Below are 226,066 nucleotides of genomic sequence, written 5' to 3' on the forward strand. Positions count from 1 at the left end.
CTCTTAACCACCATGCCATATAAACGTGCACTCCATCCCCAACCCCAGCCCTGTATACATAAATACACTCGACACTCCCCACCCCTCTTCAGGGTTTGTGCTATGTTGATTAGAACCAGAACAAAGCATAAAAACGCACTTAAAACCTGCATCGTGTAGAATTTACAAAGGCCTCTTTGGCTTCCCACCCAGCCTTGGGAAGTGAGTGAGGCAGCTGATCTAATTGTTGCAGCCACCACAGTGCAGACCAGCCAGGTAACTGGCCCTAGGTCAGAAGGTCTGCCAACCACAGAACCAGGGACCACACTAGTCTGGTTCAAGGCTAAGGATGTTTTCAGCCCTAGTTTTTTGTGCTGGTGGCTCAGATGGAAAGGTTCAGCCATCCAGATAGGCTTCCATAGGTTTAAAAACAAAAGCGGGGGAGATACTCAACAGCCACTGGTTCTGGGGTTTCTGAATTCAGGGCAGTTCTCAGTTGAGGCATTTTGGATCATCCCAAAAAATGGCTGTTGAGTGGGATCCTCCTGGCATTAAATAAGCTGGGCCAAGGATATATTGCAACATATAGGACATGTCCTAATGGAAAGATACCTAAAATTCGTCACTGAGTGAAAAATGCAAGTTAGTTGTCATGATGATGCCCTAATGAGTACATTTTAAACTAGTCTCTACTGTGCAACATGTCTGTTGTTCCTGTTTGGTCTCGTAAACCACACCATGCTAAACAAAATCCTGTAGGTACAGCTGGGGACACGTCTGGTTGCTTCCTCAAGAGATGGCTTTGGATGGCGTTGAGAAAGTGCCCTCCCGAGCCACAGGGCCCCTTCCCATGCCCACCAACAGTATAACGTGTGCTCATTCCTGCCAGGAACTCCTTAAAGCTGACTTTGAGTTCATCGGGGGAAGAAGTTGGTGCAAAAATGTGGGTTCCCTGCTGCACCCTCTATCCAAACTGCATTTAGGGGGAAAGTGGTGTCAGGACTTCTCCCTCCCAGGGCCAAGTAAGGAGGTCTTCCTTCTTTAAAATGGGCTTTGCTCCCTTGTCAAGGGCTATGACTGTGTCCTCCTCTCCCCCGCTTCAACATCCTCTGCCTTCTCAGGCCAGGCCAGGGAAGCAGGGCAGCAACCATTGTTGACTTCTAGTGTCCAGCTTGGTTCTCGGTCTGAGCAAGCTCCTGCGCCATGTGCCTACATCTCTCTCCCTCTCTCTCTCTCTCTCTCTCTCTCTCTCCCTCCCTCCCTCCCTCCCTCCCTCCCTCCCTCCCTCCCTCCCTCCCTCCCTCCCTCCCTCCCTCCCTCTCTCTCTCTCTCTCTCTCTCTCTCTCTCTCTCTCTCTCTCTCTCTCTCTCAGCAGTCTCATGCCTCACCCCACGTCCAGTCCCTCAGCAAGTCCTCCAGGTTCTGCTGCAAATGCATCCCAAACCCAGCCACTTATTATCCCTCCCTATCTCCCTGGCCCATCGTCCATCTCTCACGTCAACAACTGCAGTGACTTCCTTGTTGGTCCCCCTGCTCTTGCCCTTGGCCCCTGACAGTCTGTTCACACACAGTCACCACATCCATTACTCTCTTCCTTTTAAAGCCCTCAGGAGCTCCTCAGTAGCCCTAGAAACTTCTTCTAAAGCCTGAAGAGCCCTGCAGGACCTGTCCCCTGCCCATCACTTAATCCCCCTCTGTCCTGTTTTATTCTCCGTCTTATCCTAATCTCTAGCTGATGCATCATACACTCTGATTCCTTTGTCCCTCCACTAGATTATAAGCTCCATGAATCAGGGGGTTTTGTATGCTTCACCCATGTACCCTGAGCACCTGGCACAGTGCCTGACACATAGTAGGTCGTCAACAAATAACTGGTTGGATGAACCTGTGAAATGGAGATAAGACCTCCCCATCTACTCCCTTCCTCCCAAAGCAGGTTTCCATTCAGCCACAGGGGGGCATCATTCTAAAGGGTGCTATAGCTTCAGGTTCTTCTGGAAAAGACACTTAGGCAGAACAAAAAACAGGTGTGTGTCGGGGGAGGGGGCCCAGGGTGTAAGGGGATGCCCCCCAGCACTTTCCCCACCCTGCCTGGGCTGGACTAGGAAGGTTATTAAGGGCCAATTACCTCCACAGTGAGCACCTGAGATCCTCAATGCCGGGACCAGTTCTTTAGCTTCTACTGATGATAATAGCAGCCACCATAATTTGAGCACTAACTTTGTGCCAGACCTTGTATATACCTTACTTCGTGTAGTTTGACAACACCCAAAGGTACCGTGGTAGCCCATTTTGTGGAGGAAAATACTGAGGCCGAATGCGGTGAAGGGATTTGCCTGAAGTCACACACCAAGTAAAAGAACGAAGACTTTGAATCCCCAGCTGCCTGACTCCAAAGCCACGGCCCTTGACCACCAAGCTCTATGGCTGTGAAAATGACGGGCCCAAGGACAGTGGTAGGAGGAATGACTGGGACACGTGGGGAGAAGGGCAGCAGGAAATCAAGGAGGACTTCTGAGAGGAGGGCACCCTTGAACTGGGCTGTGAAAGATGTTCATTAACAAGGAGGAAAAGAGTTTTCCTTCCTCAAGAGACAAACCCAAAGGATTTGTGAAGGCATGGGGCAGGCAGATCTGGCTCTGAACTTAGGTTCCATCTTTTACCAGGTATGACGTTGGACAAGTCCCTGGAGCCAGTGCCAGGGACGGCATCTTGTCCCTACTGAGGGACAACACTAAGTTCTCCTCTGGACTTTGGGATGAGAGAAGACTAAGGAAACCAAGAATGGACTCCAGAGCCCTGGGGTCAAGCCCTGCCTCCTCAACTCAACTCCTTCTCTCTGCTCTGCAGTTTTCCCATCTGTAAAATGGGCTCTCAGCAGAATTATTGTTAGTAACAATTACTGTATGCTACTAACACTGTTTCCCAAACCCGTGAGCGCCTGTGTCCCCGGATCAGCCAGTACTGTTAGTTTTGACAATGACACTCAGCCTCCAGGGCAGATTTGGGACACCTCAACTCCCTGAAAGTGATGGGGTGTATCCAAAGATTTCAGACTGATAAGATGGCAGGTCAGCTTGCAACCTCTCTCCCTGGGCCAGGGGTTTGTCCTTTTCTGGATGATTTTCAAACAGGAACTTGGAGGTCAAGGCCCCAATCAGCAGAGACACCAAAGGCTCTTAGCAGGTGGGACCACGTGACCCCATGGAGATGCGACGGCTTTCCTTCCAGGCAGGCCAGACAGGTCCCCAAATTTCTGTGGCCAGAATTCAAGAGAGACTTTGGCCATCTGGACACTCTCAGCTCACCAGCCAGATGACAGAGATCTAAAGTTGGCGGGGGGAAGGTTGGGGGGGTGAGAGTTATTGCAAAGGCCAGACAGTTATCTAAACCAAATTCCTGAAGCCCCAAGGGCACAGGTAGAAGTGACCAAGAGACAAAGTGCCCAGTGCCCTGAGCTGGACTTGGATCTGAATCTTGCCACACCCCTTACTGGCCGTATCCTCTATCTGAGCCTTAATGTCCTCATTTCTAAAGGAAGATAATAATTATATCTGCCTCAGGGTTACTGTGAGAATTAAATCAAATAACGTGTATAGGCACACACTCGTTAAGTGTTAGTCGTCACCTGCATCAGGGCAGAAAGCAGATAAGCCGTGAACTCAGACCTCAGCTTGCTAAGGGCAGCTGAGATCTTGAGCCCAAGGAAATACCTTTTCTAAAATCTAGGTTTCTTGCAGATTTAGGAGATTAAAACAAGTGAGAAATATAGCCCACAGTAGCCATCAGTCAACAAGGGTTAAGCACCTCCTCGGTGCCAGGTCCAAGGGGCCACGGTGGGGTTCCTTGAAGGTTGCACCCCAAGTACAGTCTGCAGGGGAGAGGGACTGTAATTAAAGGACACTGAGGAAGGTGAGGGGCAAGACAGACCCTGGGAGCTTGTCACAGGTAGACATGGCCTGTCGGGGAGCCAGAGAGCCTTCCCCAAGGAGAGGACTTCGGTGCTGACAGCTGGACATTGTGCAGGATTCAGCCAAGTGGTCAGAGAGCTGGTGAAGGATGTTTCAGGAGGAGGGAGAAGAAGGTGCAAAGGCCAGGAAGCCCCAGAGTGTGTAGCGCATTCTGGGAGCCAAGTGAGCCAACATGAATGAATGAATAGCTTTGAATCAGTCTTTGTAATACAAGATTCTAAATGAATTTAACCAGATGGTTAAGTAAATTATGGCACATTCACACAGTGAATTCAATGCAGCCATTTATAAAGAGTGAGTGCTCATGCATGAAAATGAATGTTCTCCAAGACACCTGATAAGTCATTTCCAAGAATTTCCAAGGCTTACCGTGTTCCAGACACTGTTCTCAGCACTTCACAAGTTTTAACCCATGATCTTCACACCAACCCCATTAGGGAGAGAAGAAAGAGAAACATGGAGTGTAGATTACTTGCCCAAGGTCATGCAGCCAGTAGATGGAAGAGGCAGGATGTGAACATGAGGGCCTGGTTCCAGAATGTGTGCTGGACCATTTCCCACCCTCCCCTGGAACGTGTAGTTTGCTTCTGTAGGGGAAGCAAAACTTTACCTCTACCCGCCTTAGGTTTTTAGCTAGGACTCTAACAAATAGATAGATTAACAAGAGAAAAAGAGTTTATTAACGCATGCAGTGCACATCACACAGGAGAAACCTAACAAATAGTACAGTACCGAGAGCACATTCTTAAGTCCAACAGGTTAGCTTAGGTACCCAACAAACACAGTCGGTTATATAGTACTGTAATAGGTTTATAATACTTGTCACACAAATAATACATAAAAACAAACACAAAAAATAAAGAAAACATTTTTAATCTTACAGTACAGTACCTTGAAAAGTACAGTAGTACAGTACAACAGCTGGCACACAGCATCTGGCACCAAGTGAACAGGCAAGAAGAGTTACTGCCTGGAGGAGGAGAGGAGGTGGCAGATGGTAGAGCTGAAGGATCGTCAGCAATAGGAGACGGAGGGCAAGCCGCACCTTCACTCATGCCTGACGTTGCTGGCACAGGTTCTGGTTCCTTGCTGGATTCAATTCTATCTACCCTCTTGAAAAAATGATCCAGCGCTATCTGGGTACTAGCTCTTTTTTTCTCATCATAGATGACACAGTAGCACTGGATTGCATTCTGAACCGCTTCGTGTACCGTTCTACATTCGGGACCTGTGCCTCAATAACTAACAGTGTCTCCTCAGATAAAGAAAATCCCCTTGCCATTTCCCACCTCATGAATCACTTCGGTTCTTCAGTTACTTCTTCTTCCTCTTGTCTCTCTTGGTCCTTTCTCTGGGCCTCCAATTCCATCAAGTCTTCGTTAGTAAGCCCCTCGTGTAGCACAGCAAGGAGTTCAGTGAAGTCGTCCTCTTGCAGATCTAGCTCCAGCTTCTCGCTGAGGGTCACTAAGTTGCTGAAGACCTCTTTGGACTCCTCATCCACCTTCTCAAATCCACGAAAATCGTGAACAAACTGTGGGCAAAGGTTCTTCCAAACCCCATTCATGGTGACGGCCGTAAACGCATGCCAAGCAAAGTCAATGTTTTTATGGCCTCGTAGATGTTATAGTCTTTCCAAAATTGTCAAAATGTCGTTCCTGAATTGTCACTCGCCTTTACAGCCTGACGAAAAGTGTGATGTAAATAATGTCTTGAAGTCGCTATAACTCCCTGGTCCATAGGTTGGATAAGCGACATGGTATTCGGTGACAGATGCGCTACTTTGACATTGGGATGAAAGTCGTCCACGAATGGGGGGTGGCCTGGAGCAGTGTGGAGCAGCAAAAGAATGTTGAATGGGACGTCCTTCTCCAAGCAGTATTTCTCTACCTCTGCGATAAACTGGTGGAAAATCCAGTCCTGGAAAATGGCCTGTGTAACCCATGCATTGGAGTTACTCTTCCACACAACAGGAAGAGAGCCGTTGGCTATGTTTTTAAGGGCTCTTGTGTTCTCTGAATAATAAACTAAGAGAGGCTTCAGCTTCACATCACCAGAAGCATCGCCACCAAACAACAGAGTTAGCCTATCCTTTGCTGCTTTATAGCCTGGCATCAACTTTTCCTCCTTACTGATGTAACTTCAGTCTGGCATCCTCTTCCAGTACAGTCCTGTCTCATGCACATTAAAAACCTACTCGGGTAAATCCACGCCTTCATCAATTATTTCTCAAAGCATTTCAGGAAATTCCCTGGCAGTTACCATATCTGCACTCTCTGTCTCACCACTTACTTTTATGTTTTGAAGGTTGGCTCTAGCCTTGAACTGATGAACCCAGCCATGGCTGGCAGTAAAAGATGTACCCTCTGATTCTTCACTGTGTTTCTTCTTCAAGTCTTCATAAGGGCTTTTAGTTTTCTCTTGAATCAGCATTAAGCTGAGCTGGGACTTGATGCTAATGCTGATCCTGCATCCACACACTGAGAAGTTTCTCCACCTCCTCCATCACTTTTCCATGCTTCTTCTATATTTTTGTTGACATCACTGGCACAGCAGACTTCACATGTTCCATGATCTTGTCCTTGTTCTTTAGAATCGTGCCAATGGTTGAACGGTTCATGTTACAAGAACAAGCGATGACTACCATCTTTTCACCTCGCTCCACTCTCTCAATTATTTTCCCTTTTGTTTCCATCGTTATAGCTTGGTTCTTCTTAGCAGTACCAGCTACATCACCGCTGGTTTTATGCTTGCTTCCGGACATCCTCGGCTTGAAATAAAGATACTGTACAGGGACTTCCCTGGTGGTCCAGTGGTTAAGAATCAGCCTTCCAATGCAGGGGACACAGGTTCGAGCCCTGGTAGGGGAACTAAGATCCCACAAGCCACGGGGCAACTAAGCCTGCACACCGCAACTACTGAGCCTGCGCACTCTGGAGCCTGCGCACCACAACTAGAGAAGCCCACACACTGCAACGAAGAACGTGTGTACTGAAACGAAGACTCAGCACAGCCATAAAAAGAAAAAAGATAGTGTACTACTATACTCTATGCAGTGCTGTAAAGTACACAAAAGTACAACCACTTGTAGAGGATGCACACACATGACAATGTATGCCAGACATGTGAACTAACTTATGTGATTGGACATGTGAACGCACATTTGCATCTTTGAAAGTTCGAAACTTGAAGGTTCGTATGTAGGGAACTTACTGTAATTCAAAATGGCAGCTTAGAATTCCAGCATCTTCAACAAAGAACAGTAAGTTTGTAGAGAAATGACAGGACAGAGGAAAGCAGTTTTAGTCTTCCAAAGATGGCGGATTGTGGGAAAGTAAATAAATGGGAAGGAACAAATGGAAGAAGGTTTGTTTGCAGATTCCTCTGGTGTCATCTCTGGGCTGAAAAGTCTGTCTCTAATAAAAGGAGAATATCCTGACTTTATGGGGGAAAATGGGAGAAGCTTCTTCTGGGTTTGCTGCTTCTTAATTGTCTTCAGTTTAAAATAATTTTTATGTCAAAGAGGCACATTTTGGGATGACATATTCTGCTTTCCTTCACTTCCATCCATATAAAATAAAATCGATACAAATATGTATTTGCTTGTATCTATATAGACACCACACACACACTGGAAAGACACACCAAATGGTAATTGTGGGAGAGGAGGCACCTGCGTGGCTCAGGGACAGAATAAGAGGACTTATGTTACACTGTTTTGGGTTTTTTTTTTTAAACTTTAGAATTTTGAACTGTGCACTTTTATTGCCTATTAAAGATCATGCTGGCTGGGGGAAGGGAATGGATTGGTAACACATACACTGTGGATGAGAGTGTAAATTGTTAGGATCACTTTGGAAAACAAATTCTCCTAGGTGTGTACCCAAGAGAAATGAGCACATTTGTCTAAAAAGGCATTTCAATAGCCCCAAACTGAAAATGTTGACATGAAACAAATAGACTGCCAGATATTTCTCCAGCAAAGATAGATTTATTCAGAATCAGCAGAGAATTGCAACTCAGGGTCTGCAACCATGGTGAGCCGCGTGCAAGCCCCAGCACTGCAAGGAAAGGAGATCGCTTTTATAGAGGGGAAAAGGAAGTTGGAGGGCTGTAGTAAACAAAGAGTCAGTGGCTTTTCATTGGCTGAGTCCTTGCCAGGAGAGAAGAGGATTCCTTCTTCTTCCTGTTTGGCTCTGCTATCATTGCAGTGTGTGAGAGCTCCCCCTAGTGGTCTCCCCACTCTGTTTAACTGCGGTTTCTGTTTATTTTTTTTTTTACAGAAACAGCCAAAGTTTCCATTAATGGTAGAATATACAAATAAACGTGGTATGTTTACACAGTGGAATACTCTGAGCAGTGCAAATGAACCTATGAGTGCTACCTGCAAATAACTGATGAATTTTACAAACATAAAGTTAATCAAAATAATCCAGACACAAAAGAGCCAATACCCCATGATTCCATTTATATAAAACTAATCTGTGGTGTTGGAAGTCAAGATGGAGGGTACCCTTGGGAAAAAGAAAAGGAGCCAAGGAAAGGGCCCAAGGGGACTTCTTACTTAGAGGCTGGTCATATGCTATTTCTTGTTTGGGTGGTGGTTTCTCAAGTGTATTCAGTTTATGAAAATTCATCAAGATGCACACTTTTGATTTTGCAATTATCTCTATGCATGTTACACATGAATAAACGACTTTAAAATGAAAAAGAGAGAAGCATGGAGGGATTTGCAATCGGCAGGGTGGGAGATGAGAGAGTGACGGAACCTGGCTTGTGGAGCTGGCAGTGGGGTGGGGAGAAGTGGGTGATTTGAGGGGTGGGGAGGGAGTAGGGTTTTCTCACTTGGTGAAGGGGTCATGAGAAGCCAGGAGGGTGCACCGCTTCTGGCCGCTGCTTATGGTGGTGCCATCCAGAGACATGGAGAAGCTGGTGGGAGACACAGACCTGTGGGAGTACGAGGAGCTCAGCTTTTGCAGTGCCTGTGAGATTTGCAGGAAAAACGTCATGCAGAGAAGTGGCTGGAGGGGTCTGGATTCCGAAGAAAGATCTGGAATCTTTCATTTCACAAAGCCCAACCTGGAGCTCAATCCAGGAGGAATTCTACTCACTGGGAACCTATCTGGTCAAGAGAAACACAGCCTTGTGGCTCTGAGATTTGTCACTGGAACCCTGGTGGCTTTATGGAACCTGGCAGGTCTAGCTGGTTGGGGGCAGAGTGTGGACAGATCCTGCCTTTCTCAGTGGTCAGGGCTCTGGGGCTGGGCCTCAGGAAGGTCAGTGAATGAGAAGGGGTGGAGTAGATGTCCTCCGGGGCCATAGCCCTTGGCTTTAGGAGAAGTTAGGTCAAGGGCTGAGTTATAGTAACTCAGCGGGCCATTGCCAGGTGGTTCCGGTGTGGGCCACTGGGGCCCATCTGCACCATAATCAAGGGGGTGGACACAGGAAACTGATGTTTCACAAAGAAATTCAATGTGGTCTCCCTATGGAAAGTGAAATATGCTCTCCCTCCTTAGAGAGGTCGGAGGATCCCACTACAAGGTATCTATTTCCAAGTGGTCACAAGACGAAACGCTCCAAGCCACATGCACCACTGCCTGCACCACCGTCTTCCACCACTCCTCCCCTTGCAGCCATCACCTTTACCACCATCCCCACAATTACCTGTACCTCCCCCTCCTCCACCATCACTAGCACTGGCTCCTCCACCATCTCCCCTCCCCCTCCTTCCTCCATCTCCCTCTCCTCCACCCTCCATTTCCACAACCGTCATCCCTATTTCTTCCAAACCCAAGCTATCTGCGAATGCCCCCACTGCACAAGGACATTTTTTTAAGGAAATACATTAATAGCTATTTTTTCTGGGTATACCTCATCATTTGAAACATTTAAAAAACACACTGGCCTCCATAATCCACTATCACCATCCAAGATAGGGACAATTTGTCATTTAATGTAGATCCTCCCTGACTTTTTTCTATGATGACAGCTAATATTCACTGAGTGCTTACTTCCTGCCAAACACTCTTCTGAGTGCTTAAATGAAAATTTTCCACAGCAGAATGAGATATTAAATCCTCACAACAACCTTATGAAGGGTGTACCATTGTCTCCTCTGTTTTACAGATGATGAAACTGGGGCACAGAGAGGGGGACTGAGGGCCCCCCCAGCCCTGCCCCCCACGCTGGGCCTCCCTGCTGTTCCTCAGATGCACCCAGCACCCTCCCACCTTTGCACATGCTTTTCTCTCTGCCTGGAACACACTCCGCCCAGATCTTTACATGGCCTTTTCCCGCCCCCATCCCCCCCCCCACACACACTGTATTCAGGTCTCTTCAAACGTCACCTCCTGGAAGTGGCCTCCCTGACCCCCAGCTTCAATCAGCTTCGTTTTGCTTCATAACAATTTCCTCCACCTGCCATATTAATCATCCATGCAGTATATATTTATTGAGGCCCTACTGTGTGCCAGGCACAGTTCTGTGCACTGGGGCTGCAGCAGGGAAAAGACAGACACAAGCTCCACCCACGCAGAACTGATGTCTGTGGGGGAAACAGACATTATTACACATAGGTGAGTGGTAAGCAGAGCACAGGAGGGACCCGAAGTGTGTGCTGTGGGGAAGCAGGGAAGGGGAGATCAAGTTGCAATGTTAAGTGGTGAGTTCAGGGGGAAGCCTCACTGATAAGGTGACATTTGAGCAGAGAGCTGAAGGAGGCAAGGGGGCGAGGCATGCAGGTACCTGGAGGAAGAATGTTCCAGGTCCAGGGAACAGTAGTGGGAGGGCTTAGGCAGGAACAGCTTATGAGCACCAGGAGATCAGGGACTTTGCTTTGCTCACAGCTGAATCTACAGCACCCAGCACAGCGCCTGCGGCACATGGTAGGCACTCAGTAAATGCTCTCTGGATGGCTGAGCACTTTCTATACCCCGGGCACAATTCTAAGTGCATCGTACACCTTTTTCCATTGATTCCTAACAGCTGGCCTATTTCTTGGCTCCATGTATGAGCTGTGTGGCTTGGGCAGCTTCTTAACTTTTCTGAGCCTCAGTCCTCTCACCTGTAAAGTGGGACGAATCATAGAGCCCGCCTTTGAGAGATGTTGCAGGGATGAAATGAGTTAATATAATAGGAACTGTTCAATAACTGTTAGCAATTATTATTGTGGTTTTTGTTACCATTACTAGGCTCTGTAGGGAGGCAGAAGAAGTACTCACTATTTCCTCCCTCAAGGAGGTGGCAGTTGAGTTAGGAAGTCGGGCAGGACACATAGGAGATGGCCCTGTGTCACACAAGGTTTTCAGGGCAGACGGAGAGATCAATGGGGGTAAAGAAAGCATTCGAGAGAAAGCAGGCCTTGAGCCAGGACTCGAAGAAGCAGTGGGATTTGAAGAGGTGGGAGATGGGGAGAGAAGACCCTCCAGGCGACAGTCAGGTACAAACAGAGGTGCGGAGGTGGGACTGAGCACCCAGGCCCAGGTGTGCCTCTCATTCCTTCCTCTTGCTGCTCAGGGGAGGCCGTGCGTTCCTGATGGTGCCCCCAAATGCCTCTCCTGCCCTGGGGACTGTGAACATGAGGCTGGGGTGACATCCAGACAGAGGAGAATTGTCACCAAAGAGTTAAATGAGGCTTCATCCACCCCTGAACCTGGTTGAGCCCCAGTAGGGTGGCAGAATGGAGCCCAGCCTGGCCAGAGCCACTTTGTCCTGGTGAAGAAGGAGCAGCCCAGGCGTGATGATCATTTTGTCCCACCTTTCTGCTCTGTCAAATTCATCAACACCTCTCCTGCCAAGTCCAGGGGCCACTGCTCTGAGTCTCGGTCTTCCTGGGAGCCTCCACATAGGGCCCATTGGCCCCTTGGGGCTTCTAGGATACCCCACTTTCACACACCTGGCCCCTCCCAGCCTCCTTTGCCAGATCCTCTGGGGGGTGGGGGGTGCTTGAGCACTTTTCAACTTTTTATCGCTACAAGATGCTCCAGCCTCATCCTGCATATTTCTACCCTCATTCGAGAATCAACTACCCAAGGAGACCCAATTTCTTTTATTGGAGAATGGTATTAGAAACCAAGATCCGGGTGTTAGGTATGCTCTTTGCTCTTTGGGTGTCCTTCTTTTAGGCCATCTCAGCTAACAGAGCAAAGAGATACATGCATGCATACTAACCCGTAATATACACATACCGATAAATGTTTCTATCGGTAACCATCTGTATCTATACTAAATGAAACATGAGTTTCTACTGAAGGCTCTTTTTTATAAGGTCTATTACCTTAATGAGATTTTTTTCTATTTCCCCCCTTGTTTCTGTAATTGATTATTGAAGCATTTTTATGATGGCTGCTTTAAAATCCTTGTCAGATAATTCTAACATCGGATTCAACTCAGTGTTGGAGTCAGTTGATTGTCTAGTATGTTCGGAAACTCTGGGTCCTAGTTAAAGTCTTTATTTTAGCAGCCAATCACCCTGTTTAGGCTGAACGCACAGGTCCTGGACTACTTTTGCAGGCTGTGGTTCCATTGACGGTCTCATTTTCAGAGCTGCTGGTGGTATTATTTTATTCTGCTTGGTTTATCTGGTGCTCCTGGGTTTCCCAGTGGCCTCTGCTAATGCTGCCAAGAGGGCGGGAGGGGTTTCCTTGGGCCTGGCCGCTGTGTGTCTCTTGCTGGGGAGGGAAGTGTCAGACCTGCTGTGGTTGCCTGCTGTGGCGGGATCCCTCCTGCCTGCCCTACCTGCTCACCCCACGTCTCCCTGTGGGGAAGGAGGGTGCTTCCCCTGCCTGCTTGTTAGTGGGACTCCCCGTCAACCCCCCTTGCCAGTGGTGTTGGGATCACCTGATGTTGGCAGAGAGGCTCCCCTTTCATCCAGGGCTGCCTACCTGGGCTGCCTTCTGTTGCTAGGTTGGGGGTGGGGAAATGATAGGTCCAGGTCGCCTTCCTCTGTTGGGTAGGGGGACATGAGGTGCCCTGCCTCTGTGTTGTTCCTCCAGTGCTGGGGTTCCAAACCGGTTCACCTTCCTCTACTACCTGTCAGAATGCTCCTTGGGTTTTGCCCCTATGCTTTAAGGTCTTTGCTCAACAGGGAGGAGCAGGGAGAAATGGGTCTATGTCAACTTGTCTGACCAGAAGTCTGGTAAGCACGTATTTAAGGCTATTGATTTGTGTGGCCGAACTGCTTTCTTGCAAGGCCATTCTAATATATATGTCCCCACAAACGATGCGTGAGAGCGCCTACTGTTCTCCTGCCACAGAGAAGGAAACTGGCACTCAGAGTAAGGTCACCTGCCCAACGTCACACAGGAGCACAGAGGCAATGCGGAGTCCTGCCCAAACCCTGCGTTCTTCCCCTGACACCCCGACATGCTCGGCACCCTCCCCAGTGCTCCGGGAAGCTCACAGCCTGGCCAGGAGAGCACACCCCAGTCTGAGTTCTAGGCCCGGTTCTGTACTGACGAGCTGGGTTAAGAAGACCCTGGGCTATCGGAGAACCTGCTGACATGATGGAGAGGACGTGCGTGCGATTTGGACACCCCATGGGAATTCAGCCAGTGTGGGTGCCCTTACCCAAGTTCCCCATCAGGAGCTCACAAAGAGCAGACATCGTATCGGTACCAGCTACCCAGCAGGACACCCAGAGTGTGGGAGTCAGAGGAATAGGAGCCGCGGCTCTGCCGCCACAAGCCTCCTCTAATCACGGAGAACGTGCAAAAGCCAAGGGCTGTGGCTGAATTGTATCACGTGCACATTTAACTGTCAGGGATTGAACTCATACACAAGCAGAGAGAGAGAGAGAGGGAGAAGGAGAGGGAGGGAGAGATACTCCTCAGCAGTAAAAGGCTAACTCAGCAGTAAAAAAAACTTGCTCAACAACAGAAAATAGAATGGTGGTTGCCAGGGACTGGGGAGAGGGGAGAACAGGGAGTTTTGTTTAGTGGGTGCAGAGTTTCAGTTTTACAAAAAAGTTCTGGAGGTGGATGAGGATAATGGTTGCACAACGATGTGAACGCACGTAATGCCACTGAAGTGTACACTTAAAACTGGTTAAAATGGTAAATTTTATGTTATGTATATTTTACCACAATTAAAAATAAATTTCAAAGAAAATTTTTAAACTTACTCCTGAGGCACATGGCAACATGAACAAATCTCAAAGATGTTATGTTGAAACAAAGAATACAGTGTTATCCACTATACATTTAAACTAATTAAAATTAAATAGAATAAAAAATTCAGTGTTCAGTTGCACTTGCCACATTTTAAGCGCCTAATAATCATATGTGGCCAGTGTATACTGGAAATGTGTGTGTGTATCAGATATAGAACATTTCCATCATTGCAGCAAGCTCTATGGAACAGTGCTGTTCTAGAATTAATCTGCAGGCATAAAAATCAGAGCAGTGATTGCCTCTCGTGGGGTGGTTGACAGGAAAGTGGCCATAAGGGAACTTTCGAAGGAGATGGCAATTGTCCATATCTTGTTTGAGGTGTTGGCTACCACTGTGTATACATTTTTCAAAACTCTATCTGTACACTTAAGATCAGTGCATTTTACTATACTAATTCATAAAGACAGTGGAGAATTCCCCAAATGGGCATCAGGAGAGAGGCAGGTTCCATCCCTCACCTCTTAGCGGGAGGGAATTTATGCACTGGTGGTGACCGGGTCTGCCTTTCACACAAACACAGTAGAGTCGTCTGGAGCTCATCCAAGGAAAAGGCGGCTGAAGGATAAAGTGGTCCTGGAGGACTCAGTGAGAGCCAGACACCTCCAACAGGGCAGTCGCTGAGGAACTGTCAAGAGTGATGTCGACTTTCTGCAACTTGTGTCTTTCACAGAGAGTTTGGAAATTAACTGTGGAATAGACTTCGCTCTCCTGTAATCGACAGCAGCCCACACTGGTTGAGGAATGTCCCTAGGCCCTTCCCAAGAGTGTTCGGGCACAACTGGGCTTTTTAGACGGGTGAACCTTTTCCTCTGTTGCCCCCATCTCACCACCAACAGAGGGGAGGCCTCAATGCATACCATTTCCCCCACCCCCTCACTGATCACGCCCTTATACTTCATTCAGCAACTCACATTTGAGCCTCTACTATGTGCCAGGAACTGTTCTAGAGTCACAGATCATTACAGCCTTCCTGGCCCTTGGCGGTCATCTAGACAAACCCCTTCTCTTTACAGAAGCCCACAGAAGGGGATGGACTTACCCAAGTCACACATCAAGTCACTGGCAGTGCTGGATCTAGAACCCAGAACTCCCACCCCGCCGCTGCCCACAGCTCTTCCTACTTCACCCTGGAAACTTTCATAGGGTTCCTTGTTCCCTGTGAAGGGCTCATATTTGTAGAGAAATGCTCTGTGCTGGTGCCCCAACAACACTGCACGTATCCACCTAGACCACAGAGGAAAGGCTTAACCACGGCTGACCTAAGCCTTGGTGGAACCCGCGAGATCTGCCGGAACGTGGGAAGTCAGGCAGTCTTGTGAGGAGCTGCCACGAGGCCCGTTCTGCTGTCTTGGCCACCCTGGTTCTGATGAGGTGGGGCTTCCGCGCGCCCTCCTCCCCGCAGGGCACAGCTCAGGCTGTAAAACCCCGTCGGTCCTGGTGCACGTCGTCTGGCCCCTTTCATTTCAAAGTCATCCTGTGGACAAGGGAGGCAGGGAGATGCCGGCATGGCTGATCTTGCTTCTGATGTTTATGTAAACAATAAACAACCGCCATCCATCAGGGCTTGATGTGTTCCCATCTGCTAAATCCACGCTAACCTAACACCTGGAATCTATTCGTCTGTCTGACCATGTTACTTTCAGGTCAGCATGACCGTCCCCTCTGAGGAGCATCTGTGGGGCATCCCTCATCCTGGGTTGTCCCTGTCCACCATCCTGGGGACCCACATTAGGATCCCCCAGGGATTCAGAAGCCTGAGCATTTTTCAGACTACCACATGTAGCAAAGTCGATCTTCATAACAATAATTTTTTAGAAGCACACCATGCTCCCCAAGGCAAATAATGGTCCCAAGTGGGTTCTCCACACCCACTCCACCTCCATTAGTGCCACCATGGGCGGGGGGGGGCATTTGTTTTCTCCACTGTGGCTCCACGGTGCACAGGAAGCAGCAGAGCTGTTGGGGTCAGACAGACCTGGGCACATTTCTGGCCTTATGTGATGTATTAGTTTCCTGAGGCTGTGGTAGCAAACGGCCACAGACTTGGTGCCTTGAAACAATAGGAATTTATTCTCTCAGTTCTGGAGGCCAGAAGTCCAAAATCATATCAGTGGGGTAAAACCAAGGTGTCGACAGGGCCGTGCTTCTTCTGGAGGCTCTAGGGCAGAAACTGTTCTTCGGCTCTTCCAGCTTCCGGTGGCTGTTATTCCTTGGCTTGTGACTGCATCACTCCAGTTTTCAAACCCAGCATCTTCGAATCTCTCAGCTCCATGATCCCATTCCCTTCGTGTGTGTGTGTGTGTGTGTGTGTGTGTGTGTGTGTGTGTGTGTGTGAAGTCTCCCTCCGCTTGCCTCTCACATACATACGACTACATTTAGGGCCCACCCTGATAATCCAGGATAATCTCCCCATCTCAAGAACATTAGCCTAACCTGCAAACGTTCTGTTTTCATGTAAGGTAACATTTACAGTTTCCAGGCATTACGACCTGATTTCTTTGGGAGGCCACTTTTCAGGCTACCTATAGGCAACTTACCCAATGTCACTAAGCCTCAGCTTTCCTTTTGGTAAAAGGGGGTTAATAACAGTGATATTGGGATGGGGATTGTATAAACCACTATATGCAAAGCACCTATCACTGCATTTCTTGCAATCAGGTCAGCTACCTGTTGCCTTGCTAGAGGGGAAGAAAGATTCCATTATGGGAGAAGTGTGGGGGTCACTATGGGTGGGAGGCAGGTGGGTAGATGTCTGTGTGTCCTGGCTACCTCACAAATCTTGAGGAGGGCAGTGTTAGTTAGGATAAGGGGAAAATCAAAAGCACTGGAGAAAAGTCACACCAGGAAGTAAAGCCCTACATCTTAGGTAAGGCATACAATGTTTCCTGAAGTTTCCCACACATCTGGCTGGGCTGGGGTCCTGCTGCTATGTAGTAACTATTTTGGAGGTATTTCAGTATTTTAATAATCATTGAGATCTTTGTGGCAGATTGTACATCCCAAAAGGGCCATAACAAGATCCGCCATCCGACACGTTCTTCTTAATGATGTGACTTTGACACCCCTCCCATTGAGAAGTGGGGTCTAATTTCCCTTTCTTTTAATCTGAGGAAAGGGGTTAACTATGGAGTAAGTAATGTGATGTGAGTTCCAAGATTAGGTCATAAAATGTGATATAGCTTCCACCTGGTTCTCTTGGGACACTCCCTATAGGAACCCAGCCACCATGCTGTGAGGAAGCCAAACAGCCACATAGAAAGTCCACACACAGGTATTCTGGCTGTCATGGATTAAGCATCCGTGTCCTCTCTGAAATTCATATGTTGAAGCCCTAACCCCTGATGTGATGGTGTTTGGAGGGGGTCCTCTGGGAGGTAATTAGGTTTAGATGAGGGTATGAGGGTGGAGCCCCCACGAAAGGATTAATCCCTTATTAACAAAGGAGGAGACACCAGAGCTTCCTTTCTCCACCACGTGAGGATACAGCAGGAAGGCAGCTGTCTGCAAGCCAGGAAGAGGGTCCTCACCAAGAACAGAATTGGTTGGCACCTTGATCTTAGATCTCCCAGCCTCCAGAACTATGAGAAATAAATGTCTGTTTTTTAAGCCACCCGGTTTATATGGTATTTTGTTACGGTAACTCAAGCTGACTAAGACCCTGAACAATAGACCAAGCTGAGATCCCAGCAACAGTCTACATCAACTACCAGACATATGAGTGAGTGAACATTTTGATGATTTCAGCCCCAGCCTTCAAGCTGCCCCAGATGACAATGCATGGAACACAGACTAGCCTTCCCCATCAAGCCCTGCTCAAATTGGAAATTTATGAGCAAAATAATCAGTGGGGGGGTTTAAAACGCCCGCATTCGGGGTCAAGAGACAACCAGAAACATCTTTAGCCATAGATGCCCAGAGGAACATCAGACTGGCCACCTCTCCACGGGTACTACACATGAACACACAAGGCAGCATCCCCTGCCTCTAGTTCCAAGAGGATCTTAAGCCTTTACCTTCCCAGAAACCATCTTGGGAAGGGGGATAGGGAGGCAAGAAATAGCTTTGAGGAGTTGTCTCAATATTTACCCCCAGACTGATTGTTTTAAATAAAAAGAAATGGTTCTGTTGTTGTTGTTATTTTTTATTACCATTTTTTAATGAGGACTTTCCATACCAGCCACATTTATCCAGAGTTTAAAATTTTTTTTGAAAATAATTTCAAACTTACAAAAAAGTTGCAAAATTGGTATGAAGACTTCACATTATAGTCATTCAGATTCCCCAACTGTTAACATTTTACACTTGCTTTATCACTCTCCCTCTCTGTCTCTGGAAAAAGCTCTTTCTAGAATCAAACAGGACTGGGTCTGGCTCAGGTAAGACAGAGTAAGCACACTGCACTTTATTTCTTCCAATGAATGCAACTATAAAACCCGTACAAAATGCCGAGAGTAGCTATTTAAGAACTCTGAAGAATAAGTAGTAGCAGATAGATTGAGGAACCAGACCAGAATTTGAAGTACTACCAATCCAGCCATGAGTTAACCATTTTTTTCTTCCAGTACTTCCCAGCCTGGACTCAGTGCAACTTGAAAACTAGAAGTATAGGAATTTCCTGAAGGTCCAGTGGTTAGGACTCTACACTTTCACTGTCAGGGGCCCAGGTTTGATCCCTGGTCAGAGAATTAAGATCCCACAAGCCTCGCTGCACCACCAAAAACAAACAACAAAAAACTGGAAGTATACACCAGGGCAGACAGAGAAGCTCTAGGAGAAGCCCTCTAATTCTGATTTGAGGAGCAAGAAAAAGTCTCCTAATGCTCAGAGTAAGGGCAATCTCCCAGCTTTTTCTTTCTTTTTTCTGTTCACGTTCACTGCAGCCCCCAAGAAATCCTATGATGAGGGTGGCAGCTAAAGCAATAGCAATGATGGCCTGTACCTGCAGGAGCCTAAAACTCTGAAAGATGGGAACCTTCCTCTCCAGTCAGAGGAACAATGGCCCAGAACATAGGGCAAACTCCTGTTGCTTTTCCTTTCTCTCTCTTCACTCACTGCTTGGTCCTGAATACAGGTGCAGTCATGGGAATTGACTGACATAACAGGGTAAATAACGTCCCAGATTTCTGGTTAGAGGACCAAAAAGGGAAGCCCCAGTGAACCAAACATTATAGAGGCAATCACAGGGAAGAGTTCAGGAAAGCTACCTAATAGCGTTTCTGGGCTCCTCCCCCTGTTTTGCATGTCTGAGTTAAGTACTAAACAGCTCACACGGACTTTGAGAATTTATTACAGGATAAACTACTGCCCAAGTCCCAGATAAACCACTGAGTGGTGCATACCTGGGACAGATCCAAATGACATTGGAAAGGCTTTGGAAATAAAAATAACATTAAAGCCACAGAAGGCTGGTTGAAACTCACAGCCTAACCCAGTCTGGTCAATTGCCTGCTAAAACAGAAATATCAACGTTCTTTATAGGATTTTTAAAAGACTCCAGTATTATAACATGATATTCAAAATGTCCAGGGTATATTCCAAATCACTTTACATATGAAGAAACATGGAAATCTCAACTTATATGGGAAGACAGTCAACAGATGCCAGTGCTGAGACAACACAGTTGTTGGAATTATCTGACAAAGTCTTTAAAGCAGCTACTATCAAAATGCTTCAGCAAGTACAGGCAAACCATCTAGAAACAAATAGAAAGATAGAAAGTTTAAACAAATAAATAGAACATATAACGAACAAAATGGAAATCTTAGAACTGAAAAATAAAAATAACCAAAGATTTTAAAACTCCTTGGATGGGTGTGTAGCAGAATAGAGATGGCAGAGAAACAAGTCAGTGAAGACAGAAAAATAAAAATTATCCAATCTGAATATCAGAGAGAAAAAAGATTGGAAAAATGAACAGAATTTCAGGGACCTGTAGGACAATGCCAAAAGAGCTAATGATTGTGTCATCAGAATCTGAGAAGAAGAGAAGAAATAGAGTGGTACCAAAAAAAAATTTTTAAGAAATAATGGCTGAAAACTTTTCATATTTGTTGAAAGATATAAACACACGGTCAAGGAGCTAAATGAAATACAAACAGGATAAACCCAAAGAAATCTAAGCCCCGTTTTTCAGATTTTGGAGCTGCAAGGAAGGAATCACTTACCCTGTCATCAGGGATGCTTACACTTTGAGATTCAAATTACTCCCTGTCTCCCTATAAACCACAAAAATAATACACACACAGAGTAAAAATAAAGTCAATCAGTTAAGAATGATATTAAATGAAAAGTGAAATTTCCTGTTCTTTCTCCCAGTCCCACCTCTTAGGGTCACTCACTATTTCTAAGTTCTTCTGGTTGCTAACTAGGTAATTTTAAAAGATTTGAACACTTAACATTTTTATTAACTAATAACTAGGCTTAAAATAACAACTAACAAATTAACAAATTTGTTGTTAATTGACAATAATAAATTAAGTCACGTAAGAAAATAAACCACATTTTTGTGGAAAAATTAATAACTAAGGCTATAGATTATGAACATAGAATCAAAACCAATTTGGAAACGAACTCTTCCAGTTATTATAAAAATCTTACAAATGTTTAATAAGTGTCCATTGTGTTGCACAGCATGCATCAGTTCTGGGGTTCAATTCACCTCAGGCCTACCGAGTACATCAACACTGGTGGCTAAAACGGGCACCACATGTTTTCTTTCCTTTCCTCAAAGCAGTGAAGAAGAGGTGGTGCAAACATGAGGTTCTTGGTGAATCCCCACAGGAAAAGGTAAACAAAGTCTTATATTGGACCCAAGATCTCTCTGCAGTCTGACTTTCTCTAGGTAGTTGTACAGTGAAGAGGGTATGTGTGGCATAGTGTCCTGGCAACTGCTGGGATCTCCTTTATAAAATTTGTCTCTTAATATTCATTTTTCTCTTCTTCAGTAGGCACGGAATGCCTGATTTTCCGTTGGGCAAATGGCCACCCAAAATGAAGATTATATTTCTCAGCCTTCCATGCAGCTACATTTGGCCATACAATAGGTTGCTGCCAATCTCGAGGTGTAAGAGGAAGAGATGTATGTAACTTCTAGGTCATGCACTTAAAGAGAGGGGGATATGCCGTCATATTCCACCTTTCCCCCTTTCCACTGGTTGGAATGCAAATATGTTGGAGAGCTGTCTTGGACCATCAGTATGAGAGTAAGATCTTAAGAATGGAGAAGCACAAGGAGAAAGAGGATGGGTTCCTGGACAGCCTGTGAAGCCAAGTTGTCCTACCGGCCTCTAGACTTACAAGAGAGAGACACCAACTTCTGCCTCATTTCAGCCACTGTTAATTTGGTTTCCGTTACAGCCCATATCCTAAATAATGTGAAAATTGCCAGAGCAGGCTCCCTGAGATTCTAGGGAAAGAGGGAACATATGCTGAGAAGAGTGTTAAAGAACCTTGAGGTCATGTTTAAAATACCTCAGGAGCACATGCAGGGAAATCCAGAGGATTGGTCCACATCTGCCTCCCTCAGGTCCTAGACTGTGTCACAATGCTCCTTCTGGCTGCAATGCCTCTGGCTCCTTCTGCCTCACCTGCCCCAACACACACACAGCTGGTCAACACGTTCCAACCTTGACTAAACCTGGCTTCCCCAGGGAAGCATGTCACCACAGTCCACGTTAAGTAAGGCATCTCTATTATATGTCCCTCAGAGCACAATGCCACGAACCGCTCTCACAGTACTTACAGATGTGAAACTTTACATTTACTTGCGTGGTTGATTGTCTCTTCCTCGCGAGACCATAAGTTCTGTAAGGTCAGGTACAGAGTTTCCTTTACCCACGTTTCCCCAGCACCTAACACAGTGCGTGGCACAGAGTAGGTGTTCAATAAGAATATATGTATGCAAGCTGCGAATGGATGAATGAATGAATGAATTCGGACAAGAGAGGACAGGCTTCATGCAGGGCTGTGTAAATGCTGACGCCTCCTCCAAAGCAGAAAAACAGAACTCAGAATCCTGACCCACTGATTGAATGCTAACGTGAATGCACATTTGCTCGGACCTCTCACAACCATCCTTTTCACAGGGTAAGTGTGTACTTATGAGTCCCCCGGTCAGTAACTGGTAACTGGCCGACCCCCAATTATGACTTCCATTTCTCGGATGCGGAAAATGGGTTAGAGATGCCTGCCCCGCTGGAAAAACGGAGAAAGGAAAGGTGAGGGAAGAAGCCCGGCCCCTCGTAACGACAGCATCCGGAGGCCTCGGGGCTTCCGGGCTTCCGGCCCCCCTGCCCCGCGGCCCGGGCTCCGGGGACGTGCGCGCCGTGTGGGGCGCGCACGCAGGGCGGGGCTGCGGGGGCGCGCGCGTGCGCAGCCGTTCCGCGGAGGGACGAGGCACAGCCGCGGAACCGCCGCCAGATCCGCTCGCTGTCCACGCCGCCTGTCGCGCCGGCCGTCGCGCCGCCCGCCCCGCGTCCGCCGCCGCCGCCGCCGCCACCATGGGAGTGCAGGTGGAGACTATCTCCCCCGGAGACGGTGAGTAGGTGCGCCCAGCGGCCTCGGAGTGCCCCGGCTGCCGCGCGCATCCGCTCACCGCGCCCGTCTGTCTCCTCAGGGCGCACCTTCCCGAAGCGCGGCCAGACCTGCGTGGTGCACTACACGGGTGAGTCGGCGGGCCCGCGGGGTGGGGTTGGGGGGCGGCCAGCGCGGCCTGGGGGCAAAGGCCCGGGGCGTGGCGGCGGCGGCGGGCCCGCGTGTCCCGAGGCCGAGGCCTGGGCGGTGGCAGCGCCCCCGAGGGGACAGCGTCGGGCCTGCGGAACCCCGGACGGTCTGAGCCGGCGTGTGCGAGCGCTGACCGCGGGCCCGACGTTATCCCGCACTTCGAAAGCGGTTCTGTGCCTCAAATGTTGCCGCTCTGCCCACAGCGCGGATGGGGAAACTGAGGCTTGGGGAGGCGAAGTCACTTTTCCAAGTCACACGCTCAGGAATGGGCAGAGCACTGGCCAAGGACCATCAGAGAGGATTTATATCATTTCTGTCTCCCGGTTGACACCCTATCCCCGCTTCCTCTGCGCCCTTCGATGGAGATAAGAAGGGCGAAGTAATTCCCAGTCCGTGGGAATTCAGCCTCTTCCCCGAGGAACTCGGCCCTGCGCTGCGGGTGGGGAGACGTCCCACTTTCTAAGTCATTGCTCTGGCCCAGCCCGGCCTTGGAGGAACCAGATCTGCACGGTCTTTTTCCTCTTCTTACTTTTGAGCCACTTTACTAATCCATGCCTCAGTGGCAGTGATGGCCCAGGCTGACAGAACATGTAATTTAGACCCCCAACCCTTCTAAGAGTAGAGACCTAGCCCCATTCTAAAAATAAGGAAACTGAGGCCCAGTTAGGGAAACAGACAGTATTGTAAGCCAAAGGAAATATTAGACTCTCAGCCACAATTCTAACATGGCAGTCATATGCCTTGGGACCAACTTTTACTCCATGCCCTTACAAGGTCCTCCTGGGTTGTACTTGGTGGGGGCAAGGGAGGGAGGAGGCTGAACAGGCGGAGACTTCTTAGCTGTAGGGGTGTGCTGGTGATTGGTGTAGCCCCAGTTGTTCATATGAACAACCCTCCCTCCCTTTCCTCCTTCCCCTTTTTCCGCTTTCCCACCCTTTCCTCTGTTCCTCCTCCTCCTGGGTAGTCTTCAGTAGGCAGTTCTGACCCAGCTGCTCAGGGATTAGCTCTACCCTTCTCTTCCAGATCATGGGGGGGAGCCCCCTGTTGAGGGAAATGACTTTCTTTGGGAAGGAAAAAAAGCAACTAACATTCCCCCCTCCTGTGCCCTTTTATTTCTCTGGCTTTTTTGTTCCTCTGGCCCTTCTCCATGTGTAGGAAAGGGGGCTGGGGGTGGAGGGAGTTAAGGAGTAGAACTTTTAAAAAAGGCTACCAGAGGAGGAGGTATTGAAACCTGTCTTCATGGGGAACTATCTCATGCCTGCAAACGAAACTGGAAAGTGGTTTTGATGTTTTAAATGGCTGTCTTTGTAGACCACAGTCAGCACCTAGGAGGTCTGCTGGAGGAGAACCTGCCGGTTTGGTTGTTTTTGATCTGCAGGATGAGAAGGGTAACAATTGCCTTTTACAGTGCTGGGTGAGTGGGCAGTTCATTTAGTTCCCACAGCCAACTGGGGCAGAGACTGGGACTCAGAGAGATGATGAGGTGACTTCTGACCCCTTCTCCTCCCAGTTTGTAGGTAGACACATTAGGATAATTGGCTACACCTGTCCCACTCCCAAGTCTGTGCCTCTTGTCCTTGGATCACCCATCTTCTGGTGCTGATGGTAGGACTGGACACCCACATGTAGGCAGAACAACATTTCACTGCGCCTCTTGGTGAAGTGTCCCCACACAGCATGTCTGAAGCCTTTTCCTAAGAGAACAGATGGTCGTGGGACCCAGAGCACCATCAGGGCTCCCAGTGCCTCTTCTCCAGGTCTGTGTTTTCCTCGAGGGCGGCACCCACCCACACGTTCCCAGAACAGCAGCAGGACCCTGGCATGCATTAGGACAAAAGCTTTCTTTTTTATTTCATTTTTGATAAGCCCTACAGAGACGCCCTGGTGAGAAGCCAGCTCTGCCTCTCATACTCACAGAATAGGCTGTTCTTGGGCAGGCGGCTTTGTTCCTGTGGGTCTTTGCCACCAGCCTCCCAGAAAGAACCCATTTGAAACCTGTGGGGGCGTGAGAGGAATGGGTAGGCGCTTTGAGATTTCATCTAGAGCAGTTATGGCTTTTAAGCCACTGGGAACAGAATCCATCTCGAGGGAACATGGTGGGGAGTATCATAAAAATCTGGGGGTCCTCAAAGGCAAGAGGCCCACTGGACCTCGAGAACGGAGACATTCTCATGATGCTTCTACTTTTCATCTGTTTTTCTCTACCTGCCTGCCTCAGTAGTCTCCTGTTACAGCTTTCTGTTTTCCTGCTTCTCCCAAGTCGTAGTTGGTGGACGTTCCTGCCTGCCCACCCACCCTCCTCCCACCCCCGTGCCCCGTTTCTGTCTTCTTTTGCAGAGCTAGCTCAGATTGCTTGGCTGTGTGGCTCCACTGGTTACAGTTCCTAGGAGGGAGAATCGCATTGACCCAGGTTCAGGTCGGGTGAATACTCTAGATCCAGTCTGCTCTGGCCAGGTGTCTGCTACAGCTGATTTGGGGGCAGCTTCTAAGAATCAGCATTGGAAGTAAGGAAGCCAAAATCTTCTCTCAGTCACCATGATTGAGAGATATGATTATCACAGACTGACTTTGACCACATGGATGTTTTAAATGCTGCTGGTGGCTGTCAGTTGTATCCTGGATGCTACTCTCTGGGCTCCCTCTGGTGCCTTCTGTGGCCTCTAGCAGAGCACAGCATGAGTACCGCCCCAAAAAAGGCCTGTGCTGCCTCATCATAGTGCCAGAAGGGAAAATGAAAAGTGTACTGTCACAAGCCAAGCACCTCCTAGTAGCATGACAGGCGGGCATTGAGGTGGGAGGAAGGAGGTGGAATGGTAATATGCCAAATATGTGCCTTGAGGATCAAGTGGATCCTCATGGCTCTCTCCTTGCCTCCAGTAGCTTCATCATCTTTACAGTTGAGCTTGTCCTGACACACAGCTAGGCTTATGTCCCTTTTACTCACATCAGCAGGCCACATGCCTGCCATTGTCAGAGCAGCCTCAAGTGGATTGAAGAATTCTTTTTTTTATAGTTGAGATCTTGTCCTTGGGATCGGGTTTAAGTAGTCTATAGCCTGGCTTCTGACTGAGAAAAACCAAGGATCTCTTGGCTTTGTCTCTTCAGGAGGTCCACTTGGAGGGATGATGCAGCTCCCAGGGCAGGTGTGGTCCCTTTCCTGCAGCCCCCCTCCCTATCCCAGCCCCTTGCTTTTCTTTAGCCTCTGTCTCCCCTCTCCTCTCTGCTTTATTCCACCCACTCCCCTGCTGGGTATTTCTTGGCTGACGATCTGATGTCTGGAGGAAGGCTCGCCCCCAGCAGAGACTGCTCAGATGGATTCCACGATGTGTGGCAGCTTCAGGCAGACAGGCTGTAACTGTTTGGGCAGGGCCACAACAGGACCCTTTTCCTTCCTACAGCAGGTTGAGCAACAGCAACCAGCCAGGCGCAGGAACACGGCCAGTGAACTAAACAAAGACCTGATTTGGTGGGGATGAGAGTAACAGCACAAAGGTGTGACACGTCAGGTGGTGAGAAGCTCTGTGGAGAGAGATTAAAGCAGAGGACCTGGGAAGGGGCTTTGCTGCTTTTTGTGAGGGAGGTTGGAAGAGGCCGCTGACAAAGTGACATTTTAATATTTGCCCAAAGGAAGTTGGGGAGTGAGCAGTGTGGCTGTCTAGGGAAGAGTGTTCCAGGCAGAGGGAGGAGCTACTGCAGAGGCCCTGAGGCTGGAGCATGCTTGGTGTATGAGAGGGACAGTGAGGAGACTAGCATGGCTGGAGTGCATTGTGTGAGGGAAAAAGTGGCAGGAGGTGAGGTGATGGTGGGGCCTTGTAGGTGATTATCAGAACATTGGCTTTCTCTCTGAGATGAACCATTAGAGGGTCATGAGCTGATCTGGACTTTAACAGGACACACTGCATTCTGGCTACTATGCGGACTCTTGGTGGCAAGTGCAGAAACAGGGCCCTGGTTGTGTCCTGGGTGTATAGAGTGTGCAGAGGTGGTACCAGGTGGACAGTGTTCCCCAAAGAAATGTGGGTCCTTTGCTGGGTTCAGATCTTAGCTTGGGCGAATTGATCCGCTTTTCTCAGCTTCCATGTGCCATCTGTAAAATGGGAGTAACAGTGCCTGCTGTGAGGAGTTGCTGGGGGCAGGTGCATTCTGGGATGGGCAGCAGCAACAATGACGCTGTTATTGCCCATAATCTCATTAAAGGTCCCTGCGTCTTAGGCACTAAGTGGTATATTGTTCCTGCAGTTTAGCATTGGCAGAGTTGGATAGGCTGAGACCTTATCACCCTTTCATTTCACAGATGGGGAAATAGGTAATTATAAAAAAGAGATGAATCTGAGTGAGGATTCATCTCAAAATGGGCCTGCACATTGCCTACGGAATATATTGGCTAAGAAAGCTGCAGTTGTTCTCTTCAATTTGGGGACCAAGGGAGGTTTTTAGTGTTTGTTGTTGTTTCTTGGTGGGTATGAGAGGGGCAGGGTTGGGCTACACCAGCTTGGCTGTGTGAGTAAGTTAAGGTGTCAGTCCTTTTTCTCCTCAAGTTTCCTTAGCATAACTGGATTTTAACATTTTGAAAATAGACCTTGCTATGGAAGCATTATTTTCTTTCCTCTGGGACTGTGATTACCAAAAAACAGAATCACACGGATGCCGAGCTCTCTTCTTCCACAGGTGAGAGCAGAAGGCGGCTCACTTGCTTTAAATGAACCAAAGCCTTCATAGTACTGTTGCATCTACATGCAGCTCTTACTTGTGAAGTTGTCAGACATAGAGAAAAATCAAAAAAGAATAATAAATACCATGGGCTCGCTACCTAGATTCCATGATGGTTGACATTTTGTCATATTTGCCATTTCCGTCTACTTATAGGTATATGTAGGTAGATATCTATGTCGGGTTTTTGCTGAGCCATGTAATTTGCAGACATCATGATACTTCTCCTCTAAGTTCTTGAGCATGCTGTAAGAATGAGAGTATTCTCCCTATCCTGCTACTGTCACATCTGAGAAAATTGTAAATGATTCAGTAGTATCTAAAGCCAAATTCATATTGAAACTACCCCAGTTGTCTTCAAAGTGAAAACCAGAATTCAGTTGAGGTTCAGTTGGATATTATGTCTATAGTAACAATCTAGAAGAGTCTTCACACCTCACACTGCTTTTCCAAAGAGAGAAGGCTTTTTTTGTTTTTGCGGTACACAGGCCTCTTACTGCTGTGGCCTCTCCCGTGGCGGAGCACGGGCTCCGATGCGCAGGCTCAGCGGCCATGGCTCACGGGCCCAGCCGCTCCGCGGCATGTGGGATCTTCCCGGACCGGGGCATGAACCCGCATCCCCTGCATCGTCAGGCGGACTCTCAACCACTGTGCCACCAGGGAAGCCCAAGAAGGCTTATTATCTTATAGAATACCCCATGTCTGTCTCGTTGTTTTCTCTTGGTTGTTGTCTAACTCCTTCCACTGCCTTGATTTCCAGTAAACTAGGAGTGGAAATGTCTAAATAGTTTCTGGTTAAAACGTTTTAACGTGAAGACTTCTTACAGAATGTTGTGCACTTTGTACTCAGCACACCGTGGGGAACATCACTATTTGTAATGCTAAATTTGATCTTTTTTGTGAAGGTGCATTTTACCCTTTGCAATTAGCGGGCCGTCTGTGAAGTGCTTGGACATCCTCCACGTGCTCTGCTCCTCATCAGCCTTTCACCTACTGGTTTTTACATCAATTGATGATTCTTACCAGAAGAAACTATTGCATTGGCATTTACAAAGTGGTAATTTAAAATTTTTTTTTTATATCTTCTACATTTATTAACTACCATTCTACTATTACACAGGGTAAAACTTAATTCTTTAATCACCAATCACCAAGGTCAGGAATTGGCTTTTATAGTCATCCCCCATGGTGACAAGGGACTTTTCCCCCCCTCTATCTATTTATTTGTTTGTTTTTAGTATACTAGGAACTCATTTTTTTTTTTTTTTTTTTTCTGTATGCGGGCCTCTCAGTGTTGTGGCCTCTCCCGTTGCGGAGCACAGGCTCCAGGCTCCGGACGCGCAGGCTCAGCGGCCATGGCTCACGGGCCCAGCCGCTCCGCGGCATGTGGGATCTTCCTGGACCGGGGCACGAACCCGTGTCCCCTGCATTGGCAGGCAGACTCTTAACCACTGCGCCACCAGGGAAGCCCCTCATATATTTTACTTGGAGACTTAAAATCATAGATATTCATTATTCTTTTTGATACTCACATTGTCCCCAAATTGGCCAGTAGGAGCCCCTTCAGGCAGGCTCCAGTACCTTTTTGACATGCTCCCACTATTTTTAATCATTTCCTTGTTTTACTTCTCTGATACTGGCATCAGTCACCTCTCCAAAGAGCTCCGATTCCTTTCAGTGGGTCTCATAGACTTTTTTTTTTTCATTAACAACTTTATTGGGTATAATTTGTACCATAAAAATTGTTAACTTGAACATGTTTGGTGGTTAAAAACTGATTTTTGTAAAGTACTGATTGAGTTCATTGTATCTATAAACTCATTTGTCTGCCTTGAAATTTTCTCTAAAAATAGTATTGTCACCTGCTATTTCCCATGAAAAAGGCCAGGGGTGTTTTGGATAACTTAGGCATGTATTATCCAGTTCTCCCTTTTGTGCTCATGGTAGTACTTGTTGATTCATATTTCTGTTTTTCCTTTTTTTTTTTTTACCTACTGAGGAACTCAACTGAGTCCTTGCATTTCTTCCCTCAGGCCCCTTTAACTTTGGCCCGATAAATTCTAGCAGTAGAAAGAGCAGGAGGAGGAAAGGGAGAGAAAAGGGGGAATAATCAGCTCCTGGATGCTGCTGTCTCTGCTCTCATTGCCTTTACTTTTCCCTTCCCAGGAGCTTAGGCCACCCTGGCCTGCATTCAGTTCCCCAAACACACCAAGCTTTCCCCCCAGCAAGGTCTCTGCCCCTGTGCTTAGGTGCAGCCACACTGCACCTAAGCCCACCTAAGCCCACCACATGGCAGGCTCTTCTTGCAGCTTAAATGACATCCCCTCAGTGGGTCTCCCCTGACCCTTGACTAAAGTGTGTCTTCGCACATGCACACACACACACACACTCACGCCTCTGTCTCCAGCAAGGCTCCTGTCCTTTGCTTCCCTCACAGTCAGGCTGTGTGTAGTTACATCTACCCTTTCCCCAGGAGACTGCAGGCTGCAGGAGGCCAGATCCACACAAGTGGTGTTCTCCAGGTTCTCTCCCCATTGGTGCCTGGCATGGAGTAGATACTCAGTGACCATTTTGAGTTGTCAGTTAGGACCTGGCATTAGACTTCAGCTGGAGTGTGGAAAGCCCACATTCCTGTTATGATTGGTATCATACTTCTGTTGCCTTTGGGTTAGACTAAGAAAGAGAATATTTACAACATTTTGGACTTTGCCCAATCCCTGTGGATTGATAAAGTTGTAACCACTCCTTCCTCTCTCACCCACACACACAGGTCAGCACACCAAACCTTTCCCTCAGTCATTCAACAAATGTGTTAGGAGCTGGGCCGGGGGTGGGGGAACCTCAACCTTGCCCTGGAGGTGCCTACCTTGTAGGGAGTGCCTTCACTTGTGCTTAACATTATAAGGGAAGTGCCTTGAGCAGCCCACACTTGGGGCTAGAAGTGCGACATGGTCTTGGATGTGTGTGGCTCAGTCAGGGGCTTGCCAAGTGTGTGCAAGGCCTGGTGGGGGCAAAGGTGCCTTTAATTTTTCTACAAGTGTTGTTGACCATCTGTTATATGGAAGGCACTGTTCTGGGTATCAGGAATATAGGCGTGAAGAAGACAGAGTCCCTGCCTTCATAGATCTTAAACTGTAATGGGAAAGACAGATGATAAATAGGATTAGTAAGCAAACATTGGACATTAGCCAATAGTGCTGAGGGAACAGGAGAAGGTTGAAACTTTAGATAGAACAATGAAGGTGACATTTGAGCAAAGACCTGAAGGAGGTAAGGGAGTAATCCGTGTGACTGGGTAAGAGCATTTTAGGCAGAGGGGACAGCAAGGTCAGGGGCCCTATAGTGGGAGCGTTCCTGGTGTGTGTATACAGAAGGTAAGAAAACAGTGTTCTCGAGTGGAGAAGTGTGAGAGGAATCAGAGATGAAGTCAGAGAGGTGGTGCTGTGGGGTGGCAGCTCTTACAGGGCCTTGTAGGCCATTTTAAGGACTTCAGCTTCTATTCTGAGTGAAATGAAGAACTAGGGGAGGATTTTGAACACAAGGGTAATAGGGTCTGACCTGTATTTTAAAAGAATGTCACTCTGGCTGCCATGTCAAATTTAAACTGTAGGAGAGCAAGGGCAGAAACAGGGAGACCAGCAGGGACTTACTGTAATAATCTGGAGCCAGCCTCCAGGATTCATGCCTTTAACCATTATACCTGACAGCTCCTGCCTCTATGTTTTCTGGAAAACAGAAAAAAGAAAAAATTCAAGATCATGCATATTTCTACCATTTCCAGATAGCCACTGTTAAAGTAGTGTTTCCTTTTGTGCATCTCTTCCCTACCCCCATGAGACATAATGTGGCAGTCTTCTTATATTGTGATAAAATAGAAAATGGAAAGGCATGCCCACCAGAACTTGCATTCTGGTGTGCATCCTGCAATTCTGTGCATGGGCCCTCCTTTGAAAATATACTTTTGGTCATATAACCTAAAGGAATTTAACCAAAGGTTAGAAGCATTTTCAGAAAACAGATAAGAAATGTTCTTGCACTTTGTGTGATGGGGAAGCAGAAGTTGGTTCTCTGTTTGGGTCGGAATTTGACTTGTGATCATAGCACGTGCATGGGGTTCTCAGAATTCCAGTTCAGGAAGGCTACCCTGAGTTCAACTGCAGAGGCCTGGAAGTGGAACAAAGACATAAGCTTTGAATTAATGCTGCCTCATTGTGTAGAATCTCACCCATCATGATTGGGACAAGGGGATAGTTGATATGTTAATCATAAAAGTGACTTGGTTTCTCTAAACATTTTATTTAAATCCAAACATATATTATTTACTAAAGGGCTGTGTCTGTCTTTTAGGGTAGGTCTTCTGGTGGAGTTTCCTATCACGGTCCTTGCAAAAACTAATTTTGGCTTCTTTAAAGTAGAGCAAGGACTGTTGTGAGGTCATCTAAGTGCCAAACCTTTCCAGGTTTTTAAGACTTCTTTCTCTGAACATACATGTAGTCTCATCCACACACAGTTATTCACTAGCAATATTTTTTAGTGAATTGCCTTATTGAGTATTTCCAAAAAATCAGCTAGGACTGCTCTTTTTCTGTTCACACTCATATTTCATTTATTTACACACTATTTAATTATATTGTCTATCTTCAGTAAGTATAACTGACATAAATGGATTTGGGAATAAACATAGCTGATTGACCCTTGGAAAGCATAAAACTCACATGGGAAAGATGGATTGAGGATGAGCTGGAGACTGGGGCACGGAGGAACTTTCACAGCCTGAGGCTGTGCAGGCTGTGGTTTCTATAAGAGTCTTTGGCCAGGCAGCTCAGTAAAAGGTAGTTTAGAGAGCTTCTTTTTTTTTTTTTTCTTCCTGGTACGGGGCCCCTCACTGTTATGGCCTCTCCCATTGCAGAGCACAGGCTCCGGACTCGCAGGCTCAGCGGCCATGGCTCACGGGCCCAGCCGCTCCATGGCATGTGGGATCTTCCCGGAAGATAGCAGAGCATTAATAGCAGAGCAATGAGAGCATGGAGTCCTAACCACTGGACAGGCAGGGAATTCCCTGGCCTTGGGTCTTAACCACTGTTTCTATGACATGGGCCGAGCTCATCAGAGACACAGTCCGAGGGACCTTTGCGGAGCAGCTGCTGGCCGAGTCTGCCTCTGCTGGTTCATTTGGAGCAAGAAAGAACCCTCCCTAACAGATGAGCCGCAGGAAGAGCCGAAAGAGCCGAGCTGTGGGAGGAATGCTGCCGGGGAGAGGACCTGGAGACTTCCCCACACTCATGCGTGCTCTCTGTTTTTAAAGCCCTCCTGCTCCCTCTCCAGGGATTTGAGTCTGGTTCTTCCCCCAAAGAACAGCTAAAACAGTTTGGGAAGAGACTCAGGCAAAGGTGATGTCAACTGCCTTCCAGCCAGAGGCTGCTTTAACAGTCCCTCAGGCAGCCATAGCTTTCACTCCTTTCATGGCCTTGTGCTTTTAACTGGAGACCCCCCAAATTTTCACATTTTTCTTACTGATTAGTAACTTAAAAGTGCCAAAAGTAAAAACTGCCATTCTGGGACTACCCCTCAGATTCTTCTTACCATATAGGGAAGAGGTCCAGAAATGGAAGCCACACGCTTGTCCTGCTAGTAGTTCTTAAAAATCATGCAAATGAAGCAAATCGAAAAATGCCCATGAGTGCCAGTGTTGTGAGTGCCAGGGGTTGAGCTGAGTGCCACAGGGACATAGAACTCTGAGTCCAGGTCTGTGACCTTGAGCTGCGTTCATTCAGGAGAGACGAGAATTAATCCTTGAAATCGAGAATACTTGGCTATCCTAGGCAATTTCTGGTATAAAGGTATAGATTTGTGTGGAATCAGAAGTGGAATCAGTCAGTTCTGCAGATAGAATGTCATGCTGGTGATCCAGGTTTTTGCTAAGAGTGGCTGTCATGTCTGAACTTCAACCTCAGTTGCCTTCTCTCAGCAGAGGGTGCTTTCTCTAGGAAATTACAGTGCTAACTTGGCAGGTGGTTTCACTGTTCAAGGGCTCCAGGTCCTGGCATGGAGATGTCCAGAGTTAAGATGGGAGCAACTGCTGAGGCTTGACTTGCTGCCTGCTTTACCTGCTCCTTCCCAGACAGAGGAAGCACCTGCCATCCACTGCCAGGTTGGGTGTAGGAGGTAAACATATGTAGGATTTTAGTAAATCTCACTTTTTTCCCTTTCTCCCTGTTTTTTTAAAATAACAGTTTTACAGAGGCATAATTGACAAGCAGTAAACTGCTTTTACTTAGCGTGTACAGCTTCATAAGTTTTGGTATGTTTCTTTGTTCCTCTTTGAAACCCCCCGCTTCTTCCCATAGCCAACAACCCCTGATATGCTTTTCTGTCAGCATAGATCAGTTTGCACTTTTCTGAAGTTTTATATAAGTAGAATCATATAGTATGTACTGTTTTGCCTGGTTTCTTCAACTCAGCATAATTATGTTGAGATTATGTTGTTCCATGTGTCAATAATTCATTCGTTTTTATTGCCAAATAATTTTCTATTGTATGGATATATTTGGTTATTTGTTCACCAGTTGGTAGATGTTTGAGTTGTTCCAGTTATTGGCTATTACAGGTAAGTCTGCTGTGAACGCTTGTGTATATAAGTCTTTTTGTATAGCCATAAGTGTCATTTCTCTAAATATCCAGGAGTAGAATGGCTGGGTCAAATGGGAGATGTATGTATAACTTAAATGGCCAAGTTGTTTTCCAAAGTGGTAGTTCTGTTTTAAGTTCCCACCAGCCATGTGTGAGAATTACAGTTCCTCCACATCCTCACCAGTACATACATAATATGATGAGTCTTTTTAGTTGTACTCATTCTAATCGGTAGTAGTCATACCTCCTAGTGGTTTTAACTTGCGTTTTTGTAATGATGATAAGGTTGAACATCTTCATGTGCTTACTTGCCATTTTTTAATTTTTTTCAGTGAAATCTATTCAAATCTTGGGCCCTTTTTAAATTAAGTTGTTTTCTTGTTGAGTTTTGAGGGCTCTTTATATATTCTGGACACGAGTCCTTTATGAGATACATGCTTCGTAGAGATTTTCTCCCAGTCTGTGGCTTGACTTTTCATTCTCTTAAAAGTATTTTTCAAAGTGCAGAAGTTTTCATTTTTGATGAAGTTCATTTTATCCTTTATGGATTGTGCTTTTTAACCTCATGTCTAAGAAATCTTTGCCTAACCCACAGTCACAAAGATTATTTCCCTATGTTTTCATCTAGAAGTTTTATAGTGTTCATTTAGAGTTGATTTTTAGTTGATATTTGATTACGATGTGAAATATAGATCCAGGTTTTTACTTTTTGCCTACGGATATCCAGTTGTTCTAAAAGCCCACTGTATTTTTCATCTCAGGCATTGTAGTTTTCACCCCTGAAAGTTTGACTTAAATCTTATTGTCCTTCTCTGCTAATTCTAACCTCTGTATCAGTTCTGAGTTGTTTTCAGTTGATTGATGAGTTGCATTGTGGGTTGTGTTTTCCTGCCTCTTTGCATGCTTGGTAATCTTTGGATGCTAGACGTTGTGATTTATTTTTTATTTTTTATTTTTTTGCGGTACGCGGGCCTCTCACTGTTGTGGCGTCTCCTATTGTGGAGCACAGGCTCCGGACGCACAGGCTCAGTGGCCATGGTTCACGGGCCCAGCTGCTCCGCGGCATGTGGGATCTTCCCAGACCGGGGCATGAACCCATGTCCCCTGCATCGGCAGGCGGATTCTCAACCACTGCGCCACCACGGAAGCCCAGATGTTGTGAATTTTATGTTTTGGGGTGCTGGATATTTTTATTCCTAAAAATCTTCTTGAGCTTTATACTGGGAAGTACTTAAGTTACTTGGAAATAGTTTGATCCTTTGGGGGTCTTCCTTTTTTTTTTTTTTATTTTTTTATTCTTCTTTCATTTTTTGGCTGCACCACGCAGCATGTGGGATCTTATTTCCCCATCAGGGATCAAACTTACGCCCCCTTCAGTGGAAGCACGGAGTCTTAATCACTGGCCTGTCAGGGAAGTCCCTGGGGTCTTGCTTTTACTATTTGTTAGGAGGATCGCGAGCAGTGCTCAGTTTGAGTCTGATTATTCCTCACTGCTGAGGCAAGATCTTCCTGGGTTTCCTACCCAGTGCCTCACGAACCATGGCTTTCTTCAGTCTGGCTGATGGGAACAGGCACTGATCCCAGCCCTGTGTAAGCTCTGAGCACTGTTTCTTCTAAACCTTTTGGATGCTTTTCCAGGCCTTGAGAAGCTACCTCAAACACATGCATTGATTAGTACTGTACTGAACACCCAAGGGGGACCCTCTGTATACCTCTGGGGGTCTTCCTCTACAGCTCTCTCCTCCCTGGTACTTGTCCTGTGGACTTGAGCTCCGTCCCACTTTTTTCTCCCTGGAAACTCCCAAGGATATAAGCTGGGGCAGTCATAGGGCTCGCCTTGTTAGTTTCCCATCTCTCAGGGATCACAGTTTTTCATGGCAGTGTCCAGTGTCTTAGGTGTTTAACTATTGTCTGGGTTGTTTCTCTCTCTTCTTTTCATTTCATTTAGTTTCTTTTGTTAGTTTGTTGTGTTTTTGTTTTAATTTTTGGTTGTTTAGTTAGGAGGGTAAATCTGATCCCTTTTCCTCCATCTTGGCCGAAACTACTGGTTTTGATGTCACAGCTTCTCTTACGTTCTGCATTCAATACCGACAAACCTAATTCCCACTCCAGAAAGCATTGTATGTACATTCATTCCTGCTTCTTAATGGATGTTGCTTCCTCTCTTGCATCACCTCCTTCCTCACCCTGCAAATTATAGCCATATGGAAAGGGGTTTCTTCCTCCGCATTGGAGAAGCCTTTTTTCTAGCACCTCCTGGCCCCTTTAGCCTGTGCCAGTTGTGTGACATCCTGCTCAGATCTTTGGATATCATTTACCCTTTGGACTTAGATTATAGGAAATTCCCTCCTCATATGTAAGGAACCCCACCATTACCAATACCACCACCTAACCGTCCCTGTGAAGATATCTTCTCCGAGGAAGTAGGTGAGATTGACAGAGGATGACTGTGCTCTCAAGTTCTGGAGTGAGGCTCATGTCCTCTTCCCAGGGACAACAGCTCATCTGAAATAGGGTAGGAGAATAAGGATCCTTGGCAAAGCTCCTGCTTAAAGCCCCTTTACTTAGAAATCCTGTATCTTGACTTTTATGGTTTCTTTTTGCCCCTCAATGTCCCAGAAAAGCTTAAGGGGGGACATTTTCCTAGACCCACAGTCTCTGCACTGAAGAGCATCCACTTCTCCAGTTTGGGTCAGCAGCAGGTAGAGGCTGAGTACACCTTGTGCCCCCAGCCTGGTACCAGTCAGACAGGTGAAACATCTCACCTTCAGGCAAAACAGGATGGATGCATGTAACATCTAGAAGTTGCTTGGCAATTCATTTGATCAGGAATAAAAGGAAAGTGTTAGGGAGTCTGTCTCAGTACCCAGTGGTTTTTATTGCAATCAAAATACGATCTAGGGCTTCCCTGGTGGCGCAGTGGTTGAGAATCCACCTGCCGATGCAGGGGACATGGGTTCGTGCCCCGGTCCGGAAAGATCCCACATGCCGCGGAGCTGCTGGGCCCGTAAGCCATGGCCACTGAGCCTGCGCTTCCGGAGCCTGTGCTCTGCAACGGGAGAGGCCACAACAGTGAGAGGCCCGCATACCGAAAAAAAAAAAAAAAAAAAAAAGATCTTGCTCTGATTGGGCACATGTTCAAATTTGGTAGGAAATAGTATAATTCTTTTGTAGGTATACTGTATTTTTTTAAACTGTGAGTTGCAACCCATTAATGTATCATGAAATAAATCTAGGGAGTCACAATCAGCAGTCTTTTTAGAAATGAGAAGTGCATCCCACATAATAACTGTTACATGTAAATTTTGCTTCATTTATACACATTTATGTGTGTACTGGGTCCTGACATAACACACTGGTCTGTCATCACAGTGATAGCTCTTACTGATGTGGGTTGTTGAGTTCCATTCTTTGTTACTTCTCTCATGGCAGCGCTACAGTGGGGTGTACTAAGTAAATGTCAAATAAAATTAGGTTACTTTCACTTGCAAGTAACTGGAAATCTGACTTAAGGCAAAGCAGATTGTTAATCACCTCAGAATGCAGGTCTTAAAGGGGGTGATTTGGGGCTGGTTCAGAGCAATGGGACTACCATTCTGGGGTTCCTTGCTGACTTTGTGGTTACAAGGTGGCTGCCATGGCTCCAGACATCACATCCTCACATGACAGCATACAACAGGAAGGGAGGGCAGGAGCTTTCTTCCTGGATGTGTTTCTTTTTTTTACCAGTGAGGCAGGTCTTTCCTGCAAGATTCCAGTAGACTTCACAGTTGGTCCAAGTGCCCAAACTGGCCCATACAGCCACCTCACACCAACTCTGGCATAGGAGGAGGGCTTGGATTGATTCCAGTTCATCTCCTGGGTCAGGCTGTTGCTGCTCCTGGAAATTTGATGTTGTTAGAATGGGGGGTGGGGGTGCTGGGTCTGGGTTTTCCAAGGGTCTGGAATGTGCTACAGCCTGTGTTTCAGGTGCCCCTCTGGGCAGGTTTTCTCTTTGAGTTTTGTCCAGCCAGACTTGGCAGATAGTCAGGACTTAGAGGCCAGGGACCACCCTCCCATCCTTGGCTCTTTCCCACATGGCTTCCTCACCTAGTAGTTACCTGTCTACCGTGGCTGCTCAGGAAGCCCTGGGGCTCTACTCAGGGTCTGCTCTAAAGAGCATAGACCAGGAAGAGGCTAGTTCTGGTCTTCAGTCTCCTCTCACCCTTAATGCTGAGTTCATTTGGGGTGGGGTCAGTGTATGAAGAACTTGAAATGGGTTAAAGGGAACGTCTGTAGTATTATGGAAAGTGGAGACCTAGTCTTCTCCCAGTTTCTCATTTATAAAAAACTGTTCAAGTCCTGCCGTTTATCATTCCTTTTATCAGTTAGTGATTGTGTTCTGGTAAAGGAGGAGCTACATGTACACCCCAACTTGTTAGTTCTGGGGTGCAAGTTCCTGGCTCTGCACTGACTTGGCAGGGGTAGATCTCCATCCTCCTGTCTCCCTTTCAGTCCTCAGCTCCAGGCTTCAGGCAGTGTCAGCACCCACTCTGCGCCCAGGACATCTGTTTCCCCTCCTATTCTGTTAGGACAGCAGTTCCTTCCCCCCTCCCCCACCCCGTTTCCTATTTTGTCAAAATACAGACAGTCTGGTGGCTGTGATAAAGCTGTCAATTGATCTCTGCTTCCCCATTCCACCTACCAGGTTGACATTGTTTTTTAGGCTGGGATTTCCCTCCACCTCTGAAAACATACAAACACAACAGACTTCTGTGTTTTGCTGGGTCTTCTGAGGGTTGCTTAATTTAGAACCATGGTGGCTGCCCAATCTCCACCTCCAATAAAATCAGCTTTGTGTTAGTTACATGTCAGCAACTGGCTGGCCCCTTCCAGTCTAGGATTCTGGTGTGAGTTTTCAGGACCTCAGTGACAGCTATCACAATTGGCTGATACTGGCTTCCAGAGAAACCAATGTGATGGTCTTTTTTGAGCAAGGAGTTGCAGGTGTCTGTTCGTCTTTTGCTGTGGCACTCACCCACTGGCATCTCCATCTTTGGAATGCCCCCCTTTAGTCGAGGTTGCCATTATGGGTTGTCTTGCTTCTGGGAAACTGGAATAGTAGAATGAACATGGTTTTCAGATTTATAGCCTAGCTTTACAAGTTCACTTCTCTCTGCCTCAGTTCTGTGAAATGGGGACAGTGCTGTGGGAAGGATTGAATAAGTTCATATGTGGAAAGTGCCTAGCCCAGTCTCTGACTCGTAGAGGAAACACTGCCCACAGTTGAGAGTCGTTAGCAGTTCACTGGTGAAAGGGTTTTGGTGTCTTCCAATGCCACTTCTCTGATTCTCTGATTCGCCAACACCAACTGGTATCCTACAGTTCAGTTAAGTTCTGACACCACCCACATTTCTGTAAAAGATGACGAATGAATTGAGGAAGGAATATGGCTTCTTGCACACGGAGTGACTTTGAGCTGTTGTGTGTGCCTAAAGGGCCCACAGTTACTCTGGGAGGAAACCCACAGGGTGCTGGGAGTTCCTGCTAGGAGTGTGTCCACTTCCCCATTCTCCAGAACAAGGTAGACTACTGCCTGCCTCTGTATCAACTTACTGCTTGGAGCTGGGGAAGAGCGTTCACAAGCCTGGAGTAGAGGGACTACCCCAGCTCCTCAGAGGCCCACTGAGGACACAGGAAATCCTCCTAGGACACCCTGCCAGGCCCTCCAGTGCTGGCCCGTGGGACCCGCACTCTGCTGCTGACTCTGACTTGCCTCATGTCATTACTCCTCGTTGCTCATGTTACAACTGCCCTTTTCTACAGGGATGCTTGAAGATGGAAAGAAATTCGATTCCTCCCGGGACAGAAACAAGCCCTTCAAGTTTGTGCTGGGTAAGCAGGAGGTGATCCGAGGCTGGGAAGAAGGGGTTGCCCAGGTATGCTCTCCGTTGTTTCATTGTGTTTCCTAGTGTCTACTTTTTAAATTATGTTTATAGGTAGGAAAAATTTCACTCCTAGCTCTCTCACCCAAATAACTCCTTTTATTGTTTCTTGTAGAATTTCTTTAAGTACCCCCCCACCGTTTTTTTTCTTTTAGACACACACACACACACATTGTTCTGTGCTTTGCTTTTTCACTTAATCCATCTCTGATACTTTATATACCAGGACATAAAAGAGGAGGAATCTCTCCTCCTCATAGAGCTACATAGTGTAGGCAGACCTCAGAGATATTGCAGGTTTGGTTCCAGACCACCACAATAAAGCAAATCTTGGAATAAAATGAGTCATGTGAATTTTTTGGTTTCCGAGGGCATATCAGAGTTATGTTTACACTGTACTGTAGTCTGTTAAGTGTGCAATAGCATCATGTCTAAAAAAACAATGGACAGTTTACCCCTGAACAATGTGGGGGTAGGGGCATCCCTCCGCCACCCCCTGAACAGTTGAAAATCCACGTATAACTTTACAGTCGGCCCTCTGTGTCTGCAGTTCCTCATCCAGGGATTCAACCAACCACGGATCATGTAGTATTTAGTATTGAAAAAAATTCACATGTAAGTGGACCCACACAGTTCAAACCTGTGTTGTTCAAGGGTCAACTGTACATACCTTAATTTAAAAATATTTTATTGCTAAAAAATGCTAACCATCATCTGAGCCTTCATCAAGTCATAATCTTTTTGCAGTAGTAACATCAGAGATCACAGATCACCATCCAAATAATAATAATGAAAAGGTTGGAAATACTGAGTGAATTACCAAAATGTGGCAGACATGAAGTGAGCAAATACTATGGAAAAAATGGCACCAGTAGATTTACTCAACACAGGGTTGCCACAAACCTTCAATTTGTAAAAAACACAGTATCTGTGAAGCACAGTAAAATGAGGTATGCCTATATTCCCTGTATTCCCTTGGGTGTGCTTTGACCAACCCTGTTGATGGCCATTTGGGTTATTTCCAATATTTCAATATTGTAAATAATACTGCAGTGAATAATCTTGAATGGACTTTGCTTTACATTTGCTCAAGTGTTGCCATAGGCAAATTCTTAAAAGTGGAGTGAGTAGTTCAGTGGCTGTGTGCACTGGATTTTGACATACTGCCAGGTTGCCATCTGTGGGGATTACACTGAGTTGCCACCAGCGGGCTGTGAAGGTGCCTGCTCCTCCCAGGCCCTCCAGCACGGTGTGTTGTTAAAAACTTTTGGCTTCAGGACAATATAATGAGTGAAAAATGTTATCTCGGTATCATTTTAATTTGTTTGTCTTATTATTGACCATGTTGTGTCGGACCACTTCTCTGAGAGGTCAGACTCATGGAGAAAGTCATTTTGCTTGTCCTAAGTGTGTTTCTTCACCTCTCTCCTCCAAATTTGTGTAAACAGCTTTTGTTCGGCCAACTCTTCAAAATTCCCAGTAGATAGTAGGGAACCCAGGGTTGCCAAATTTCAGTTGGATTTTATCCTTCCACTAAGCCTAGGAATTTTCTTCTTGGCACTAACCAGGTAAAAGGATGTTTACAGTGGCCTAAGACCCAGCGAGCTTTATAATAGGTCCTGCCACGATGGATAAATTAGTCTACTTCCTCTCACCAAAGAGAATTGGAGATTTAACCAGTGTGGAGAGAAGGATTTGTCTTTCTCTTTTCCAGAATACACTTTGCTCTACTTCCTCTATAAAATATCACTGATTTATCTCCAAATAAACTGCTTAACTTTCAGAAACTTTAAGCTATCCCATTCCCAGGTGTCTAGATTTTTGTTCCAGCATGACTGAGGGTTGGCAGTACAAAAAGGAGAGGCTCTTTGTGGCTTACTTCCCTTTGGAAACCTCTTCAACTATACCTTTCTGTCCCGTCCTGTTCCCACCCCAGAAGGCTGGCAGGCTCTTGGGTCTGTAGCCCATCCCCCATCTCCCGTGCCAACCATTGTCCACCCCACAACTCATCTTCTGTGGCTGTTCCAGCACTGGAACAATCATTGTGTTGTGTGTTCCAGGAGCCATAGCTGCCACCAAGATAGTGTTACCAGTCTATTTCACATCCCAGGCTTGGTGAGGCATGGTGGGGTGTTGGAGAGATGCCCAGTCTCCCCCTGCACCCAGGGTTCTTTGGGTCAGTCACAGCTCTGATACTTGTGAGAAGTCTGGGTGGTCTGAGACCTACATAGAGCATCTTGTTTTAAACTCCTCTGTAGAATATTTATTTAGCAACTAAGTTAAAAGCACAGGAAGAAGGGGGGTTGTCTTGTGCCCCTTTTCCTATTCTTTTGATATTGTGTCTGGTTTTCTGTGTTTACAGGTCTGCAATCCTGCCACATGTACTATTTTGGCAGCTTGCTTTTTTCATCTAACGATGTGTCTTGGACATCTTTCCATGTTAGTATAATTAAGGCCACTATATTCTTTCTGTTGGCTAACCCGTGGTGCACATGTGCTGTGAAATCACTCCCCTTGCAGTGGGCATTTGGGTTGCTAGCAGATTCTGGAAGTGGAATTGCTGGGTAAAAGGATATGATTGTTTCGAATTTTATTAGATTAAGCCATATGCTTTCAACTGTCCTTACTACCTTGGTCCAACATGTCCCAGTTTCTGAAGGGAAGTAAGCCTGCAGCTTTCTCTTCAGTCACCATCTCTTGCTCTGGGTCAGAGAGCCAGGAACGCACACATGGAGACTTAAAAAAGATAGGTAAAGGGTGGGAATAGAGCAGAGAACCTGCTCACTATTCAGAAAATAAATATTTAAACTTGTGTATTTGATTAGAAAATGAAAAACTACAAATACAGTTTAATAAGTTGAAAATTTCCCTCCACCCTCTGTTCTCCCCATAGAGAAATGGTGGTATTATTTGTGTCCTTCCAAAGATGTTTTCTGTTTATCCAGGCAGGTATAAATATATACTTTCCTCTTTTTCACACAGTTGATAGCATGCTGCTTTGTACAGTGTAGTTTGTACCCCAGAAAATCATACTGTCTTTTTTAGTTTTTCTGTATTTCTGAGTACAAGTATAAATCTAGAAAGTATAGAAAAGTAGACTGCCTCAAATATTACTTTCTGTGTGCTTTCTTTTAAAGCAAAGTTTTGATCAAAACACTCCTTTTTGAAGAGTATAGATGCCTCTAGTGACAGGCCACTGAAGGATTAGGTGGTGACACTTCTAGAGTGATGGCTGCTCAGAGTCAGATCCAGTGAGACCTGTACAGAAAGCTTGAGAACCTGATGGTTCTGGGAGTCCAGAGGGATTTTTATCTGCTCTCAGCTCCCTTGGAGCCAGATATAAGGCTCATCCAGCCTGATCGCCTACCTCCACGTCCCATAGAGGGCGTGCCCGCTGCCCAGGCAGCCGTGCAGTCACTGGAATGTCCTAGTCACACCATCCTGGCAGGTAACCACAGCTCTGCTTCTTGAGACATTTGGGGGGTGCATCAGCTCATTCATTCTTCCTTGCTCTTTCCACAGATGAGCGTGGGTCAGAGAGCCAAGCTGACTATCTCCCCAGACTATGCCTACGGCGCCACTGGGCACCCAGGCATCATCCCACCAAATGCCACTCTCGTCTTTGATGTGGAGCTTCTAAAACTGGAATGACAGGAATGGCCTCCTCCCTGAGCTCCCCATTCTTGGGTAAGGAACTTAGTGCTGAAGGACCTTCCTTTAACTCCCTTTGCTCCTCCCAAGTCATGCATCTGTTTGATGAGCATCAGAGAGAAGCAAAAATGCCATGGGTTTTTTTCCCTTTACATTCTTCCTCTATTGGCTATCCTTTCAGTTTTAAGTGTACACTTTGGAAAGGGACGGCATGTGCTCTTGAAAGAACTTGTGGGGATGGGGCAGCTGATGGTAGCTGTTCAAGTATTTTTATATGTAGCCTATAAACTAAAACTGAGTTGGGAACTGGAAATACAGGCCAAATTTGTAGTGCCAGCATTTTAGTTCTTTAGAGGTGAGATTGGGATGACGGACTTTGCTTGCCCTGCCTAGTTTCTGCAGCTCCCTCATCCATACAGTCTGTGGTTACTGCCTGTAGGAGGATATGAGAGAGGCATTACCACCTGGGCCACCTGCCTCGGGGAGCAAGCCCAGGACACACGAGAACAGACAGCAGGCCAGCTTGTTATCAGTGGGTTGAAAGGTGAGGCCTAAGGATGCTTATGAAGTGTAAAGGATGCTCTCAGTCTAGGAGAGGCTTTTAGGGACCTAAGTCAGCATTTCTGTGCAACAAGTGAGGAGACTGAGGCCTAGAGAGAGAGAGGCCTTACTCAAGGTCACATCCAGACAGTGGCAAATTAGGACAGAACCGTTTTCTGCAACCCCTTCCTGGACCTTTTTTTCCTTCCTCTACCCTCATTTCTAGGCAACCAAACTCAGTATCCTAATGGCACCTAACTTTTCATGTGGGTATTAGAATCATAAAACACATGAATGTTTGTCATCTTCTTTCCACATGGCCCCAGACCTCTGCATTTGTTCCCCTCCTGCCCCTGGAACCAGAGGGCCATAGCCAGGGGCTGGGTGAGAATGCTTTTGTTTGAAAATGGTAGCAAGCGGCAGCCAGCCTGTTACGGAGTACCTTTGTCCTACTATGGCTTTTTTAAATAGAGGAGCCTTTTTTATTATTAGCTATTTCCTTCCAGTGGTTTGATCCCTAAACACCTGGGTCATCCAGGCCTGGTCAGGTTTGAGGACTCTGGCTACTCCACTTGTCATTCCTGCCGGGAGGGAATTCTGACACTTTACAGAGCCTCCCTCTGCCCAGAGGTCTACACCTAGTCCCCACCCTGGAAAGCTGAGTCCTTTGAACATAATGTACTTGAGGAAGCCTTGGAGTTACCCTGATTTGGGAACAGGCTTTCTGGAAATCTGGAAGGACAGAGGAAGGGGAGAAAGAGGGGAGAGAGGGCTGAATGGCTATGAGTCACCCTGGCCTAAGCCTCCCCGCACACTGCCGAAGCACAGCTCAGAGCTTCTTGAAAGGGTCTTGAGGGAAAGCCCAAGGGCAAACCCAGAAAGTTACAGGTTCCAGCGAGTGAATGAAGACTGCAGACATTTTCTCAATCTGTTGAACATGAGGAAAACCAGCTTCGGGCTGTGCACATTAAAGCCCCTGGGAAGCTTTAAAGACTCTTTTGATGCCCAGGCCACCCCCCAGACCAGTTAACCGCCACCACCAGGAGTGGGGTCCAAGTGTTCAGGTTTTTTAAAGCCCCCAGGTGATTCCTATATGCAGCCAGGTTGGAGACTCATTGATAATGGGAAACTGTATTGTCAGCCGCATTGGTGGGCTTTGCCTCTCCTGCTATCCTCAGCAACAGAAATGTGACCTTAGGTTTAAAAAAGCACAACCAAGGTGAGCAGGAGGGAGGCTGCTCCCCTGGGAATCCAGCCCGAGCCCAGTGGGCCCTCCCCAGCTGGAGCAGAAGGGGCAAGGGCCAAGTCAGACCTCACAGCTGTTAGGGAAGGGACTTGGTGTGGCAGCAGCCTGTGGCTGTCCCTACTGTACCCAAAAAACATTGAGTTGCTGGAACTCACCAACTTTCTGTCCCCAACAGATGTGCCATGGAAGGATCTGGCGCCTCCAGATGCACACAGCGAGTCCGTACGGAGCTTTTCCTGATGTTCCACTACACTCTTTGTATAAACATCTTCCCTGACTGAATGTGTTCTGTCACCGGCTTTGCTCTTCCCCTTTCTCCTCGTATGTGTGTTGACCTGAACTATATGCCATAAACCTCAAGTTACCCATTTTAGTTTGTTTTTGTTTTGGGGTGAAGATTGAGTTTCAGTCCTTTGGATCTAGGTTTCCAGTTAAGTACTAGTCAAGTATTAACAGCACAAATAATGGGTTAACTTTAGAATAGGAATTGGTGTTGGGGGGAGTGCAAGAATCTTTATTTTATTTTATTTTTTTTTGGATGAAAGTTTTATCTATTATATATTAAACATTCTTGCTGCTGCGCTGCAAAGCCATAGCAGATTTGAGGCGCTTTTGAGGGCCGAATTATTCTCCAAGTTGAGAGATGTCCTCGGGTTGAATTAAAAGCCCTACCCAAAACTAGAGTGGGAACGGGAGAGCCTTTGCCTCCACTGTCCCACCCCCACCCTCCCCTTAACCCTCTGCCTTTTGAAAGCAGATCATTTTCACTGAGATGTTGGACACTACAGGTGTGTGTCACCGGGCCAGCAGGGACCTCTGAAGCCTTCTTCATGGCCTGGCTTTTTTTTTTTTTTTTTTCCCATCCTGTGGTTTTTCTAATGGATATTTAGGACTTTTGTAATCTCATAAGCTATCCAGGCTCCACTTCCTAAATTTTAAGAACTTTAATCGAAAGTTAAATTGAAGGTGCTGTTTGTAGACACTTAACACCCGTGAAAGCCCAGCCATCATGACAAATCCCTGAGTGTTGTCTTAAGAAAATGCTGCTGGCCATCACAGCTTCAGCATCTCCTGTTTTTGATGCTCAGCTCCCCCTGCTGAACTCAGTTTCCTGGCTTCCCCTCCTCCCTCTCACCCTCTGCTGTCCTGTGTAGTGATGTGGTGAGAGAAACTGCTGCCTACTCGCCCACCCCTGCCCCGCCCCTGCACTACATATGAGTTTCAAGTTTTATTATTGCAATAAAAGTGCTTTATGCTGGCTTTTCTCAGCTCTGTGTGATGGTGGTTACTTTCGGGTGCCTCCCCCTGCCCTTTGGTGCAAGGGGATGGAGTTGGGGTGTGGCAATGGCGGTGCAGTGCTGGAGGCTGTGTCTTAGCAGAAGAACTGCAGCAGGAACATCCTTCCCCGTTGCCCTCTTGGGAGATGGGATGGGGGGCAGAAGATCTGCATCTTCACCCCTGGAGGGAACTTTGTGGAGGTCAAGCCGGGGTCGTCAGGAAGCCCCACCCCCTTGCCCATCATCAGATGTTCATCAAATGCGTGCTCTGGGTAGAGTTCTATGCTGGGTTCTCTGGGGTTGCCAAGAAGTCGGGGATGCAACCAGCAGAAGAACTGAGCCACCACCCATTTGGAGATGTGCTACCAGTAAATTGATGAAATGTTACGAAGGGAAGATTTAGGTTTTAAATAGGTGTTCCTTGGTGACACTTGGTGTGGAGGCTTTTTGTCACGTGGGCAGTTAGGTTGCAGTAGCTTCCCTGGCCCTACCCTGTATATGCTAGTAATATTCCCCTCCTCTGGTCATGGACACCAAAAATTGTGGTGTCCCACACCTTTCTAGACACCTTCCACAATTTCCCAGGTTGAGAGCCTTTGATTTTAAATAGAGAGATGGTTCAAAGACTTGCTTAATGATTTTCCAAATCCATCCTTTTATTAACTTAAGTCACCAGAGTATCATTTCAGAGTTATGTCTTATTTTCCCCAAAATTCTTTTATAAAAATTGGCAAACAACAAATAAAAGATTTTTCCCGTAAATATCCATATACCCGCCACCTAGATTCTGTCGTAAACATGGTACTCAGCACCCATTTATCACATATTTATTCATGCCACTGTCAGTCTGTCCCTTTATGTTACATTTCAGAATAAACAGCGGATATTGCTACAATTTCCCCCAAAGATAGATATCATTAGAATTTAATATTTGTTTACACTTTTGTACCCTAAAACCCTATCAAAATGCAGAATATCATCTCAGAAAGTTCCCTTATGCCCTTTCCCAGTCAGTCCCCACCCCACCCCCAGAGGCAACAATCGTTTTGCTTTTTCTACCATAGTGTTGCCTGTTACAGAATTGACTTTCAGTATGATCTTAAACACTATGTCTTCCTGCACTCAGACACATAGGGAAGCTTTTAGTTCTCACTGAACTTAAAAGTTCAAAGGAATCATCTGGATCAGGGTCAGGTGTATGTGACAGAACCATGGGCCCCAAAGATGCACACATCCTGATTGCCAGAGCCTGTGAGTACCTTTCATGGCAAAAGGGATTTTGCAGATGTGATTACATTAAGGACCTTGATGTGGGGAGACTGTCAGGGATTACGTGGGTGGCTCTAGTGTAATCACAAGGGTCCTTCAATGAGTCAGAGATGTGAGGACGGAAAGACACCTGAAGATGCCATGCTGCTGTCTTTGAAGATGGAGGAAGGGGCCACAAGCCAAGGAATGCTGGCAGTCTCTAGGAGCTGGAAAAGTTGAGGAGCAGCATCCCCTAGGGCCTGAAAGAACCAACCCTGCCAACACCTGGATTTTAGCCCTGTGAGACCCATTTTGGACTTCTGACCTGCAGAATTGTAAGATGATAAATCTGTGTTATTTTAAGCCACTACATTTGTGGCGATTTGTTAATAACAGTGGCAGTTTGAGCAAGAGGAAACTCACGGGGTCTTTGTTTCTTTTAATGTATAACAGAGAACAGAATAATAACAAATCAGGATTTTAAAAAAATCTCCGGGATTCTACAGCTCTAACAAATCAGACTTCAGTTTTTTTCTCCTCCTTCCTCTCTAGGTCTTGCCCTAGGCACCTGCCATTTTTAGTCTTAATCACACAGCCTAGTATAAATTGTGCATTCTGGTTTTTTCTCCACTGAATGTTTTTGACTAAGAATATTTGTTCATGTTGCTGTAAGGTCTTTATAACTATTTTAAGAGGGCTGTAAATAAAATCAAATGAATACACTAAATTTAACTGCCTTTTTTTTTTTGTCCACGGCTTGCAGGATCTTAGTTCCCCGACCAGGGTTTGAACCTGGGCCCCGGCAGTGAAAGCGCCAAGTCCTAACCACTGGACCGCCAGGGAATTTCCCTTAACCACCATGTTAAAGGACAAATTTTTTTAGGAAGTAAAATCATGACTCAAATACAAAATGAACATGTTAAAGATTTTAGTTAACTCATTAATTAATTGGAGAACCAGTAAGACGTTTTAATAATAAGAAGTCCAGTAGGAATGCAGAAATGAATTTGCTTAATAGATACAAAACTGGCAAAATTGGCCAGTATCCACAGATAATCAGTTAAATTCCACTGGATGAAATCTGCATTTCTCTGCACAGGAATCATCTGCATTATGAGTTTCCCTCAATGTACATCATTGTAAAGTAGCTTAAAGAGAGCGAAAGCTGGAGACAACCCAGAAGCGGGTGGAGGGTGGATGGGTAAATGGAACACCCAGTAACTGGGGAGGGAGGGAAGCTCTTTCAAAGTCTTTCACAATGTTTCCTGACATCCTATTGTTGGTTACTTAGGTTATTTCCAATCTTTTGCTTTTATTAAAACAAAGTCAATATACATCTTTAAACATGTAGTTTTTTTCTTTCCTAAATATCTTGATTCTATAGGATAAAACACTAGAAGGAGGACTGTAGGGTCAAAAGAGATTTTTATGACTTTCAGTTCGTGTTGCTAAGTTGTATAAGCCTTTTCCCACACACCGAAAACAAACCCCACCTACGTCGCATGGCAGAAAATGGTTGTCCCTTCCATGGTCTCCTTAAAAAACAAGCACTTTCTTTTTCGAGACTCCCACCCACCCACCCACCCACTTTTCCCTCATGTTCCTTGGTCAGAATTAAATCTGTGGAGAATTGACTGATCTGGACCAGAGACATATCACCCATTCCCAATGCTGGCTCTGCTGAAGCCCAGAGCCCCTGAGCCCCAGAACAGTATCCAGGATCTACTGACTTTATTTTCCTTTTCTTCGTTGGTTTTTTATTTTTGAGAAGCATGACGGTTATATTCACAGTCCTAAGATTCAGGAGAACTCAGATTCTGCTTCTACCTTTGCTACAGCTTAGACACTGAACTACCCTGTTTCTGAGTGTTTCCATTTGTTGAATGGATTCGGGGTGGGGGCTGGGGCATGCATGGTAGGTCAGAGTGACCAGGTGAACTTTAAGACAACTTCCAACTCTAAAACTGTAATTATCATGTGGCCACACACCTCCCCCGCCCCCCAATAACCAGGATGACAGTTCTGACTACAAAAAAGTATTCTACTGACCCCTATTTTTTCCAGGAAAGGGCTGGCAACACACCCTCTGCCCCTTCCTCTTTTGAAATGTCCCCAAACTGCCTGGCCCCGTGCAGCTAACCGAGGATAGCCAAATGTACTTGACTGGTTAGTCTGTCCCTTGCTCCACAAATCCTGCCTTACGGGAACGTTTTCCAATGAGGTACTGCATCAGTATTTCCTTTTTATTCAATAAAATATACTCCCTGACACCTTTGAACCGCTGCTGAAGCAAAGGTGACAGCAAAAGAGTTCCCATGCTGCAAGTTTCTGAATAAACAGGCTTTATTAACTTTATCTTGGACTTAGATTTGTCTTTGACACATGTGGGATATGTGTCTATAAGAATTCTGCCCTCAGCATGCACCTGCTTCCTGGATAAATGTGGGTTCACTTTGGTTGACAGCCTTGGACTGAACCGTGTTCTTAGGAACCACCGAGAAAGCAGAGTTTAGGGATTCTTGTTCAGCTCTCTAATTAAATTCAGTGAATTAATAAGAGACAGCTGACACCAAAAATGCATTAAAATTAAAATGCCAAGGGCAGCACTTGCAAGGGCTTCTGCCCAGAGTGGGTCTTATGAGTTCCCCGAGTTCCCTACATGCGTCGGGCAGACTGATTACAGACCATCAGGAGCCAGGCTTTGCAGCAGCTGCCCTATAGAGTACACGGGAAAACAGCTGTCAGCTTTTATTAGGAAGGTGGAAATATTTGCTAGTGAGTATGTAGGTCTGATATATTGTTGGATCTGTCTGCCAAATGCCACTGTAGTTTTTCCTAGTTTAGAATTAATTTGTATATTTCTCAAAGCAATAGATGCCCAAGATTTAGGGAAATAAATTCAGTTAACCACAGAGTATATTTATGGTATGCCATCCCTGTGATCAGTGCTGTTCTAAGGTGTTAGAAGTGAGTACAGGATAGGAAAGAGAAAGGTGCCACCTGCAAGGACCTTCCATTCTAGTGAAGTTCCAAAACATGCACAAATAAATAATGTCAGGTATCCAGAGTGTGACAGCAGTGAGGAGAGCGGTGAAGTAGCCAGCTGAAGGCTGGGAGGAAAACTGTTCTAGGATAATGGAACAGCAAGTTCAAAGGCTCTGAGAGGTGTATTGAGAGGTGGTGAATTAGGGGTGCCAGGAAAACAGGGAGACCTTTTGAGGAGAGCAGAGGTGTGAGGGGCAGAGTTGGGCAAGGGCCAGGTAAGGCAGGGTGTTACGTTCCAGGTTTATATAGTGAGCATGGTGGTGGCACTGGTGGATTTCAGCCGGGGAGTGATGTCTTTGTTTTTAGAAGATGTCTCTGGAAACCGGAAAATTGAAGGAGATCATGGTAGCTGGTCTCCACAGACGGCCCCCACTGATTCCTATACTCCCCCTTGATTCTGGGCTGGCCTCGTGACTGCTTTCACCATTAGCAGGCCGTGGAAGGGATGTCCTGGGACTTCCAACCCCAGACCTTAATAGGACTGCCAGCTTCCACTTCCTTCCTGTTGGAAGCTACATGGAAAGGCCAAATGGAGGAGATTTGAGGCCTGCAGCCCACAGTCCCAGCTGGTGACCCAGCCAACTTGCAGCACCAACTGCCAGCCAGGTTGAGTGAGCCACACCTAGACGTTCCACCCAGCCAAGGCCCCGGCAACAGCACGTAAACGAACAACCACCTTAGCTCAGGGAAACCACAGAACTGTGAGACTTAAGACCCTGGTTTCAAAGTGGTTTATTTCACAGCCATGGATAATTGAAACGGGGGTAAGGAGGGAAGCACACACCAAGGAGCTGGCTGTTGGGGTTGCTTCGGCCAGAGATGAAGTTGACCGACTGGGTTGCTTGACCCGACTGGTAGGAGCGAGGGTAGTAAGGAAGCAGTCAGGGGCAGGACACACTTTATCAGTGCGACTTTCAGGCTGGACTGCGAGGGAAAGAGTCCTCCTTTCCTGCCTGGCCCTTACTCCAGCCAATCCATAGAGACAACTAGTTCACACTCCTCACTCTCCCTTCTACAGTTACCACCATGTTGCACCAATTGCTTATACTGTTGTTGTTGTTGAAGAATATAAGATTAAAGTAAATCTTTGGAAAGAGGCTGCTTAATCAAGAAACAGAATCTCAGAGACATAAGGGAAATGATTGATAGATGTGACCAGCTAAAAATGAAATAAAGAATAAAACTTCTGTATCATAAAGAATACCATAAGCAAGAGAGCCATAATGGAGAGAAAATTTTTGCAAAATATAACAAATATCTCATACCCTAAATATATAAATAATTCTAAAGAAAAAGGCAATTTAGTAGAAAATAACATTAAGCTACTCTAAGAATTTTACATTACATTGCTGTGTCTCGACCTATCACTTTTAGATATCTTCTCATGTGGCCTCTTGTCCTCCAGTAGACATGCCCAGGCCTCTTCACAGCATGGTGGTCTCAGTTCCACCCTGCACTAATGTGATCGTGGCGGGGAGGGGTGTGGGGACACCCCTCCCACACACACAAACTCCACAGCGTGCTATGGACAGGGCAGCGTGGAGCCCTGTCATTCTCCTTGCTGTGCACTAAGCAAAGGTGACAAAGGGGCAGCACCCACCCCCTCACAGCCAGAGTGTGTGGGGAGGGTTACAGAGAAGGGGGAGCTGCAGAAAGAGATTCTTTCAGTTTGTGTATGAAGTCCTGGGCACACACTCAAGTGTCCTATGCATGAAACCCACCAGAATTAACATACCAAAATCTTTGAGAATTGAACTGTGAAGTGGAATACTGCATGGTTTGGCCTCTGCATCAGATTGGCCTCTGGGTAGCACACAAGCGAGGCAGACCAAAACAGCCCTGAATTTGGAACTAAATTGACATTCAAACAGAGCACAGAAGTGAGCCAAGATATGCATTCTGAACTGAAACAGGTTGAATGCATGCTAAAATGGAAGGTTTTAAAAGGGAACAGAGTCTTGGATTTAAAAAAGTCCAGGATAAAATCCAATCCCAAAAGTCCAGGATAAAATCAAATATTACCAGTCTGAACTGGAATGAGAAAAGGCAATCAACAGATGCCAATATCAAGATGACACAGATGTTGGGATCATCTGACAAGGATTTTAAAGCAGCCATCATAAGATAAAAGGAAGAGGGGAGGGGGAGAAAGGAAAAGGATCAACAAGCGACTATTAACACCCTTGAAACACAGAAATACAAGATATAAAGGAAAACCAAATGGAAATTTTAGAACTAAAAAATACAAAAATTAAAAACTCATTGGATGGACACAGTGGCAGAATGGAGATGACAGAGGAAAGAAGCAGTGAACCTGAAGATGTACCAATACAAATTATATAACCTGAACAAAGAAACAATAGATGAGAAAAACAAACAGAACTTTAGGAGCCTGTGGGACAGTACCCAATCCACCAATACTTATGTCATTGGAGTCCCAGAGGAGAGGAGAAAGAGTGCAGTGCAGAAAATATACAAACAAATAATAACTGGAAAATCCCCAAATTTGGCAAAAGAACATAATAAACCTTCAGATTTAAGAAGCTGAGAGAACCCCAAACTGAGAAGACATAACAGTCCTAAAATTGTATGCACTAAAAGCCAAATTCATAGAGACAGAGAGTAGAATGGTGGATTCCAGGGGCTGGAGATGGAGGAAACAGGGAGATATTGGTCAAAGGGTACAAACTTCCAGTTGTAAGATGAATAAATTTTGAGATCTAAAGTACTGCATGGTGACTATAGTTAACAATACTGTATTGTGTACTTGAAAGTTATTAAGAATGTTTTCACCACAAAAAATGAAATGGTAGTTATGTGAAGTGATGGAGGTATTAACTAATGCTACTGTGGTAATCTTTTTGCAATACATAAGTGTATCAAATCATCACATTGTATACCTTGAACTTACACAATGTTATACGTCAACTACATCTCAATAAAGCTGGAAAAAATGCAAAGTGGAAAAAAATCTAGAACAGAATATCTATAAATTGTGGGACATTTACAAAAGGTATAACATACACATAATGAGAAAACGAGAAGGAGAAGAGAGAAAGAAGCAGAAGACATATCAAGTAGTAATGACTTACAATTTTCCAAAATTAATGATAGACACCAGACTACAAATCCAGGAAGCTCAAAAAATACCAAGCAGGATAAATACCAAAAAATCTACACCTAAGCATATCATATGCAAACTACAGGAAACCAAAGACAAGAGAAAATCTTGAAAGAAGCCATAGGGTCAGGGGGACATCTTACTTGCAGAGGAACAAGGATGAAAATTACACTGGACTTTCTCATCGAAACTATGCAAGCAAGAAGAGAGTGGAGTGAGATATCCAAGTGCTGAAAGAAAATAACCACCAACCTAGAATGTTGTATCCAGCAAAATTATCATTCAAAAATGGAAAAACAAACTCTTTCTCAGACAAAAAAGTGAAGCAATTTGTGCCAAGTAGACCTGCCTTGCAAGAAATGTTAAAAGAAGTTCTTCAGAGAGAAAGAAAATGATACAGGTTGGAAACTCAGATCTACATAAGGAAGGAAGAGTATCAGAGAAGGAAGAAATGAAGGTAAAATAAAATCTTTGTTGCTTGTATACCTACCTAATCTTAGAGATAATTATTTGTCCAAAGTAATAATAGCAAGAATGAACTGGGTGATTATAGCATATGGAAAGTGAAATGAATGGCAGCAATGTTATAAAGGATGAGAGGGAGGAATTGGGAATACACTGTTAAAAGGTACCTGTACTGTATACCCATGAAGTGGTATAGTGTTATTTGAAAGTGGACTTACAGACAAATATCAAATCATTATGTTATACACCTTTCAGGTAATATAATGTTATATGCCAGTTGTACCTCAATAATTAAAAACATAAAAGAAAGTGGACTTGGATTAGTTGCAAACATATATTGCACACTCTACAGAAACCATTAACAACTTTTCTAAAGAAGTAATTGAGAGAAGAGAGAAAATGGAATCATAAAATTAAAACCCAGAGAAAGTCAGGAAAAGAGGGGAAATTTTTAAAATAAATTTAAAAAAAGAAAAAGCAGAATGAATACAAAACAGTTACAAAACATTAATAGCAATAATTACTTTAAATGTGAATGGTTTAAATACACTAACTAAAAGATCAATTCAAATCCATTGTCAGAGTGGATGAAAAAACAAGACCCGGGCTTCCCTGGTGGCGCAGTGGTTGAGAATCCGCCTGATGATGCAGGAGACACGGGTTCGTGCCCTGGTCCGGGAAGATCCCACATGCCGTGGAGCAACTAAGCCCGTGAGCCATGGCCGCTAGGCCTGCGCGTCCGGAGCCTGTGCTCCGCAACGGGAGAGGCCACAACAGTGAGACGCCCGCGTACCGCAAAAAAAAAAAAAAAAAAAAAAAAAACAAGACCCAACTATATGTTTTCTACAGGAAACCCACTTTATAAAGACACACATGGATTAAAAAGCGAAGGGATGGGGCTTCCCTGGTGGCGCAGTGGTTGAGAGTCCGCCTGCCGATGCAGGGGACACGGGTTCGTGCCCCGGTCCGGGAAGATCCCACATGCCACGGAGCGGCTGGGCCCGTGAGCCATGGCCGCTGAGCCTGCACATCCGGAGCCTGTGCTCCGCAACGGGAGAGGCCACAACAGTGAGAGGCCTGTGTACCACAAAAAAAAAAAAAAAAAAAAGTAAAGGTATGGAGAAGGATATACCATGCCAACATCAATCAAAGGAAATCTGGAATAGCTACATTAATTTCAGACAAAGCAGACCAGAGCAAGGAAAATTATCAGGGATAGAGAGGGGCATTACATAATGATGGAGTCATTCTATAAGAAGCAATAAAAATCCTTAATTTGTATGCACTTAACAACAGAGCAAAAAAGAATATGCAAGGCAAAAACTGATAGGACTGTAAAGAGAAACAGATGAGTCCACTGTTAGAGTTGGAGATAGCAACACCTCTCAATCAGTAATTGACAGATCCAGCAGGCAGAAAATCAGTAAGGATATAGTTGAACTGAATAGCACCAATGAACAACTAGACCTTACTGATGTTTACAAAATACTTAACAGCAGCAGAATTCACATTCTTGTGAAGTTCACATGGAACATTCATCAAGACAGACTACATTCTGGGCCATAAACACACCTTAAAATTTTGAAAGAATAGAAATCATACAAAGTTTGCTTATGGACCACAATGGAATTAGTTAGAAATCAATAACAGAAAGACAACTAGAAAATCTCAAACTATTTAGAGATTAAACAACACACTTCTAAATCACACATGGCTCAAAGAAGTCTTGAGAAATTTTAAAATATTTTGAGCTAAATGAAAGTGAAAATACAACTTATCAAATTTGGGGGATGCAGTAAAAGCAGTGCTTAGGGGGAAATTTATAAAATTAAATACATACTTTAGAAAAGACTATTGATTAATCTTTTTGCTTAATTATTGATTAAGCAATTATCTGAGCTTCCACCTCAATAAATGAAAGGAGAGTAATATAGGCAGAAGAACAGAGATAATAAAAAATTAGACTAGAAATCAAATTGAAAACAGGAAATCAACAGAGATCAATGAAACCAAAACTGGTTCTTTGAAAAAAAAAATCAAGAAAAAAGGAAAGAAAACACAAATTACAAATATCAAAATGAAGGAGGGGTCACGTTTATTGATCGTGTGGACATTGAAAGGATAGTAGATGAATATTATGAATAGCTTAATGCCTACTAATTTGATAACAGGTGAAATGGACCAATTCCTTAAAAAACAAAAACTACCAAAACTTATAAAAAGAGAAATAGATAATCTGAACAGACCTATATCTATTAAAGAAATTGAATCAATAATTAATAACCTCGCAAAACAAAAAGCACAAGGCACAGATGGTTTCACTGGCTAATTCTACTAGACATTTAAGGAATAAATGATATCAGTTCTCTATAATCTCTTCCAGAAAATACTTATAGAAGCAGAGGGAATACTTCCTAACTCATTCTGTGAGGACAGTGTTACCCCAATACTAAAAGCAGATTAAGACATTTATAAGAAAGGAATATTACAGACCCATATCTCTCATAAACACAGATGCAAAGATCCTCAAAAAATCAGCAAATTGAATCCAACAATGTATAGGAAATTATACAGCATGACCAAGTGAGATTTATTCTAGGTATGGAAATCTGGTTCACCATTCAAAAATCAGTTATTATAATCCCTCACATCGATAGGCTGAAGGAGAAAAATCATACGATCATATCAAGAGATGCAGAAAAAGCACTTGACAAAATTTAACACCCATTAATGATAAAAACTCAGCGGCCTAGGAATAATAGGGAACATTCTCAAACATTGATAAAGGGCATTTACAATAATCCTACATTACTTAGTGGTGAGAAATTGGATGCTTTCCTCATAAGATTAGGAAATGCAAATATGTCCTCTCTCACCACTCCTATTCAGCATCATACTGGACAGCCTAGCTAATGCAGTAAGTAAAAGAAAGGTATACAGATTGGCAAGAAAGAAATAAAACTGTCTGTGCACAGATGACATGATTATCTATTTATAAAATCATAAAGACTTGACCAAAACAAACTAGAACTAATAAATGATTATAGCAAGGGTCACAGGATATAAAATTAATATGTAAAAATTGATTGCTTTCCTATATGCCAGCAATGAACAGTTGGAATTTGAAATTAGAAACACAATAACATTTACATTAGCACCAAAAGTGATTAAATACTTAGGCATAAATCTAACAAAATATGTACAGGGTCTACATGAGGAAAGTTATAAAACTCTGATGAAAGAAATAAATAAATGGAGAGATAGTCCCTGTACATGGATAAAAAGATTCAATAGTTTTAAGGTATAAGTTCTCCCCAGTTCAATCTATACATTCAATACAATCTGAATAAAAACCCCAGTAAATTTTTTTGTTGACATTGACAAACTGATTCTAAGTATATATGAAAAGGCAGAAGATCCAGAACGGCCAGCACAATACTAAAGAAAAGTCAGAGGATTGACACCACCTGACTTTGAAGCCTTATTATAAAGCCACAGTAATCAAGACAGTGTGGTATTGGTGAAGGAACAGACAGACTGATCAATGGAACAGAATAAATAGCCCAGAAATAGACCCACACAAATATAGTCAACTGATCGTTGACAAAGGAGCAAAGCAAAAATTCAATAAGGGAAAGGATAGTCTTTTTAACAAATGGTGCTAGAATAATTTGACATCCATAGGCAAAAAAAAGTGAAGCTAGACGTAGCCTTTAAATTTACTATAGAAGTAAATTCAAAATGGATCTTAGACCTAAATGTAAAATGCAACACTATAAAACTTATAGAAGATAAATTAGAGCAAATCCAAGTGACCTTGGGTTTGATGATGAACTTTAAATTCAGCACCAAAAGCACGATCCATAGAAGAAAAATTGATTACACTGGACTTCATTAAAAGTAAAAACTTCTGCTCTGTGTTAGAATGTTAACAGATTGAAGAGGTAAGTCACAGATTGGGAGAAGATATTTGCAAAACACATATCTGATAAAGGACTGGTATCCAAAGTATACAAAGGACATTTTAAACTCAACAGTAAGAAAACAAACAACCCAATTCAAAAACGGGCAAAAGATCTGAACAGATACCTCACCAAAGAAAATGTACAGGTGGAAAATAAGCATGTGAAAAAATGCTCAACATCATATGTCATTAGGGGATTGCAAATTAAAATGAGATATCACTCCATACCTTTTGGAATGGCTAAAATCCACAAAACTGACAATACCAAATGCTGAAAAGGATACAGACCAAAAAGAATGCTTATTCATTGCTGATGCAAATGCAAAACAGTACAGCCACTCTGGAAGATGATTAGCAGTTTCTTACAAAACTAACATATTCTTACCATATGATCCAGCAATTGTGCTCCTAGGTATTACCCAACTGAATTGAAAACATGTCTACACAAAAAACTGCACATGCATGTTTAGAGCAGCTTTATTCATAATCTCCAAAAACTGGAAGCAACCAAAATGTCCTTCCGTTGGTGAAAGGATAAACAAACTTTAGTAACAAACCTCGGTAACCATTCCTTTTGAGGAACTACCTATATTACTACATTGGTTCTCCTGGAATTCGAGGGAATGTGAATGTGAAAGACCTTGTGGCATAGCAAGCACTCGGCCTTTTTCTCTGCTCTGGAAGGATCCTACCCACGCAGAGAAAGCAGCAACAACTGCCAGGTCCTACAGGGAAAGGGAGAAGCCCGGCCACCACCTGCTGCATCTGCTCTTGCCCCTGTGGCCACCTTGCTTCCATGAGATTTGTACCCTTGGCTAAATCCTTTTGATATTAGGGTGTGCATTTGAGTGTGTGCTCTCTTCCAGGCAGCCTGGTGTCCCCAGGGCCATCAGATTAAAAGTGGAAAAAATAAAATAAAATAAAAATAAAAGTGGAAAGAGAGCAGACATTCAGAGCAGGGAATGAGGCTGCCTCTTAACCAACTTCCCCTGCAGCACACACAGCCTGCAAGAAAGGAGATGGCCGAGTGACAGGATTGAAAGAGGAGGTCATTTGGGGCCCCAGCCCAGGGCTGTGGGGCCTCTGCAACAGCTGGACACTGGGAGGACATTTCTGTACAGGCTGGGAAAGAGGTGGCCATAGTGGCGACCATGATGCAACTCCAGTGGCAGGGGTCACTGGCAGTTGGGGGCATCCAGGGCACTGGAGATCAGCCCCTTCACGTGAGGGGGGCATTACAGCACATTAAAGGCCTACTGATAGCTAGGCAGCTGGAGCAGGACGGGTAACAGCGAGCGAGGCTGCACCAGCGTGTTCGACTCCTAGAGAGGTGTCCAGGGTTGGAGCAGGCATGCATTTGTCACTTGCTTCTGCCCCTAGGCCCAACCTCTCCATCACCCAGGCTGAGTAAAGTAGGGGAGGGATAACCCATCCCATTGGAAGCACATAGAGGGTGTGACTTCTTAAAGACACACAGCTTGTTATAACAAGTTAGGCCTGGGACTCAAGAGGCGATGGCTCCCTGTTCTGGGCTCCCTCCCTCCTTCCCTCATTCACCCGTCTCTGGGGATGCCCAACGGTTAAAGCTTGTGTTGATCATCAAAATGACACTTACCAGGGAACGAGCACAGTGGAGGGCCAAGGGTGGGCCAAGGGAGGCTGCGCAGTGCAGGCAATGAGCGGGGTGTTATCTGTAGAGAGTTTAGAAGCAATAATGAAACCACTGAAAGTCGACTGCTTTGTATTATCACTCTGCACTGGCAATTCTAACCGAAGTCAGTGATTACATTTCTCCTCCTGGTAAAAACCTTTTGTTAGTCTAGGTTCTAAACAGTCACTGTAGTTACTGTTAAGTTTTTTTGTTTTTTTTAGGTACGCGGGCCTCTCACTGCTGTGGCCTCTCCCGTTGCGGAGCACAGGCTCCGGACGCGCAGGCTCAGCGGCCATGGCTCACGGGCCCAGCCGCTCCGCGGCATGTGGGATCTTCTCAGACCGGGGCACGAACCCGTGTCCCCGGCATCGGCAGGCAGACTCTCAACCACTGCGCCATCAGGGAAGCCCACTGTTAAGTTTTAATCATAGGCTATTAGCACATCTTAAAACTACTTTTCCTGTAATAAACACTGTGTTCTGCATGGAAGCTAATGCAGAGAACTTCATCATACACTTGGCTCCCAACACACCCAGATTCAACTCCAGGCATTCGTTTCAAGTTCGGTAACATTTTGTAATGGTTAAACTCAACTCCAGACGCAGCTGGTGCACCCTCCGGTGTTCTGCACAGCTCTGCACCTGAACAGCAAGTGAATAAGCAGTGACAGCGCTGTGACCGTGAGGGGCAGAAACGGAGCCCGACTGACCTCACGCCATCGCTCCACGTGCAGATCATACTCCAAACTTCTCGGATTCACTTTTTTGGAAGCATTTCTTATTGCGTTGTTTTTTGTATTAAAAACAAAACACATTAATATGACTTACCTTTTTTTGTACTATAATACTGTATTTGTTGATTTAGTTCATTATTTTTCACCGCCACAATTATAGAAATGTGAAGTCTAATGAAAGAACATTTTCACCCTGAATTTCTTTTCTGTACCTTATTCTTATTATTTATTTTATTTTGTGATTATTAATGACAATAACTATACTGCATACAGGAGTGGGTAGTGAGAAAACAGCTGATCATGAAGGCTAATTCCTAGTCAGGCAGTGCTCAGCCCTGACCTCACCCGAAACTTCACGTCGACCCCATGAGATGGGCTTTTGTAGCCCATTTTACAGGTGAGGAAACTGAGGTTCAGAGAGCGGGGGAAAGAACCCAGGACTACACAGTTAATAAGTGGCAGGAAGAGGATTCAAATCCAAGCCTGGCCTGACTCCAGAGGCCGTGTCTGAAATGCCAGCAAGTATGGAGACCCTGCCAGAGAAATGCACAGGGACATGGACTGGGGTGGTCAGGGAGGGCTTCTTGGAGGATGTGGTGCCAGGAGGGTCTATGGGGAGCAGTGAAGCATGAGGACCATGTGAGGAGTCAGAGAACAGGGGTTCCAGCCTGAACCCAGGTCACTCCGTGGCCACATGGCCTTGGACAAGTCCCTGGGCCTTGGTGTTTCCTCTCTGAAGTTCTCAAAGGCCCAGGATTCACGAATCAGGCTGAGACAGTGGTCTGGGCAGTGAGCTTGGCTGGTGAGCGAGTATGATCTTTCCCTGCCCCATCTAAGAACTGGACCCACAAGCCCTCCCTGGCCCACCCCACCCCAAACCTCTGGGGTTAGGAGCCCCGATCCTGGCTGGAAGTCCAGATGGCATTAGTTACAAACATAAGGCTGGGTACTGGACAGGCCTGGCTTTGAGTCCCAGATCCACCACCTTCTTCTCAGATGAGTGACCTTGGACTTGACACTTCTTGTCCCTGTTCTTAGTGTCCTAAACCTTAAAGTAGATCATATTGATCTCAAAGAGCAGCTGTGAGAATGAAACAAAATAGTAATACCTGATATTTATTGGGCAATTCTGATATGCCAAAACTGCTCTAAGAGTTTTACATTGATTCTTCTCATTAAATCCTCCCAATGACCCTGTGAAACTATTATTCTCATTTACAGATGTGGCAGTTGCAGAACAGAGTGATGTTACTTGTCCAAGGTCCCACCTCGTTCTGCTTAGCTCAGTGCCTGCAGCAAATGTCTCATAGTTATGATTGTAACTACAGTAGTTCTGACACGTGGGCCCCCCCCCCACATTTCACTGGTTCTGGAATGAGGATGTGTCCCACAACTGATGTCCAAGGAACGTGCCAGCCAGCAGGCAGAGGGGGCGTTTGGGGTCCTCACTGTCTGCTTCCAGTTGCTCGGGTGGCTGAGATCCAAGCCTGATGGGATTTTACCAGATTGGATCCTTAATTATCACTTAAAGTGACTTCTAAAGTGATGCCACATGGAAATAAAAGGTTACTGAGTGTTCAAAAGGCTATCATCAGCCAGGCAAAATAAAAATTGCTGAATTCATCCAAAGAAGGTGAAGAACTTTGATCAAGTCACCAAAGAGGATGTGATGTGCAATTTTAGAAATAAAAACATACTGCTGTCCATTTTTAATGGGCACACCTAATATGCTTCTTTTTTCACCAAGAAGTTATTAAATACTGTAGATATATTTTCTTAAAAAAAAAATCTTACAATTGATGGTGTCATAGAATCAAGTAAACCCCAAAATGGTCATGATTCTTTAGGTTGTAAGCACCAGAAAACCCACTTCAAACTGGCTTAAGTGAAAAAGGTATTTTACTGGCTCTTGGACAAGGAAAACCTAAGGGTAGGCAGTAGGCTTCAGGCACAGCCGGACCGGTGGGGTCAGGCTACAGTGCCAAGCCCTGACGCCCCAGTCCCCAGCTCTACCTACTCTGCAAAGGCTCCATTCCCAGCAGAGGCAACTCCAGCCGCCAGCCCTCCCAGGTTTGATGCTTCCATTGTTCTCAACATTTGGGACAAGTCCTAAGCCCGACTGCTGGTGACTGGAACAGGGCTGCATGACTACCCCCTGGACAGTTCACCGGCACCTCAGGGAAAGGAACTCGGGTGTCGGCCTGGCCTGGTCACTCTCTCGTCCCCTTGTAGTCAGGGGTAGACTCAACTCCACCCACTGCACGAGGCTGAGGTGGGAGGAGGAAGGATTCCCTCGAAGAAAATTGGGGGTTGATACCATAAGAAGGGAAAGTGGGTGCTGGGTGATCCCCAAATTACAGCCATCTTTGGAAGATAGTAATTGGTGATGAAGGTTCAGAGAGGTGACTTGTACCAGATCAGATCATACACCTGGGCAGCTCAGGTGGCCCCAGAAAGGGAAAGTGCTGTTTTCAGACCACCTGTCAGAGTGGGAAGAGTCCTTGGAGGTCCCTGGTGTGGTAGGGATGGGAAGCTAGAGGCCCAGAGAGGGAGGACGACTGGGCCAAGGCCCTAGAGCAGCCCCCGGCAGGGATAAAACCAGAACACAGATCTCAGGTATCCCGGTTCCCCATTCAGTGCTCCCAGCTGACCTTGTGAGGGCAAGAAGGCTTCAGGAGGGGGGCCTCCAGCTGGTTCATCATTTTTGGAGGAGAAGCCCCATCAGCCTCTTTGGGAAAAGGGCTTTCTCCCAGCAGATGTAGTGGAGTGGCTTTAACAACCCCCCACCTCATCCCTGCTGCACCTGGGCATCCTAGTCTGTCTCAGTTGGGAGTTGAGTAAGAGGTGCCCTAGATTCTCACGTGCCTTCCCAGTCGTTGGCGGTGCCAATTTGACGCCTTAATCTTGTATAAAATGCAAGCCCCAGGCCAGCACCTCTACCTGCTCCAGCTACCCAGGCCTTCTGGTGATTCCGGAGCCACCACCGCTGGCCAGGCTGGGTCTTCCCGTGTCTCCCGCGGCTCTGAGAAGGGCCAGTCTTCACCCAACCGGATCCTAAGAAACCTGCAGTGTTTCCTCACCTTGTGTTCAAAGCTGGGAACCGGGCAAGCACGAACCCACCAGCCTGCTGTCTCCGGAAATTCTCTGTGGGAGGAGCTTGGGTGCAGCAGTCTAATTGGGGTGGGAAGGAGGCCGGCCTTAAAGTTTCATTTGCGTAATAAACACGTCATTTTATCTAGATGGTGCGTCTTTTTAGGTGGTGGAGGTGCTTCTGATGGAGATTAGGAGGTTCTTAAGCACCCACGAGCCCACCCCTGGGTGCCACCAATTTAAGTTAGAGGAACCAAACCTAACTCAACGATAGGGCACCAGTGGTGGAAATCCAGGCGCCTCAAATGGTGGGAAAGACGTAGGGGGTGGGGGCTGGGTGCATGGACAACATCTCCCCAGCATGTTAGGACTTTAAACAAGGATAACTGAGGACTATATTTATGACATAGAAAGCTGTTAATGCTTTACGTGAAAAAAGGAAATTTACGAGAAAATGTGGGGGTGGGGTGGGGTAGGATGTATAGAGTTTATGGTGGTTAAGAGCATAGGATTTGAAGCCACCTGACTAGGTTCAAATCTCGCTTTCACCTCTTACTTACCTTGGGCAGTTTATTTAAACTCTCTGTGCCTCAATTTCTTCATCTGTAAAATGGGGCTAAATAGGGATAAGGTGCGGATTCCTCTAAAGCGTTGAAGGCAGGTCCTGGCATACAGTGAGGGCTCAAAAGATGTTAGTCATTAATCTCATTAGTCTCCTGCACAGGGACCTCGTTCCCACAGACTTTGTGGTCGCCAAGCCCCAGCCGGCCCCACCCCTGCTCCGGAAACCAGCAGCCCCGCTACAGCCGCGGTCCATTGTTCCCCCCTTCCTGCTCAGCCCTGCTCTGGGAACCCGGCGGAGCAGCTCCAGCCCAGGCTGGGGGCGCATCCGGGCTGAAGGGCCCGCCCCCGCGCCCCGCCCAGTGTGGCGCTCCGCCACGCCCCTCCCGCCTTGAGCGCCGTGGGTTGGAGCACTGGACTGCGAGTGCCGAGGCCTCGGTCCTACTCACCCGAGTTTCCTCTCTGGAAAAATCGAAAACAGCGGCGGTGCTCAACTCACAGGGTCACCTGAGGGTTCAATGAGATCACATGTGCAGGAAGCCGAGCCCCACGCCTGGTTTCCCACCCTGAGTATGGCTGTCCTCGCAGGTACTGTCTCTCTGGGGACGGCTCGCCAGGGTGCCAGGGGGACCGGTTCAGTCCTAGTGTCTGGGCCTGAGTGGAGTTCTTAGATCACGCTGCCTCTCCTCATCCCACCCGCTCCACCTCTCCCCCAGCACAGGCCAAAAGTGGTTGAAAGGGCTGGGCAGCTTTCCCAGGCTGGCAGCCGGAAGAGATAGGACCTGGAGTCCCTGCATCCTGGCTCTGCTATGGAATTGCTGTGTGACCTTAGGCAAGGCCTTCCCCTCTCTGTGCTCCAGTTTCTATCCTCCAATGGCTGTAGAACCCTGGCTGTACCACTGGCTGGCTGGGTTACTGTGGGAAAGCTGAGCCCTCCAGGACTCAGTTTGTCCTATCTGCCACATGGCCTGCACACCTAGATTAACGGGATAACTCCAGATCTTGGGAAGTTTCTTTCTTGTCTTTCTGTCACCCCGTCCCCCATTTCTCTGCTCAGAGGAGGAGCTGTGCCACCACACTGGGGCTGGCCATTTGAGGTTTCTGGAAGTGTACCTACAAGCCTTATCGGCATGTCTCTCTGTGCTGGGCAGGACCAGGATCCGCATTTTGATATGCTTTCTCTCCATCCTCTGCCCAGGAAGCAGAGCAGGCCTCCATGTCCACCGGTTGGCTTTGATGTGACATGGACAACACAGAGCAGCATGTTGAGTGACCGCTGTGCAGGAGTGAGCCTCCTGTCATCAGAGGAAGTTTGCTCAAAGCCTGAGGAGTGGGAAGGAACTGGGGCTTACATCACATCTCACCATCAAAACCTCACCGTATTCTGAGAGTAGCCTCCTGCTGCCTTCCTGCACCCAGAGGACTTCCCTGGCGGTTATGTACACGCCACCCTCTGTCATCACGCTGCCTTCCCTCTCCTGCTCCCCTCTTTTTGCTCCCCTATCTTGTGGACTGCTGCAGGAGCCCACAAATCTTCTCTTCCTGTTATACAGAACAATTGATCTGTTCCCAGTTTCGATAGGAGCAGTTGTGGGGGCTTGGATTGCCCCCATAATCTCCATCAACTCCCCCCAAACCATCCCATATAAACAAGGTCACCCCCAAAGAAATCTTAGGAATATTTTGTGCTTTTTAAGCACAGTTTTTAAAATAAGCCCCTTCCAACCTGCCTCCCCCAAGCTCCAGTTCGCCAAGCTCCTGCTCTCAAATTTTCCCACAAGAGTTCATCAAAGGGCTCAGAGGGCAGAGGGTCTTCCACTGAAAAGTTATTTCCTTCTGTGGAAGGCTGCTGGGAGTATAAAGGCACATTTCCCCATGTTACTCATGTATTTTAATTAATCTTCACTAAAATCTGCGGGTTGGGAAATACTATTCCAGTTTTGCAGAAGAGGAACCTGGCTCCTGGGTGGATTGGATGGCCTGTCTGGCATGATACCCCAGGCTCTGGGGTGTCAGATGTCTTTCTTCTCTTCAGCCCCCTGACGCCAGGTGGTGCCCGCTGGGCTCCGGGTAGCACCAACGCACCCCCAAGACACAGCTGCTTCCTCTACCCCTGTGCAGGTGACCATGGCTGCATGGCAGACACCCAGGCAGACGCCTAGGTGGTCCTTAGTGTCATTCTCCATATTATTTCCCAGGCTCTGCCCTCCAGGCATGTGAGTAGATGGCACTTCCTGCCCCCTTGTAATCGAGTGGGGTCATATGTCCAGCCCTGGCCGATGAGGTGTGAATAGAAGTGACTTGTGTCACGTCACTGGAGCATTCAGTTGCCAGGTGGAGACCCTCTTCCTCCGCTGTGGCTTCGGACAGCCTTTGAGGTGGTGGCTGCTCCATCGCCTGGGCCCTGGGGGGAGCCCTGCCAGCCCTCTGTAGACGTGCAGGTGCCTGGGAAATAGCTTCATGTTGGGAGCCGTTAAGACTTGGGTTATTTGTTATTATTGCAGTACGACCTCGCCTACCTTTACTAGTACAGATCTCTGGAAAGGAAAACCAAGATGGAGCTGAGAAATTGCGTAGAGGACGTTCTGTCTCTGGAGACCTGTTTCATATTCTTTGGTTTTTTTCTTTTTTTTTTTTTTTGCGGTACGTGGACCTCTCACTGTTGTGGCCTCCCCCGTTGCAGAGCACAGACTCTGGACGCGCAGGCTCAGCGGCCATGGCTCACGGGCTCAGCCGCTCCGCGGCATGTGGGATCTTCCCGGACCGGGGCACGAACCCATGTCCCCTGCATCGGCAGGCGGACTCTCAACCACTGCGCCACCAGGGAAGCCCATGTTTTGTATTCTTTTATGAGATGGCCCATCAGCTGCGGCCACGGAGGAGACAGAGGAGAGGCTCAGGAAAACAAGGGTTCTTCTACACACAGGTCCTAGAGACAGGAGGCATGCATACCACATTTGGAAAAAGCCAGGGTGGTCAGGAGGGGCAGGGGAGAATACTTAGGCCACAGCCTTTATTGGGGTTTCCATGGGAAAGACAAGACAGGGCAAGGTGAACATTTTGGGCTAGACTGGTCTGAATAATTATAGTGGGCTCTGGTCTGTAGGGGTCTTTAGCTGCTGGGCCCCTGGCCCTGGAGTGTTTAAGGCAGAGGAGCATGGCCTCCTGGGGTGCACGGCCTGATAGAGGTCTGGCTCAGCATGTGTGATGCCAAAAGCCCAGGCTGGATACCTGTGGTGTCTCGACCCAGCAGGGACCAGGTGACGCTGAGTTGGCCCTTTGTTGGATCTTAGCACATCTTGACATGAGTGATTGAGATTGCTTATTGCCTACCCAGTACCCACGCTTCCATTGTCCTTTGTAACAGAGCCCCAATATTATCTGGCAATATGTCCAGCCTCGCATGCCACTGCGTGGCCACGGAGATTAGATTCTTGCCGCCTAAGTAGGTTGAAGTCCACCTGGTCTTCTTGGTGGGCTTCCTACAGGAGCTGACTCAGCTGGAGGTCCTTCTGCCGCCTCCTTCCTGCTACTAGAAACATAGCTGTCGAGGCTGCAGCCCCAGCAGCTGTCTTGGGTGGTGCAGGTGGTAGACGGTGAGTGTGAAAATTGTGAAGACTGGGAAGATGTTTCAATATCTAATGAAGGCATCATAAAATCTCCTATAAAAATTGTCCAGGAAGATGGGCCACAATTCCCATGTGGCTTTGTACCCAGCTAGCAAAGCCCTGTTGTATCAAGTAAGTCACAGAAGGGGCTGGAAGAGATATCTCTGGGTGGGCTGAAGGCACTGGGGACATTTCTCCAGCCCTGGAGGAGGGTAGTTCTTTGGCAGAGCAACTCAAACAACTGGAGAAGCAGGGCTTTGAACGTACATTCTAGGGCTCTCTTTGCCTTCCTTCTCCTGCCCAAGTTGCACCAGAGCCCCAGTACTCCCACCTCACAGCCTCCCCCAGAAGCTGGCTCTCCGCCAGGCAAAGGTAGTGGGGAGGGGTGTTCCCAGCTGGCTCTCCAAGCCACCTTCAGAAGAGCAGCTGGGTCTACCCAGGAAATGGGGCAGAGAGTTAGTGAGAGAAGGCCGGTGCGGGGAGACCCCAGACCTACAATGACTGCTTCCTGATCTAGACAAATCCCTCCCCCCAACTTAGGTTCGCCATCTATAAAATGGGATAATAGTATTCACCCTGCCTCCCTCCCAGGGATGCTGAGGGGTCAGCCTGCTGAGCTAGGAGGCACGCAGGAGGCGGGTGAAAGGCAGGTGTGCAGTCTGGAGGGGTGGGGGGCTGGTCCCAGTCACAGGAAGCAGAAAGCAATGACATATGTCCTGGTGGTCCCCAGCCCTGGCTCAGGTGTCTGATGGACCTCGATAGCGTGACCTGTCACTCACGCATCTTATGATCCTGGACCTGAGCTTTCTCATCTGTAAACTGGGCATTATTTCTGTAGCTAAAGATTGAAGCTAACAGATGTGAACCACTTGGCACAGTGCCTGGTGCATGGCAGCCCTCAGCAACTGGTGGGTCTTTGACCACCCATTCTTGGTCTCAGTGGACATCTGCATTCTTACTGGATGCCCTGTTTTCAAGCTGCCTTCCCACGTCTGGTGAATGCCCCACCTAATGACACTTCCAACAGAGCAGCCTCAGTTTACCAGCATGCTTTGTATAAGGGCTGAGCACAGGACCCAGACTCCCCCAGTCACGCCCCCCAGCACAAAGCTTTGAGGGAATCCATGGCCAGGGAGGCAGGGGCACACAGACCCACTTCGGCAGTGCCTACATCCAGTGTCTGGAGTCACCAGGGACAGAGGTTCTGCAGGGACTGGCCAAGGTCTGGGTGTCAGCGGGACAGGCTGCCATGTCAGTGCCTCGTGGTGGGGGGCTGAGGGGTGATCTGGCCGTGAGACCTCCAGGCTGGGCTCTCTGAGTCTTTCAGAGGTTATGGGGTCCCCAGTAACCTTTAATAAGTTCCCTTCCTGCTTAAGTAACCCACAGCCGGTTTCTGTTGGGGGGTGATCACAAGCCCCAGCTGACTGCCCTCCTCAGGCCGAAATGCTGACACTTTTCCTACCCCAAGTTGCCTGTGTATATTTAGATGCGCCTCCTGTGCCTCTGGCCAAGAAGCTTGGCTGTAGCAACCAGCTTTCACCAGCAAATTACAAAGTTAGACCCCGGCCGCCCAGACTAATGAGGGTACTCGGGCACAGCCACATTTATGGGAGAGCAGCATTTGCGAGGGGAAAGCGGACAGATTCTGGGTTCAAATCCCAGTTCCACGGCTTACCACATGTGATCGTGGGCCCACAGCATACCTCCCTGAGCCTCAGTTTCTTTATCTGTCACAACACCCCAATGGTCATTTTTTGTATGTTTTAGGGGTTTAAAGGAGGTAAGGGATGGAAAGCCCCTTGCCTCATGCTTAGCTCACTGTAGGCATTGGATCTGAGAAGAAACTGGGTCAGGAAGGAGCAAGACGTTCGTTCTCACGTTATAGTTCACATCTCAATCACCTGGAAAGGTAAGTCAAATGCAGAGCCGGATACAGCAAGCCTGGCTGTGCCCCTGGGATCTGTATTTTTAGCAAGTGTTCCCTGCCCAGAGGTCTTTGTTGCAGGTGGCTGGGGTCAGTGCACTTGGAGAAATACAGGATCCAAGGGCAAGGACAGAGGAGGGGAGGGCGCAGATAGCTGGGCCACCACAGCAGTGGGGCCTCTGAGGACCTTAGCCTCCCTCTTGCTGGAAGCTTCTACAGTGACCATCTCAGGGAGGATCCAACCTGGATTTATGTTCCAGAAAGGCTGCAAGTAATTTCTGTTTGTTTGATCTTTGAGCACATTTAGAACAGTAATGGATACATTTTTCTCACTTGGATAATGCAAAAATCCAATAATGTGCATATTATAATAGTTCAAATTTAGCTGGCTCTTCCCATGAGCCCCACAGTACTTTGTCCGTGCTAATAAATACAAAGTGAAATCATTCTCCCCATCTCACAGGTAAGGAAACTGAGGCCCAGAGAGGTAAAGGGACCTGCCCAAGGTCACATGGCCTAAGTGTAGGGAGTTAAGCCCAGGCAGGCTGGGATTCCACAGCCATACAATATGCCGTGGCCCCTTTAGGATATCACTTTGGGGTACTGTAAGGGCATTATAGGTTGTGGTCTCTAGCAGGTTCCTTTGCTTCCAAGCAAGGGGCTGGGGTCCTGGGTGGGACTAAGTCCGGTGAAGTGTGAAGGGGTCAGCCCCCTGCTGGGCCTCTGACTCACCAGGGCCCTTGGCCACCACCTGGGAAATCCATCACTCAGCTGCGTGGGGATGGGAAAGTCTCCCGGAGCCCCAGTGGCTCCATTCAGTTCACAGCCAAGGCCTGTTCACACACTCAGGCTGTGTGACCTTGGGCTAGGTGCTCCACTCTCTGAATCTGGGGGCTGCTGGGAACAATGTGAGACCGGGTTCTACCCCATGCCCAGCAGCGTGCCCAGCATGCAGACAGAGCACTTCCTGTTATCATTCAGTGGTACTGATGCAGCTGTGGTGATATAACCAGGGTTTTCTACACCATCCCGATTCCATGCAGAGGGTAGAAGTGCACAGCTGGTGCTGCTCTCTGCCCAGCAGCCATTCCCCCTTTTTCCCCAAAAAGCACCCCCATTTTCACTCGAACCAATGACTTTTGTTTCTGTAACTTGTAGCTGGATTCATTCCAAGAGGAAGTTGGAAACTTACATTTATTGAGTGCCAGCTATGTCCTAGGCACTGCGCATGATTCATTTAATCCTCAGGACAAGCCTGTAAAGCAGGTACCAACACTCCATTTGTAGATGTGGAAACCGAAGCTCAGAGGGGTTTAGTAACTTGTGCAATGTCACAGATCTGGGACACAGATCTATCAGCCCCAGCCCAGCCCGTATTTTAAATGAGTTAGCCATTACATTTATAACTGTGATTGACTTTTCTAGGAGGGGCATTCATTCACTCAATAGATACTTACTGAGAGCCTCCTATGTGCCAGGCATGATGCTAGGCCCTATGGATCAGAACCCCACAGACAAGTCCCTGCCCTCAGGGAGTGCCCATTCCAGATGGCACAGAGGTTTCATCTCACAGGCCAAATCCAGGTGGCACTAGCTACCTGCGACATTACTGTGAGAGAATTCTGAGCCACGTCTGGGCTCAGCAGGAAGGGGTAAAGTGGCTGATTACTCAGATCTGTGAAGGGTGCTGTTAGAGAGTTTCCAAGTATGTGGTCCATATTGGATACCCATGGTTTAGACTTTTGAAGATTGTTCATACAAATGTATAACAAAGCAGAAACATATCCTGGTCAGAGCACAGGTTCCAGTTTTCATTTTGAAAATAGCCACTGTAGATCTAATAACTAGGCCATACGCTCAAGGAACTTAGGGTCTAATTTGTAGCCTGAGACAGATGAACAATACAAGATGATTACTGTGAAAGAACAGAAGGGAACAGCACAGTCTGATCCAGAGCTCAGGGGCGGGACAGGCCACGTGGATGGGGGTGACAGGGAGACTTCCTGGAAGGCGAGCTCAGTGGATTTGGCTAGGTGGAATGGGGGGAGGGGGAAGGCCTTCAGGGGGAAGGAGCAGCACAGGCAAAGGTATGGAAGTGTGAGGTGCGAGTGGAGAGGACTGTGGCTTGGCTGGGGTAGAAGCACTGGGGGAACAAGGCTGAAATGGTAATGATGGCGATGGACCGTGAGTCTCAATGTCAGGCCCGGGAATTTCGTCCTGACCCTCACCACCCCTCCTTCCCCCTTCAGTAGGGAGCCGCTGAAGACCTCGAGCAAGGGCATGCCAACAAAAAGTACTTCTTGTTGGCTGGAACAGGGGAGGAGTCAGAGATGAAGGTGGCTGTAACACCAGGGCACGGAGTGAGTGCCCCTGCGCGTAGGTGGAGGTGAGGGGACGTGGGTTCTAGTCCCAGATCTGTGCCAATGTGCCGTGCGACCGCGGGCAAGTTCCATACCCTTCTGGAAAAGGCCCCTTTTAGACCTTGGCTGAGTGAACTGAGGTACGTATGGGGCCGGGGGGGGTCATTTGGTTCAGTTAGGGTCTCTATTTTCTACTTTTCTTTGGTCTTGAAGACCTGACCTAAGGTGGGTCCATCACTCATGGTTTACCACATGCTTCAGGACCATATGGCTCAGCCCTTGGGTGTGTCCACACCTCAGCTTCAAGTGCATTTGTCTCACAGAAGAGAAAACGGAACCTTGGAGGCACTCTGCAGCTGCGTTACTCGAGAGAGGGACTTTGCCTCTCACCTGCTTCACAGGGATGGCAGGAGCCACTGAGATAATGAGTGTGAAGCACCTGGGGCAGGATCTCTACTCCGCAGGCCATGAGGGCTCCATTATTGGCCACTGCCTTTCTTGCTATTGTTCCTGTTTCTTGCTCTTGTCTCCAGTGAGAGCCTCTTGGCTGTAAGCCCCTGAGGCTGGCAGTGTCTCCTGCATGGGCTGAACAGCAGCTGGGCCCCGGTGGGGATCTGACGCCCAGGGCTAGTGCCCCTCTGCCCAGGATCGTTATGGGGACTGTGACGTGGGCCCGCCTGGCCGGCCGAGCAGCCCCAACGCTCACCCCACCCTGGGCGGCTGCCCTGTGTCATTCCTCCTGGGACCACCCAGCACAGGGGGTGCGGCCCTCCCCAGGAACCAGGTATGACAGGCACCTCTATACAACCAAACCTACCAGGACCTCAGCTAAATTCCTCTCCCTTTTCTGTTTAATTTTATATGATTATTTGGGGGGACAGTCAAAACAAGTTAAATTTTTTCAAAATTTAAAAGGCACCAAAAAGTACACGATTCAAAAATCCCCTCCTACCTCAGCACACAGCCCCCTAGTTCTTCTTCCTGGAGACAACCCATCTAAATTCCTTTTTAAAACTATTAACCTTAATTGGATCTTCCCGATTACAAAAATCATAAACATTCAAAGCAAAAACTAATTTCAAAAGAAAACAAAACCAAACCCCACCACCTTGAAACAAAGAAGTACAGACCAAAACCCCACCCACAGTCCCACCATCCGGATTTCCAGCATTCTAGGATATGCCCTCCCAGACTGTTTTCAGTGCATATTCACTTTTCAAAAAATGAAGACAAAACACAAGATGGTTATCACAATATTGATTTTTCAATATCTTGCCGGAACATTTCCTCATGGCTTCCTCCTTAAATGACGTTGACAGCTTTGTGATCTTCCACAGATGCTGCCTTATTTAACTGACCCTAGTGATGGGCGTTTGGGGGTTTCTAGATTTCCCTATTATAAGAAACACGGTGATGGGCCCTGAGACCTCACTGCCTACTTGTTTATTTTCTTGTAACAAATTCCTAGAAGAGGAAATGCTGGGTCACAAGGTACGGCCATTTTTTAAGACCCATCAAACTGCCCTCAATGAGTTCAGCAGGACTGGTTGTCCAATCCAAATCCGATCTCCTCAAAGCCAAGAAGTCTTGATTCATAACCCTCTCAACAGGAGCTGTGAGCCCCTAACCCCACCTCCACATCCAGACTAAAGCCAAAGCCCTCCTCTGAACCTGGTGACTTGGAGGCAGGCCGACTCAGCTGCAGGTCCTTACCTGGGCCCATCACAGTCCTGGGTGAGTCAGCTGACCAGGGAGCAGGAACCCAGCTGGGACAAGGGCCACCACCTTCCAGGGAGGGGACCAGACTCCTGTCAGCAGTGGCTAGAGAAGGACGAGCAGCAGTACCTGGCCTGCAGGTAAGAGCAGGGCAAGGGGCCCCTGGAGGTGGGGACAGAGATAAGGGAGACCTGCTCTCACCTGTCTTCTTCCCTCCCCGTCTCGACCCTTCAGGGACTTCCAGGCCTTCTTCTCTCAAGGTGCTTTTCTCTGGCAATGAAATGTGAACTGGGGTTTCCTCTTCTAAGCCCAGCCCTGGGCCAGGTTCGAGGGCTGGGTGATATTTATCCAGACATCACTAGGGCTCCAGGCTCCTCCTCACTGCCTGGGTCACTTCTCATGGAGATGGGACCCACACCTTGCTCCTTGAAATGGGCCCCTGGAAAGCCAAAGAGCAACTCCCACAAGGAACTGAGTGCAGGCCTCAGTTTCTGTCACTTACTTCTCTGCCTGAAGCTGTTTCGATTAACAAGCTCCCTACCACAGCAAGGAGAACCTGCTGGGGGAACTGGGCCGGTGGCCTGATCTTCAGGTCAGGTTTCCTCCTTTGGGGACTCCCATGCAGTCAGGGGAACTGAATGAGGTAATGGATATAAGGGGCTGGAACATGCCCTCCACACAGCCAGCCTCAGAAAATGGTGCTTAAGATGGTGCTGCTGTGTTCTGGGCCAGCACTGCACTGGCTGCTGTACATACGGTAGCCCCAATTACTAACAACTGCACCACCATCACTTCTCGCCTGGGCTCCCTGTCCAGCCGTGCCCCCTAATCTATCCTCCAAATGAAAGTCAGACCATGCCACTCTGCGGCTCAGAATTCTCCAGGGGCTCCTGTCTCATCAGAGTAAATGCCAAGCCCTCAGCATGACCCACAGGCCCTACAGGATCTAGTCCCTCTTGCTACCTCTCCAATCTCCTCTCCTACTACTTCCCCTATGAACAACTGACTTCAGTCTCACTGGTCAGATGTTCCCTAAACAGAAGGCAGTGGCTTGCCCTCAGCCTCAATGCTTCTCCCTCCCCACTTAGGCTTTTACTCAAAAGCCACCTGTCACACCCCCCCACCCCCCCGCAGCGAGGCTCTTCCGGACCTCCAGGCTCTACCCTCTACTCTGCTTTATCTTTCTCCCCATCACTTCCCACCACGTAACATGGCATAAGCACTTATTTAATCCAGCTAGAAAGTGACACTCAAGGACAGATTTTTCTTTTGTTCCCTGCCTTATTACTGGTACTTAGAACAGTACTGGGACTTAGGTGTCCGGTAAATGTACTGAATGAACAATAGTTAACGATTATTGCATGCCCTTTATGTACTAGTGCTTTCTATACATATCTCTCTCTTTTTTTTTTTTTTTTGCGGTATGCGGGTCTCTCACCGTGGTGGCCTCTCCCGTTGCAGAGCACAGGCTCCGGACGCGCAGGCTCAGCGGCCATGGCTCATGGGCCCAGCCGCTCCGCGGCATGTGGGATCTTCCCGGACCGTGGCATGAACCCGTGTCCCCTGCATCGGCAGGTGGACTCTCAACCACTGTACCACCAGGGAAGCCCCCATATCTCTTTTATTTAAGAATCTTTTAATTAATCTCCACGGTAACTCTGTGATGCAAGTATTGTTACCCATATTACAAAGGAATAAATGACATGCCAAAGGGACTTGTCCATGCTTGCTCTCCCAAGTCAGAGGCAGCAGTCTGAACCCATCCTGCCTGCCTCCAAGGTCCTTGGCTCCCGCTCTGCCTCTCCTGGGCGTGGGTTCAGGAGTGTCTGCACTCCTTGAAGAAGTCTGCAGCTTTTCTCCAGTAGGTAGTACAGCCTGAGAGAAGGAGGGGAGTATATGCTGGTGGCTTAGCAACAGCCTCTTCCTTTCCAACTCACCACATCCCTGGGCTAATTTGGCCTTCCAGGAGCTATTCCTCTGACACTCTAACCCACGCTTCCCTCCCGCACACTGTCTTCTGAAGAAGGATGGATGAGTTGTCCACAGGAACAAGTGGGCGTCCCTTAGTTTCAGCTCTTTGGAACAAAGTGTTCCAAAGGAGTGTTCTCATTCCAAAGTCCAAAGATGGGGGCTGGCGACCCCTTTTCAGCCCTGCTGGTCTCTGAGGACCTGATTGCTGCTTTGTTGTGGGAGTTGTTATTGCTCAGAATATTACAAAGTACAGCAGCTCAGGGATGGAAATCCTGGAAAATGCAGTGGGAGAGGAAAATTTCTCTGGGTGAGATAGGGTAGATGGGTTAGATGGGTTCCTTTCTTTTCAGAGGAGCCAGTTAATTTCAGGAAGTCATCAGCACCGAACTGAGCAAACTCTTCCATTGTCAGACTGCAGGAGCCAGCCTTTCAATCTACCTCATCAGGGCACTGTTTTTTACTCCCCTTCTAGGCCAGGGTTTTTCTTCAAAGGACTTTTTGGGGCTTTCTCTTCCCCTTGGGTCTGCTTTTCTACTTCTTTAAGGAACAGTAACTGGATGCCTGCTGTGTAGCAGGCAGTGGGCACAGCACTGGGGCTTCAGAAATGAGCCACATTCCTGACCAAAGAGGGAGACAGGCAAACAAATACAGCGCAGTGGAAATCCAACCCAGGCAATGCAGAAGACCTTGCTCACAGTGGGTGCTTAATAAACAGTAGTGGAATGAATGATGAATAGGTGAATATGAGATTCTGTGGTCTAGAGAAGGGAGGCTTGCCTAACTCTGTGTTTGATTTGGGGGATTTGGGGGGAAAAGAAGAGGAGTTCACAAGATGAACAAGGTGGTGGTGGCTGGGGGGAGGTGTGAATGGCATTCAAGACAGAGGAAACAGCACCTGTAAAAGCACAGAGGCATGAACTAGCAGGGTGAGTTTTAGGATCAGCAAGCAGTCTGGAATTAATGAAATGCAGGGTGAGTGCGCAAGAGTGAGGAGGTCACCAGGAGTCAGTGGAGAAGGTACCAGGAGTCACGTCAGAGATTGGAATATCAAGTTGAAGTCCCGTATTTTCTCCTGAGGGCAAGAGCTGGGTATGGCTGGAGAGCAGGAGCTCTCTCTGGGTAACTCCCAGATTTCTGGCCCAGACCATGAGGTGCATTTGGTGGTGTCACTGTAGAAGGGCAGCAAAGCTGGGGAAAAATGAATTCAATTTGAGTAAACTGCAGGAGGTAGTAAAGATCTGGAAGGCAGCTGGACTCTTGGGCCTGGGCCTCCCTATCCCTGGAGTAACATACTCCACTCTCACCCTGCTGAGCCTCCATCCTTCACGGTCCACTCGGCGTCTCCTACCTTCCTCCAGGCCTTCCCCGTTGCCCTAGACTTTTATCCTGCACCCCGCAAACCCAACTGCCTGAATCTCTAAAACTGTGCAGTGGGTCCAATGTTACTGTGGAAGGTGATCTGCCTGGCCAAGCCCAAGACCTCTACCCTGGGGGCAGGCACTCAGTCATTCTTGGGTAGGATCCCAGAGTAAATCTTCGTGGAGTGGGGCGGGGCACGTGCAGTTCAGCACTAGGACTGGAAGTCAGGGCCGGGCAAGTCAGGGTGGGACGGTGGAAAGGACGGTGATGTCACAACGGTAGGGCATAGTCGGGGATCCAAGGAGCTTCAGAAATCGTAGGGAGCGAGGGCTTCCTCTTCATTATGAGTAACAGGCAGCCCGGAGCGCAGGCGTGTCAACTTTGCCCTCCTCCCTCCCACAGCTGCCTTAGAACGGAATCTTATCAGCCAGCAGGGGGCGGCTCAACCGCACCCTCGCTACTTCGGGAAGCCGTTAATGGACCAGGGGTCGGGGGCGTGGGGAGGCGAAGGGACACTCGCCCCTTTAAAGCGCGATTTGATCCGCGTAGACTCCAGGCGCGTAAAGAGCAGAGGCGGACCCTGACCGAGACTTCCCATCTCTTACTCTGCTGCTTTACCTGATTTTGTGTGTGCGTATGGGCGTCAGCCACGAGCGCCTGGAAGAAGCAAGAGGCCGGGTGAGTTTAGCCGGCCAGCAACCCGCGGGTCAAGGAAACCACCATTTGCCCCCCGTCAATCGCGGGATACTCTGGGAAGCGCCCGTAGCCACGCGCAGCCCTGTGTGGTGACACGCATGCGTCCTAGCAGCTTGGCGGGGTTTCTGCGCAGGCGCCGTAACCCTTAGCAACCAGGGGAGGTCGCCTCAGGCAGAGTTTGGAGCTACCTGAGCGTCAGGGTGGGGAGTCGTTTGGAGAGCTTTGATCCAAGATCGTTGGACAGATTGGGAAACTGAGGCTTGGGGTGAAGAACAGGCCCTAGGAACCGTTGGGGCTTTCTCCGGTGCCCGAGTGCTCGGAGTTTTGTGGCTGGCTGCATTCAAAAACCGGGAAATTGAGGCTGAGGGAGGGGGCGGATTCGTCTTGAGTGGTGGTTCAGTGTCCCCCCCGCCCCCAGGTTAAAAAAAATCAACGTGATGCCCTCTCTGTACTATAAAGGAGAAATGAGAGCAATGAAAGTAATTTATAATAAACGAATATGCCCTTCACTATGTAAAAACTCAGACTGGATGACACCCGGTCACGTCTGTACCTAACTTAAAATGAGAAAGTTTGGATTTAATAGATAGTATTCAACTAAGTTTTGCCAAAGTTTACATTCGGCATCTTTGGTTTGTTTGGCTGCGTGGGGTATTAGTTCCCCGACCAGGAATGGAACCCTCTTCCCCTGCGTTGGAAGGCAGATTCTTTACCACTGGACCACCAGGGAAGTCCCTGTGTCTGGTATCTTGAGTCGAAGGTTAAATGTATTTGTATACAGGCGCGCCATCACTATGACAGCTACAAACGCGGACACACATGGGTGCGTTCTGGTGACTCACCTGTGCTCAGAAGGATTGACAGTGATTTTCCACAATGGTGAACAAAACAAAGAATAACTTCCTCGGTTAAGCTGGTGTATACATTTCTGGATAATATATTGTATATTAAAACCAGGGAAAGTTTCATTGTATTTGTATATAAAACAGGTTATAAACAGGTTTTTTGCCTCCATGAAGGTTTGGCCGGGTATTGGAAAGTTGTGCAGGACAGCTTTGTTGTGGTGAGCTGTTCTGTGCATTACAGGAGGTCCGGGTCTCTACTCCCTGCTTCCTAAATGCTAGGAGTGTCCCCTCAGTCATGTGACACCCCAAAGTGTCCCCACAAATATCCAATCTGTTCCTTGGAAAACCACTGATTTTTTCAGTCGAATAGCAATTTTTGCCGGCATCCGTGTGCTGGGTGCTGTTTTGGTGGGGAGGCATAGGGTGGTGAACAGGACACAGTCCCCACCCTTCTGAGTTGGGGCCCAGTATGAGGAAATACCCAGATAATAATCATATAATATGATAAATAACTGGACAATAGGGGCAGTACAAGTCAGTCTGGGAACACATGAAGACCCGGCCAACTAGCAGGGGGTCCCCATGGTCTGAAAAAGCCAACCAGAGAAGAAACATTTGAGCTGAGCCTTGAAAGAGCACCATGCAGAGAAGGGTGGTGTGCCAAGCAGGGGGATCAGCATGACTGAAACGGGTCCAGTGTTGCTAGCACGCCGTGGACACTCAAATGTTGTGAATGAGTAGACGGATGACTGAATGAGACACACGTACTTGCCGGGGCAGGGAGCCATTCCCCACTATATCATGAACTGCTAAACGGCAGGGAAATACCTGCCTCTTGATTCCACCCAGAGCCCAAACCTTAGCTGAGACCCAGAGTAGGTGGCAAAGGTGAAAGTGTCCCAGACACAGAGGAAGGATTGTGTGGTCTTAGCCTGGGAGTGATTTCCAGGAAGTAGATCTCTGATTCTGCTCTCCCAGAGGGCAGCTGCTAAAAATATAACCGGCTCTGCTGCTTCAGTGTTTGAAAAAGCAGGGCAGGGGTGCCTCTTATTTTCACACCTGTCGTTCATGTATGATCCTGGTAGCAGGGCATGTTTTTGGCAGATGGCACCTCCTGAGGACTGTCCCGAGATAAAAGTCTCCCAGCGTGTGTGCACAGTGGGGAAGATCACAGACGAAGTCGTCTCTTCCCCCAGCTGATTTAAAGGAGGTCAGGGCCAGTCTCTCTCTCCCCCTAGGACAGTCCCTGACCTCTTGAGATGATCATTCCTGGCCCAAAGGCTAAGGCAAAGATATGGAGCTGCCTGCCTGCAGGAGCCAAGCAGGCAGCGTAAGTCAGCTGGATGGGCATTTCGGGAAACAAGGAGGTGCGTGCAGCCCCATCTTATGGCAGGCTGCGACTTGGGCCTGGCTGACTGTTGCCGTGTATGATTCCTGCTCTTGCATTGCCAGATAGTGTGATTTTTCTTTTCTGTACAAGTTACAAGTGAAGACTTTTATATTTCCAGATTTTAAAATGTTGGCACTAATTTAAATGAAAATAAAAAACAAGCCTGTGAGAGGCAAACAAAACCGGTTGGGGGCCTCTCATCCTTGTTTCCATCCTAGGAAGGTGCATGTCCATAGGACATCAGAGCTTTACTTTACAAGGAGAAAAGTGGAAGCCCGGGCAGAATGCATTGCTTCTGGAAATATTATTGCATTGGTGTCCATGCTAGGGGCTAGGAGTTCCATAGCAAATTAGAAGGTCCAGTTCCTGCCCTTCTGGAGCTCCCAATAAGTAGACAAAGAGGCAACTACAGGAGTAGTGAACGATCAACAGAGTAAGAACATGAGTTGGGTGAGGAGGGGGGTTTGGGGGCAGGGGGGAGCACAGATCAAGGCACGCTTCCTAAAAGAAGAGCCCTCTGGTCTGGGACTTGAAAATAATTGGGAGTTAGCTAGGTAGGGAGTGGAGGGGGTAGAAAGGTATTCCAAATAGAGGGCATAATAATACATGCAAAGGCCTGGGGACATGAGAAAATTCGATTAATTCAAGGATCTGAAAGCAGCTCATTATGGCTGAAGCTGAGGATGGGGTTTGGAAGAAGGACGTGTGGAAAGAAAAAAAGCAGGAGAATTAGGCAGGGGGGTGCAAGCAGATGTCTATAGGGTCTCAGTGCCAGTGAGCAAAGCGGTCTTGACGTAAGAGACAGCAGAGGCTGGTGGGGTCTGGGGCACCCGGGAGTCAGCTGCGACTCAGCTGTAGCCACTCAGCAGCGGTCCAGGGTTGCCAGACTGTCGTGTTTTTTTTTTTTGTTTTTTTTTTTGCGGTATGCGGGCCTCTCACTGTTGTGGCCTCTCCCGTTGCGGAGCACAGGCTCCGGACGCGCAGGCCTAGCGGCCATGGCTCATGGGCTTAGTTGCTCCGCGGCATGTGGGATCTTCCCGGACCAGGGCACGAACCCGTGTCTCCTGCATCGGCAGGCGGATTCTCAACCACTGTGCCACCAGGGAAGCCCAGACTGTCGTGTTTTTCAGGAGCAATGTGAAGTTAGATTATTAAAAGCAGCGTCTTGGACTTCCCTGGTGGCGCAGCGGTTGAGAGTCCGCCTGCCAATGCAGGGGACACGGGTTCGAGCCCTGGTCCGGGAAGATCCCACTTGCCTCGGAGCAACTAAGCCTGTGCGCCACAACTACTGAGCCTGTGCTCTAGAGCCCCTGAGCCACAACTACGGAGCCCACGTGCCTAGAGCCCGTGCCCTGCAACAAGAGAAGCCACCGCAATGAGAAGCCTGAGCCCCACAACGAAAAGTAGCCCCCGCTCGCTGCAACTAGAGAAAGCCTGTGTGCGGCAACAAAGACCCAACACAGCCCCAAAATAAAATTAATTAATTTTTTTAAAAAAGCAGCATCTTGAGTTCTGCATTTAGGGGGCTAGTTGGAATGTATAAAGCACTTGGCAACAGATATTTTTTTTAACATCTTTATTGGAGTACAGTTGCTTTACAATGTTTGCATCTGGCCTTTGAGCCACCAGTTCCAATCTTTGGAGGAATCGTAAAGGGACTGTGGGCTCAATTCTGAGAGTGTGGAGCCACTGGGGGCTTTCAGCAGGGCGTGACATTCCACGCTCATGCAGAAAGGGCCTGTTGGCTGGAGAACAACAATAGAGGAGCTAGGACTCATTGGAGATGTTGTGGTACCTGCAGAAGGGCGGGGAGATGGTGGAGGTCTGCAGACAGCATGGGGATTAGGGATGGGATGTGGGAGAGATGGGATTTGACGGCAGATTAGGAGGGATGGGGGAGGTCGTTGGGGAGTGTTAAGGTTGATACAAGGGTCAAGGCAGCAGGTACAGAGGAAGGACGAGGAACAGTGATGGATGAAAATGACCTCAGCCCCTGTGGGTCACTCAGGGGAGATGCCCAGAGGATCTGGACCTGGTCCAGAGAATGTGGGCCCAGTGGGTTGAATAGGACACCCCATGACCCCAAGGAACTGTAGTTCAGGTGGGAAGATAGACTGAGGACGATTGAGGAGTCCAGGGCCGGAGGCTGGTCCAGAGTCTCTTCTGAGGGCAGGGCCCTTGGGAGCAGCAGTGGCCTCATTGTCTGAGGAGCCAGGGTGGGAGGGCGGGGCAGAGACATCCAGCTAGTGACGACTGGCCCAGCAAAGGCCCGGAGATGTGACAGAGACAATGTGTTAGTGGGTGAACGGAAAAGAATCCAGAAAGACAAACTGCTCCTTCCTCACATTTCAACTGGGAAGGAAAGAAAGCATTTCTGTGAGGTAATTTCTTTGAATTTCTTTAGGTAGCTTGCTCCGAGGTCCTGCTGATTCTCCTCTGGACGGGTAGAAGGCGTTCGGTAAAAGTTTATCTTGCTTCCCCCCATTTCCTTCTCCCTCTGGAGCAATACTCCGCTGAGGGTATAAATTCTGCTACAGTTTGTGTGCATGTCTTTAAGAGTTTCCTTTGGTCTTACCTCACTGTGGTCAAGATCAAGGGTCACCAGTGAGACCGGAAATGGCTGGTATGCAGTAGGAGCTCAAATGCCCAGAGATGGAGAGGCGTGGGAGGGGTGCTGGGGAGGACTTCTAAAGTGCCTGCTGCCTTTCCGTTGTAATGTTAAGTCCCCGCCCACTTGACACTGGACTGAACCCTGCGTAGTTGTGGGGTGATGCTGTGCAAACCCCTAACGGTGGCCGGGTATACAGCAGGTGCTCACTACCCACTAGCTGGACTGGATTTAGGTCTTGAGTGATCAGACCTCGTAAGCCTGTCTGACCTTTGAAACAGGACAGGGAAGGATGTGGCCCCCAATCCTGCTTTGCCTGGTCAGCATGTGCTAGATGACCCCGGGTCTCAGGTTCTAAAGCCCAGAGTCAGCTGAACATGGTGGGATGGGATTTTTTTTTTTTTTTTTTTTTTTTTTTTTGCGGTACGTGGGCCTCTCACTGCTGTGGCCTCTCCCGTTGCGGAGCACAGGCTCCGGACACGCAGGCTCAGCGGCCATGGCTCACGGGCTCAGCCGCTCCGCGGCATGTGGGATCTTCCTGGACCGGGGCACGAACCCTTTGTCCCCTGCATCGGCAGGCGGATTCTCAACCACTGCGCCACCAGGGAAGCCCGGGGATGGGATTTTTGCGGGGTTGAGAGTACGGGCTTGGGAACCAGACAGACTTTGGGTCAAATCCCAGCTCCCCCATCTCTAAAATGGGGATAATAATACCTTTGTGACATCGTTCTCGTCCTGAGAGTGCTGAGTGGCACACGTCCGTGCCTCCTCTCAGCCCTCAGCCCTCCTCACCCTCTGTGCACTGCAGGGTGTTCCAAAGAGCAGCCATGTCCACCCCGTATCCATCTCTGGAGGACCTGAAGGTGGACCAAGCCATGCAGGTAAACTGCCAGGCTATCAGCCTGGGGTCCCCTGATGGGGCCTTCTGGATTACGCCAGGGTAGCTAAGCGAGACTTGTCTTGGATCAAGTGTTGGGGACCCCTGGGAGTTCCTGACTGGCCCCAGGGCATGCAGGTCCCCACTGCAGGGCCTGCTGGGCAGAGCAGGTGTCCAGAGGCCAAGGCAATGGAATTACAGCAGGTGGAGAAGACCAAGCAGCTGCAGACCGGCCCATCTGGTGCCTGCTCTGTCCCAGTGCTTCCTCCATCCAGGTTCGTGTAGAACCCATGCTCTAGGACAAGCTTCCAGAATAAACCCCGTGGCCGTGGCGTTTGGCCTACTCAGCTCCCAGAAGCCCTTTTCTCCTTCCATCCCACATGAGGTCCTAGTGGGTTTTGAGAACTGGGGGCTTTTTGACTGAAAATTTGCCTTGGCTGCCTCAGGTAGTAAACGAGTTGTGACATTTGGTGAGTCGTGGACCCCTGGGAGAACCTCCCTCTAGAAGCGTGGACATCTGCAGAGGCCACATTTACTCCAAGGGTCATGGACACCCCCGCTCAGACCGCCAGCATACCTAATGCCCTGACCCCCAGCCTCAGGGAGCCCCAGGCCTCAAGGGCTCTGGGGCTCATGGCCACAGGTGACGGGCACGCCCCATCCATCCCCAGGCCGAGGCCAGAGCCTACCCAGGATGCCCGCCCTGCCGGGGCAGGGAACAGACTCCCAGCCTTCAGGTGAGTGAATGGGCTGGGGTTCTCCTGGCTGAGAGTGACCTCTGCTGGTCATTTCCAAGAGTCTGCCTCCTTCCTGCCGCTGAGCTGTGGGCAGTCTGCAGGTTGACCCTCCCTAGAACCCTTTGAGGGGGACACTGAGAAAGCTGCAGCTTTTGAGGGCACTGACTGCCCTGACTTGGGGCCACCAAGGAAGGCTGCATGTGGAGACCAGGATGTGTGTGGTGGTCCTGGAGCTGCTCGTGGCCCTCTTGATTCAGGCCCTGTGGTAGTAAACTTGAACTCAGGCCCAGCTCTTCTCCTCCTCACCGTGCAGTTCCCCAGAGCTGCCCTCGGGTCTGGCCGGTGCCAAATAAAGTTAGTTAAATTGAACACCGAAGTGATACATGAGGTACTCAGTGTCCCAGGCTGCTCCTGGAGGAAGCAGACCATCTGAGGGGAGGACCCACAGTGCCAGAGAGCGTTCCTGGGAGAGCGGAGCCATCTCAGGGATATACTGCGTTCTTGGGAGTAAACAGCATCCTCAGGCCCTGTTTCTTAATAAAAATGAGTGACCACCTGGGAGCCAGGCAGGTGTGGCTAATCTCAGGCCCGGAGTAACACCTTTCTTCTTCCTTCCTTCCCTTCCCATCAGTTTTGTACCCAAACCTGGCGGAATTGGAAAGTTATATGGGTCTTTCGTTCTCCAGCCACGAAGTCCAGCAGAACCTGCCTCAGATTCCAGAAGGTGCCAGTGTAGGTATTTGTCTCTTGCCTGATGTGGGCCCTCCTTCTTGGTCTTACCATTTAAACAGACTTGAATCTCCTCTTTCCCCAGCGTTGCTGCGCCTCTGTTTTTTGATGGCACTTTGTATTTTCAGCCTTCATTAAAAGTGCTGTGGGCTTTCGTGGTTTCCCGTGGGCCTTGGGGCTGAAGGGCCACTGCCTGCCCTTTGACCTCGAACCTGCTGGCCTGAGCCTGCTGGATGAGAAGGGAGAACATTAAACCCGGCCTGAGCCTGGGCGCTTCTAATGAAGGGCTGCCTGTGACTTGACAGCAGCTGCATGGTTAGGCAGAGCCCAGTGGGGAGGAGCTTGTCATCCAGCCCCACTCCCCACTTTAAACAGTAGTGCTTGATTCCTGCTCCCCATGGCTTCAGGGAGCAAAGGAAATCATAGCATAGAAATATTCACTCCTGAAAACGTATTCACCTATCGAATCAGTCCCAAACCCTCTCCCAATCAGCTCCAGCCTCCCTGCGAGCCATCTGTCAGTTGTCCTTGTCTGCCAGCCCCTCCCTGGTCCAGTGCAAATCGATTGCAGAGTGCAAATGCAAATCTTACTAAGGCTGCAGGATTTCATGAAGTTGATGGAAATGAGAATGAGAACTGCCACACTGACAAATGAGGATTTCATAGGAAAAATCAGAAAGGATGAGGACATGTGGGACCCTGAGAAAAACTGGTGACACCCTGGGGTGTTTCTCCAAAATGACCCTCTTGACAGTCATGTAGGGAAGTACACACATGAAGCAAAGTAGGTCATGTTGTAGATAGTCCAATTTTAATCCATCGATTTAATCCCTCTTTGGTCCAATAATTAGGACAACCTAAATTTTGACTCAAAAGGACAGATAATGCATTTTTATAATTAAAATTTTAAAATTATTTTTATTTCATTTTAACTTTTTATTTTTAAGTAATCATAAATTCATAGGAAGTTGCGAAGATAGAGAAGTCCTTTGTACTCTTCACTCAGTTTTCCCAGTGGTTCCATTTTATGTAACTACACTATAACGTCAAAACCAGGCATTTTACATTGGTACAATGTGTGTCATTTTCAATGACACACATTGAACATTTTCAATGTTCAATGTCATTTTCAATATCATTTTCAATGTTCAATGTCATTTTATCACCTGCAACCACCAGTGCAATCAAGATAGAGAACTATGTCATCACCACAAAGGTATCTCTAGTGTTGCCCCTTCATAATCGTTCCCAGCCTACCCCTCACCATCCCCAGCCCCTTGGCAACCACTAGCGTGTTTTTGTCCCTATAATGTTGCCATTTCAGAAGGTTATGTAAGTGGAATCCCATGGTGTGTGACTTTTTCAGATGGATTCTTTCCACTCAGCATCATGCCCTGGAGATCCTTCGAGGCTGCTGACTATATCAACAGTTCATTCCTTTTTATCACTGGGTTGTGTTCCATGGTGTGTCTGTACCCCCAGTTTGTTTAACCTCTTGAGGGACATTTTAGTTGTTTCCAGTTTTTATCTATTATAAACTAAGCTATTATGGATGTTTGTGTACAGATTTTTGTATGGATATAAGTTTTTGTTTCTCTGGGATAAATGCCCAGGAGTGTGATTCCTAGGTAGTGTTATAAATATATGGTTAATTTTAAAAAAATAAGCTGCCAAACTATTTCCAGAATGGCTGTACTATTTTATTTTCCTGCCAGAAGTGCATAAGTGTTTTCAGTTTCTTCACATCCTTGCCAACATTTGGTATTATCACTATTTTAAATTTTAATCATTATGGTAGGTATGTAGCAATGCCTTATCATTGTCTTAATTTGCATTTCCCTAATGCTGGTGATGTTGAACATCTTTTCATGTGCTCATTTACCAGCTGTATATTCTTTTCGATAAAATGTTTCTTCATATCTTTTGCTTATTTTCTAAATGGATTTTTTAAGTCAACTTTTGAGACTTTATTCTAGAGTCCTTTGTCAGATATTTGATTTCTAAATATTTTCTCCCACTGTGTAGCTTCTCCTTTCATTGTATTAAAAGGGTTTCTTGCAGAGCAAAAAGTGTTTAATTTTGATGAGGTCCAATTTATTGATTTTTTTCTTTTGTGGATTATGCTTTGGTGTTCTAAGAAATTTCACTGAGCCCTAGGTCCTAAAGATTTTCCCTTTTACTTTCTTCTAAAACTGCTATAGTTTTATGTTTAAATTTATGATTGAATTTGAGTTAGTTTTTGTATAACGTGTGAAGTCAGTGCTCATATTTTGCCTACGGATGTTCAATTGCTCCCGCACCATTTGTTGAAAAGACTCTTCTTTCTCCAATAAATTGCTCTTGCACCTCTGTTAAGAAGCAATTGTCCCTCCTTGTGTGAGGCTATTTCTAGATTCTCTCTTCTGCTCCATGATGCATGTGTCTGTCACTCCCCAGTAAAACACTGTCTCTAATTACTGTAGCTATATAATAAATCTGGAAATTTGGTAGAGTGATTTTTCCTGTTTTATTCTTTTTATCAGAATAGTTTTAGCTATTCTAGTTCCTTTGTCTTTTCATATAAAGTTTAGATTAACCTTGCATGTATCTACAAAACATCTTGTAGAGATTGTGATAAGAACTGCATTAAATCTGTACATCAATCTGGGGACAGTTGACAGCTTTAATATGTTTTCCCAATCCATGAATACAGAATATCTCTCTATTTATTTAGATCTTCTTTGATATCTTTTATCAGTGTTTTTTCATTTCCAGCATACAATTCCTGCATATGTTTTATTAGATTTACACCTAAATATTTCTTTTTTTGAGTGATTGTAAGTGGTATTGTATTTTTAATTTTAGTTTTCACATGTTCATTGTTAGTATTTAGAAGTACAATTGATTTTTTTTTGTATACGTTGGTCTTGTATCCTGTGACCTTGTTGAACTCACTTATGAGTTCTAGGAGTTTACTTGTAGATTCCTTGGAATTTTCTAGTGAAGTATCATCCCATCTGCAAATAGAGACCATTTTATGTCTTCTTTTCCAATCTATATGCCTTTTATTTCCTTTTCTTGCCTTATTGCTCTGGCTAGTTCTTCCATTACTGTATTTAATAGTAGTGGTGAGAGTGGACATCCTGTCCTTGTTTCAGATCTTAGGGGGGAAAGCACTCACTCATTTTGGTACTTTTACCTTAATTTTTTTCAAGGCAGAGATCAAATTGAGCCCCTTTCCCCCCATCGTTCACTATTTTCTGTGGAACTTTTAGTTTTAAGTGGATTTTAAAGGGCTGTTCTCCTGACACCAGTTTGCCTTGGAAAACGAGGACCCGTTTCCTATTTACCTGTCCTCTCTTCTCGCCCTACTTTCCCGGCTGTTTTTCAAGGGTGTGGACTTTGACGCCCCCTCGTGGCGTCACTGAGCCATGTTCCCTCTCGCCCGCATGCGGGAAAGTGTGTGGGCTGGGGTGGACTGCGGCCCAGGGTCCACTCCATTCTCCTTACCCACTCCCTGCTCCCGCCCCGGTGACTCTTGTGGCACGAGGCCCCAGGCGCTGGCTGACCGCCTGCTCTCCTGATGTCTGCAGGCAGCGGTCTCAGGCCCCTCACCGGACCAGGTGGTGGCGCCGGTGTCCGGGAAAAGCTTGGGCGTGCTGCCTGGGGAGATCAAGCTCGGGGTGCGCGAGATACACCTGTGCAAGGACGAGCGCGGCAAGACGGGGCTGCGGCTGCGGGCCATCGACAAGGTGGGGCTGGGGGTCGAGGGGGAGAGGAGGGGCCCCGCGGAGGGCGGTGGGCGAGCCCGCGTGCTGGACAGCGCCCGCCCGCAGCCCGAGCTGCCTGCCCTCCTCCGCGTGCCTCCGGGGTTCTGGCCGCCTCGTCCGCCAGCGGGAGACGAGGCAGCGCGGGGAGCCCCATCCACAGTAAGGAAGGGGCTGCGCGGGCTGGGAGCCGAGGCCCACCTGACCCCTAGGCCAGGCTCTTCCTCTCAATCCCCTCCTACAAAGCCCTAGGGCTGGCTCTGGGTTGCCCCAGGGATCCTCTACCTGCCCCTCCATGGGCTCCTTGCCTCCTTGGCCCCCAGTCAAAGGGATCTGGCTTCTGGGCGGCTGTCTGCAGACAGTGGAAGCCGGGGGCCCTGGATGCCATTGTGAGAGGCCTTGTAGTCCAGTGGTTGGGGGTGCAGCCTCCAGTCGGGGTTGAATTCCTGACTCTGTTGCTTCCTAGCTGTGTGGCCTGGAGTGTTTCCTTGCCAGGAAAATGGGGTTGCCTGTGTCTGCTGCGCAGAGCTGCAGACCCAGTGCCCTGTAGGCTCCGGGAGGGTCAGGAGGCAAACAGCAGCTTGGAGGAGGGACCTGGGCTCATGGTGGGCCGGGAGAGCTGACTGTGGGGACTGCCTCCCCCACGGGCTCTTTGTGCAGCTGGTCCAGTCCAACACCCCCGCGTCCCTGGTGGGGCTGCGCTTTGGGGACCAGATCCTGCAGATTGACGGGTGCAACTGTGTCGGGTGGAGCGCAGACAAAGCCCACCGGGTGGTGAAGAAGGCGTCGGCTGAGAAGATTGTCATGGTTGTTCGGGACAGGTGAGTAGCTGGGTCCCAGGAGCCCCTCTGTCCACCCCCAGCCACGGCCCAGGCCCAGCTCACCATCCCTCCCTGCCAGGCCATTCCAGCAGAACGTCACCATGCACAAGGACAGCACAGGCCACGTCGGCTTTGTCATCAAGAAGGGGAAGCTCATCTCTTCGGTCAAAGGGAGTTCTGCGGCCCGCAACGGGCTCCTCATCAACCACTACGTGTGCGAGGTGAACGGGCAGAACGTCCTTGGGCTGAAGGTAAGCCAGGCAGAGCAGCGGCTCTGTCCTGGGACATCAGGGGCTGGGACACGCCAGGTGGTGGGCAGGTTTGTGTCAGCGGGTGGGCTGCTGCCCCCGCCCCAGCCTCAGTTCCTCATCCTAAGGCTGCTACAGGGATTCAATGTGACAAGGTACACAGAGCTTCGAGCACAGTGCAGGCACAAAGTAAGTGCTCAGTAAATATAAGCTATTGTTACTTACACATGGAGGCCAGAGGTGTGACAGGGAGCCGGGGGGGTGGGGGGGTTGATGACCTGTGTAAGGACATAGGTGCCCAGGTGGCTCCTGTCTGCATGGACACCTCCCTACTCTGTGTGGCACTTCTATTTGTATCCTGGATCTTGTTCAGTAACAGGAATATTTTAGAAAATTGCTCTTCAGAAGTCCATTTCTTACCTTTTTTTCTGCCCTCCCAAGGGGGTTTGCGTGGCGAGTTTTATCTTTAAATACAAGAAGGAGCAAGTGGTCGAGGCCCAGTGCTGTGACCTGGACTCAGGGGTGGGTGCCTTTGGGGAATGGACCCCGGAGAAAGATGAGTCACGCCGCTTCTGGTCCCTGGATAAACGAGAGTGGTTTATCCCGACTTGATGCCACCAGGACCGAGAGCGCTTCTTAATCCCAGCTGTGATTTAGAGTGAGGGTCCCTGCCCTCCTGCAGCCAGGGCTTCGGGGCTCACAGGTAGGGCTCCCCGGGTAGAGGTGGCTTGGGCGGTGGCATCTCACTCCACAGGTGGCACAGTCTTTTAAGCCAGGTCTCCTCCCCTTCACAGGGGCCATCACCCTCACCATTCCTGTCGCACATCTTCCTCCCTGTGCTTGACAGTCTCCCCACCTTCCCTGGAGGCTTGTTCTGCTGGCTCATGAACATTGTGATCAGGAAGTTCTTCCTGATGTCTGTCTGACATCCCTCCTGCTGCATCTCTCCCCCTCCTTGGGGATCAGGCATGACAATCCAAAGGGAATCCATTGTAGCTAAAAAGCTGAGTACAGTAATACCAATTCTGAGTGGCTGGGTCTTCTGGGTGTTAGTGAACTCACTCCTTTCAAAGCATGACAGTTCTTTGATGTTAACTGTTCTGGAGAGCAGTCATTCTAAAATGTGCTGCAGATTCTCTCATCCTCACTGATGGTTCAGGGCTTCACTATGAACTTATCAGTCATCCTACCAAACAATGGCATAAGGCTCTAAGGACTGGGCCTGTCCCTTTGCTGAATGGCCCCAGATAGCTATGCTTCTTGAGATCATTTATCTTCTCAAAGGTCTGTCTGCTTCTACTCTGGGGCCATCACTAGTCCCACCTAGCACATCTTCTCCCATTTATCCTGGAACAGCTAAGAAAACACATACCTGGGTTAGACATCTGTGTGAAGTAAAGGTCATGGTGTCTGAGTAAGGGCCAGAGGCTCTTCTAATGGCCGTGGCGTTTGTCTTTGGACTGTTTGGCACACTTCGTGTAGATGCCTTTTGTTTCTTGTTCTCCCCATGACCTGAATGGCTTCTGCGGGCCTCTCTTTTCACTAGTCGACAAGATGTAAGAGAAAGAAGTACCACACGGGCCCGGCTCTGGCTGACAGGAGCCCAGTGAAGGGGATGGCGGGGGCGGGGGGAGCCCCTGCTGTCCCCGCACTGCACGGTTATTCTCTTTGTGCTTTGGGTCCAGAACCCGAGTGTGACGGGGTCCTGGGAAACGGCACACATGTGTGCTTGGTGAGATTCCCAGGGCTCTTTGGGGGAAGTCACGTTTGTGAGGCCCTGTTAGGTGTCAGGCCCACACAGGCCCTCGAGCTGAGGGGGGGAGGGGCACGCTCATTTTACTGAGAGGGCCTCAGGTGGGAGGCCCACGTTCTTGCTCACCTGAGGGGCAGCCCTGTCCATGACGTCAGAATGTCAGTGGCATCCTTCAGCGGGGGCCATGCTGACCTCTCCAGAGGTGCCTTCAGAGTCGCCCCTGGCCCCCAGGGTGACCGCTCACTCACCCCTTCTCCAGGACAAAGAAGTCACGGAGATTCTGGCCACAGCCGGGAACGTCATCAACCTGGCCATCATCCCCACTGTGATCTACGAGCACATGGTCAGAAAGTAAGGCTGCTCCCCGCCTGTCTCCCCCCTCCCCTCCCCACCTCCCGTCCACCCCGGCTTCCTCAAGGCTCCTGCAGAGCCCAGACCAGCCTGCCCTCTGCTCTCCCGCCCTTGCCTCCCTCCACGCTAGCCAGTGGCTTCTGGTGATTTGAAAGTCTTAGACTCGAAAGTGAGGGCCCACAAGGCATGCACAGCCTTTGCGGGGAAGGGGAGAAGGTGCTGCCAGTTTTGGCGATTGTCCTTGTTGCTGTATCTAGGTTGTCCCCAGCCCTGCTCCACCACACCGTGGACCACTCCATCCCTGACATCTGAAGGCATGGGAGAGCAGCTCAGCTCTCTCACCCTCCAGCAGGAAAAGGAGAGTCCTCAGGGGACAGGCTGTGGAGGCCTGCTGCCTGGGGGCGGGGCTGTCTTGAGGAGGGCGTGTTCGGGGGTGGGGGGGGGCGTGCAGCATTGGATCACATGGGCCTGTCATTTATACACACTGGCCTCCTTGGAGCCTCAGCCTCTTAACTGGGCTAAGGCAGGGGCAGGGCCCGGAGGCAGTGATTCTCTGAGCCGATTTAAATGCTGGGCACGTAGGCAGGCCGACTGAACGCTTCCTAAAGTTGCAGCTGGGTCCCTTTCAAACTTTTGCCTCTACCAGTAAAACATTTCCACAGTTTGAGAGAACAAATACATTTTGGGGGGAGAATTGTTTCTTTTTCCTTTACTTGTTCTTTGTCACAAACTGTATTTAGTTATATATAACCCTTCACTGTCTTTTGAATAAAGATTTGATTTTATGTAAAATCCCTTCCTCAAAAGTAACTGAAATTCCAGAATCTTCTGTCTCATGACATGCCAGAGCTGGTTTTCTTTTAAGCAGTGGTGAGACCAAGCCCTTTGCTACGTATTGCCTGTGAGAGCAGTGACTGGGCTTTGCCACCGTCACATGCCGCGGGTCTGGGGCATGGATGACTAGAGGGGGATGGTGCAGGGCTCTGGAAGGGGGCCCTGGCTTTCGCGCACCCACTGCTCAGCGACTGCAGCTGGCTTCTGCATCTGCAGGACGGGCGTGAGGACCACTTCAAGGGTGCTGGAGAGGATGGAACACGTGCACTTACAGGGCCCCGCGGGTCTGACGGGGGGCGTGGAGTATGGCAAGTGACCCCCTGGAGGTGAGTCAGAAGCACGGCAGAGCTGAGCCAGCACGCAGCTCTCTGGTTCCCTCAACCTCAGGAAAGATCTCTGTCCGCTCAGCTTTTCCCAGGATGTATGTTATGACTCCCATGCAGGTGGGGACAAGTGTGAGCCCCCTTCATCCCCCTCGCCCCCACCCGCAAAAGACACAATATAAAGAAAACAGGCCAAGGATCTTGTTGTATTTTCATGCTTTAATTCAGAGCAGTCTGCTGTAGGTACAACTCTGTCTGATCAAAAGGACAAAGAAGACAAATGTGAAGACCCCTCCCCCCCCTCCCCCCTTCCTGTATCCCCTGAATTCTCTGTCAAGGGCATGGCTGAATGTAGCAGTGCACTGTGACTTGTGTGCACTGATTCCTAGGTCAGAGGGGGTCATGAGTTCCCTGGGCAGAGGCCCCACTGTAGGCCTTTACCCCAGAACCTTGTCATCTGCCCCCCCCCAAGGTGCTGCCAGATACCCCTGTGCTAATGGCGACTGGGAAGGGTATTCAGTGAAAAGCTAAGTTATCCCCTTGGGAGATATTTGGGATTAAACTCCATTTGAGGCCAGCTCTCTGAGCAGAGTCCCGGCCCTGGACTCTGATTTCTGCTTTGAGCCTGGACCCTATAACTTAGGAGAAGCCACTTCTGGCAGTGGGACTCCAAGGGACCAGCAGTTCCAGAAGGTGGTTCCTGAGAACATGGTCCCTTAGGATCTAACCAGCTCTGGCCAGAGGCTGGGGAGAGGGGAGACCCCAAAGATTTCTGCTGCAGAAGCGGAGGGCAGGAGGGAAAGGTCACAGCCTAGCAGGAGGCGGTATTAAGCAGGAAGGGAAAGGGGAGCCTTGGAGGATGAGCACTCAGCGGGAGGTCCCCGGGCCCTGGCCTTGCATCCTGGGCCCACATCCTGTGTCCTGCAGTCAGGCCTTGGAGCCTGAGCCCGTGGGCCGCTGCGCCTCCGCCTCGGCCCCTGGGAGCTGCCCCGGCAGCGCTGCCCCTTTTGCATAGATGCAGGATACCGAGCACACACACGCACACATTCGCACGAGCCGGGGCCTGGCCGACACGGTCCCAGCATCTGTCCCAGGCCTGGGCCAGAGAGCTGCCTCCTCCACGGACAAGAGGCAAAGCCCGTCAAGGTCCCACCAGACCCCCCCAAAAGAGAGGCACCCCCAACACTGTGGGCTGGAGCCCTTCTGACCAGACAGGCAGGTCTCGAGCCACAGCAGGAGCAGAGGGCGGCACCAGCTCCGCTCACCTTGTCCACAGTCCCTGGTCCACGCTCTTCACGGGTGGCTCCTCCAGCCTCAGGGACAGAACGGACCACAGCCCCGGCCCTGACCACGCCCATCAAAACACAAGACACAGTAGGAAGGCCACAGACAGCAAGACGCAGACAGGAGCAGAGGGGCTACGCAGCTCGACTAGATTCCAGTGGTGAAAAATATATAGATTTTATGTTGTCAAATATAATAGTCATACATTTATTTTCTCGGAAAAGCTTTTGACTATTTCTAAGGAGACACCACGCAGCTCCGTGAGTACGTGGCACGGGAGGCGGGGTCCGCAGCCAGTCCTGGCTTGGCTTTGGATTGAGTTTGCCCACTGCCCCTCCATGTTATGACCCCCAGGTCCTGTGGGGCAGCCCAGCCCGGCCCCCAGAGTTTGGGTTTGGTTCAACTGGGGTGGAGGGGTGCTCCACAAAGGATGGCAGGTCTGAGGCCCAAAGCGAGGAAGGGGAGCTTTGGAGGCACAAAGCACATGGCAGAGGGGCTCTCCCCCCCGATGGCTGGACCGGCTGCCCACCCCCAGTGCATGCAGGCATCCCACCTCAAGCAGGGGACACAGAGAGGAAGGGCAGAGCCCGTGCGTCAGGCAACAGCTGTCGGAGCAGCGGGGGTGGGCAAGCAACCTTGGCAGAACCAGAGTGGCCCCTAGGCCAGAGGGGTGAGTGAGACACAGGGTCCCACCAACACCCCGCCACCCCAATGTAGGGCCTAACTCTGAAGAGTGGGTTGGATGATGAGATAGGTATCAGCCCTGCAGAGGAAGAGGAATGGGCTTACTCTGTAAAATAATAATGCTAATAAAATGTCAGCAGCTTTGCAGGGGGACCTGGATGTGGTCCCGGGGAAGGAGGGGGGCCAGTGAACCTTCCCAGGCTGACTGGGATTGGGCTGGGAGCCCCACTCCACCCCCTGCCTGGGAAACATCCCAGGGCACCCTGCTTAGGCCTGGACAGACATCATGGCTTCAAAACCTCATCTTAAATTCATCCTGCTGGAATTCCCCTCAGAGGCAGAAAGGTATAAGATTTAGGAATCCTCATCCTAGAAAGCAAGCAGGCACCTCACAGGAGACCCTGGGATGTGTGAGAAGCAAGCCCCAAAGTGAACATAGTGCAAAGCAGAAGTTGGTCCTAAGGTCCCCGGGAAAACTAGGGCAAGCTCCAGGGCAGTCAAACCTGGAGCAGTCAGCTGGCGGTTGCTGAGTCCAGCCCTGCCTCCCAGGCTGCAGGGCCCTGTCTCAGAAGGCTGGAGGTGCCCCCTTAAGCTGCCAGCCCCCGCCTCCTCCTTTCCTGCTGGCAGCGTCTCCAGACAGGAGCTGGGCTCAGGCTAGCGTTCACACCCCGGCACTCGGCTGTCTGGCTCTCACAAAATTATCTGACACCCTCAGAAGCGCCAGGAGGAAAACAGATGTGGGGAAGCCCTGGGATGAGCAGACAGACACAGAACCCACACTGCTCTCTGCCCATCACCAGCCCTCCTCCAGCCCATGGCCTTGACCGGCTCCCAAATCCCAAAGCGGGGAGCAGCCTGAAGGGGATGGAGCTCAGCCCAGGCCAAGTGGTTCCAGACCTGCTGGGAGTCCCGGTCAGCTGCCTGTACTTTGGGTCGCAGCTGCCTCCATCTGAGGAGATAATACCGGCCCAGAAGCCTGGGCTGAGGGCAAGGGGTAGCTTGGGAGAGAAGGCTTGGGGTGAGCCGGGAGCTGGACAGGACATGGGGGTCGGGGACGGGGAGGCTTGGCAGACAAGTCAAGCCCGGCCTCCCCAGATCAGCACACGAGAGACTTCCCGAGCAGGGGCTGCCCTGTGTGAGAGGCCAGGTGGGCAGGGGGGCCAGGTTGGGGGCCTCACCACCTTCTTTCTCTGCAGTGTGTCCCATCCTTGTGCCTCCCTGCCCTTGGTCTCTCTTCCCTTCTCTCCTGTGGAAGCTTTGGGACACCTTCCCCCAACCCCCACTCCTAGCCCCTGACACTGTTACCATTCTGAAAACACCACCTCCAAACCCAAAACTAAATAAATAAGATGATGCCCCACGGGAAGGTGCGAGAGGGAGGACGGCACCTCTACAATCGGTAGTCAGAGCCGCCGGAGGCCGGGCCGGGATGGGGCTTCCTCAGAGCTGGGAGCTGCCGCCTGCAGCAGTGCTGGCGCTTGGGCCCTGCTGGCTCAGCGAGCGGCAGCTGATCCTGCGGATGGAGTGCAAGGCCACGGTGCAGCAGCCCCGCAGCAGGGAGCTGATGTTGTAAATGGGCTGGCCCTGACGCCGCTGGGAGCGGCAGAGCCAGGCCACCGTGGGCACGGCCGGCACCACCACCGCCAGCAGATCCACGATGTAGTGGCGGCTCCAGTAGCTCTTGGGCTCCTTCTCGGCAGCGGCCGCCTCCTCCTCCTCTTCCACAGGGCACGCCACGCTCACCGACGGGCTGGGGTTTGGGTTGGCACCAGGGTGGTGTGGGGTGGGCCCCCACGTGATGGGCTCCGGGGCCTCGAGCTCGTCGACCACCGTCACCACCACTGCAGAGTTGGGGTCTCTGGGCCCCAGGGGGTGGGGATCCGACTCTGGGCACCTGTCCCCCGACTTGGGGACTGTCCCGCAGACCTGGGCCTTGGTCACTTTCTCCAGGATGGTGTCCAGGTCCGGCTGGTACTGCACGAAGTCCGTCTGGATGGCGCGCTCCTGCATGCAGCTGGCCTGCACGCCGGCCTCCGTGCCGCACAGCAGCTTCTCGTAGGTGTTGCTGGCGGGGAAGCGGGGGCCCAGGCTGAAGGAGCCGTGCAGTGAGGAGCCTTCCTCGGGGCCGCAGTCCACCCCCGAAGACAGCAGGCTGCTGGCCTCCAGGGCATCCGTCCGGCTCAGAGTGTCGTCGGTCACCACGAAGCCACTGTCAGCCCCATCCTCCACAGAGGCGCCTGGGTGGTCACCCGGCAGGCGGTCGCCGCAGACAGCGGGGTCGCTCAGCTTTGTGTAGGTGGAGCTACGGGTAAGGGAGCGGGCGGGGGACCCGCCGGCCGACTCGGCGGCGCCGTCCTCCTTGGCAAAGCCGTTCTGGGCCACTTCCATGCTGTGCAGCAGCGTCTCCAGCTTCTTGTTCTGGATGTTGATGTCCACGAAGTACTTCTGCAGCCCCTTGTCTTTGTCAATCAGGTTGTTCTTGACGGTGTCGATGACCTGCTTGAGCTGCTTGATCTCCTTGCGGGCCTCCTTCAGGGCCAGCTGGGCCTCCACGCGGTGGCACTCCTCCTCGATCCAGTCCTCCTGCATGCGCGACAGCTGCATCTTCAGGTCATCGATCTCTGTGTCCCTGTGAGCAGATGAGACACACATGCTCACCGCCTGGCCTGTCACCGCCACCAAGGACAGACAAGGAGGGGGCTGTCCCCAAGGACACAGGGCCTGTGTTGCTGCCCCTCAGAGCTGAAAACAAAGGAACGCCTCAGAGCTCCTTCCTCATCCTCTTTATTCCATCGGGGAAGCAGTGGGGACGGGAGAGGAGCCAGGGCTCAGGACACGAGAGGCCTCCTCTTCAGGGACAAGAATGAACCACCACCTCACTTCCACCCCCAGAGCCAAAATGCAGACAACTGTCCACATTTATATCCACTACCCAGAGAAGACAGTAGACGATAAAAGATTCTCAGTTTAAAGATGCTACCACTATAAAAACTTAATACATCCATTTAAAAATCTTAAAATAAAACAACAAAAACTAAACCTAAACTCTCTACTCTGCAGAAAGGGATGTGGCCTCCTACAAAAGCCAGTGGTGGAAATTTTCAGTGGAGGGCTATTTGGCCAGAGACCCTGGGGAGAGGGTGATGAGCCACTTTGTTTTTATGAGAGAAATTACTGCCTTGAATGTAGCTGATAATTTTACATCTTCCCTCAAGTGGAGGGATGAGAAGTGGTGGACGAATCAGAGGAGAATGATGAGAACAGAGTGGCTGTCTTTTATCCATGCTAGATGTTTCCTCTCTGTATCTACTGTAGAGAGGGAAGACCCAGAAGATTGCCGAAAAAGGCACAGAGCTATTCCCGAAAGACGAGGCAAGAGCAGGCAAACTAGACGGTCAGAAGACTCTTGTCCAGAAACTCTCAGGCTTTTAAAATCCCCGAGGCATAGATGAATCTGGGGGGTGCAGGGGAAGGAGGTGAAGTAGAAAATGATGCCATCGAGTCCAGAGGTAAAGCCAGGGTGAGACTGAAGAGGATGGACCAAAAGCAGTGAGAAAGGAGGAGACTCATTCATGGGACTGAACTCCCACCCTGGGTGTTCCTCCTTCAGCAAACGTCTTAGTGATCCGGCCCACACGCAGCCACTCAGCCCAAACCCTACATTCAGGTAAATAAAATACAAAATCGCACGACCATCACTTTGGATTTTATGAGTCCAGCAGAGTGACCGACCCAGATCAAGCACCATGCACTTTTCAAAGTCAAATTAGAAATTCAGGAAATGGGCCCAGGAATCTCACTCCACAAAAACACTGAAGGGACTGAGCCTGCGGGGCTGCAGTGGCCAGAAGTTCAGCAATGGCATCAACTGGAAGGGGAAGGAGGGGAAGGGCTGCCCAACAGGATACAGCTTGGTGGTGGATGTGGGACAGCAGCAGGGACCTGGAGCTGCTCAAGAGCCACAATAACAGACATGCCCACAGGTGTGGGGATAATGTTCATTCCTCCTGCCTCGGGGTGGGGGGCTCACTCTAGGACAACCCTCCTCACTGACTCTGAGCCCTGGGAGGAAGAGTGAGTGTGAAAGGAGGGACTGGGCATGCTCAACTCAGCTGGGCCCCATTCCTCCTGGGAGCCAGCAGGACCCCAGAGCTATGGCTTCCCAGCCCTGTCTAGGTCTCAGGGGGCTGCAGGACGTTACATTTGAACTGGTTCTTATAGGATGAGTTTTCCAAGGAAGCAAGATGAGAGAAAGGGTATCTTAGAGGTGGGGACACAATATATGAAAGCACAGAGTGTAAAAGCAGAGCTCCTTCTTTGAGGAGGAAGTAGGCTACTGCAGGAATGAGAGGTATCAGACTGAATGTTCAGAGCTGGTGAGGAGGTTGACAATACAGCAAGTACAGAATGGCCACAGGTACTGCAAGAGTACTAGGCGGAAAGGCCGGGGAGCTGAGGTGCAGGCGTGTCCACTACAGGGCGTCCTGCCCAAACCACACAGGGCAGACTGTCTGCTCTGAGCCACAGGGTGGCCCTAGAAAGGAAGCAGGGAGATGGGCTGTCTGCTTCCTGAGGACATCAGTGTAAATGGCCAAGCAGATGCAGGGCATCAGTGAGAAGACAGTGGGAAATATAAATAGAAATCCTAGCTCTACAGACAAGGAGGTCCACAGAATGCCACCTCTACCCTCCCCAAGTTCAAAAGCACAACAGATACAAACTGGATCAGCTACCTGGCAGAGCTCTGGTGAAGAAAGACATGGTCACGCTTGCTGTATGCTCCAATTTACATGGAATATAATAGACAAATCCACAGAGGCAGAAAGATTAGTGGTTGCCAGGGATGGGGTGGCTGGGGAGAGATGGAGAGTGATTGTCACTGGGAACAGGGTTTCTTTCTGGACTGATGGAACTGTTCTAGAATTAGATACTGTCAATGGTTGCACCGTTCTGTGAATATACTAAAAATCACTGAATTGTTTACGTTAGATAGGTGAATTGTATGGTATGTGAATTATTATCTCAATAAAGCAGTTATATTAAAAAGAAAGAAAGAAAGAAAAGATGAAGGAAGGCGTGGCAGTGGTGGCCTCCCCGCCTGCCCTCCAGCAACCTGCATGGCACCCTGCCCAGCTCACGGTCGGCTGCGTATCCGAATTGACACAGTCTGGAGAAGACGGGTAGGTGATGAAGAGATCAGAGGGCAGCCCTGAAGCTTTGATCATGAAGATGAAGCCGCCAGCCTGGAAACGGGGAGGCCAGGAGGATCAGGTCTGGAGAATGAGCTCAGACGGGCCCACGGGGGCTCCTGGGAGACCCCTGGGCTGGGTGGGAGCTCAGAGGAAGGTTTCTCACGATCTTACATCATCTATAAGTGGATGAGGAGGAAGGCTTCTGGGGCCTGAACTGGTGGGTCACGAGCCCCTAGTGCCCCCCCGGGAGGAAGCAAAGGAGGGCTAAGGGGTTGTTTCTCCCCCACAGAGACAGGTCAGCCAGGAAGAATGCCCTGTGCCGCTCCGCCCCAGGTAGAAAGGAGCAGGGCATGAGAAGTGGCCAAAAGGGTATGCCAGGCTACAACTGGGACAGCACTGCCTGGGGTGGGAGGCCCGATAGACCCTCACAGGGGAAACTGCTCCCGGCCTGGCCCCAAGCAGCTACCTGATGCTTCAAGGAGCAGCTGAGGGGAGGGTAGGGACAGGTGAGGTTTTGCTGACAGAGGAGCCCCCAGCCACGCCTTCCTCCCAGAGATACTGCAGGGCCCTGGCCACCCGCTTACCGGTCCTGGAGCCGGTCCTGCGTGTCCTTCAGCCGGGCTTTCAGATGCCGGATGCATACCTCCTTCTGCTGCAGGGGGGTCAGGTACTGCTCCGGGGTGGGGGGCTTGATGCCATGGTTATCACTGCACAGCGTGTACTTCATGGCGCGCCTGCCGGGGACGCTTGTCAGCAGGGAGGGAGGAAGGGGCCTGGCGAGGCGCTGTGCCTCCAGGAGCTAGGGGCCCCGCCTACCCATCCTGGTCCCCTGGCCACTGGAGCGCTGCAGGCCAGGCCTCCCCCACGGGGCCCCTGTGGGCATGAGAACACCCAGCCCCTTTGGGAGGTGGGTTTTATTAAGGCTCTTTCGAGTGACGAGCACAGCGTCAGGGTGGGCAGCTCAGGGCTCCTCTAGCTCGGGCTGGGGAGACGCGTCACAGAGCGCGTGCACCACCCTGGCGCCACCCGGGGCGACGCCCCCTCCACCAACCCAGTCCCGGTGCCGTAGCCCAGAGCTCAGGTGTCCGCTCTCCCAACCCAGAGACCAAGGCTGAGGGTGGGAGAGGTCTCCCCCTCCGTGTAATTATCCTGGCGCCTGCATGGTGGGCAAGGATTTATCTGCTGTGTAAGTGCATGAGTGATTTCGTGTGAAAATCTAGTGACTGTATGGCAGCAACCATTTGAGCCGTTTCTGTGTTGTCATCATCACCACCGCCTCAGCATTCATCGTGTAGACAGTGTGTGCAAGACTGGTACTAAAGTGGCAGCCTGTCCTTACACTGGCATAAGGTGAGTGATAGTTGATATAAAATTAATAATGTGTTCGTTTTCTTAGTGTTCTACAACTTTGCTTTCAAAGAATCACATTACCCTACAGTATGCCTTTCTCTCCTAATTGGAGAAACTGCCTATCAGCCTATCATCACAGGTAAGAGGTTTTTAGAAAAATGTAACAATGTTTCTAATACCATATTTTGAATATGACTGTAATACTGTATGCCATACAAATTTTATAATGATTCATTCATTAGATAAGCTAGGCAACCATTGCTAGCTTCTCTGTTATCAATGCATGCACACTATACCTGTAAATAAATACGAATTTCTTTTTCACATGATCTTTTCATTTTTGATGTCTAGTCTTAGTAATACATGTAATAGCTACAGTGTTTTGTATCATGTAAGACAATATTGATGTACTGACAGATGATTCATTTTAAAAACAATATAAACTTTCAGTATCAATAAATACAGTATATTGCTGTAAATGTATTTTCTCTTCCTTATAATTTTCTTAACATTTTCTTTTCTCTGGTTTACTTTATTGTAAGAATACAGTAAGTCCCCTACATATGAACCTTCAAGTTGCAAACTTTCAAAGATGAACGTGTGTTCCCATGTCCAATCACGTAAGTTAGTTCACATGGCTGGTGTACTTTTCAAGGTACTGTACTGTAAGATTAAAAATGTTTTCTTTATTTTTTGTGTTTGTTTTTTATGTATTATTTGTGTGAAAAGTATTCTAAACCTATTACAGTACAGTACTATATAGCCGATTGTGTTATTTGGGCACCTAGGCTAACTTTGTGGGACTTACGAACAAATTGTACTTAACGAATGCGCTCTTGGAACAGAACTTGTTTGTGTGTAGGGGGCTTACTGTATAGTTTATAATACATATAACACACCAAATACATGTCAATCAACTAATTACATAATCAGGAAGGCTTCTGGTCAACAGTAGGATATTAGCAGTTACGTCTTGCGGGAGTAAAAAGTTATACGCAGATTTGCAACTGCACGAGGGGTCAGTACCCCAACCCCCTTGTTGGTCCAGGGTCAACTGCTCTAGGACACCAGCCCATGAACATGTTCACACAAACGCAGGCAGACCCTTTCCATCTGCATGTGCATGCTCTGGGGGCACACGTGAGCACACATGTGAACACTGGCTGTCTCTGGGCATTGCCCTGTTCACAGCTGTACCCTGCAGTGGCAGCAGGCTGGACGTGTACCGCTCCCGACAGCCACAAACACCCTAGCACAGGGTGGTGCAGACGCGTGTGTGTGTGTGCGTGTGCTTGTGCATGTGCGTGTGCGTGTGCGTGTGCGTGTGCGTGTGTGTGTGGTGAGCACGCCCTGGTTCCAGGGCCGAGGAGGAGGAATTCCCACCCGGTGGAGGAGGGAGGGCCGAGGCTTTCACCCAGGGAAGGGGAGCACCCCAGTGCCACCAGCAGACCACGGCTGGGCCACCTCAACTCACAGCTTCCTGCCGGCTGTTCTGTTGGGGAAGAAACCTCCTTGGATTTTGGCTTAAACACCTGGGCGTGTTCTCACACAATTTGGCAGAGGCCTTGCTGCCATCCAACTCTGTTCCTTTAGGGGACAGGGAGTCCCAGGTCTAGCAAGAGGCAATCACATTTTCTGGGTGTAGAAAAGACAGGCCCTGGTGGGGCCCATTTGCTGAAGGAGCCAAGTTAGAGGCAGTTTTAAAAGCTTTGGGGAAGCTGTCTAAGTTTACCGAGGAAAAAGTATTTGTAAATCGTAAACTGTTGAAGAGAAAGTGTAGACAGAAGTGGAGGGAAAGAGAAACGATTCTCTTCTACTCACTCAGCTCCTGGCCTCTAAGTTTAACTCAAGCCAAGTCACACACTGGCTTGTTTTCTGTGTGGCAAGGGGCAGAGGCGCGGTGTCGGGTGGGACCTTGGGGTCCCCTCTGATGGGATCTAAGAAATCTCCTTCCAAAAGAGAGGAAGCCAGCAAGGGCCCTGAGCCCCACGTGTTAGGGCAGTAGACATCCTGGTGCCCTGCAAAGGCTTTGGCGAGAGGGACCCAGAGCTGTGGTGAGAAAAAGAGGCCTTTTCCCTGTGCCGGGGTGGAGGAACCAGGATTACTTAAACTAGTAAGAGCTGAGGATTATAAAGGAAATAACTATTTAAACTTTTTTCCATATGCTTTCACGAGTTTTCCTTCTCAATATAGTATTTAACACTCATATATTTTTAGTCACTAGCTCTTTGTGGGAAAAAATATTTTTTAATATAGTATATATTTACATATATACTATACGTACCTGAGAAGAGAAGTATACTACAATTCATGTCCCTCAGCTATTCACACCTTGGAACACCTGGCTACTTATAGTGAGGCCAGAGCCGAGGCACTGCTCACCAGCAACTCTGATGGTGGCAAGGAGACCCTTGCATGGAAGCAGCTCTCAGCCTCAGGGTTGGGACTGCCCCCATGGGTTGCAGTTATGACATGTGTGGCAAAAATCTGTTACCAATAAAAAAGTATTAAAGTTGCCAATTATACACTTTTCAAAAGGTAAATTAATGCATCATCAATCTCACTCACACACCACCCACACCCCCATTCTGGGGGCAGTTACAGACAGGATGCTGGGGCATGGGTCCAGCATATGTGTGTCACCCATCATGCGTGTCATGGTGGAAAACTCAGAATTGCTGTCTCAGTGTGATCTGGTCACACAAATGACACTCACTCAAGACAAGCCTTCCCAGGAGGAGCTCTGGCCATGGGAGCTGCAGGCCAGAGTCTCCTGGCCTTCTCTTGCCTACGATTCTCAAGTTGAACCAAAGTCCTAATGAGAGCGGTTACGTGTTACGGGCCAGCAGATATCAACTCGCTGAAGCCTCCGGGTTGTAAGCTCCACTTTACAGATGAGGGAGTGGAGACTCGGATTGAATCACATCCTAAGCCCGTGCTCCCCCCTCGCACTCCTTGTATTTCAACGCAGGGAAGCAGGATGGGCGCCGCATCACAGCCGGCACATCCTGGTCTCTGAGGACCCACTGCTCTCCTTACCTGTCTGCCCAGCCCCATCCTGCCTTTCCTCTTTTCTGAGAGCCCAGAGCACATGCTGCACTTGTAACACACTTCACTTTCTAAACCAACTCCACTCTGCCACCCTCACAGTGTACCACCTAGAAGAGCAGGCTGGCGGACGCCATGAGTTGCCTCTCAATATCCCTTCTTGTCTTTTCTCCAACAGAACTCCCAGTTTGCTTGGGTGGCCCTACACTGGGAACCACTAACTCTCCCTGTAGCCAGTCATACCTGGCACCAGCCAGCACAGAATAGACAGAATTTCCTGGGGAATGTGTCCTGTCTCAAAAACACCAGTCTCTGGGGGTTCAGGGGCTTTGGCCTTTCTACCTTCTTCCTTTCTGGATGCTGACCTGATGCCTGGAGGTGTAGGAGCCAGCTGTACACCCAGGATGGTGGAGATGGGGTCCCTGATACTTTGGGGAGCTGCCCGCCTCTGGCCCCTTGTTCTGAAGGCATCACCCCCAGTTTGTCTCAGCTACTGACTTTGGTTACGTGCAGCTGGGTATGATCATACCCGTCTTACAGATGGGAACTGAGGCTCAGAGAGAAGTGACCCGCTCAAGGTCACACAGCCGGGAAGTGTGCTAGAGTTGGGGATGATTAGAACGCCCACCTCCCCCGACCCCCAGGGCACTCAAGGTCCCAGCCAGCTTGGCCAGGCCGGGTGGGAGGGAGTGGCTGGTTACCTGGGCGTGGGGCTGCTGTCACTTCCCTTGCAGGAGCCCGAGTTACTGCTGCTGCTGAGGGAAGAGGTGCCGTGGGCATCCCGCACGCTCACGGGGGGAGAGGTGCGCCTGGAGGCAGGAAGAAGAAGCAGGTGCTCGTTCTGGCTGGTGGGCAGCTGCGGACACTGGGCGAACACCGCCAGGCCGCTGCGGCCCAAAGGGCCCCCACTTCAGGGTCACCGCCGGGGAGAGAAGCGTGACGGGGGGATGCACAGACAGGGGTGACAGAACAGACAGTGCAAATCAAGGTGGAAAACCAGAAGGAGGCCGGTCCTCGGGACTCCCCAGAAGGCTGAGCAGGGCTGCGGGCCAAGGGTGGGGTCCCAGCTACTCCTACCAAGGGCCCTCAACTTCCAGGGTCCCCAAGCCCAGAGGGAAAGGTCCCTGCACGTATTGAAACAGAGGTGGAGAGGAATGGGGCAAGCAGGAGGAGGGACAGGAGTAGGGACACACAGGGAGGCCAGGGGAGCCTGGGTGGAAGGCTGCATGCCATCTCTGCAGTAACTGTGAAGATCAAACAACAATCCTGGTGATGGTAGGGACCCAATGGTTTAAGTCTTCAGAGAACTTTTATACCCACTGTGTCATGTGAGCCCATAAATAGTTCCTGAGGCCAGTGTCAGCAAGCCCATTTTAAAGATGGGAAAACTGGGGCAATGACTTGTTCAAAAACAAGCCGGTGGTGGACTGGAGACAGAGACCCTCCCTGCCCCCACCTTCAGAGGCCAAGGCTCCGGGCATTGGGGAGACTCACCTGCGGGATCCAGCAGAGGCCCGTCTACTGCCTGGCAGGGACATGGCCATGAGGCTGTGGGTCCGGGTGAGGGGCGGGATGGGCGGTGTCCCCGGGGCTGAGGAGAGAGGGTGGGTTGGGGGGGCCGCGGGGGTGGCTGGGCCCGGCCACGTCATCCTCTCGCTGGGGCCGCTGCCCGGCATGGCTTCTCCTCTCACCCTTCAGCAGGACACCCAGGACTGAGCGGGGGGCTGGCAGGCCAGGCTCTGGCCACAGCTCCCTCCACCAACAAATTTAGCAGGCTCTCACCCCACCACCCGACTTAAAATCATGATCATCAGAGCCTCAGGGCGGGCAGAAATCATCAGTCCAACCCTGTGTGTCCTCCGGATGAGTGAATGTGCCCCAGAGAGAACAAAGGCCTCGCCCAAGGTCACTGACACTGGGGCAGGGCCTTCTAATTGGCTTGGTCCAGGACTGAGTCCTCTACGCTATAAGCCAGGCCCCCGGACCCCTGACTCTCGGACCCCCACCCCCACGCTGGTCAATCCTCCCTCGGCGGGGGCTGCAGACTGCAGGACTCCTGGAGCAGGACCAGGAACCCCAGATTAGGCTGCGCTAGTCTTGATGTCACCTTCCCAGAGTGCCTGCTGGTGCGTGGCTCGGGGCTTCCCGTCTACAGGGGAGACAAGACAGACCAACACACCACACATGTGTAGAAAGACATATGGATACACGCGGATATGAAAAGGTACCACGTCCCCTGCATTCCAAGGCATGCCACACACGGCTCAGGGAACATGCTCAGGGGGCCCGCCCACAATTCAGGACGTGCAGCCCTCACCCGCCCACCCCCCACTGCCAACATGCTGCCCACAGGCACGCCCGCACCCATCCATGCAAATGCTCATGCTCGTTTTGGGATGCACCAGGAACTCAGGGCACAGGCTCAAAGCAAATGAGGAAGGAGACAGATGGGAGAGGAAGACTCCTCCCTGCTCCCAGGGGCTGTCTCTGTAGGCTGGACCCCAGTAGGAAGTGACCATGCCTGCAGAGATCCATCCTTGGCCCTCTTGACAAATCAGTAGAGAGACTCAGAGCTGGCCTCCTGCCCAGGAATCCCAAGGCCCCTTTCCTGGGTAGAGGTTTGGGCTCCAAGGGCAGCCAGCCCTACAGAAGTTTAAGGAGGAGAGAGGCCCCATCCTGGGCTGGTGTTGGCTGCTGTGGAAGGAGGCCTGCACTGGGCATTAGCCCAGAGCTCCTGGAGTCCGAGGTGGAGAGGCCTGGGCTCTTTGCAGCCAACATGCTAGTGCTGTGCCAGCTCCAGAGACCCTAGTCCCCTCCTTCCATGCTGAGAGCAAGAACTAAGGACAGTTGCCTGGGTAACAGGAGACTCAGCCAAGGACACAGTGCGCTGGACCTTCCCCCATGCTGGGAGAGAAGCAGTGGCCAAGCCCTGCTCCACACCAGACCCCATGCCAACCACATTACGTACATTATGCCATCGACTCCTCCCAACAACCCTATGAGGAAGTGCTGTGATTAGTCCCTTTACAGATGAGGAACCCGAGAGGGAATGGACTGCCCAAGTCCCAGCCCCAGTGTGGCAGGGCCAACACCTGAACCAGGCCAACACCAGATGCTGAGGGGCTGGGTCTCAAACCCCAGAGCCCCTGCCCAGGGCACCACCCCTTCCCACGTCAGGGCCTCTGGGGATCCCGGTCACCCCGGCCAGCGGCGGGGCTGCGTCCTGAGTGGACAACGGCGCTACTCAGGTGGCCTGTTTCCTGGCTGTGACACAGACGTGGCGTGTTCCCTGGAGGGCTCGGACATTGCCAGCATTGTCTGCCCAGAGGTGTCAGGTGCCAGGCACAAGAGCCGCCGACACCCCACCTGTCACCTGAGCTGCTCGCCCCAGCTCGGCGATCCCACCCATCATGCCCCAGCCGCCCAGGCGGGGCCCACTGGAGCTGCAGGGCCGGCTTCTGGAGGAGGAACAGAACCGTGAGACAGGGGCTGAGGGGACAACAGTGCTACTCCACACTTGCCGGGGAGGCCACCAATGGCTCACCACCTCCTGGGCACAGGAGGGCCTCAACTAGGAGCAGCTTGGGAGGGGCTGACAGTCCTCGCTCGTGGGTGGACGAGGGCTTCAAGGATCACCTGTCACTGATTGAACACTTCTGCGGCCAGGTGACCATGTTGAGTGCTTTTACATGCCTTGGCCCATTACTTCAAATAAAAATCCTTCAAGGCAGGATTTTTTTATCACATTTGGGTCCAAGATCACACAGCTGCACGTCCAACAGACCCTGGTTTCTAGCCCCAGTCAGCCTGGCTTCACTGGCCATCCTCCCATCACCACTTCTGGCTTTTGGGAGGATGCTGTGCTTTTAGGACTTCTCAGCAGAGGCAGGACTCAGAGCTGAGGCAGGGTCTTGCTCTTCCAAGCCAGCTCTGGTGAGCATTGCTAAGGAGCTCAGAAAGCCCGGGTGGAGCTCTAGGCCCAGGTGCCGGGAGGCAGGCACGATGCCTGCTCTGCCTTGGAGCTGCGTGCAGCCTTGGTACAATGAGGGCTTTGTTGTCACTGTCCCTGCTCCTACCTTGCTTGGCGCCCCCACGCCTCCCTCCTCTCTGGTCAGGGGGCTGGGGGTGGGGAGGGGATGGCATTTGTACCTGGATGGAGCCGACAGTCTCCTGGGAGGCCAAAGCCAGCCATTCATCTGGGACAGAGGTGGAAGTGGCATTTCCCCTGCTGGGACGGGACCTTGCAGGCTGGGGTCCCTCTGGGAGGGCAGAAGACACCCAGGCCCAAAGGGAGTTGCCTCCCCAGGATCTAGCCCAGAAGTGTCAGTGAGCACCCTGGGCTCTCTCAGGTCCTCCCTCCCCTCTGGGCCCCAGAGAGGAGGCAGATTGCCATGGCATTTGTCTCCATGCCACCTGCTTGGCCTGGAGTCCCGCAGGCCTGTCCCCAGGTAGCCGCTTGGAATGGAAGGTAGAAAGGAAACCCCTAGCCGTGGGGAGCTGGGCTGACAGTTGCTTATCACCTCCACCCCAGGTTAAGCCCGGCCCCATTTCCCCATCCTGCCCACACCATGGCGACCCTGCTGCATCTACCCCTTTGATTAATGCCTTACACACCGAACAGCGGGGGTTCAGGAGATATAGCAGGATCCAGGGAACAGGAGATGGAAGGAGTCAGAAAAAAAGTCAAAGATATCTGGGCTCAAATCCCAGCTCTGTCACCCTCCAGCTGCATGCAGTGGGCGAGTCACACCACTTCTCTGAGCCTTAGCTTCCTCGTCTGTAAGTGGGGCTGTAACAGAACGCACCTCATGTGGTTACTGTGAGAATAACACAGGATCATAGGCATGCACGGGGCTTAGCTCAGTGCACACCACACAATAAACACTCAAAAATGGGAACTCCCAGGATTTGGGCACTAGATAATTGCAGTGCAATGTGAGCTTCAAAACAGAAAGACTCAAGGCATAATAGTGGCTTCAGGAGGGTCGGGGAAAGCGTCTCTGAAAGGAAATTTACACTGGGTCTTAAAGGGTGAATAAGAGGTCACCAGGCAGAGAAAGTGAATGGGAAGGATGGAGAAGTGTGGGCAAAAGCCGTGAGTAATTCCATAGCATGGCTGCTCAGGAAACTAGGGGGCCTAGTGGAGGCAGAGGCACAGTGGGCCTGAGGCTGTAGAGGAAGGTGGGGCCAGGCCACACCGAGCCACAACAGCCAGGATCTTGTCCTGTGAGCAACAGGGAGCCATGGAAGTGCCTTAAAAGGGGGATGGACACAATCAGACTTGCGTTTTAGAAAGCCCCTGAGTAGGAGGCCTTTGTGCACTATAGCTGGAAAGGGACAAGAATAGAGGTAGAGAGACCAGTTAGGAGGTTATCAAGAAATTAGCAGGGCCTGGTTCAGGGCAGCAGCAGGGAGCAATGGAGAAAAGGGCCTGGAGCCTTCTCACAGTTCATCAGAGGACCTTGATTAAGTAAAAATTAGGGCAAAACTCTTGATCCTGGCATTCAAGGCCCTCTTGTCTATACCCTTTCCAACCCGCTCTCAGCTGCTTGCTGACCCCAGAGGAAAGCCCTGTTCGTTGCTCCCACATCTTTGCAAAGGCTGTTTGCCCAGCCGACAGCACCTGCCCTGGCCTCATGCACACATCACACTTTCTGTAAGGCTCTGCCCTACAGGACTTTCCTCCTGGGACTTCACCCATCACTTACTCTCTTGACCACTTAGCGTGCCATACCTTAGGCTGAAACTCAAGGAACACTCCCCTCTGGGGAATTCCATAAAAATAAACACAATCAACACACAACCGTTAGAAACGCAATGAGTTAAACAGGCACATTTGATAGACCAAGGGGTTGGATTAGATGGTCTCAAAGACACCTCTGGATCCAACATTCTCTGATTCTAGGGCTGTAAATGAAATAGAGTTCTAATTGATGCTTTCTTCTCTTTCAATTACTAGGACTCCTGGATTTCAGTTTCTACATCTGTAAAACTAGGAAGCTGCATTCTTCAAAGAGACACTATGGCATTTTGCTCAATCAGCAAGTCATGGGGGAGAAACCAGGCACTTAAGTTAACCTAATATTCTAGCTAAGTGAAAGTCCCTGTATGCACTATAAATTATCTTCTTTTTTTCAAAGAATTAGCCATCAATAAGAGAAGAAAGCTATCCTAAAATCCAAAGGAACAGAACAATCTGTGTCTGATGACTCAAGCCTCTCACAATTGTGGAAAGCAGAGCAATGCAACCAATAGAACAGAACCTGGGAGGAATCTTCTCTCTGCCAAGACAACACTAGAATGCAGAACATTCCACCCGTCAAACAGCAAAACGCCTGGTGCTCCTAGAATGCTAATGCAGAGGGAAGCGGGAGATGGAAGATGGGCCTGGGAGTGTTCCAGCCTACCTCTCTGGACCTCAGAGGATTAGTGCTATGAGGGCTACTCATGGCTGAGGAGTTCGGTAAACCTTCCATTGGCTTCATGACCTCATCAGCCACTATGCTTCTCTGCACTATCAGCAAAACCAGGACCTTTCTTCCTAGACTTGGGAAGGGAGGCAGTGGTGGCATTTCTCCAGTTTGCTTCCTGTTTCCTACACAAACTGTCCTCAGAGCCGGAACCATAGATGGAGCCACTGGACTCCTTCTCACTGTGGCAACCCCAGTACAGCGCAGGGCAGACCCACAGCTTGGCCAAATGTTGCGAGGGCTCCCAAGGCAACCAGGATGGGCGTGAGGGCTGAGGCGTCTGCTATGCAGGTAGTCTCTGGTGGATCAGATTCCAGAGCCTGGAGGGCACCAAGAGCCAGTGGTCTTCAAACCGCCTAGAGAACTTGCCTCTGGGATTATGAGGGGGTGGGCTCAGATCTCCTTCCCCATTTCACCTCAAGAGACTCTTCTTGTACCTGTTCTACATATGGAAGGTCTGAAGTAAGACTACATTTTAAAAAGGGTTTTGCAGGTTAAAAATCTATGTAATATATATTTTCCACAATGAGATACTATTTCACATCCACTTAGTGTTAATGGGATTGATGAAAATGTTTTAGAATTAGATAGTGGTGATAGATACACAACTTTGTGAATACACTAAAACTCTTTGTATTGTACAATTTAAAGGGGTGGATTTTATAGTATGTGGCTATATATCAATAAAAAACAAAAATAATCTATATAATATATATTTTAAATGAACCATTGTAAAAGGACAGGCATGGTCCAGGAAGGGGAAGGGAATGGCCCAAGATGGCTCAGCAAGTAGTGACAGAATAGGAACTAGAAGCAGCCCTCCTGCCTCTACCTGACTTCAGGCAGCTGGGCCTAGGGCAGGCACTGCCCTGGTCCTCCTGACTCTGGGTCAGCCTGGAGGAGACAGGTGACTAAGACTGCCCCTTTGAAGGTCTGGCATATCCCCAACCTCATCTGATCCTCACAAATTCCCTGTGGAGGGAGGCCAGGTGGAGACTGATCCATAGGACACATGGGAAACCTGAAGCTGCGGAGCTTTCGAGATCACTCAAGGTCACACCTGGACATCTAGGTCATGAATGCCTGCATTTCTACTGTCTCATAGTACATGAGAACTGGGACACATATCACTATGCTGCATGAAAAAGCAAAAATCTACTTTCCCAGGAGATTCTAAAATACCAGGGTGGAGATGCGGGGGTTACATCCCTGCATCCTGGGCTCCTCATGCTTCCATAAAAGCAGAACATCGCATGTGGAGAAAAGGGAACCCTTGTATACTGTTGACGGGATGTAAAATGGTGCAGCCTCTGAGGAAAACAGTGTGGAGGTTCCTTAATATACCGAAAATAGAACTACCATATGATCTAGCAATTCCACGCCTAGGTATATATCCAGAAAAAACACTAACTTGAAAAAATACATGCACCCCAAAGTTCAACAGCAGCACTATTTACAATAGCCAAGACATGGAAACAACCCAAGTCCCATAAAGAGACAACTGGATTAAGAAGGAATGGTATATATACAAACACACACACACACACACACACACACACACACACACACACACACACAAAATGAATATTATTCAGCCATAAAAAAGAATGAAATATTGCCATTTGCAACAATGTGGATGGACCTAGAGAATATTATGCTTAGTGAAATAAGTCAGACAGAGAAGGACAAATATATGATATCACTGATATGTGGAATCTAAAAAATAATATAAATGAATCTATATACAAAACAGAAATAGACTCACAGATATAGAAAACAAACATGTGGTTACCAAAGGGGAGAGGGAAAGGGGAGGGACAAATTAGAGGTATGGGATTAACAGTATGAACTACTATATATAAAATTGATAAGCAACAAGGATGTACTATAAAGCACAGGGAATTATACCCATTATCTTGTAATAACCTAAAGGAATATAATCTGAAAAAAATACTGAATCACTAAGCTGTACACCTGAAACTAACCCAATATTGTAAATCAACTATACTTCAGTAAAAAGATAATAAATAAAATAATACATTCCTGAAAAAAAGAAAGTGGACATCACAGAAACAGGAGGTTAGCAGAGCAAGGAAGATTGTTCAAAAAGAAATTCTTCATGTGTCTTCTCCCTAAACAGTGTAAATCTCTCCATGTCCCTCCAAGAATCAGCCATGTGGCCAAAGGAGAAGCCCTCACCATGAGGACCACTGTGTTCAACTCTTCCGATAGCTGCTGCATCCTGCTCACTAGCCCAGGTGCTGTGCGAGCCCAGCACGGAGAGACCCTCAGCTCCTCAAGCCACATCACATGGTCCCTGTTGGTGACCTTGCACCCTTGACCTGAGTCTCAGCTGCCTCATGCATTCAGTGGGAACCACCCTCCTGACCCTGCCTTATCCAACCAAGGCAATGAATGGAGCAACGGGGGAATTCTAGACAAATAGCGGACAGAACATTTCTTGTCATTACTACTGCTACCACTGTCTCTTATAGGGGATATTTTCTCCTTTTTCAGAGGTATTATTCCTTGCTTTAGGGCAAGTCAGAGCAAGCCCAGGTGGTGACTGTGAAATTACTGGCACCCTGTGCCGGGCTGACTGCCCTGGGGTGGCTCTTCAGGCCAATGCCTGGCAAGTCTCCTATGTGGGGAAGGGCAGCAGGGGCAACACTGGTTTCCATCCCTCCACAGCTGTGCCAAGGCTGGCCCTCTGCAGACAGCCATGGGGAAGTGTGGGGGACAGAGGGGCCCTGGTGCTAGCCCCAACTTGGCAGCTGCTTGGCAAGTGGCTCCTGGCAGGTGGAGGTCCTTCAACAACCTTGGGCACAGCATATGCTTCCCTGGGCTTCCCGGCTGATAGAGCTGTCAAGCCGCAGCCTGGCTCCTCTCCCGCCACCGCCTCCTCCTGAGGTTCCAGCTTTAAAGCATCATAGGATGGGGCCTCTGATCCTATGGACTCTCTCTTTTCTTCAGATCTCTGCTGTGGTTCTTAGGATCCTTGAGTCAGTGTCCACCCCTCCCCTGCATTTACCCCAAGTACCTACAGGGGCTAACACACTCAAAGAATTCTAGAACGGGAAGAATCTTGGGTAGACTTTGTCACAGCCCATCGTTTTACAGAGAGAAACTGAAAGCCAAAGGGAGCGTGCCATATGTCTAAAGTTGCTCAGCAAGTGGAGCACAAAGCCTGGGCTGGGAGCTCAACTCCTGACTCTAGTGACAAAGCTTCTGCACTGCAGCCCCACCCCACACCCCTGTTTGAATCCAGGCAGAAGTCTGATAAAATAAGAACAAAAGGCAGCTTTCTGAGTAAAGAAGTCATGGAAGGAAAGCCAAGGGTAAACCAGAAGTCTCACCAATTTTAAGGCAGCTCACAAATGACACAGTAAAATACACATTGAAACCGAGGCCTGGGGAAGAAGGGAATACCACAGCCTGACCACACATGCAAACGTGGCAGCAATAACGAGGTTCAGATTCCACTCTGAGCTTCCTGGCCATCAAAGCAAAAAGAGAAATTATGCCCAGTCTTCTTTTTCTTATAGTTAGGGGACAGCGGGAAGCAGACTAGTTCTTTAGGAGACATAAAGCTCTCCCTAAAATGAATGCTAAAAGAAACATTATTGCATGTGATTTGCTGTAGGGATAGAGGACTGCCTATTGCGAATCTGCAAGGAGGATCCCAAGATAAAGGAAAGATGGTGGCCTCAGAGCTCAGCCACATTACCCTGTATATGCCGTGCTCTGCTGACATGAGATTGAAGGACCCGTGGAACACAAGGACCAAAGGGCTAAAGGGATGTGTAGGTGTCATCTGATCTGCCTGGGACCACAGCTCCTTTCCATGGAGAGAGCCCACACCTAATGTGAGATCAGAGAGCTCTATCTTCCTGGGAATCCAATGCAGGGAACCACATACACTCATGCTGTCTCTTGCATTCTCTCGCGCGCGCTCTCACTCTCTCTCCTGGCATTTCCTGACAATCTAGTCCAACTGTCACATTTTCTAAGCAGAAACTGATGACTTGTCAAAGGCCACAATGTGAGCTGTAGGAACAGGAGACATGAGACTGAAGGTAAGCCAGCGGATTCCAATCCCACTATGCTGCTCCTGTTGGAAGCCAAGTCTCACCTATCTTCTTGAGGCTCCTGGGGGCTTTGTGTGGAGATACAGGCCTAGCTCACCCAACTGTCCCTGTCTAGCCCAGGAGCCATGCTGATCCCAAATCAGCATCCTTCACCTCTCCTCCCAGACCCCCTTTCTTTCTCCAGCTGCCAGCTTCCCTGCCATCCTCGGCAGCTGATTCCTGTCCAACTGCTTTCCGGTGGCACTTTCCCCATCAAGCTGAATTCTTTTGCCTTCACTAAGATCCAGGGCCTTTGACAGTGCCCAACATGGCTCACACTTGCTGAAAGAGGGTGGGTAATTACGAACCTCTCTTCCCCAAAGACCTCCTACTCTGGAGAAGCTGCTCCACCCCTTAATTTAGCTAAAATGAGCATTTTAAAGTGTTTTCAAAGGGAGACTCTGTAAAAATCTATGTCTATATTAAAATCCCTTTGTTTCAGAATGAGTTTTTCCCCTTTGCTGGGAGGCTAATTTAACAGAAAGAAACCATGGCTTTGAGCTCGATTTGAATTCCAAACTGCACCACCCACCTATCTTTATGACAGTGGGAATACCACTTTACTTCTCTAAGCCTTAGTCTCCTTATCTGTAAAATGGAGCTAATTATAGATATTGTGCACGAGTACAATCACGATTAGCAGTTATACATGCTAAATGCCTAGTAAGGACCTGGCATAGGGAAAGCACTCCATAAACAGTATTTATTTATTCACCTAAATAGTCTTATTCTTAATGTTGTTCATATATGTTACAGCTTTATTCCACTCCAAAATCTTCATCTCAAATATTATAATGGTTTGTATTTCAGGGGTCTCTTTCTTTCTCCCCATGCTTTATTTTCTCCACAGTCCTTAGCAACAGCTAATATATTTATGTACTTTGTTTATTATCTCTAGAATATAAGCTCTAGGAAGGTAAGAATATTTGCCCATTAAGTTCTTAATTTAGTTCCCAGCGCTTAGACCAGTGCCTGGCACCCCACAGGCCCTCAACAAATATTTGCTGGATGAATAAGTGGTCCTGCACTCACTTGGGTTGATATCACTACCCAAGTAAGTGCGGGTTTCTTAGCAAGTCAAAAAAAGCTTTGCAGTACTTAGTTTATATTATTATAGCCCTTCTCACACATGGCGTCCTAGTTAGGTGGGCTGGTCTCTCCTGCTAGATTTGTAAGCCAGGGATTTATCCATCTCCAAATCCTTAGTATCTAGCAGGGTCTTGAGTACAAAACTCTTAAAAACTGCATCTTCAGGGAAAGCATGAAAGCACAGTTTGAAAGCTGTCATTTAATCAGCCTCTTGCCAGGCACTCTCCTGGGTGTTCCACATTTATCCTCTCAATTCACCCTCATGTTAGGGGGTGTGCCCTCCATTTTACCACCAAGGAAGCTCAGGCTCCAGAGACCAGCGAACTTGCAGGAGGGCACGTGGCAAGTAGGCGGTAATACTGAGAGTGGAACTCAAATGATTCCAGCTGTCCCTCTAAATCACATCTCTGCACTCAGAAAATCCAATTTGTTGTGTCAACAACCCCAAATCCTGACACCAGCCCTCAGAGAAAAGTGAAAGATACAACATTACAGTGGATCCTCATGGTTTGCAGATTCTATAGTTGTGAATCATCTACTTGCTAACATTTATTCATAAGCCCCAAATCAATACCCAGTTCCTTCATAGTCATGGGTGGAATGCACAGAGTGGTGAAAAATTTCAGTTGCCTGATGCCCATGTTCCCAGCTGAGTGGAACAAGGCAACCTCTCGTTTCATTTCTTTCCTTCTTCCTTTTTTTTTTTTTAATAAAATTGATTTTAAAAAATAGTATTTTAAACTGTACAGTTCCCAGAAGTACACAGTTATCAAAAATGCACACACTTCACTTAGCTTGGTTCCTTTCTTATATTATAAACAAGTGTCTTTCTTGTGGTCTATTTAGAGCTATGTTTTTAACATATTTTGTGCTTTGCTGGTGTGGGGGGGGTAATTTTGCTATTTAAAATGGCCCGCAAGCATAGTGCTGAAGCCCTGTCCAGTGTTCCCAAGCTCAGGAAGGCTGTGAGTGTCTTATGGAGAAAATAAGTGTCAGATAATGTTCATCCAGGCGTGAGTTATAGTGCTGTTGGCACGAATTCAATGTGAATGTATCAACAATGTATATTAAAGGTGTCTTTAAACAGAAACACAAATAAATAAAACAAGGTTATGTATTGATCAGTTGATGGAAATGTTGTGACCAGAGGCTCCCAGGAGCCTAATTCTGTATTTTCCCTCAGGAGCAATGGTTTTGTACTAATTCAGGGTTCGCAACTGGTTTATAGAACATCAATCACTACTGCAAATAACAAGAACTGACTGTATTAAGCACAGGCGCCCAGTGCCCGGATTTGCACACAACAGGTCCGGTTGTGTTCATGCACAAGTACACATACAACCACACTCGGCTGTGTGCTCAGCTCCGTGCACTCAACACTGCCATCTGCACCAGCACCAGCCGAGCCCTCCGGAGGCCGTGAGGACTAAATGCAGGAGCTCAGGGGGTTAGAGCCAAACACTCCTGGATTCGAATCCCAGCTCAGCAGGGAGCTGGGTGCCTGCAGGCCTGTCATAATCAGGGCCAGTTTCCTTATGTGTACGTGAGGTTAATCATTGTCACGATGGTGAAGTGGGGCTGTGCGGGTCAAGCTGCCAAGTGCACTGAGAGGGATAGGGATAGGGCTTGGGGCAGGCAGCAGGACAGAGCCTTTTAAGCCCTTGTATCTGTACAGGGCATGTGTGGGGCCCAGAAGATCCAAACTGAGGGCCTCCCCCTCCTTAGCAGACAGGCCTCCCTGCTCTCGCAGGCCTGGGCCTCACTCTGCCCAGCGCTGCCTCGAGGAGCACCTGGAGGCCAGGAGGCCAGGGACCAGAAGGTCAAAGCCAGAAGGTGCTCAGAGACAGGCAACTCCAGGGGTCCCAAACTGGCAGCCCATAGGCTGTATCGTGCCTAAAGACCACTCTCCTTTGGCCTGCATGTACGTGTATTTTAATTTCAGTCAACATTTATAACTTGAGAGATTTCATACTTAAAGAAACCCAAATTTTTAGCTTGTCTTAACCCCAAAGCTCCTGCAGCTCTGTGCCTGCATTCCTGCATGGCAGTGATGGGCTGAGGCTGAGGAGTGGCCCCTTTTTGCCAGTTCTCACCTGCACCTGTGCTCTTTAGCTGGGCTGTTTTGTTTGTTAGCTACCTGGCATTGGAGTTTGGAATCTCCAGTCTAGTCCAATCCCATTCTATAGATAGAGGATCTGAGGTCGGGAGGAAGGGGTGGCACTTGCCCAAGGCCCCAGGTAAACTGGTGGAGCTGAGATTTGAACCCTTGCGGTTCTGAACGCAGGGTGCTGGACATACAGGGAGGCTGGGAACACAGAATCGGGGACTTGGGCTGAGGGGCAAATCCTGTTCAGGAAAAGGCTGCTGGCGCCAAAAGGTAAAGCAGAGACCAGCAGCTTTGGCTGCAGTCAGCAAAAAGCCCTCCTTCCCACCTTCGGACAAACACCGGCCTCCCCCACCCTGAAAGATAAACTCCTCCCCGGCTCTGTTGACACAGTGCTCTCAGGTGTCCGTCTGCCCTGCCTTTTCACCTGAGCAGGCAAAGATCTTCATAATCGCAGGGGCCCCCCGGGAAGGTGTGCAGAGCAGGGGGGCTTTTCCTAGAGCAGAATCCAGCTGGAAAACCTAGGTCTCAGCAGAGGACTGACCATGGGCTTTAGCTTCCTCATCTGCAACATAGGGTTTTAACTGCGAAGATTTAATCAGATAATGCTTGTGAAGAGCCCTGGCACACACTGCCCAATGAGCAAGTAATTTCTTTCCCTTATTTTATAAACCAAGGCCCAGTGACAAGTGAATAATTCACCCCAAGAAGGTCACGGAATTAGCTCCAACTGGGTAATTTTTAAATGTTAAATATAGTTCTATTTATGAATGTTGTTATTATAGCTATAAAAGTAGCACATATCTTTTTTTTTTAAAGCCTCCATTTTTGCTACTCAGAGATAAACCACTGATTAATTTGACTGCTGCTCCCCCTAGTTTTTTTTCTAAGCATAGAAGAAAAACTATTTTGGAGGTGGGTTTTGTTATTTTTACATAGTTATAAACATGGTAGAGAGGCACCTTTATATCTTTTTAAAAAAGTTAACATGGTTTATGAATTGCCCATGATATGGCATATTCTTTATAAGAAGTATTTCATGGGCTGTATAATAGTCCATTTCATGGGTCCATCACTGTTGCCTTAACATCCCCCTCTGCTGAACATATAGACTTTTTACTATCAAAAAGAATGCTACTACAGACATCTTCATGCATAATTATTTTTCTGTATTTAGAATTATTTCCTTAGGAAGGATCCCCAGTAGTAGATTTATAGGGTCAAAAAGTATGAATATACTGCCAAACTGCTTTTCTAAAGGGCTGAGTTGCTAGTTGATTCTCCCCCCATAACATATGCTCAGCAGCTGTGTTTTCCCCTTGACAAAACCACAGGCACTTAGCCTTGCCTCCTGAAAAGCAAGTTCGAGCTCAAAACAGGAATTACCAAGGATGGTCCTTCTGTGTCTCTTTGGCCTTGTGACAAGTGTCTTCACCCCACATGGCAAAGAGGGAAACTGAGGCCTCCTGGAGAGATGTAGCTTGAAAGTGGCCTAGCTCCAAGATTGGAAGCAGGTCCCCTCAAGCTTCTCCTCTCTCCTAACCAGAGTACTTCTTATCTGTGTGGCAGCTCTGGCAGGGACTTTTCAGTTAATGTTTACCAAGTGTCTATGTGCGCTGGGTTCTCCCCAATAGTCCCAGTAATCAAAGCGTGTGTCAGGGAGGGGTTGGGCAGAGGACGGAGGGAACCTCCCTGCAGAACTCAGGAGCAGGCTTCTGCGGATGGATGCATGGCTGTCTGTGGAGGAGCATTCCAGATTCAGTGCAGGGAGTGGGGGTCAACATTACAGAAACATGCAGGAGAAGGGGAGATACGAGGGGCCGGATACACGAGACCAGACAGCGTAGGGACAAAGGGGGAGCAGAGGGGAGACCAGGCACTGGGGGGCACCTTTTGAGCCTACAGAAAAAGTTCCGAGGTCAGGTTTAGATTATAGACGATGACCCTGTACCAGCTCTGCTGAGAATGGGCCGGAGGAGATGAGGAGGGGCACCAGGAAAGCCAAGACGGGAGAAGAGGAAAGGAAGTGAGAGAAGTAAAGATGGCTTCAAGAGAAAATTTTTAGGGAGTAGACAGGGACCGAAAGAGATGGGCCGTGGGAAGCCAGGGAGAGGGAAGAACCGTGATGATGCCCAGGCCTCTGGGTACGTGGGGGTGAAGCCCACCCAATGTTCATCTCCCCTTCTCCCTTAATAACAGAACCCTATTTTTGTTCAGGGTTGGCAGTATACCTGGCTTAAAACATACAAGTATCCAGAGTGGCGCCGGCAGTTCTGGCCTGTGTGCTGTGAGCGGCTGCCGGGCTTGAGAGTCTGGCTACTTGTCACTTAGCTTGCGAGCGCCGAAAGAGAAGTGGGCGTCACGCCTTCAGTGGCTCAGTCTCCCAGGTGCAAGGAGCAGGGCCGGATTCAGAATCAGGGGCTAGCAAACACGAGCTGAAGGAAGTCAGGCAGCCAGCCCAGTGATCTGGGACCTGAGAACCCCATGCACAGTCAACCTAGTACCAGGAAAATAGCCTCGCGGCCACCGTCCATCTCCCCCTGGGACACAGCCCAGCACAGGAGAGAGAGCACAGAACTGGGAACCTGTACGCTCAGCTCTGCCACTGACTCATAGGCCTGAGGGCACCCTTCTTTTGAGTTGGTACCTCAGTGTCCCCATCTATAAATGGAGATAATGCCCCCACCTCATGGAGCTGTGTGACCACCTGGCCTCTGCCATCACATCTTCCCAAATATCCTCACTGATTCACCTCACGGATTCACCATGCTTTCGCCTATGCACTGCCCTCTGCCTAGAAAGCCCTTCCAAGCTTCTTCCACTTACTTATCTTCCAAGCTCAGTTCAAGCATGGATGCCCATGTGTGGCTCCACAGGAGACAGAGTTCACAGCTCTCGCCACAGTGGCCCCATTGCACGTGCTCTTTTGTACCAGGAGGACACAGGCTGTTCACACACATCCGCTGTGGATCACTCTCTTCCATTTTTTGAGGGTTTCTAAGTCTGCATACACAGACACATAGACACAGAGGCGTTTGGCTTAAGCAGCGATGTGCACTGCTGGCGAGCTGTGAAAGGGCATTGGCAGAAGAGGTAATGACGCCCTCAGCCAGGCTCCACACACCCAGAGCAGAGCAGAGAAGGTTGCCCTGCACCGTTCCAGCCGGTGCATCTCGATCCTGGCCCAGAGTGGAGCTCAACAAACATTCCTTAATGAATATATGGCTCCTCCTCCTCTGTCTCCCATATGCCTTTTGTGACAATAGATTGTGCTGACACACTCCTTGTCCTTGGAGTCGAGATGGTCAGCTACAGAGCTCTGCACCTGCCTCTCACCCATAGAAAGGCAGTGCCATGCCCACTGTACACACAAGGTGAGGGAGAAAGGTGACCTGCCTCACCAAGTGTCACCGGAATCAAAGGCATCAAGGCACCCAGCATGGGCCCTCTTCCTCTAGAGATCAGAGGTCTGTGTGGGCTCTGACGCTACACCCCATGGTCTCAGGGACTCAGGCCCCCTGTTTGCAGAACAAAGCTGTGGAGATGTGAGAATTTTAAGTACCTCTAGGTGCTGTCCTGTGATTCTACATGATAGTAGAGAAGGACTGAATTCAGAGGCTGCAATCTCTCAGGAAGCCAGTCTCTTTCTGAGTCTTTCTCTCTCTCTCTCTCTCTCTCTCTTACACACACACGCACACACACACATATACACGCACGCTGAGTCTGAAACTCCTACAGGGCTCTCTGGGGCAAGACACAGATTGGGAGAAAATAGCTGCAAAATATATATTTGACAAGGAATGTGTATCGAGTATGTATAAGTAACTCTTACAACTCAATAATATTTTTTTTTTTTTTTTTTTGCGGTACGTGGGCCTCTCACTGTTGTGGCCTCTCTCATTGCGGAGCACAGGCTCCGGACGCGCAGGCCCAGTGGCCATGGCTCACGGGCCCAGCCGCTCCGCAGCATGTGGGATCTTCCCGGACCTGGGCACGAACCCGTGTCCCCTGCATCGGCAGGCGGATTCTCAACCACTGCGCCACCAGGGAAGCCCACAACTCAATAATATTAAGACCAACAGCCAAATAGTTAAATATTTTAAAGTTGGCAAAATACTTGAACAAATAATTCACCAAAGATATATGGATGGCAAATAAGCACACAAAAAGATGCTCAACATCGTTAGTCATTAGGAAAATGCAAATTAAAGCCATAAGGAGATACCACTATACACCTATTGGAATGATTAAAATTAAATAGACTGATCATACCAAGTGCTGTTGAGGATGTGGAAAAACCAGGACTCTCATACGCTGCTGCTGGGAATGTAAAATGGTACAACCACTCTGGAGATACTTGGGCAGTTTTTTAAAAAGTTAAATATATATTTAGCAAATGATCTAGCCACTCTACTTCACTCCTAGGTATTTACCCTAGAGAACAGGAAGGTATATCCATAAAAAGACTTATACACAACTGTTCACAGCAGCTTTATTTGTAATAACAAAAAACTAGAAAAAAACCCCAAATGTCCATCAACAGATGAAGGGCAAAACAAATCATGGTTTCCCCTTCCATACAATGGTGTACTATGCGTACTCAGAAATAAAAAGGAATAAACTACTGATGTACACAACAACTTGAATCTCTAAATAATCATGCCGGGTGAAAGAAGCCAGACTCCCACCGCCTCCCCAAAAGTATATTCTGTATGATCCCATTTATACAAAATTCTAGAAAATGCAAAGTAGTTGATAGTGACAGAAAGCAGATCAGTGGTTGCCTGGACAAGGGAGGGGACAGGGAGGCACGAGAGGAAGGAATTACAAAGGTGCAAGAGGAAACTTTGGGGGTTGATGGATGTGTTCATTATCTTAATTGTGGTGATGGTTTCATGGGTTACATACTATGTCAAAACTTACCAAACTGTACACTTTAAGTATGTGCAGCTTGATGTATGTTGTCTATACGTCAATAAAGCTGGAAGGAGGGGAAGGGGCAGGGGAAAGAGAAGAAGGCAGGGCAGCAGCAAGCAGGAGGAATCTTTCTGGGAAGCCTGGCACACGCACGGACCTGGACACAGACACACAGACGTACATGCACTGAGTATGAAACTGCCACTTGGCCTCCAGGGGAGTCCTAAGAGTCTCTCAACTCAGGATTCCATCTGTGAGAAACACCAAGGCTACTTGCCATTTGCTCATTATTTGTCCTGAGTACTTCCTGTGTGCCTGGCTTGCACTGGGCACTGGGGATTCAGAGATAAATCAAACACAGGCCTTGCCCTGGGCAGTTCATGCTATTGGCCATGGGGTAGCCTTCCCAAAATTCAGCCTAAACATTTAGCTCCATGCCCGAAATATACCAGCCAGGTTCCCTTCACAGGATCTATGAGAACTCTTCTTCTTGGACCCGATTTTGTTTCTAGCCTTGCCGCCTCTTGGGAGAAAGCTCATAACTCCAGTAGGATTCTGTCTTGTATCTGTGCTAAGCAGACATCCAAGCTGAACCCCAACTGATTTCTAAAAGCTGACTAATGAGATCTGAGTCAAAGTCTTCACAGAATTGCAGAAATTCAGGGCAGGAAAGAATCTGAATATTTCAAAGCCCAACATCCATCTGATTGAAGCTCCACTTCTCTGAATAACATTCCTGTTCTGCAGTCACCCAGACCCAGTTTGAATACCTCCAGTGAGAGGGGAGCTCACTACCAACTGAAGATGTATCGGATCTTTGGAGAACTAGAGAAGTTATAAAGTTCTTTCCTTCTAACTGTGGATGGAAGGGTACTGGCATTTTATAAGCACCTACTGTGTGCTAAACCCTGTGCTGGGGGCTTTACACATGGGATTTCTAATCTAGTTTAATTCTCTACCCAGCTTTGCTCCTATGAGTCTGGGATTATGATTATGATGCCCATTTTTACAACTGAGGAAACAAAAGGTCAGAGAAGTCAAGTGACTTGCCCATGGTCACAAAGTAAGTCCATGGTCGAGACCAAAATGGCAGTCCGAGCACGTCCAACTGCAAAGTCCACGGTCTCTGTTCTCGACAACTCAGAGGGCAGGGGCGAGGGGTCTGACGCTGTCTAGGCTTGGATTGTGGTCTCCTTCATCTGAAGGCTAACCTCTGGAATTCCTTACAATGGCGATCTCCTGCCAGTCCTAACAAACTTTGAAGCCCATCCTCTCCCAGGCACGGGTCCCAGCCGCCTTCCTTCCAGAAGGAAGCCACAAAACAGAGAGTTGGCTCAAGGTGTCCTACAGCTCCAGGCTGGGCCCTGGGTACTGCCCAGCATGGGCTGCTCTCTGCAGGGCAGGGAATAGGAGGGCATGCAGAGTCAGGTGCTTTACATCCTCTGAGAGCACAGACCTTTGTCTGGTGACTAGGAGCCTAGGCTCTGGGAAGGAGCTGATGAAGAGGGACCCCTGAAAGATGGCATGTGAGCTGGGCCTTGAGACAAATGGGAACATGGGGAGACAGCAGTAGTGGTGGGAAGAAAATTTCAGGCAGAGGGAACTGGGGTGAGTAAAAGTAATTTGGGTAGAAAGGAAAGGCCCGTGGAGGCTGACCTGGGATAGAATGTGACCAAGGGTCCCTTAGGGACATTTCTTTTTTTTTTTTTTTTTTTTTGCGGTACGTGGGCCTCTCACTGTTGTGGCCTCTCCCGTTGCAGAGCACAGGTTCCAGACACACAGGCTCAGCGGCCATGGCTCATGGCCCCAGTCGCTCCGCGGCATGTGGGATCTTCCTGGACTGGGGCACAAACCCGTGTCCCCTGCATCGGCAGGCGGACTCCCAACCACTGCACCACCAGGGAAGCCCTAGGGACATTTCTGAAGTAACAAAATGCCTTTCTCTGCTCTTAGGCCAGCTCACTCCAATCAGGCCCAGGGCTGGTAATCTTGCTCGTAAGAGCCCAGCTAAGGGCTGAGGAGGGACAAATGGATACTCACAGGCCTAAGAGAACAGAAATAGGGAGAGAAAGAGGATGAAAAAGCAAAGGGAGAAAAAGGGGTGGAGGAAAGGTGGGCTCTGGAATCAGATATTTGGTAGCTAGGTCGCATATAACAGACAAGGTGCTTAAATTCTCTGTGACTCAATTTCCTCTTCTATAACAATACCTTCCTCACAGAGCGGTAGGAGGATGCATTAAGTCACACATCCCTGCACCTGGTATGTGGTGTCCCTCTTATCATTCACCTGGACAAGGGTTGGGACCCAGTGGGCAGAGAAGCGATTGAGGCCATGCAGAAGAGGGGCATTTGTTGGGACATCTGCTGTATGCCAGGCCCTTTCAGCAGATCATCGCTCTCCTTTCAGGCAGGAATGATCAATCCCTCTTTGGTAGATGAGAACATGGCCCGGAGGTAAGACAATTTGTCTGAGGTCCCAGGCTAACAAGTAGCAGAACTGGAGATGAGCCAGGCCTGGCTTTGAAGCCAGGACTCACCCTGAGCAGCAAGCAGCCGCTAGGAGGCCCAGGCCGGCTTCAGCTCTGTGCCCCAAATGCGAGGAAGGTGGCCTTTGTCAGACGCTGCGGGCTTTGCCTCACTGCAGAGGCCACGTTTGGCACACCTTTCTCCCAGGGAACTCAATGTCCAAAGTCTGCCACCTCTGAAAGGGAGGGTGGCAGGAGGTGAGTGGTACAATAAAGAGAGGAGGGAGGGATGGCTGCGAGGCAGGAGGGGGATGTGGCGCCAAACCAGCCTCCTAATGAGGAAAGACCCAGGACTCACTGTGCCATTTCCACCATTTAAAAAGCCCCAGAGAACAGGGGAATGCCCTTTGCTGAGAAGCACTAACCCTACAGCCCAGCTAGACTGGCGGGCTCACCGCCCGAGGACTTGCTCACCTTACCCAGTCCTACTCCTCTCCCTTTTTGCAGCCCTTTAGATCCTGCTCTAGCTCCTCTTCCAGGAATCTTTCTCAGATAGCTCCATCTTACACTCACCCTTTCTTCTGGGGTCGCCAGTGGTACCCACTGCTTGCATCACCTGTGACCAGTCCTATACTAGAATTCCAGATCCTCTAGATTGTAAGACTGGCAAGCACAGCCATTCCAAACCCCATTGCATTGCAAGAACTCCTTCTAGAACTTCCAGACCTATGTGAGCTGCCCAGAGATGAGGAGCTAGCTCTCAAAACATATTGTTTCCTTGCTAGATGGTTTTTCAATTTAAAAAGTTCTTCCTAGAACTGAGCCAAAATTTTCCTCCCTGGCTGGCACTTGTAAGTGCTGGTCTGGGGTCTGCCCCTCAGGGCATATGGAAGCCTGGGCTCTTTCCTGTGACTGAACTTTGAGTATCTGGAGACAACTATCTTTACCCTCAATGGCTACTATTCTGTCCCAGCAGTGTGGGAAGCCATGTTCAATATGCCTCGATTGGGGTCCCAACCCTACCACTTCCTGGTTATATAACTCTGGCCAGTTCCTTCTTTCCACTAGTCCAAGCTTCCTCAATTATAAAAACTCCTAACTTCACCAGGTGGCACTGCCTCCCCTGTCGAATGTGGCAGTTTTATTGTTTTGTTCAGTAACCACTTCTTTAGAAGCAATATGGCTTAGAAGAAAGAACATAGCTTCGATGCCAAACTGACCAGCATTTAAGTGTAGGCTCTGCTACACAGCAGCTGTGTAACTCTGAACAAACTACTTCCTCTCTCTGAGCCTCAGTGTCCTCATCTATAAAAGGAGGATAACATATGCTAAGTGGGCCTGAATTGTTTTGCTTCTTGTTTTCTCTGACCCATCTGTGTCTTGGCCTTTCTTCTGGATCTGCCCAATTTTCCAAGTTAACTATAATGCAGCTACCCTTTTATTGAGCCCCAGTGTGTGGCGGGCACAGTGCTTCAGATGAGGATTCCATCCAATCCCAGTACCCCACTCTACATGGCTAGTATCTTTTACTCAGAAGGCACACAACTGAACAGTAGCTGTTATTAATATTTCTATGAGCCAGGCTCCATGTACCATCCATATATATTTATCAGCCTAAAAAGCTCCCTAAGGGGAGGGACCACGTCTTGGGGCCTGCTTACAGAGCAGACACTCTGTACACACTGGCTGAATGAATGGATGGAAATACTTCTTTGCATTCTCCCACAGAGGAACGGATAAAGCCTGACCACAGTAGGTGCTTGATGAATATTTGATTAACTAGAGCCACAAAAATGTAAACTGTCCTCAGTGGCTTTAGTCTGAATCCCAGAATGTCCTGAAAGCATGTCAGTGGGGCTCCTCCTGCTAATTAGGAACTCCTCTGAGGTCCTCCTCTGAGAAGGCTCCAGCCTTCCTCCACACTCAGATCCCAGCTTTTCCTCGGTGGTGGCTGTGTGGCAGAGCTCTCTACAGAGAGACCACTTGCTGTCCAGACCTCATCACAACCCAGGCAGAGGTGGCAGAACCAGCATGGCTTCCAGAGAACAGGAAGCACCTCTCCCGCTGAGGAGCTGCCAGAGCCTCTCCTCACGCCTGCCTCTCAAGTGTGGCTTCTGTACCGGCTTCACACGCCATCAGCCAAGTTCCCTCTTCTGAGGCTGCCCACCAAGCTTCCAGAGACCCTGTGGTAGGGAGGCCAACTAGTGACAGCTTCAAGGGGGCTCAGAGGTGCCTGAAGGCCTTAGTCTCTAGAGGCTCCATTCTGACAGTGCTGCCAGAAGGGAAGGGGCACTAATGGGGCCTTTGAAGCTGGGGGCCCAGAAGCAGAAGATCACAAGTGGCCAAAGTAATATGTTCCCTTGCCTTGCAGACAGGGCATCCCTGGCCCAGGCCTGCACTTCCAGCCTCACTTCCCTTCTCTGCCCTCATCCTCAGGTGACAGCTATGAGCACTATGCACCTGGCATCTAACACTGTACATCAGGGGACACAGACTGATGGCCTGACACAGACACACATTAATGGGTGCGTTTTAAAGTGTTTCCTAGTTGGCCACATTAAAAAAATCAAGAGATGTCACAAATATCCAGATTTCTTACAAATGAGAAGATCTGACATGAGGCCCACGTTCTTGCATGGCAGCGGTGGCGAGAGCAGGCTAGCAGCCACCTCTTTCAAGCAACACTCTCTAATTTGCTATCACCCCCAAAGAGCCCAACATAGACAACAGGGTTTGAGGTCCCTTGCTTTTCATGTTTTATCATGGCATGAGGACCTCCTAATGACCTTATGAGGTAGATAGCCTCATGTTCCCATTTTACAGATGAGGAAGCAGAGGCTCTGAGAGAAAAAGTAACTTGGCCAGGATTCGAACCCAAGCAGCCTGACTTCTGAGCCAAACACAAGGACACTGGTCTGCAGCAAAAGTATGGACAATGCAGTGAGTTTTTAATAATGCAAAATGCATTCAGTTTGAAGGAATACTTTTTTCTGATTTTATATAGCCTTCTTACTTTGGGCCTAAAGGTGTTAAAATGTTCTTTCTCTCACTGTATGATAGTAATAGTAAACAGAACTAGTGTCATGTGTCTTTGCCTGGCAGAATAAAAAGTTGGCCAACCTAGGATACATTCCCAAATGTACTGATCTTTGAAATCTAAGTCTGAGGACCATTGCTCTGCTATACAGCCTTCTTATCACAGAATGATAGCATGTTTCTGCTACGCCTCCTGGTTCCAAAAAAACCCCATCCCTATCTACATCTCATCCTATCTTTGAAGAGGTGGCTTTTGAACTGAGCTTTTCCCAAGCCCTCTCCCTCCAGCAAACTCACAGAGCATTTGTTCATTCCTCTTGTTATATTTATCTCATTCTTCTTCAAGTTACAGTTATCTGTATCCTAACCACTCTTGTACCCCCTAAAGTGGTTCTGGAACAGAGGGAAGAGTTACTGAGTTATTAGCCAGTCAGCATTTGAAGAGCCCTTAGAGATCACCACCTCTGACTATCATTTTGCAGGTGTGGAAAAGCAAAGAGTCTCGCCCCAGGCCACCCAGGGAGTCCTGGCAGAGCTGAGGCGAGTCTCCCGGCCCCCCGGTGCTGGCTCTTTCCACTGCACCGGGCTGCTTCCCAGATGCTCCCTTTTGGTTGGCTCAGCACCTCAATTCAGAGGTGCTAGCATGTGACAAACACTTCATAAATATCTCTCCACTAAGCAGTAAAAAGCGGTCTGGGAACACAGGCCTCATCCTCTATAAGGGCCCTCAGCTCAAGCTTCACATCACCTGCATCAAACTTCCCACTCAGTGCAAGCTGCCCATCAAATGAAGAAACAGCCCCTTAGGTCCCTGGTGACCCAGATGTAGAAAGATCCACATATGGCTCAGAAATGCAATTCCATTAGGCCAGAGTTCTGACCCCAGCCTTGCTGAGTAATCTTGGGTAAATGCCTTCATCTCTCCAGGGATCAGGTGCTCCAGACAGGTGAAAGAATGACATGAGGAAGAAGTTCCCAAGCCTATTGGATTGTTATAGGCACTAGACAGGCTTTCCAAGAGGAGCCTCAGGGTCCTGTCTCTAGAGGCCACTGATGACAGGGAAGGTTCAGGCCCACCTGAGACAAATGGATGGTTCCTTTGGAACTGTGCCACAGAGTGAGTTTGGATGGTCCCTCAGACTCTGCGGCCACTTTTTGGGTTGCTGGGGTCAAGAGCCAAGAACTGTTTGGAAATGTCCTAAGTTGGGTAGAACATTTATTATTATTATTATATTATTATTATTATTATTATTATTACACACAAATTCAACACAGAAAATGGCATCACCCTCACCTTCCTGACCCACTGAGTAGGAAAGGCCATCCCCCCTCCCTGTCCCATTACGTCCACATCAGTATTATCACAGCTCCTAGATGGTTCATCATACCTACACATTTAGATATTTGTCTCCCTCTGTTAGCTGTGAGCTTCTTGAAACTAGGGACCGCCTCTTACTCCTTCCTTTATCCTGTGCACTTAGTCTAGGGCCCAATAAATTAATAAACAAAGGCTGATACATGTTTAGCTAGACAAGGAATCCCCTCCATTCCTGTTCTGGGATAAGGCAGCATTTGGGCGCTTTAGAGCCATAGATGCATCCAGCCCATTTGTGTCATGCAGAAGGAAACTGGCCAATCCAAAATCACTCCGTCAGTGCGAGGGCTCGGACTAAAAGCAGCCTTTCCAACTCTCAGGACAGTGCATTTCCAGCTAAACTGTCTCGAGCTCTACCACACATTAGCTGTGTAACTCTGGGTGAGATCCTTTGCCTCACTGCCCTGGCTTCCTCACTTTAAAATGGGTAAAATTGTAGTGCCTACATTATAGGATTGTCTGAGGAGTAAGTGAACCTGTGTAAAACAGAGCACAGGACATAGGAGGAGCTCAAAAATGTACCTGTCATGATTGTCATTCACCCCTGGCTGTTCTCCTTGGTAAAGGGGCACCCACCACCCATCAGCAAAGCAGAGCTCACAGTGCAAGGAAGACTTTCCAGCACTGACTTACACACTCTTCAACTCAGCAAGTCCCCTGCAACAATCCCTTTGGGGAAATGCCTGATCTTTTGCCATGAATCCTTCACAGCCTTCCCTCCTCCAAAGCCCTATGCACATGTGCAAGTGTACACACAATTCACAGTGATGACAAGGGGAGGTTGTGAAACCTTTGCAAGAGCTCACCCTTTCAAGTCGATAGACCGGGTGTCAGATAACAAGTCTGCTACTTCGAGCTGTGCAGTCTTAGGCAAGTCACTCTCTCTAAGCCTCAGTCTTCTCATCTTTCAAAGTGGTATAATCTGTTATGAGGATTATCTGAAATATGTAATGGTCTGCTATTCCATAAATGATACTGAGAGTAATAATGGTTGTCTCATTTTTATTTAACAAAATCCACTTGACAAAATGTCAGAACCAGAAGGGGCCTTAGGGATCATGTGGTCCAGTCTTCTCATTTTATAGCTGGAGACCCAGAGGTCTTGAGTGGAGGTGTGATTGGCCCAAGGTCACACATTGAGGTGGTGGTAGAACAAGACCTGGGACCTGGGTCTCCTGATTTTTTGCTACATGTCCATTTTGGCCCATTTGGTTCTCCTTATCTGCCCCCTCCCCGAAACACAGTAAGTAGCTGGAATCACTCTTTTCCCATCCTCTTCCCTTCATGCTTATCTTTCACCAGCCAGAACCATCTGTTTGTCAACATAATCACACCCCCCAGGCACATCTAGTCCCTTCAAGCCTGACTTGAGGAGAAGGTAAAACAACTGTTAGCCCCTGGCAATAGCAATAATAACACTAAGAGCAATAAATAACGACAGTCAACAACTGGCACGGTACCCTATACTTTAAAATGCTTTTCCCTACACTGTCAACACATTCTCAACAGTTTCTCCCAAAGCTGGTTGGCTTAGGGACATAATTTCCTCCAAGTTATTTGATTCAACACTTCCTGAGGACCCACTTTATGCCTAGCCATGGGCTAGAGATTGGAGACACAGAGAGGAAAAAGTCCATGCCTCTGCTGGAAGGAGCTCACAATCTAATGGGGATTGAGCGCAGGTGGGGACATAACAACTTCTTGCAGCCCAAATAGTGCAGCAGTAAAACGCCCTGCCCCACCCTATGGGGAGGCTTCTTTATCATGCTGTCAAGGGGCAGAATGTATCTTTGAAATAAACTGGAGCAAGAAAAGATGAACGAAAGGCTGAACAGGACAGCAGGAGGGAAGATAGAGAATAGAAAATACAGATACCAAAAACTTGACCTCCTTGTCTCATGGAGATTCTATTGAGAGATTCCTGGGAGGGCAAGGGAGCAGCAGGGGAATCCACGTGAAACCAGAAAGCCACGGCCCCTGCCTCCCTGCCAGCACACAAGATTATGATGTTTCTGTTCCCTTAGGCACTTGGCCCTCGGAGGCCAAGATTTTCCAAACCCAGTGCTGGGCTATACATGCCTCCTTGGGACCATCACTGCTGGAATGACGTCAGCGCCCTTGCAGTGGAAATGTCTGTACCTCCTGATTTCTTCCTAGGCCCCTCAGCCTGGCAGCCCAACACACTCCAGCATTCATTATCCCCTGGCAGGGAACCATCCGCAGGGATGTAAAAGAGACCGGTGGGGTGGGGGAGGTGGGAGAAAACAGGACTAAGAGCAGCCACCTCTCCTCTCTTCCTCCAGTCTATCTCCCAACTCCTGTGTCCCTGAGAACCTACTATGTGCCAGACACAGGCACTATTTTTAAGTGCTTTCATATATGTCTCATTCAATCTTTATATCAACCCTCTGAGATATGTACCCTTCTTCCCAGATTTACAGATGAGGAAACTGAAGCTTGGGGAAGGGAGGTAACTTGACAAAGGTCATCCCAGTGATGGTGCAGAGATGACAATATAGGGCTGTCTGATACCTCCAGTTCCACGAGGCCCACACAGTCAATGTTTCACTTGAGAAGTCCCCAGTTGAAAAAGGTCAACTGAGGAAACCCCAATTATTTCATAGACCCAAGTTTAAATTCTGGGTTGCTTTAATAGGGATGTCCCCCTGACATGTAAGAGCTGCTTGAATGGCATATTAAAATTGTACAGACCATCTAATCCAACTCCTGAATTTAACAGATTAACAGACAGACACCCACGCCTACAGAATTTTAAGATGGCTACTTGTGGCCTACGAGCAAGCTAAAGGACTAGAACCCCAGTCTCTGGCACTTTCCCTACCCGACCCTGCCTGCAGAGATCACCTTTTTCTGGGAAGCAACTCCAGCCCATCCCACCTGCAGATGGGCAGAGAAGGCAGAGGAGATAGGCAGTGTGTCACCAGGCCTCTCCTCAATCTGCTGGGTTGAGTAAGGGAATATGGGCGCTTCCCAGGCTAGTAGGTGTTCCCAACAGCCCAGCTCCCTGCTGAGGGGCACAAGGAGAAACCATCACACCCCATGGAGAATCCATGGAGACTGAGGCTTAGATCTCCTACTCCAGGGGTCATGGACATTTTTTTCCAGATCTACTGCAGGGCCCTGGTTCTTCTCAGGGGAGAATATGGGAAGGAAGCAGTCACTGGCACTTGACCTTGGGCTGGGTGTGGGGTTCCCTGCTTCCCCCACCCCCAGGTACTCTTGCTCCTCCTCCAAGAAAGAAAGAGGCTTAAATGTTTGCCAAATGCCGTAAGAGGAAAACGAATAGGAATGAGGTGATCCCTAAAATCCTCCAAATAGCCCACTTTGGGCATCTTCTCTGCTGCCACCAGCATCCTCTAATTACTGAATTTCTAGGTGGTGGTGGTGGGGCGCTTCGAGGGATGTAGGGGAATGGAGGGATGGTAAGAATGAGTCACAGTTAACCCCTCCAAGGCTGGTGCCCTCTGAGGGATTCTACCGCAGAGAGCAGCCCCCGCCCGCCGGCCGCCGCTCCCCGCGGTGCAGCGCAGGCCCCCATCCCTGCTCCGCCGAGGCCTCCTCACCTGAGTCCACTCGCCCTCCGCAGCCCCGCCGGCTCTCACCACTCCGGCCCGGCTTGGCGCAGCGCCTCTGCAGTCGCTGCTGCAGCTGCCTGGCCCAGATCAGCAACCTGCGGCGGTGGGGAAAACAGACAGACAGGGGCGGGTGAGCGCGGGCGGGGACAGCGGGCAGCCGAGTCCTCGGCCGCTGACAGCTGGGCCGCCGCGGCCGGAAAGCCTGGAGGGCAGGCTGCCCGCCGGGCGCTCCGGCCGCTCCCCTGCAGGGCCCGTGCCTCCCCTTCCCCCACTCCGCACTTGGCACTCTGGGCTGCGGCGGCACAGCTGGGCGGTGGGCCCGGAGGTTCCTGTCATCACCTGCGGAGGCTTCCATGGCTTCGGCTGCCCTGCCCAGGCCGCCGCCGAACTGCTCTCCGGAGCCCCTGCTGGAGGCGGCTTGCTGGGTGCTCGCCGCGGCTGGGGCTGCCGGGAGGGAGGGAGGGAGGGAGGGGAAGGGAGGGTGAGGTGGATAGAGGGGACCAGCCAGTCGGCGGCTCGCCGGCAGCTGCGTAAGCGGCCCGCTTCACTTTCCTTCTTAAAGAGATAGTTAGTGTCTTGCTCCAGAGGGCGCGGGAGCAGACGCCAGCGTGCATGGAGTAGGGCCCTCTCCCACCTCCACACCGGCCTGTACTTAGAGCTGGGCGGCGGGGCCTGGCAGAGAGCACGTTGGCCCACTGACAGGTCGTATGACCCTGGGCAAGCCCCTTCACCTCTACGGGCCTCAGCTTTCTCATCTGTAACATCGGATGATGATAACAGTCTTACTCCCTGTCACACGGTTGGCTTAAATAGTAATTTGATCCGAATTCCTCTGAGAATATTTTTTACTCCTCAGATCAAGTACCTCTGAGTATTTAATGCAAACAGCACGCAGACTACTTAGAAAAATGATAGCAACAATCTTAAATATGTGAAAACAAAAATGTTTTTCCTTGAGGTATTAAGATGGTGAATCATTGGAAAGATGGAAAGATATGAGTCACAACCTAAAGTAAGTGTTTATTATACACCTTTCCCTTCTGTGTCTGTCTTCCACCCACTATCACAGGGGAAGAAGAGGAAAAACAAGTGGGAAAAGTAAAGAAAACTGGACTCTCTGCCTAGCGTTTCCACTTCTAGCCCTGCAACTTTAGATAAGGTAACTCACTCTCTGGGCCTGGTTTCTTATCTGCTCCATGTGTGGGAAGTGGGGCTCAATGGAAAGGGGCTCCCTCCTTCTGAACTAGCCCTAACTATCTGATCTGTCATTCCTCTGCTCAAACCATCTGTCACTTCTTCCAGATCTCTGCTCAAATGTCGCTGTCCCAGGGAGGCCTTCCTTGACCACCCAAAATAAAATAGTGATTCCCTCCTCCCTCACTTTCTCTGCCCTAGTTTGCTGTATTTCACCACCAGATTGTATTTTTACTATTTGTAGTCTTTCATTATTACCCCCACTAGAATGTACACTCCATGAAGGAAGGGACTTTGTTTTGTCTCCTGCCGTATCCCCAGTGCTTACAATGGTTCCTAACACATATCAGGTGCTCAATAAATATTGACTAAGTGAATGAGAGAGCAAGCATGCATTGTGCCAGGCCCTAGTCTTCCAGAAGAACACAAGGCCAGATGCTATCCTCGTCTCTTAAGACTTTTAAGTCCTAAAGTCTCTGTCTACTTTTGGCAAGGCTGTACTTGGTACCCTCCACCCTAAACTGAATTTTCCAAGAGAAGTATTTGTAAAGTGACTTCACCGATTTCATATCATGACCCTGCAATACTGGACTGGTGAGAAATAGTTAATATTTACAATGTACATGAAAAAAATAATTATTTTTCATTAACTGTTACTTTTCAAAGTTAAATCTTTTTTGTAGCTCTGATTTGTGGTAAATCCATCCCTCTATAACAATACATATAATTTTGCAACAAATGCCTATAAGTTCTTTTTGCATTGGTAATATTTTTCCCTCATTCAATTAACTGAATTCTCCTATCAGATGGCCATCATTATATTATGCTTTGTGGAAAAACATCACAGCAATCGTGGCAGAAATAGGAAATTGTAGTTGAAAAAGCCATGTGAAATAAGGCCTTCTGTCTAAAAACAAACAAACAAACAAAAAACTAATGCTAAATTAGCAAGTTAATTGATGAAATGTTTTATCTGCCCTAAGGCCCACCTAAATTATATAAGTGACTTATTTACACTTAAAGCAAAACCAAAGGAAGCCATGTAATTGTAGTTTGTTTATCAGAGATAATTTCTGAGATCCTTATTTTAAAAATATTTTTTGTTTGTCCTCAGGTTTTTTCCCTTGGTACTTAGAAGACTTCATTTCCCAGAAATATCCACAAGGAACTTCACCCCACAAAAAGAGAGAGGACCTCTATCCCCATTACTCCCATCTGGGATGGTGTTAAGAATCTCTCCTCAGCAACATAAAGTGTTTGATTGAGAAGAAGAGAACCAATGTTTAGTTACAACATAAATTGTAACAAGTGAGGATTTTAAGCATAAAACAAATTACTCTGAAGAAATTAGTAGTTTTTGTTTTGTACACATTGGGAAATACTTAAATTTGTTTAGTTTCAAAAGCAATTTTGGTTCCAATTCTGGGTAAGCACATTCCTCCCACTGAATGCCACAATAAACCTGAACAAAATGTATGTAGCAGCTACTTGAGGACTCCGAAAATACTAGCAGGAAATTGGGGAAGAGGATAGAATCTGACATACGACTGACTAGTGAATTTACCAGTTTTTCTTCCTCTGGTATCCCCCAGCCTGGTCTGAAGGCAGCCCAAAACCTGGACTTGGGGAATCAACACAGAGAGAGTGCCCATGAATCTCCCTAGTTCTGACTTTAGGGTTAGGAAAGGAGACCCCTAATGCTCAGGGTGAGAGGGGGAAATAATTTTTCTTTTATTTTTTAATCTTTTCTCCATTATCTCATGAGTCAGCTCCCAGGGAATCCTGCAGTGGTGGCTGTGACATCAGGGACCCACAGATCCCTAAAACTCTGAGGGAGGAAAAACTTCTCCAATCGAGTATCTGTAGTCCTAAGAGAGTGTGAGCCTCTGCTGGTTTTTTGTTTTTATTTTTATTTATTTATTTTCTTTTGTCTCTTTCCGTCCTCCCACCATTTGGCTCCAAATGCAGGTGCAATTGTGGGGAGAAGGCAGCAAAACAGAGCAGAGTAAATAAAGCTACAAGCTCCAGCTTTCTGGTGAAGCCCAAAGAGGATAAACCAAATCATAATAATGATAATAATAGAAAAATAATGATTCCAGTTACTATTGAAGACTAAAAATAAAGAAAAAAAAATCTTGCAAGCAATCAGAGAAAAATGATGTGTTAATTACATAGGAATAAAGATGTGAATAACTGAATTTCTCAACTGAAACCATGAAGGGCAGGAGAAAAATGGAACAAGAATTTTAAATTGCCGACAGAAAAGAGCAGTCAACCAGAATTCTATACCCAGCAAAAATATCCATCAGGAATAAAAGTAAAATAAAGACATTCTCAGATAAAGGTAAGTTAAGAAAATTCATTGTCAGCAGACCTGCTCTGAAAGAACTGTTAAAGAAAATTCTTCAGACAGAAGGGAAATTATATTAGAAGGAAACTTAGAACATCAGGAAGGAAAGAAGGACAATAAAAATGGTAAATATTTGGGTAAATTTAATAGACTGTCCTCCTCTTGAATTCTTTAAAATATGTTAGACAATTGAAAGCAAAAATCATAACACTGTTTGATGGGGTTTCAATGTAGGTAGATGTAATATATAAGACAATTTTGATTACAATATAAAGCAGGAAGTATAAAGGAACTTATATGGTACAAGGTTTCTACACTCCACTTGAAGTGGTAAAATACTGATTCTAAGTAGACTGTGAAAAGTTAAGTATTTATTTTGTAATTCTTAAAGAAACCATTAAAAAATATCTATAACAAAAGATATAGTAAAAAACAACAGATAAATTAAAATGGAATTCTAAAAAAAAAGTTCAAATATTCCAAAAGAAGGCAAGAAAGGAGGAAACAGAGGAATGAAAAATAGAGGAAACAAACAGTAAACAAATAATAAAATGGTAGATCTAAATCCAAACATGTCACTATTTACATTAAATGTATAAACATCAATTAAACAGAGATTTTCAGGATGGATGAAAAATGTCTTAATTAGATGCTTTCTACAAGTAACTCACTTTAAATATAATGATATAAGTAAGCTAAAAGTAAAAGATGGGGAAAGATATACCATAATACGAATTAAAGGAGAGCTGGAATGGCTTAATATGAGAAAAAGTAGACTTCAAAGCAAAGAAAATTACCAGAGATAAAGAGAATCATTATATAAAAATAAAAGGGTCACTTCACAAGGAAGACATAATAATTGTAAATAATTGTAGAAGAGCTTCAAAATACATGAAGCAAAACTTGTCAGAACTGGAAGAAGAAATAGATTCACAATTATAGTTGCAGACATGAACATTCCTTTCTCTGTAGTCAATAGAACTAGTAGACAGAAAATAAGCCAGGATATAGAAGAACTGAATAGCACTAACAACCAACTAGGTTCAATTGACATTTATAGAACATTCCACCTAACAACTGAAGAATATATTCAAGTGCCCATCCATCAAGACAGACCCTACACTAGGTCATAAAACAAACCTGAATAAATTTAAAAGAATCAAAATCATTTAAAGTATGTTCTCTGACCATAATGAATTAGACTATAAATAATTGCAGAAAGGTAACAGGAAACTCTCCCTTGAAAATTAAACAACATACTTCTAAATAATCCACAGGTCAAAGTGGAAGTCTCAAGGGAAATTAGAAAATATTCTGAACTGAAAAAAATGAAAATACAACATGTCAAAATTTGTGCGATGCAGCTAAAGCAGTGCTTGGGGAGAAATATATAGCATTAACTGTTTAAAGAAGGTCTCAAATCAATTAAGCTTCCACCTTAATAAAACTAAAAAATAAGAGCAAAATAAACTCAAAGCAAGCTGCAGGAAGGAAACAATAAATATCACACAAAAAATCAATGAAATTAGAAAAGAAAAGAAAAGGAGAAAATCAATGAAACCAAAAGCTGGTTCTTCGAAAAGACCAATAAAATTAATAAGCCTCTAATATGATTTAAAAGAAAAAAAGAGAGAAGATACAAATTAACAATACATGGAATGAAAGAGGAGTTATTACTATGGACCCTGCAGACATTAAAAGGATAATTAGGGAACACTCTAAACAACTCTACACACATAATCACCAATTTAGGTGAGATGGAACAATTCCTTGAAAACCACAAACTACTAAAACTCACCCAAAATGAAATAGATAACTGCACAGCCTTACAACTATTTTAAAAATTGAATTCATAGTTTAAAACATTCCAAAATAATTCTACGAAACACTTAAAGAAGAAATAGTACCAGCTCTACACAGTCTTTTCACAGAAAAATAAAATAGGAGGAAACACTTTCCAAGTTATTTTTATGAGGTCAGTACTTCCCTGATACCAAGATCAGAAAAAGGCAGCACAAGAAAAGACATATACAGACCAATATCCCTCGTGAACACAGATGCAAAAATCCTAAACAGAATACTAACAAATCTGTCTGAAAAGATGATCAACATCATTAGTTATTAGGAAAATGCAAATCAAAACCACGAGATATTACTTTATTCTCACTAGGATAGCTATAATAAAAAAAGGGGGGCAATAGCAAGTGTTGGCAAAGATATAGATAAATTGGAACTCTCATATATTTTTGGTAGAAATTTAAAATGGCACAGCTACTTTGGAAAACAGTTTGACAATTCCTTAAAAAGTTAAACATAGAATTATCATATGACCCAACAATTCCACTCCTACATATACATCCAGGAAAGATGAAAACATGTATACACAAAAAATTATAAACGATTGTTCACAGCAATATTATTCATTATAGTCAAAAAATGGAAACAACTCATATGTCTACCAACAGATGAATGGATAAACAAAATGCACATCCATATAATGGAATATTAATTTGGCCATTAAAAGGAATGAGGTACAGATACATTCTACAACATAAATAAACATTATGCTAAGTGAAAAAAAGCCAGAAACAAAAAGCCATATGTTATACGAGCGACAGAAAGTGGATTACTTGTTGCCAGGAGTTATGGGGAAGGAGAGAGTGAAGAGTCATTGCTTATGAGTATGGGGTTGCTATATGAATGATTTAAATGTTCTAAAATGACATAAAGGTATTGGTTGCATAATACTGTGAATATATGAAAAACCATGAATTTAACACTTTATAAAAAGGGTTTTTTAACACTTTAAAACTTTTATCGTATGTGAATTATATCTCAATAAAGTTGTTAAACTATATTAGCAAATTGAAACCAATGATACATAAAAGCAATAATATACCATGACCAAGTAGAGTTTATCCTGGATATGTAAAGCTGGATATGTTAAAAATTCAAAACTTGGTTGGTGGGCTTCCCTGGTGGTGCACTGGTTAAGAATCCACCTGCCAATGCAGGGGACATGGGTTCGAGCCCTGGCCCAGGAAGATCCCACATGCCGTGGAGCAACAAAGCTCACGCACCACAACTACTGAGCCTGCGCTCCAAGGCCCAAGAGCCACAACTACTGAGCCTGCGTACCACAACTACTGAAGCCTGCATGCCTAGAGCCTGTGCTCTGCAACACGAGAAGCCACGACAATGAGAAGTCTGTGCACTGCAATGAAGAGTAGCCCTGCTTGCCACAACTAGAGAAACCCGCACACAGTAATGAAGACTCAACACAGCCAAAAAAAAAAAAACTTGGTTGGTGTAATATTTAATAGTCTAGAGAAAAACCTCAGGATCTAATCAATTCAGAAAAAGTATTTAACAAATTTCAACATCCACTCATTAAAAATATATATAAAACCGGACTCCCTCTTGCGAGAGCACCGGAATCACAACTAACTGCTGAACAATCATTGACAGGAAGACACTGGAACTCACCAAAAAAGATACCCCGAATCCAAAGACAAAGGAGGAGCCACAATGAGATGGTAGGAGGGGCACAATCACAATAAAATCAATTCCCATAACTGCTGGGGGGTGACTCGTAAACTGCAGAACACATATACCACAGAAGTCCACCCACTGGAGTGAAGGTTCTGAGCCCCACATCAGGCTTCCCAACCTGGGAGTCCAACAATGGGAGGAGGAATTCCTAGAGGATCAGACTATGAAGGCTAGCAGGATTTGCATGCAGGACTTTGACAGGACTGGGGGAAACAGAGACTCCACTCTTGGAGGACACACACAAAGTAGTGTGCGCATTGGGACCCAGGGGAAGGAGCAGTAACCTCATAGGAGACTGAACCAGACCTACCTGCTAATGTTGGAGGGTCTCCTGCAGAGGCAGGGGGTGGCTGTGGCTCACCGTTAGGACAAGGACACTGGCAGCAGAACTTCTGGGAAGTACTCCTTGGTGTGAGCCCTCCCAGAGTCCACCATTAGCCCCACCAAAGAGCCCAGGTAGGCTTCAGTGTTGGGTTGCCTCAGGCCAAACAACCAACAGGGAGGGAACTCAGCCCCACCTACCAGCAGACAAGCGGATTAAAGTTTTCCTAAGCTCTGCCCACCAGAGCAACACCCAGCTCTACCCACAACCAGTCCATCCCATCAGGAAATTTGCACAAGCCTCTTAAATAGCCTCATCCACCAGAGGGCAGACAGCAGAAGCAAGAAGAACTACAATCCTGCAGCCTGTGGAACAAAAACCACATTCACAGAAAGATAGACAAGATGAAAAGGCAGAGGCCTATGTACCAGATGAAGGAACAAGATAAAACCCCAGAAAAACAACTAAATGAAGTGGAGATAGGCAACCTTCCAGAAAAAGAATTCAGAATAATGATAGTGAAGATGATCCAGGACCTCAGAAAAAGAATGGAGGCAAAGATCAAGAAGATGCAAGAAATGTTTAACAAAGACCTAGAAGAATTAAAGAACAAACACCTAGTAGAATTAAAGAACAAACACCTAGTAGAATTAAAGAACAAACAGACAGAGATAAACAATACAATAAGTGAAATGAAAAACAGACTAGAAGGAAGCAACAGCAGAATAACTGAGGCAGAAGAAGGGATAAGTGACCTGTAAGACAGAATGGTGGAATTCACTGTCGTGGAACAGAATAAAGAAAAAAGAATGAAAAGAAATGAAGACAGCCTAAGGGACTCTGGGACAAAATTAAACGCAACAACAATCGCCTTATAGGGGTCCCAGAAGGAGAAGAGAGAGAGAAAGGACCCAAGAAAATATTTGAAGAAACTGTAGTCGAAAACTTCCCTAACATGGGAAAGGAAATAGCCACCCAAGTCCAGGAAGCTCTGAGAATCCCAGGCAGGATAAACCCAAGGAGAAACACGCTGAGACCTATAGTAATCAAACTAGCAAAAATTAAAGACAAAGAAAACTTATTGAAAGCAGCAAGGGAAAAATGACAAATAACATACAAGGGAACTCCCATAAGGTTAACAGCTGATTTCTCAGCAGAAACTCTACAAGCCAGAAGGGAGTGGCATGATATATTTAAAGTGATGAAAGGGAATAACCTACAAGCAAAATTACTCTACCCGGCAAGGATCTCATTCAGATTCAACGGAGAAATCAAAAGCTTTACAGACAAGCAAATGCTAAGAGAATTCAGCACCACCAAACCAGCTCTACAAAAAATGCTAAAGGAACTTCACTAAGTGGGAAACACAAGAGAAGAAAAGTACCTACAAAAACAAACCCCTAACAATTAAGAAAATTGTAATAGGAACATACATATTGATAATTACCTTAAACGTGAATAGATTAAATGCTCCAAACAAAAGACACAAACTGGCTGAATGAATACAAAAACAAGACCCATATATATGCTGTCTACAAGAGACTCACTTCAGACCTAGGGACACAAGCACACTGAAAGTGAGGGGATGGAAAAAGATATTCCATGCAAATGGAAATCAAAAGAAAGCTGGAGTAGCAACACTCATATCAGATAAAATAGACTTTAAAATAAAGAATGCTACAAGAGACAAGGAAGGATACTACATATTGATCAAGGGATCAATCCAAGAAGAAGATATAACAATTATAAATATATATGCATGCAACATAGGAGCACCTCAATACATAAGGCAACTGCTAACAGCTATAAAAGAGGAAATCAACAGTAACACAATAACAGTGGGGGACTTTAACACCTCACTTACATCAATGGACAGATCATCCAAACAGAAAATAAATAAGGAAACACAAGCTTTAAATGACACAATACACCGGATAGATTTAATTGATATTTATAGGACATTGCATCCAAAACCAGCATTACACTTCCTTCTCAAGTGCACACAGAACATTCTCCAGAATAGATCACGTCTTGGGTCACAAATCAAGCCTCAGTAAATTAAAAAAAATTGAAATCATATCAAGCATCATTACTGACCACAGCACTATGAGGTTAGAAATCAATTACAGGGGAAAAAACGTAAAAACCACAAACACATGGAGGCTAAACAATACGTTACTAAGTAACCAAGAGATCACTGAAGAAATCAAAGAGGAAATCAAAAAATACCTAGAGACAAATTACAACAAAAACACAATGATCCAAAACCTATCGGATGCAGTAAAAGCCATTCTAAGAGGGAAGTTTTGTAGCAATACAAGCCTACCTGAAGAAACAAGAAACATCTCAAATAAACAATCTAACCTTACGCCTAAAGGAACAAGAGAAAGAAGAACAAACAAAACCCAAAGTTAGTAGAAGGAAAGAAATCATAAAGATCAGAGCAGAAATAAATGAAACAGAAACAAAGAAAACAGTAGCAAAGATCAATAAAACTAAAAGCTGGCTCTTTGAGAAGATAAACAAAATTGATCAACCATTAGCCAGACTCATCAAGACAAAGAGGGAGAGGACTCAAACCAATAAAATTAGAAATGAAAAAGGAGAAGTTACAACAGACACCACAGAAATACAAAACATCCTAAGAGACTACTACAAGCAACAGTATGCCAATAAAATGGACGACTTGGAAGAAATGGACAAATTCTTAGAAAGGTATAACCTTCCAAGACTGAACCAGCAAGAAATAGAAAATGTGAACAGACCAATCATAAGTTATGAAATTGAAACTTTGATTAAAAATCTTCCATCAAACAAAAGTCCAGCACCAAATGGCTTCAGGTGAAATCTATCAAACATTTAGAGAAGAGCTAACACACATCCTTCTCAAACTCTTCCAAAAAACTGCAGAGGAAGGAACACTCCCAAACTCATTCTATGAGGCCACCATCACCTGATAGCAAAACCAGACAAAGATACTACAAGAAAAGAAAATTACAGACCAATATCACTGATGAATATAGATGCAAAAATCCTCAACAAAATACTAGCAAACAGAACCCAACAACACATTAAAAGGATCATACACCATGATCAAGTAGGATTTATCCCAGAGATGCAAGGATTCTTCAATACATGCACACCAATCAATGTGATACATCATATTAACAAATTGAAGAATAAAAACCATATGATCATCTCAATAGATGCAGAAAAAGCTTTTGACAAAATCCAACACCCATTTATGATAAAAACTCTCCAGAAAGTGGGCATAGAGGGAACCTACCTCAACATAATAAAGGCCATATATGACAAACCCACAGCAAACATCATTCTCAATGGTGAAAAACTGAAAGCATTTCCTCTAAGATCAGGAATAAGACAAGGATGTCCTCTCTCACCACTATTATTCAACATAGTTTTGGAAGTCCTAGCCACAGCAATCAGAGAAGAAAAAGAAATAAAAGGAATACAAATTGGAAAAGAAGAAGTAAAACTGTCACTGCTTGCAGATGACATGATACTATACGTAAAGAATCCTAAAGATGCCACCAGAAAACTACTGGAGCTAATGAATGAATTTGGTAAAGGTGCAGGATACAAAATTAATGCACAGAAATCTCTTGCATTACTATACACTAATGATGAAAAATCTGAAAGAGAAATTAAGGAAACATTCCCATTTACCATTGCAACAAAAAGAATAAACTACCTAGGAATAAACTTACCTAAGGAGACAAAAGACCTGTATGCAGAAAACTATAAGACACTGATGAAAGAAATTAAAGATGATACCAAAAGATGGAGGGATATACCATGTTGTTGGATCAGAAGAACCAATATTGTGAAAATGACTATACTACTCAAAGCAATCTACAGATTCAATGCAATCCTTATCAAATTACCAATGGCATTTTTTACAGAACTAAAACAAAAAATCTTAAAATTTGTATGGAGACACAAAAGACCCTGAATAGCCAAAGAAGTCTTGAGGGAAAAAAATGGAGCTGGAGGAATCAGACTCCCTGACTTCAGACTACACTACAAACCTACAATAATCATGACAATATGGTACTGGCACTAAAACAGAAATACAGATCAATGGAACAGGATAAAAAGCCCAGAGATAAACCCACGCACCTATGGTCAACTAATCTATGACAAAGGAGGCAAGGATATACAGTGGAGAAAATACAGTCCCTTTAATAAGTGCTGCTGGGAAAACTGGACAGCTACATGTAAAAGAATGAAATTAGAACACTCCCTAACACCATACATAAAAACAAACTCAAAATGGATTAAAGACCTAAATGTAAGACCAGACACTATAAAACTCTTAGAGGAAAACATAGGAAGAACACACTTTGACATAAATCACTGCAAGATCTTTTTTGATCCACCTCCTAGAGTAATGGAAATAAAAACAAAAATAAACAAATGGGACCTAATGAAACTTCAAAGCTTGTACACAGCAAAGGAAACTACAAAGAAGATGAAAAGCCAACCCTCAGAATGGGAGAAAATATTTGCAAACGAATCAATGGACAAAGGAGTAATCTCCAAAATATATAAACAGCTCATGCAACTGAATATTTAAAAAAACTAACCCAATCCAAAAATGGGCAGAAGACCTAAATAGACATTTCTCCAAAGAAGACATACAGATGGTCAAGAAGAACATGAAAAGCTGCTCAACATCACTAATTATTAGAGAAGTGCAAATCAAAACTACAATGAGGTATCACCTTACACCAGTTAGAATGGACATCATTACAAAATCTACAAACAACACATGCTGGAGAGGGTGTGGAGAAAAGGGAACCCTCTTGCACTGTTGGTGGGAATGTAAATTGATACAGCCACTATGGAGAACGGTATGGAGGTTCTTTTAAGAAACTAACAATAGAACTAACATATGACCCAACAATCCCACTACTGGGGATATACCCTGAGAAAACCATAACTCAAAAAGAGTCATGTACCCCAATGTTCACTGCAGCTCTATTTACAGTAGCCAGGACATGGAAGCAACCTAAGTGTCCATCAACAGATGAATGGATAAAGAAGATGTGGCACATATATACAATGGAATATTACTCAGCCATAAAAAGAAACGAAATTGAGTTATTTGTAGTGAGGTGGATGGACCTAGAGTCTATCATACAGAGTGAAGTAAGTCAGAAAGAGAAAAACAAATACCGTATGCTAACACATATATATGGAGTCTAAGAAAAAAATAATTGGTTATGAAGATCCTAGGGGCAGGACAGGAATAAAGATGCAGACATAGAGTATGGACTTGAGGACACGGGGAGGGGGAAGGGTAAGCTGGGATGAAGTGAGAGAGTGGCATGGACTTATATATACTATCAAATGTAAAATAGATAGCTAGTGGGAAGCAGCAGTATAACACAGGGAGATCAGCTTGGTGCTTTGTGACCACCTAGAGGGGTGGGATAGGGATGGTGGGAGGGAGACACAAGAGGGAGGGGATATGGGGATATATGTATATGTATAGCTGATTCACTTTGTTATAAAGCATAAAGTAACACACCATTGTAAAGCAATTATATTCCAATAAAGATGTTAAAAAATCAAACCAACCAACAAAAAAAATCTACAAACAATAAATGCTGGTGAGGGTGTGAAGAAAAGGGAGCCCTCATGCATTGTTGGTGGGAATGTAAATTGATACAGCCACTATGGAGAACAGTATGGAGGTTCCTTAGAAAAGTAAAAATAGAAATACCATATGACCCAGTAATCCCTCTACTGGGCATATACCCAGAGAAAACCATAATTCAAAGACACATGCACCCCAATGTTCATTGCAGCACTATTTACAGTAGGCAGGACATGGAAGCAACCTAAATGTCCATTAACAGAGGAATGGATAAAGAATATGGAATATTACTCAGCCATAAAAAGGAACAAAATTGGGTCATTTGTAGAGACATGGATGGATCTAGAGATTGTCATACAAAGTGAAGTAAGTCATAAAGAGAAAAACAAGTATCGTATATTAACACATATATGTGGAATCTGAAAAAATTGGTATAGACGACCTTATTTACAAAGCAGAAATAGAGACACAGATGTAGAGAACAAATGTATGGATACCAAGGGGGATGGAGGGGGTGGGATGAATTGGGAGATTGGGATTGACATATATACACTACTGATACTATGTATAAAATAGATAGCTAATGAGAACCTACTGTATAGAACAGAGAACTCTACTCAGTGCTCTGTGGTAACCTAATGAGAAGGAAATCCAGAAAAGAGGGGATATATGTATACGTAAAGCTAGTTCACCTTGCTGTACAGTATAAACTAACACAATATTGTAAAGCAACTATACTCCAATTTTAAAAACAAAAAACATGCACTTATCATATGACCCAGTCCTAGATATTTACCTTAGAGAAGAAACATATTCACACAAAAACTATACAGAGGTATGTGGAGCATCTTTATTTATAATTGTCAAAAGCTGGAAACAACTTAAATGTCCTTCAGGGGATAAATGGATAAATAAACTGTGGTATATCCAGAGAACAGAACACTACTCAGCAATACATAGGATTGAATCACTGACACTTGCTGCAATTTGTACTAAGCTCAAAGATACACCCAGTGAAAGAAGCCAGTCTCAAAAAGGTCACATACTACATAATTCCATTTGTATGATATTCTTAAAAAGATAAAACTATAGTCATGTAGAAGAGTACTTGCCAGGAGTTAGAATGGGGAAAGGGTGTGACTACTAAGGGATAGTACAACGTAGTTTTTTGGTATCCTAGTTCTGGTGGTGGTTACAGGAATCTATACATGTAAAATTCATAGAACTGTGCACCAAAATTAAAAAGTCAATTTTTTGTGTGCTGATTAAAAATTAAAGGAAATTTTGGGCTTCCCTGGTGGCACAGTGGTTGAGAGTCCGCCTGCTGATGCAGGGGACACGGGTTCGTGCCCCGGTCCGGGAAGATCCCACATGCCGCGGAGTGGCTAGGCCCATGAGCCATGGCCGCTGAGCCTGCGCGTCCGGAGCCTGTGCTCTGCAACGGGAGAGGCCACAACAGTGAGAGGCCTGTGTAACGCAAAAAAAAAAAAAAAAAAAAAAAAAAAAAAAAAAAATTAAAGGAAAATTTTAAAAGGGCAATTTTGACACTTAAAACTTATAGTTAATACACTTAAAACTTATAGTTAATACATTCAAAGGGGCCATTTACAATTTAGTCTGTAGCATAATTCCAGATACAATAGTATTTTAGACAGTCCCACAGGCTTCATTTTACAGCACACTATGGAGCTCACAATTACATGAAAATTTCTTAACTTAAACTTCAACTAAGAAAAAAGAAAAAGAATGGTTTTAATGTCAAAAATGCTCAGTAAACACCACATAAATAACATTTATTTTAGTGACCTTTACTTGAATTGTAGCTGCAGACAACACGCTGAATAAGTATCCATTAATTTTTTTAATGTTAAGAAGCAGTTTTGCTGATACATAAATAATGGTCATAATAATCATTAAATAGTATATAAATAGGTTGAATGATCTATTATTAGAATAAGGCCACTCAGATAATTTAAAACTAAGATGAATTTTATAACTCTTCAATTAAGATATTAGATTAAAAGCCGGGGCACATCAAATGAAGAATGATATGCATTAGAATCAAATAAATTATTGTCTGTGGGGAAATAAGAAAGTGTTAATTATTAATTAATCCCATAAAATTTAAGTAAATAATCCAATTTTTAAAAAATCCTTGAATGTTTCTTGAAGGCATATAGTATTTTTAAAATGTATTCTAAATGCAACATTCAAGTTGGGGAAATGGTAAATGATATGCATTCAAGTCAGCTAAGTTAAAATATTACTTAGCTATAATTAAGTATTTCTGTAAGCATATAGGTTTCCAATTCTAGCTATGATTATTCTGAGCTTACAAAGAGGAAATAGGAGGAAATAGGAGCTTACAAAGAGGAAAAACCTATCTATGAAATGGATCAGACCTTCAGCTGCTTCCAGACAGCTTTGGCATTAAACTGAACAATCTATAAAGAAATTCCAATGGTGACATAAATCTGCATGTTCTGGGTTTCCTTCACATTTTATGGAACATTGGTCCCACTGTAGCTATAATATCTGCATAGGGAGCATTCTGGCTCAGCTCAATAGCCCGCTGTTTTTTTAGGACAAGAAAGCTATAAAATTTGGCTGCAGCTAGTTTTCGGTCATTATTTCTGCAGAGCTTCATCAGACTAAAGTACTGCATTCCCATCTTGTTGGATTCCTAGGAAAACAATTATAAAAGAAGAAAGGAAAGGGAAACAAGATGATTAGAAATAAAGCAGGCTGTGGATGCATAATGAACAACAAAATGTTGATATTTTTGATAAATGACTGAAATTCTTAAATGGAGAAATACAGATGACTCATTAGGAAACACAAAAAACATCATAGGTCATTGAGCACAGCTTGGTTCATTGAGAAAATACATGCAAAAGAACTTTAAAGTGTTACACAAATTTCTAATGTGTTATACAAATGTTAGGTCTTTTAAAAAATTGATGTTAACATAAATGGCTCCTGGAGAAAGTGCAAATTAATTTAGACTTGCAGGCAGAAAAAAGTCCACAGGGCCTTGGGAATCTTCAAAATCAATGAAAATTATCAGCCTATCAGGCTTGTTTTCTTTAAAGGTACTGCAGGATGGGGGTGACTAAACAACTCTAGTGGTAAATGTAGTGGCAGGGGAATATGACTAAATACATATCCCAGTTTATTTGCACAGATTAAAAAGATGTTGGATTCACTATAGGACACCTGTGAATCTACTAGAAAAAACTGAGGTACAATAAAGTATTTAATTAGACTATGAACTTGGAATCAGATTTCTAGAACAGGAGTATTGTTTTCTAGTTAGAAATACTGTGGTGAATACTGGTCAGTATACCTGTGAGTATTGCACTAATTTGATAGCTGTGAAGCATTTTTTTTTAATAACATATACAAGGGTTTCTCTGTTTTGTTTTGGTTTGTTTTTTTTTGCCAGTCCATAACATTTAACAAATTAATAAGTTAAATAATTTATCATACTTTATCTCAACCAAAGGAGCAGCCCAGTGTCAGCAACCTTTCAGAGATGGCATGTCAAGCCTTCATTTATCCCACCCTCTTGAGGAGACAAAATGCAGATCCGGTGGCTTTTTCCCCAGGGAGACAGCAGGGACAGCCTTCTCAATTTCAAGAATCCTTTTGAAAAACACCCTGAGAGGATTATTCTGTTTCCTCCAGAAACTCCTCTAAAACGAAGGTAAAGGAATAAAGGAAGGAGAGAAATACAAAGTGGAAGACTATCAGCCTTAGAGAAAGCCGAACCCTACATGCCAGCAGAGAGGAAAGCCAGCAAAAAGCAAGCCAACTTGAGATACAGAAATTTGACCCCGTTTGAGGAAAGTCTTTTAGAAACTTATTTGGAGAACAAGGATTTTTGAGGGATGCACTAACCATTCTGCCTCTAGACTGAGTTTCTTGCTGGCTGTTCTAATCTATAGATCCCAGACTTGAACTGCAACATCCAATTGGATTTTCAGCCTCCAGCCAGCCCTGCTCACTTCTGACTGGCCAGACCCTACAATCTGAATTGGCTTGAGCCAATTCCTTAATCTACCTTGTTGCTACTGCTTCTCGTGACTAATAGGGATTTTGTACAATTCAGTGGTTTTTGTATACTGACCAAAAAAACTACTTAGTTTGTCTAAAGTCTGAAGTCAAGGGGAGACTCTGTCAGCAAACAAGGACCTCTCAGTTCAGTCCTGAATGGGCTTTTCCTCTAATTGCAGCCCAAAGCTTTATATCTGTCTTCCTGTCCCTATAGAGTTTACTTGTGCCACTAAATGTGTAAATGTATATAGACAGAATGTTACCACCCCCAGATTCTCTAATTATTTGATATATTCTACAATGTCTAATATATCACATCCTTAAGGCCATCCGTCCATTTATCTTTACATTTCAAAACTCTGGACATAAGGCCAGCATATACTTCTGCTCAGTATTTAATGGTGAAATTTACGTTAAGTACAATAAAACATGAAAACTGTTTAAAAAAAAAAAGAAAAAAGCATTTCCAGCAGTGACAGCCTCCCCATGAGTATATGCCTCTTGCAAAGGATCTCCTTCATCCCTCTCCAAAAGAGAAGAGGAAACATGAGAAGAAGCACCTTGTCCAGAGCCCCAATTCCTACTCCATGGTTATGAAATGCCCAGGATGCCGTAAAATCACTACCATCTCTAGCTATGCACAAACAGTAGTTTTGTGTGTTGGTTGCTCCTTGTTCTCGCCAGCCTACAGGAATAAAAGCAAGGCTTACAGAAGGATGTTCCGTCAGACAGAAGCAGCACTAAAATCATCCTGAATCAAGATGAGAGGGATACCATCCCTATAAACACACTTGAATAAAACAAAAACCAAAACCCCAAAGTGAAACAAAACCTAGGAAAAGCTCAGGAATTGTAGGCAGCAGTATGTCATAAGCTGGAAATGAGGGGTGAAGCTAAAAACATGAGAGTTCCTTAAAAGGCTACTTTGGGAACAGTTAGATCCTCAGGTCTACTCCACCACCTCAGAGAACCTGAAGACCACTACTCCCATACCTAGCAGGAAGCAGGAAGTTGTCTTTCTGGCGATATCAACCAGTGAGGTTCTAGACTTGGAATAATAGGCACTGTGGATGGTGGAGGAGAAGTGTTACAGACTGGGGGAATATGGGAAATTCTAAGGTCTAAACAGTGAGACTGCCAGCCTCTCCCTTACTCCCTTTGGTTCCTGAACCACGGGCATCATGCTTATATCTCCTAGGCAGTAGATCTGAAGATTAAGCTGGGAAAGTGAACATTCCAAGGAAAAAAAATCCTATAGATAATGACGTGTGTGTGTGTATTGGGGGGGTACCACCCAATTATCTCACTATAAAGACCACAAGTCTACAAGCCCCATCCATGCTTATCTAACCTCCAATCAGCTTTTTGGTGTCTCATTCTTTAAAAAAAAAAGAGATCTAAGAGACATTTGGATAAAATTTCTAACATTCAAGAGCAGAAAAAAATGCTTTCAAGAGAATCACTAAGTAAGCAGACAATACAGGCAGCCGAAGAAAACGTCTGAAAATTAAGAGAAGATACTGCATCCACAAAAAATGATCAGGATGATATTGAGAGAAAGCATCAGTGGTTGCTTGGGGATGGGGGAGGGGGACAAGTGGGAGAGATGGGACAAAGGATTATCAAGAGACACAGAAACTTCTGGAGGTTGTAGATATGTTCACTATCTTGATTTTGGTGATAGTTTCACAGATACATACATACATCAAAATTTATCTAACTGTATATCTTAAATAGGTACGGTTTATAGTTGTGTTAATCATACCTCAATAAAGCTGTTAAAATAAATAAATAAAAGATTAGGATGATAAAATAAAATAATAAATAGATAATAAATAAATAGATAAAATAAAAGAATAATTAATAACTAAGAAAAAAGTCCTGGAAAACAAACAAAAAGCAATAAAGGGCTTCTCTGGTGGCGCAGTGGTTGAGAATCCGCCTGCGGATGCAGGGGACACGGGTTCGTGTCCCGGTCCGGGAAGATCCCACATGACGCGGAGCGGCTGGGCCCATGAGCCATGGTCGCTGAGCCTGCGCGTCCGGAGCCTGTGCTCCGCAACGGGAGAGGCCACAGCAGTGCGAGGCCCGCGTACCGCAAAAAAAAAAAAAAAAAAAAAAAAAAAAGCAATAAAGATGAAGTTGAAGAAATCTTCTAGAGAGCAGAAAAATAAAAAGATAAAATTAACACAGGGGGTAAAAGATGTTTTAAAAAGTAAAGGTGCAATTCAGGAGATCCAACATCTGACCCATAGGTAGTGCAGAAAAAGAGACTAGATTAACAAGGAGGCAAATCCAAGAAATACAAAACAATTTCCAATGCAAGAACATGAACTCTCAGAATAAAGAATCTATTACATGTTTAGCACAATAAATGAAAAAGACCTATACCAGAGCACATCATCATGAAATTTCAGGCCACTTGGGATAAAGAAAAGATCTAAAAGCTTCCAGAGAGAAAACAAAGGTCACGTACAAAAGACCACCAACCAAGCAGCATCTGACTTTTCAATAACAACACAGATGCCTAGAAATGTTACAAAGCCTTCAAGATCTGAGAGGTATTATTTTCTAACTATGTTCAGATACATCCAGTAAAGTTAAAGGTAAAATAAAGACATTTTCAGACTTGTGTGTAGGGTCTCTATCTCTTATGAACTCTTTTTAAAATTAATTAATTAATTAATTTATTTAATTTTTATTTATGGCTGTGTTGGGTCTTCGTTGCTGCACGTGGGCTACTCTTCGTTGTGGTGCGCAGGCTTCTCACTGTGATGGCTTCTCTTGTTGCAGAGCACGGGCTCTAGGAGTGCGGGCTTCAGTAGTTGTGGCACGCAGGCTCAGTAGTTGCGGCACATGGACTTCCTTGCTCTGAAGCATGTGGGAATCTTCCCGGACCAGGGCTCCAATCCATGTCCCCTGCATTGGTAGGTGAATTCTTAACCACTGAGCCACCAGGGAAGACCTCTTTTTTAAAAATTTTAATTTAATTAATTTATATACAACAAGCAGGTTCTTGTTATCTATTTTATACATAGTAGTGTATACATGTCAATCCCAATATCCCAATTCATACCACCACCCACCCTCCACCCGCCTGCCACTTTCTCCCCTTGGTGTCCATGTTTGTTCTCTACATCTGTGTTTCTATCTCTGCCCTGCAAACCGGTTCATCTGTACCATTTTTCTAGGTTCCACATATATGCGTTAATATACAATATTTGTTTTTCTCTTTCTCACTTACTTCACTCTGTATGACAGTCTCTAGGTCCATCCACATCTGTACAAATGACCAAATTTCGTTCCTTTTTATGGCTGAGTAATATTCCATGTCCACGTCTTCTTTATCCATTAGTCTGTCGATGGGCATTTAGGTTGCTTCTATGACCTGGCTATTGTAAATAGTGCTGCAGTGAACATTGGGGTGCATGTGTCTTTATGAGTTATGGTTTTCTCTGAGTATATGCCCAGTAGAGGGATTACTGGGTCATATGGTAGTTCCGTTTTTAGTTTTTTAAGGAACCTCCATACTGTTCTCCATAGTGGCTGTATCAATTTACATTCCCACAAACAGTGCATGAGGGTTCCCTTTTCTCCACACCCTCTCCAGCATTTATTGTTTGTAGATTTTCTGATGATGCCCATTCTAACCGGTGTGAGGTGATACCTCATTGTAGTTTTGATTTCCAGTTCTCTAATAATTAGTGATGTCGAGCAGCTTTTCATGTGCTTCTTTGCCATCTGTATGTCTTCTTTGGAGAAATGTCTATTTAGGTCTTCTGCCCATTTTTGGATTGGGTTGTTTGTTTTTTTAATATTGAGCTGCAGGAGCTGTTTATATATTTTGGAGATTAATCCTTTGTCCGTTGATTCATTTGCAAATATTTTCTCCCATTCGGAGGGTTGCCTTTTTGTCTTGTTTATAGTTTCCTTTGCTGTGCAAAAGCTTTGAAGTTTCATTAGGTCCCATTTGTTTATTTTTGTTTTTATTTCCATTACTCTAGGAGGTGGGTCAAAAACTTTCTTGCTGTGATTTATGTCAAAGAGTGTTCTTCCTATGTTTTCCTCTTAAGAGTTTTATAGCGTCCGGTCTTACATTTAGGTCTTTAATCCATTTGGAGTTTATTCTTGTGTATGGTGTTAGGAAGTGTTCTGATGTCATTCTTTTACATGTAGCTGTCCAGTTTTCCCAGCAGCACTTATTAAAGAGACTGTCTTTTCTCCACTGTATATCCTTGCCTCCTTTGTCATAGATTAGTTGACCTCCTATGCACTCTTTGTCTCAGGAAATTATGAGAGGATGTTAACCACCAAAAAAATTCAAGATAAAGATCAAAGCACCAAAAATAGAGGAACTAACATAGGAGAGAGACAAAGGAATTCCCATGTTATAGTAAAGGAATGTCCCAAGACAAAAACTGTGGAGCAGACCTAGAGAGCAACTAGTCTAGATTAGAACAAGAGGAGGATGAGCTCTGGGAAGGATATTTTCAAGAAAAAAAAAAGGAACTGATGAATCAATTGATGTGTTTGACCATACTCAAAGGGGTTTTATTTTATTGTCAGAGAGTTTTGAAAAAGAATTAAGGATGGGTATATAGATACTAAGCAAATGGGAAAAATGAGGTAATGATTAACACCAAAATAAAAAACCCATAAAGTTGACAAGAAATGTAACTATGATTATGAAGCCTCAGTTTAAGCTAATTTTTACATAGTGGTGGCAACTGATGGTTGTCCCCTTAATATCCATTCTCTTCTTCCTCCATAGTAATAGAATTACTAGCTGGTTCCATGGTTGCCTGATAAGGACTACATTTCCCAGCTAGATGTGGCAAGGTGATTAAGTGCTGGTCAGTTAAATGTGAAAAGTGATACATACAATTTCTGGGATGTACCGTTAAAGGAAACTTTGCTGCTGATTGGAATGCAGACATGGTGGAGAGTTAGACATTTTGGATCCCAAGAATAAAGAAAATGAGATAAAGGGAACCTGGGCCTCTGACAACTTTGTGAACATAGCTGCCATACCAGATAGTACTCTACCTGACAGAGAAATAAACTTCTATCTTTTTAAGCCACTGACATTTTGGCTCTCTGTCACAATCAAACATGCATCATGACTATTCTAATTATAACATTGTAAGCACTGAATACTGTGCTGAAAATAGACTGGGGTGGGGGAGATATAACTAAGCTAAATTTTCATTTTCTTCTGAAAGAAGTCAACAGATAAAATATAAAGCTGAAATATTCGGAAAGAGCAGTAAGAACATGTAATTAGAAATATAGATATCGGGGCTTCCCTTGTGACGCAGTGGTTGAGAGTCCGCCTGCTGATGCAGGGGACACGGGTTCATGCCCCAGTCCAGGAAGATCCCACATGCCACGGAGCGGCTGGGCCCGTGAGCCGTGGCCACTGAGCCTGCGTGTCCGGAGCCTGTGCTCCGCAATGGGAGAGGCCACAACAGTGAGAAGCCCGCGTAACGCAAAAAAAAAAAAGAAAGAAAAAAAGAAATATAGATATAAATACTAAAAAAAACAGTTTATATAGTTTCTTCTGGTAAGAAGAACTTAGGAATGAGGGGTGGGACAAAAGACTTGTGTGTTTCCCTTTCAGCCTTAAGCATAGTACTACTGAACTTTCAAAATTATATACATGTATTATTTTGATAAAAATATAAGTTAAATTTTAAAATTATCTGTTTCATTCTTAAACTGTTATAAATTTAGTTTCACATTGAGAATTAGTTGACAGACTGCTAAACACAAGAATGGGACATAGAATAGATGTCTAGGGACATGAAAATGGGTAAGAATTGATTAGAACATGTAGGCACTAAAAACAAACTCACATTTAGCCTCGGGTATACAGCTTAAAAATCATTTCACTCTAGTGCAATTTGGCCTCAACAAAAACACAATGAAAATTGTTGTATTTTTATTAATACTTAGAAGGTTGAACTCAACATTTTACTTTTTTTTTTTTTTTTTTTTTTTTTAATAAGAGACGGGGTCTCGCTATGTTGCCCAGGCTGGAGTGCAGTGGCTATTCACAGGCGCGATCCCACTACTGATCAGCACGGGAGTTTTGACCTGCTCCGTTTCTGACCTGGGCCGGTTTACCCCTCCTTAGGCAACCTGGTGGTCCCCCGCTCCCGGGAGGTCACCATATTGATGCCGAACTTGGTGCGGACACCCGATCGGCATAGCGCACTACAGCCCAGAACTCCTGAGCTCAAGCGATCCTCCTGCCTCAGCCTCCCGAGTAGCTGGGACTACAGGCGCGTGCCACCGCGCCCGGCAACATTTTACTTATTTTTAAAAATAAAAATAGGGTTGACAAACCCTGCTAAGTCTTACCCGCAAGCTATTTAACATCTGAAGTATTCTTCGATTCCATCTCTCCGCCTCAATATTTTGTTCATTCCCCAATGACTCCTGTTTGAATAATTGATAAAACATTTCATTTAACCAAATTTTACTGAATGTTTATTATTTGCCAACCATAGTGTTAGCTGTCGCAAGAAACACAACTGTAACACTGGGTCCTGCCAAATAAGGAGCTTATAGTCTGATAACTGAGAGAATAAGACTAACATACAAATATAGCTCAGTCTTTACAGGATTATATCTATACTCCCAGGCTATCTTCTGATAAGAGGTTCTAGAGTTGGAGAGTCTGCCATCTCTATTGGTGATGCATCCCAGGCATTGTGCAGTTACTTTTAAAAGTAAAGATGACCACTTTTGGCTAGGACTGTCCCAGCTGTGGTCAATTTGAACTCAGATGACAGAAGTAAACAAAAAGCTATAGAACTACCTTGTAAAGGCCTTTATATGAATTCATCTGATGATATAAAAGCTGTAACAATAACTGATGTTTAGTAGGTTGTGTACAATTGGGTTAGGAATCTTACGAATTTCAAGGGTGCCTTGTCCGAAAAAGATCAACCCACGGCCTTTCACGTTATTTGAATAGATTCAATCTTTTCAGTTTTTAGCCACTTTCAGAAACACCTTAATATTTAAAAGTTGTAGAGTTGAAATCCCTTCACAGGAACACATTCTAAGCCCTTACCAACAAACACCTTATAAGCTGAGAACAGAACAGGGCATAGGAAAGGTGCTGATGAGTCTGATAAAAAAGCAAGCCTACAAAGGGTTGGGGGAGGCAAGTGGCACAGATCTGACCTACTTTATAATTTTCCCAATGCTATCTCTGACCATGAAACCTAACAGCTTCTGTGTCACCCTTATCACAGCTCCACTGTTTGTCAAACTTTCGTGTATACCTCTGGAGCCCAGACACTTCTTAAAATTGCATTCAATTTCATGAACTCCAAGATGATCTCAGAGAGCTTCAGAATATCCTGTATATTTTAAATCTTTTGAGGCTAAGGGGACTGCCAAGTCCCCATTCTTGCCAGCTGTACTGGCTTCCTGGTTCTGCCTATACAGCATCCTTTCTTACATTCCAAAGATAGTGATCTGAAAATATGGTCAATTTTATTCTGAAGAGTTTTCTAAATTCCTCCAGGTAAAATTTATGTTTATTCCTTTCTGGTTTATTCTGGGATAAACTAGTTCACCCAATTACTAACGTTTATTTTATTGTTAAATACACAAATGTATTTTTCAAATGTAAAAAGCAATGGCCCAACTCTTTGTTAAAGATCCATGAGACTGCAGCTTCACCTATATTGCACAACTAAACCAATCAGGAAAAAGCTCAGAAAAAAATAGTCTGTGCATTTTGCTGAAGCCTGACCACTTGATCTATCTGGACACCCTACAGCTGAGTCCATTGTGTGGAAAGCCCCATGGATTATTAAAACAGCTGAACTTGTGCTGTGTTGTGGTTTTCTTGACCATGTATGAAAATAACCTGTGACTAGAAGCAAAGAGAAAGGCAAAAGTGACTCAACTCTCTTCTGGCTCAGCTGTTTGGATGTTTCAGGTAAAAATTTCATGTATTTATTCTGTCCTAGATTATCCAGAGAAGTCAGTCATATGAAAAAACAATTTAATAGTCTTGGAACTCATTGTAAAGATAATTTATTTAAAAACAAACTAACATTAGGCATTAGTAGGTGTTTTGATATTATTTAACTAAGAAACTTTTGTTAAAATTCATTACAATCTTAAAAATGCCTTCGTCGCTATAGGACAAGGACTAGAGAAATAAGACAGTAATCTATACGGAGTCAGGTGAGTCACATGTTAGCTCTGGCTTTGCTACTGACTTGTGGTCCTCTGTGCAGACCATTCCCTTTTTCTGATCTCTAGAAGTCTTGAGTCAGACCTTGGTCTATATCAGCCAAGGTCTTGGTATAGACCATGAGTCATTGTTTTGGGAAATAATGCCCATACATTTTTCTTTAAATAAAATGAAATTTCAAATGCCCTAGGACATAGCCATAATATAGCTCTGCTTCTTTAGAGATGTTATAAGAATAACTTAAAACAATGATTCTCAACATTTTAAACCCATGACTACCTTTGATAAGCATAAAAATCCCATACATTTCTTTAAAATTACTTAATGTTTCAAAATAAAGAATAAAAGATCAAAGGAATTCTGAATATGTTTTATCAAGCTACTCATACACATCTTTGTTAAGATCACAAATTTAAATTGTAATTTTAGAGAGTAACATGACAGTTAAAAACAATTTTTAGGTAAATAAGGTGTTAACTATTTAGGAACAAAGTTTTAAATAACATTCTTAAGACTATACATCTATTTACCAATTCAAATGGACAATTTTCAATTTCTTGTGCTAAGATGGCATTCATTAAAGATGATTCCTCAGCAGCTGAAGATACCATTTCAGCAATATCCTGCTAAAGCAAATTAGGGAAATATAGGTAAGTTATCACAGTAGTAGTAGTCATCACAGGAACAATCTCATTTTGTTAAATGCTTTAATCACATGGATGCTCATTTCTGAAACTAATTTAAAATACTACCTGCATTCTCAAAATATTATTTCTGAAATATACCAAATAGGAAATCCCTGACTTAAATATTCCTGTTTTCTTTATGCCTCCCACAATGAAGAACTTGCATGTTCTGCCCTCCTTGCTACCTATCTTTTCCCTTCCTATTTCCCTCAACACTACAGATGTCATATCAAAAGTCTCTGCTGCTGCACAGCTGAGACCACTTTCTTTGAAGCAATTTGTCTTTGCCCCAGTCCCCTACCTCTATTCTCATGCCAGAACCAGGTGGCAGAGGAAGAAGAACTGTAAGCAGAGGGATTGAGAATGGGGGAAGGGATATTAATATCCCTACCTAGGGCCACGACAGGATTCTTGCCACTGCTGCTGGAGCTGCCACTAGCAAGAGGGAAGAAAAACTGTGTCCTCTGGAAGGGGAGCGAAGACATAAAGGAAGACGGAAAAAGAGAAATTCTCCATTCACCAACACCCTCCTTTCTCATTGCTACGGAAGCTGTTGGCCCCTTTTTCATCTTCAGCCTGTCTCCAAGCTTCATTCCCCAGATGTTATTTGTGGTTGTGATTAAGTTAGAAGCTTCCCAACAACATAGCTTACTTGATTTTTCATTTTAGCTTTTAAAAATTTTCATGAGTATGAGGTTGCATTCTATTCTTTAATATACAGGTTTGTGGAGCCCTATCATGTTTTTTCCTTTTTAATTTCTATGACTATTCTACATTTTTGATACTCTCAATTGTGCAGTTATTTTACAAAAAAAAATTGTTTGAATTTTTGAAAGATTTGGAAATGATTATCAGAGTCAATATTTTTCTGTCCATTTAAATTGACTGTGCTTCCATTCCTGACTATATTTCATATCTGTTCCCCATTTTTGGAAGCAGAATAAGAATGGAATTGAAGGTTACAGCAAAAGTATAGGGTAAAGGAGTAAAAGTTTCAAAAGAAGTAGTGCAACAATCTTTCCTTCACTCCAAGCACCAAAATTTTGTCATTACGTTAAAAAATAATAAACTAAACAAGTTTGCCTAATCATAATTTCAGGAGGTGCATTCTAAGAAACGTCTGAACCCAGATAAGGAAGAGGGTAGCACTGGCAACCCAGTATCTCAATATCCAGTATATGATCAAATTAAAACACATTCTGTTTTAATGTATTATGAAATTGTCTTTCCTTCCAAGGGCATTCAGTTTCAATGTGGATTGACTCTCAATTCCCTGAGTGGTTATCAAAATACAGTGATGATGGAACAAACCAGAAAAGCACTGGTTTATTTTTTATCTGGTGTGGTATAATATTTACACTTGTACAGTCAATAAAGTGACATTGGGAAAATATTTTACAGCACACTGTTTCCAACTACATTTTTTTAATAACTGTTTTTCAAATAAAACTTACGTCTTCAAGTAAAAACTAAAAAAAATTTTTTTGGTCATGGATCTTTAGTCTTTCAGATTCAAGGCTAAGATAAATGGTGGGTCTAACACATATTATTCTTAGAGTTGGGAAGGGTGAACTTATGATCAGAAGCAAAACATAGGTGTATTTTCTAGAGTCCTAAAGGATTCCATGACATATTGAATGTGAGACCTCAGCATATAACCAGATTCAGGTATAATCATTTATTCAGTGTACCATGCAAAATACTATTTCAGTATGAAACTACTTATCTTGTGATTTACTATCCTAAACTTCTAGAAAATACTGTCCTGCAGATGGAAATTATGTTTTACCCTGTAGTACTGCTACATACTAAAGAAGTTACAGAATAACATAAGATGAAATATAAACTATAAATATAAGACAATATACCAGAGTCTCAATGTTCCTTCACTGTATGTGACAGGAAGATAATAATATTTTTATTACTCTCTTTGGTTAACTTACATCAGAGTTAATATTTTTATTGGTATCCTCACGAGAGCTACACTTAAATCCATCAGTCCCTTCCTTCCAAGTTTTGGATTGACTTAACTCTTGCAGGGAATGTGGCTCTTCCATCATGGAGGTCTCTGAATTATTAAGGAAGTAAAAAAGATTTCACTAAAATATCTTTCAAACTTAAAATTGGGATATAGTTGTTACGAAAGAAAACTTCTGACAGACAACTTAGAATCCAAGAATTTAAGGGTGCACAAACTTTTTTATAGCACCCCAAGTCTCACATATTTCTCTTCCCTTTTCCCTCATCTGCCTCTTTATCACCTCTACTCCCCATGTTCCACCACCTATCTCCTCCACACTCATTCCCACACATTTAACTCACAAGACAACATGTATATGCTAAGCCCATCTTAGTATATTGTTCAGCAGATTTTAATGCCTTCAGTAAGCAGAGGTTTACTCACCACATAAGTTGGCTTTATTATTCCTTTATAATAGCCACAATTATAATTCATTATTAATATTATTAAATTTTCATGTATCCTCTAGGTGAATAGATATATCTATATCTCAGGTTAACTGTATTGTTTAAATGCTATTCTTATCACTAAGTGATTTTTCATGTTAGTTGTCTTAAAGTGAAACATTATCCTACAAGACATAAAATTTTCTTTGTTGAAGGCTTGTGAGTACTGCTTTTGTGGGTGGGGGAGGTGGGAAAGAGTGAGATTAAGAATAATCCACATAGTATATATACTTCATCTTTTTAAGGTAGTTTGTTGGACAAAAATTAATCCACATAGAAGAATGCAAGGCTGATCTAACAATTTCTTTTAAGTTCAAGTACTCTTCTAAGAGCATTTATACTTGGGAATATGGAATTGGATCCCATCTTAATTTTGAAATGTAAAAATCAAATTTTTCTTTCTACAACATTCTCCTCAACACCAACAGAATTAGGATGTCTCACCTACTATGTTTTCGCTTCCCATTTCTTCCCTTACTGACTCCTTCTGCATCAATTTTCTTCCAAGTTTAAAGCCAGAGGACACAAAGCATTTTGTAAACAACTGTAAAAATATACATTTTTGTTTCTCGCTTTTGTACAAGTAAAGCAATTCAACAAAATACAAGCATATATGCTAAAAAGTTAAAACTATTATTCATGCACACACATCCAGCAAATTAATTCAAAAGGGGGTATTTTTTTCACAAGTTTAAATTCCATTGTATATATGAATATAAATATGTATTTATTTATCACCAAACATTGCACCCATGTAAAAGAATAGAAACTATTACCATTTGCAGTTCAGCATGAGTCAGATCCTGGGCAGCAGTTGACAGAAGTGTGTCTGCTCCTCCCCTCTGCTTCCACATCATCAACCTTTGGGTAGGAGGTGCAAGTTCCAAAACCATGAGTGTGTCCGTAAAGGAAGTAAGCTGTCTATGCATAATTTTGCTACTGATCTCCTTGACTGGATCTATGAGCAGTTTCCTCTTTTTGCCTTTTCTTTTTTCAGCAATGTCTAAATATAATAAATATATACAAATGTGATAGTTTGTACAACTTTGTATAATGACATTCTAGGCACTGTATATCTAAGAAATGTCTACCACAATACAACCTACAGAGTTGACTTGGGAAGAAAATCCCCTTCTCTCTACTGAAAATTATGTTTTATATGGTTTTTGCACAGCCAGTATGTCTCAGCAGCCAAGGGTTAACATATTTTGTAAAGTGCTTAGGAGGCAGACACTCTGTTGATCTACTAAGTGGACAACTGAGAAATGTGGAGCAGAGAGTATATTGAGAGGGAAGTCACTCAGTTCTGAAGTTCCTTAAAATATCTACCTAACAGGATAACTTTTTAAAACATTAATTTGTATTTGTCCAGTGTATTTTCCCTCCCCCACTGAAATTCATATACAAATTCCAAGTAGGTAGTTAGGGTCATGGGATTTTGCTCCTTTAACTAATTTGGCCGGGTAGAAAGTAGAAGTCAAGCTTTTCCTTAGTAGAGATGCAAAAGGGGAGGGGGGGCAGTTAGATTTTCTGGAATGGGTGGAGATCTGAGATCAGATGGAGCCAAAGGAACTTGCTTGCTGATGTGCCTCAGTAAAATCTTGGGAATATGACAAGATTCCAAAGGGGCTGGCTGTGTGATGACTCCAGAGGTAGGCTGGGACATTGGGTATCACACGGTGGTATGGCTGATGACCAGAGGTTCCCTTCCACCTGCTCTACCCCTCCCCCAAACTTTGATACGATACATGGCTCAGGGCAGATGGGGAGGTTTGCAGATTGCATTTCTTGCCAACCAAGTGGGATAGAGGCTCAGAGTTGAATTTCGCAAAGAAAAAGTTGAATGCCTGAGTTTATAAACTGAAATATCAATTATACTACTTAAAACTAGAATATTCTTAAAAGATCTAGTTATATATTAGATTTATATTCAGTGCTTCCATTCCGATCCTTTTACTCTGTCTTATTTTATATTGCATGCTTATTTATCTCCTGATCGGACTGTAAGCTTCTTAAAAGCAGGAACTATGTCTTCATTTCTGTGCCCAGAATAATGGCTTGATAACCATTGGAACTGAATTCTGTTTTATATTTTCCAATTTCCCAAGCTGGATAGAAGGTTTGACCAGGACTGAATATAATGAAAGGACCATCCCAAATTTTCTTCACACCTTTCCCTTATTGGATTATAAATGTTATTACTAGATTGACTACCTCCTATAATATTTTAAGAATTATTAAAATACCTCAGGGTAAATAAGATAGTAGCGCATCAAAAATAAAAATAAAAACATGAATGACTCTGACCTGAAGTATCAATTGGGTCAAGGGTAAATCCTTCCTCTTCATTTGATAATGTGGTTTCATCCATTTTTTCATTTTCAGGTGGACATACACACTCTGGATTATCTGGTTCTACTAATCAACGTTGCCATAAAAGGATTTATTTTAAAAAATGGTTATGTTGCAAACTAGAGGACTGTATGAGAATTAAAGTGAAAGATTAACTGTAGATTTATACTGCTAACTGGAGCCACATCTGAATTCTTAGAATCATGTATTTAATAGAGTTGAAGCGACTCAGAGATTATACAGTCTGGGGCCCGCAGTGTTCAGGTGAATCAAGTATTATCACCCTCTTGCACCTGTCACATCTAAGGCTGGGCTACCGTCACATCAGAAGTGAAAACAGAGATAGAAACCACAATAAATGATTGACATAAATTTGACAATATGTCTGCTAAAAAATTTGTGTTCTGTTAATGATTAGTTGACTCATAAAGAACCACACATAACTAAATTTTTATTGCCTCTTTTTACATTTAAAATTTCTACTACTGTGTTAGAAAGCAAATGTAACATCAAAAAGAGTGAAAAATCAAAATGGGGCTAATTATTCTTTTAACTCTTAAGAAAAATCAGACTACAAGACTTCAAATCATCTGAGGTACTTCCACATCAATTTCAAGTAGAAAATATCCCCAAATTTGTAATTTCTATCAAATTATATATAGTCAAGCTATATTAATAATGTGATATTAATGATTAATAACCATGTTAATGTCAAACATTAATGATGCTTTTACTGTGTAACATATATTATTTTAATGATTCAAAAGCAGGGTATTTTGGCAGAGTGTTTAAATGTGCTCTCATAACAAATAAACCCAATCCCGATTAAATACCCATCATTGTACTTTTCCCAGAACTTAGTTTTCTATTCTATATTATCTAAAGTCAGACTAAGAGTTTGAGGGACAACACTCTTTATTATCTTTCACTATACTATACTGCTACTTAAACCCATAAGTTTTGAGGCTTAATTTGAATATTAGTACCTGTTCACATTCTACACAAAAGAAACAACATACCCACTATAGTATCGGGAGGCTCAGGAAGCACGGAAATTTCTCTATTTAAATGCATGTCTTCTAATAGGATATTCTGATCATCTTGCAACAGATTGTCTTGAAAACACAATAAACACTTTGGTTATACAGAGTTGAATCTGTCATTTGTTCACTAAACACTTGACAGTATTGTATGCAAGGAGTTGTGATGGGATACAAAAATGAGTGAACCCTACTTAATTAGATTTGACTGGTTATATAGACTACCACATTTCATGCAGTATGACATAGAATTTTATATATTTAATTTCCTTTCCTTTATTAAAAGTCTATTTATAAACGTTTATTTCAGAAAATATTTACTAAACTACCAAGATAGTAGTCTTGTTACAAAGCCATGTTTAGATTTCAAATTAAGAAGTAAAAGTTTTCGAACTCCTTTGGTAGAGATCTAAGGTAGAGCCACTATTTTTCGTAGTTTTCAAATTTCAAAAAGTTTGCCATAACCAGCCTTTTACTGTAAACTAGAGAATTTTAAAAAAGATTTGATATATAATGGTCAGTATCTTTAAAATTAAGTGCATTTTGATTTCCAAGTTTTCTCTATCCTATTTCTATGATGACTTTATAATAATATCATAATATAAATATAAAATAATAATATAAAATGCTGGACAGATCCTTTAGAATAGCTGTCCCACAATTTCTGCTAAAGAAAACAATGTTCTCTAGTATACAATCTAGTATATTTTGTGAGGAATATATTTACCTCATTTCTTCTCCTCTAAAGACTAGAAATTTGTAAAAATAAAAACAAGAACCTATATGGTAAATGTGTTTCACAACCTATATGATAAATGTGTTTAAACAGACAGCTATTTACTTGGAACTAGACTAAATTTTTAAATATACCATAGACTTTGAAAACTTGTGTAAAAAAATTTGTTGACATATATGACACAGAAGCATATCTGAAATTTTAGTTTGGTCATATAGAAATTGGATATTTGTTTCAGTCAAACTACATAACATACTGGAAGTTTTATTCCAACAGACAGCATACCAATCATTTTTCCTGCAGACCCTTCATCTCCAAATCCATCTCCACTGTCATAGAACAGAAATATTTCTCCAATGAGGCTTCCAGAACCATGTTCAACTAAAGGACCACTGGAATTTAGCAATATGTTGTCATCAAAGAAGCTATGTCTTCTGAGAATTTCAGGTTCCTCCTCTAAATAAATACATATAATTAATATTGAGTTAGTCATAGAAGCACAGAATTTTAGGGTTAGAAGCTAGAATTTAGATATCATTTTGAAGAGCTCCTTTCATTTTACAGATGAGAAAAATGAGAGCTAAAAATTTACTTGAATTATTCAAAGAAGACATACAGATGGCCAGTAGGCATATGAAAAGATGCTTAACATCACTAATTATTAGATAAATGCAAATCAAAACTACAATGAGGTACCACCGCACACCGGTCAGAATGGCCATCATCAACAAGTCTACGAATAATAACTGCTGGAGAGAGTGTGGAGAAAAGGGAATCCTCTTGCACTGTTGGTGGGAATGTAAGCTGGTGCAGCCACTATGGAAAACAGTATGGAGGTTCCTCAGAAAACTAAAAATAGAATTACCATATGATTCAGCAATCCCACTCCTGGGCATATACCTGGACAAAACTATAATTCAAAAAGACACATGCACCCCTATGTTCATAGCAGCACTATTCACAATAGCCAAAACATGGAAACAACCTAAATGGCCATCAACAGATGAATAAAGAAGATGTAGTGTATATATATATATATATATATATATATATATGTGTGTGTGTGTGTGTGTGTGTGTGTGTGTGTGTGTGTACACACAATGGAATACTACTCAGCCATAAAAAGAACAAAATAATGCCATTTGCAGCAACATGGATGGACCTAGAGATTATCATACTATGTGAAGTAAGTCAGAGAGAAAACAACAAATACCATATGATATCACTTATATGTGGAACCTAAATTATGGCACAAATGAACCTATCTACAAAGCAGAAACAGACTCAAAGACATAGAGATCAGACTTGTGGTTGTCAAGGGGGAGCAGAGGAGGGAGACCGATGGACTGGAAATTTGGGGTTGGTAGATAAACAACAAGGTCCTACTGTATAGCACAGGAAACTATATCCAATCTCCTGGGATAAACCATAATGGAAAAGAATATTAAAAAAAGAATGTATATATGTATAAAACTTAGTCACTTTGCTATAGAGATCAGCACAACATGGTAAATTAACTATACTTAAATTAAAAAAAGAAAAAAGAAAAAGAATTATTTGAATTATTCAAGTCATTCTGCTAATCAGTGGAGCCTGGATTTCTAGTCTAACACTTTTTCCAATACAATAAGCAAAAATTGCCAAAATATCAGGATAGAGTTTTTAGTGGTGGTACAGTTTAATACTTCCCAGAAGCTTATTATTGGCAGTGGAATGATTTATTCTACCTTAGGTGGGTCATATCCTACTTGATAGAGTATTATTTCATATTATTTCATGGACAGTTGCTTGAGTTGTTTGTCCATAAGGAGGGATTGGAAAATAAGGAGTATGTCTGCCTTCTAAGTAACAGAAAGGTAGGTAAAATATTAAAGAATGGGCTTATAACATTTGTTCAATAGATATTTATTGAATGACTAGGTATTAGGCAATATGCTAGGGGTTGGATACAGCAGTAAAAAAGATAAAACCTGGTCAGCTAACATAAACTGAGTGGTTACTATGTGCATTGTATTATGCAGTAGAGGATACTATTATAATCCTCATTGTACAGACAAGGAAACATCCACAGAAAGGTTTCATAACTTGCACACAGTCACACCCTAATAAATGATAGAGCCAGGATCTGAAGGCAGCAAAGATCGTCTTAGTAATGGTGTTAGAATTCTGGCAAAATGGAGACTAATTAGAGAAAACTCCTAAGACACTGACAGCAGCAGATAAAATGAACTCCCTGTTTCAAACTGACCTGCTTCCAGATTGGCTGTCAGTACATGCATATTCTTTCCCTTCCTTGGGTTTGAATCTTTAGGTCCAAGAAGTCTGAAACCCCAGGGGTCAGAGTCTAGAAGTCTGAAATCCCAGGGGTCAGAGGTTGGTCCTCTCTTTCCTTCCTCTAGCAACCCACATCACTGCTAGTCAGTAAAGAAACTCATGAAGTATCGCTCACTGGAAATTTTTCTACAGGCCTACATTTTCTAGAAAGAAAGAGCTAAAAAAGGCAACCTTCATTGTATTGGACTAAAGATTTTCTCAATAGAAAAGATTAACTTTTTCCAAAGAACTAAAAATATTGTTCACATCTTCCAGGTGCACCTTGATAGCTCCCAAAAGATAAATCAGCTTGGTCAATAAGATAATAACATTTATGAACAGACAGTATATTCTGAGCACTGAACATCATGAGAACCTGAGAGTACACCAAAAAATTAAAGAAATAATCTTTGCTTTCACTCTTATACTAAAATCCAGAATAGGATGGATTAACATTAAATATTTCTTAGAGGACATTAGGTTTGAACTAGTTTCTGAAGGAGAGAAAATCCCTTATTGGTAGAGAGTACTAAAGGAGAGCATAAGGGAAATAACTGTGATGTTGCTAGTAATATCCCGATTTTACATATAGAGCAGTAAGGCTCAGAGAAGCTAGGTGATCTGCCCAATATCACACAGCAAATCAACAGAGGAAGCCCAGATTCAAACCCAGGTCTGTCAGTCTACTCAGGACATGTTCTCCCCACCTTCTTAATTGTAGTAGACAGAACTGAGAACAACTAAATTGTATTGGTTGACTGGTAAGACATTTGCTTGACTAGAGCAAAAAGTCTATATTAAGGTAAAACAAAGTTAATAAAGATGGTGATAAATTGGCAGAGGGCCTTGAGGAGAGGCAGGAGTATCTATCAGTAAGTTATAGGGACCCAAGGCACTTAAGAAGAGAAATGTGACATAGAAAAAAAAATGGAATTTAAGGACAATTCCTCTTGCAGAGCTGTATAAAATGTGGGGCCTGGAAGAAACTGTGTAGGAGGGTATACAGCACTTCAGCACTTTAGTACTGGTGAACTAAATATATATATATATTTAGTACTGGTGGCTAGGGAAACAGAAAGAATACCTAAGAGACATTTGCAATTTTTTTTTTAATTAGCACTGGTATGAAGCTTATAGAAAGCATAGTTAAAAGTGATCCTAAAGTTTCAGGGCTGAAGAAGAGCAGTAGCATTTACAGGGAAATGTGTAAAGAGTATCTTGGGCAGTAGGAAATATGATTAAGTTTTTACCAATGTGTTACATTTCAAGGTTTGGGGTAACAGCCAGTAAGAGATGCGTGCTACTCAAAGTAGGGTCTGTGGACGGTGTTGGTCCACAACAGAGTAAATACACAAATTAGAGGTAAATGTTTACAAAGTTTTAATATAACGTCGCAGAGTAATTTTATACACGTTGGATCTAATAAAAACTTGAGGCTTACATGTTGATTTTTAACTAAGTTTGTAAATTTTTCTAGTAATTAATTTTTATTATATTTTACAAGAGTAGCATTCCATGACAGATAGGAAATTGACAAAAATTATAAAACTGGTCCTTCACCACATGTCATTTGAGAAACACAGCTATAGATCATAAGAGTTATGGAAAGAGAGTCAGGATGAGAAGTGGAGGTTACGAGGTAGCTCGTAATCAAGCATTACTGATGCTTGATCACCCTCCTCCACCTAAGACAAATTTAGGCCAGCCTTCTCCTATGCTCACTGCTTTGGGCACTATAAGAAAGTCAAAGATGAATGTGACACAGATCTTAACCTCGTGGAGTTTTCAGAACAATACAGACCAATACAATAAATATCATGATACAAATCAGAGAGTGGTAAATGCCATAAAAAAGAACAAATACTATATAGTTAAATTACACCATATAGCTTTAATTCTAAAATACATTCAACAGTTTCTGTTTCCCAATCAATGTGTATTTAGTGTGTATTTCCTCCTCACTCCCAAGCTATTTTAATATCTGTTATTGATATCATATTTAGAGGAAATATATTTTGAAGGCTCTGGATGCAGCACATGTGTAAAACCTTGTGTATATGTTAACTACAGCAACTGTTTATTTATATGTCTCTCTCCCAGCCTGAAGCTCCTTGAGGGCAGGAAATGCTTCTTTAAACTTCATTTTGCCCATGGCTGTGATAGCACCTGACATATAGTAGATATTTAATAAACGGTTGTACACAGAGAAGGGAAGCATAGGCTAAGCCTGAGTCTTGGCATTGACACCTATAGTAGAAAAAGGCAAGAATAAACTTATTGGGGGGTTACATTTATACATCAAAAATTCATTCTAAAGATATCTCTACTGGTATAGAACTAGTTTTGGCATTGTTTTAATACAAAAATGCAAATATAATTGATTATGACTTGTAATTTGAATTTCTCAAATATTCTCACCAAAGCTCCCAGAGTGGAAAAGTAGATCATTGCCATAATCTTCTCTAAGTGTGATTTCTTCTGGTTTGCTTTGGTTCTGAGTAAAGTGTTCTGAAACATCAATAGCACTATGGAGAAATATAAGATTGAGGAAAACATGTGAACAGAACACAATGATTTTGCAATATACTTCAAAACAAACAAACACCCTTAAACAAAAAACATGTTTTAGTATAAAGACAAAGGAGAATTTTATTTTCTCAATAGTATTCCTTACAAACACTAGTTCATTATACATATGATATAATGAACTATGATCTCCAGGTTGTCAAATCCAATGGGCAATTCTCAGTCCTTATCTTACTTACCATACCCAACAGCATTTGAAATTGATGTTCACTCCCTTCCTCATGGAACACATTCTCTTCTTGGCCTCTGCAATACTACTGTCTCTTGATTTTCTTCCTACCTCACTGGCTGTTCCTTTTCCATCTCCTTTATTCGTTCTTCCTCATCTCCCAGATTATTTACTATTAGGAATGACCCAACATTCAGTCCTCAGACCTCTCTCTCTCTCAAATCTACACTCATTCCCTCAGGGATTTCTTATGACTCATGGTTGAAGTTCCATCTACATAATCACAACTCTCAAATTTATATATCCCATCAAACGTCTTTCCTGAATTTCAGATCCAGATATTCAACTACCTACCTACTCCTCTTGGATGTGTAACAGTCATCTCAAAACCTATATCCAAAGCCTAATTTACTTCCTTTACCTTGCCCTCTTTAAACTTGCCATGCTCTAGTTATCCTAATCTCATTAAACTGGTAACTCCACTCTCATGCCAAAAATCATACAGTCAACCTTCACTTCTCTCTTTCTCTTCAAACTATATCCAATCCTTAACAAATTCTGTCAGTTCTGCCTTCAAAATATATCCATAATTTGACTGCTACCACCTTGATAAATGAAGACTGAGAACTGATCACAGAGACTATCATCTCTTATCTGGACTTCTTACTGCAATAATCTCACAAGCTCTCTGCTTCCTTCCTTTCCCCCTTATAGTATGTAGCCAGAGGAAGCATGTTGAAGTCAAGTCAGATCCAGTCACTTTCCTATCCAAAACCCTCCTGTGCTCCCTATCTGAGTAAAAGAAAAGTCCTCATTGTAGCCTATGACACCCTCCATCATCTGCACCCCAGCTACTTCTCTGACCTCATCTCCTACCACTGGGCCCTTCATTTACTCCACTCCAGTCTCACTTGCCTCCTTGCTGTTCTTTGAATAGGTCCAACATGCTCTGCCCTAGAGCCTTTCCATTTGCTTTACATGGAACATTCTTCCCCACATTACTGAATGATTTGTTCCTTCATTTCCTTTAGATTTCTGTTTGGACCTTATTAGAAAAGCCTTTCCTGATCTCTCTATTATTTTATTTTCTATTTCTCTTCATAATGCTGATCATCTCCTAGCATACTATATATTTACTTGTTTGTTTATTACCTATCTCCCCCAACTAAAATATAAGATTCATGCGTCCAGGAGCTATCTCCTCAGTGCCTAGAACAGTGCTTGGCATATGGCAGGCACCCAACAAATATTGAATGAATGAATATACTGTCAATATTGTAAACTACATTCAGCAAATATGATACATTTTTGGTTTTGTACTTCGAAATTTCACACTAAATTTAAGTCTTTGTCAACTGCATGTGTATTTCAGTTGTTAACTATGTTCCACTACAGTCATGAAATCTGAAAATGTAAAACAACAAAATATCAGGAAAATCAAACTGAAGGAAAATAAAATAATTTACTTCACATTTTGGGGATCAAAATCATGAAATTCTTCTGGCAATGTAATCGCATTGTAAGCGGCTTCGAAATTCTCTTTTGGAAGGTCAACCAGTCCTGAAAAGGATAAAATACCACATTCAATAAGCCATGATGCTCTATAAAATAAACTTCCAACTAAATCTCTACTTTCTCTCACTGGACTAACTGATTAGTCTTCTAACTGGTTTCCCTGTATCCACTCCTGCTCCTCTTCAGTCTATTCTCTACAAAACAGCCAGAGTGATATTTTAAATATGCAATTAGATCAGATCACCCCATATATAAAATGACTCAGGGGCTTCCCCAGTGCACTTAAATAAAATCCAAATTTCTAATCAGGGCCCTATATCCCTACAAAACCTATAGGCATCATCTAACAACACCTTCCATACTCACTCTACTCCGACTGTTCTGGTCTTTTTGCTCTCTGAATGAGTCAAGCACTTTACCACCTCAGACCTTTGCTCTTGCAGTTCCCTCTGCCTGGAATGCTATTCCCTCATGGGCTTCTTACATGGCTGGATACTTCTCATTCTTCAAGTCTGAGTTTAAATTCTGTCCTCTCAGAAAGGCTTTTCCCAATTAGTCTAACTAAAATACACTTCTTTCTTATTTTCTGTAGTAGTACTCTTTTTATATTCCTTCATAGCACAATCTATAATTATTATAGTAATTTTTTTTAGAAAATCTTTCATTAGCTGATTTTTCTCACCAGGTTCAAAAGGACCTTATTTGTCTTGTTTGTCCTTGTATCCCAGAGTCGAACATAGTGTTTCACACAAAGTATGAGATTAATAAATATTTATGGAATATATAAGTGAAATAATGAACAAATTTATTTCACTGAACCATATTTAATATAATTATAAATCTACTAAGAGAGTCTATAGATATTTTAACTAAAGAAAAAAAAACCTTGTCAATCCTGATTCACCCATATTAATTGAGGGAACAGTATGTGCAAGGCACTGAGACAAACACTATAAGTGATTCAGAAAATAAGTATGACAAAGATGTTGCCTTCAAGGAGCTTGCAGACTAGTGTGAGAGGCAAGGTCTGTACTTAGATAAACATAATACAAGGTGGAAAGTGACTAAAGTCTTAAAACTAAAATTAAAATTAAATAAAAATTTGAAAGCGTTCTATTTATGACACATGTAAATCTCTAGCACTTTGGAATGCCTAGAGAATTTCTATAATATTTCATAAATAGCATGCTATTGTACTTAGAGTCTTGAGAATTGTGAAAACAATGACAATTATTGATATCTAGGTTTTGTCAATCACACTATTTCTAATTTATCTCATAAAGGCAAAAACAGATATGGCAGACCAAGTGACCCATTAAAACTGAATATCAGAGTTTCTTACACAAGTGTGGTAGCATTAAGTATATTTCTTGCGTAAATATGCAGGAACATTCCAAGTTTTTGAAAGCATAACCTCTTCCTGCAAACACAGGAAAAGAGCAAGGAAAATAATATAATTTGTTCTTAACCATGGAAACTTAGATTCAGTCAGAAGGAAGTTTACATCCACCATACTTACGCTGGAATTACAGAGTGCTGCCAATTAAAAGAGCCCACCCAAAATAAAAATGCAAAAGGGAACAAAGACGAGTGAGACAAATCAATATTGCATGTATACCTGGGCGAAATGTCATCTTCATTTTAAGCAATGCTTCACTGCAATCTGCCAAAAGATATTTTGCCTTCCTATTATAGATTCGAACAACTCCCAAAAGAAGGTGTCCTGAAGTTCGAAGTGCAATTTTCACCTTTCAAAATTTTTTAAAGTATTAGAATATTAAAAATTAGATTCATAAACTCTGTTCTTTGAAAATTATAAAATAATAAGAATTTCTTCTCTTTAAAAGCAGACATTTTGTATTCTTATTTAAGGTGAATCACTTAACTTTTACCTCACCTTGTAAAATGATTAACTTTTTTGTTCAGTGAAGATAATCTAATATGGCATTTACGTGAAGTATGCTATTATTGTCTTTATGGGAAGTATATAACCTTTGCAGTCGGGCAGACTTGGGGTCAAGCCGTGGCTCAGTTGCTGAGGCTGTCATTTAACCTTCCTGAACTTCAATTTATTAATAATGGCTACAATTTATTATATACTTATTTTGTGCCAGGCATTGTCCTAAGAGCTTTTCATACACTAATTTATTTAATTTTGACAACAACCTCTATTTACAGAAGAAAAAACTAAGACTCAGAAATGATAAGCAGCATGCCCAAAGTAACAAAACTATTAAGTGATAGAGGAGGAATTAAATTTAAATTTGACCAACTCAGAAGTTCATGCTTTTAATTATCACACTTCACTGAGGCTAAAAGAAGCCTATCTCATAGGCTTCTTGAAGATTAAGTAAGCTAATGAACATACATAAAGTCTAGCCCAGTGCCTGACACATGGTAAATTTTCAATTATAATTCATCCTTCTCTCAAGAAGGATGAATGAAAGTTTTCTTCTTTCTCAAGAAGAAAACTACTTAACCTATAAAAATATTAAAATATTTTAATGCAAATTCTAATAGCTTGTTACAGTGTTTTATAATGAACATAGTACCTTGTTTATGAAGTGATTTCATATATAGTTTGACTTATACTCAATCCTCCTTTCTTTCTACTCTCCCTATTCATTCACCCATTACTTTTCTAAGAAATACTCATTTGGTATCTACTATGTATATAGTATTTTGTTAGGGAATAAGAAACAATCACAAAATATGTATAAAACATGGATCCTTCAGATCCAATCAATTTATGATAAACATATAAAAGAGTTAATTACCAATAGAAATCAATATATGTTTATGTTCAGACAATAAATGCTATAGGAAATAAAAAAGAGAAGACCATTTAAGAAGTAAAGCTTCCTTGGAAATATATTTCATGATATAATGTATTTTAATTCCTTTCCTCTCCATAAGTCATAGCAAATACATACTATAATTTTAATGAATAACATACCTTAGGTGAAAGAATTTTTTCAATGGTTATTTCTAGATTACATTCAAATACATGGGTCTTTGTGAGTTTCTTCTCCCAGTGAGCTGCAAGCCAGATTTTGGCCAATGGCCCTCGCTTACTCATAAGCACATGTGTGTAGAACATGGTGCCTGTAGTCCTTAGTAGTATTTAATGAACTACAGAGAACATTAAAAGACATTTAAATTTTGATATAAAAATCTTTCAGTGCTATTTTACAGCAAGCAAAACCATTTTTCATTAATTCTATAAAATAGATTATCTTCTAATTCAATGCATTATTCAATTCAAATTATTTTCTTATAAAAAGAAACTTTTATTTAAAATACAAAACTATATCGGGCTTCCCTGGTGGCGCAGTGGTTAAGAATCCGCCTGCCAATGCAGGGGACACGGGTTCAAGCCCTGGTCCAGGAAGATCCCACATGCCGCGGAGCAACTAAGTCCGTGCGCCACATTTACTGAGACTGCGCTCTAGAGCCTGTGAGCCACAACTGCTGAGCCCGTGTGCCACAACTACTGAAGTCCACGTGCCTAGAGCCCGTGCTCCGCAACAAGAGAAGCCACCGCAGTGAGAAGCCCACGCACTGCAGCGAAACGAAGAGTAGCCCCCGCTCGCCGCAACTAGAGAAAGCCCGCGCACAGCAATGAAGACCCAACACAGCCAAAAAATAAATTAATTATTAAAAAAAAAAAAAAACTGTAGGAAAAGAATCAGAGGAAGGGAAGAAAAAAATCAAATTTAATGTTTTGAAATAAGAATGGTAAAAGAAAGCCTTCACTTAAAGACAAAATAATTATGCACATTTCCACAAACTGTACTATTCTCAATAACATAAGCCTCCAGTATTAAGCAAAGGGATGTCATAACGCTTTGGCTGACCTCTAGAGAAGAATCAAGTCATTGTTACATACAGGTAGTCTTAAACTGCCACTAGAGAACCATTTTTTAACTTCTTTTCTACTTAAAGTTCTGATAAAAGAGAAAACTGAACCAAAGCAAATACAAAAACAAAATCAGCCACAGAATTTAAAACTTAGATGAACTTTGATCAATGCCCATTTCCACCCCAAGAATCAAATCATTGGGCCCAAAATAAAGGTTGTGCAATCTACCGAACCACATTCCTCAATGGGACAGCTAGAGATTGTATGGCCTATGCCTGCCTTGGCTCCACTTTCTTCCTTTCTCCTCTGTGTGTTTGGTATTTTAGAATAAATTCCAATTTGTCTTTTTCAGTTGCTCCCAGGTGTGTATGATTACTAGTAAACTTTAAGAAAAAAACAACTCTGTGATTTATTCCTGAGACGTTGATTTTCCTGAGCACTTTGATTTTCCTGAGACGTTGATTTTCCTACCTCACCCCACAAAAAATCCCCCACAGGAGCCCCATTGTCCTGTGAGTTATTTCTAGGTTGAACTGACTTCATGCGAAGTAAAGCTAAGGATAGTAAATGGAACTAGGAGCCAGGGAGGAGGCTTAATTCGTGGAAAAGGGTCCCAGTGAGGAGAGTGAGGGCGGTGGGCGAAGGGGAGCAGAGGGCGGGAGGAAGGGGCAGAAAGCGGACCCTGGGGGGAGGGGGCGTCGCGGGGGGAGAGAGCCACAGAGGGCGCTCCTTCCAAGGAGAGAGAAGGGGGGAGGGGCGAGGAATGGATGGTGCTGGGGTCTTGGAGCGGGGCGGGGGTGTGAGGAGAAGATGGCGAGAGCCAAGGGCTCGGACGCCTAGGGCTCCCTCCACACACGACTCCTCAGAGTTGAAGGCCCGGTACTCAGAGAGGGAAACCGAGACTGAGGAATGACCGCAAACGCCCGTTGCCTCCCCTCAGGCGGAGTCCCTCAGGGCTCGTGCCGGTGAAGAGCCCGGCGGGGCACGTGTGGGGATGAGGGTGGCCGCGGCCCCCGTGATCAGCCCGCCTCCAGCCCCCGGGTCCCGCCCGTCGCCCTACTTCCAGCGCAGGGTCTGAAGCGAAGCGCACCCGAACAGGGGCTGGAGAAGGAGTCGCCAGAACCGCGCGTTGGATCTCAGGCGCTCCGCTCCCTGAGCTGCTGGGCGTCTGGGAGTGAGCGGCCGGGCGACGGGAGGGGCGGGGCGGGGCGGGGCGGGGCAGTGGACCTGGGCGGGGCGAGGGGAGGGGCATATGGGGATAGCACGGGGCTATAGGCGGGGCAGTGGGCAGGGAACAGGGCAGGCCTAGGGCGGGGCGGCAGGGTGGGCGGGGCTAATGACCGGCGGCATGGGTGGGGGGGCAAGGGGGGGCAAAGGGCGGGGCAGGGGACAGAGACCCGGATGGGGGCGGGGATGGGGGGGGACACAGAGCAGTTTCCCACGTGGTGCCTGCTCGAGGAGCTTACCTGTTCAGCAACCCGGTCACTAGTCACTACAAAACAATTGTGAGGGGTGGTAATGTCTGACCCCTCTGCTTGGCCTCTGAACATCACCAGGATGATGTCTCATCTTTTGCACTTAGAGCGAGGAGGTCCCTGGAGAAGTTATTAAATCTCTTTAACCTTAGTTTTTCTCATCTGTAAAATGGAAATGATGATAATAAAAGTACGTGTGCCATAGGGTATTTTAAGAGATGAGTGAGATGAAGCATGTAAAGAGCCTAGCAATAATAAATGATCAATAAATATTAGCTATCATTATTGTTGTTAAAAAGATCATTCACGGGCTTCCCTGGTGGCGCAGTGTTTGGGAGCCCACCTGCCGATACAGGGGAAACGGGTTTGTGCCCAGGTCTGGGAAGATCACACGTGCCGCGGAGCTGCTGGGCCCGTGAGCCATGGCCGCTGGGCCTGTGCATACGGAGCCTGTGCTCCACAACGGGAAGAGGCCACAGCAGTGAGAGGCCCGCGTACCACAAAAGAAAAAAAAAAAAAAAGATCATTTACGTTGACCAGCACTTTAGGGAATATCACAGCTTGGAATATCACAGCTTTCAATAGCTAAAGCCAACTGCTACAACATAAGAAAAATCATACAAAAGCATATGGATCAAAGGCTGGTTTCCTCCCTTGAACTTCATAGTAAATACTGATAAATCCTGGAATAACAATGGCATCCAATATATAGGTTATTGATAAGGTCTCAGGCTCCTTGCTGATGGGTTGTCTTATTTACTCTTCAAACAACCTCACAAGGTAGTTAGTAATTTCCCTCCTTTTGAGATGAGGAAATGGCCTGGAGGGAGAAGCCACCTGTCCAGGGTCACATAGTTGGGGATGTTAGAGACAGAATTCAGCTTGGGTTTAGCTCCCCTTTTCCCACCTCAGGGAATGGTGTCACAGTGCCCACTCAGGCAGACATCTGGGAGATGCCCTTGAGGCCAACCTCACCTCTACCTTAATATCACTCCATAAGCAAGCCCATCACCCCACCTTCAAATAGGACTTTATCCACTTCTCACTGCCTCTACCCTCTCCACCCTGCTCTAAGCTACTTCCCTCCTGGAAAAGCTCCAACAGCTTTCTCAGCAATCTCCCTCATGTCACTTGCCTTCCTTGAGCCCATTGTCCACACTGAAGCCAGAAGGGTCTCCCCACTTTAAAGCCCTCTGAGTCCTCCTGTTGCTCTTAGAATAAAAACAAACTCCCTCCTAACAATTACAGGGTCCTGCATAGTCTCCCCCTTACAATGGAGTACCTGAAGGATGAAGCTAAGGCAGAGTTGAGTTAGGTGTACATTAATTTAGGTTCAGAGGTGTTATGGATTGAATGTCTGTGTCCCCCCAAATTCATATGTTGAAATCCTAATCCCCAAGTTGATGGTATTGGGAGATGGGGCCTTTGGGAGGTAATTAGGTCATGAAGGCTCCACCCTGATGGGTTACTAATATGGGATTAGTGCCCTTATAAAGGAGACCTTTCAACCTTTCTGCCTTGTGAAGACACAGCAAGAAGATAGCTGTCTGTGAACTAGAAAGCAGGTTCTCACCAGACACCAAATCTGCTGGAACTTGATCTTGGACTTCCCAGCCTCCAGAACTGTGAGAAACAAATGTTTGTTGTTTAGCCACCCAGTCTATGGTAGTTTGTTATAGCAGCCTGAACAGATTAGGACAAGAAGGATCAATTTATACGGTTCACAGCCCCTTTCATCTTTAGTTGTGTCATTGCTGTCCGTCTCAGTGTAGGAATGGCTTCCAGGAATACCCCTATTGTCCACTGTGCTGACTCACCCTGCACTGTGACAGGAAGGTGCAGGGCCACATGTTGTATCAGTGCCCAGCATCAGTGCAAAATGGGTGGAAAACAAGATTTGGAACATACAGTGCCAGAGCTAGTCTACAGAAAATTCTTCTGATCATCAGATGTATTAAACTATATGCAGAGGATTTGGTTCCCCGCAAAGCCTGGTTAAAAGCAGAAGTATATTTGGCAGTGCAGCCTATACAATTATAAATGCACTGCACATTTTTTCTTCCTTTCTAATAGGAATTGCACAAACTAGAAGATATCAAAGTCCTATGTTTGTAGGGATATGGCGAACTGTAAACAGTGAGTATGTCCATGAGGGAATTTGAGTGTTGTATGATCTCATTGTGTTGGGTCATGCCTTACTTAGCATTTCTACCCTAGCAATGTCTTACAGAAGAAATGGCCTGTACATGGTAACAAAAGTAGTATAGTAGGCCCTCCATATCCACAGATTCTGCATCCGTGGTTTCAACCAACTTCAGCAAAAATATTTGAAAAACAAGTCCAGAAATTTCCAAAAAGCGAAACTTAAATCTGCCACACAGTGGCAACTATTTACATAGCATTTACACTGTATTAGGCATTATAAGTAATCTAGAGATGATTTAAAGTATGGGGAGGGTGTGAATAGGTTATATGCAAATATTATGTCATTTTACATAAGGGACTTGAGCATCCTTGGATTTTGGTATCTATGGGAGAATAATTGCCCCGCAGATACCAAAGGGCAACGGTAATTCACTAAGAGGAATAGATACATTTCAAATCAAAGTAATGAATACACTTGTAGATTGTTGTGATAATCTAATTAATTAAAAGGAGTGAATTATATAAATACATTTGGGGAAAGATTCAAATATCTCACTTATTTGACATGAAATACTGATATGGATGAAGATAATGTAAAATTCATATTATGCCACCACATGGGGATGCTGACAATAAAACTAGTTAATGTGCTGTCAACCCAAAAAGTATTTAAGCTTAGTCACTATATAAAAAGACTTATAGCTCATGTATGAAAGAAATTTAGAGGTTTTCTCAAATCTGACAATAATCCTAAGAATTTACATGGCATTAAGCTTTACAACTTAAAGAAAATTGTTTAAACTGTCCACCAAAAAAGTCAATCAATCTTCTAAACACTAAATTATCATCTTCATATTTTTTTAAAAAGACAACAAAATCATTGTCTTATGAGTATATGGTCAAAGAATATACAACAAAAAATGTAGAGAAAAAATTATTATAGAACCATATCATGGCAGCTAATTAATAAAATATTATGCTATGTTTCCAGATTTTATGATTGTCAGCTTTTAATATTTTATAATTTGTTGTTATTTCTTCTGTCATTCTAGAAACAATTTCCCTTTCTAACCTAGTTCTGTATTTATGACTTTCTTCCTTTTCTTTAAGAAAAGAATACTCGGGCTTCCCTGTTGGCGCAGTGTTTGAGAATCTGCCTGCTAATGCAGGGGACACGGGTTCGAGCTCTGGTCTGGGAGGATCCCACATGCCGCGGAGCAACTGGGCCCATGAGCCACAACTACTGAGCCTGCGTGTCTGGAGCCTGTGCTCCGCAACAAGAGAGACCGCGATAATGAGACCCGTGCACCGCGATGAAGAGTGGCCCCTGCTTGCCACAACTAGAGGAAGCCCTCGCACAGAAACGAAGACCCAACACAGCAAAAATAAATAAATAAATAAACTCCTACCCCCAACATCTTCATTTAAAAAAAAAAGAATACTTTTTATAAGCTTCAGGCCCCATAAAACCTGGCCCTGTCCCTGCCCAACCCTGTGCTCTAGCCATATGGGATCCCCTCTATAACCATGGCTTAGGAAATTGCCTGGCACACAGTGGTACCAAAAAACTATTTGTAGATAAATGAATGAATGAGTGAATGAATGACTCAGAAACCAGAATGCTAGAATGTTAACTCCAGGGAAACATGAATTTTGTCTGTTTTATTTGTTCTTACATTCCCACATCCAGAACAGTGCCTTTCGTACAGCAGGTGCACAAGAAGTATTTCTCTAAATGAATCCAGACCTGTTTTATTGCAGATAATGCTTCTTTTCATTGCCTCCAGTTATTCCATTTACAAAGTACTTTCCCAGGATCTCTCCATAACTCTCAGAGATGTCATTTTCATTTTAGAGTTAAAGTTCAGAAGAGGAGAAGTGACTTGCCCCAGGTCATTCAGTCAGTGGCAGAGCTGAACTTCAAACCTAGATCTCCAGGGCCAGAAAGCCTCAAGGTCCACAGCACTCCCAATAACCTGTCCCACAGTGGGAAAGCAGTCAGTGAAGAAGCCAGTCCCACAATGCAGAGCAGGCCCGTTCCCAGAAGAGCTACTCTGCATGGACACCAGGTGGCGCCATCCACCGAGTAGTTACCCTCGTCTTTGACAGCCACTTGATAAGGTCAAAAAAGTTTATCAGAAACCAAAGTTTGAACCACCAGTTTCATTTGCTTTCAGCTGCCCTGCTTTTCCTTCATTGACCACTTGTTATTTGGGTCTCAGTTTCCTTTCTGTCAAATGGGAATATTAACAGGTACTTCCCAACCAGGCGATACGTTATGGTGCCCATGCATGGCCCATATTCAACAAACATGCATCCTACTTTTTCCAACAGGTCCCACGGTAATCTCCAGCTGTACAAAATTCTTCTTAGCCCTGCACATTGCCAGAGAATGATTTCCAGCAGGAATGAGAAGGAAATTCCTTTTTGTTGATCACCTACTGTGGTAGGTGGAAAAATGACCCTTACATCCTAATCCCTGGAGCTTATGAATGTTACTTTATGTGGCAAAGGGGGGGGGTGTCCTCCTTTGCAAATGTGATTAAATTAAGGATCTTGAGATGGGGAGATTATCCTGGATTATCAGGTGGACCCTAAATACAATCGCAGGTATCCTCAGTAAGAGGAAGACAAAGGGAGATTTTACACAGACAGAGCAGAAGGTACAGGTGTGGCTTCAAATCAAAGAATACCAGCAGCCACCAGAAGCTAGACGAGGTCAAGAACAGATTATCGGGCTTCCCTGGTGGTGCAGTGGTTGAGAGTCTGCCTGCCGATGCAGGGGACACGGGTTCGTGCCCCGGTCCGGGAAGATCCCACATGCCGTGGAGCAACTAGGCCCGTGAGTCATGGCTGCTGAGCCTGCGCGTCTGGAGCCTGTGTTCCGCAACGGGAGAGGCCACAACAGTGAGATGCCCGCGTACCATAAAATTCCAAAGGGATTGCAGCCTGGCCCACACCTTGATTTTGGTCCAGTGAAACAGGAGCAGAACTGCGACCATGGGGCAGAGGCAGGGCAGAAATCCCACCTATGAACTGGATTCAAGATATGCTGGAGGCAGGGAAGGGGGCACACTACTAGGGACACCCAGACTCTAGGTCTGCTCACCAACCATGGTGATTCCAGAGGGTGTTGTCTAGAGATGTCTTTGAGTTCCTTTCACACATACAGAGATTGTCTTGCCCCAGACTGTGCCAGAAGGAGTGGAGGGGTTGGTAGGGGGGCATGTGAACCCAGCACCTCTGCATCCTCTTTCCCACGGCACTCCTCCCTCCACTGCTGCTGACTGGAAGAGCACCGTCATGCTATGGGTCAGAGCTCTGCTTAGGCAGAAGATAGATCTGAGATTTACTCAGTGTGTTATTTTGGGCCACTTAGTTCCACTAAAACGCAATTCCTTCATCCGTAAAATGGAGATGTAATATCACCCTTGAAGAGCTGTTGAGCGGGTTCACAGCAACAGTATCTTTACAATGTTTCATATGGTGCTGGTAGTTAGGTTAGATAATTGATAATAAAAATGAATAGTTTACATGGCACACACACAGCCCTTATTAGATGGCAGGCACTGTTGTAAACATTTTGCATGTATTTTTTTAATGGGACTAGAAAAGAGTTTTATTTGAGTCAAACTGGGGACTATAGCCAAGGAGACAGTGTCTCAGATAGCTCTGAGACGCTGTTCCAAAGAAGCATGGGTTTTTTTTGTTTGTTTTGTTTTTTTGTGGTACGCGGGCCTCGCACTGTTGTGGCCTCTCCCGTTGCGGAGCACAGGCTCCGGACGCGCAGGCTCAGCGGTCACGGCTCACGGGCCCAGCCGCTCCGCGGCATGTGGGATCTTCCCGGACTGGGGCACGAACCCGTGTCCCCTCCATCGGCAGGCGGATTCTCAACCACTGCGCCACCAGGGAAGCCCAGAAGCATGGTTTTTAGCACAGCTTTGTATCTTGTCAGAGCAAAGAACATCAAACATTACAGGATACATTCCTTCAAAATTTCAAAGAAGACAGATGAGCACGTACACAGCAAATCAGCCTGGCCTTGGCACCTGCGAAGAGAGTCTTATCATCAAGGGAGTATTAACATTGATGTTCCAGGAAGGGAGGTATTTATCTCTATCTTCAAAACAGACATTCTTTACTTTTGGACAATGCACACTTTTCTTTAATGGTTAGAGCAGATGTACAGTGTATGCTTTTTTTTTTTGGTGGAAGCAATATATATATATATATATATTTTTTTTTTTTTTACTCACATCACTCTGTTATTGGTAAAATCAGTCATACAATCAACTGGGTCATTCCATCATTGGATGACTTGAATAATATATATACATATATTTTTTTATACAGCAGGTTCTTATTAGTCATCAATTTTATACATGTCAATCCCAATCTCCCAATTCATCACACCACCACCCCCAACACCCCACGGCTTTCCCTGCTTGGTGTCCATACGTTTGTTCTCTACATCTGTGTCTCGATTTCTGCTCTGCAAACCAGTTCATCTGTACCATTTTTCTAGGTTCCACATATATGCATTAATATAAGATACTTGTTTTTCTCTTTCTGACTTACTTCACTCTGTATGACAGTCTCTAGATCCATCCACATCTCAACAAATGACCCAATTTCGTTCCTTTTTATGGCTGACTAATATTCCATGGTATATATATACCACATCTTCTTTATCCATTTGTCTGTCAATGGGCATTTAGGTTGCTTCCATGACCTGGCTATTGTAAATAGTGCTGCAAAGAACATTGGGGTGCATGTGTCTTTTTGAATTATGGTTTTCTCTGGGTATATGCCCAGTACTGGGATTGCTGAGTCATATGGTAGTTCTTTTTTTAGCTTTTTAAGGAACCTCCATACTGTTCTCCATAGTGTCTGTATCAATTTACAATCCCACTAACAGTGCAAGAGGATTCCCTTTTCTCCACACCCTCTCCAGCATTTGTTGTTTGTAGATTTTCTGATGATGCCCATTCTAACTGGTGTGACGTGACACCTCATTGTTGTTTTGATTTGCATTTCCCTAATCATTAGTGATGTTGAGCAGCTTTTCATGTGCTTCTTGGCCATCTGTATGTCTTCTTTGGAGAAATGTCTATTTAGGTCTTCTGCCCATTTTTGGATTGGGTTGTTTGCTTTTTTAATATTGAACTGCATGAGCTGTTTATATATTTTGGAGATTAATATTTTGTCCGTTGATTCGTTTGCAAATATTTTCTCCCATTCTGAGGGTTGGCTTTTCATCTTGTTTATGGTTTCCTTTGCTGTGTACAAGCTTTGAAGTTTCATTAGGTCCCATTTGTTTATTTTTGTTTTTATTTCCATTACTCTAGGAGGTGGATCAAAAAAGATCTTGCTGTGATTTATGTCAAAGAGTGTTCTTCCTATGTTTTCCTCTAAGAGTTTTATAGTATCCGTCTTACATTTAGGTCTCGAATAGATTTTGAGTTTATTTTTGTGTATGGTGTTAGGGAGTGTTCTAATTTCATTCTTTTACATGTAGCTGTCCAGTTTTCCCAGCAGCACTTATTGAAGAGACTGTCTTTTCTCCATTGTATATCCTTGCCTCCTTTGTCATAGATTAGTTGACCATAGGTGCGTGGGTTTATCTCTGGGCTTGCTATCTTGTTCCATTGATCTATGTTTCTGTTTTTGTGCCAGTACCATATTGTCTTGATTACTGTAGCTTTTTAGTATAGTCTGAAGTCAGGGAGTCTGATTCCTCCAGCTCTGTTTTTTTCCCTCAAGACTTCTTTGGCTATTTGGGGTCTTTTTTGTCTCCATACAAATTTTAAGATTTTTTGTTTTAGTTCTGTAAAAAATGCCATTGGTAATTTGATAGGGATTGCATTGAATCTGTAGATTGCTTTGGGTAGTATAGTCATTTTCACAATATTGATTCTTCCAATCCAAGAACATGGTATATCTCTCCATCTGTTGGTATCATCTTTAATTTCTTTCATCAGTTTCTTATAGTTTTCTGCATACAGGTATTTTGTCTCCCTCGGTAGGTTTATTCCTAGGTATTTTATTTTTTTTTGGAATGGTAAAAGGGAGTGTTTCCTTAATTTCTCTTTCAGATTTTTCATCATTAGTGTATAGGAATGCAAGAGATTTCTGTGCATTAATTTTGTAACCTGCAACTTTACCAAATTCATTCATTAGCTCCAATAGTTTTCTGGTGGCATCTTTAGGATTCTCTATGTAGAGTATCATGGCATCTGCAAACAGTGACAGTTTTACTTCTTCTTTTCCAATTTGTATTCTTTTTATTTCTTTTTTCTTCCATGATTCCTGTGGCTAGAACTTCCAAAACTATGTTGAATAATAGTGGTGAGAGAGGACATTCTTGTCTTGTTTCTGATTTTAGAGGAAATGCTTTCAGTTTTTCACCATTGAGAATGATGTTTACTGTGGATTTGTCATATATGGCTTTTACTATGTTGAGGTAGGTTCCCTCTATGCCCACTTTCTGGAAAGTTTTTATAATAAATCGGTGTTGGATTTTGTCAAAAGCTTTTTCTGCATCTATTGAGATGATCATATGGTTTTTATTCTTCAATTTGTTCATATGGTGTATCACATTGATTGATTTGCATATATTGAAGAATCCTTGCATCCCTTGGGTAAATCCCACTTGGTCATGGTGTATGATCCTTTTAATGTATTGTTGGATTCTGTGTGCTAGTATTTTGTTGAGGATTTTTGCATCTATATTCATCAGTGATATTGCTCTGTAATTTTCTTTTTTTGTAGTATCTTTGTCTGGTTTTGCTATCAGGGTGATGGTGGCCTCATAGAATGAGTTTAGGAGTGTTCCTTCCTCCACAGTTTTTTGGAAGAGTTTGAGAAGGATGGGTGTTAGCTCTTCTCTAAATGTTTGATAGAATTCACCTGTGAAGCCATCTGGTCCTGGGCTTTTGTTTGTTGGAAGATTTTTAATCAAAGTTTCAATTTCATTACTTGTGATTGGTCTGTTCATAATATCTATTTCTTCCTGATTCAGTCTTGGAAGGTTATACCTTTCTAAGAATTTGTCCATTTCTTCCAGGTTGTCCATTTTATTGGCACACAGTTGCTTGTAGTAATCTCTTAGGATGCTGTGTATTTCTGCAGTGTCTGTTGTAACTTCTCCTTTTTCATTTCTAATTTTATTGATTTGAGTCCTCTCCCTTTTTGTCTTGATGAATCTGGCTAATGGTTTATCAATTTTGTTTATCTTTTCAAAGAACCAGCTTTTAGTTTTATTGATCTTTGCTATTGTTTCTTAGTTTCCATTTCATTTATTTCTGCTGTGATCTTTATGATTGATTTCCTTCTACTAACTTTGGGTTTTGTTTGTTCTTCTTTCTCTAGTTCCTTTAGGTGTAAGGTTAGATTGTTTATTTGAGATTTTTCTTGTTTCTTGAGGTAGGCTTGTATAGCTATAAACTTCCCTCTTAGAACTGCTTTTGCTGCATCCCATAGGTTTTGGATTGTCGTATTTTCATTGCCATTTGTCTCTAGGTATTTTTTTTATTTCCTCTTTGATTTCTTCAGTGATCTCTTGGTTATTTAGTAACGTATTGTTTAGCCTCCATGTGTTTGTGTTTTTTATGTTTTTTTCCCTGTAATTTATTTCTAATCTCATAGACTTGTGGTCAGAAAAGATGCTTGATATGATTTCAATTTTCTTAAATTTACTGAGGCTTGATTTGTGACCCAAGATGTGATCTACCCTGAAGAATGTTCCAGGCCCACTTGAGAAGTGTAATCTGCTGTTTTTGGATGCAATGTCTTATAAATATCAATTAGATCTATCTGGCCTATTGTGTCATTTAAACCTTCTGTTTCCTTATTTATTTTCATTTTGGAAGATCTGTCCATTGGTGTAGGTGAGGTGTTAAAGTCCCCCAGTATTATTGTGTTACTGTCGATTTCCTCTTTTATAGTTGTTAGCAGTTGCCTTACATATTGAGGTACTCCTATGTTGGATGCATATATATTTATAATTGTTATATCTTCTTCTTAGATTAATCCCTTGATCAATATATAGTGTCCTTACTTGTTTCTTGAAACTTTTTTTTTTTTTTGAGGTACGCTGGCCTCTCACTGTTGTGGCCTCTCCTGTTGCGGAGCATAGGGTCCAGATGCACAGGCTCAGTGGCCATGGCTCACAGGTCCAGCCACTCCGCGGCATGTGGGATCTTTCCGGACTGGGGCACGAACCCGTGTACCCTGCATTGGCAGGCAGACTCTCAACCACTGAACCACCAGGGAAGCCCAACATTCTTTATTTTAAATTCTATTTTATTTGATATGAGTATTGCTACTCCAGCTTTCTTTTAATTTCCATTTGCATGGAATATCTTTTTCCATCCCCTCACTTTCAGTCTGAATGTGTCCATAGGTCTGAAGTGGGTCTCTTGTAGACAGCATATATATGGGTCTTGTTTTTGTATCCATTCAGCAAGCCTGTGTCTTTTGGTTGGAGCATTTAATCCATTCACTTTTAGGGTAATTATCTATATGTGTGTTCCTATGACCATTTTCTTAATTATTTCGGGTTTGTTTTTATAGGTCCTTTTCTTCTCTTGTGTTTCACACTTAAAGAAGTTCTTTTAACATTTGTTGTAGAGCTGGTTTGGTGGTCTCTTAGCTTTTGCTTGTCTGTAAATCTTTTGATTTCTCCATCGAATCTGAATGAGATCCTTGCTGGGTAGAGTAATTTTGATTGTAGGTTCTTCCCTTTCATCACTTTAAGTATATCATGCCACTCCCTTCTGGCTTGTAGAGTTTCTGCAGAAAAATCAACTGTTAACCTTATGGGAGTTCCCTTGTATGTTATTTCTCATTTTTCCCTTGCTGCTTTTAATAATTTTTCTTTGTCTTCAATTTGTGCTAATTTGATTACTATGTGTCTCAGTGTGTTTCTCCTTGGGTTTATCCTGTATAGGACTCTCTGCACTTCCTGGACTTGGGTGGCTATTTCCTTTCCCATGTTAGGGAAGTTTTTGACTATAATCTCTTCAAATATTTTCTCTGGTCCTTTCTCTCTCTCTTCTCCTTCTGGGACCCCTATAATGTGAATGTTGTTGCGTTTAATGTTGTCCAGAGGTCTCTTAGGCTGTCTTCATTTCTTTTCATTCTTTTTTCTTTATTCTCTTCCGCAGCAGTGAATTCTACCATTCTGTTTTCCAGGTCACTTATCCATTCTTCTGCCTCAGTTATTCTGCTATTGATTCCTTCTAGTGTAGTTTTCATTTCTGTTATTGTATTGTTCATCTCTGTTTGTTTGTTCTTTAATTCTTCTAGGTCTTTGTTAAACATTTCTTGCATCCTCTTGATCTTTGCCTCCATTCTTTTTCCGAGGTCCTGGATCATCTTCACTAACATTATTCTGAATTCTTTTTCTGGAAAGTTGCCTATCTCCACTTCATTTAGTTGTTTTTCTGGGGTTTTATCTTGTTCCTTCGTCTGGTACATAGCCTTCTGCCTTTTCATCTTGTCTATCTTTCTGTGAATGTGGTTTTTGTTCCACCGGCTGCAGGATTGTAGTTCGTCTTGCTTCTGCTGTCTGCCCTCTGGTGGATGAGGCTATCTAAAAGGCTTATGCAAGTTTCCTGATGGGAGGGACTGGTGATGGGTAGAGCTGACTGTTGCTCTGGTGTGCTCAGTAAAACTTTAATCTGCTTAACTACTGATGGATGGGGCTTGGTTCCCTCCCTGTTGGTTGTTTGGCCTGAGGCAACCGTACACTGGAGCCTATCTGGGCTCTTTGGTCGAGCTAATGGTGGACTCTGGGAGGGCTCACGCCAAGGAGTACTTCCCAGAAGTTCTGCTGCCAGTGTCCTTGTCCCCACAGTAGGCCACTGCCACCCCCCACCTCTGCAGGAGACCCTCTAACACTAGCAGGTAGGTGTGGTTCATTCTCCTCTGGGGTCACTGCTCCTTCCCCTGGGTCCTGATGTGCACACCACTTTGTGTGTGCTCTCCAAGAGTGGAGCCATTGTTTCCCCCAGTTCTGTCAAAGTCCTGCAATCAAATCCCAGTAGCCTTCAAAGTCTGATTCTCTAGGAATTCCTCATCCCTTTGCCGGACACCCAGGTTGGGAAGCCTCAAGTGGGGCTCAGAACCTTCACTCCACTGGGTGAATTTCTGTGGTATAAGTGTTCTCCAGTCTGTGAGTCACCCACCCAGTAGTTATGGAATTTGGTTTTGCTGTGATTGTGCCCCTCCTACCGTCTCATTGTGGCTTCTCCTTTGTCTTTGGATGTGGGGTATATTTTTTGGTGAGTTCCACTGTCTTCCTGTCAATGATTGTCCAGCAGCTAGTTGTGATCCTGGTGCTCTCACAAGAGGGAGCGAGAGCACATCCTTCTACTCCGCCATCTTGGTTCCAATCACATTTTGCATGTATTAACTCATTGTTCCTCACATTGTCCTCAGGAGGTAGGTATATTATTATTCCCATTCTATAGATGGTGAAACTGAGTCACAGAGAATTTAATGACTTGCCCAAGCCCACACAATGAGTAAATGGTAGAGCTGGGATTTGAACAGTGGCAGTGAGGCTCCAGGCTGTACTTACAGCCACTACACTATCCTGAGCTTTAAAATGGTAGCTGTTATTATTAATTATAATAGCTAAGATTGATGTGCCAGCACAATGTTGACTCACTGCATTTGCTCAATAGCTGTATGAGGTAATTTCTGTTGTATCCCCGCTTTACAGAGAAGCAAACAGAGGCAAGAAAAGTTATGTTATTTGCTTAATGTCACAGAGCTAATAAGTAGCAGACCTGGGACTCAAACCCAGGCAGCCTGGTGTCAAGGACCTCACTCTTAATCATTGCATTGTATTACCTGTGTATTGACAAGGATGATGAAGGAGAAGAGGTAGAAGAAGAGGAGGGAGAGAAGAAAACAAACCTACCTCATACGAACCACCTATGATGTGTTCAGATGTCAAAGGCTGAGCTGATCCATCAGATTCCCTCTCTCTAGACTTTGTTTTTTTGAATTTTGTTTTATTTATTTTTTTATACAGCAGGTTGTTTTTTTGAATTTTGTTTTATTTATTTTTTTATACAGCAGGTTCTTATTAGTCATCTGTTTTATACACATCAGTGTATACATGTCAATCCCAATCACCCAAATCATCACACCACCACCACCACCACCCCGCCGCTTACCCCCCTTGGTGTCCATATGTTTGTTCTCTACATCTGTGTCTCTATTTCTTCCCTGCAAACTGGTTCATCTGTACCATTTTTCTAGGTTCCACATATATGTGTTAATATACAATATTTGTTTTTCTCTTTCTAACTTACTTCACTCTGTATGAGTCTGTAGATTCATCCACGTCTCTACAAATGATCCACTTTCATTCCTTTTTATGGCTGAGTAATATTCCATTGTATATACATACCACATCTTCCTAATCCATTCGTCTGTCAATGGACATTTAGGTTGTTTCCATGACCTGGCTATTGTAAATAGTGCTGCAATGAACATTGGGGTGCATGTGTCTCTTTGAATTATGGTTTTCTCTGGGTATATGCCCAGTAGTGGGATTGCTTGATCATATAGTGATTCTATTTTTAGTTTTTTAAGGAACCTCCATACTGTTCTCTATAGTGGCTGTATCAGTTTACATTCCCACCAATAGTGCAAGAGGGTTCCCTCTCCTCCACACCCTCTCCAGCATTTGTTGTTTGTAGACCTCTCTCTAGACTTTGACAGAGAGAAATAGCAGGAGAGTGCAGTCTTTAGCAGTGGGAGTGGACAATGGAAATATGCAGAAAGAAGACAAAGTAAAGCCCAGACATAGTTAAAGGAAACTGAAGCTAGGAGCTAGGACAGATGGCAGAACAGCCCCTGGCCCCGGTTCTCAGCCTTCCCTAGGGGGAGTGGGGGCTGTGGAAACTCAATCCCCCAAACCCAACTCAGAGGCTCTGGTTCAGCAGGCCTGGGTGGGCCTGGGTGTCCGCATTCCTAGTGCGCACAGTGGTAGAGACTGATGAGGACCCACCCTGACACGCTGAGGAAGCTGGTCTGTTGAGAGAATGGAGGATGTGTCTGACATGAGGGTGCTCGCCAGTCTTTCCGTCCACTCCTCACATTTCCCGGCCCCCAGGCTGGGACAGGCCATGTGACTAATTCTAACCAATGGGCTGTGGGCAGATGGGACACATTTCACCGCCTGGCTAAAGTGTGGAAGAGACAGTGTGTGACTCTCCTTATGTATCTTCCCTGCTGTAGCATCTGGTGACAGCGCAGATGGTGGCTGGGTCTCCGAGCAGGAGCCCCCTCCGCCCCACATAATAGGGCCATAGGACATGTAGTGTGAGCCAGGAATGGACCTTGGTCGTGTTGAGGCCTTGAGATCTCAAAGTTCGTTTGTCACAGCAGTAGAGCTGAGCCCGCCTCTCAGTAACACGCTAAAACACAGTAATGCTGGAGTAATGGAGTGAATGCTTGTTGATCCAGACCTACCCTTCACCTCCTGGAGTTCCTGCTCATGGATTTTGACGGGATTCTGTCTTATCACTCTGCCTGATGTTACAAAGTGTCGGATGCCTATTCCTTGCAGCTGATGTGCCACACTGGAAACCTATCCAGTCTTTCATGGTGTGGTGGCTTTAAAACATGTCTGCAAGTTCTTTGATGCTCCTCCCATCAAGAGGTGATCTAATTCTCTTCCCCTTGAATGTGAGCTGGCCTTGGTGCCTGGCTTCTGCTGCATAAGATGCAATGGATGTGACACTGTGTGACCTCCAAGACTGAGTCATAAAGGCTATACAACTTCCTCTTGGCTCTCTTCAGATGCTTGTTCTTGGCACCAGCCACTATGCTATGACGTAGCCCAGGCCACAGGGAGGAGTCATGGGTAGGTGTTTCAGCTGACAGCATCAGCTAAGGTCCCAGGTAACAGCCAGCATCCACCGTCAGACATGTGAATAAGCAAGCCTTTGAGATGAATCAAGCTGGACACCATCTGACTGCAGCCACTTGAGAGACCAAAAGCAAGAACCACCCAGCTGAAACCAGTCAATCCCCAGAAACGTGGGAAGTGTGATTTACTGCAACGATGAATGGTTGTTGCAATAATAAAGTAACTGTTGTTGTTTTAAGTTTGGGAGCATTTTGTTACACACCAGCCAGAACACTTGGGCTCTGTAAGACATCAAGCCTGGCCCGGGGCTGGATGCTGGCCCCAGGTAAAAGTGAGCCTCTGATCCTTTCTAGTTAGTCATAGGGTGAGTCCTGAACTGCCAGCCCTGACAACAGGTATCACATCTTGAACTATTCTTCTTCTGCTCCTAATTTTTTAGCTTCTGTCCCCCATCAGTCCTTTCCCCACCTGTGTCCCCTTCTCTCCTCACCCTTGGATGGGAGGCTTGGGTGTACAGTCCTGTTTTAGCTGCCTCCGCACAGAAAACCCCAGATTTTTCTTTGTAACCATGATGCACAGACTCCCTCTGGTACACTCACTTGCTCTCTTGGATGAACATGATCTATAGCCCAGCCCTCTAGGAACCCACACTGAGGATGTCATTGCCACTCCAACCCCCTTGTCCCCCAGCATCTGGGCTCAGACTGAGTTTGTTCTGACCTGGGATCAGGAACTGAACATTGGTTCCGGAGGTGGGGTCTGGAGAACAGCACATACCTGAGCAGAGGGTCAGGTTTATCTTCTCAGATTGCTAGAGGGGGGATTGGCAGATGTTTTTGGCCTGGGGGTCCAGCTGTGGGAAGCTGGACGAGGCAGAGGGTGCTGGTTGTTGGCACAGGGCATGGAAAACCAATGTCATTGTTAACTTACATGGCCAGGCAGATATCTCTCCTCATGATGGTTGCTAACAAGCTTGTCTACTTGTAAGAGTCATAGTTTCACAAATCAATATATTTGTGATTGCACAGCAATAATAACAAGCTGTCATTTATTAGCCTTTACAATGCTCAGTGCTGTGTAAAGTGAGTTATATGCATTCTCCTATACAATATAAATAATAATCCTATGAGGTAGATATTATTATCTCTTCTTTTACAGATGAGGCTCAGAGAGGTTAAGTAACTCATCTAAGATCAAAAAGTAAGTAAATGGTGGAGGTGGAATTAAAACTCAGGTTAGGGCTTCCCTGGTGGCGCAGTGGTTGAGAGTCTGCCTGCCGATGCAGGGGACACGGGTTCGTGCCCGGGTCCGGGAAGATCCCACATGCCGCGGAGCGGCTGGGCCTGTGAGCCGTGGCCGCTGAGCCTGCGCGTCCGGAGCCTGTGCTCCGCAACGGGAGAGGCCACAGCAGGGAGAGGCCCGCATACCGCAAAAAAAAAAACAGAAACAAAAAACAACTCAGGTTAACCACCACATTTGTAGGAATATGCAAGTTAAGATCACAGTGTAATACCATTTTGCACTCATTATATTGGCAAAAATTAAGAAGACATAATACCAAGTGTTGGCGAGAATGTTTAGCAACAGGAGCTCTTGGACACAGCTCGTGGGAGTTTAAGTGAATACCCCACTTTGGAAAACACGTTTCTTGTAAACCTGAGTATTCACACACACATACTTCCAGTTCAACTCTTTGCTCTACAGGTATCCGTTGTTTCGGAAGTTCACTTTATGCCACTTTGCTTTCGTGAAAGAGCTACATTAGTACCTGTTTTCATGAACTGAAAGAAAGCCAAAGATGATTTTCACTTTTACAAAAACAGGTGAAAAGCGAAAATGGTGTCCAGTGTTTGATCTGGGGTGAGCCGTTATAGAGGCAGCAAGCACCCTGGGGGGTGTGGCACCGCCAAGCTACTTCCCCAGGAACGGCACTCAGCATTTCTGCACCAAGCCACCGTAGCTTTGACCTGGCTTTGACCTGGCTTTGACCTGCGTCTATGAGCATCTGTGCTTTATCTCAATTTATTATGGGCCTCTGTTAGCAAGATGTGTCCTAAGGTAATTGCTTCTTCACTATACACAGTTTTGGCTTGTGAAACGTTCCATAGGAATGCTCTACTTTCAGATAGCGGGGGAAAACCTGTATATCCTAGGTGCACTGGGCTTGTGCACCAGGGCACATCAACAAAAGTGATCACAGCAGCATTGGTAATTATAGCCAAAAACTGAATTATTTTAACAGAGAGAATTTAATATAAAGAATTGCTAACTAGGTATAAAGTTGTTAACTGGATGACTGAAAGGTTATAAAAAGAACCCTTAGAATGAAGGTAGCACTTGCAGGAAGCATCTACCACTTCCAGGGCTGAGGGAACAAAGAGAGGAGACTGAAATTATTAAAGCTTTCAGCCTTGCAGAGCTCCACTTCAGGTATCTGAGAAGGGAGTTCTGCTCAGCTGGGCTTGAGTCTCAGAGAGCAGAGAGGAGCCAGGGAGGACAGGAACTGAGTCTTTGGGGGAGGAGATGCTGGGCATCTGGAGCTGGTGTCTCTGAGGTTGGGAGAAGGGCCCCACAGGGCTGGCACCTACAGCCTTGAGAAGGGGGTTCTGGCTGGTGCCACAGGGAGGAATTGCTGCTTTGAGGTGAAGGAGCATTGCTAGGTGATGCTCATGAGAGCAGGACGGCCACAGGAAGCTACAAAGAACAAAGATGAAGAAGCAAGTCTTTTCTCTCTCCTCCAGCCCTGTGGTGTCCCTCTAGCCCCACTCTGCTTATTGGCAAAGTCTAACCCAGAGCAGCTAGTAATGCAGAACTGGGGTTTGTGGGGCTCCAGCCCCAGCAACACAGAGCAGGTAATTTTAAAATTTAAAGTATTTATTTTTAATTGTGTTAAATATAACATATGATAAATATTACCATTTTAACCATTTTAAAGTGTATAGTGCATCAAGTACATTCACGTTGTTATACTACCATCACCACCATCCATCCACAGAACTTTTGCCATCTTGCAACACTGAAACTCTGCACCCATTAAATGACCCCCCCCAACCCCCTACTCCCTGCCTCCAAACTCCTGACAACCAGAACTACTTTCTGTCTCCATGAATTTGACTCCTCTAAGTATCTCGTATGAGTGGGATCATATCATATTTGTCCTTTTGTGACTGGCTTATTTCACTCAGCACAATGTCTTCAAAGTCCATCCATCTTGTGGTATGTGCCAGAATTATCTTCCTTTTTAAGGCTGAATGATATTCCATTTTATGTATATATCACATTTTGTTCATCCATTCAGCCATTGATGGAGAACTATTTTTTTATATTATCAAATATTATATAGAAACCCCAGATTAGTCTGACCATAACCATCGTACATATAATGCAACCCCCCCACCCTTTGCCTCTGTATGCAATGGATTTACTTTTTCAAGGCCATTAAAAGCAATATGCTAGCAACATGCAAGAAGATTTTCAAAAATAAAAAGGCCTGACGATAATCGGACCATGTTAACACCAGGACTTTATTTTCACCTGTTCCATTTATATCTTTCTTACAGGCAGATATAATTTTTCAAAGTTATGACTCCTGCACCCCATACAATTGAGGGTTCTGCCACATCATACACCTTGTTGCCTGCCTGCCAAACTCGGTTGTCAGAAATGCCATTTTTTTCATGATTTCTCTTCTTTGCTTCTTTGACCACCCAGACAAGTTTTGGTTGCAAATGAGGGAAACCTTATTCAAATCAGCTTAAGCAAAAACAAACTGCTGTGTGCCTTTGTGGGTGGTGGTGGTAGAATTTACTGGCTTCTGCTCTGGAAAGACAGCAGGAGTAACTCACAGAATTAGGGTCTGAAATCAGGGACTAAAAAGAGCCAGCACCCTTCCTCTCTGCCCATCTCTTGCGTGGTCCTCTCTCTGCTTCTCTTTGAAGATTAGCCTCTTTCTTTCCTATTGCCAGCAGGTCTCCCTCACCTGACAGCAATCATGGCCACTGGCAGCCCCAGGTTTGCTACCACAGTAGAACAAGAATCAAGAGGGCAATCCCAGAGAAGGGCTGTGATTGGCTCTGTTGAACCATATGCCCACTCATTGGGCCAATCACGTTGTTAGGATGACCATGAATTGTAATTGGCCAGGCCTGGTTACATGCCCATCCCTATGGCCAGGGAAGTTGTAGGGCCTGTTGCTTTCAGATAAAGGGGAATAAGAAGGCCTGCCGGGAAGACAGAAAACAACCATCAAGTCACTGCACGGGGTTCTGTATTTTTGCCATGGCAACACTAGATAAACATCCTGGCACATTGAGCTCTTTCTTTGTTTTAACAATCACCTTGTGGGAAATTCCTAAGAATAGGATTACCACCATGGTGCTTGCCAGAAGCCATGTAACATGTTTGCGTTTTCCAAATGTGTTCACATCTGATACTTTATTTGTGCAAAAACTCTGAGAAGTGACAGGAGAGGAAAGAGTGACACAGAGAAGCTGAGTGACAGGTCCAGGGACACACAGTGAATGAGGGCGGGGGTGAACCCAGAGACCGGCCTTCCTGACTCCCATTCCGGTGCTCTCTCTCATCACAATCAAAGTGTAGACTAGTGGGGAAAGGGTTTAAAGTCAGGGTCATCTCTGGCCTGTTAAGGGAGGGAGCTTCGTCTGCTGTCTACCCCTTGGAGGAGCTGGGCCAGGCCCCTGGAGGAAAAGGGCTGGTGTTGCCTGCCTTCAGAGCCTGCTCGAAGTCTGATGGGGGAGGTCCCGCCACTGGATCTGGTATCCTCCCAGTGGGCACTCTCTGCACGCAGCTCCTCCAGGACACTGTGAAGATGCTTCAGCGTGAGCAGAAGTCTCTGGTCTTGGACCTGCATCTCAGCCTAGGAGAAAGAAGGAGTCTGTGAGGGGGTGGCCAGAGTGCTGGATGTTCCCCCAGAAAGCCTGCTCCTATCATTGTCTCATCGGAGACAAGCCCACAGCCTCATAGAAGTGATGTCCGCAGAAGCCTCAGTTTCTTCATTTGCAAACTAGAAAGCAAATTACTTGCCTTTCAAGGCTCTCTCTCCTGTTTTAGATTCCACCAGGACTTTGGGGGCTTATATAATCCCAGGAAAGGAGGGAGAGCACCAGACTTTCATCAGTGCTCTTCAGTGGTAGTTGCTGGTGTTACTGACTTGTTCCCTCTTCTGCATAAAGTGACTGACATCCTTCACTGATGGTCAAACGGGGCTTCTTGTCTGGGCTCCAGAGGAGAGCCCTTGTGATGTCATGTCAATTCCCTGTGATGGAGGTTAAAAATGCACTTGACTGAGAAATTTGCAAGTCAGGGACCAGCAAGTGGAGACTCAAGGCTCATCTCCTGGCATCATGTGGAGGCAGAGGACGTTTTGGTCCCGGGAGGCTGTGCCCCGGGTAGGCTTCCCCCCCCACCACCTGTTCTCCCTCCTCATGGGTAGGAGAGAAGAGAAGTACTTTATCAAGTGGAAATTAGCACTTTGGGTTCAGGTACTAAGCAGTCTCAGTGTAGTGCCTAGTGTTTAGGGGGAGCACAGGGAGGGACTGCCACCCAGCCTCTAGATCACTGAGGACTGTAAGAGGCTGCAGTTCCTGCTGCTGGAGTCCCCTGGACCCCTGAGAAACCCCACTGGGTCAGCCCCTCCCACCGAGGTGAGGACAGGGTTGGTTCCCAGCTAGTCTGTTGCCTGGCAACCCAGACAGATCATTTTTGGACAATCCTCTCTGTCCCTCCCCAGAAGAAGCTGGCGTATTGGAATACAAACTTTGGGTGCCTTCTGTGGTTCCCCAAACCACCTCCTTCTCTCTCTGGGCTGGTGTCGCCACATACTTTGGGGCTCCCCTCTGTTTTTGGACTTGGAGAAAACATCACAAGGAGAGGGATAGGCCCTGGCTTCCTGAGCAGCACTGAGGGGCCAAGTGGCACAGCTCATAAGTTCAGGTGAGTTAGTGCCCCATGGGCTGGAGCCTTACAGAAAGGAGATGGGAGACAGGGGTGAGCCGGGCAGATAAACTTCCTGTTCTTCTCTCCCCCAGGGTGCAGATCCTCCTTCAACCCCTGCAGAGAATCCCGCAGCCAGGTAAACCGGCTGCTGAGAGGGCCTCTGGGCCTCCTTAGGGCTCCTTTCTAGGTGGCAGCCAGCTTGGTAACACAAGGCATCTCCTCAAATAGCATTTTGGCCTTTGCCTCCACTCCTTATTTCCCTCACTCTCACCGCTCTGGGCTTGTACCTCCAAATAAGCGGTTAATACCCCAATCCTTGCAAGCCTCTGCTTTCTAGAAGACCCAGGCTAAGACAGCTGATGTACTCCATATCCAGCTGGGTCAGGATTGTAACAGCCAACATAGATGTGCCACGCAGGCACTAAGTGAATTACACCATCTCCTCACCAAATTCTTAGAATAACCCTTGTGGTGCTGGTACTATTGTTATCCCCATTTTACAACAAGGAGACTGAAGTTCAACGAGGTAAAGTCACTTGCTAGAGGCCACACATCTGCAGAGCTGGGCACATACCAGGACTCAGTGTAATTCTAAAACCAGTCAGGCAAGTACCGCACACAGAGCCTCCTATGTAGGCCACGACCTATTTATCCCAGCACCTGAGGTGGTGATTGTGCACTGTGTGGCTGGTCCCAGAGGGGTGCCTGCAGGGCCTACACCCCAGCCTGAAGCTCTGCCCCAGCCTAGGGGGCACCTGGGAGTGGGGAACCAGGGAACCTTGGAATATATGGTGTGAAAGCACCAGGTAAAAAGAAATGTAAAGACTTACCAGCTCCTTTCTCAGCCACTCCAGGGTCTGCCCAAGACTTGAGGTTGGCTCTTCTGCTGTTTTCATCTCAGCGTCCTTAAGAGAGACCTTGATGCTGACCTGGTGATGGGCCTGAGGGACCTTTGACTTGGACAGTCTGCTCTCTGCTTCAGGCCAGGAGCAGGGACTGGCTAAGTCACTGAGGATGGAGTTAATGAGAGCAGGAAGTGGCTGACATTGGAAAATGTAGTGTGTGTTTTTTTTTTAAAGGGCTTCAGTGCTCTGAATAGAACAAAGGGCGGGGGGGAGGGAGATCACTGGGGTATGGGTGCCTCAGTGCCTGTGGGCTCCAGAATCCAAATCTGATGCCAACAGGATCACAGAGACTATAAATCTTTAAATGATAAAATTAATAATTATTATGAAAATAGGTGTCCCCTTTCTGAGGGCTTGTTTTGCTCTAAATGCTTTGTTTTATATATATACAGATATATAAAACCTCATTTGGGGCAGATGGCACATCTGTGTCCCCAGTCCTCTCCCTCCCTCCCTCACTTATCTATAGAGTCTATAGATAAGGGAAATGCTCACTTTCCAAGTCCCCTTTCTTCTGGATGCCCATGCACCCCATTTCTAGCAAATGAGATCAAAGCAGAAATTTGCTGTTAGACTTCTGGGAAAATGTTACCTACATGATAAAGAAAAATGCCAGTGATGCTCCCCCTTTACTCTTACTTTCTTCTACTTCCTTCTGCCTTGAATGTGGATGTGATGCCTGGAGCTACAGTAACCATCTTGCAACCCTAAGACAAAGGCCAAGAAAATTGCAGAGTCATTGAAATCACTCAGTCACAGAATCACCAACATCATCTGCCTGTTATATGAGACAAGAAACCCAATTTTTAATTGGGCAAACACAGTTCTGACTGACACCCCATTTATTCTTCACAACACACTGTGAAGTGGGCATCCTTTAATCCTCTCTTTCAACAAATACTTTCTGAGTGCTTACTGTGTTTAAAATTCTGCTGTAAGCAGATAGAGGAGTAGAGCCCAAAATCAGAGAGACAAAGGCTGGAGCTGACATCCTAGTGGATGGAAACAAACTATAATCAAGTTAATATTATGATGCCAATAAATAGGATCTATTCTCATGCAGGTAGTAAAAAAATGTATTCTATCCACTTGAACTAGGAACCCCAAACTAAGAATTAACATAGTGATTCCAGGTAAAGAGCTGAGGTGACCAGCAAAGCAAACTTAACCTGTTTTGGAGGGACTTGCCCTCAACTGGGCTACACAAGCTGTCCACAGATAAAGCTCCAGTGAAGGTGAACTCTTAGCCCCCAATTACAAACCACACAAGGAAATCATCCACCATAAGTGAGAGTCAGCAGACACCAGCAACAGCAGGATTAGACCCCACTTCCCCTAAGAGCTTCAGATGAGATTTTTTTTAAAAAGTATTTTGTAAAGAATTAAAGTCATACAAAAGATTTCAAAAACATAAGAAAAATGACACTATTTTAAAAGACAGATATGAAAAATAACTAAATAGAATTTATAGAAGTAAAAATTATAGTAAATGTTTATAAATTAAAGAAAAAAGAGTGTACATTTAAGTGTAGTGCCAGAAGACAGAGTTAGGGCAGGTGATACAGGACATAGGGAGGCAGATTAGGACTCAGTAGGAGGAAAGTGTTGCTTAGAATTCTTCCAAGCAGTGAGCACTCAGCCAATGGAGTGGGGAAGCACAGCCCAGACGATCAGGGAGGCTGGAGAAGGGGCTCCACTGGCTCAGAGATAGGACCTGCAGCATCCTTTCAAGTGTGAGACTGACTGCACAGGGAAGGGGGCCAGGACACTGTATAGGAAGCCAGGACGCGTGGGTTCTAACCTGGTTGTACCAAATTTTCTATGTGAGCTTGAGCCTCATCCTTTCCATCTTAAGCATAATGAGTCTCAAAATAGTCACAAAAATGAGTTGTAAGAAACATCACATTTCTTATACCCTGGAGTTTACAGCTTAAGTTGCATTCTGACTGCCACATGCAGAGAAAATTTTATGTGCAATTTCTCCTAGTTTAGCTATCACTCTTTTTTTTTTTTTCTTTTTTTGCAGTACGCAGGCCTCTCACTGTTGTGGCCTCTCCCGTTGCGGAGCACAGGCTCCGGACACACAGGCTCAGCAGCCATGGCTCACGGGCCCAGCCGCTCCGCGGCATGTGGGATCTTCCCGGACCAGGGCACGAACCCGTGTCCCCTGCATCGGCAGGCGGAGTCTCAACCACTGCGCCACCAGGGAAGCCCAGCTGTCACTCTTTAGAACCAAAGAGAATCCAAGAATCTCCTGCTTGCCACACTCACACCGCTTCTGAACGCAGGGGCCAGAAATGATTGCTTCCAGGCAGGCCACCAGGCTTTGTGTCACTTGACCATGTAATTATGGGACAACTGCTTGGATCAGAAATGGATGTCCCAACCCAAGGCAGCCACCTGCAGACTGGACAGGAGGGAGACCCTCGGCTCATGGGTGATGGTGTGAAAGCAGCTATGTTCTGGGTGGTGACCAAATGATCCAATCAGACCTTCTCTCAGAGAATTTGAATTTGCCACAGTTAGAGGGGTTGTATTGTCACGAGACTATTGTGTAATGAAACTCTCCAAAACCCCATACCTTCAAACAACAACTGTTGATTTTTACTCTTGAGTGTGTGGTTTGGCTAAGGTGGTCTGCATCGGTCTTCAGGTCTGCAGATCTGAGCCTTCACCATGGGTCTCTTGTCCTCCTCCTAGAATCACTGGGCTACTGGGGCAAGTTCTTCTCTTGGCAATGTTAGAGGAGATAGAGAGCGAGTGGAACCATGTGAGGCCTCTTGAGACTTAGGCTCAGAGCAATCAAGCTGTCGTTTTTTGCCGTGTAAGCCAAGTGAGTCACACAGCCAAGCCCCAGATTAACAGGCCAGAATGTATACTCCACCTATGAAGAGATTGTGCCACATGTGGAGTTAGGGAGGAATGAAGAAGCGGGGCTGGTGATTCCATACGAGAAGGAAGTTAGTTCAGAAGCAGGGCCACAGGCCCCGAGGGGTCCAGAGGGAAGGCAGCAAGCAGAAACCATGAGATGGCAGGAGCTGGAGTCAGGAAGAGTTGCTGGGTGGCAGCGGCAGGAGACACAGAAAGGACTAGAGAGACTGGAGGATGATTTAGGACAATTAACATTTATTGCTCTCTGACTCCAGACCAGGCATTGTGATAAGCCCTTGACAACACAACCTCATTTCATCCTCAAGACCTTGTGACTGCAGTTCCCAAACTGAGTGCCAAGGCACCCAGAGGCACTTCAGAAAACTCACAGGGGCACTGCAAAATATTTTTTAAATTTGAGGGAAATACAATAATATCTGTTGGATACTGTACAAACTACTATTAAGTCGTTTGAACCTAATTTATTAAACAACTGTTAGACATTTCTTCGGGCCTGGTGCACTGTGAAAAAATTACAGAGATGATAAGGATGCCATGAACTGAGAACATTTGGGAACTTCTGCCTACGAGGTAGGTACCATTGTTATCTGCATTTTGTAGCTGACTAAGAGCCTATTATTAACCTTTTTTTTACAGGTGAGGAAACTGAGGCTCAAAGAGGCATAGATTTTCCTAGGATCAGCCCAGCAGGTAAGCAACACGGTTCGAAGTAGAATCTGTTCTCCCTGACCTGTGTGGGAGGGTCTTGCCTGTTGTCTTGCAGGGGTGGAGGGTCAAGCGGGGGCTCAGGCTAGGCATCTGCTGCCGTCCTGGGCAGCCCAGCAGGTTCTCTGCCTGACACAGGAGTGGGGTTGATAGGAGTGCTTGGTTATTAGAGTCTGATGCTCTGTCCTTGGCCTCCAATGCCAACACGGAATTATCCTGGGAAGACATTTCTCGTGGTTAACTTGTTTTGACACACTTTCATTTATTTTTAATCCCACTCTCACGACTCTGGCTCAGGGAACATTTTATTTCATAGGCTTGGAAAGCCTTGGCACATGGGGAGAAGGGGAGGTGGAGCCAGGAGGCCTAGGAAAGGAAAGAACTTAAACTCCTCAGCGAGGAAAAATGTCCTCACCAATTATCAAAGCCAGAATGGCCATCCATGCATCATCCATGGGCAGCTGGTAATATGGCTTCCATGTGCCAGACGAGACTCTGCCTTGGATGCCAGAGGTATGGCGGTGAGTAAAAAGACCTCACACCTGACCTCACAGGGCTTATGGTCCAGCTAGTAGGAGAAGTCATTAGCAATCAAGTGGTTCAAAAATCATACTTTATATCACAAGCCTGGAACATATATATGAATGAATGAATATACGAATGAATGGATGAATGAATAAATTTGCCAATGAAGAACCCATGGCTCAGATGGTGATGTGAGTTGCCCAAACAAGTCAGCAGCTGTGGCAAAAACTGCGGGTTGTTCCTCAATATCCCTTCTCCCATTAATACATGGCAAAAGACTATCCCTAGACTCCCCGGCAGGGAAGTGTGGTCAGATGATTAAATCCTGGTCAGTGGGATATGAATGGACGTGATGTGTGCAATTTCTGAGCTGTGCCTTTAAAAGGAGGGAGGAGGGTTCCTTCCCCTCCCCCTGCTTCTCCTTCTGCTGACTGGAATATACTCATAAGGGCTGGAGGTGGAGCAGCCATCTTGGACCACCAGGTGGAGGATGGCGGAGCAGCAAGGTAAAAAGAACTGAGGTCTCCTATGACCTGTGAAGCCACCGTATCAGCCTTAACTGCTGTGTATGCTTTTACATGAAAGAGAAATGAATTCTGTTTTATTAGAGGCACTATAATTTGGGGCCTCTTTATTACAGGAGTCAAACCAATATCCTAAAAATATAGCAGCAGAGCTAGAGGGAGAAGCCAGGTTCCTTGATTTCCCCCACTCAGGCCCTTCCATAATCCCCCCCACCTATATATTTTATTCTCTTCCAAGTGTCTTCTTGTTTGTGACCTGATCTGCTCCTCACAACAGCTCTGTGAAGTCCATAGCAGGGAGAGGACTTCCGTGATGTTCACTGGGCAGACAGGGAACCCAGGATGCAAGAGTAGTAGGTGACCTGCCCTGAGACACATGGGCAGAGTTATTTCCATCTCTTGGATGGGGCAAGTGGGCTCAGTGATGTCACTGAGCTCTGCCTCCATGTCTAACTCCTAATCTAGGGCCCTACCCACCCTTGAGGGCAGTCCCTCTTTTATCCTGGGCACCTTCGCCCTCATCCCCACTTCGTAAAATACAAATAAGGTGGAAGTTTAGCAGAGAGAAGCTTCCACATTGTGAGAGCCCTTAAGCCCACCTTTCTTACCACGCAAGCACATGCCATCACAGCAGTCAGCTGGAGCACACGGATGGAGGACCAGCTGACTTGGGGGTCTCAACACTGCCTCTTCTTCTGTGCTATTCACCCCCTCCCAGCAGGCCCTCCCTTCACCCCAGACAGCAAGGCTGGTCATCTGATCATTTGTCTTCTGCCTGTGCCCTTTATCTGTGTCCTCATGGGTCCTGAACATGCCCTGCACCTCTGTGTCCTGTAGCAAATGTTTCCAGAGCTCCACCCACATCCCCCTGACATTCCCCTTCGCCATATGTGCCCAGGGCTTCCTACTGCAAAGCACATCTGACTCTCTGCTTAAGGAATGTGCTTGACCTGTGCAGAGGACAGGCTGGAAGTGCTGTCACAAAGGAGTTGGTAGATACATACCTCCCTTCCCTCAGCTCTCAGGTGGGACAATACTCAGTCCAGCAGGACTGAGTCCCAGTTGCCTGCAGCAGCCACGTGCTTGCTCACCGGTACATCGGAAGCCTTCCCTTCCGTTCCGTGTCTAACTTCCCCACTCCTCTGCAGTGCTTCCTGGAACCACCTCCCAGATAAACCACTTGCCCTCAGATTCTTGCCTTGGGTTTGCTTCTGGGGGAACTCAACCTATGACACATCCTATCCATGTGTGCTCTGTACAAATGAGTCCCGTGCACCTCTTCTGTGCATGAGTGTCCTGTATACGGGTATTCTAGCCTTTCTGCTCTGTACCCAGGCACCCTGTGTACGTGTATCCTATACACACCTGACCTAGCCCAGGGACCCAGTACACAGGGAAGCACAGCCTCTGACCCTGACGAGGTGGTGGAGACGCTGGAAGCAGAGTGGAACTGTGGGAAAAGTGTTTCTTGGCCGCAACTAGCCTTGGGTGTGACTCTGAGGCAAGTGGCCCAGTTGATCTGAGTCCCAGTTCTCTCCCCAGGTGAATGAGTGGGAGATAAAACTGAATGGGGTAGGGAGAGTAGCATGCGGCCAATCAGGCCTGGGACTTTAGGTCTATCTGAGGTTCCCAGATCCATCTGGAAGTCAAGGTCCTTGGCTCTGGTTGTACTTCTACTACCCCTCAGTGTGGCTACGAGCAATCTCCTCTCTTTGGCATTCAATTTTCCTATATGTAAAAAAGGGGATTAGGAATTCCCTGGCGGTCCAGTAGTTAAGAGTCGGCGCTTTCACTGCGGTGGCCTGGTTCAGTCCCTGGTTGGGGAACTAAGATCCTGTAAGCCTTGTGGCTGGGCCAAAAAAAAAGGGGGGTGGGGTGGGGAGAATAACATTAACAGCTCAGGAATTTTGCACATGCTTTGAAAATTATGATGGAACTCAGCATAGTGACAATCAGCACTTAGTTGGGGTCTGGATTTGAATCCCAGAAATGTCGTAAACCGGCTGTGTGAACTTGGGCAAGTTATTAACCACTCTTGCCTCCACTTTCTCATCTTAAAATGGAGATAATCATAGCACCTGCATGATAAGGTAGTTACGATAATTAAGTGAGTTAATGTTTGTAAAGCACTCAGAATATTGCCTGGCATATGGAGAGGGCTACAAAAGTGTTTGTCAATTAAAATAAACACACAAGTAATTCATTACTATTACTTCATCCCTGAGCCTGTTAAGAGTTATTCACTCCTCCAGGAATACTTTTCCTTTCTCCCCCTTTCTTCCCCTAGTGAAACTTTAAGTTTGCCTGGGTTATTCTTTCATATCACCCTTTTGGACACACTGAAGGCCGTATTCAGAGTTTTCTCACCTGGAACACAGGAGGTCAGATTGGATCTGTATTTTTCAAACTTCAGCGACTCACATACCTCCTTCTCGGTTTTGCCTACCACCTCTACTTTGATTTACTTGTATTTGTCTTTAAACCGATCATATTAGATAGGAATAGCTCTTCTGAGTGACAGAAAATTCCAGGTAATAGTAGCTTATACACGAGTTTATTTCTCTAACAGATAAAAGTGTGGGAAACTCTCCCAGGCTGGTGTTTCCATGGTCATCTGGGATCTAGATTCCTTCAATTCTGTTGCTCCCCCATCCTAACATGCTTCCAGCTAATGGTCCAAGACTACTGCTCCAGCTACAGCCATCAGGTCTGCATCCTGGCAGCAGCAATGACAAAAGGGGAGAAGGAGGGCATATCCCCTTCCTTTAAGAACACTTAATACATTTTGCCCACACCTTCTCCTCTGATGATGAATAATGGCTTATTTCCTACTTGGTCATACATAACTGCAAGGGAGGCTGGGAAATGGAATCCTTATTCTGAGTGCACTGTGCTAGTTATCAGTCAACAAGTCTATCCCAGTGGAAGAAAGGGAGAGTGGATAGTGGGGGAAAACAGCAGAATATGTTGCTCCAACTTCATATAGACTCATATATTTTTCTGTCCTCATTCTAAGCAATATTATCCATGATATCTTTAGTGTCATGAGCTAGTTATCTATTTTTCTAAAACACATTAGAATAAAATAAATACCTAGCCATTAAAATGAATACATATACATATGGGTGTGTGTGTATACAGATATAGGATAGATGGTGGGAGACTGTTACTGCCTCCAGTGATCCATGCCTCTTAGTATTCATACACTTATGTAGACCCCTCCCCTTGACTCTGGGCTGGCCTCTGACCTTCACTAAAGCAATAGAATGCAGCAGAAGTGACATTGTGACTGTTCCCTCAGCTTTAGGAAGCTCCAACATCTTCTGCTTTTGTACTCTGGGAAAGTTGAGTGCCATAAAAATCTCTGACTACCTTGAGACCGCCATTGTATAAGGAAGCCCACGCTAGCCACCTGGAGAGTGTGGTAGATAATAGAAAAATCCACAGCCAGTTCCCAGCTGTTTGTATCACCCCAGCTGACACCATGTAGAGAAGAATTGAGCTGTCCCCACCAAATCCAGCCCAAACTGCAAAACTGAGCAAATAAATAATTTTCTTTTAAGCTGATAAAATTTGGGGTGCAGCCATAGATAACCAAACACATTTATCTATATAACACCAAGAAATCGTGTCATGTACAACTACCCTTTGGAAAATTCTGGACTAAGTGATATTCTAATATTCTACAAGAACATTCTCGCACAGACCCACACGTCTCATAGATACATAACTGCAGTGAATTGATTGAGGACTTATCACATGCCAACATGACCACAATAACCTCCTGATGGTCTCTGCTTTCTCTCTTGTCCCCTTGCACCTGGGAGCAGCCAGAGGGAGAATGTTTTCAAAATGCAAATCTGATCATGTCATTCCCCTGCTTATCACCCACTGCAATGTCCACAAGGAGTCTTCTTAGGTTCAACTACATACTCAGACTCAACAGATGACCATAAGCCATACTTGGCATTGACATACTCTGACGGATATTAGACAGGAACTTCAGCTTGCTAGAATGGCACTCAATGCTAGCATCAGCACTCAACTCTCCCTCTCAGCGGGGGAGTCCTTGCTGAATGTGTACCAGAGCAGTACAGCACAGGTTCAAGACTCCTGCACCATCTGGTGGGTGCAGGAGTCTTCCTAGCGTAAAAGCTTCATGTCCCCTGGGATCCGATACCTTTGTACCTGCCCAATTACATGAGTCACCGTGCTCATGAAGCCCAAAATATGATTTCCCACCAGGTATTTATAGTTCCTCTCATCCCAGATGCAATTTACCAATCAGGGGTCTTTAAGAAAAAAATAAACCTTTAGTTTTTAGAACAGTTTTAGATTTACAGAAAAGTTGGGAAGATAGCACGAAGAGTTCCCATATACCCATACCCAATTTCTTCTATTATTAACAACTTATACTAGTATGATAAATTTGTTATAATTAATGAACGAATATTGATCCATTATTATTAGCTAAAGTCCACACTTTATTCAGATTTCCTTAGTATTTACCTAATGTCCTTTTTTCCTATTCCAGGATCCAGAACACCATAGTACATTTAGCCATCATGCCTCTTTAAGGCTCCTCTTGACTGTGACAGTTTCTCAGACTTTCCTTGTTTTGACAGTTCTGAGGTCTGGTATTTTGTAAAATGTCCCTCAGTTGGGATTTGTGTGATGTTTATCTCATGGTTAGACTGGGGTTATGGGTTTTGTGAGAGAGATCACAGAGGTAAAGTGCCATTCCCATCACATCATATCAAGGATACATACTATTAACATAATTTGACTGTTGATGTTGACTTTGATCCCCTGGCTGAGGTAATCATGTTTGTCAGTTTCTCCACTATAAAATTATCTCCACGCCCACTTCCATACTGTACTCTCTGAAAGACACCATGCTCAGCCCACACTTAAGAATTGGGGAGTTATGCACAAATAATAGAGAATAAACTAGTGGTTACCAGTGGGGAGGGGGGAGGGACAATACAGAGGCACGGGGGTGGGAGGTACAAGCTATTGTGTGTAAGATAGGCTACAAGAATGTATTGTACAACCCGGGGGAATATAGCCAATATTTTGTCATAACTGTAAATGGAATGTAACATTTAAAAATTGTATAAAAAAATCTCTATACAGGAGTCTAAAAAAAAAAGAATTGGGGGCTTCCCTGGTGGCGCAGTGGTTGGGAGTCCGCCTGCCGATGCAGGGGACGCGGGTTCGTGCCCCGGTCCGGGAGGATCCCACGTGCCGCGGAGCGGCTGGGCCCGTGAGCCATGGCCGCTGAGCCCGCGCGTCCGGAGCCTGTGCTCCGCAGCGGGAGAGGCCACAGCAGTGAGAGGCCCGCGTACCGCAAAAAAAAAAAAAAAAAAAAAAAAAAAAAAAAAGAATTGGGACATTATGCTGCTCTTCCTTGAGGATGGAATATTTGGAATTCTGCATCAGAGATTTATCTTTTCCCCCCATTTTTTTCATTTATCATATTTTAGGTTACTATCCAATATTTATTTTTTTGATCAGATTTTTCTAACTTTGGCTATTAGGAGCTCTTTTAGTCAGCCCCTATGTCCTTTGACATACCCCCATCATTGTGTGTGTGTGCGTGTGTGTGTGTGCGTGTGCGTGTGCGTGTGTGTGTGTGTGTGTGTGGTTTGTTCCTTCCTTACTTTCTGGCACTATCAGATGCTCCAGGCTTGTCTTATACATTTCCTGCTCCAGTCTTAGAATCAGCCATTTCTCTCTGGTTCCTTTTATTGGAGAGTGGTATTAGAAACCAAGATCTGGGAACCAGGTGCGCTTTTTGCTATGCAGTGTCATGTAGCTAGGTCCTCTCAGCTGACGGAGAAAGGAAATATAATGTATACTGACATGTATATATACATTTATAGTTATCTATCACATGTATCATAAATATGTACTCATCTGTATCAATATTATGCTAAACATGAGTTCATACTGATATCTCCAATTCTAATCCATTACCACATGGATCATTCTAGGCTCCTCCTTGGGGTCATTTTTATCACAGCAATGTTGCCTAGTAACAGAGTGATATATGTTTATCTGTTTCCAAGGAAACAGAGCTAGACAGTTAACCAAAGGTCAAATTCTCATGCAGAAGAGGAAAAGTTTGTTAACTCTTTACTCACACTGATCAATGACTCCCCACTGCTCTGGGGATAAAGAACCAACTGCTTGGCTTACAAGGATTCTCAGTGACCTGGCTCACTGATAGTCCAGCCTCATCTCCAACGTTCTTTACTGAGCTCTTCAGGGCAACCACTCTGGTCTCTGTCAAGCCTCACACTCACCATACTCTCTTCTACCCCAGGGCCCTTGACCATGCCAGTCCCTCTGCTGGGCCTCTCTTCCTGCTGTCTTTACCTAGTTGCCTCCTATTCATCCTTTCAATCTTGGCTCAGTCCTCACTTCTGCAGGGGAGCCAGGAGCCATCCCCATCTCCCAGACTAGGCCAGCACCTTGCTGAAAGCTTGAACAGCACTATGTACCTTTGCTCTGTGGCAGGGTTACATTTACTTATCCTTTTCTCCCACTAGAATACAAACTTCTAGAGGGTAGGGATGAAGTCTACCTAATTAATCAGTAAATAATAGGAGCTCAATAAATATTTGCTCATTTTCTCCATTCTTTATTCAATAAATATTTATCTTGGGCCTCCTATGTGTTGGCTCCTTTTCTAGTGTCTAGGGATACAGGCGGGAGGGAAACAGGCAAAGCTTCTGCCTCTTGACACAAATTTTAGTGGTGGTGACAATAAAGAAAGAAAGAAGCAACTGTCAGGAGTTAATAAATGCTATGGAGAAAAATTCAGAGTTAAGGAGTAAAGGGTGCTGGGGCACTGCTAGTTTTTAAAGGATGATGTGAAGGAAGTGAGGGCGAACTCTGGGGGTCTCAGGAAGAAGAGTGTCCCAGGCAGCAGAAACGGCAAAGGCAAAGGCTCTGAGGCAGGGCTGAGGGAGGGAACTGTGTGTGTGTTTGGGGGTGAGGGGTGGTCTTCAGAGGCTTCCTTTCAGCCTTCAGGTGGCGCCCTTGAGCCACGGAGCCGCAAACGCCAGAGAAGACTATCCCGACCTAAGGACCTCGGAGAGGACCCTGGGTCCTACCAGAGGGCTATATGTGTGGGAGGGGGTGAGGAGCGGAGGAAGAGTGGGGGCTTGGCGCAGTAGGGGCTCCCCAGCCGAGGGGCGAGGCCGGCGGCCGAGGGAGGGGTCTCTTTATCACTCACCCCCGCGCCTCGCCCCTGCACCCAGGCACCACGGGCTGAAGGCTTCAGTTCCCTAAGCCCAGGTGCTGGCGAAACAGATCTGCCCCAAGGGGTGGGGGTGGGGGGAGAGGAGGATGGAGCCATGTCCCCCCACTCTCACCCTAGTCCGTTACCCTCCTCCCAGTGCCTCCCCGCGCTAACTCTCCCGGCGCCCTCGCCGGCCGCGGGCGGAGCTCGATCCGCTGCGCTCGGCGATCCCCGGCTCCCGCCCCTTCCCCGTCCCTCCCTCCCCGGAGCCCTCAGAGGCCGTGGCCGCCTCCGTACAACCCCGCGCGGAGCGAGCAGGTAAGTGCGCCGCGGCAGCGTCTTCGGGCCGGGCCCGGCCGGGAAGGGGGCGGGAGCCGGGGAGGGCGAGGAGGAGGCGGCGGCCGGGCCCGCTCCCTCCCGGGCTGCGCCGCAGCACAGACACCGGCGGGCGGGCACCGGCTGTGGGGAGGCGCACTGGGAGGACGCGCCCTCGCCGTTGCCCAGCGCCCTCGCCTCCCGCGTGGCGAGGCAGTGAGGGAGGCCCGTCACAGGTACGCACGCGAAAAGGGGACTGCGAGGGGCGGCGGGAGACCGAGGGCCCGAGGCGGGGAGGGGCGGCCAAGGAGAGCTAGCCTGACCTCGCGGCCGGGCCGAAGGACACGAGGAGAGGGGACCCGGGCGCACGCCTGTCCTCGCAGATCCTGGCCTTCGTGGGTCGCCTGGCCGCCTGGCTACCGGCGCCGCTCGGCCCGGTCCGGCCTGGCCCGGCCCAGCGGCGTTTGTGGTCAAGGGCAGGAGCAGGGGGTGTGAGCTGCTGGCTGACGGGCGCGCGGGTGCGGCGGGGAGCCGGGGTGCTGGGGCTTTCTGCGCGGAACTTTGGGTATAACAGCGTGGACATATCTGAGCGCCCGAGGCTTTGTGTACAACTCGTGCGTGTGTCTATCGATTGGGTTTTGTGAGGCTTACCCACTCCCGCTGTGCGTCTGTCTCCCCGCGTGTTAGTGCACACCAGTGGGTGGGGTGCTGGGCCTGGGGGGGATCTTGGTGGATCTTAGCAGTCCCGAGGGTAGTAAACTCTGTGTGTGTGTGTGTGTGTGTGTGTGTGTGTGTGTGTGTGTGTGTGTGTGTAACCAGCTCTGTCCCTTGCTGGTGTGTGGGTACCAATGTGGTCTATGGATCTGTGGCTCACACTCCGTGGCTTCCCATGTCTGTGAATGTTGCATGTGGAAAAGGGCCCTGGGGGTATGAGTGTGGAACTGGGGTGTGCGTTTCAGGTCCTGTTGGACTACAGATGAAACTGGAGGGTTACTGGTACAGTTGTGGGGTGTGAGCAGTGGACACTAGCATCATTGTCAGCTTGTCTGTTTCTTTCTGCTTATGTTTTGGATAATTGACTGGGCATGCCCTTGTAAGTGGTGGGTAGCTCTGAACCTGTGTGTCAGATACATAGCAACTCTAGGTAAGAGGGAACCTCCTTTTCCTCCACCCTCTTCCTAACTCTGCTGGCATCCTAAGGAAAAAGTTTTGGGTTCCTGCCAGGTGAAAGAGCACTGCTCCAAGAATTTGGGTGTCCTGGGTTTTTTCTGGGATATGGAAGCATCAATGTGTTGGTCTTGGAAGGGGCTTCCTGGGTCACTCCAGGGGCTGAGTTCTGTGGAGGATGCTGAAGACATGGGTGGGAGACCACATCTGGACACCAACTGGGCAGGAGTGGTCACTGCCAGTCCCTGTTACTGGCTGGGCACTCAGGAAAATGCTTTTGGTGCCAAAAGTAAAAAAAGCCAATGAACACACCTCTCCTCTTGGTTTACTGGAAAGTGGGAGCAGTCTGGGCAGAGCCTGGCCCTGAGTAGGCACTCCCCACCCTGTGTGTGGGAAGGATTGTCTGCCTGGGCGGGTTGCCAAACCATTCCTGAGGGCTGGCTGTGTTCCAAGCCCTGTGAGGGGGGCTGCAGACCCAGACATATCCCTGCCCTCAAGCTGCTTGTGGTGGATGTTAAACAGTGGGATAAAGTAAAGAATCTACAAATGAGGCCTGGAAGACCAGGGAAGGAGGGCGGAAAGATGCCACTGGTCCAAGAGTATGTGGGTTTGCAGGCCTTTAAGTGATAACAATTCTTGGGGAACCTGCTTTCAACTCCTGGCCCCCACATGCATGCCATGGGATCTTGGCCACATTTTGTAAAATGGAGATAGTAATAACTGCCTGTGGGGCTCGTGAGGGTTCTACACAATCCTCCTGAGTGAAGTGCCCGCAATAGGGCCCAGCAGGGAGTGTAGGTGCTCAGTAAACATTTATTAAATTGGAACTCAGGAAAAAGGGACATGGTCATAGAGATGGGTTGTAAGTGGAAACAGGCTTTGTACTCAGATGAAAGGCCCTGTGTGTCCTAAGAGGAGGCGTCTGATGCAAGCCCATGTTGGAAGGAAGATCAGAAAGATCGAAAAATGTGCCTTCCTGCCCTGAGGCTCTTTGAATTTCATTCATTCCATTCATTTTCACTTCATTCATTTGCTTATATCCACTCTCTCTCTCTCTCTCTCTCTCTCTCTCTCTCACACACACACACACACACACACACACACACACACACACACACACACACACACAGAACTGGAGAATAAATTCAGGCACACGAATGCAGAGAAAGGTCTAGAATCCTGTGTATGTGTGTGTAGACACACTAGTCACTCTGCGCCTGGGCGTCTCTGTGCAGTGTGGGGACTTGGGTCTGTGGTGTATGTACCCACAGTACATCAGTGTGCAGGGGGAACGGGGTAGTTCTGCTGTGGGATCAGGAATTCTACAAGCCAGGTGGGGCCTGTCGGGGGAGCACCAGATCTGCCTGAGGGAGGACTCCCTCATCAGCTCCAGCTGAGTATGGCTGTGAGGGAATGGGGGCTAGGTGGTCAGATTCTTTCCTTTGGCAAGAGAAGCCAGGCATCCAAGGTTTAAAGTGTAAAATGTTCATTGCAGCACTATTTACAATAGCCAGGACGTGGGACCAACCTAAGTGTCCATTGACAGATGAATGGATAAAGAAGATGTGGCACATATATACAATGGAATATTACTCAGCCATAAAAAGAAATGAAATTGAGTTATTTGTAGTGAGGTGCATGAATCTAGAGTCTGTCATACAGAGTGAAGTAAGTCAGAAAGAGAAAAACAAATACCGTATGCAAATGCATATATATGGAATCTAAAAAAAAACGGGGGGTACTGATGAACCTAGATGCAGGGCAGGAATAAAGAGGTAGACATAGAGAATGGACTCGAGGATATGGGGTGGGAGGGCAAAGCTGAGGCAAAGTGAGAGTAGCATCGACATATATACACTAAATGTAAAATAGTTGGCTGGTGGGAAGCAGCAGCATAGCACAGGGAGATCAGTTCAGTGCTTTGCGATGACCTACAGGGGTAGCATAGGGAGGATGGGAGGGAGGCTCAAGAGGGAGGGGATATGGGGCATGTGTATGCATATGGCTGATTCGCTTTGTTGTGCAACAGAAACTAACACAGTATAGTAAAGCAATTATACTCCAATAAAGATCTGTTTAAAAAAATAAATTAAAAAATAAAGTGTAAAATCTTTTGCTTTTTATATATTGGCAACTGCCTCGCCAAAAACCAGATGAACAGACCAGAAACAAAGAGAAGCAAAACTTCTATGAGCCAAATATGGCCCATGGGCTGTAAGCTGGTATCCTTTGGCACATGTGCTGTCTGTCTGTCTGTGTGGGTGTGTATTCAGGTACTTGGGTATGGTGTCTCCTCTCTGAGCAGAGAGTACCCCCTTACCTGCTCCTCTCCCAGCTCCCCTTCTGTGGTCCGCATCCAGGCCCTCCCATCTTCTATTTACATAAAGGCATTTGGCCTTGACCTCAGTCATGGCTCTCAGATATGCTCCTTTCTCTTTGCCCTCTCAGCTTCCATGCCTCCCCTGACCACGCTGGGTTCCTCCCTGGACCCCTGGCCTCCACTCTCCTCCTTCCCCATCCTGTCTGTCCTCCATGCAGCAGCCAGAGAGAGCTTTCCCAAACCTAGGCAATGTTAGCCCTCCCATCCCCAACACCTCGCCTCCCTGGCTCCTTGGCCTGGTTTTCAGAGTCCTTAGCGAGTTGGTCCCAGCTGACCTCCAAGGCACCCCTTCTCCCTCTTCAGAATTCACTTGTCCCCTCTCACTGCTGGGAGATTTCCCACTCATCCTCTGAGGTTTGGCTCAAATGCCACCAACTCCTAGAAGCTTCCCTAACTTTCTCCTCTTTGTTCTTACGACCACCTTCATCTCTACCCCTTCCCCTGCCCCCAGTCATTCTCACTTCATCACAACAGTGTCCATTAATTGAACCGGCAGAGGCCTTAAATGCCTTATTTTATGAAATCCTCACATCATCCCTATGAGGGAGACATTTGGCTTATTCACATTTAACAGATGAGAAAATTGAGTCTGGAAAGGTCACCTCACTTGCCTAAGCTCAAGTGGTGACGCTGCGATTAGAACCTATCTACTGTATTTAAATTCCCTCCATCATAATAATAGCTCATTGCTGATACTTACTGAGGACTTACTATTCTGAGCACTTTATATGGATTAACTCAATCCCTATATCAGCCCTGTTAAGTAGGGAGTGGTAGTATTAGTGTCATTTAATGTAGAGGGAAACAGGCCCAGAGAGGATACGGGAATTGCCCAAAGCCACATGCCCGCCAGTGGTGAGGCAGGATCCTAGCGCGGATAGGGTCTCACTGCTCTGTCATTGTCTTATCCCCCTGCCTTCCCCTCTGGCTGGCGGGCTGCCCCCCCACCCCACCCCCGCCACCGCCGGTGGAAACTGGGCCTGACTCACCTTCACATCTCTCGGGGCCTTCTGTGATGTCTGGCACCAGCAGGCTCTCAGTAGAGGTTTGCTAAATTCCACTGACTTTCTGTTTTCTCTCCTAGCTGCCAAGAGGCCAAGGGATGAGCTGGGGCCCGCCTTCTCAATGGCATCTCCCCCTGGTCTGGAACTGAAGACACTGAGAAATGGTCCCCAGGTCCCAAGGAGACCAGCTCCTCTGGGTCCAGCGGCCCCACGCAGGGAGGGTGTGGAGAATGCCTGCTTCTTTTCGGAGGAGCGCGAGACTCATTTCCAGAACCCTGGGGATGCCAGACTGGGCAGCTCCCCCAGCCCCCTTGAGGGCGCCCCCTCCTGGCCCCGATCCCAGAGGGACGACGTGTCCCTGCGTTCAGAGGAGGGGCCAGGCCTGGAGCCTGTGAGCCGCCCGGTGGACTACGGCTTCGTTTCCGCTCTGGTTTTCCTGGTGAGCGGCATCCTCCTGGTGGTGACCGCGTACGCCATCCCCCGAGAGGCCCGTGTCAACCCGGACACAGTGTCAGCACGGGAGATGGAACGACTAGAAATGTACTATGCGCGCCTGGGCTCACACCTGGACAAGTGCATCATTGCAGGCCTGGGGCTGCTCACAGTGGGAGGCATGCTCTTGTCTGTGCTGCTGATGGTCTCCCTGTGCAAGGGGGAGCTGTACCGCCGGCCGAACTTCGTCCCTGGCAGGGGCTCCAGGAAGACCTATGGCTCCATTAACCTGCGCATGAGACAGCTCAGTGGGGATGGGAGCCAGGCCCTGGTGGAGAACGAAGTCGTCCAGGTCTCGGAGACCAGCCGCACCCTCCAGGGGTCTTAAGTAAGAGCCCACCCTATCTGGCTGCTTCAGCTTCAGGGCTACAAGGCCCCCGAGTCTGGGGTTTTGGACTGAGCTCCACATAGGGCCCCGTGGAAGGAGTCCGGGGTGCTGGAGGAGGAGCTTGGGTCCTGGCCCAGGCTTCTCTTGGGAGAGCTGCCCCCGATCTGTTTTGTAGCTTGAGGTTTTGCATAAGGTTTTGTTTGAAGGATGGCTTCTGCTGCTAAAAATACAAAAGTTTGGAAACTGCTGCCCTTGGAGGATGAGTTTCTTGGCCTGCCTGAGGATGGAGAGCTGCCTGAAAGGCTGCTCATCCTGTTCCCCGTGCCTTGGGGAATTCTGGCTTCTCTGCCGTCCTCATCAGCCGTGTATGGGTGTTGGGCAAACTTGGCTTTGAGCCCTGACTGTCTAAGGTGGGAGGTGGCTTCATGATGAGAGGAGAAGGCAGCCCTGGGACGACCTCCCCACTCCAGGCCTCAGTCCCCCTGACTGTGAGGTGAGAGGGATGGCCCCTCCAGTTCTGCCCTAGGAATTCCTATGTGGCATGGAAGCCCAGTTTCTGCATCTGGCCACTCTTTCAGGGGACGAGAGTGTCTGGCAGGTGCTGACCATTCTGTGTGCCATTTTCCAACCCAGTGTTGGTGGCCACCACTGTCACACAGCCAGCATCTCACTCTGTCCTGTTAAAGGACCCCCTAAGTCCTCAGGTTAGACTGGGCTAAATCCAGAGTTTGCTACAGCCTGGTCTTGGTCTTGAGATTGAATTACCTGCTGTGACTAGATCTTAGCACACATTTTACAAAGTCATGTACACAGTTTTCACTAACTCCCTGGACAAGGGCGAGGGGATCTTTCAAACAGGAAAGGGTAGGGGCTTTGTTGTATTTCTGTGGACACAGTGTGGGCCTTCATTACCTCCCCTTCCTCAGTAGTATGTCTCTTAGGCCTGACCTTATTCTGGTAACAGAAACAAAAAATTTTTTTAATGCTGAATTTGTAACTTCCTTCCCCAACTCCCCTAGCTGTAAAGTGCAGCCCCAATTTATTTGGGGAGAAATCAGGCACATTCTGGTGGCCTGAAAATTCTAGCCACATTGATCACGTTTGTTCTGCTTCTCTTGTCGAGTGTTTCCAGGCTCTGTCCAGATTCTCTTTAAACTACTGACAAAGAAAGGAAGTGGACCCTAGAGGGCAAGGAGATAAAGGTGTTTGAGGACTGGGGGAGGGCATCGTCCATTCTGAAAGGCCCTAGAGGGCTTTGAGAGTACGTGCCTTCTAGGCCACTGGTATGAAAACTCTCAAGGGGTCATTTCTGTGAGCCTCCGACCCATGCAGGTCCTATGTACTCCATCTCAGTTGGCCATGTGGGACATTGATCCTAACTGACTCTTCAGGGTGGGAGGATAGGGTGGGCATGGGGTCTGTAGGCTAGAGCAGCCCTGATTATCTGTAACCTGAGCCTTCAGTCCGGTGAGTTGAACATCTGGGCAGTGTAACATAATAGCTTCTATGACGGATCAAATATCTGCTCCTGCTGGCAGGTTTTGCCAGGAGTAGGGGGCTGGGGGAGGGCTGGAGGGGACAAAGGCTATTCAGCTTGGCCTGCCAGGTTCTGTTCCTGGTGTTTAAGAGGTGTGGTTTGAAAAGGACAAAGCCTCAAGATGGTGAAAGATTCACAAGTCAAGGCTCCAAGCGAGGAGTGGAGGCAGAAAGTGGCATGGGCCATTCTAGGTAGTAGAATTGAACATCCCAAATGATGGGCCTTTCATATCCATAATGATAATAATAAAAATATCAATCCAAGCCAAATGGATTATTGTGAGATATTGGCAGTTTAAATGCAATGGATTGTTTTTAGGGGCTAAATCTGTTACAAGATTAAATCTAGATTAAACCAGGAATCTCGGGTTTTCTGTAAGTCAGAGAAGCCAGCTTTGCATCCTAATACAGAAACTCCTTTAGGAAATGTGTAAAATGGATGGAGGCAGTCATTACTTTGTCAATGTGTTAAGAAAACTTGAGCGAGGCCTAAAACATGCCCCCAAGATTGCAGCTGAGATCTCCCAGCCAGTGGATCAGAAACAAGGTCAGGAGGGAGCATGGCGTAGGGTGCCGAGAACTTTCTTTGCAGGTTTTTTTGGGGTAGGTGTGAAGTGGTCCCAAGGGACCCTGTGGTAGCCGAAATGTGCCTCATCTGCAGGAACACCCTCTCCCACCCAACAGTCTATTAGGGTCCCCAAACCTTGCTTTTCCTGGTGTATGAGAACAGATAACTGATTTTGGAGTTGGTAGAACCTGGGTTTGAATCCAGGGTCTGCCATTTATTGGCTGTGTGGCCTTGGGCAAGGCACTCTATCTCTGAGTATCCTGAGTATTGTTTTCTTTGTGAAGTGGGAGGAATGAAACTTCGGCCTCAGCCTCCTTGCGGGGAGAGGGGGCTTGGTGAAAATCATAGAGAAGTTAGAGGCCTGAGTGTATGAGGTCCAGGTACCATGATCACACTCCTTCCCCACCCCAGTTGGAGATAACTGGATTAGGCCTAAAACCTCAGGGTCAACCCTTCTGACTTCTCTCGAGCCTCCCATTCTACCCTTCAGCAGATCTTGTTGGTTCCACCTTTGGAATCTGACCCCTGCCCACCCTTCAGCCATAACTGCCTGGTTCAGGTTGCTCATTAGTGTCCTAATTCCTCTACTCTGCCCCAGTTCATGTTCCACTCTGCAGCCAGGAAGATCCTATTCAAAGGTTAATTCAGTCAGGCAGCTTCTCTGCTCGAAACTATCCTATGGCTCCCTCTCATTCCAGGCAAAAGCCACCTTTCTCGCCAGTCAAGGGTAGATTTACCATCCAGGCCCCTCAGTTGCCCAGGCTCCTTCCAAGGCCCTGAGTCAAACTTTTATTTGTAATTTTGATTTTTTAAAAAAGGACAGCTCCCTAAATTGCATAAGCTTCAGGTCCATCCCTCACAGTGGCCTATAAGAGGCCTACACGATCTGAGCCCTGTGCCTCTCTGAACTTATCTCCCACCCTAGCCTCTGCTCACTCCACGGCAGCCATGCTTGCCTCCTTGCAGGCACACTCAACATGCCAGGCACACTCCCACCTCAGGGCCTTTGCACTTGCTGCTCCTGGAAGGCACCCCTTCCCTGTGGGCCTTTGGGAAAACTAGTCTACCTCTCTGGTCTTCCAGAGTGAGACTAGAAACCTTCCCACTCTGCCTTCTCTGGGGACTGAGGGAATCAGGAAACACAAGAAGAGGGCTTTCCAAAGTTAAGACCATGGTACCATGTCTGGAGAGCTTTGGAAGGGCAAGAGGAGAAGGAGGAAATGAGGCATTATGAAGAAGCCACAAGAGGCAGGGTTCTAAGGGTTCTGTCTGGGAGGAAGGGAGGTTCAGTGGCACTGACAAGAGTCGAGGAGATGCCCTCCAGTTGGGTCTGTTTGTTTCTCCCGAGAGAGCGGGCTCCTCTTGATGTCCCCAAGGAGGTGAGTTTCAGCTAAGGGAAGGAGAAGCTTGCTGAGATCTTGCCTGGGTTGGAGCGATAGGGAGGTCCTTGTCAGTGGAGGTACGTTAGCATTTGCTGGTCAGATGTTGGGTGTCTTCAGGGAGAAGGCATAGTGGAGTTGGGTAGGATTTAGTCACGAGGCTCCCCGGGGTCCCAACCCCCCTCCTTGGAGGAGAGCCTGTGCCCCAATGGCCAGAGCCTGGCTAAAGACAGTAGCAACCCTGGCCCTCTGTATCTTCTTTTCTTTGGCCTCAGCACCCTCTTCCCAAGATCAACCCTCTTCCTGGGTCGGGTTGTCCTTGAGCAAATGGGCAGGCCCAGGAGATCTGAATGGCGCAGAGGGCAGCAGGATTACTGCTTTCCTCCTCCAAGGGGACCAAGCACTTCTGAGCTTTCTCCCTACTCCAATCTCAGAGGGATTGGGGGCAGAGCCCCATACGGAGACAGTCCAGTGAGGAGCGCCCACCTAGTATAAAGGTACTGAGCCAGGTCGGATTGCCTGGATGTTTAGTGGATGTCTAATTCCTCTGAGCTGCTGTTTCTTCATCTGTTAAATGATAGCACCCTCCCCATAAGGCATAGTGAGCAGTAAATGAAATACCTGTAAAGCACTTAGCATAGTGCCTGGCACTTCATAATTCACTCAGTAATGTTAACTATTCATTTGTTCGTTCATTCACACCTATCTGTATTCTTCCCTGGGTGGGGTACTACAGGGACACATGGGCCCTGCCCCTGGGGAAACAGGACAGTGCCCAGAGGACTGTGTATGTGTGGCCAGGTGGGGGGGTGTTGGCACAGAGGGGGTATCCGATTAAGATGGGGTCAGAAAAGGCTCTCCTGGAAGGGGTGATGTCTAATAGGATTCTTAAACGGTGAGGCAGTATCCAGTGTGGGGTGAGAATGGGGGGAGCAGGGAAGGTATTCCGGGCAGAGGAAGAACATGAGCAGAGGCTCAGAGGCATAAAACTGCCTGGTGTGTACTGGGGAGGGGCAGGGGTGGGCGGGAGGTCTGCAGATGCTGCGCTGGAGTGTTGAGATGAGGCCTGCTGAAGAGCAGGGGCATCGTAGTGGGGGCTTGCATTTCATCATCTACAGACTGGGGGCAACCACAGTCCTTAACTCACAGGGTTGTTATGAGGACTCGGAGTTCATACTGGTATAGCGCATGCCTAGGGGCCTGGTACGTGGGGAGAACTCACTGTCAGCCATATGATTGCTTATAGATGTGTGTGGCAGGAAGACTCTTCTTTTTTAAAAAAATTTATTTATTTTATTTATTTTATTTTTGGCTGTGTTGGGTCTTCGTTGCTGTGCGCGGGCTTTTCTCTAGTTGTGGCGAGCGGGGGCTACTCTTCGTGGCGGTGCGTGGGCTTCTCACTGCGGTGGCTTCTCTTGTTGTGGAGCACGGGCTCTAGGCGCCTGGGCTTCAGTAGTTGTGGTACACGGGCTCAGAAGTTGTGGCTCGCGGGCTCTAGAGCGCAGGCTCAGTAGTTGCAGCGCATGGGCTTAGTTTCTCCGCGGCATGTGGGATCTTCCTGGACCAGGGCTCGAATCTGTGTCCCCTGCATTGGCAGGCGGATTCTTAACCACTGCACCACCAAGGAAGCCCCAGGAAGACTCTTCTGAGGGCAGGTGCATTGTAGGGGTGATGCTGACATTGGGGAGGCCAGTCCATGGGACTGTCCAACTGCAGCCAGCGGACATAACCTTGAACTCCAGGCCTCCATCTCTGCAGCCTGTCCCTCCTCAGCCTCTGAGCTGCCAAGGTCGAGGTGGAGGCTGCTGTTCTCCTGGGCCTGGGGGAAGGTTAGTGAGTGGAAGGATCTTCTGGCAGGAAAGCTGGCCCCAGGGGAGCAGGGAGGACAGGGGAACAAGGCGGCTGCCGTGCCAACCTTTTCCCGGGTGGCAGGGCGTCGGAGCCAATAATGACTTAGGGTACAGGGCATTCAGAAAAGGCCATCTCTCTCCCTCTCCCAGTTCTTCTCTTCAACCAATCTCTCCCTATCCTCCTCTTTTTTATTTCTCTGTGTCTGCATCTCCCTTCACTAAAGCCGGTCCTGGGGGTTAAGCACCAACAGGTGAGTTGCTACTATGGCTGACTCATCTGCCAGCCATCTGATTCTCCTCCTGAGAGCCTCCACCCTGCCCCAAATGCAAATGCCTGGACAGCTTGGCAGGTGACATTCCCTAATGAAGCAGGTGGCGGTGAACAGCAGTGGCAGGATTAAAAGGGTGCCTGCTTCAGCTGGCTGGCTCTTGCCCTGGTAGATGGGCTCAGGGTTGCCAGAGCTCCTGATTTTTCAAGAGCAGCTGGACATCTGGACCTTGGCGTGGGTAAAAGGATGCTGAAAGGGATTATCCCACTGCCTGAGAGTTGTGACAGGCCAGAACTGAGGACAAGGGAGTGTCCAATGAGATGCCACCTACTGGCCAGACATCCACCCCCTCCCTGGCCCAGGGCTTACTGGGTCACTCATAGAGATGGGGGCACCCTCAAGAAGTAGACTAGACTGCCTCCCAGCTGGAGGCTCACTGAGCTACAAGTGTCACTTGAGTGCTTTCCATCCAAGATCCTTCATTCTTTCAACAAAGACTTAAGTGCCATTCTGTGCTAGGATAGCACCAAACAGATGAAAAAGGTTAGGGAAGTATTCTTTTTTGTTTGTTTTGTTTCTTCTTTTTTTTTTTGATCGGCAGCTAAGTTGGCCATCAGTTTTATTTTTTTTTCCCCATCTTTGGCTTGATTGTGTCTTTTGGCTGGATACCCACCAAGAGGCAACAAACCCAGTTTACTGGTGACAAAATTAATTTCATAATTTTTTTTGCTGTTATAATGTGGCTACTAGAAAAAATTTAATTATGTATGTGGTTGTCATTGTATGCCTATTGGACATCACTGCTGTATATGTTTCAGTCAAGTAGTATATACATGTATGTGCACATGTCTATAATATGGCTTATAATATATCATCTTTCCATAGCATCTATCACCGTCTTATTACCAAACACTTAGAGAGGACTGTTCAATGTCAAAATGAGTGCCAGCCTTTCAACGTCAGCTGAAAGGGCTGCCCCCATCATCTGAAGTATCCACATCCAAAGCAGAGGGTACCTGTTGACTCAGTCTGACTCATCTGCCTGACTGACCTTAGTCTGATGTTGCAGAGCCTTGGCAGAGATGACAAACCTCTTGGGAATGTTTTTATTTTTTTCTCTTAACCTTATTAGTTCAGAAAGGATTATAACCATCCTGTCAACGGGTATGCACTCCAAATGGCCACACATCCTGGTTTAGGCAGGAAATGACTAGGAAAGTATTCTTGAGAGGGCTTGACAAGTATCTTCTGGAGCTCGTGAATTAGTGTGAACATGGAGATGAGGTCTGTTTCTGACCTCGAGAATTTCTGATGTGGGAGGCCCACATCACAAACAGACCACGCTGGCTTGAAGGGATTCCCACGCTTGCTGGGAATAAGGGAGGAATAAGGGTCGTCCTGCGTCCCCTCCCAGTGTTGTGAGGCCCTTGAAGGCAGGCAGAGGCTGGAGGGGAGGCTGGAGCTGTGGGTTGGCACAGGTGGCTATGCAGGCCAGCATGCTACTTCAAGAAGCAGAGGGGCTAAGAACCTCTTGCGGACAGACAGAGACCCTCACTACTCTCTGAGAGTCCAGGCTAAAGCTCTCAACACCGCCGCCCCAAATTTGGCATGTTGTCTACTGAAGACTCCAGCATCAAAAGCAAACAAAACCCCAGCATGAGTTAGAGTAAGAGCACCTCCCCCGGCCCATCATCATGGCTAGTGAAGAGACACTTCATTTTTCTCCTTTCTTCCTCCCCATCCCACCACAGTGGAGGAGCAAGGGTTCGAAAGGGGTCAGAGGAGACCTCTTGGAACTGGATATAAGTTGGAAAGTTTTCAACTGGACTGGACTGAATTTGAAAATCAAAGTGACCAGTTAGTTATTGGTTGGGCCCTAGATGCTGAGATGAGAAAGGGGAATCTGACAGAGGTTAGTTGGATAAAAGAAAACACTTCATGTTTCTACATTTCAGTGAACCCATTATGCATTATACACATTAGACCAAATATAGTGTTCTTTCTGTGCCAGGCACTCTTCTAAGTCTTTACATCTACTAGCTCACTTAAACCTCACAACCATCTTGGAGAGTGGGTGCTCTCATTACTTCCATTTTACAGATGAGGAAGCTGAGGCACAGTCAGGCTAAGTGACTTTCCCAA

At 46.1% G+C, this 226,066-nt stretch overlaps 6 protein-coding genes, 1 long non-coding RNA gene and 1 pseudogene across 29 annotated transcripts; 4 read left to right on the forward strand and 4 right to left on the reverse strand.

The window, feature by feature from the left end:
- Positions 1-22,455: 22,455 nt before the first annotated feature.
- FKBP1A (FKBP prolyl isomerase 1A) lies at positions 22,456-46,806 on the forward strand. 3 transcript variants are annotated; one of them, XM_067012977.1, is made up of 6 exons: positions 22,473-22,651; positions 22,731-22,778; positions 28,453-28,604; positions 39,983-40,095; positions 43,624-43,788; positions 45,714-46,806. In XM_067012977.1, exons 4-5 carry the CDS (start codon positions 39,985-39,987, stop codon positions 43,750-43,752), a joined length of 240 nt encoding a protein of 79 aa, XP_066869078.1. In that variant the 5' UTR covers positions 22,473-22,651; positions 22,731-22,778; positions 28,453-28,604; positions 39,983-39,984; the 3' UTR covers positions 43,753-43,788; positions 45,714-46,806. The 3 variants fall into 3 exon arrangements, with proteins under 3 accessions (XP_058894362.1, XP_066869078.1, XP_066869077.1); XM_059038379.2 differs by lacking the exon at positions 28,453-28,604 and having other exon boundaries at positions 22,456-22,651; XM_067012976.1 differs by lacking the exons at positions 22,473-22,651; positions 22,731-22,778 and adding an exon at positions 24,154-24,251.
- LOC136792562 (uncharacterized) lies at positions 39,236-64,172 on the reverse strand. Its single transcript, XR_010836514.1, has 3 exons — positions 64,123-64,172; positions 60,274-60,349; positions 39,236-39,269 (listed from the first exon to the last, which is right to left on the reverse strand). It is a non-coding gene; the product is annotated as an uncharacterized lncRNA (long non-coding RNA).
- A 13,936-nt stretch (positions 64,173-78,108) lies between these two features.
- SDCBP2 (syndecan binding protein 2) lies at positions 78,109-93,220 on the forward strand. 2 transcript variants are annotated; one of them, XM_067011999.1, is made up of 7 exons: positions 84,494-84,784; positions 85,416-85,516; positions 89,086-89,244; positions 89,920-90,080; positions 90,160-90,331; positions 92,341-92,432; positions 92,690-93,220. In XM_067011999.1, the coding sequence occupies exons 1-7, from the start codon at positions 84,742-84,744 to the stop codon at positions 92,742-92,744; spliced, it is 783 nt and encodes a 260-aa protein (XP_066868100.1). In that variant the 5' UTR covers positions 84,494-84,741; the 3' UTR covers positions 92,745-93,220. The 2 variants fall into 2 exon arrangements, with proteins under 2 accessions (XP_066868101.1, XP_066868100.1); XM_067012000.1 differs by lacking the exons at positions 84,494-84,784; positions 85,416-85,516 and adding an exon at positions 78,109-78,309 and having other exon boundaries at positions 92,690-93,219.
- Positions 93,221-93,788: 568 nt separating this feature from the next.
- On the reverse strand, positions 93,789-135,107 carry SNPH (syntaphilin). 18 transcript variants are annotated; one of them, XM_067012026.1, is made up of 9 exons: positions 134,666-134,753; positions 134,315-134,421; positions 109,762-109,936; positions 108,116-108,143; positions 107,255-107,296; positions 106,642-106,738; positions 105,849-105,956; positions 101,334-101,483; positions 93,789-98,186 (listed from the first exon to the last, which is right to left on the reverse strand). In XM_067012026.1, exons 6-9 carry the CDS (start codon positions 106,689-106,691, stop codon positions 96,998-97,000), a joined length of 1,497 nt encoding a protein of 498 aa, XP_066868127.1. In that variant the 5' UTR covers positions 106,692-106,738; positions 107,255-107,296; positions 108,116-108,143; positions 109,762-109,936; positions 134,315-134,421; positions 134,666-134,753; the 3' UTR covers positions 93,789-96,997. The 18 variants fall into 18 exon arrangements, with proteins under 18 accessions (XP_066868127.1, XP_058894336.1, XP_066868122.1 ...); XM_059038353.2 differs by lacking the exon at positions 107,255-107,296 and adding an exon at positions 104,482-104,586 and having other exon boundaries at positions 134,606-134,716; XM_067012021.1 differs by lacking the exon at positions 109,762-109,936 and having other exon boundaries at positions 134,666-134,774.
- Positions 135,108-149,861: 14,754 nt separating this feature from the next.
- On the reverse strand, positions 149,862-176,607 carry RAD21L1 (RAD21 cohesin complex component like 1). Of its 2 annotated transcripts, none has more exons than XM_067012246.1 (13): positions 176,464-176,607; positions 175,126-175,255; positions 173,459-173,552; positions 171,656-171,762; positions 167,210-167,380; positions 166,168-166,263; positions 165,104-165,214; positions 163,573-163,799; positions 163,241-163,340; positions 162,274-162,398; positions 160,175-160,267; positions 157,787-157,864; positions 149,862-150,050 (listed from the first exon to the last, which is right to left on the reverse strand). In XM_067012246.1, the coding sequence occupies exons 1-13, from the start codon at positions 176,605-176,607 to the stop codon at positions 149,862-149,864; spliced, it is 1,665 nt and encodes a 554-aa protein (XP_066868347.1). The 2 variants fall into 2 exon arrangements, with proteins under 2 accessions (XP_066868347.1, XP_066868346.1); XM_067012245.1 differs by having other exon boundaries at positions 160,175-160,270.
- On the forward strand, positions 151,918-152,167 carry LOC131741435 (small ribosomal subunit protein eS27-like; annotated as a pseudogene).
- Positions 176,608-198,523: 21,916 nt separating the features above from the next.
- On the reverse strand, positions 198,524-200,732 carry C14H20orf202 (chromosome 14 C20orf202 homolog). Its single transcript, XM_059038607.2, has 2 exons — positions 200,667-200,732; positions 198,524-198,757 (listed from the first exon to the last, which is right to left on the reverse strand). Exons 1-2 carry the CDS (start codon positions 200,730-200,732, stop codon positions 198,524-198,526), a joined length of 300 nt encoding a protein of 99 aa, XP_058894590.2.
- Positions 200,733-212,463: 11,731 nt separating this feature from the next.
- On the forward strand, positions 212,464-218,565 carry TMEM74B (transmembrane protein 74B). 2 transcript variants are annotated; one of them, XM_059037929.2, is made up of 2 exons: positions 212,464-212,954; positions 217,583-218,565. In XM_059037929.2, the coding sequence occupies exon 2, from the start codon at positions 217,624-217,626 to the stop codon at positions 218,320-218,322; it is 699 nt and encodes a 232-aa protein (XP_058893912.1). In that variant the 5' UTR covers positions 212,464-212,954; positions 217,583-217,623; the 3' UTR covers positions 218,323-218,565. The 2 variants fall into 2 exon arrangements, with proteins under 2 accessions (XP_058893912.1, XP_066868190.1); XM_067012089.1 differs by lacking the exon at positions 212,464-212,954 and adding an exon at positions 213,077-213,187.
- Positions 218,566-226,066: the final 7,501 nt, after the last annotated feature.

This window comes from Kogia breviceps, chromosome 14 (genome assembly GCF_026419965.1).
Source record: "Kogia breviceps isolate mKogBre1 chromosome 14, mKogBre1 haplotype 1, whole genome shotgun sequence".
Lineage (NCBI taxonomy): Eukaryota > Metazoa > Chordata > Mammalia > Artiodactyla > Physeteridae > Kogia > Kogia breviceps.

Excerpts from the sequence above, each read along its gene's own strand:
- TMEM74B (XM_059037929.2), top strand. The coding sequence starts at position 217,624 with ATGGCATCTCCCCCTGGTCTGGAACTGAAGACACTGAGAAATGGTCCC.
- SNPH (XM_059038345.2), bottom strand. The coding sequence starts at position 107,399 with ATGCCTTGGAATGCAGGGGACGTGGTACCTTTTCATATCCGCGTGTAT. Across the intron at positions 106,056-106,641 it reads GCCTCTGCTGGATCCCGCAG|TGGGGGCCCTTTGGGCCGCA; the intron begins GTGAGTCTCCCC and ends GTGACCCTGAAG. Across the intron at positions 98,187-101,333 it reads CAGGACCGGCTCCAGGACCG|GGACACAGAGATCGATGACC; the intron begins GTAAGCGGGTGG and ends ATCTGCTCACAG.
- RAD21L1 (XM_067012245.1), bottom strand. The coding sequence starts at position 176,607 with ATGTTCTACACACATGTGCTTATGAGTAAGCGAGGGCCATTGGCCAAA. Across the intron at positions 163,800-165,103 it reads TGACCCAATTGATACTTCAG|ACATTGCTGAAAAAAGAAAA; the intron begins GTCAGAGTCATT and ends TATTATATTTAG. Across the intron at positions 157,865-160,174 it reads AAAATTGTCCATTTGAATTG|GAGTCATTGGGGAATGAACA; the intron begins GTAAATAGATGT and ends TTATTCAAACAG.
- SDCBP2 (XM_067011999.1), top strand. The coding sequence starts at position 84,742 with ATGCCCGCCCTGCCGGGGCAGGGAACAGACTCCCAGCCTTCAG. Across the intron at positions 90,332-92,340 it reads AGAACGTCCTTGGGCTGAAG|GACAAAGAAGTCACGGAGAT; the intron begins GTAAGCCAGGCA and ends CCCCTTCTCCAG. Across the intron at positions 92,433-92,689 it reads TACGAGCACATGGTCAGAAA|GTTGTCCCCAGCCCTGCTCC; the intron begins GTAAGGCTGCTC and ends TGCTGTATCTAG.
- FKBP1A (XM_067012976.1), top strand. The coding sequence starts at position 24,217 with ATGAGAAGGGTAACAATTGCCTTTTACAGTGCTGG. Across the intron at positions 24,252-28,452 it reads ATTGCCTTTTACAGTGCTGG|GTGCATTTTACCCTTTGCAA; the intron begins GTGAGTGGGCAG and ends TTTTTTGTGAAG. Across the intron at positions 28,605-39,982 it reads GCATTGGCATTTACAAAGTG|GGATGCTTGAAGATGGAAAG; the intron begins GTAATTTAAAAT and ends CCTTTTCTACAG.
- C14H20orf202 (XM_059038607.2), bottom strand. The coding sequence starts at position 200,732 with ATGAAAACAGCAGAAGAGCCAACCTCAAGTCTTGGGCAGACCCTGGAG. Across the intron at positions 198,758-200,666 it reads AGTGGCTGAGAAAGGAGCTG|GCTGAGATGCAGGTCCAAGA; the intron begins GTAAGTCTTTAC and ends TCTTTCTCCTAG.